A 267,784-nucleotide genomic window follows, 5' to 3' on the forward strand; every position below is an offset into this window, starting at 1 on the left:
TATACACATGCTGCATAAAAAATCATCAAAACCCTTGTAACCTGCAATAATTCGCATGATTGGCTCACTGAGTGCAAGTTCCTTTGGTGCGCATCAAGTCAAACTGACCAAAGTGGCCTATGGGCTTTAGCAAACAGACCTGTGGTTATTGAGTACAATCACAACACTAATTATCCTGCATGCGAGCTGCTGCGGGGCTTTGCCCTTTGAGAGAAGCAATCAAACAGTCGACAAAAGGCTGAATAATCACGCTGTGAGTGTGCTGGCCAAGGCCTGGCTGTGTGTGTTGTATGTGTGCGTGTGAGAGAGCTTCATACTGTACAGCTCTAACATCAGTAAACATCTTATTGTTTACCAGGTGGATCTTTTGATTATTTACTTGCGGTTTTGTTTTTATGCTTAATAAAATTAGAGCTTCAAGAGTTAATGTGGTAGTACAAACCTCTAGCACTGTTGCCTTGCAGCAAGAAGGTCTTGGGTTCAACTCCCAGCCAGGGCTCTTTCTGCATGGGGTTTGTAGGTTCTCCCTGTGCATGTGTGGGTTCTCTCTGGGTACTCCGGCTTTCTCCCAGAGTCCAAAGACAAACCTGTTACATTAATTGGTCTCTGTAAATTGTCCTTAGGTGTTGGTTGTGTGTTGCCCTGCGATGGACTGGCGACCTGTCCAGGGTGTACCCCACATCCCGCCCATAGACTGCTGGAGATAGGCACCAGCTTCCCCACGACCCACTATGGAAGGAGCGGTATAGAAAATGACTGACTGACTGACACATATAAGCTGACATGTATTCTAAACAATTCAAGTGGAAAAACAAACGTATTACATATATGTAAATATGAAAAATAAAAGGTTGCAATAACCTGGTTACATAAAGGTGAAAATGTTGTAACTAAAGCATTACTAAAGTTTCTGTTTTTGCATTCAGTTTTCTTGAGTTCATAACTATATGCAGAAAGTTCAACAAGGACAGTTATGCTGTCCTGGTTGAATTCCCTAAAATATGCTCATTTGCATCCTTTAGCTAAAGCAATAGTTTACAGAGAGAATACAAAGGATCAAAACGTATCAGTCAGCATAAGAATGCAAATAAAATCTCCTGCAATATATATACACAGCATGGCACAACAACACTGGCAATATGGAGCAACAGGGATGTTATGACAACCGTACATTTCCCCAATAATGAGAAAATTATTAGACTAAAACAAGTTCAGGGAGTCTGCCAAGACACAGACAGCACCACTTAAAGAGCTGCAGGATCAAGTACTGCTTGAGTATTTCATGTGACAACAGTCTCCTGTTTTCACTGTACCTTTGGACTAAGAACCGTGGTTGCTGATTATTGTCTAGAAAATTCTTGTTATGGTTTTATAAAAGCAAACTTAAACTTTTTGGTCAGAAATGAACAGAAATTTGGCACAAAAACAACAAAGAATATCACAGGAAGAACACCATACTCACCAGACATGGTGCTGGCTGCATCATGCTCTGTGGTTACTTTTCTTCGGATGAAAGTGAATCACCTGAAGATAACAAATGTCCTGCTAAGAGATTTGGAGACATTTTGCAAAACAGCGCGGCCATATTTTACCATGTCAGGATATATACAACAAGATTATTGCAGTTATTTACATGTTTTTTCCTTGAAAAAGATTTTTTTTTGTTTTTCTGATGAATTGTACAGAATAAATATCCAATTATCTGTTAAAAAGGGAGTTTGAAATTATGTATTATGGTCTTACATTTTACATTACAAAAACCTGACATTTTAACAGGGATATGTAAACTGCTGAGCACCTCTTTACCTCTGTCTTACAGTTATTACTGATAAAATCAAGGTTTATCACACAAAAAGAAAATTCCCTGCGCTCCCTGCTCACCTTGTGTTGCATCTGTTTCCCATCCAATGCTGTGCTAAAGCCATAGTTAAGTTATGATTACAATGTGATGAATGAGGAGATCTCCTCTGAGCCATAAAAATGTCAAAATATGTCACAAACTCTGATATTTTATGCCATTCTACACCATCTCTCTCTAAGCAATCACCGCCTCATCTTAAACTACATTGAATATTGCAGTTACATATACTGAAGTCAGAGCCAGCCCAAGCTATAAGCAAACTATGTTGCTGTTTAGGGCCCCTAAACCACAGGGTCCTCCTATGAATGCTTGAATTTTAACACAGGCCAAAAATCTAAAATGGTTACATTAGTTTATTTAGAATGAGTATACTTTTAAGTTTGTTTTGATGGTTCTAGTATAGATAAATTAAAAACACAGTTTTATTATTTTAATAAAATAATATTTTAAAGAATGATCTGCTGAATAAAACCAACCTTCTGGATGACCAATTCTCAAAGGTGTTTAATTAGCTGCCTTTATTTACTCAAATAATATTTAAATAAATATTATTAAGGAAATTGTAAAATAATATTTAAGGAAATATTACTTTGAATAATAACCAAATCTTTCTGGAGAAATGGGACTTAATGTTGTTTACGTAGTTATCAAGTTTAGTAAAATAATATTTAGGGAAATATTATTTCCTAGTTTGAAAACTAACAACCTTTTTGTGTAAATTATTTTTTCTAGGCAAGCACATGTTCTTAGCTGTTAGCGGTTGGAGCTAACAAAAGAAGCTTATAGCTGATCATCAGAATCAAACACATACCTTTAAAATCCCACAAATAAAAGGGTTAAATGCATAAGCGCGGACGGCGTGTTATGGCCGATCTTCTGTGTTTAAAATCACCCCTTAAATAAAGTTTGTCTTAACTTAAAAAAAAAAAAACACAAACACAGAACACATAAACTGAGCACATGTGCTGAGCAGATAATCTGCTAGCACTAAGATGGCTGAGTTTTCAACATAAACAAAACCAAACGTTATAAAACGAAAAATGTTTAGGTTATTTCACTCTAAACTACTCTCTGCCCAACACAACCTCTTACGTGAACCGTGCTGAGGAAATGATGTCCGGGCGACGAAGTTGAAGAAAACATCCACAGTGAACAAAGGGTTAACTGCAGCTAACCTCCGCAGCTGTGGGGAGGGGTGGCTCGTTCTGTCGGCCGGCCGAACTGCACGTTACTGCTGTAACCATGGTGATGTGGTCCCGTTGTCCTTCCTTCAGACTGGGAAAACCGCTCCACTCGGCCTCGTAAAGTCCTGCTGGGAACTCTCTGCAACACAGTTTGGTTCTGTAGACCTCAGAGAGAAAGTCAAGCAACTCTCGTACTCGTCGTCTTCCGCTTATCCGGGACCGGGTCGCGGGGGCAGCAGACTCAGCAGAGACGCCCAGACGTCCCTCTCCCCAGACACCTCCTCCAGCTCCTCCGGGGGGAGCCCAAGGCGTTCCCAGGCCAGCCGAGAGACATAGTCCCTCCAGCGTGTCCAGGTGTCCAGGAGGCATCCGGTATAGATGCCCGAGCCACCTCAACTGGCTCCTCTCGATGTGGAGGAGTAGCGGCTCTACTCCGAGCCCCTCCTGAATGGCCGAGCTCCTCACCCTATCTCTAAGGGAGTGCCTGGCCACCCTACAGAGGAAGCTCATTTCCGCCGCTTGTATCCGGGATCTTGTTCTTTCGGTCATGACCCAAAGTTCATGGCCATAGGTGAGGGTAGGAACGTAGACCGACCGGTAAATCGAGAGCTTCGCTTTTCAGCTCAGCTCTCCCTTCACCACAACGGACTGGCACAGCGCCCCCATTACTGTGGCAACCGCTTCATTCTTCCCTCACTCGTGAACAAGACCCCGAGATACTTAAACTCCTCCACTTGAGGCAGGAACTCCCCTCCAACCTGAAGAGGACAAGCCACCCTTTTCCCGCAAGTAACACTTGTACCTTAATTACCCCCGTTGTTGAATGAATGCCGGATACACAAACAGCACTTCATTCCTATTTAACTTAGTGCATATGATCGCGTGATCAGTTTGAAGAGTTATGTCTGTTTGCCTGCAAAGAGACATTAGCGCGCTGTGTCCCTCTGTCCAGTTCCGCTGGGGACTGCGTGGAAGAGGTCTGTTTGTTGCAAAAGCAGGTTTTTATTTGGACAGTGACGTCATGGGAAGTCTGCTGTTACCCCATTTCTGGCTATGCTGGAAGTAGGTTAATGCGATTTATTTTGAAAGTTCCAGAAAAGTTCTTACTGGCCTTTCATTTTGTACCCATGCCTGTGGTCCCAACAGTATGAAATGTAAGATTTAAAGGAATTGGCAAGTATACTTTGTAAAAGTTCAAAGAATAGTCTTCACAGTTTGATTATTGTGTTACCATAGTTACAATCTAATGCCACAAGTTATTTTTTTTAGCTCAGTTTGTACACAAATCTATCTCAGGAGACAACCAATTACCCATGATTGTTTTTAAGCTCAGCCAATTAACTGTGGCCCATTCTCACATATTCTTCTAAATCTGTATTGAAACCCTGTTAGTGGTGTCGATGGTCTGAACAGGAAGAGGGGCCCCAAATCACATTCTCCTTTAGGCCCCATACAACCTTGAGCCAGCCCTGAATAAAGTAATACACAACACAGATTACTAAACTACATTGATTTTATTGTCTGTTGGTTTTGCCATAGTAGTTATTAGTCCTCTGATTAGAGGCTGAATTGTCCTTAGGAGCAAGTGACTACATTGTTGTCCTGTGTGTCTCTGTGCTGTCCTATGATGGATTGTCGACCTATAGAGGGTACTAGACCCCACCCATACCCCCCTCCCACAAACCTGCACTGATAGTTGGGGACAGACACTGGATGGATGAATTGGCTGTTGCAGTTCCTGCACTTACAGAAATGCACACATTTTGTTACGTTACAAAAACAAACTGATGTATTTTATTTTGATTTTATGTGATAGACCAACACAAAGGACTGCATACTTCCAATGGAAGGAAAATAATACATGGTTTTCAAAACGTTCCCATAGTAAAAAGTGAATAGTAGGTTACTGCTATGAATCAGAAAAAGGCGTGACAGAAAGGCGAAGAAGGCTGTCCAAATTCAAAGGCTCCTCCAAATGTGGCCAATAATTGTGTCCTTCATTTCCCCAGATTTGAAGTATGGGTGGACCATCCTTCGTAGCCCATTGCTATGAATCAGAAAAAGGCGGACCCAAGATTCAGCCAGACACAGTACTGAAAGTTTAAAAGGTTTATTCAGCCACAGAAAAACGTCACACAGGTAACACTCCTCACAGCTTCCAGGAATCACTGAGGCAGAAAGAGGGATTAGTGACTTGTAATCTCTCCAAGTCGGGGCTCCACAAAGGGCTTGACCTGAGAAATGTGGAACGTGAGGTGAATCCTCATGGAGTTGGGTAATCTCAGTCGTACAGCGACAGGGTTGATGATCTTGGAGATTGGGAAAGGTCCAACAAATCGGGGAGCCAATTTCCGGGATTCTACCCTTAATGGGAGGTCCTTGGTGGAGAGCCAAACTTTCTGCCCCACCTGGTACTTAGGGGCAGGGATCCGTCTCCGGTTGACTGAACCAGTGACATTCTGATCATCGACCTCCTGGCCTTTCTCCATATTCTTTGGCACCTTAGGCAGCCGCTTGGGCGGACGGAACATTAGCTTAACTCTCCTGAACTGAAAACATGGGTGGCTGGAAACCAAACACAACATGAAAAGGAGACAAACCAGTGGCACTTGATTGCATAGAGTTCATGGCGTATTCAACCCAGGGCAAATTTTGTGACCACTTGGTCGGGTCAGACTCACATAATATACAAAGTTTGGTTTCAGCTTCTTTGTTGGCTCTCTCGGTTTGGCCATCAGACTGAGGATGAAACCCTGAGGAAAGACTAACAGAAATTTCCAACAACGAACAAAACTCCTTCCAGAAACGTGACACAAATTGGGGTCCTCTATCGGAAACAATGTCATTTGGAATTCCATGGAGCCTGAAAACTTCTCGGGTCAATATCTCAACCATCTCCTAAGCAGATGGAAGCTTCTCCAAGGGCACCAGATGAACCATTTTTGAAAATATGTCAATTATGGTTAGTAGTACAGAGTGACCATTAGAAACCGGTAGACCTGTCACAAAATCCATCGCAATATGTGACTATGGGCGAGGGGGAATTGGCAAAGGGTGCAACAACCCCGCAGGGGGGTGACGAGAAGGCTTGGCTCGACAACATTGAGTGCATTCAGCAACAAAGTTTTTGACATCCTTGACCAGCGATAGCCACCAAAACTGAGTTCAAACTGTCTGAATGGTTCTGCTGATTCCTGGATGACAAACTAAACGAGAGCAATGACAAGACTCCAGTACCTTAGGCACAAGGTGTTCAGGGACAAAACAGCGGTCAGGTGGACATGATGGTGGGATAGGCAGATCTCTAATGGCTTCCTGGACCTCCCTTTCCACCTCCACTAGGGACACAGACAACCTGACGGTTTCAGGAAGGATAAACTCCTCTTGACCTGCAGACTGAGATTCTTCAGGCTCTTGAATCCGGGATAGGGCGTCAGGTTTTCCATTTTTACTCCCTGGCCTGTAAGATAGGGAGAAATTAAAACGACCAAAAAACAAAGCCCACCTAGCCTGTCTGGGGTTTAGCCGTTTTGCTGATTTCATGTACTCCAAATTCTTATGGTCAGTCCACACCATAAACGGCTCTTTAGTCCCCTCCAGCCAATGTCTCCACTCTGTCAACGCCAACTTGACAGCCAATAACTCTCTGTCTCCCACGTCGTAATTCCGCTCAGCCTGTGACAGAGTCCTTGAAAAGAAGGCACATGGGTGAACACGATCATCCTCACCTCTTTGGCTTAATACAGCTCCGACCCCAGTGCTTGAGGCATCCACCTCCACGATAAACTGTCTCTCTGGGTCAGGAGACCGTAACACTGGAGCTGACGTGAAGAGTTCCTTTAACTTATTGAAGGCCCTCTCTGCATCCTTATTCCACACAAATTTCACCTTGGAAGAAGTAAGAGCGTTTAGGGGAGTAGCAACCAGGCTGTAATTTCTAATAAACCTCCTATAGAGGTTTGCGAAGCCCAGAAATCTTTGAAGCTGCTTGCAATCAGTTGGAACAGGCCATTCCAATACTGCCTTAACCTTGGAGGGGTCGACAAGCACTTGATCTGGGAAAATGATGAAGCCCAAAAAGGAAGTGGTATTTATGTGGAACTCACATTTCTCTGCCTTGACGAACAACTGGTTTTGGAGAAGACGCAGGAGAACAGCTCTGACATGTTTTCTGTGGGTTTCCAGATCTTGAGAATAAATCAGTATGTCATCAAGATAAACAAATACGAATTGACCCACCAAGTCTCTTAGAACGTCATTGACCATGACTGAAAAACTGCAGGAGTGTTAGTAAGTCCAAATGGCATGACCTTGTATTCATAATGGCCCGTAGGTGTGTTGAAAGCCGTTTTCCACTCATCTCCTTCTCTGATTCGGACCAGATGATATGCATTCCTTAGATCCAGCTTAGAAAATATCTTGGCTCCCTGGAACTGATCAAAAGCTGTGTTCATGAGTGGTAAGGGATATCTATTTTTAACTGTTATCTCATTAAGGCCTCTATAATCAATGCATGGTCTCAATGAACCATCCTTCTTCCCAACAAAAAAGAAACCAGCACCTGCAGGAGAGGAAGAGGGTTGAATGTGCCCTGCCTTTAATGCCTGATCAACATAACTCTTCATGGCCCTGTGCTCTGGACCAGACAATGAATAGGTTCTGCCTTTAGGGGGTGATGTGCCAGGAAGCAAATCAATAGCACAATCATAAGGTCTATGGGGTGGCAGAGCTGTGGCCTTGATTTTATTAAAAACCTCCTTTAAATCATGGTATTCTTGCGGTAACTTGGATAAATCCGGATAGGTCTCCTCAACCTCATTCTCCACACTGACCTCCGTAGCAGCAGACAAAAGACAGTCAGCGGAACATGACTCAGACCAACCCAAAACTTCTTTTTTCTTCCAGTCGATGTGAGGGTTGTGTTTCTGCAACCAGGAGGCCCCTAGGACTACAGGAAGTTCAGGTGAATTAATGATCATGAAAGTTACTTTTTCTTGATGATTACCTCCAACTGTTAAGGTAATCTCCTCCGTCCTGAGGTGTCAATTGTTCATGCTGTGACCATCCAAAGCTAGCACGTTTCTTGTGTCAGCTGACGGAATAAGTTTTATGCCATTCTTATTTGCAAATGTTTCGTCCATGAATTCAGTATCTGCTCCTGAATCAATAAACATGGACCCCTGGAGAGACAAAGAAGAGGTTTGAAAATGGGCAGGAAACAAGAAGGAGGAGGCAGATAGTTGACTTCGGCTCAGTAGAGACCTCCCTTCCTCTGCTGAGCCTGTCCTTTTAGTGGACACCTGAGTGCTAAATGTCCCTTCTCTCCACAATAAAAACAGAGCTTGAATCTTCTCCGACGATCTTTCTCCTCAGGGGTAATCTTGGTTCTGCCCAATTGCATGGGCTCACAATTATCATTTTCCTCAGTGAGAGGTGACCGACTCCTTCTCTCATACTGGTGTGCAGAAACCTGAGTTAATGATGAGCGACCTTTCTCATGGCGCTTCTCCTTCCTTAGCTAAGGAATATCAATGCGTGCAGCCAAATCCTCGAGTTGTTTCAGGGAAGAAGGATAGTCACGGGTCGCTAGCTCATCCTTGATATCTGCGTTTAATCCTTTCATGAATGCATCCATTTGTGCTGCCTCATTCCAACGGCTCTCTGCAGCCAACAAATGAAAGTCAATTATATAGGTCGAGACAGGCTGATCACCCTGTTTGAGGGACAATAATCCTCTTGCGGCCACACGACTTGGAATGACCGGGTCAAAAACTCGAATGAGTTCCTTGGAAAAAGTTTCATGAAGATCACAAGATGCAGACCTGTTATGTCATTCAGCAGTTCCCCACTGTTTTGCCTTTCCTGCCAGCAGAGATATAACAAACGCCACCTTGGAACGTTCAGTGGGAAAGGATGACGGCTGAAGCTCAAAATGAATTTCACACTGAGTTAGAAAAGCTCGACATTGGTCTGAGTCTCCCCTGAACATCTCAGGCGGACAGAGGCATGGCTCCCTTACCTCTGCTGTTGTCCGTGTTACTTGGGCATGGTTTCTTTGTGACGGTGGGGGCTCGGAGACAAGATTGCCAGAACGTAATGTGGAAATTATTTCCTCCATGCCGGAACCCAACCAGGAAAGGGTCTCATCAACGTGGGTATGCCACTGTTGTGCTGGCGATGGGTCCATTTTTGGCCAGATTTTTCAGTTATGAATCAGAAAAAGGCAGACCCAAGATTCAGCCAGACACAGTACTGAAAGTTTAAAAGGTTTATTCAGCCACAGGAAAACGTCACACAGGTAACACTCCTCACAGCTTCCAGGAATCACTGCTTTTGTCTTGAGTGGAACTTGAAACCCAGAGGGGAAACCTCAGTGGGCCGCAGGCGGTGATCTCCACAGCACAGGTAAGAAGTGACTCCAGGCTGAATAATCCGAGGGCTAGGCTGGCTCAATAATCCAAGGACAGAAACAGGGTCAACGATCGGAACAAGAGGCTTCAGGCAAGGGGCAGGCAGAGGCATAAACCAGATGCAGGAAACAAGGTTGACAACCAAAATCCAAATAGTCCGACAGGGAGCAGGCAGAGGCATAAATCCAAACGGCAAGGCAAGGTCAAGAACAATGATCAGACAGGAAGGAATGCTGGATATCTACTCACACGATGGCTTTCAAAAATCTGGCACCGTCTTCTTGTCAGAGTCAGTATATATCAGGGAAGACACAGGTGCTTGGCATTCCACAGATTGCACTACACTGCAGCAGCCACCAGATGCATCTAATCTGCTGATTGCAGCCAGGGAGACAGGGTAGAGCAGACGTACCAGAATCATAACAGTTACAGTATATTCACCCACTTTTAATCTAGAATCCTGAAAACATTTTCCTTCACAAATCACCATATTAGTAAACAAAGTTCAAACACGACTGTTGATTCTTCTAAAGAAACAACAGCTACCCCTTCCATACGGTAAGCAGCTGACTTTATATTCTTTGGAGGGTAGAAACTCCTGAGGTTCTAAAATGGGCCGCTGTCTTCTGATCACTTCTCACACGGCCAGTTATATATGCTTCTGTCAACATGTATTTCCAGTTAAAAAACAAATTTTTGGCTTTTTACAAAATAAAAAACTCTGCTGAGCATGTATGTTTTTTCATTGCTGTATGGTACTTTCTTCATACTCTGGCTAAACATCTTTGTTATACTTGTCCACAAGTATTTGTTTTCAAATAGCCTTTGAAACTTCACTTAATGGAGCTTTTTTTGGTCTTTGGTTTCTCTTTTTCACCTTTAGTTACTTCTTTGCAAAATGCTGTGCAATATCCATTTAGCGGAGAGAGTGCACATTGTGGGCCTAGAAAAGAGGACGGCTGAAAGGAATCCTTTGATACCAGAGATTTTACATCAGGTAAGGAAGCACTGCACTACAACTAAAGGAAAAGATAAGTAAATCTTGCATAGTTTAAGATAAGCATTTATACCCTTTGAACTTCTTTTTTTATTTTGTCACTTTTGAAACAACATATACAGTATAATTACAACTGTTCTGTTTCTTATATGTTTTTGAGACAAATTTGAGAACAAACAGCATCATAGAGACCAAGGAACCAAGCAGACAGGTCAGGGAGGAATTTGTGGAGAGGTTTAAAGCAGGGTTAGGTTCTAAAACAATATGCCAAACTTTGAACATCTCCCAGAGCTCTGTTTAATCCATCATCTGAATATGGTGAGAGGATGGACCAACTGCAGACCTACCAAGACAAGGACGTCCACCTTAACTGACGGGCCTGGAAAGGAGCAGTAATCAGAGACACATGCTCTTTAATAGGGATAAGGACGCTAGCCAGAGTAATTTACAAAGAAGAATTGGCAAACATTTCAATTTCTAGATGTCCTAAGCTGGTAAAGACATACCCCAAAAGTCTTGCACTGTAATTGTTTCAGATTTATACTTGTAAAAATGTTGATGAACCATGTATTATTCCCCATCCAATCCACAATTATACACTACTTGATGTTGGTGTTTTCTCCAGTAATCTAGCCCACCTACAGGTCCTTCTCAAAATATTAGCATATTGTGATAAAGTTCATTATTTTCCATAATGTAATGATGAAAATTTAACATTCATATATTTTAGATTCATTGCACACTAACTGAAATATTTCAGGTCTTTTATTGTCTTAATACGGATGATTTTGGCATACAGCTCATGAAAACCCAAAATTCCTATCTCACAAAATTAGCATATTTCATCCGACCTAGCATATTTCATCCGACCAATAAAAGAAAAGTGTTTTTAATACAAAAAACGTCAACCTTCAAATAATCATGTACAGTTATGCACTCAATACTTGGTCGGGAATCCTTTGGCAGAAATGACTGCTTCAATGCGGCGTGGCATGGAGGCAATCAGCCTGTGGCACTGCTGAGGTCTTATGGAGGCCCAGGATGCTTCGATAGCGGCCTTTAGCTCATCCAGAGTGTTGGGTCTTGAGTCTCTCAACGTTCTCTTCACAATATCCCACAGATTCTCTATGGGGTTCAGGTCAGGAGAGTTGGCAGGCCAATTGAGCACAGTGATACCATGGTCAGTAAACCATTTACCAGTGGTTTTGGCACTGTGAGCAGGTGCCAGGTCGTGCTGAAAAATGAAATCTTCATCTCCATAAAGCTTTTCAGCAGATGGAAGCATGAAGTGCTCCAAAATCTCCTGATAGCTAGCTGCATTGACCCTGTCCTTGATAAAACACAGTGGACCAACACCAGCAGCTGACACGGCACCCCAGACCATCACTGACTGTGGGTACTTGACACTGGACTTCTGGCATTTTGGCATTTCCTTCTCCCCAGTCTTCCTCCAGACTCTGGCACCTTGATTTCCGAATGACATGCAGAATTTGCTTTCATCCGAAAAAAAGTACTTTGGACCACTGAGCAACAGTCCAGTGCTGATTCTCTGTAGCCCAGGTCTGGGGAATGCGGCACCTGTAGCCCATTTCCTGCACACGCCTGTGCACGGTGGCTCTGGATGTTTCTACTCCAGACTCAGTCCACTGCTTCCGCAGGTCCCCCAAGGTCTGGAATCGGCCCTTCTCCACAATCTTCCTCAGGGTCCGGTCACCTCTTCTCGTTGTGCAGCGTTTTCTGCCACCCTTTTTCCTTCCCACAGACTTCCCACTGAGGTGCCTTGATACAGCACTCTGAGAACAGCCTATTCGTTCAGAAATTTCTTTCTGTGTCTTACCCTCTTGCTTGAGGGTGTCAATAGTGGCCTTCTGGACAGCAGTCAGGTCGGCAGTCTTACCCATGATTGGGGTTTTGAGTGATGAACCAGGCTGGGAGTTTTAAAGGCCTCAGGAATCTTTTGCAGGTGTTTAGAGTTAACTCGTTGATTCAGATGATTAGGTTCATAGCTCGTTTAGAGACCCTTTTAATGATATGCTAATTTTGTGAGATAGGAATTTTGGGTTTTCATGAGCTGTATGCCAAAATCATCCATATTAAGACAATAAAAGACCTGAAATATTTCAGTTAGTGTGCAATGAATCTAAAATATATGAACGTTAAATTTTCATCACAACATTATGGAAAATAATGAATTTTATCACAATATGCTAATATTTTGAGAAGGACCTGTATACTGGCATCATACTGGTAAAATAAGTAAGAAATACTTTATCTAAGAAACACTTTCAATATACACCAGAATGATTGTGATGTTAGGCACTAGCTTCCCCACAGCCCTCTATGGAAGAAGTGGTATAGAAAATAACTGACTGACTGACTGATTGTGATGTCTGTCACAAAGACTACGAAAGACAGACTACAAATGGGAGGAAAAGGTTAATAACTTGTGTATTTGTGGGGTAATGAGGGGTTTCGGACTGCATCTCGCTAAACGCTATTTTATAAAGTCTTTTTCAAAATTCAAATTTGAACATAACACATGCTTCACTGGCACCTGCAATGGTTTCATTTCAAGGTTATTTAGATACTTATCAGATTTATTTTGCTTGAAACACATTGGGTTACAGGAATGTGATTTCTTTTTCCTCCAGGTGCCCACAGACAGCAAATTTTAACCCATTTCCACACTCAGTTTGAAAATGCCATTTGAAGATGATGGTAAATCCCACTCAGCCACAGGAGCCATGAAGCAAGCTGCACTTTGGTCCAGTTTTTAAGCCTGACACCATTACCCCCAACCCCACAGCTCCTCCATGCTTACTAAAACCCACTAGCCCAATAGAGGGAGGCAGCCTAAATGCTCCATCAGCACTGAGGTTTGGCTGAGCTGCTACAACAGTGTCATGTTCCAAATTCTCTCCAGCTGGTGGAAGAATTGGCTCGTCCATCTGAGTTTTCACCATTTCAAAATCCCCCCAAAAAACAGCATCACCTTCTTTTTATCCATCCATTTCTTTTCCCCTTTATTCCAATCGGAATAATTTAACGCTTAAACAATCAGATCCTTGAGAAGTAGCCTCTAAAATTTGAAGGGGGTCAGAAGGGAAGGCCACATTACTGTGGTCGAGACAGTGATGGAAAGAAAAAGAAATGCTGAAAGAAAGAGGGAAAAAAATCAGAAGATGGAGAGAGGACTATGGAGAGAACTGCTGAGGCAGGTGCAAGCCGTCCGCATACAAGGTGGCGATTAGCGGAAAAGTGGGCCTGTGTCAGGCCAGGGGAACATCTGTGCCTATTACTGCAGCACACAAAAGACTGTGAGCAGGGGGTGGGAACAGAGATTGGTAAAGGGGACAAAAACTATGGTCTCCAACACGAACAGGGCCTCACCAAACACCACAGGCTGAATTGTGTGGCCCAATTTGAGGCTTTCAGCACTGCTTGTCATTAGCATTTGAAAAAGCAGTAAGTAACTCATGGGTCGGAGCAGAAGCCTCACTTAAACCTTGCAAAAGGAGGAAAACTCAGCCCCACCCTCACACCACACAATCAGTCTAATGCTCTGTGGTCGTTTCAGAGTTCTGTTTTATCTACTACTGAACTACTCACTACTTACTACTTAAGATTATAGATAATTATGGAAGCCTTAGGTGAAAAACACTATAGCTACACTTTTACAGATCTCTTCAAAAGTCTCGCTGGACCATAGGTTTAGTCCAAAAAAACTGTTACCCATAACTGTTAAACACAAGGATGATCTTGCTAAATTGCTAAATCCTGAGAGCTAACTACATCTCTCTAACTTTCCCTTATATGGAGCTCAGAACTCAGAACTAGTCCATTAAAATAATCTTCCATTTAGCTTCCGAGAAACCAATAAGCTCTTGGAAATTCCTAGATTTATAATCAGTTTTAGGTATTGTTGTTCAAAGAATTTCCTTGTTTTTTTTTCTTTCTCTATTGATTAATGTGCAGAGAATTTTTCATTTTGGTTCTTCATTGTTTATGTTTTTGAGCTATTTCTCTTGTTTTAGTTAATCAGGATAGATAACATTTGGTTCATAATGAATTTAATTCTTGATTGTTTTGGTATCTCCAGAAGCCCTGAAAGACAAGCTAGAAAAAAAAATCTAGATTAAAAACTTTCTTTCTGTTCTGCCCTGAAAGGCAATTGAGAAAAAAATATTTTTGAGAGGAATTATTTTTTGTTTTTCACTTGCCATTTACGGGCTTGAAACAAAAAGATAAGATTTTTGTCCCACTTGTATAAAAAAGGGTATATTTTTCCAAAGAAGTTTTTTATTCAGCTGTTGTCACCAAAATATAAATACATAAACAACTAAATACACATATAAATCATTAAAGGGTTCATATTTTAATTTTTGACTGGTGATTTCTCTGACCCCTTTCACATTTATTGTGAGAAGATTTAAGCATATACTGACAGCAAGTTTTAAGGCAATTTCCAAGATACAGTCTTGGTCCCAAGAAAGAGCAATCATGTTAGGCAATTTGTCCTACAGATATTCTTGATCAATACTGTAGTTAATTCTATATTGCACATGACTATATAAGCTTGGTATGATAACAACATAGCATGGCCAACAAATACACTGTTTGTGTGCTTTTACTGTATTTTATTTTTCTTTACAACAGTCTCTTTTAGAAAATGGGACACAATGGAAATCAATGACCCAAAAGTCGGTCGTGGCAGATGGCCGCTCACACTGAGCCTGGTTCTGCTGGAGGTTTCTTCCTGTTAAAAGGGAGTTTTCCTCTCCACTGTCGCTACATGCATGCTCAGTATGAGGGATTGCTGCAAAGTCAACGCCAGTGACTGTCCACTGTCTCTACATGCTCATCCAGGAGGAGTGAATGCTGCAAGTCACTGACTAGATGCAATCTGCTGGGTTTCCTTAGATAGAAAACCTTTTAAACAATTTGAATAATAAACTAATTCCATGTGCACTGTTTGATAGTAAGGATTAATTGGAATGTATGTACCTGACTTAAAATCTGTATGATTTGATTGCATTGACTTTGTAAACTGCTTTGAGACAAAATGTGTTGTGAATTGGCGCTATATAACTAAAACTTAATTAAATTGAATTTAAATCATCTGTTTGAACAATACAGTTGTTAGTGAAGGCTGGTGGTTTTATTCCAGAGCCTCTAGTGGCAGAGCAAAATATCACAAGGACAAACACATAAAATTAAGCCTTCCAAAAATAATTTTTTTCACTTTCCTTTCAAGGCTAACAAAAAATAAAAACTTAGAAATATTATAATCTAGTTTTTATTTTTCCTCATTTGCCTTACAGGGCTTCCATAATAATCAGCTCTCTGCAGTTTTCATAAACTGAAATCTAAACTTTTATTTGTTTTATCATATTTGTCCTGCTTTGTTGCAAAATCAAATAAAAGATGGTATGACAAAATTAATTTGACACTAGAGTTTGTGAAACTGGTTATCTTAATATACGACGAAGAACTTACATAGGTCTACTCAAATGTTTGATATATTCTGAGGCCATTTTCTTTTCCAGGAATCTTTCACAATTACATGCAAACATATCCATAAAAAATATCTTCTTGGAGATCAACGCATGTGATGCATTGCATCCTTGTGCATTGTTGCATATCTCACCATGGCAAATTAATGTTCCAGTTGACCTAACATTTTAAAGAACTGTATTTCATCCTGCTTCAAAGACATATATAATAGATGCAGAAGAATGAAAAATAAAACAGCTTTTCTGTAGCCTGTGCATGAAACTTGCATATAACCTATGTATATATTATGTATACAGGATTTCACTCTGTTTTCTTCTGATTTGAGAACACTTGGGAGGGGGATGCATCACTTATTAAGTGCCACAATGCATATATCTGTTTGTTTAAATATTCCTATTTACTCTAAGACAGTAAGTGCCTTACTGGAGTGAATTATGGATGTTAAGTTAAGAAACGGAGTTATCAGTTATGACATCAAAGGTTTTCTCCTAAGTCAATATGTCTCTCATTAAGACAGTTATTATTCAAAAGCAGGAGGCTTTGAATGGCATTAATATGAACATCAATAATGTAAAATAAAACTTAACACCTAATTTTTTCAGCAGAAAACCAATTTAAACCAAATCTTCCACCTTAAGAGAGATATCAGATGCTTAGAGAGGGCCCTGAGATTAAAAAGATTGATCAAAATACAATAGTTTTAGATATATATCCATCCATCCATCCATCCATCCCTCCATACATACATAAGGGAAACTCAGATTTCATTCTCCTTAGTAACACTCTCCAGCTCCTTTTCACCACAAGGAGGATAACCCCAGGCCACAAGAGATAAATAGTCCCTCCAAGCAATTCTGTGTCTGCCCTGTGGTCTCGCGTCAGTGGGAGAGGCCCAGAAAACCTCCAGAAGGAGGCGTACAGGAGGCCTCCCCATTAGATGTCTAAATCAGCTGAAATGATTACTTTCGATGTGGAGCAGCAGCTGCTCTATTTGAAGCGTCCCCTCAGATGATGAAGCATTTTACTCTATGTGTTAAGTGGAGCTCAGCAACCCTATGCAGGAAGATCTCTTCCGCCCTTCTGTGAAGGATATTATTCCTTCAGTCAGGATCATTATCATATGACCATAGGAGAGAAACATAACAGAGATGGGCCGAGACCTTTGTTTTGATGGCTTAACTCTATCTTCAGCATGGTACACTGGAGAAGCACCTCCATTAATGTAGATGAGGCCCTAATTCATCTGTTCACTTCCTGCTCCATCCTGCCATTTCTTGTGAATTTGTAACCTGACAAAATGTGAAATAGTTTAATATGTATAAATATTTTTGCAAGGGACTATAAGTGCATTTACTTTATATTGAAGTATATGTGTTAAAACAATAATACATTATGCATGTAAATAATGGATTGTAACTTTTTTCTGGCTCCAAGGGAGGGTTCCAAGGTAAACACCTATGCTGAAAAAAAGAAACACAAAGGCATGTGTCACATTTGTTAAAAGCCATCTTCATGAACCCTGGACCTTTAGGAAAATATTCTGTCAACTAAAGAAACAAACCTGGAAAGAAAAATAACATAATACCTACAGTCAAACATGGTGGTGGTACTGTGATAGTCTGCGACCGTTTTGTAGTTTCAGACCCTGGAAAACTTCTAGCAGCTGATAGAACCATTATTTCGGCTCTCTATCATGAAGCTCTTAAGGAGAATGTCCAGCAATTGATTTGTGACCTTAAGCTCAAGCAAACTTGGGTCTAGCAGCAGGACAATTATCTAAAGAACACCAGCATGTCCACCTCTGAATTACTCATTGTAAAACAGAATGAAGGTGCTGGAGTGGCCAATTCAAAGTCTGGTCTGAAATCTTAAATTTGTTTGATCATCTGAAACATTTTAGTGCGATAAATGAATTAACAATTCATTTGTTCATTAAATTCACACAGTCACCAAGCATGGCACTCACTAAAGGATAAGAACATATAAAGCATCACTTTTAATATCATCTTTGCAGTTAAACAAGATGATGGGAGCTTTAACGTGTGAACACATACAATTAAGACAATTTAACGATACAATTACCCAGAGTCATTTCAGTAAAAAAAAAATGCAGCTTTGCCTTTGGGAATGCTGCATGAAAGTCAGGAAGTCACCTAACCCGAATTTGGAGCAGAAACCCAACTGAGCATCCTAAGAACAAGAACATTTCTATGAACACACACCCTTCCTCTTTAATTCCATTGAGCCTAAAAATTCATGCAAAGGTATGTGAGGGACAAATTATAACAAGGCTTTTAACAACAGTCACGGCTTTGAATACCCATTTATTTGTGATGTTTAAGTTTTTAATTTTAATAAAACCACAAAACAAATGTAGGTCCTCAAGCATAATGAACATCTTAGGTACATCGTGTTTCAGAGGAAACTGTGGAGAACATGAATGACATTTTTTCTTACACTGTTTCAACTACAATAATTTGTCCTAGCAGAGGAGCAACTGTAATTTGATTGCTTCCGTTGAGCAATATGTACTGATATCCTGTGATATCAGTGACCTCTCTGCCTGAACAACAAAGCAGATGGTGGTTCGATACTTAACAACATATAATTTATATGCTTGGTAGAGCACTTTAATAAGATCTAATTGTACTATTGACAATGTTAGATGAGCAGCAGAGGAGGCTGATTTGTTTAATATTTAGCTGAGAGGATTCTATTGACTTTTGTTTTTGTTCATCTTCTCACAGATCAAAACATATCTTCCAATCCAGAAGCTCTGACCTAGTGTTGCCTACTAATGTTTTTCAGAAGGTCTTGCTTTATGCTACTCAGTGTCTGTGTGTGTTTATGTGCATTCAGGACTTATGTCTATATATAAGGCAGGCATAATCCTTTCCCTCTGATGGCTTTAGTGACAGTGGTGCACTATCAGATAACAGGTCACTGAACTCCGACGGCCACCTCTTCAGTCAGAATAAATGGGGTGCAGCAAGAGTGCACCTCACAATCAGCTACATCGCTCCAGTCATAAAAAAATGTAATGTATTTTGGTTCATATCTGACATAACTGTTGTTCCAGGTCACACTGACGCTGTTAATTACACATTTATTCTCCCAGTTTCTCCATAGAAAGGATGCACAAATAAACCAGATACTGGATATACTTAAATTTAGTTCGACCCATTTAGGGAAAGTCATTATTGCACTCATTTGCACATGTAGTGATCATAAACACCCTAGATCTGACCTTTCATGCACATTTATCTGACTACATCTAGTACCTCAAAAATATCTTTGATGGATCTCTCTGCTGGCGTCCTGAGTCTTCTCCACTGAATGAATCTATTTATGACCCCGATGTATTGCTCTCTAAAGAGGTGCTGTCTGTGAATATGCTTCAAAGCATCTCTTACATAAATGATATTATTTTTGCTAATTTAGGAATTCAGAAAGCTTTTAGATAAGCCCATAATTAATTTCCTATTAGGTAACTTTAAATAGCATTTAATGTGTTACACTCGGAAAGCTCAGTCTGTATTTTCATTATGTAGAATTGTGCTATGTTAGAAGTCTTAAATGTGAAGCAGCTCCAGCCAGGAGAAAGTCTATCTACAAAGATAGCTTGTTATCCAGATCCTCCTCACTTCTTTAATGCGTGATGAAATTGGTCGTTGGGATAAATAAAGGATTCATCCTTCAGAACTGATTTTTAGATAGATTTTCCACAGATTAAATCTGATCTTTTTCAAGTGCAATAATACAGTTTAACATACCATGTCATTCCACCACACATTAATTTTGATCTACTTTATCCTTTTTTTATGAGGTGATTTGTATGTAATTTTAATCTGAAATAAAAAATGATTTCATATAAATGTCCATCAGCTATAAGGAAAATAGAAATCTTGCATTCATCAAAGCTGCTGTGAGCCTAATGCTCTTTCCTGCATCTTGGCACAGCATGACCATATGGAAACATAGACACACCTGTTTGCTTGACTGACTCATCATGTTGAAAAGAAGCAAAATAAGGTGAGGAGTGAATCATGTCTAAAAACAAAATATCTATCCACACAGGGGTTGTTTCTTTGCTCCATCTGTCTTTAAAGTACAGAGGGACATGAAAACCAGAGATGCTGGTAAACACTGATTGAGGCACAGCTGAAACATGCTAATACCCTGATTTTGTTTTCATTTGGAGTGCTCCCTAGCTGCGGCATATCATTTAATTTTTGCATGCATCGAATTGCTCCGTATGAACTGTCACACTTGTTTCTATCTGTAGATGCCTCAATGAGTACCTACCTTTAAGCAAATCACACGGGGACAAGGCGCGATGTTTACTTTGGCAGAAATCCCATCACCCACTCATGCTTATTTCCTTTGTTCCAAAAAGGTGGCCCCAAAAATCATTGTAAACTCACTAAAAATACAGAGTGCACATACAGAAGCCTGGGCTGCATGTAGACTTAATAATCCAAGCATATTTTCTTAACAACTGGAAAAAAATAGCTTTAACCAATCATAATTTTGAAATCTTCTCTCAGTCTGTTTTCTGCCTCTCTTTTTGGTTGTCTCTAACCTTTGAAAACCTGGTCCATTAAAATAACCAAGGCTTTAAATGAACACATGCTAACACCAGCCTGAAAGAGCATTCTTCCTTTTCCTTTTCTTATTTTACATTCAATTATTACCAAGAACAGTTGAACAGCAAGGAAAAAATAATGATAATAATAAGGAGTGAGCGCAGAACAAAGGTGTGCAACAGCCGCATGGTGACATCTTTTATTGTTTTTGGATTGGCAAGATAATGGCAAAGACTGCTGTGAGGGGGGGGCAGGAAAAGTGGAGCTCAGCACGCAGGTTATCTTTCATGCTACACAGGATAATCACGCAGCACTGAAAACCAGGGAGCAGCAGAGATATCTTCTTGGAGATCAAGGTCAAAACACCTCAAAGGAAGGTGGAAATTCAGTTTCAAAAACACTCACAGCTGTCTGAAACATATTGATCTAGAGGCTCTTTCCTCCTCTTACCTACAAAGTCATTTCTCTGATAGACTGTGGTAGAAATACATTATTTTCTTGTCATAGAGAACACAATGGATCACGGTTAAGAATCCACTGCACTCGCAGAGAGAGGGTAGACAGGAATTTTAAGAGCTTGCCAGGAGATGTAAGAAACAACAATCCTTAGACTGACCACTGCTTCCCATCATTCAAAGAAATTGTTTTTCATGTATTTCCAATCAGTCACAGAGCAAGGTGACAAATTAGGGACACCAAGAAGCAGATTTCTGAGAAGACTAATATGGTTGTTAAGCTTAGAAAATGACAGTATGTAAGGTGTGAAATTTTCAAATCCCAGTTTAGGGATAAATAAATGATAGATGGCCAGCCTGGTTTCCAGTAAGTTTTAAAAATCATGGAACCATTCTGCTTAAACTTTGTGCACACAGATCAATAACATATCCTAGCCCTGAGACTTCTAAGACACCACAGTGAGCTCAGACAGTGATGAATCTGAGCCAAGTGGCCTTTGCAACAAAGCAGCAGCAACTCCCTTTTATTTCTTTGATTTATGCCCTTGGAAGTTGGTACATATTCCCACTAAAGGGAAACTTCTTGATTGAAGTGCTTGATGTTTAGCACAATTGTTATCTTAACTCACAAAGAGTTTAGGGATCAAAGAATATGAGGCAGACTTAAGTGAATAATTATTTTTCATTTGATTGTACTTTTTACCAACTGATCCTACAAACAGATTTAAGGTTCTTACAGACACAGACTACGGTCATGAAGCTCCAAAATGAATCAGTACTAAGGCCAGTTCCTCTGTTTCAGTCATGGATCACAGTCTGGATGTTGTTTGGATGTTTTTACTACATAATTCTGCATGCCAACTCCTTTGTTCTGAGATCAGATCCTTCTTTTATTGTCCAGGAAGCAAAGTGAGGTCCGGACCTGGCATAGTGACTGTACATCTCTCTTTCTTTGATGCCTGCCCATGCTCTGATTATTATTATACTCGATGCACTGGCTTTGATATGTGCAACCTGTAGCTAGAGTGGAACTTGAGTGTACAATTACATTGTAGATAAGGGACCATCATAAACAGCTTGCATCTAATACATTGAATAATTTGTTTCCAAAACTTTGTCATGCAAGACTGTTGTGAAAGACACAATTCTTCTTTATAATAACTGTACTTTTAAGGATGTTTTTTGCTTACTGATTTTATTCAAATCCAGAGATCGATGGATCGAAATTAAATTATCCACCCATCCTTGATATGATGCAACAGTGGTGGATGTTAAATTTAATAAAATAAAAATAGAATTTTTGCTCAATACCAGGAGTGCATGGTGATGACTGTGGAGGGGGAATCAAAGGATGTTAAAAAGTCTTATTGCAGTGGGAATAAAGGACCTCTTGAGCTACTCCATTCATCAGGAGACTGAGGAGAAGGTGTCAACTGTTGTCAATTAAAGCTTCCATTTTTCAAAATGTGACGCCTTCCATCAAAGTTTTTAGTGAGTCCAGCGTCCTACCAAGCACTAAACCCTATTTTTCCACTAGCTTGTCACATATAAGCCAATAAAAAATCTCAAACAAATTCAGTTTATACTGACATGCTGAAACACCAAAGGTAGGATAGGATTCTCCCTTACTTGATAAACGTTTTAGCTGGTGCCTGCCCTATGAACGAATAAAGTAGTTGGTGCATCTCTAATGTGCTAGCAGTATGCTAGCCAATGTTGGCACTTTATAAAATGTTTGTATTCTAGGGTACATGCTTGTATTGTAGGCTAATGCTAGCATATAAACTGTTGCAAGCATAGTAGATGGAATAAATGTTAGATACTATTCCACTGTTAGTGAAGGTGCTAATGTTTGCATTTTTGCACATATCAGCATTTTAAGGTACTGGAAGCATAAGCTGCCGTTAGCATAGTCGATAGAGTTAGTTAATGTTAGCTAACTCATCTGTGTTAACCAATATGCCTATTTTAGCATTTTGAGCGATGTCTAGCATATAAGCTGCTATTACTATATTGGATAGTTAGTCATTATTGGGTGGGGCACTAATTGAAGCATGCTAGCTTCTATCAGCATGGTACATTTTTTTTTTTTTTTTTTTTTGCTATAAGCATAGTATTAGTATATTATCTAATCACAGAATATAAGCAGCTTTAGCATTGTATTTAGATTACATTTTAGCTAATATGCGAGCATTATGCAATATGCCAATGAAATGAAAATAAAATTCAAATTTGAGCATTTTAGCAAACGTTAGCATTTAATCGAATGAGAACACATAACCTGTTATTATAGTAGATGCAGAATTCTAGTAAGCATGCTAATATTAACCAACATGCTAATATTAGCTTTTAGCTAATGTTAGACTTTTAAGCTAATACCAATGTTCATGCTGCTATTAACTCAGTACAGAAATTTTGTTCATTTTAGCTAATGCTAGTAAATGTTAACCCTTCTCCACCATGGGCTCCCAACTCCTTCCATACCAAGGCCTACACCACCACCAGGATCGGATCCCAGGGTGGGAAGACGTACCTAATCATAATCCCAAGATGTTTATTCAAACCTACTTCATCCTCAGCATTTACGTCTCCCTCAGGGGTCCGAGCGCCAAAAAAATAATCTTTCATTAATAAATTATTTAACTGTCTTTTTGTTGTTTCTCCTTTATGTGAGTCTTTCCAGGTTGAAATACATTTGTTTAATTTATTTGTAAAACTTCCAATAAGACTAACATATTACTTTTGTGAACAAAGACTAAATCAATTTATTTGCAGAGCATAATAATAATAAATGAAAGCTGCAAGCAGCATTGAGTGGCCCTCACAGCTCAGCGCCACTCGGCCTGTGTCGCTACCACAGGAGCCTGGCATCCACGGCATTGAGGAGCCTGTCACTCCATTCCGCACGTTGCCACTGTGAGCTAGCATTGTTATGATCTTTGGTCATGCAGAATGACCAAAGAACCCATATGCTTTTATGTAGCAAAAAGCTTTTGATAACTTTTGATCCCCAATGCCTTGAGAGTTTACTGAATCAACTTGAAGTCTGTTAGTCGAACGTTGTAGGAGGAGTTTGTTCAGAAATGACATGTGTAAACGTGACAAAATGGAGACTTGGCACCATAAAACGTAAGTCCTGAGAGGTTACATATGTGTGCCAAATTTCATAATAATTGGTCAAATCTTGGGTTGATTTTTTTTTTTATATTCTAGGGGGCGCTGTATAGAAATTAGGCCACGCTACCACGTCCACACCCTCAACAGTACAGTCTCTGTGTTCCAAACAAAGTTAGACCAACTTATTTGTCTTCTGACACACTTTCGAGTTGATTGGGTTAAGAGGGTAAGAGAGGGACTTTTCCAAACAAAAAAAGTGACTTCCTGTTCTCAGGGGGTGTGGCTTTGATGTTGTTAGCATTTGACCACATAGGATTGTTGGTCACCTGAGAGGGATCAATTATACCAGGTTTGGTGTAATTCAGCCTATCTATCAGAAAGTTATAGTGTTCAAAATGTTTGTCGAGGCCTGGCCCTGCCCCTTCAGCATTCTTAAAAACTAACAATTTCGATGACTTTTAATCTCCCATTCGTTAAGGGCATATTGACCAAATATAAATCCAATAGCTCAAAATCCCTAGGAGGAGTTTGTTAAAGTTCTACATGTATGGAAGTCAAAAAAGCCCAAAAGGGACCCTTTGACTCTAAATGGCCGACTTCCTGTTGGTTTTAGGGAATATCTTCAAGACACTTTTTTTCTTTAATTGGAAGGATCTACCTATGTACCCAAATTCAAATTTCTACGACTTACCAGTTGGCCTATTTCAGTTTTGGGGGGGTGCTGTAGAGCTGTTTGTTGTTATTTTTAATTCCATTAAAATACAAAAATTTCATGCAGGGGACAATTTGGGGTAAAGTTTGGTGAGTTTCTGAATATATTTAGGCCTCCAAAAAGGATAATAAGAAAACAAGTGATTACAGTAGGCCTTTGCAGTCCTTAGCTGCTTCCAGCGCTTAACTGCTCGGGCCTACTAAACCAAACATTAACATTAGATTTCATCTGACTGCATTACATCTGTGTTTAACTTCCACCCACTAGGGAAACCCAGCAGGAGTTTGAAAATGATGTGTTGGGAGTCAGTTGTTCTCTTTGTGTTTAGCGTGCCTGGACCGCATGGTCTGCTAACAGCTGGTGAGGCGAGCTGGCTGTTGATAAAGCACTTGTATAGCGCTTTATCAAGTCAGAGGACTCCAGAGCACTTTACACTACAATCAGTCATCCAGCCATTCATGGTAGGCTACACTACTGCCACAGCCGCCCTGGGGCAGACTAACAGAACTGGGAGCATCATAGACCCGACTCCATCGTCTCCATCCTGATCAGCCTCGTGGTCCGTCAGGAGCCGGACCTTAGAGGGGGGGTACTGTTATGATTCTGGCACGTCTGCTCTACCCTGTCTCCCTGGCTGCAATCAGCAGATTAGATGCACCTGGTGGCTGCTGCAGTGCAGTGCAATCTGTGGAATGCCAAGCACCGGTGTCTTCCCTGATATATACTGACTCTGACAAGCAGACGGTGCCAGATTTTTGAAAGCCATCGTGTGAGTAGATATGCAGCGTTCCTTCCTGTCTGATTGTTGTTCTTGACCTTGCCTTGCTTTTTGGATTTATGCCTCTGCCTGCTCCCTGTCGGACTATTTGGATTTTGGTTGTCGACCTTGTTTACTGCATCTGGTTTATGCCTCTGCTTGCCCCTTGCCAGACGCTTCTTGTTCCGATCGTTGACCCTGTTTCTGTCCTTGGATTATTGAGCCAGCCTAGCCCTCGGATTATTCAGCCTGGAGTCACTTCTTACCTGTGCTGTGGAGATCACCGCCTGCCGCCCACTGAGGTTTCCCCTCTGGTTTTCAAGTTCCACTCAAGACAAAAGCAGGTTAGTGGCTTTTCTGATCCCTGCAAAATCTGGAGAGACTACAAGTCAATAATCCCTCTTTCTGCCTCAGTGATTCCTGGAAGCTGTGAGGAGTGTTAACTGTGTGACGTTTTCCTGTGGCTGAATAAACCTTTTAAACTTTCAGTACTGTGTCTGGCTGAATCTTGGGTCCGCCTTTTTCTGAATCATAGCAATGGGCTACGAAGGATGGTCCACCCATACTTCAAATCTGGGGAAATGAAGGACACAATTATTGGCCACATTTGGAGGAGCCTTTGAATTTGGACAGCCTTCTTCGCCTTTCTGTCACGTAATTGGCCTGCAAATGAGGCCTTCGGAGGATGTAGCCCCTGAATTTGGACCCAGCAATCGTAGTACTAATGTTTGCTAATATGCTAGCATTAGTCAACATGGAAATTCTAGTACTTTAGCTATTAAAATGTCTATCTGATATCATACAAGCTACCATTACCACAGTAGATACACTTATTATTAAGTTAGCTAACATTCTTCTGTTAGCTAACATGCATTTGCACATTAGCAGTTGCTGTTAGCTAACATGCTGTTTCTAATATTTTAGCTAATGTTACTACATTACTAAATGGTGTAACTTTATGTAGCTTTAGAATAATAGAGAATGTTTCCTATTTACAGTTAGAATTCTAAGTTTGTTTTCATATTTATCATTACAAAAGTAGCTTCAAGTTTCATAAAGAGCTCTTAAGATGTGTTTGTTGGTGTAACATGGCAGACACCAATTAGCAGGATATTTTTAATTACAGGTAGGAGAAATTAGTCAGCCACTCATCCTAAATACATACTTTACATACAGATTTCAGTAGAATCCTTCTTTTCCTGAAATTATGTTAAAATGCACAATTTACTTGTAGCTTTGCCTTTCTTTAAAGTAATAAGGTTCTCATTGGCTAAGTGTAGTCTATGTATTTTAGCCATGATCCTTCATGATTCGAAAGGCAAAGTCTTTGGTTAAGGCACGCTGCTTTTATACCTCACACTAATATGGACTGCATCTACATCAGAAAGGCAACTTTGACTGTACTCTGACTTTAAAAATCAAAGGTATTTAAAAAGATCCTCTAGCCAAAATTAAAGAAACAAAAACCAAGTAGTAAAAAAAGAGGCTATTAGAAAAAAAGCAGTAGGACCAGACTCCAACATTTCCAGAAAACAGTAAGAGTAAAACCGAAAAAAAGGCATCCAGTGCTGAGAGAGTTTATGAGCAAACTCACCTGTGTTTAAAACTGTCAGGAGGATGGCTTCTGAGATCTAAACAAATCAATCATTAATGGGGGGAAAGGTGTTGTTGAGCGCACAAGGAACTGCAGAAGATGGTGACACATGTTTAGATACTTTGAATGTTTCTCACTGGCTTTCCAGACATTCACTCACTTACAGATACTGGCAAGCTGTCTTTTTCCCCAAAAATAATTGCAGGCCACCCCTGGCTGTCAAGCCATGTCAGTGTCTCGTTAGCGCTTGCATTGGTTCTGTCTTCGCTGGTAGCATCAGGAAAGGTCAGAGTGGTGTTGTCTACACTGTCACACCACATGGAAACTACACAGACTTTGCGTGCTTTTCCCTGTCTGTCTGGGCAAGCCTCAGGATGAGTTTTCTTCCTTCTTTCATAGTTTTGAAACAGGAACTCCTCTGAGAGGACTGAGCATGTATGAGTATGGGTTTCAGCTCTAAAGAGTCAATAATAGATTTAAGTTTGTGTAATAGTTTTGAAAAATCTATCTATTTTCTAAATCCACTTCTTCCGTACAGGGTCGCAGGGAAGCGACCCTGTAGCAACCCAGGACCTTCTTGCTACAAGGCAACAGTGCTACCAACTGCGCCACCATGCAGCCATTTTCAGAAATCATTGTAGTTTAATAATTACAGTCAGTCAGTCAGTTTGTCATTTTCTACCGCTTATTCCATAGTGGGTCGCGGGGAAGCTGGTGCCTATCTCCAGCAGTCTATGGGCGAGAGGCGGGGTACACCCTGGATAGGTCGCCAGTCCATCGGAGGGCAACACACGAACAACCATGCACACACTCATTCATACACCTAAGGGCAATTTAGAGTTACCAATTAACCTAACAGGCTGGACTGTGGAGGAAGCCGGTACCCGGTGAGTATCCGGTAAATAATTACAGCTGTTTCTAATTACTGAATGCAGTTATGACAAACATGCCAGAAAGACTAGTTGTTCCTAGAGCGAAAAGGCTTGTCACTTGAATCGTAAGAATTGTGTAATGCGTTGCTGGGGACCGTCCACAAGTTATGTATAATCGTAAGGTTTTTTATTGTAAATGCAAAACAGCAACAACATGATTACAAACACTAAATTGACAATTGACTTTGTCCATTTTAGTTATCATTTGCATTAATGTCCGGCACATAACTTTGTACTGTAAAGGCACCAGTGCAGAAAGTTTATTATATATTTTTTCATTTTTATGCTGCACCAGAGTGACTACCATCTTTAAGGAGACTAAATTTCAACTCCTGCTGCATGTATACAGCCCTGTTTACTGAGAATCTGATATATTTGCCTCATCTTGGCAAACTTAAAGGGGACATATCATGCTTTTAAATCCTTCCTTTTCACAATTAAATCATTCAGTTGTGGTTTCTATAAAGTGGAAATGCAATGTTTTGGTCTGAATTCCTTGTTATTGTAGCTCCACAACCCGCCCCCCTCCAGATCAAAGAGCGCTCCACTTTTAACCATTTTTGTAGTTTGATAACAATGATCTAGAAACAGGACAAAAACAGCAAAAACCATGCAAAAACTGAATCACTCAGTGTGATTCTGTCCTCAAGGTGCTAGAAGCAGCACACAGCACCAACAGAAGCAGAAGGCACGATGCTACCGCTATCAACACAATGGCCAGGACGTCATATCAACACACAATAGATTCATGTCTAAAATAAAGTTTGTTGTCATTTTAGCATTACTTGCAGCTTACCGCTTTGCTGTGAAGAAGGGGACATAAGGAAAAGTGGCATTATGAAACAATAGGCCATAGGGAGAAATCACCCTTATAAAATAAAAGCTGGCTTTTTGAAATAAAAGCTGACTTTTAAATAGAATATTTTGAAATAAAAAAACTGCTGAAATTATATAAAAATAGCCACAGCAATAATTTCAATTTTTAGATAAAAAATCGTTTTAATTATAAAGTGGATTTTTAATGGATGGGTCACCTACACCCCAGTATGAAGTCTAGTGCAGCCTCTAACAGATTTTACTTGTCAGGATTTTCCTTTAGTTATATTCATCTTTACAGCAACTCTGACCGGCAAACCTATCCTTGGTTAAGAAAACCAACTGACCAGAGCACCTCCTTCCATATGCTTACGTTTTCCCTCACAGGCTTGTGGCAAACTGTAAACCAGATTTTTATGACTTTCTTTCTGCAAGAGCTTTCATCTTGCCAAAAGCCAGACTTGTAAAGTGCATGACGTTTAGTTTATAATACTCCCACCTGAGCTGTGGATCTCTACAGCTCCTTCAAAGCTACCATGGGCTTTTTAGATGCATCTGTGACTAATGCTTTTCTTCCCCAGTCTGCCAGTTTAGGTGGATCTCCATTTATCCGTATGTTTGCTGTTGTCCCATTCTCTTTCCATTTTCAGATGATGGATTGAACAGAGCTCTATGAGATCTTCAAAGCTTGGGATATTGTTTTAGAACCTAATCATGCATTAAAGTTCTCCACAACTTTCTTCCTGACATCTCTGCTATGTTCCTCCATGATGCTGCTTGTTCCCCTAATATTCTCTAACCAAACCTCTGGATTTAAAATACATACATGGGCACTCTGTTTACAAAGTAGCTGACTTCTTAAGTGATTTAATTCCACAGGATTTTGTTTTGGGGGTATGAAAGTAAAGGGGTTGTCACACTTTTTAGATTTGTATTTGTAAAAAAAGAAAACCAAATATGATTTCCCTTCATAGTTCTGTAGTACCTTGTGCTGGTCTAAAATCATAATAAAAATACATTGAACTTTGTGGTAGTAATGTGACAAAATCTGAAGCTGAAATGATGTGAATACTTTTGCAAAGCACTGTATTGATACTTGTGAACGTAAATGGACCTACAGACAGTAAGAGTAAGTCTTAATTTGAGACACAGCCCTTATTTTTCAGACTGCCATGCTCCCTGGTTTCTCTCCTTCAAAGACATGACTGTGGCTCAGATGAGCAGCCCCCGAATGTGTTTGAGGTTTTCAAATCCTATTCAGATTGGAGAGAGGATGAAAGATGACAGGTGGAGAGGCACAAACAAGAACCCTTGCTGATACCCTGTCTGCCAAACTCCTCTGATACATCTCCAAACTCTGATCTGAATGAGACAAAAAAAAAAACTAGACCCAATTTATTGCACTCTGCTGCCAGCCTTTCATTTTTGTGACTGGCGCCAGGGCGCTTATCAACTGCAGAACTATTAGCCGTATCAAATCAATGTGTTCATTGCTCTCTCTTGCCTCCATTGCTTGCATCTTTTTCTCTCTCTCTCTCCTCCCACCACTCCTTCTCCCTCCCCTTTTCTCTGCCAGACAGGTCAAATATTAGAAACCTGTATTATCAGGTCCTCCCAGGATGCTGGTGGAAAAGTTGATTTGCAACGCCCGATTGAATCTAGTTATCTTTCATCCCTTTCCAAGCCTCCAGCCAGCTGCCCTAGCAGACAGGAGCCCAATGGCCTATCTACACCGAGGTGCCACAGAATAAAAAATATCCATTTACAGAAAAAGGGGAGGGAAGGAGGAAAAGAGAGGAGTGAAAGTGAGAAGCAAACAGTGACAAAGTGTCACCCTACACCACACATTTGCAGAGCTCAGGGTGGGGGCGCTGTATACTGCTTCACCTCGGCTCCAGCCCCCACAACCTTTGTAAACCTTTATCTTCTAGCATTATACAGCCATTTATCAGTCAGCAAACAAAACATGTCACACCCGCATTCTGGGTCCCGCCAGCACACACATCAAACCACAGCAAACCATTCAAACCAGAATAACAGTTAAATCCTTAATGGGAGGCGAGCAGAGCAGAGGCCACACAGGACATTCATTAAACAACTAGAACCTGCACTAATTGAACCCAGCTGGTGATAACGGAAAATCAAGAAAGGAATATTTATCTGTTGACTGGGTTTCTATGACTGAGTGGCCAACAGCAGCACAAAGAGAGCCATTATGGCTTTATCTTCTCAAATAGAAGGGAAAGTGAGTCTTGGCTGTAGACTGGAGCGACAACAGTAGCTGCAGAAGAGCAAAAGAAAAAGGGATGAAAAGAGCAAGGTGACTGATAAGGAGAGTGTGGGAGCTTGAGGAGGGGCAAAGGGAAGAATATGTCTGGCAGACAGAGAGGGTGAGTAGCTCACAGGAACACATTCATCAGGAGGTAAAGGCAGGATGTGTCTGCTACACATATTGCCAGTTTAGGTGCTTGATCTAGGAATGCAATTACTGAACACCTCATTGGTTTGAGAACTGATGGCAACTCAAGTGACTAATTTCATTCAGTGCGCTCTAAATTCCAGAGACAAACAGACTATCTGTGGCAGGTGTCCACACTATGAAACAACTACAGGTTGCAATGCTGACTGTGGCTGTAACGAGATCTGGCAATATTAAGACATCATGCTAATTTAATTTCCCTTTGGGATTAATAAAGTATTTTTGAATTGAATTGAATTGAATTCCCAATGTTTGAGACTCTTATTTTGGCATAAGACAGGAATAAGTTATTGACTTTGGTTGTTTGACAGAGTCGGCTCGTAAAGACTACACGTTGGACTTGCTGACAACATTGTAGAAGCCTCCAGCACTTTCAAATTGCTTGTGTAGCAGCTAGATTCTGCCTAGTCTTAAAATGTCTGAAAAAATATGGTAAAATGAAAAACCAAACAACATGTGAATTTCTGTAAACAAGTAGACAGGCCATTTCACCCATTTTGTTTTGCTGTTGGATCCTTTTACTTCTAGATTTTAATTTGAACCAAAGGTTTTTGAACTGGATTAGGTTTAGATGGCATACATAGCATGCCATCTAAACCTTTTTTTTTATTTAACTTTTTTAAACTAAAGTTTTACCGATAAAGTAAAATGTGTTTTGGAAGATCTGAATTTAATCTACAATAATTCAGCCCAGAATTCATAGATTTTAACAGTTTTAACATTACTTAGACGCAGAAAATATTTTAAACATAAACAAATACCACTTACAACAGAGCCAAATCAGAGTGTTGTTAAAAGGTTTGAGGAAAATTACAGATATTAAAACACAACTAGGCAAGCCATAATAACATTGATAACTGCTGTGAATTTTTACACAACAATGAAAATCAAGTGTCATATAGTTACATCCTTCATCCACACAAAAAGAGGCATCACCAAAATATCTTATGCAACAGTGGTACCTTTGAGAAATGAAACCTTAAAAAGCACAGAAATGGTGGGGTAACAGATCCTTTTCTTTCTCCCAAATCCAAACAGACTGCTGTGAACCGAGAGGTAGATTTCACTGAGCCACACATTTGTGTGTTAGACAGGCCTTGGTGTAGTTTTGTCCTTTGAATTTAATTTCAAACCTAGTTGCTGCCTTTAACAAATTGCCCCTACATAGGATTTGAATTATTGGCACCGGTGCAGCTGCAATTACAGCCCCCCCCCCCCCCCCCCCAAAACAAACTGCATTACTCCCCGTGTGTCTTGGGGTTTCCGGCAGATGCTTTTTGACATCCGAGCCAAATGACGTTTGACTGTTTGGCTTAAGAAACTTTTAATGGAGTTCATTCTGCAATCAGCCTGGCAGTAGGAGCAGGCTGAACTCTGCCTTAGTGTATTGATCTTCCCCAATGTGTTTAAGGGTTGGGGTCACTGGAATCGGCTCTGCAGCTGTAAAAAGGTCAATAGAGTCAATAAAGTAAATGAGGTAATTCTGCTGTAAAACATCCAACGATGGTCAATTTCCATTTTAGTAAGCTTTATATATGTGACAGGCAGTTGTATACATATGTCAACATGTCAGGTTGTCACACACTGCTATTGGACAAAGGACATATTGAATTTGGCCATGGTGACAAAATGTTTATCCACAGAGGCATTTCTGTGAGAACAAATCGGCATTTGTCACGTCCGAAGTTAAATTACTCCTCTGTCCAGATAGAATTAATGGAAGCTAACCCTAAACTAAACCATCTGTGAAAAGATAAAAGGGCAGAAAGATTAATATAACTCTGGTTTATTTTCCTTACACTAAAGATTCAGATAGACAAATATCGGTATAGCATAAGAGTATTCAAAGAACTTTGCACATCTAGGGGCTCCATTATTGCCTGAACTTTGCAAGATAATCAGGCTCAGTCAGATTGGATGTAGTGTCTGTAGAACATCCGTTTTCAAGTCCTGCCGTCGATTCTCAATATACCTCATCAACATATAAACATACACAAAAATATAAAGTTGATGGTTAAATCAAATAATTGTAGTAAACAAGGACCTTGTGGAATGTAATTGTCTATTTTAAAAAAGAAACACAAATACAATTTAAAGAAAAATAGAAACAAAAACTATTTCTCAAATCATTGTTAGTACAAACATTGTTTCATTCTGTTCAAACATTTGAACAGAATGACAGAAATATTGCATAGTGAGAGGAAATGTTTCTACATATATTAGTTGGGTTTTTAATTTGGATTTGAGATGAAGATAGAAGATTCCACTGGTGAGCCAGAACCCAAGTATATGGGACAGGAAAATGTCCAGAATCAGCTTAACTGGCCAAGACTGAATGCACAAACAGGGAAATGGACTTTGGTTTTGTACACTCACATCTTACAGACATTCAGTATAAGTGTATAAGCTGTGAAGGAAGTAAAATAAAGGATAAAATGATCAGTGTGTACATGTATGTGTATATAGAGCCATTTTTTGTCCATGTCCAGGATGAAACAGCTGGAGCTGCAAGAACCATTTTCAGCTTAAACAAGTGGTGGGATCACACATTACACATCACCTCAGTAGGAACCACATAATACACAGAGACTCCTGAGACTGAACATGGCACACAAAGAAACTCCAAACACAACTGACTGACAGCTGACTTCAAAGAAACCATCCATATTGAACATTTCGTAATTTTCTTATGTCTGTTTTATGTCATGGCTATCTTCATAAATCTCAGTAGTTTGAGCTCTTATACAAACATCCTTTGGTCCTACGTTTTATAAGCCCAATGATTATCTTGCATCAAGACCAAAACATTTAATGTTAGCCTTCATGATGCTGTTTGTTCACTAATGTTCTCTCCAGCCCACCTCTGAGGGCCTCACAGAACATGCTGAGTTTAAATCACACACAGGTATACCCTGTTCACTAATTAGAGGTTTCAAAAGGCAACAGGTTGAATTAGGATTTATTTCAGAGTATCGGACTAAAGAGGAATGAATAAAAACTCTTTCGATTTCGATTTGTAAGAAAATGTGGAAACCATGTATTATTACCATTTTACTTCACAATGCACTACTTTATATTTATAATATGATATCCCAATAAAATACATTGCAGTCTGTGGCTGCAATGTGTCAAAATATGAAACGGTTCACTGGGTATGAAGGCTATTTCAAGGCGCTGCAGTGAGTTAACTAATGGATCTTATACTGTAGACCTGTAGGGACCTGAGAATATGACTACATTTGCATGAATTAGCCACAAGTGCCCACTTTTTTAAAGCTCCCCATGTTAACTTCTTAATATATCTTCTTTGTCTAATATTATATGTCTCAAGCCTTCGATTGAGCTTTCTTACAGTCACTGAGGTAATTATGAGGCTGTTTTTTTACTAGCTTTAGAAAAGCTCTTGTGCAAGTGAACTGAACCCATGTAAAATCAGCAGAGTGTCGTTGGGCCACCTGATTCCCTAAATAAAATGAATGTGATTTCACTTCCAGCTTAAACAGTAAGCTTTCATTGTGCAGCTCATTCTGCAGAGAGCTGACAATTGATTATGTTGCACTCTATGTAGTGGTTTAAAGCTTAAAATTGCCAACAGAGAATCAACATTGCATGTAACAGCATTCAATTATTCTTCCAGGAGCCCCAAAGTCTCAGTTTTACCCCCAGAAGAAAAATCTGACTGCATCATCAACTCTCTGCTCTGAGGTGATCTTCAGAAGATAATCTGTTCTTCATACGAAGGTGTTCGAAATAAAAGCAAGAGATCGCTAGAGGGAATCAGATATAGAGGCAAGAACTAAGTTAAATACAATAAAACCTGAAAAGACATCAAAGCAAATTATTACCCAAGGTATGAAGCATGAAATCTTTATAAAGTTTAACATATGATAGTTTTAATTGAGAGGACCATTACTAGTGTTGACTTGTTTAAAATATAAGACCAAGTATGGAGAGATGAGACTTTTGTAGGTGAGTGAATAATGGCAGCAATTTTGGGATAAAGTGGTGAGATAATATGTTTTATATCTGCCACAGTTCTCTCTGCAAACAGCTCAACAGTTTAAGACTGAAATTAAAAGAAGTGACTCTATTAATGAAGCCCATCTTACTCAGCTCCATTCACGGCTTGGACAACGATGGGAATGGTCAAACAGAAATATCAAGCTTCTGAAAAGCAGCTAAGACACACAGACATCGAGCCAGTTGTTCTGAGATGGAAGGCTTGGTAGAACCTATTGCTTGATGCCACAGGGGAAATAAACGGTCTAAAATAGGCACGTGGGCAGGAAATTGATTTTATAGGAGAACTAATCAAGGGGGCAGTTTTAGTGGGGCACAATTTAGATTTTGATTGGATTCTTACTGACGGTGGGGTTATCAATGTGTCTCTAACCAGGAGGTGTAATTTGGTCTTTGATGTCCACATGCTGGTCTTGATGTATGTCATGCTGGATGAGTAGTGATTCATGTGTGTATGTTTGTTACAGTGGCATGTGTGTTTATGGATATGTGTGTGTGTGTGTGTATAATCCCTGTGCTTGGTTAAATGTCAGTACATTACAGCGCCTGTTGTGTTTCAAGCTACTGTCGTCTCAATAGGCTGAATATCTCCAATGATCATTAGAATAAACGAGTAAGACAATTATACCCTAGAAAACTCCCACTCCTGTCATTTAAAACTTTCAATCTCAACTTCAACTCTTCCACTTTGGTTTGCTTTGTCAGCTTTTCTTCAGTTGCTTCACCACCTCAGCATCCATAAGAAAGCTCCCATCACTATCTGTGAGGTAGAGCACACATGCCAAACTCTAGTTATTGCTAGAAGATTTATAAGCATTTTTAAACAATGTTTTTGTTGCTCTGACATTCAAAATGTCTCCAAACTGAGAATTTAGTTGTGGTTTCTAAGCTATTTTAGAAACTAGACTTTAGTAAATGAATGAACAAGTGGAAGATCCAAATATCAGTTTATTCCTACAGCACACTTATCTTAAGTTACTTTGTTAATGACACCTCCTGATTATCACTGAATACTTTCTGCAGTTCCCAGTTAAAGCTACTGCCATATTGCTTTCAAAAATGCAAGATGGCTAAAATGCAGAACTTGAAATATGAAAACAGGAGTAGCTAACAACCAATGTGAACAAGGTTAGAGTCATACTATTATGTTTAGATCATAATCGATTAGATTTTTCTGCCTAGGCAGTTCCAGTGCTAGAACACCAACCCTGCTCCAGGTCTTTTGGGGTATGTCTCTACCAGCTCTGGACATCTACAGACTTAGATCTTTTCACATTACTCTTTTCCAAAAAGGTCAAGCTCAGTCAGATTGGAGAGCCTCTGTAAGCCTTAGCGTTTAGTCTGGCCACAGGTTCCCTATTGGATTTAGGTTTGGAGTTTGACTGTGCCATTCTAGCACATGACTATGATATGATCTGAACGTTTCCATTTTAGTTATGGCTGTATCTTGATAGTTGCTGTCCCGTTGGCACTGGAAAGTGAATCTCCACCCAGTCTCAAGTCTACTGCAGCCTCTAAGAGGTTTTCTTTCTTCACTATTGGATTTCTGTCACAAGCAGCATTTTGCATTTTTAGCCAGAAAATTCATCCAAAGTCTCCTACATGGATTAAGCTAAATTCAAAATGGGATTTTTATGACTTTCCTTTAGCAATGACATCTTATTGTCAATCTTTCATAAAAGCTAGATTTATGGATTGCTTGGCTTATTGTTGTTCTACTAAAACATTGTCCTACCTGAGCTGTGGATCTCTGCAGCTCCTACAGAATTACAAAAGGCCTCTTGGCTGCTTCTCTGATTAATGCTCCTTTGCCCAATCTGTCAGGTTAGGTGGATGGCCATGTCTTGGGAGGTGTACAATTGTACCATCTTGTTTCCTTTTTTAGATGATGGATTGCGGGTCACCACTTGTGGCATTGTGTAGAAACAATCTCATCTTGAACGTGAATAAAACAGAGAAGATGATTGTAGATTTCAAGAGAAACAGGAATAGCTCAAGCACTATTTCCATCATGGGAGAAGAGGTGGAGGTGGTGGAGGAGTATAAATACCTCAGGGTTAACCTGAACAACAGACTGGAGTGGAGATGCAACTGTGAAGCCATCTACAAGAAGGGACAGAGCAGACTGTTCTTCTTGAGGAAGCTTAGGCTTTCAGGTTTTGCAGCAAGATGCTGCATATCTTCTATAAGTCTGTTGTGGAGAGTGTGATCTCTTCTGCCATCATCTGCTGGGGTAGCAGAATCAGAGCCAGGGGCTTAACAAAAGCTCAACAAGCTAATAAAGAAGGCTGGTTCTGTTCTTGGGACTCCTCAGGACCCTCCGGAGATCATTGTGAAAAGAAGGATTCTTTTATAAAATGAAGAACATTATAGAGAACCCTGAGCATCCTCTTTATGAGCCTGTCATTCAACAACATAGTGTCTTCAGTCAGAGGCTTCTTCAGATCTGCTGTAAGGCAGACTGCTACAGGAGATCCTACCTGCCCACAGCCATCAGCATCTACAACGACTCCTTAAGGAAAACTGAATAATATGAGCTACAACAACATTTAATTTCCCTTTGGGTATTTTTGAATTGAATTGAATAGAGCTCTGTGAGATGTTCACAGCTTGGTATATTGTTTTAGAATCTAATCCTGGCTCAAATTTCCTCATAATGTCTTCACCTATCTGCTTTGTTATTGGTCTGTTTTACTAATTAAAGGATGTCTGAAGTTGTTGGGCTGGATGGGATTTTTGAGGTATATCAGAGTAAAGGGGAGTGAATATGAATACACACTGCCAATTTCCGATTTTTCATTGTAAATAATTTCTACAACCATGTAACATTTTGGTTTCACAATTATGCACTGATAGTCTGTCACATAAAATCCCAATAAAATATAGCATGGATACTTTTAACACATCGCTAACACTAAGTTATTTACTGAACATTTGAGACAAGCATTATTTGAAATCTCACATCCAATATGTAAACAATTGTAAAGTATCATTATTCTTGAGGTTTATGTTAGAATGTTAGCATATGTCACTTTAAAAAAAGTCTCTCACATAAAACATTATCCACACTGATGCTCAGTGGTAGTTTTTGTAGTTAGATACCATTCCTTGTGAGTAAGGCAGCCTAATTATTTCACGCTCCTTCAGTAGTCCTGCCTTCACCCTATCATGGTTGAATACAGCTGTGGAAAACTAGCCAAGTTTTTCCAACCGCTAATTAGGACCAGTATAAGGAATGAGTTGGCAATTAGAAAACAATGTAAAAACACATCTGTGAACGGTGTGGACCAAGTGCACTTCCATTTGAATATTGGCCTCCATCTTTCACCGCTCTGTTCTGTCCATACTGCCAGGTGTCATGGAAAGAGTTTTTTTAATCAAATAGGACATCTGGTGTTCTGACTGGCAATGTCTGGACACAATTTGGCTTGTAATGATGCTGGCATGCGAACAGCATCAAGTGAGGCTCTGTCCAAAGAGGTGCTCCTAAATGAAAAGTCAGTGGACTCATCTGTTAAAAGGTGAGTGCTGAATTTAGTCTTCTGCAAGTGTTATGAATAATAACAGCTAGAGCAGGACAGCTAAACGTGAAAGGAAGTGATACTCATTTACGTTTTTGTGGCCTATTTTTCTTTGACACTGAAAAATACTTTTAATATCCTGTTTTGGTGAGATGAAGAGCAGAGGCCTCTTTTGAACGTGTAACACTAATCACATTTATGTTGCAGCCAACACAAAGCAGAGCCAAAGTATCATCAAAACCAGGCAGCTTTGATGCCAGGGCCAAGACTTTAAAGACAGAGGAATGTGGAAGTGTTTGTTAGTGCCAGGTGTACATCGCAGAGTAATTAGGCCTGAATCAACTTATTATGCAGCATATAAAATATGATGTTATTTATTAACAGCACTTTCTAAGTCTGCTGTGCTGAGATTCAGGGTTCCTGTGCTGTCAGAAACATTTGGATTCGTAGACTTTATTTTCCTGTCCTGTTGTTGAATATCCATCCATCCATCCATCCATCCATCATCCATCCATCCATCTATAATCCATCTATAATCCATCCATCCATCTATAATCCATCCATCCATCTATAATCCATCTATCCATCCATCCATCCATCCATCCATCCATCCATCCTTCCATCCATCCATCTATAATCCATCCATCCATCCATCATCCATCCATCCATCCATCCATCCATCCATCCTTCCATCCATCCATCTATAATCCATCCATCCATCCATCATCCATCCATCCATCTATAATCCATCTATAATCCATCCATCCATCTATAATCCATCCATCCATCTATAATCCATCCATCCATCCATCCATCCATCCATCCATCCATGCCTCCACCCACTCATCCATCCATCCATCCATGCCTCCACCCACTCATCCATCCATCCATCCATCCACTCATCCATCCATCATCTATCCATCCACTCATCCATCCACTCATCCATCCATCATCCATCCATCCATCCATCCATCCATCCATCCATCCATCCATCCACTCATCCATCCACTCATCCATCCATCATCCATCCATCCATCCATCCATCTACTCATCTATCCACTCATCCGTCCATCCATCCATCCATCCATCCATCCATCTATCCGTCTATAATCCATTCATCCATCCATCCATGCATACATCAAAGTGTATATTTAAGTCTGTGTCATTTGAACCTAAAAAATATGTAGGAATCTTAAGAGTTGCAGATACTAACTAACTTAGAGAATAACGATAATGTTCTAAACTACTCACTCACACATTAAAGCTATGGCATTTGGGCAATCTGTAGAAAAGTGTCACATAGAAGGTTTCAACAATTTAGACCCAAATAAACTGCAGGACAGTTTTGAAGGTGTTGAGTTTTTGCACTGACGGACCCCGCTCATTCAATGTCTACACACTTCTATGCAACTATTATCACATGTTGGGTGTTTGTGAGATTAAAGGCACTTCAACACAACATGGGATTTTTGCATGTGAATGGAAACCATACAGGGACTGTCACATCACTTTGTGTGAAACTGCAGAGTTCCTCTTGTCAGCTGCAAATAAGCCCACTGTATCCTGCTGATAAAAGGCAATCAAACAAAGTATATAATTGTGAAGTCAAACATTAATTGCCTGCATCACTACCGCCTAATGCCAGAATAATTAAGAATGTCTCTTACTGGGGAATGGCAATGCAATTATCACCTTGATAGTGGCACCATACAAAGACATTCAGAGGAGGGAGACACAAAACAAGAGAGAAGCAAATGACTAAAAGGGAAGAGGATTAGACAATTAGAACATGGCTGAGAGGGGAATGAAACAAGCCTCAGGGCTTTTTTTAGCAAGGTTGCCATGCCTACACACTTTATTTGCTTCCTTCTCCTGTAAAAGAAAATAAAGCTGCACAATATATTGAATTGCAGTTGCCATTGCAATACCAATTTGTGCAATATGGCAGTTTCAAAGGACTTCCAGGATGCAGTAGGCTGGAATGTTCTTGATGCTGTGTAAGAAACAGAATAAAAACGTTGCTTTCCATTTAGACCTTTTGTATGGACGTTTCACATCCTATATCCCTACCAATGATATAGATCTTGCTTATCAAGCTCCTAAAGTTCAGGAAGTGTGGTAGAGATATTGTTATGATGGAAAAGAAAGAGACAGCGAGAAAAATGTAACTTTATTGCAATTGATTTTGTAATCACAATATTGAAAAATGGTATGGCAATGTGCAGTGTTTTCCCATTATCAAGCAGCTTGTAATACTGCTAGATAATGCATAAAACTTGTTCAAACCTTACAACCTTACATAACAATCATGTGGTTAATGTCTGCAAAATATCTGCTGTTCCTGCCCCCGAGCTCTTTCTGATTTAATATTAACCCCGACAAATATTCAGACTAAGCAGGTGTCAAAGATGCCATGCTTCCTTTGCCTTCACTTTAGACATCCCCTTTAACCTTTATCATACTGACACGTGGCTTACAATGACAGCAAACATGCTTGAAGCTGATTTGCAAAAAAAAAATCCCATTTAACTGTTACATTACACAAACCACAGCTTGTAATGCAGTGTGCAATACACACAATGGTGGACAAAGTCATCTTGGAAAATAGGCCAATGTTCAATTCTCTTTTTGCATTATTAAATGTGCAGATCAGATGAAATATTCAACAGATGATATGCCACTTTAATTTTCATAGAAATGAACTTTATATCAGAGAACACATTTTTATGGGAAGTAGACTGGGGGCCACTCATTAAATTTCATTGTTTGATCACTGTGCAAGGACGTTATTGGCTAGCCGGTGCCTGGCTTTTAGCAAACATTTAGGGAATGTCTCCGAAGCCAGGTAACTTCAGCAAGACATGCCACAAGTTTATGATACTAAGAGCTGTTTCAGAAATGGAAAATGGTCACTTCATAATTCAGTGCCTCCAACATTTTTGCATAAATAAAGATTAAGTGTGTAACAAATATGTAACAGTATATTTCAAAAAACAGTGATAAATATTCATGTATTTACAGGGAGAGACATCACCTAAGGCAATTATGATTCTGTAAATATGAATAAATCAGATAAGTCCCCGTAGTGCAGTTTCTATACTTATGCATGCTAAACTTGCTCCTGTGTTGTCTTGCTTTAGTTGTTGTGTTTACATAAGAGTGTTATTAAGTTAATTAAGTTTAAACTAAAAGCAAACACAAGATCTATCTGGAGAGACCCTTCAGATACAGATAATTCTCACAGATGGATGATATGCAGATTTGAGTAACTATTCACCTTGCTTTCTGAAGATTTTGGGTAACAACTTCTTCAGGACATCTCCTACAAGGAGAAAATAGCTGTCTTGAAGTTTTAAAGGTTCTTAAAGCCTCTGCTAATCAATCTCTTCAGTTATTTCTAAAATATTTCAGTGTAATTCAGATCATCTGACTGATAAGGTGGTTCTAGCAACTTTTTCAACATTAAAATCAACTTCATCATGCTTTTCTTCAGCTGTGGAGTCTTCTTTATTGTTTTCCTTGAAAAACTGTACCTGTTGTTTCCAGGCTGATTCTCTCTAAATCATGTGACACTTTTGTCAGACATCTATTTGGAGTCCACCTGTTCATGGCTGGTCTCTGATGATTTTCCACTTCTGGCCCAACAACTCTCATTCAATCAGTGTTGGGCCCATTGGGTTAGAAGTTTAGAAATAAGTGTGTAACCAATGACCTCAGTACATTTGTTACATTACACTTGCGAATGTCTTGAGAGAGCTTTGTTTTCACTTTATTTTTCCTTCTGTGTATTTTTTGTAAACACATAAAAATAGTTGCACACATTCTTCCTGATCAACAGGATCAAAAAAGTGGGATAAGAGTCACTGGTGCAATTCTTAATCAGATGACATTATCCAGGGTCACAAAGATTGTCAGAGTTCCTGTCTACTTTGAAGGGATGTGAAACTCTACTCATAGTTTTTTAACAGCTAATTGGATTATGTCTAAAAGAGGAACCTCTTTGACCATTGGTTGTAGCCCAGAATGAGCCTAAAATACTGCAGAAACAAGGTGAACGGACCACGGATTAGAGAAAGGATCCTGACCAATTAAGACAAGGCCAGGTGTTGTGCTGATTGCAGGAAAATTCAGACCTTTGCCGACATGTGTCTAATTCCCAACTCAATGTGCCTCAACCACTCATTTACTTTTCAGCTACAGACTCCTCTGATTTTTCCCTCCCCTTTTAACATCCTTTCCTCTTACGCAAAGGTAACCCAAGCTGCTTTCCCTTGACCTCTCTCTTGCATGCAGAGCTAATCAGGCCCACCTGGAGCTCCCCGGTGTTCTGTTAGCATCTGGCTTAGCTAGCAACAGCTGATCCAAAAGTGAACCCCAAGGGGCAAGCACTGGGGGCCTGCCACCCAATGCACACAGATTGAAAATCAGGGAAGGAGATTTTCCAACTGATGGTTCACTGAACCCTGAGCAGAATCAACGAGTCAGGAAAAGTAGAGACAGAGATGGTGCTGCATGTGTGTGCATATCCACCTGGAAAATAAACTGGTCGTTGCTCAGTTATTTGTGAAGAAAAGCACCATAATGAAGCCCTCATTCAGACATGTAAATATTACATCTGTACAATGCTGTAAATAATTAAAATAAATATGAAAACTTGTAATTGATTGATTACTACAGCTGTTATGTTTGTTTAAAAAGTCTACGGTTTTTAGTAAATATTACCATTGTCATGGTGTAGTTGTATCACTGTTATTAAACAGCTCTACCTGTTCTCAATTAAAATCAGGCAGTAAAAAAGAATCAGTCATTGTTCAGTATTTCCATGAGAAATATCTGATCCCTTCCAATCACTTAAGTGTAATAGTGTTTGAATTCATTGTGTCACATTTTGGTAACTTGGGGCCACAGCACTCCCAGACTAAGAAAATTGTTTGGTCGTGGAGAGAGGAATATCAGGTTCCTATCAGTTTGGTCACTGTATCTTTCATGGAGGTGGGCGAATCTATTCAATTTGATTCAGTTTATTTATATAGGTGCAAATTCACAACACAGGTTGTCTCAAGGCACTTTACAAATTCAGTTCAATCAAATCATATAGATTCCAAGTCAAGTGGATACAGCACATTCCTATTGATCCTAGTAATCAAACAATACAGTCAAATATAGTTTATTATTTTAACTTGTTTAATAGCATCTAAGGAAACCCAGCAGATTGCATCGACTCACTGACTTGCAGCATTCACTCCTGGAGGCGCATGAAGCGACAGTGGACAGTCGCTTGCATTGTGTTGTTGACTATGCAGCAACCCCTCATACTGAGCATGTATGTAGCGACAGTGGAAAGGAAAATTCCCCTTTAACAGGAAAAAACCTCCAGCAGAACCAGAACAATCATGGAAAAAGATATATCAAGCCATAGACTTAAAGAGGACGGTGTGTGGTTTGAGAACCTCTGGGTCTCATCGCTACTTTTTGCGGATGATTTAGTTCTGTTGGCGTCTTCAGACCATGACCTACAGTGTGCACTGCAGCAGTTTACTGATGAGAGTAAGGCTTCTGTGATGAGAGTCACCTCCTCTGCTGTCCCAGTCAGTTCTGGTGAAGAAAGAGCTGAGCCAAATACATGTCTAAATTCCAACCTTTGCCTACTGCCCTAAGAGGACTCATGACCGAAGGAATGACATCCAGTTCCTCTGAGCGGTTGCTGGACTCAGCCTTAGAGTTAAGGGCAAAACGTGGTCGCACACACTTAACTCCACATACGTCCTCCAGATAAGTCTGCGCAATGCTAATTTTTTACAACGCAGAGTCCGTGTTTCTCACAGCCTGCCTGAACATGTTCTGCCCTTAAGTGTTAGGAGCTTTGTCATCCAGGGAAAGCTTGAAGTAAAGACCCATGAAAGAAGTTTGTTTAGGATGGGTACATCTCGTTGACGGTCCGCTGGAAGAAGGTACCAGGGCATCCCCTGGACTTGCTGGAGAGACTACAGTCATATTCAATAAATTAAAATGTTATTAAAATGTTCATTTATCTCAGTAACTATTTTCCACAAAGATACCCAATAATCATAAATAAAAACTAAATTGTCATCTTATAGGATCAGTCATAATGCTACAACCATACAAACTCAGAATTCTCTGGTAGTCCCAGGTTGTGCCTCGTCTCAGGTCGTTTGTAGCAAATTCTATTACTCAAGGTGCAAGACAGAGCTCCCCTTTGTTTTTCCAGATTTGGTTGTTGAGTATACACACCCCGTTTCACCCACACAGTTCAACCAATTCAAATTTTGTGATAAAACAGGAATACTGTTTGGGATGAACACACATGAATTGCTGAACTTAGAGTTTACCAGCAGACTCTGTCCAAAGCACTGGACTGATCGGACCTGTTTGTCACTTTAAGTGGTTAGTGTTAAAAACGCAAAACAAAACACTATTTAAATCAAGCAACTGTGACAAGTGAATGTACTTACTTTGTATTATTTTTCCAACACAGACTTCTTTAATCATTTGTCAAAATAGCAAAAAATATTTTTTGCTTTATAACTTGCAGCATGAAATCATTTCATTATAGCCAAAGGCCAACTGAAATGAAAACATCAGCATGCAGATTCAGTCCATTATGTGGTGCTAAACATTGATCTATGGTTTAATATTCCTATGCATAACAATGGCAAGGTATTATTACCTTGAAAGAGGGCAAATAATGTGTGTTGACATGTGAGTTATTATATAAATAAGCAGAGTGAATAAACAGCTTTGCATGTTTTTCAAATGTGAGTCACAGAGAAAAAATGTGCAATTTAGAGAAAGCAATTAATCTAACAGTCATGTTTTTGGGCAGTGGGAGGAAGCTGGAGTTCCTGGAGAGAACCCACACATGCAGAATGACCCCAAACCAGGGTTGGGACCTCAAACCTTCTTTAATGCAAGGCAGCAGTGTTAACAACTGTGCCATGATGCCATCCTGAATTAGAAATGCTAAGCTCATTTTATTCTGCAAGTACTAGAAAATGCTAAGCTGGAAAATTTTATGGATGAGAAACTGAACATTCAGAAGTTAGTTTAAGATGATTAGAGTCCAACTTTTATGAAAGTTAAACAGTCGGCTTCATGGGTTGTAACGTGGAGTCATGTAGTGATAAGTTATGGTTTGTGTGACCAACTGGTTGCATGATTTGAAATGTAAAGAAGACTCTGAAATCACTTTCAATAAGAAGAGCAAGAAGGTGAGGTATATCATTTAAAATAGAAGCAATTTCTCATCCAACTACTGGGTCACTATACCATTATTGTTTTAGAAGGATTTGTATTGGGAGACCTCTGAAATAGATTTTATGCATAGAACGTAATGTCCCACCCTGCCTAATGTTGTCTCACTGTTGGCATCATTTCTGAAAACTCACAGCTATGCAGGATCTTACAGTTTCTATTGTCACTTATGAATGGTAAGAGGCAGCCTAGAGCCAGTTTATCTTTGTAGGCTGATGACAGAAATGTTCTCTGAAAGAAGCTACGGACACCCCTGAAGAAGGAAAAACAGAAGAATCTTGCAGAAATTTTACACCAGCTTGGATGGGTGTTGCAAAATGTACAATGCAATCAAAAACACTTATGTCAACAAGTTAATTAGGCTTCTCACTGATTCACTCGAGTCAAAGGTTTTGCAGGATTAACTGGTTCTACGTCCTCTGCAAGGGAAGGAGGTGTTACCGGTTGCTGATCGACTAATCAGAGGGGGATTTTTGATAATGTCATGTGATGCGACATAGCCGCACATAGCCAAACAAAACAAATGTATTTTTTTAACCATAGTCCTTACACTAGAGGGAAACCAAAACTTTATAAATGAAATATGCCCTGGCTTAATCTGTCTTCACACTGTATGTTATCATTCTATTAAATAAAAACTCAAGTTCATATTAAAATCAAGCAATAAATTGGACTAGTCATTCTAATTTATTTTCCCCAGAGTTCTTTTAATTTGCTAAATTTATATAAGAGGATGTTGGCACGAATTGATGGGTATACAGACAAACTTATTTTCTGAGCATAACACACAGACACACACAACACAAGGTGATAAAAAAAAAAAATCTGATTTTGAAAGTTTAGGAATGCCATTAGGGAGGAATAAGATGTGGTTGTGACTAAGCCTCTGAAAAGAAAGCAGTCCTGAAAGGACAAACGTTGACAAAGTAACACAAGGATTTTGTGTGCACAGCTGACATACGTTTTCTGCAGATTCAGATCAAATTCCAAATGTAAGCACATTGTATTCATTAAAGTTCTCTAGGAGGCTACACAATCTGCTGAGAAAGACCTCAACCTTTTCCAACAATCCGTTATCTCCTTGTGATCTTTACCTGATGCCCTGGGGGTGAGGTAAGCACTGAGGCAGGGCTTTAAATAATGTGTGGACATGAAGTCATGCATGTTTAACAAGAAGGCTGTAAAATAATGAGTTATATTTGCTTTTAAGATCAAGTATTAATCTATTGCATCCTTTTTTTTTCCTCTTTTCATATCCATATTATCCACCACAGGTTAAATCAGACTGATTTCCCTTCCAACAAAACAAACTGATGTTAAGAATAATTTTATTAGCAACAGAGAAAAGCTGTAATGCTGTGGGGGCGTCCTATTTCTTTTCACTGGCACATAGCTAAATATTGTATTTATTTATTTACTTATTTTACTCTGAAAGGATTTCATATTAGCCATAATACCCAGTTAACCAGTGATAAAATTAATTTCACCTCAACAATATCAGGCAGATAATCAACATGCAATCTGCTTAAGTGCACAAAACTATAATTTTTTGTTAGCGCTGCATATTTGTTGAAGACATATTGCATGTCAGTGTGTTTTAGCACATAGTGGGAGACCTGAGAGAGCCTTGTCATCACTATCTCCTGTAATCTGTTTAATACCGTTTATGTCCATCCAAATTGAAGATGTGCCATGAAATGACAGATGTCAATCTCATAATTCAGTCATAACAATCTGAACACTAAAGGGAACTTCGATGGATGTTCAGTCTACAATTACTCTGCATGAATAGTGGATCCATTCACCCCTCACCTTTAAAAGCCCTGAAGGTAAGCACCATCCTGATGCAAACCCCTTTATCAAGCCCTAGCCATCCTTCAGAAAAAACAATAAAGATCCATTGTGAACAAGTGTGTGTGTGTGTGTGTGTGTGTGTGTGTTAAGCCAGTTGCTGTGTAAGGATGATCTCACTGACCCACATGCTGAAGGAGAAAGAAAAAGAGAGCGCTTGAGGTGATGACTCCTCCACTCACTTAGGGAACTTTGACTTATGAGGTACACTGCATTTAGCCGAGCTAATGCAAGTGAGGGTGGTGCCATTAACCTCACGAAGAGAGGCTGGCCCAGGCAGTATGATGCATTCAGATTGGCACAGGACAATATTTCACTATGACAGGCATTACAGATGAATAATTAAGGGTTTAATATAATGATCTTGAGCAAGAGAAAGAGAGAGTAAAAAAGAGAGAAATAAAGAGGAAGGAGAAAATGGTAATTCCACAATTCATTGCCCTTAAAACCTATCTGGCATTATTATCTGGCAGCGTTGCATGGGAGAGAGCTCCTTTGTTGAAACAAATAGGTTTTTGATAGCACTGCCAGAGAAGTAACGGTTATTAGGTTTGAGAACTCTTTCATGATGGAAGTGGTATCCTGCCGAGCAGAGATCATGAAATTTTAAGTGGGGAATTTTCAGCAGAGACTGCGGGACGATAAGGCCGTCTGGGCCATGCCCGAGGACACGTGTGTTTTGGTGAAGCTTAATGCTGGCTAATGTCGGAGCAAATAAATAGTTAACAAGTCTGAGATAGTTGTGCCTGTTAGAACTGCAACCTGGCATGTGTCTTCTTGCTCTACTGATTTATTTCCTTTTACCAGAAAAATATGGGTTTAGAAATGAGCTGGAAAGTCAAGAGACAGGAGGTAAGATGGGATGAATTCTACTTTAACAAAACCATGTCAATTGGCAAAGCATGAAAGAGAAAATACCCTACCAGACAAAACAAATAGGCTGAGCTGAAGGAGACCTACTCAAACTCTCATAACTGTCAATGATACATGGTTTTCGAATTTCTTTAGAAATAAAAAGCTATCGACTAAAACAAGTGTTTGATTCAGTTGTGCTGCAATACAACTGCAAATATTTTGGTGCATCTCTCTATCACCTTTGAATATGTAGAGACTAAACATTTGTGTATTCTTCTTTGCAGATTGGACAGTTCTGTGAGTATCAATTTTGAAGTCTTGCCACAGATTTGACATTGTATCTCTGGTATTATGTTTAGGATCGTTGTCCTGCTGAAAGGGGAACCTCTGCTCCAGTCTCAAGTCTTCTTCAGCCTCTAACAGGTTTTCTTCCAGGATTTTTTGTTCATCTTCCCATCAGTTCTGATGACCTGTTCCTGCTGAAGAAAAGCATCCCTATAGTATGATGCTGCCACCACTACATTTCAGGGTTCAGGGTGATGTCCAGTATTACGTTTGTACTATGTAAAGCATTTTGCATAAAGGCTAAATCTAACCAGAATACCTTTTTTCACATTTCCAAATGGCTTATGGCAAACTGCAAACAGAATTTCTTATGACTTTCTTTCACCAAAGGCTTTTTTTTCTCACCACAAATCCATGGAGGCCAAATGTGTGGAATCCATGACTAACAGTTGTTCACCCAGCTGAGCTGTAAATCTCTGCTCCTCCTCCAGAGTTACCATGGACTGCTCAGCTGGTTCTCTAATTAATGCTCTCCTTGTGGACTGTGGTGACCTCTGAGTGAATTGGTTGCAGTAGTATTTAAAGGTATCAGAGTAAAGATGGGCAAATGCAAATGCACACTTCTCAGATTTTAGACAGCTGTTTAATCAACAGTCTTTGCTATGATTGTTTAGGCCATCGCGTGGCCATAACATAACATTGTTGTATTAAAAATCCCCTCTTTATTGGTCTTATGTCACATTCAGAATTCCTAAGAGAGAGAATTACTTTGGTAATTAAATTACTGAAATAAATAAACTTGTGGAAGATGGTTCGATGTATTGAGAATAAGCTGTTTAATGAAAACATCAGAGCAGGTGGTCCATCTTGTCAATCAGTGTTATCCTTAAGTGAGCCAAGAACCGCACTGAAACATTATGATTTCACAGTCAAACCATGTCTTCTGAATTTATCCTTCATGTCCAACAGAGAGCCAGTTTCTCTCCTCACATGCATGACCTTTGGCCTCATATGTTTAGGTCGTGCTTGTTGCCTGTGTGACAGATTCCCATGCATATTCATACCTGCAAATGGACCAGGAGAATAATGTCTGTCTACTTGGTGTAGAGCATACCAGGCAGTTCTTCACTGGCTCTTCTCAGTCGGGTCCAGTGAAATCCCAAGCACTTTGTCTGTGTGTGTGGGTGGGTGGGTGTGTGTGTGTGTGTGTGTGTGTGTGTGTGTGTGTGTGTGTGTGTGTGTGTGTGTGCGCGCGTGTGTGTGTGTGTGTGTGTGTAGGAAGGCCTGATGTTGGTGGAATCATTTTTAATTCTGTGTCTGCCTGGCAGAAGGATGCATTAGTCAGAGTTTTGTTGTGGGTTGCAGAAAAGGAGTAGGATCATATTGAGAACTGTGTGCATTTGTAGTAGAAAGGATGGTTTTGGGACGTGTTCCTGTAAAATGGTGGGGGGGGTTTGCATTTGTGCATACAGTCGTGTTTTTGAGTGCTGAATGGGAGTGTGTTTGTGCATGTTGTGTTGCACATACTTACAGGCTTCTCTTGTTTGTGAGGTGAGAAGAGAGAAAAGTCTCTTAGCATGCCTCCACCTCCTCTTGCTCCATCTGCCCATTTTGCTCGGTTCTCCATAAATTAAAACGCTCTACATCTGCTTTGGGGTACATTGTTAGTTGTGTGCATTTGGTGGTTCCTCTGTTTATGAAATATTAAACACTTTTCTGCATGTGATTATTTCCCCATCCCCCCACACCCAAAGCCCCTCTGCAGCACACAAGACAGAGGCCAACGGTTCACCCCACCATGTTGATAAGAAGGCCAGGGTTTCCACCTACAGTAGAGAAACTGTTTAAAAGTAAAAAAATAAAAATAAAAAAATACAGTAGTGAAATCTGTTCATGGTAGTAGTGAACAATGTTTGAAGCCAGACAAAGTCACTTGACACTGAAAAGATAATTTGCTTTTACAGAACAAGATAACCAAAATAAAATACAGTCTGGTAAACAAAAAAGGTAAAAATATTTTTTTATTGCCAATTCATAGCCTCAAGTCTTCTTGGGTATGTCTCTGCAAGCTTGGCAGTCCTGGTATATTTTCTGCAGATCCTCTCAGGCTCAGTCAGGCTGGATGGGCACTGCTGATAGAATCTCTCTATATGTGGCTGCTGCCATGTTACCCTCTATGTGCACTAGTTACCCAGTTCCCACTGCAAAAAAAAAATCTGTATAGCATAATACTTCCACTACCATGCTTCACAGTAGGGATGGTGTCTAGTAATGAGCAGTCCCAGGTTTTCTACCGACATGATACGAGCAGTTCAGACCAAACAATTCTTTATTTTTTTTGGTGGAGTACCTTAGCAAAGTTTGACCCAATGACCTGAGAACAGGAGCTCTACCTTAGTGACCTTGAGGTTCTGGGTCACTTCTCTGACTGATTACTCAGTTCAGTCTGGGCAGCCAGATCTAGCGAGGGTCCTTTTGGTTTTAGACTTATTCCATTTCCAAAAATGGAGGCCACAGGGCATTTTGGTGGAAAAGTAGAGAAGAAACTAACTTAGAAGCAAACAGATGAGAATTTGCAAAGTCTTTTGTTATTTTTATACATGTCTTATATAAAGTTCCATTTGAGTACAAAATGCATAGTTGGCACTATCCCTTCATGGATACTCTGGTGAAAATAAGGACCTGCATGGCAATATAAACTTTTAATAAGCCAGAGTATTAATGTGCCAGCAGTAAAAGGTCTAAGGTTGTAGTTGAAAGGATATTTAAAGGGACACCACAGCTAACTGGAACACAAGTACCACCAGCTGCCCCTAGAGCCACTGGTCTTTGGTGGAATAATGAGTGTAATCAGAGGTTATGGTCACAGTGTTGTTCCATGCAGAACACCCAGGTCGCTCGGGAGGACCTGTGTTTGTCTGTGACTTTAGCATGCAGGGCTTCAGGGCAGTCATATTTGGCCATGGTTTGGTAACCATGAGCCTTGTGGCAGAACAGGTGTTGCAGGCCGACGGGGCCATCAATCTCACACCGGCCTGTCTCTGTAGGATTCAGGGTTAATTATCATCAAATAAGTCATTAAGGAGAGGGATGGAAGCAAAGTGTGTAAGGAGCTGCTAACCTTGGCAGGAGAGACACATGTGGTTGGTAGAGTTAGGTTTCTGTTTGATTGTGTTGCCCAGGTAACTAATTCTGAAAAAAAAACTGCTTTTCACCCACTAAGATATTTACAGCAGCTCCAGGACACAATGGGTTAAAATGTTGAGCCCTCTTTTGTCTGCCTCAGGATGCTTTACCAGTCGATCCAAATGTAAATACCACCAAACAACTTGCAGTTTTTATCATTTTTATTTAAATCTTCCTGGAAGCTAAGCCAATGCCATTTGTTCAGTTGTGCTCCTCCTCATCTCATTACTACACATAATCCTGATAACACATATTTACACCTACTGTTAGTTGTAATAAATAAATGTGTTGACAATTGTTATTTTCTTTATGTGACGATCAAATTAAAACATTTTATTACTGTAACATCATTGTTGTTTTCGTTATTTCAAACCTAATTTTACTCAGTTTTGTTTGTGTTGTTGTCATATTTGTATCATTTATGCATTTATATTATTGATATTAATGGTAGAATTTAAGAAGCATTTGCTTCCTAGTTTATACAATCCCAGGCACAGAGATTGACATGGTTTCTTAAGGACAATAATAAGAGTTTTCTTTTGTGTTCTGCCATACTAACATTTTGTGTATATGTTCAAAATAAAGATTTCATGTTTTCTTCTTCTTTTCACCTTTTCATTTGCTAGAGATGGTGTAAACAATGTCTACATAAACATACATACCCTGTTTCTTTTGTCCTGTGCTGCATGATGTTGAGGTATAAACTAGTTTTGCTACTAGGTTCACGTTATCAGGTGTATGAGGTCATTCTAAATGACTGAAAGCATCAAAGGTGAGAGTCTATGTTAAAATTGTAGAGATTCATAAAGCACACATTTTACTGCATTGCACCATTAGTCTTAAAGTTATCCATCTCAGTGTGGATTGCTTCATAATGCAGAAACGGAAAATGTCATTTGGGTTATTTTTCATGCTCTTAACATATTAATTGTCACCGCAGCGAATGCCAGATCTTACAGTAAATTGTATCCAGTGCAGTCAGCGACACCTGACCTATTCAAAATTTTACAGTGTGCTTATATCTTCATTTATCTACTCAATGTCCCCATGAATATTTAAGGCGGACAATTAAACCCCTGCTGACCTGAGGGATGGAGCAAAACTAGCACTGTCAAGGCAAGGCAGCATAAAGCCACTCACACAATCATGCAAATGAGAGATCGTGGAAAATCCGAATGCTTCGTGCACTCCCACCTCTCACACAGAAAATTTCACATTGGCCTCTGAGCTCTGTCAGTGTCACATGGTCACAGAACCTTCGCCTGTGTTTGACAGCCATATCACATGTGTCATGTTTATGGTTTGTGTTTTGTGTATGTAAATGTTTAGTCGGGGTCAAAGTTAATATATGTCAGTGTCCCACTTCACCTTGGTGTGTTTAACGCAGAGCAGAATGTGTAGGAGGGTGGGGACACTGAAAATGAATGTTGAACACAACAATGCCATGCTGCATTGAGGGACGACCGCCCTGTATCAGAGCTGTTCCACAGCTCCATGGTTAGAAAAATAACACCTTCTACAAAGTGTTCTTGCATACACTGTCTTAAAAAGGTATCCATGCCCCCTTGAACCTTTGTTTTTTATATTCTGGCACATTACAAATGCAAACCTTTATTGTGATTTTATGTTATCAATTAAGACCATGTTGTGCATGACTGTGAAGTGGAAGGAAAATGGCACCTGCTTTCATTTTTTTAAAATAAAAAATTTTCTAGGTCCCTCGTGGTGCCCTGTGGGGGGTGCTCCAGGAGTATGGAATCGGGGGCCCTTTATTAGGGGCCATCCGGTCCCTGTACGAACGGAGCAGGAGTTTGGTCCGCATTGCCGGCACTAAGTTGGACCTGTTCCCGATGCATGTTGGACTCCGGCAGGGCTGCCCTTTGTCACCGGTCCTGTTCATAACTTTTATGGACAGGATTTCTAGACGCAGCCAAGGGCCGGAGGGGATCTGGTTTGGGGACCAGTGGATTTTGTCTCTTCTTTTTGCAGATGACGTGGTCCTGCTGGCCCCCTCTAGCCAAGACCTACAGCATGCGCTGGGGCGGTTCGCAGCCGAGTGTGAAGCGGCTGGGATGAAGATCAGCTCCTCCAAGTCCGAGGCCATGGTTCTCGACCAGAAAAGGGTGGCTTGTCCTCTTCAGGTTGGAGGGGAGTTCCTGCCTCAAGTGGAGGAGTTTAAGTATCTCGGGGTCTTGTTCACGAGTGAGGGAAAAATGGAGCGGGAGATCGACAGACGGATCAGTGCGGCTGCCACAGTAATGGGGGCGCTGTGCCGGTCTGTTGTGGTGAAGAGAGAGCTGAGCCGAAAAGCAAAGCTCTCAATTTACCGGTCGGTCTACGTTCCTACCCTCACCTATGGCCATGAACTTTGGGTCGTGACTGAAAGAAAGAGATCCCGGATACAAGCGGCTGAAATGAGCTTCCTCCGTAGGGTGGCCGGGCATTCCCTTAGAGATAGGGTGAGGAGCTCGGCCATCCGGGAGGGGCTCGGAGTAGAGCCGCTGCTCCTCCACATCGAGAGGAGCCAGTTGAGGTGGCTCGGACATCTATACCGGATGCCTCCTGGACGCCTTCCTCAGGAGGTGTTCCAGGCACGTCCCACCAGGAGGAGGCCCAGGGGACGGCCCAGGACACGCTGGAAGGACTATGTCTCTCGGCTGGCCTGGGAACGCCTTGGGCTCCACCCAGAGGAGCTGGAGGAAGTATCTGGGGAGAGGGACGTCTGGGCGTCTGCTGCCCCCACTCTGTTGAGTCTGCTGCCCCCGCGACCCGGTCCCGGATAAGCGGAAGACGACAAGTACGAGTACGAGTACGAGTAAAAATTTTCTAAATGTGGTCCTTCAGAAATGACCTAAATATTCAATAGTCTATTGTAAAACCATAAACAAAACTAAAAGAGGGGCCTTTATTAATTGGAGCAACAGCTGCCGTTTTTATATGTCTGTCTCATGGAAACAGACAAAGAATCATCAGAACTGCTTCTTCTTGAACCTGCTGCACATGTCTACAGTTAAACTAGGTGTCAGACCTAAACTCAACAGGTGTTCAGAAACACACTTTCAAATGAAATCAAATATTTACAACTGCTGGAGGTGGAAACAGTTCCTCAACAAATTTCTGACATCTAATGATAAGGGATGGGGGAGTTCATGGTTCGCAAATTGCCAATCAAAGTAATGGGTTGAAATAAAAATGGCAGGTTTAATGGCCAAAACTTTCAAATGCTCACCTTTAAAAATGAAAAAAAAAAGCTGAAATCCTAAAAACTGTAATCTTACAACCAACAATCCAAAGACAATTTGTTGTTTATCTTTTAAAAAATGTCGAGACATGACTCTTACTTATAATTTGCTTCTAAGCAAACACAATTTCTTGTATTCATCTTTACTTTTCACTTTAACTATGCTTTTCTTTTTACTTATTTTCAGTCCATTGCCTGACCATTTTCACAGAACTCTAGCCAATGAATCATTCAGGTGTAAAACAATCCTTTAACTGAAGGAATGTGTCTTGTTACAACCCTCATCTTCTTTGGTCCTGACTGGGTGGGAAGGTAGTTCCCATAACTGATGTCCGCTGTGAGTGCTGCTGGATGTTGGATGCTGCCTACAATGTTTTTTGAACTCACCAGACTGTGGTGGAGATTACTTTAAGGGAAATAGCCATCACTTGATTGAGGTCAAGATATGGAGACTTTATGTCTTCCAACCGTTCCTCTTCCCATGTTTTCTTCGGTGGGGCTTCAGGCCTCTAGCACCATAAGAATTGGGCTTCTTGAGAATATGACTTTTAAATTCTATTCATCTTTGTAGATATTTTGTAGGCCTAACCCGTCTTTGTTTGTTGCCTGCTTGTCTTTTCCCTATTTTTGATTCAGCCTTTGTTGTCATTTTTCTTTCATCGCCATTACCTTGCATAACTAATGTGCCACCTAATATATGCACTCACTTTACACTTTCATATCTAACTTAAACCAGTTCAGAATATTTTTTTTTCAAAGTCTAATAAATATAAAAGGAACAATGTTTTTTCTCCACTCCTGATCACTTAATAATAATTTTATCAGTGTGGCCGTGCAGGGAGATTGACATCCCATCTTAATCATGTCACCCTCAGACCTGAGAGCCAACATTTCAGAAGGAAATGGCATTGAATGAATGCCTTTATGTACCATGTTAAACATATATTAATAGCCCATTTATTTCTGCCTGAGCTGTACATGTTATCAGTATGTAAAGCCATCAATCAAAACATAATGTGAGTGAATTCAGATTTTAAAAAATGCTTAAACTTCTTTTTCACTGTGGATACAGTTCTATCCATCTTAACCTTGATGGGCTGAATGAATATCCCAAAACATGAACTCTATTACCTTGAAACATCTGAACCATGTAACCATGATGCAGGAATTCAGTGCAGAAGCGTTTTCTCTAAATTGCTTTTGCACATTGCAATACCCATTTTGAATTCTTTTTAGGTCCACATCCAAGTTTTCATTTATGAAAAATGTCTGGTTAGGGTTGTATCATTACAACAATTACTGCCACTGCTGGATCATTTCTTCTCAAAAACACATCTTATCTGAGGACCTGTGGACTGTCTCAGGGCCAGTATTTCCACGTATGCTATTACCATACACTACCTGTGAGCCTCAACAGACAATCTGCACCCAGCTGTGCAGCATGATTACTGTGCGGATAGAAATCAGATAACTTATAGACAATTTTTCTGCCTTTCACAACAGCTTCATGTAGTTATGCATCCATGCATATCAAACCAGCAGATCTGCAAGATCTGGGAGAGAGATCAAATTATTTTTAATTATTTTCTACTTCCTCCTGTTTCTTAACCTTGTTCTTACAACACTGGGGCACGTTTGGTCTGACTCATACAGTGATGGAGTGTAAATCTCCTATAAAATAAAATCAAACTTCCTATCCTCTCATATGTGTATATATATATATACAGAGGTTGGACAATGAAACTGAAACACCTGTCATTTTAGTGTGGGAGGTTTCATGGCTAAATTGGACCAGCCTGGTAGCCAGTCTTCATTGATTGCACATTGCACCAGTAAGAGCAGAGTGTGAAGGTTCAATTAGCAGGGTAAGAGCACAGTTTTTCTCAAAATATTTAAATGCACACAACATTATGGGTGACATACCAGAGTTCAAAAGAGGACAAATTGTTGGTGCACGTCTTGCTGGCGCATCTGTGACCAAGACAGCAAGTCTTTGTGATGTATCAAGAGCCACGGTATCCAGGGTAATGTCAGCATACCACCAAGAAGGACGAACCACATCCAACAGGATTAACTGTGGACGCAAGAGGAAGCTGTCTGAAAGGGATGTTCGGGTGCTAACCCGGATTGTATCCAAAAAACATAAAACCACGGCTGCCCAAATCACGGCAGAATTAAATGTGCACCTCAACTCTCCTGTTTCCACCAGAACTGTCTGTTGGGAGCTCCACAGGGTCAATATACACGGCCGGGCTGCTATAGACAAACCTTTGGTCAGTCATGCCAATGCCAAACGTCGGTTTCAATGGTGCAAGGAGCGCAAATCTTGGGCTGTGGACAATGTGAAACATGTATTGTTCTCTGATGAGTCCACCTTTACTATTTTCCCCACATCCAGGAGAGTTACGGTGTGGAGAAGCCCCAAAGAAGCGTACCACCCAGACTGTTGCATGCCCAGAGTGAAGCATGGGGGTGGATCAGTGATGGTTTGGGCTGCCATATCATGGCATTCCCTTGGCCCAATACTTGTGCTGGATGGGCGCGTCACTGCCAAGGACTACCGAACCATTCTTGAGGACCATGTGCATCCAATGGTTCAAACATTGTATCCTGAAGGCGGTGCCGTGTATCAGGATGACAATGCACCAATACAAACAGCAAGATTGGTGAAAGATTGGTTTGATGAACATGAAAGTGAAGTTGAACATCTCCCATGGCCTGCACAGTCACCAGATCTAAATATTATTGAGCCACTTTGGGGTGTTTTGGAGGAGCGAGTCAGGAAACGTTTTCCTCCACCAGTATCACGTAGTGACCTGGCCACTATCCTGCAAGAAGAATGGCTTAATATATATATATATATATATATATATATATATATATATATATATATATGAGAGGATAGGAAGTTTATATATATATATTTTTTTTTTTATATGCCCCCAGAGTATTGTTGAAAATATGTGGCTGCTGGTCTCGAGGAAAATAACAGCAATTGTGACTGCCATGTTGACAGCGCACTTTGGAGTATTTTCACTGTCAGATTAGCATCAGCTTTAATGCTCAAGGAAAGAATGATGAAGATCAGAGAAGAAAATATCAAACTGAAATAGAAAACTTTAAAATGGTAAACAACCTGGACAAATTGTATGTCAGTATTTTTAACCTGATGTCATACCTTCAACTAAGGTGCAACTAAGGGACTCCTATGAAACCTCTGGAGATCATTGTGGAAAGAAGGATTCTTCATAAAATGAAGAACATTATGGAGAACCCTGAGCATCCTCTTCATGAGACTGTCCTACAACAACAGACTGTCTTCAGTCAGAGGCTTCTTCAGATCTGCTGTAAGACGGAGCGCTACAGGAGATCCTTCCTGCCCACAGCCATCAGCATCTACAACGGCTCTTTGAAGAAACCTACATAATAAGCTACAACAACATTTAATTTGCCTTTGGGATTAATAAAGTATTTTTGAATTGAATTGAATTTGAATCACAGTGATTAAAACGTAGTTAAAGTTATTAGTTGTTTTTTATAATGTATGCTTTGTTGAAGAGGTTCTTTATCCTAATCTAATATGAAATTTCTGCATGTCTTGTATTAACAATTTATTTTCATATTTCTACCTGAACATCAAGGGTCCAATCAGGGCCGATTATAGGGTCTAAACCTTAAGTGGTTATCAAGAACCCAGTGAGCAGCTACATAATTTGCTCTCATTTTTAGTCTAGTTAGAACAGACTGACATTTATCCACAATTTCAAACTATGCCCATCAACGTTTTCCAGCAACAGCTACACTAAAAGGTTTTCTTGATTACCTGCGACGTTAACTGAAACTGTTTGCAAAGAATTAATCACCGAAATGTCCCCAAAAGTGAGATCATGTAAACTGAGAATGATAAAGATGCGCTACCACTGCATGTGAAATACAGTGTTGTTAATGTTTCTGGGAGTCAATACTTTGATGAAGTTCCCTTAGTAATAAGGGAACAGTTACACCAAAGATGTCATTTTCTCAAGTAATTTACATGTTTCAAAAACTCAGTTTATCAGAGAAACACCTTTTAATTGTGTGAACTGAAAGCTTAGTGTTCAAAATACGAGATGGTTTTAAAATAAAAGGAACTTCATATTACTTGTGTGCATAATTTTAGTTTTTCACCATTTATTCCATCTCTAAAAAGCGATTTTGCAGAATCTGAGGTTTTAAATTTAGACTACTTTACTACATCTTAGGAATAGGTCAATTTTTAGGTGTGCCACTGGGTCCTACACTTTACAAGGTTCTACAAGACATCCTGCATTTTACAGCAAACATTCACTTGTAATGTGAGCAGGACCACACGCCCACACACCCGGGATTATGACTCTAATCATGGGGAGGACAACAACCACCTATACAACTTAATTGGCTCATGTAACCGTGATGAGCAGGTGCTAATAACATCCCACATGCACTGTTTATCACAAGCGTGTGGCTCTCCGGGCTCCACCTGCCGCGAGCCCCCTTGAGGGAGGCAAAGGGGGCAAGAAAATGGAAAGTCTGCTCGAGATATCGTTCGAGGTATTTCTCCATGTATGCTTGAGGCTTTTCAGGGGCCTCATTTAGAGGAAAAAAGGTCCATTCCCACCCACTCATGTCCCCTCCTCACTCCACGTATGCACACTGTTATATACAAAACACTATTACAATTCAATGCATATTGCTAAGGAGAGAGGGAGTGGAGCATTACAACATCCAGATGGATGCCCCTTAAATCTGTCTTCAATTAGTCTGCTCAAACTTACATCTTCCAGCTGAATTCTGATTAGCTGATCTGCTGATTTACTAGCCTGGCTGGAGAGCACTTGGTTCACCCCCTCCCACCCTTCCAAGTGCAACCTAGCTGCTTTTGAGTATTGTGAACCTTTGATCGCAGCCCCTCTTATTAATGATGAAAACCAATACCTTTAAATTTAGTATTCCCTCATTTGTGTGTCCACAGAGCTTTCCTCTTCTCTAAAGATCACACTGTACTTAGGTTGAAGAATAAAATAAGGAATCTATTAGAGTCAGGCTCATGATAACATTTTGAATCAATACAGCTCCATCTCAGTAATTTAGAATACCATGGAAAGGTTAAGTTATTACCATTAATTAGTTCAGAAAGTGAAGCTTTCATGTCTAATATATTAATTCCACATAGAGTGATATATTTCAAGCGTTTAATTCTGTAAATTTTGATGATTCTAGCTTACAGCGGATGGATTGTCAGAAATTAGAATATAAATCAGAACAATAAAAAAGGATTTCAATACAGAAATGTGGGCCTCCATATCCATGTACTGCACAATATCTTCACTCAGTACTTGGTTGGGGCTCCTTTTGCATAAATTACTGCATCAATGCAGCGTGGCATGGAGGAGATTAACTTGTGGTTCTGCTGAGGTGTTGAGGAAGCCGGGTTGCTCTAATAGCGGCCTTTATCTCGCCTACATTGTTGGTTCTGGTGTCTCTCATCTTTCTCTTGACAACAGCCTATAGATTCTCTGTGGGGTTAAGGTCAGATCAGTTTGCTGGTGTTACCATGTTGATTAAAGCAGGTGTTGGTACATTTGGCAGCGTGGGCAGGCACCAAAACCGGCTAGGAAATAAACCCAGTATCTCCATAAAGCAGGAAGGAAGCATGAAGTGCTCTAAAATTTCCACACAGCTGCTCTGACTTTGAACTTCAGAAAACACAGTGAACCAACACCAGTAGATGACATGGCACCCCAAATCATCACTGACTGTGGAAACGTCACACTGGATCTCAAAATGGTTTGGATTATTTTTCAGTCCTTATGGACCATTTTCCAAATGAATGTAAATGTATTTATTTGTATCTGAAATGTGGACTCCTGAGCAAAAGTCAAATCCTCTTTCTCTTTAACCCAGGTGAGATGCTTCTTAAGTTCTCATAAAAGCATACAATAGATCAAGAGGAAAGAACATTATGCGAAAATATTGAAGCACATCTCAAGACATCGGATAGAAGGTCAATGTTTTTGAGGAGCAATCACAAAGCCCTGACCTAAGTCACATAGAACATTTGGGAGCAGAGCTGAATAGGTGTGTGTGAGCAAGGTGGCCTACAAACCTGGCCTAGTATCACCAGGCAAAACATCCTGCAAACTATTGTGAGAAGCTTGTAGAAAAAATAAGTCATACAGTTTAATAGGTAATGCAAAACTAAACATTTCAGAATTAAAAAAAACATTGTAAAGAATAGGTATTCTGGCATTTAGCAAGTAGAGATAAGTTTGGTTATACTAACTGACCAAAAACAGGAAAATGTTACTGTGATTGAATTTCAGGGATCTCTTTGTATATAATGAATCTATCTAACATATTAAGTCTACTTTCAAATTTAATTGCTGAAATAATTAACCTTTTATATTCTAATTTATCAGTATGTAGTTCTTTCCATGAACTCGTAACCCAACCTATCTCTCTGTGACTAGTTGCTTCCCCCTTGTGGCCGACAAGGACACAGTTACCTGGAAAACCTAAAGGTCAGCATATGGATTCCCTGCCATTTTCCATGTTTCTGTCTTTAACAAGTTGAAATCTTCTTCTTTGTATATAATTATTTGCACGAAACTTCTCTGACATTCATCTTCAGCCAGAATTACACCCTTTGCACCCCCACCTCGTTCACTGTGCCACTACAGAAAGTAATTCAGCAGGGGAGTTAAACCATGGCATTAACATATAGAGTCTGTATTTAAATCCCATTCACTTTTCTAATCATTTAGAAGGGTAATACCAGCAGGTTGTACAGCAGTGGCTTTTCACGAGGCTCTGATTAAGCTTCAGTTTGATAATGTTGTCTGATTACAAGGTAAACATCGCCATGATGGATAAGATCTCATTACAATATGATTATGAGAGTTTGTGGCGTTACAGAGGCAGGAGGTCTTAAATTGGATTGCGGGCCACAGGACCCTGGCTGCGCTTCCTGCTCAACACAAACAAGCCTGTGGAGCCAGCTTAAAGGGACTGCATTTGGCACAGTTCATTTGAGCTAATTTCATTTTCTATTCTGGCATTAACTCTGAAAGTACAATTGTTAACAACTTTGAATATATAAACAATGAAGTGTTAGGCCATTTAATTCATCTGTGTTATTGTCGTCCCCTTCTGATGCCTAGAAATAGCTGCCAGAGACTCAAGAGACCAGCTGGTGTGGAGACAGCAGACGTGTTGTAAGTCATGAACAAAACTACAGTAGGAGAGAGTGACAATCACAGCCTGACACCTCCAGTTCAGTGAAAGAAAGTGTGTGGGGGGGATGCAAACTTCAATAATGAACCTGTCAACACTCTAACTTGAATACCCAGAAGTCCCAACTGTCTCAACCCGCTTTCTCTGGCGATAGCTATCAACAAGGATACTCCCGAAAGACAGCATCACATCTATCAGTCACATACACACAGAACATCATTTCTATTTGTTCCATTATATCTTCAATATGGTCTAAAATGTGTCCAAGCTTCTACAGGATGGGAATGGTGGAACGTTGTAGATCTTAAAGTGTGTGTGCCTGTGCATAAGGGTGTGCCATCAGTGGCTTCATTACCAGCCTGTATCTGTCGCTTGGACTCGCACACAGCCTTGTTTGTTTGTTTCTGCTGCTGTAATCCTCAGCTGAGGTTTGATGTGCGGCCCAGTGCTTCAGTTGTGATTCCCGCAGGCCTCGGGGAGCCTGAGCTCCATACCGCGATCTATGAAGGGGGAAAGTGAGAGAGTCACAGGAGACCCAGCTTTCCCTCCACTTGATCATTACTATGCTAAATTTATATTGATTGCTGTAGCTTTACAGCTAAACTGTGAGCTATTCCCCTGAGACAGTCCCTGTGTTACTTCTGTGGTAGTGGGCTTCTGGTAATCAAGAGAAACAACAACATGTGCACTATTAGGTTGAAGGGGAAAGTAAGTACCAAACACCTCAATGTTTTTCTGACTAAATATAACATATTCCACACATAAGGGAAAACAAAAAAATTGGTCCAGAAACTGTCCCCAAATCTTGAAAGACCCATGGGCCTCTTTTGTGTTCCCTGATCTTTACTTTCTTGGGGTTTTAGACCTATGTCAGGTGATTGACTGGGCCATTCAATCGACTTCATTATCTTTCTCTGAAAACAGCTAAGAGTTGCCTTGTAATCACTGCCCTGCTGAAAAATCCATTTTCGTTTCATTTTCAGGTTCATATTAGCAATGTTTTTTTTACCTTTCTCCATTCATTCTTCCTTCAGGTATATGAAGTCTACCAGTATCATATGCTGAAAAACTGCCCTACACCATCATGTTCCCATATCTAAACTTTCTGAAGGTGTCTGCAAATAATTCTTGGATTTCTACTACTTATTTCAACTCATCTGTAAGAAGCTTTGTTAAGACTACCTTGTTTTTACTGGTTGACAGTGAAATTATGTTTTTTCCATTAATGGTTTATGGCTTCAAACTTTGGAAACATTCAGAAGCTTAGAAAAGTCTATAACCAATGCCTCTGCCTCAGCAATGTTGCAAAGGTCGGGAGAGAGCTCTTTGCTTTCATCTATCATGATATGCATCTTGTGGAATGCCTTGGTAATAAAAAAATCTTTCAGTAGGCCATGAATGAGGACTTAACACACTGGCATTAATTTGCACTTATAAGCAAAAGCATTCCTTACTTAAAACTGCCAGGTTTCAGCTGGATTCTTTTTTCCATATCATTTCCCTGTCATTTAAGACAATATTTGTTTTGGTTTATCAGTAAGTGTGGATGACTTGTATTGTTACCAGTGTTTGCAGTTACTTTAATGCCAAAGGCCCATGAGAAATATATTTACTGACAAAAACATTCACACGTTCAAAAGTTATTTTTTCTAATATAAAACAGGATATTAGTTACACATTTATTTAAACCATATGATGCCTTTCAACATTCGCACCACTCCCAGGTTCCCCTCAACATCCTGCTCTAAATGCAAAGATTTCTGTACCAAACAGGTGGTGCTGAAGGAGTGGGCATTGATAGCTTGAACTTTAGGACACTCCCTGCTTTTTCTACCCTTGCACAAGTGGATCAAATTTGTGTTAGTGGTGTCTTGCTTGCTGCAGGCAGTTTTCTTCACACATATGCAAACGTATGTGACTGCCCTCGACCTTATCATCAGCAGATTTGTGCAAAAGGCCCTGAGGTAAGGTTGAAAAATTGCTGAGGCTTCTGAGAGTGGTTGACGTTAGAGCAACTAAAATGCACTCAGAGATGTAGGCAGAGAAAAGGGAAAAAGCTCAGCAACTGAACCTAGCAGAGCGCCCCTTAGGGGACAGCAGTAATTAAACACTGATTAAATTAAGGGGCAATGCGGGCAAAATGCCGGCTGATTGACACGCCGCTGCCTCCTCTTAGTTCAGCTCTGTTGAGGAGCATTGCTTTCTACTGACCTCCAATTATCCACTCATTATAAATTCTTCAAGGTGTAATTTTTTAAAAACTAGTTTCTTAACTTTGTAAAGAACTTGTTTCACAGCGCTTCTGTCTCTAAACAGGCTAAGCTGCATCACTGGCACAGAGAGGTTAGGAAAAGAAGAAGAAAGCAAGTGTCTTTGTGGCGTAAATGCTATTAATGTTTACTTAAGATAGACTTACAAACGGCACTGCTCTAGCAATGCACCCGGAGTAGTAGACATACAACATGAAGAAACTGCAAGTGATTTTGAAAACGTAGTCATGCAGTATTCAAAGCGTGCTCCCTTTTCTTAAGCCAACTGCTGGGCAGCTTTAGAAGTGGCTTATCAAATACTCGCCTACTGGGTGGAAGGACAAGAAATTACCTTTAGCAACTTCTTAAACTCAAAGCAAATAGACAGACAGAAAAGCCGAGCAACAGCAATAAAACTAGCTTTAACAAAACAATGAAAGAAAAAAACGAGATGCTGAAATTGCCTTTCTCCTGCTCTTAAATTCTTCACACGTTCCCTGATTTACTCCTTTTGCCACACTGGCCCAGGTCTTCAGACCCTTGTATGGATTTTAATAAACTGAGACTTGTCATAATCAACATTGTACTAAAGGTCCTGAAACAATCTGTTAAGTCTTCTGATCATGAAGATGCTCCTCTTGCTCTGTAATACAAATTCAAAAAGCTGTACAGGCAATGGCAGACAAAGAGCAGAGGCCCACTTTAAAGGATGAATTCAAGATGACTGGTATTGATTAAGAGCTCAATGAGAACATGCTTGTGAAAGGACAGCCACTGCACAGCTCATGAAAGAATCATATAGCTCATGCTCAAGGCACTCAGCAAACATCCAGGCGTGGCGTGGAGCCGTGAACGTACTGTGGCTTGTCCGATCACAGAGAATGTAGATAGCAATGTGCTCGGTTTCCAGTGGTTAAAGACAAAACAATCAAATCAAATATATCTTAAGAGTTTCAAAATAGTTTCTCTACAGTGCTTTTGAAAGGTTTCCAGTCTCTGATCATGTTCATGGATTTCATTCATTTTGGGCTTTTGAAGATGCATTTTTTCCAAGTTTGAATGATGGTACCTCAAAGAACCTCAGTTAGTTTTACAAAATGAACTGAAATATGTAAATTCTTTCCCATTAACATTTAGTTAAACATCCCTCAGTGAGTTGTATCTCAACCACAGACTGTTTTGTAACCCTCAAAATTGACACCTTCAGAAAACACAAATCCAAATTTTGCACGTGAAAAAGCCAAAAACGTTTTATAGTCAAACGAGACAAATATTTTGCTATTCAAACACATTGACACGAAGGATGTTTGGGGGAGTCAAGGCGAGGCTTTCAAAACCAAAGAACACTTTACCAGCTGTCAAGCATGGTGGTGGTAGCATCATGCCAGGGGTTTGTTTCACTCTCAAGATACTGGTGCAATGCATAGAGTGAGTGGAATAATGAAGAAAGAAGACTACCTTCAGATATTTTAACTTCAATTCAACTCAAAAGCGATATAGCTGAAACACTTGGGTGTCTGAACAGGACAATGATCCCAAACACATATCAGATTTGGTTTTGGAATGAATAAACCAAGCTAATCCTATAGAAATGTTGTGACCTACACCTAGAAGTCAGGTTTATTCCAGGACAACAACCATTTAAATTAACTCCACCATTGCTGATAATAGTGATCAAATATCTAGCCAGAATTATGCCAGAAGCTTGTTGGTGGCTGAAAAAAGTATGACTTTTCTGCAACTTGCTAACATGCAGTTAACCAAACATTTGAGGATGTGTTTGCATTTATTTAAGTTTGTAGAAATCCTTTGGAGGCTTAGAGAAAATATGCAATACATTAAAACTTAAAGGTCCAGAATGGATGACATTCATCCCCATGGTCCAAGCAAGTAATATTCTAACAGGCAATGTATATATCTGTTGAAGTACTAAAAGAAACAAACATCAACAGCAAGAAGACAAGAAGAAATACAGAAATAACACGTTAAGTAAAAATCCATTATTCCTTGGTATGAACACTTAGTTTGACACCATGCATTTCTGCTCTGCTGATACGTGTGCTGGAATGAAAGGAGAAAGGATGTTCCCAGTGATAACATATGAATTTAATTTCTTGGTGAAACAGTGGAACTGGAAGACTTTAGCCCTCCAGAGCATCAATTGCAGTCAATTTGGTAGTGTCAGACTTTAAGACGATGTCGTGCAAAGACAGCCCTAATCACAGCAGCTCCGCCAGCTCTGACCCACCTCATCATCCTTGACATTTAGCGCAGCATTGCCTTTCTCTCTTTTTTCCCTCCTTCACAGTAAACAAATGTTTTAACCCTGATTTGTATCAGTGGGATGGGAGGACATAAAGTGACATCAAGTGTGGAAATCTTCTGAGAGAGAGAGAGACGGTTGATAAAAGATAGATGGGGAAAGGGGTCGGCTGGTTATGTTGGGAGAGAAAAAGACAGAAGTAGAAAGTCTTCCCAGAAAACGAGAGAAGGGGTGAACACACCATCAAGGGAAGAGCAATTCAGCCAGACTGCCACCACCTAACACGGGCTATCTGAGACTAATCTCCAAGGAAAGCTGCCAGGTCTCTGCAGACAGTGTTTTGATGGAAACGAGGCAATAAATGCTTCTTAAAGCCATCATAAATATGCAGCTTCCTGTCTAACCGCCACCACTCAGACCTGGATCCGACCTCATTATCCTTCATCTGTGCTTGCAGGTTTGCAAGCCAAGCTACAGGCAGGATCACTGAAAACTCCTTAACGCCGTCCTCAGAGAGGCGCATTGCTCATCAAATCAGGGTGCTCTTTTCAAATAACATATGGCAAGTTACATTAGAAAAATGTAAAAGGAAAACTATACTTGACTTGGGTAAATTTCAAGTGCACTCATACAAATCCTAATTGCTCATTGAGCAGTAAGACTTTCAGGGTAGAAACATAAACATTAAGTATGTATGATCTCTATTTTTTTCCATTATGTATGAATCTATGTGTGGCTCAAAGGTGGAACATATAAATAATCAAACGGGACACTAACATTCTCTGGTTATAGCAATAAGCATTATACTGACATCAATATGCACTTGAACAAAAGCCACATTTGACTTGATTACCCCTTGACATTTTGCCCCACAAGTAAAGCCAGCAATAGATAGGCAAACCATAATGTCATAATATGCTCATTTATCGCACAACCAAGATAGAGACATGAGGCCACATAAATGCATGAATGGATTTACCTTAGCAGCCAGTAGCCTTCTCCTGCCTGCCAGTCTGTCTGCTGTCTGGTGGGGCTAACACTACAGCAGCGTGCCCTTCATTATCATTGGGTAATGCTCATCACAACGTCAATGGCTTTTCCATTTAAAAAAAAAAAGTCTTACTCACAATGAGAAATAGGGGAGATAAGGTGCGGGAGAGCATTTCTTTTGACATTCAGGATGGCAAACTCATCACTCATGCTGTCAAAGGCACTGGTTTTGCTAGTTTGCGATATATGAGAAATAATGATGGGGCTAAAAGAGCCAGTTAGGGCAGTTTTTTACCTTCTGTTTGGGAGTGTTGTTTATTGAGGCACACTCTGCATAAAATCCAATTTCTTTTGCCAGTGACCCTTGCACTGATTTCACATCCAACAGCACTGGCATTTCTTCCTCACAGGGCACAGCAGAATGAAAGCAGTAAGGGTTTCTAAGAGTCCAAAACACAAACACCATTACCAACTCTCACTGATTAACTGAGAATTAGTAAAGTGAGAGTCGGAAAATTCAGTTTATATCGGTTAGGAAGGATAAAAGGCATATATCATCTATTTTTTACACATTTTCCTTTTCAACTGTGTTCAGGCTTGTAGCACACCATAGTTTTATTCATTTCCATGATGGAAATTTAAAAATATGTAGAAAAAAACATGAAAACAACAGAGCTTAAGCCAACTAGGAACACAACCAAAGGTCTCAGAAGAGTGATGATGTTTCATTTGGAAAACCAATCTTGGTCATCATTGCATAACAGAACATCCACGCACAAATAAATTATTATTAGTAAAATCTGCAGCTCAAATTTGAGTTCATAAACTGGGAATTTATATGGTGATTTATTCTGGAAGGAGCTTGGACAAAATTTTCCCTGAGAGTAGTGGCAATAAACCGGCACCCCATGGACTGATTTAAAAGTGTTCTGTTGTAACCCCAGTGACAAATAATCACTAGTGACAAAGGTTATAATTGGAAACATTAAAATTCTGGCAGCATTCCTGTTTTATGTCTGACCTGCATTGTTACTCTGATGTGCATAGGCACAAAGTAACCATGGTTATGCAAGTCTCACTTTTCTAAACATAATCAGTCTGTGTTTTACTCATAAAGGTTTAACTACACTACAGTTATGTGGCTGTTAGGTTTTTTTCAGGTGAACCATCTGTCAGGTCACTCAAACTCTTATACAAATTCCCATCATAAAATCATTTATTTATCACAAACCAGCCCATTTCCCATTTACATCAACAGTTGAACTAATACTGCAGATCCAGACATTTTATTATCCATGTATAATACTGGCTTCCTGTTTTGTTTTAAAACAGGTGTCACTGCAACAGCTTTTTGTTATCATAAAGTGCTTTTAAATTAATTACTTGCTTTGAAAACCAGTAGATAGTTAATCTTTTTTAACATTTAAATGTTTTACAGCTCTAGAATATATTTGATCTTTAAGACGTTCTGACCAAGACCATAGCTAGCTATTTAGATAGTTCTTAGATTTATTAATGTCAATGGAAAATTGGGCCTCCATAGCTCAAGACATGTACGCTCACAATGGTGCCTGCCAAGCACATCACAACATTGAACAAAACACTGGCAATGGCAGACTGGTAGAACATGACTCATAGATTGTTGCCGGTTCCATGTTCATTTGTCAAGGTGCAAGATGAAGTACTTAAAGGTATCAGCCACCTCTTTGAGAGGAGCCAGACGTCCTAAAATTTAACCACAATCTCTTTGGTCTTTGAGGTGTTCAGCTGTAGGTGATTAGAGTTACAACATTTTAAAAAAGTCCTCTGCATTGACAGATTTGAGTCCCAGTTCTAGACATTGTCAAATCTGAAGTTGGGACATAAAATATTATCATGTGTCAAAGACTTATATTTTCTTCAAACTAGTGACAGGCACTGATAGATGCTCCCACTGATACTTACCTGTTAATCATCCACGGAGATACGTGTGAGTTGCTACTGTACGGTGAGGTTACAGTTTGAATAGTTAATTGAAACAATAACATTTAAAGTCATTTTGCAAGTAGATCTGAACACTGTTGCCAGGCCAACATAGTTGAATCAAACTGAACAAGTGTAGATTAGGACTTTTAAAGAAATCTCCAAGGACTGCACTGAAGGGATGTCCTCAAGCGCCAATATATTAGTCAATTTCATATTATCAAGTTTATTAATTACTGTTCTTATTATATCTTGTGAGAGTGCCAGGAGATATTGCCCGACTACCTTCAGGCTGCCAATAAAATACCTGACACACATTTATATTGAATGTATTACATGCACTCAGTGTGTGGCTCTGCTTTAACACAGCAGCTCTGGAGAAAAGGTTAAAAGTTCAACGTTTCTCATAAGCAGAGTGTCGTGAAATTGCTGGCCGAGTAAGTTTGCAACAATTTTGATTCAAGTGTGGGAACGAGGCCTCTTAAAGCTCAAGGGGACTTGGATATGTGTGGAAATTAAGGCATGAGATTGTAGCTGAGGGGATGGTGGATTGACAGTGACATTAGCCCCTCGGCACCTCTGCTGTATCACACTGCAGCTCTGTAAAATAGATGGACAGGAATAGCAAATTAAATCTGTTTAATAGGAGCAAGGGATGTAGTCGTGTTGATGTGAACTGTAGAACTGCACAAGTGCAGGAAATGAGGGGTGCTGGTTTTAGTGGAATAAAATGAAGTGGCTATGAAGTGTTTTGGTTAATGAGCCTACTTCACACAAAATTCACCGTCATATTTATATCAATTTGAGATTAGCTACTTCAACATGATTTATGTCCTCCTCTTGGTTCAAGTTCATAGGTCACGTTTCATTCTTTGAGATTAATTTGAATAGATTTAATAAATTTATTCCATTGTTAACATAAGAGTTACCCAGTAACAACATGGTGACAAAACAGTAGTAGCTACACCTCTGAGAGCACTCCCAGCAGCTTGCTCTACTGGCTTTGTTGATGGTTTTCTCACAAGCTGTTTTTCCTTTCTGGGTTCAGTGACACCGCGTTGCGGTGCCACATACACTAACCTTAATGTAAACAAAGCCAAGTCGGCAAATCTTTGCACAGGCAACACACGTGCACGCACACACTTCTAACAGCAGAAGGTGCAAGGCGTTTTTCAATGCATTTAGATGAGACCTTTAACAAAGGTCCCTAATGCAGATATCAATGAACCAGGGGACTAGGTTATCGGAGCGAAATTGGCTGACGGAGGGATGTCACCCGTGTGCATGAAAAATGATGGATCCCATTTGTAAACTTCTCTCTACCCCCTAAAAAAAACAAACACACACATGCTTCTCTCGCCTTCAGCACCTTCTCAGCCACTGGATGTGAAGCACAGAAGAAAATCTCCGGCACTGCCTGCAAATAACAAGTGGTCTGGTAAAATTGGCATTTCACCGGCCGTTTCATCTGACTGTCAGGGAGACCACATACAACCTTTGAGAATTCAGTCATGACAGGACAGATTAACATCATGGACTTTGTTTTTCCCATCTTCTTTTCATTTTCCACACTATCCCCTGAGGAGATCAACAAAATAAAACCAATATCTATGAACCCACACACAAAAAGCAGATTCAGTTTGCTAGATTGCAAATTCTACTGTTTCTATCCACTCGTTCTGTTTTTGCAAAGCAATACAAAAATCCATCTAATACACTGGAATGAAAAGCTGCGTTACTGCACCTACTATTTTTTCTACCAACTAGGAACGTTTTTTTCTGTTTTTGTTTTTGTCACGCTTACATGTTATGTACCTGACTTTTGTGAAGTGCCTTGAGACGACATGTGTTGTGAATTGGCGCTATATAAATAAACTGAATTGAATTGAATCATCAAACCAATTTTATTATCAGACATATACAATCTGAGTAAATATAAACAGCAGTTTTCAAATGAACAATCTAAACCAACCTGGTTCTGTGTGATAACTGGTTGCGCCATTGACGGCACAAACTGCCATCTAGTGTTTGTGATAACTGGCAATGAGTCTTTCACATTACTGTGGGGAAATTATTTTATTTTTAATGAAACATTAACGTTTGACATAACGGTAAAAACAGGAGATATCTGTGAGAAAATAAAATGAAATAAAATAAATGAAATATGTTGGTTCGTGGACGTAATGCAGACAGCAGCTCATAAGCAACACAACAACTTGCGGAGCTTGCAAAAATCCTAAAAAGCACATAAAGCATGATAAGCACCATAATATGCACACAGAGCATTTATGTGGAAACAATGAAATATTGCTAATCATCCATAACTGAAGTACTGCCCTTTTAAAGGCAGTGTGTTGAGTCAAAGGTACAGAGGTTACACTGAACAGGAATCTGCTGGAAAATAAAAACTTCCCAGTGGATTGTGATGGCCAGCCTAAGTGCTGACATTGTGGTTTCAATGATGGAGTGACTTTGGGGGGTTTTGTGGCCGGGCTGTGTTCAAAGCCGTGCCTTGAGGCTAAGGGGTAAATTTGCTAAGTTAATCACATAATGAAGCCAATTAAACATCGCAGAACCCAGGTGAAATGAGAGCTGCCATGGAGCCTCCGGCATATGAGGCTCTGAGGCTCAGCTCTTCCTCTGGACTGATGCTGGACAGCCCAGTTTCATCTGATGTAATCCTCCCCAGTATTCCCAGCAACACTAGACGTCGGTCCTATTAGAATACAAAGAACCCAGCTAGAACTGAGAAGAAAAAAACATGAGCATCACATTTACCATGTTAAACTTCTACTTATAAATAATATCCAGAGATTATTATAATTATAATTATATTATAATTGACATCATGCTATTATGACAGCAATGCTAAGAAGCCAATTCTGTAAATGTAAGAAATTCGATTGTGACGTGAGCTGATAACCAATTAAATCAAGAATAAAATACTTACTACTGTCATAATCTTCCTGCGTTTGGGGTTTGAGTTTGAATATTGTTTACCTTCTCTTCACTGCTATGTTCTTCATTTACTTTATTTCAGTTCATTCAGGTTATTAGATTCATCTGGTGTTTAGGTCGTTGTTTCTTCCTGGATGCCTAGGTTAGATGTTTTAGTTTGTATTTTCTTATAGATCTGGTTCCTCCCTGTTTATGTCATGATCTACCTGTGTTTGAAGTTTTGAGTTTGAGTTCTGTTTACTTTCTCTATACTGCCATATTCTTCACTTTTATTTCAGTTCATTCATGTTTATTAGATTCTGTTGCTTAGGTGTTTGTTACTTTCCTGGATTCCTAGGTTAGATGTTTTAGTTTGTATTTTCTTATAGATCTGTTTTCTCCCTGTTCATGTTTTTTACTTATTTCAGTTCACTTAGATGTTTTCTGTTACTTCCCTGCACTCCCATCTTATCAGGGTTAATTTGTCACTCTCACTCAGTTACCTTCAGTCTTTCTCACACCAGCTGTAGCCAGTTGTCTCCTTGATTAACTCCCTCAGGTCACTGGTCCATTCTCCACTCTCAGCATTTATACTTTCTGGTTTTCTGTTCTCACCACTGGTTCCTCCTGTATACTACCCTGTTTGCTACCTGGCTCCATGTTTGTTACACAATCTGGCTTACCTTTGTAAGTTGTTTCTGTTTATTATTATAAAAGGTAAAGCTCTTCAACTCACCATGCTGCTCCCGAGCATTGATCTGCACGTTGGTTCGACAAATACACTGCATTATATGACAGATTATGTTCTTTTGGCAGTCTCATTGTTTACTTATTTCAGTTCACTTAGATGTTTTCTGTTACCTCCCTGCACTCCCTTCTCATCTGTGTTAATTAGTCACTCTTCCTTAGTTGCCTTCAGTCCCTCTTCCTCCAGCTGCTTCTCATTCCCTAGCTCCCTTGGTTCAATGGTCCATTCTTCACTCTTCCCCAGCATTTATACCCTCTAATTATCATTGCTCTCCACTGGTTCCTCCTGTTACTGCCCTGCTGTTTACCGCTCTGTGCCTTTTTTCCACACCTGCTTCTTGTAAGTTTGCCTTTATTTAAATTAAATAAAAGGAAGATTTTACTCACCATGTCCTATCAATGCTCTTGTCTGAACATTGGTCCTGTAAAAACTACTCATGTGACAACTGCTGACAAACTAAAACATAAAAACAACAGCTAAGAACTAAATCAAAACAGCAAAAATTCTAACCTATATCTTATGAATTAAAAAAAGGTTTAATAATCAAGGAATCAAAACCTGGAAATCAATAATAAAACCTATTAAAATCTAGGAATTACCAGGTGTTTCTTGGTTTCTCTAAGGCTGAAAGAAAAGAGCTTTTCTACCTAGTTCTGAATTCAATCGCTAATTTTATCATTTGAAGATGGAAAAGTAAGAAGAAAAGCCAGACAGAAAGTTAGATGATTTGAAGATGGCTTAGTTGGTGTGGACATGTGGAAAATGAGAATACTGGAGAAACTGGACAATATTGAGGAGTAACAGAGAAAAAAAGGACCACAGAGAAGATTAATACATACAGAAGATATTTAGAGGGTTGGTGTGTAAAAGGAGGAAGCTGTAGGGGATAAGGTGAGATAAAGGCACATGATCCATTTTTATCCTGAAAGAAGTAGATAAAGCAAATAAATTCTGGAAAGTGGACTGTATACTTGCATGCAGTCCCCTTTACTCTGAAAACCCTAAATAAAATCCAGTGCAATCAATACCAAATCAAGGTCGAACAGGTGGAAGTTGGTTATAAAAAGTATTGACTCATGGGGGTTGAATACAAATGGATGCCCAAATATTTTAGATTTTTATTATTTAGAAAAATTGGAAAATAATGTTTTGTTTTATATCCAGTTCAAAATTCTGTGCTGTTTTATTTTTGACCATAACAAGCAATCCCAGGAAAATTCATTAAAGTTTGTGTTTGTAACAAAATAAAGCTAAGATGTTCAAGTGGTATTTTTGCAAGGCACTGTCTGCAAGGCAATGTATCTGAGATTATTAGCAGTATTTTGATAGAAAATACCTGAAGATATTCATATTCAAAAGTTTAACTTTAATTCTCCGAATGATCAATAAAGTCTAATTTAAAACCATCTTTTTAAGGACATTACAGAAAAAAAAACATAATTCAAATCAACAGTTGGCCCCTTCTCATCACACAGTTGTCTCTCACTCATCAACCAGCATTTAGGTGGCTAAGTCTGGAGTGGATCTTTAGTAATTAGGCCTGCTGTGTTGTATTAGAGAGTATCTGAGAGCCTGAAAGTGCTTGGTAGATTCAGAGAAGGTTACATTCTGCAGCTCTTTTATTTGTCTAAAAGTTTAATCTGTAACTCAACAGATTCTCTTACATTTTTGAAAGGCAAGTTGCAATATTGTAATACAGTAATCAATTATGGCGTCCCATAACACTGGAGTCTTAAGAAGTCAGTAATCTCAGGTTTAGTTTTATGCAGTTGAAGGCTAAGCTCTGTGTGCATTGGGTAATTTTTAATGCAGGGGTGAACTAACCAAGGATGTAATATGTTGCTTTAAAGCTGTGGGGCTATTATAGATTAAAAGCTGGATCACTGTCACGTACACAACCCACTGCAACGAAAAACTGCAACGAAAGCAGTTCATTAAAATATGAATGCATATTTGGACACTAATGAAAGAATGTTTCATCACCATCAAGGATTGATGAAAAGACCCACCACTCTGCCCACCATGATTCACTAATCTGTATGTAAAGGATTTGCCCAGAGTAAGACGGACAGGGGAAATTAACACTGACACATTTTATCTGGATGCTATTGCAATGATTTGTTAATAACATGCAAAGAGACAGGCTAGATGTGAGGTGGAGACTGAAGCATGGCCGCGATTTAGACTTAGTCCGTCATTATCCCGCCTTTGAAGTGACCTCGATGTGCGCGTTCCCACTGTCACCCAGAAGCACGCTCTCAGCTTCTTCATTAGTCAGGATGAAACAGAGCAGCAACACGGGTGGCTTTGATGTGTGTTGTACACACAGACCAGCAGACATACTAACACACTAAGAAACTCACACATGCAGGACACCTACATCCACTCGAGCTCAAACTACACAGATATTCTTATCACTGATGAGACTGAGGCACAAACAAATATTATGGATTTTAATCAATTACAACTCCCACCTTTGGGGCAGCAGATTAATTACACATGATAGGAGCAGCTATGGGATTGGAAATGAACAAAGTTGTTTGGTTGGAGGGTACACACATGCTGCAATTTCACACAGCTGAACATTTCCCAAGAAATTAGAATAGGTGCACACATAATGCATTAGCAATTTAGCCCATTATGGCTTTATCTATACCTAGCGCTTTGTTATCTATACATCAAGTGAAGAAATAAGAATGATGGTACCCAGCCACCTTGTTAATTACACCTGGCTAGTACCAGTTTGGACCCTTTTTGCCTTCAGAACTGCCTTAATTCTTTGCGGCATAGATTAAACAAGGTGTCACCAATATTCTTCAGAGATGTTGGTCCATATTGACACAACAGCATCACTGAGTTCCTGCACATCTGACAGCTGAACATCCATGATGTGAATCTCCTGTTCCACAACATCCAAAAGATTCTTAATTGGATTGGGATCTGGTGACTGTGGAAGTTGTGTGTGAACATCCCAGCAGATAAGCAGCTTCTGGACTATTCAGACCAGCCTGTCTGGCACCAACAAGCATGCCAGGTTCAGAGCCTCTTAAATACACTTTCCTCTTCATTCTGATGCTCAGTTTGAACTTCAGCAAGTTTTCTTCATCATGTCAAGATCAGAATCAGAATCAGAATCAGAAAAGCTTTATTGCCAAGTACGTTTTTGGACATACAAGGAATTTGTTTTGGCGTAGTCGGTGCAATACAATACAAATTAAACAGTACAAACATATCTACAATATAATATAAATATAAGTGCACAGTTTTAAGTGAGTGAGAGTAAATATAGAGCAGTATAAGATGCAAGAGCAATACAACAGTGCAGGTGATCATTGTGCAAGTAAAGCAGTGCAAGTAAGCAGGAGTCCAAGCTGAGCGTTAATGTAACGCATAGAGTTACAGGTTACAGGTGTCCTGTCAGCAAAAAAAGGGGGGGTGTGGGGGAAAGGGACAGTGTCAGTGTGGTTTCCGGGCTTTGTTAACCAGGCTGGTGGCAGATGGGAAAAAACTGTTCTTGTGGCGTGAGGTTTTGGTCCGGATGGACCGCAGCCTCCTGCCAGAGGGGAGAGTCTCAAAGAGTCTGTGACCGGGGTGGGAGGGATCAGCCAGAATCTTCCCTGCCCGCTTCAGGGTCCTGGAGGTGTACAGTTCCTGGAGCGACAGTAGACTGCAGCCAATCACCTTCTCAGCAGACCGAATGACACGCTGCAGCCTGCCCTTATCCTTGGCTGTAGCAGCGGCGTACCAGATGGTGATGGAGGAGGTGAGGATGGACTCAATGATGGTTGTGTAGAAGTGCACCATCATAGTCTTTGGCAGGTTGAATTTCTTCAGCTGCCGCAGGAAGAACATCCTCTGCTGGGCTTTCTTGATGAGGGAGCTGATGTTTGGCTCCCACTTGAGATCCTGGGAGATGATGGTTCCCAGGAAGCGGAAAGATTCCACAGTGTCAATTGTGGAGTCACAGAGGGTGATGGGGGCAGGTGGGGCTGGGTTCTGCCTGAAGTCCACAACCATCTCCACTGTCTTTAGAGCGTTGAGCTCAAGGTTGTTCTGGCTGCACCAGTCCAACAGATGGTCCACCTCCCATCTGTATGCGGACTCGTCACCATCAGAGATGAGTCCGATCAGGGTGGTGTCGTCCGCAAACTTCAGAAGCTTGACAGACTGGTGACTGGAGGTGCAGCTGTTGGTGTACAGGGAGAAGAGCAGAGGAGAGAGAACACAGCCTTGGGGGGAACCGGTGCTGATGGTCAGGGAGTCAGAGACGTGCTTCCCCAGCCAATTTAGATGCTCTAAATGCATTGACTTGCTGTCATGTGATTGGCTGATTTGCTGTTTGTAATAACAAGCAATCAAAATGTAACTTGTAAAAAAAAAATAAGAAGAGCAAGAATTCGTGTACTTTGTGCCGTTAACTGTTCGTCCACGCTTTTACCGTATAATCGATCAGCTTTAAATGTAGTTGGTGAAATAATCACAGTTTCTTGCACAAGTATTCTAAGTTGTCTACAGGACTTCCATGCACTTTGTTTTTTATATATTAGACCAACACAAAGTATAGAAGTGGAGAAGGTCCATGACAATTCTGGAGCTGCAGACATCAACTGCTCAGGTGGGACTACCTATAGACAGGAAACATATTAGACCCATTTGCAGTTTGCCACAAGTCATGTAGGTGACACAGGGGAGATGTGGAAGAAGGTACTTTGCTCAGATGAGAACCAAATTGGCCTAAAGGCAAAACTCTTCATGGGGTGGAAAGCTTACACAGCACATTATCACTCTAAGCCCACAATCCCCACTCTGAAACATTGTGGTGGCAGCATCATGTTGTGGAGATGTTTTTCTTCAGCAGGGAATAGGCAAGTTATTCCGAGTTGATGGGAGGATAGTAAATCCTTGAAGAAACCCCACAAAAGACCTTAATCATGGGTGAAGGTTCACCTCCCAGCAGGACAACAACCCTAAACATACATTCAGAGGTACAATGGATGGTTAAGATAAAATCATATTTATGTGTTAGAACGGTGTAGTCAAAGACCAGAACTAAAACAAATTGAGAATGTGGGTAAAAAGTTAGACTTTTATTCTGACCAATGCTCTTCATCCAATCTGATGGAATTAATTTGCAAAGAAAAAAATGGCAAGAAATTTAGTTTCAACATGTGCAGAGCTGGTAGAGCCATACCTGCAGCTGTAGCTGCAGCAAAAGGTGGATCTTCAAAGTGTTGACTCAGGGGGCCTGAACAATTGCACGCTACACTTTACAGACCTTTTTGTGAAGATTTCGGTAAACCAATTATCATTTTCCTTCCACTTCACAATTATGTACTACTTTCTATTGGTTTCAGTACACATAAAATCCAAATAAAATGTGAATACTTATAAAATGCACTGTTAGGATTAAGGATTTTGAGTATTTTTTTTAAGATTAAGCACATTTTGTTTTACCAGGTGTAAGTAATTGCTACAACATGTTTATATAGATTAACAGATATCCTCCTTTTAGAGACATAACTAAATATGAAAAAAAAATCAAACAAAAAAAGCAAATATTGAAGTGATCTGGTCCTTAAAGAACCAACCATCTAGTGCCTTTGTTGCATGGTCTGCTAGGGTCCACTTTCTGACAAAACAGATGAGGGTCCATGCACTTAGCTGCACGACACATATTTACCGCACTTTGCAGTGCTAGAGTTCTTTCCCCAGGCAATGGCCCCATCAGGCCAGACAAGATGGCTGGGTGTTAAAGTGTGAGCCGGGTACATGGAGTAACAACACGACCATCTGCCCTGGGAATGCACACATCCATCTTACTAAGCACAGCCAGTCCAGGAGCCAATAAAAGGGAGGGAGAAGAACAGAAAAGGAAGCAGCAGGGATCTCAGCAAAAATGGACGAAAAAACCTTTTTGTGCACAGTGTTAGCAGCATACACGAAATGCTTGAAACCACTAAAATAAACTTCAGGGTTCCTATCATATATTGAAGATTAACTATTATAGTATGTTTACAGCAATTGAACAGCATGGATTTTATGATGATAAAATAGAAGTAAGGAGAGTTTTTAATCTAATATTCATCATTTATTAGAGCATCTGCAAAACAGAATGCCACTCTCTTTTATTAAGAATGACATCAGCAGAGAGGACAGCAGTAAGTCTCAGCTCCCAGCACCATCCCTGCCTCATAACCATCTGGACACAACTTGAGATGCCGCCGTCAGCAATCTGGGGTCAGTGATATCATCCAGCATCTCTATTTGCTTTTATTTTTAGACCATTTCCTCATCCATGTATAATCAGTGTATATGGTCTCACTGATATAACGATCCTACTCTCTCTCTCTGTCTCTCTCTCTGACTTCACATTACGTTATCACACTGAGAGCTTTTAGCTGTGCTTCCAGCCATTAGCCTCAGACAGTGGGTAGCTGCAAAGCTGGAAGAGGGAGAGTGGGGGAAAGTGGCCTCCTAGTAGCTCTGGATGATGTCAGTCATGAATGAAAAGTCTTTTTATAACACCACCTTCCCATCTTGTCTGCTAGGAGGCACAATACAGGTTTTTAAGACATGCAGTTCCGCTGTTTAAAATGACCTTTAACTGTTTTCATTTTAGTTGAAAACACAAAAAGTAATGGAAAATGCTGTATGGCTTACAGCCACCGGTGTGTGTCGCTGAGTGCTGCACTGTTTCAAAAGCTGTTAAGCTGCACAAAGCTGTTCAGTAGAATATGATTGCCAGACTGCTGGGTAGCTACTAAGTTCTGCAGGTGAAGAATTGGTTTAAAATGGTACCCAACCATTATTTTGAGCGTTCTGAAAGAAACTGCCTACCTTAGCTGCAGGTACAGATGTTCTGTAAAAGTATTCATACTTCATGAACTTTTCCACATATTCCACATTACAACCATAAACATCTATGTATTTTATAAAGATGTGAAAGATGTGATAGACCAAGACAAAGGAGTGTGTAATTGTGAAGGGGAAGGAAAATTGCATTTAAATATTTGTTTTACAAATAAAAATATAAAAGGTGGGATGTGCAAAATTGCTTAGCCAACTTTTAGTCGTAATTAGTAAACAGAATACATGTTTTGAACTATTTGCTTTAGAAGACACCTAATTAATAAACAAAGTCCACCTGTATGTAGTTAAATCTAAAGGTTAAATGCAGCTGTTCTGTTTCTGGCCTCAGATGTTCTTTAGAGGACATTAGAGAACAACGTTGTGGAGAGGTTTAAAGCAAGGTTACTTTCTAAAACTACATCTAACAAAGCTCTGTACAGTCCATTATCTGAACATGCAAAGAGGATTGGCCAACCAGGAAATGGCCATCTGCCTGAACTGACAGGCTGGGCTAGGAGAACACCAATCAGTGAAGCAGCCAAGAGGCCTTCTGTAGTAAAAGAGTAGTAAAAGACATGACAATTGTTGAAAGAACGCCCAAAAAGGTCCTGCTTTCTGCTTGCCTCGAGTCATGTAGAGGACATAAGAAGATGCTCTGGTCAGATGAGGCCATATATATAAATATACAAACCACTATGTGTGTCGAAAAACTAAATGTACACACCATATCCACAGTGAAACACGGTGGTGGGATCATTATGCTGTTGTGACACTTATTCTCAAAAAGAAAAGATAGAGCTAAATACATGACAACATAAAAAAATAACCTTTTAGAGGTTGCTAAAGTGCAAGTCCACTGCACGGTGGCACAGTTGGCACTGTTGCCTTGCAGCAAGAAGGTCCTGGGTTCGACTCCCCTTAGGTGTGAATGGGTGTGTGCATGGTTGTTTGTCCTGTGTGTCTCTGTGTTGCCCTGCAATGGATTGGCAACCTGCCCAGGGTGTACCCTGCCTCTCGTCTGTAGACTGCTAGACATAGGCACCAGCCCCCGTGACCCACTAAAGAATAAGCGGTATAGAAGGCGAATGAATGAATGAATGAATGAATGAATGAATGAATGAATGAATGTTGCTAAAGACTTCAGGTTGTGACTGAGGTTCACCTTCCAGCAGGACAACGACCCCAAACACGCAACCAGGGTCAGGATGGAATTAGAGCTGCACGACTTACTGACTTACTGAAGATTGCACAATATTTGCACAATATCAATGTCTGCATTTTTACAATCACAAACTACTGACTGAATGAAATATTTAGAAGACCATAAATGTTTAGGTGCTGCATATGATATTTCTGCAATATGTTTGGCCACTTGGGTGGATTTTCACTGTAGTTTATGATACATCTGATATTGATCTTAGTGACCAAGATCATAAAGCTCAGGGAGAGTAATGGACTGAACTTATATAACCCTTTTCCAGTCATACAGACCACTCAAAGCACCTTACACTAGAGCCACATTCACCCAATCACACTCACACATTCATACACCGATACGCAGATCGGCAGGCAACTTGAGGTTAAGTGCCTTGCCCAGGGGCACATCGACATTCAATTCAATTCAATTCAATTCAAAAATACTTTATTAATCCCAAAGGGACATTAAATTTTTTTATAGATCATATTATGAAGGTTTCCTCAAAGAGCCGTTGTAGATGCTGATGCTGTGGGCAGGAAGGATCTCCTGTAGCGCTCCGTCTTACAGCAGATCTGAAGAAGCCTCTGACTGAAGACACTCTGTTGTTGTAGGACAGTCTCATGAAGAGGATGCTCAGGGTTCTCCATAATGTTCTTCATTTTATGAAGAATCCGTCTTTCCACAATGATCTCCAGAGGTTCCAGAGGAATCCCCAGAACAGAACCAGCCTTCTTTATCAGCTTGTTGAGCTTTTTTAAGTCCCTGGTTCTGATGCTGCTTCCCCAGCAGATGATGGAGAATAGATCACACTTTCCACAACAGACTTATAGACGATATGCAGCATCTTGCTGAAAACACCAAAGGACCTCAGCTTCCTCAAGAAGTACAGTCTGCTCTGTCCCTTCTTGTAGATGGCTTCACAGTTGCATCTCCACTCTAGTCTGTTGTCCAGGTGAACACCGAGGTATTTATACTCCTCCACCACCTCCATTTCTTCTCCCATGATAGAAATAGTTTTTGACTTATTCCTGTTTCTCTTAAAATCTACAATCATCTCCTTTGTTTTAGTCACGTTCAAGATGAGATGATTGTTTCCACACCATGCCACAAAGCGGTCCACTACCTTCCTGTACTCAGCTTCTTGTCCATCTCTGATCCACCCCACAACTGCAGAATCATCTGAGTATTTCTGCAGATGACAGGAGTCTGTCTTGTACTGGAAGTCTGAGGTGTACAGAGTGAAGAGGAATGGTGAGAGTACAGTCCCCTGTGGTGCTCCTGCACTGCTGACTACCTGGTTAGACTCACAACCCTTCAGTCTCACAAAATGTGGTCTGTTTGTCAGGTAGTCTTTGATCCAGGAGATTGTTGAGGCCTCCACCTGAGTCTTCTGGAGTTTCTGACAAATCAAATCAGGTTGGATTGTATTAAATGCACTGGAGAAATCAAAGAACATGATCCTCACAGTGCTACTGGCTTTGTCCAGATGACAGTGGGTTTGTTGAAGCAGGTGTATGATGGCATCTTCAACTCCAACTCCACAGCGATAAGCAAACTGAAGGGGGTCCTGATGGTTTACTGTTTGCTTACTCAGGTGGGCCAACAGGAGTCTCTCTAGGACCTTCATGATGTGAGATGTCAGGGCAACAGGTCTATAGTCATTGAGGACTGATGGGTGAGTTTTCTTTGGTACCGGAACAAGACAGGAGGTCTTCCACAACACCGGAACCTTCTTCTGGGCCAGGCTAAGGTTGAAGAGATGCTGCAGAATCCCACAGAGCTGCTCTGCACAACCCTTCAGGACTCTAGGGCTGACATGATCTGGACCTGCAGCCTTATTCCTATTCAGTCTCTCCAGTTGTCTCTTCACCTGACTTCTTGAGACACACAGGTGGAAGGGGAAAGCAAAGGAAGCATCAGCATCTTCTGATATGGTTGATGGCAAACATGTAGAAGGGTCTAGGGCTGAGGTGGAAGATAAAAAATGTGAGGTGTTACTGGACAGCTGTGGGTCAAAGGAGGGTGGGATGTCTTTTTGGCTGTGAGCAGGAGAGGAGGATGCGAAGCTTGTTTCTGAACTGAACCTATTGAAGAATGTGTTCAGTTCATTGGCTCTGTCCAGACCTCCATCGGTCTGATCATCCTTCTGCTTGAAGCCTGTGATCTTCTTCATCCCTGTCCACACATCTCTGATATTGTGTTGCTGGAGCTTGCTCTCCAGCTTCTTCTTGTACACCTCCTTGCTGTCTCTTATCTTGACTTTAAGTTGCTTCTGTATACTCCTCAATAATTCTCTGTCTCCCTCTCTGAAGGCTCTTTTTTTCTTGTTAAGCAGGTCCTTCAGGTCACTGGTGATCCAAGGTTTGTTATTGGGGAAGCATCTCACGGTTCTGGTGGGGATGATGTTATCCACACAGACGTTTATATAGTCGGTTACACACTCAGTCATGGTATTGATGTCCTCTCCATGTGGCTGGCACAGTGCGTCCCAGTCTGTCGCCTCAAAGCAACCTTGCAGAGCTTCTTCAGCTTCCTGTGACCATTTTCTCACAGTCCTCTTTATTACAGGTTTCCTCTGAACAAGGGGCTTATATTTTGAGCAGAGAAAAACAAGATTGTGATCTGATTTTCCTAGAGGAGGTCTTGCTATAGAGATGTATGAGTCCTTGACATTTGCATAAAACAAATCCAATGTTTTGTTTTCTCTGGTAGAGCCGCTGACAAACTGTTGAAATGTTGGAAGTGTAGCAGAGAGCGAAGCATGGTTAAAATCACCAGAAATTGCCACAAAAGCATTGGGGTTTTGTGTCTGTAGCTTAGCAACAACTGAGCTGATGGCATCACATACAGTGTCGGCAACAGCGGAAGGTGGAACGTAAACTGTTGCCAAAATAACACTGGTGAACTCTCTGGGTAAATAATATGGACGAAAACTTACTGCAAACAGTTCAATATCTGGACTGCAGAGTTGACACTTCACAGTTACATGTCCTGGATTACACCATCTGTTGTTCACAAGTACTGCCAGTCCACCTCCTTTACATTTGCCGCTCCTCTTTAAATCTCTGTCTGCTCGTATGGTTAAAAAGCCTGGCAGAGAGACGCTGGAGTCGGGGATATGATCCTGCAGCCATGCCTCAGTAAAACACATGATACTGCATGCCCGGTACTCTGGCTGGGTCCTTTGTAGGGCTTGGAGTTCGTCCAACTTGTTTCCCAACGATCTCACATTGCCCATCATAATCGATGGAAGAGATGGTTTGAACTTTCTCCTTCTCTCTCTTCTCTTAGCTCCTGCTCTGCATCCACGGCGTCTCCTTTTGAACTCATCAGGGATTTGGGGTTGTAGTTGAAGTATTATTTGAGCTTTTGAGATATTAATCAGCTGCTCCCGGTTGTAAGAAACAACCCCGTTGCCATGGCAATGCATCATAACAAATGTCCAAAAATAGAAAGTATTAAGAAATATCTTCCAAGCTGCACAGCATCTGACACCAGAGAGGACAGTCGTCCAAAAAAAATCAACTGTATCCACCACAAGAGGAATAGTTCCCAAAAAAGAATAAATCAGAATCAAAAGTAACAGAGCTACTCCAACCTGCTGCCACCTTGAGCGGCACAATTCTAGAACTCATATGACATATGGCAGGAGGAAGCTGGAATCTAACCCACAACCTTCTGATTGCAAGACGACTACTCTTCCTACTGAGCCACATTCGCCTCAGACTATTTCCATCATGGGAGAAGAAGTGGAGGTGATGGAGGAGAATAAATACAGCTAGAGGAGATCCTTCCTGCCCACAGCCATCAGCATCTACAACAGCTCTTTGAAGAAACCCTCATAATGAGCTACAACAACATTTCATTTCCCTTTGGGATTAATAAAGTATTTTTGAATTGAATTGAATTGAATTGAAAAGAGAGTAGTAAACAATATGTGCAAATGGATATTTGTATCACAATATGCAAAATTATAATAGTCTTAAATACTGTATAATGTTTCAGATCAAAGCATATTCATGTGTTAAAATGGCCTATTTAAAGTTTGATTCTAAACCCTATAGAGAAACAGTGACAAAACTGTATCCAATCTGACTGAGCTTGAGTTGACAAAACTGGTAGAGACCAACCCCATAAACACATGCAGCTGTAATTATACAGTAGCATTGACTCAGAGAGGTCGAGAAAAAATGCACACCACACTTTTCAGATTCATTTTTTTCCACTTTACAATAATGCAAAGTTACAATAATAATTTGTGGTTCATCTCATAAATTCCCAATAACATGCATTGATGTTTTTGGCTGTAACCTGACATAATGTGGAAAACTGTAAATGGTTAAAGTACTTTTGCAGGGCGCTGTTTATCACAGCTGGAAAATCAGGATGTTTTTAAATACAGACAACTCTGAAGGAAGGCCCTAAACGTTTTCAAGCCTCAGTGCAATGTAGAACAGATGATTTACAATAACTTCACACTGAAACTGTTGTTCAAATGCTTAATGAGATGTCTGAGCTGTTCGGTGTCTGCCATGATTCCGTATTGACAAATGGGCAAGCTCCCGCCCTGCAAACAAACAACTACTTGATCTTTACATCAATGTTAATCAATTATTTACATATTGGTGCTGGACTGCGAAAAGCAGTTTGACTTCATTTCATACGTGCTAGACCCACATGCATTTTGTAAGAGTGGAATGACGAGAGCTCTACATTTGATCCCACTGTTGTAGTGAGCTGGGTTTCGTTCCTGTCACAGGATGACCTGGGGCTCCCTTTAAGTGGGTCAACTTGTGGCTGTTTGCAGTGAAACAATTAGATTTTTAAAGAAGTGAACATAGAAAATTTAATACTTTTAAAAATGGTTATTAGATTAACTTATAAAGTTGTTTTTTTTTATTATTTAAAGTACAAAATAAATAAAAAACTAACAACATGGTAAATACAAGACCCAGGCCTGATTACTGTCAAACTGGTACAATGAAGAAGTAACTTGAATAAAACCTGTCTGATGTCATGAAGCAGGCATAAAGAGCTAAAAAGCAATACATCATGCACTGATCTAAAGAAGTTTAAGAAACAAAAACATCTATCAGTGTGGGAAGGGTTCCAAAGCAATTTCTTTATAATTTGGACTGCAGAGAACCACAAAACCATTATCCACAGACAGAAATGTGGTGGACCTTCCCAGGAGAGGTCAACTTATCAAAATTACTTCAAAAGTTTGAGAACTCATATATAATGCCAGAAAAGAACACAGAACAACACCTAAAGCACCACGGTTAAGGTCAGAAGTCATGATTCAGCAATAAGAAATAGATTTGAACAAAAATGGCCAAAATCACTGTTGACTAAAAACAACACAAAGGCACGTTTGCCAAATCTCATCTTGATGAATCATGAAAAAAAAGGGAAAATAGTCTTTGGACTAACAAGACAAAAGAAAGACCTTTTGGAAGGTGTTCATCTTGTTACGTCTGGAGTAAAACTAACAGCATTTCAGATAAATAACATAAAAACAGTCAAACATGGTGGTGGTCGTGTGATTGTCTGGGGCTGCTTTACTACTTCAGGCCCTGGATGGCTTTCAATAATTGATAGAACCGTAAAATCTGCTCTTGACGTGAAGATCCTAAAGGAGAATGTTTGACCATCCGTTTTGATCTTCAGCTCAAGCGCACTCTAGTTTAATCAAGGCAATGATTAAAACCAGGAGAGCAAGACATCTGAATGACTCACAAAAAAAACAGACGGTTTTTGACTAGCCTAGTCAAAGCCCAGACTTAAATCAGATTGAGATGCTGTTGTATGACCTCCAACCTGCAGTTCTTGCTCAAAAACCTTTCAATGTGGCTGAATTAAAACAACTCTGCAAAGAAGAGGGGGTCACAATTCCTCCACAATGACTCAAAAGTTATCACAAACACTTGATGGCAGTCATTGCTGCCACGGCTGGCACAAATGGCAGTTAGCTTGGTTTATACAACTTTTTTCTCTTAATAAATGAAAGCATCATTTAAACATTGCTTTTTGTATTTACTTATGTCATCTTTGTTTGGTATTAAAATTAGTTTGAAAAAATAAAGAGTAGCAAAGAGGTAAAAACAAAAGAAACCTTTAAGGGGAAAAATATTTTTTTTTACAGCATCTATATTTTGTTAGTTGGAAGAATAAATGCACCAAACACAACTGGTGAAGTTGCTTTATTCAAACCTTAAACTATTCTGCATACTAAGTTTGTTTGAACTATGTATTTTGTATAATGAGATGGGAATATTTTGTGTGGGTTTTGGTTGTGGTGCATGTGGCAGTAGCACTATAGTTACGCAAGCAGCTGTGCCTAGTGGCTTCTTCAGGGAGATCTAGTTTGTTATTCCTTGTTTAGTCAACCTCTGTAGCTTTTTTCCTTGCAGCGCTTCTTATGTACTATATAGTAAAGCTGCATGACACTATTTAAAATGAGCTTTACTTTACCATCACAGGCTTTGCCTCCCTTCTGTTTCATCGAGATATTAAAGCTCTGCCCCAAGGTCAGAGACAACAGCCCTCCTTCTACCCAGCACTGGTGTAAAAGGGTATTTTCTGATCCACTCCAATAACATTAAGTTATTAGTTGATTTCTGTGGATTTAATCAGCATAGTAATTCCTCTCCATGGAATGATAAGTCCCTCTGAAGAGCAGTTAGTCGGTCCACTATGCCTGCTGATTAGACTCAAGCCCCCTGAAATAATTCATCAAAAAACAGCAAAAAATAATTTATCAAAAGTGCCTTTCCCAAAACCTGCACAGGACCTTTGCTCTTTAATAATTAAACTCTGCAATTAGGCATCTTACCATGCTCTCAGTGTGAGGCTCCATGCAATATTCATAACCGCACATAATTATGCAATAAATTCACTGAAATAAGAAGCCATATATCCAAAGCGAGCTGTCAAGAAGTAAGATGTTTTTATCTGGTTCATAGCACTGTTTTGTCTCATCTATAAGAAACTGGCATCCAGAGATAGATGAGAACAAGGACGTTGGGCCTTTAATAGTCCTGCGATGTGTCTGCAGCTCTGAAACTGAGAAACAGAAAGCAACAGAGAAAATACATACTGAGTGGTGATGCCCTCACTATAGGAAACACTAATATCAAAGGCCTGCCAAACCTCAGTGCTGTGTTACACTGACCACAGTCAACAAAAGATGAAGAAGAAAAGAAGAGGCATTAAATTAAATGGAGCTGAGACAGGGTGCTGTCACAAAAATGCACTGTATGATGAATTATGTATAATGCTCTTCTCAGCATGGTAAAGAACTGTAAAAAACAGGCCTGATGTTGCCTGGAGCAGAGAAGCAACAGTTCTGGTCCACAGTGGACACACTGTGGACAAGGTTGGCTTTCATCTTGAGGCGCAGTTCAAAGCTGCGCGCAGAACAAACTGGGAATCAAAGCTAATGTGTAACCGGACAGCGGTGCGCTTCATACGGCCTCGTCATCTCGAGTGCGGCAGGGATCACACGCAGGCGCCTCCTTCACATCACAATGGCTCATTTTCGACACGCCGCCTTTGGAACTTATTATTCTTCACTGTGGAAAAGAGGCTTACTGCTTCTGGGAACTGAACAATTGAAGGCCTCTCATGACATGTGTATGATGAATGAGAGGGAAAGCAGCCATTTTCCACTAACTTTACTGTAGCTAACAAAGACTATCAGTGACAGATGATAGTCAGTCCTTGCCTGAATAAAAACTCTATTGTTGGGAGAATAAAGCAGAACAATGTAAAGGAAGGTAATGTAGTGGACTAACAGGAACAGTGCATTTCATTACTAAAGCGTGATTACTTTCATTATGCTGTTTTAGAGACATTTTGAAAGAAGCTCTGTTGTTGCAATCTTTAAGATTGTAGTAAATTACAGGCACATCTTATTCAATTAGAATATCATCAAAAGGTTACTTTATTTCGGTAATCAATTCCAAAGAACAGAAACTCATATATCACTGTTAATAGATTTATTACACACAGAGTGATATAACTCAAGCATTTATTTTAGTTAATTTTGATGAATATATCACAACTAATGCAGACCCAAAATGTAGTTGTCAGAAAATCAGAACATTGCATCAGACCAATCGAAGAAGCCTAGGTTTGTCATGCCGTCCTGTGTCTGTGTTTGTGTTTTTGTTTATTTCCTGGTCTGGTCTATGTTTTCCCTCAGTTTATCACACATGTTCCTAGTCTTCCCTGATTGTCTGGTCTTGTTTCTCATTGGGTTCACCTGCTGTTCTGTTTTGCTTATATGCCTTTTTGTTTTCATTGTTTCCTGCTGGATCCTTGCCATAAATGTCCTCGTCTCAACCTTGTCACTGTCCTCGTTCCTGTTATCATCTGGTGACTCTCTGTTCTGGTCTGGTTTGGTCTTTTATGTTCCTGGTTTCCATGCCTGGCTCACTGAGTAAGGAAATATTAAAATCTGCACTTACCTTCATTCGTCATCTCCTGGCATCCTTCACTGCACATTGGTCCTACCTCCAAAACCTAATTCATGACAGTAGGATCCAGCCCTGAAAAGGACCAAGCAGGAAGGATGGAGCACTGGGTTTGAAAAGGGGCAAGAACTGTTCGGGCGCCTCCTGACTGCCAGTAGCTCTCCCTGGCAGAGACTCAAGACTGTTAATCAGCTTTGGGACTGGCTGGAGGTGTGGGGAAACGTTTTCCCTGAGAGTCCCCTGATTCCCAGCTTGTTAAGAAGGGAGCAGCAGAGGGCCGTGGAAGAGATCGGCCCCATGTTTGACCAAATTCATGGAGGTCCGAACGCCGTGGGCCGTCTGCCGTCACTCCTGGGGTCTGCTCCTGTTCCGGGGCAGCTCGAGGAGGAGATGCTGCCCGCTCCTGGTCCGGGGCGGGAGGAGCTCGAAGCCGAGCTGCTTCCACTGCCTGGCCCTGTTCCTGTTCTGGAGGAACTTGAGGGCGAGCTGTTTTCTGCACGGCTGGCCTGAGCACCACCGTGGTTTCAAGACTCCTAAGGTCCACCATGGTGCCAAGCCTTCTGAGCTCCACCGCCAGCTTCCTCATGGCTGCTCCAAGGGTGCTGCTGGTTCCGACGCCATTCGTCTGAACTCTGGGTCTCATCGGGACATCCTCCCGGCTGTCTTCCTGGACTCTGTGCCTCCTCAGGTCGTCCTCCCGGCCGTCTTCCTGGACTCAGATCTGCAAGGGACGACCTCCAGGTCGCCCGCCCGAACTTTGTTTTGTTTTGGTTCTTGCCAAAGGACATTTGGTCTTTGTTTTTGTTTTCCTGGCCCTCTTTTGGATACATTTTATTTTTCGTTTCATTGTTCCCTGCTGGATCCTCATCATTGATGTCCTCGTCTTACCCTCGTCATTGTCCTCGTTCCTGTTAATGTCTAATGACTCTCTGTTCTGGTCTGGTTTGGTCTTGTATGTTCCTGGTTTCCCTGCCTGGCTCACTGATTAAAATTTGCACTTACCTTCATTTGCCGTCTCCTGGCAGCCTTCACTGCACATTGGTCCTACCTCCAAAACCTGACAAGGTTGCTTTGAAAGCGGCCTAGAGGTCATCTTCATTGTTGGATCTAGTGTCTTTTCTTTTCTTCTTCACAATACTCCATAGATTCTCTATTGGGTTTAGATCACACAGTGATAGCATAGTCACTGAACCAGCTTTTGGTACCTTTTGCAGTGTGGGCTGGTACCAAGTCCTACTGGAAAATGAAATCAGCATCTCCATAAAGCTTGTCAGCAGAGGGATGAATGAAGTGCTCAGAAATGTCCATGTAGATGGCTGTCCTGACTTTGGACTTAATAAAACCCAGTGGACCAACACCAGCAGATGCCATGGCTCCCCAAATAATTAGACTGTGGAAACGTCCCAGTGGACCTCAAGCAACGTGGACTCTTTGCCTCTCCACCTCTGGGACCTTGATTTCCAAATGAAGAGCACATTTTACTTTGATCTGAAAAGAGGACTTTGGATCATTAGTAGGCCTTGTCCTGGAAATATCTCTGTGTGGTGGATCTTGAAGTACTGGTTCCAAGCTGTATGTAATTGCAGCATTGATTCAGTAAGTGATTGTCTGCCAGACAATTGTCAATTGTCAAGCAGTCCTCCCCATGATTATGTAAGGCATAACATGACCATAAATATAATTTTTTTGTCAAATGAATTCATCTACAGAGGCTTGAATGGGAGGAGCAAGTAGACTGATGTGGAATTTTGAATATAAAAGAACAACATCCCGGAGTTACAGAGAATTGGAGACTATATGAGAACCAGGAGTAAAGAATATACAGAAGAGAATCCGGCAAGGAAAAAACTACTGAGAGTAGATGAGAGGCATGAGAACCAGGAGCAACTAATAAGAGCAAAGCAGAGCAGCTGAGGAAGAACCCAGCAGAAACAGACAGAAAAACCAAACAGGACACGAAAGGATCTCATAAAACAAAAAGATAAGGAAAAACAACAAGGTAAGGAACCCCATGTCCAAAGAGAAAAACACAGGAAAGAACTAAGAAGCTCAGCTCAAAAGAATGAATTAAGCACCCTTACTGACTATAATATATAACAGAAAGTAACACAAAATCAAGTGAGAACCATAAACACAAATACACATCATCATAACATCAAATATTCAGATTTTCTAGGAAAGCAAATTTTGAGTTTTTATCAGTGGTGAGCCATAATTACCAGAAATAAATGCTTGAAATAAATCACTCTGTGTACAATAGAAATGATTTAATATATGAGTTTTACTTTCTATATGGAAATATCTTGTGGATTTTGTTTTCATTTACAGAGCTTTGTACACGTATGTTGTGGCTTCATTTAATGTTTGAGAACTGCTGAGTGTTGTCTGCAGCTCATTATATGTGGGATATTTTAGACTAAAATGTAAACTGATGAGCGACTTACTAACAAAAATGATATTTTACATACCTTTTAAACTCAAGGATGCGTTGACCGAAACAAAAAACGTCAAAATTTCATTAATCCTGAAAAGAGACAGAATAAACGGAAAATGGATCAGAAAAACATTTTAAAATAAAGTCCTCACCAGTAGACTTATTAAGACTTGTTTTTAATATCAAGCTCTCCATGTCTGTTTTTTTTTTTTTATGACAGAGTTTTATTGTCAGTATAATACAGATGTGATTAACATAAATAAGAGTTAAAGTCAAAGAGGCGTAAAGGTCGTCACTCGGGACTGCTCTCGGGTCCACCAGGTGATTTACAACAACTTAATTTGACTGTGTGGAGTAATTTATCTGTGACAGAGGAAGTCGTGGAACTATCTGCATGTCGCGAACGCATTCGGGCAACAATATGCCATAACGGCACACATCTCACATCTACCCAATCAGTCAAGATGCTTTACAACTTCTGTCAGAGGCCTTTACAGTTCCCATAAATTATAAGGCCATTGTACCTGGTGCCAATAACTTTTGAAGGAGAATCTCTGCCAAACTGAAAGAGCAGGATTGTATTGCTCTTACTGGTGGACTGCTCCTCGGGCAAAGCATATGAAAAGGCAGGCCCAAAACCTTGATGGTAGATTTACAAAGTTCTACCGCTTTCATCCTGAGAGTAAAATATGATCTAGACATTGGTGTTATGATGCCAAGCAGGTAGCAAGTTGCATTTCCTTTGACATCAGCTCTGAACTTCCAGTTGAGCTTTGTGTTTTTGTCATCTGCAGATCCACTATGTAGACAAGAGGCATGAATGATGCAAAACCCTTCAGATGCTAAAAAGCAACAATATAATGTGATATTGACAGAAAAATTAGTACAGGTCCTTCTCAAAATATTAGCATATTGTGATAAAGTTCATTATTTTCCATAATGTCATGATGAAAATTTAACATTCATATATTTTAGATTCATTGCACACTAACTGAAATATTTCAGGTCTTTTATTGTCTTAATATGGATGATTTTGGCATACAGCTCATGAAAACCCAAAATTCCTATCTCACAAAATTAGCATATTTCATCCGACCAATAAAGGAAATGTGTTTTTAATACAAAAAACGTCAACCTTCAAATAATCATGTACAGTTATGCACTCAATACTTGGTCGGGAATCCTTTTGCAGAAATGACTGCTTCAATGCGGCGTGGCATGGAGGCAATCAGCCTGTGGCACTGCTGAGGTCTTATGGAGGCCCAGGATGCTTCGATAGCGGCCTTTAGCTCATCCAGAGTGTTGGGTCTTGAGTCTCTCAACGTTCTCTTCACAATATCCCACAGATTCTCTATGGGGTTCAGGTCAGGAGAGTTGGCAGGCCAATTGAGCACAGTGATACCATGGTCAGTAAACCATTTACCAGTGGTTTTGGCACTGTGAGCAGGTGCCAGGTCGTGCTGAAAAATGAAATCTTCATCTCCATAAAGCTTTTCAGCAGATGGAAGCATGAAGTGCTCCAAAATCTCCTGATAGCTAGCTGCATTGACCCTGCCCTTGATAAAACACAGTGGACCAACACCAGCAGCTGACACGGCACCCCAGACCATCACTGACTGTGGGTACTTGACACTGGACTTCTGGCAATTTGGCATTTCCTTCTCCCCAGTCTTCCTCCAGACTCTGGCACCTTGATTTCCGAATGACATGCAGAATTTGCTTTCATCCGAAAAAAGTACTTTGGACCACTGAGCAACAGTCCAGTGCTGCTTCTCTGTAGCCCAGGTCAGGCGCTTCTGCCGCTGTTTCTGGTTCAAAAGTGGCTTGACCTGGGGAATGCGGCACCTGTAGCCCATTTCCTGCACACGCCTGTGCACGGTGGCTCTGGATGTTTCTACTCCAGACTCAGTCCACTGCTTCCGCAGGTCCCCCAAGGTCTGGAATCGGCCCTTCTCCACAATCTTCCTCAGGGTCCGGTCACCTCTTCTCGTTGTGCAGCGTTTTCTGCCACACTTTTTCCTTCCCACAGACTTCCCACTGAGGTGCCTTGATACAGCACTCTGGGAACAGCCTATTCGTTCAGAAATGTCTTTCTGTGTCTTACCCTCTTGCTTGAGGGTGTCAATAGTGGCCTTCTGGACAGCAGTCAGGTCGGCAGTCTTACCCATGATTGGGGTTTTGAGTGATGAACCAGGCTGGGAGTTTTAAAGGCCTCAGGAATCTTTTGCAGGTGTTTAGAGTTAACTCGTTGATTCAGATGATTAGGTTTATAGCTCGTTTAGAGACCCTTTTAATGATATGCTAATTTTGCGAGATAGGAATTTTGGGTTTTTATGAGCTGTATGCCAAAATCATCCGTATTAAGACAATAAAAGACCTGAAATATTTCAGTTAGTGTGCAATGAATCTAAAATATATGAATGTTAAATTTTCATCATGACATTATGGAAAATAATGAACTTTATCACAATATGCTAATATTTTGAGAAGGACCTGTATGTGCACCTCGGTTCTGCAAGCAATAATATGTTCTGATTAATTTGAAATGCCCCCTACAGTGCCCATTGATATCCTGCTGGGAAATCATGACCAGCACCAGAGCTCACAGGGCAGTATCTCAACCTGATGTCAATAACACAATCAATTTACACAAATAGCATGAATGACTGCATAGCATGTAAACAGAATGACTGGGAAATATTTAATACACACTGCTGTCTGTTTTCACCTTGGTGCACCTCTGCATGTTTTGATAGCATGGATGATGCGCAGAGGGAAGGAAGCCTGCCAGATAGCACAGGATGCAATGATTCCTGGTGTCACACCAACAGAGTGAACCTCGGATTGAAGGGCAGACAGTGATAACCACCAGCAGGGTTTCACATCCAGCTCCATTTAACAACCACTGGTATTCTCACAAGGGACATTCAGGGATGCTTGGAAACCATAAAGTGAGTCCAGCAAATAAAGCCTGTGTTTTGAAAGGTAATTGGGATAAAATTGGCCTCACCCACAGAAAGGCACAGTTCCTAGGAAAGCAGAACGATGGGTTTGCATTAATACTAGTTCTTCCTTCAAACGTAGATTTTTTTTTTTTCGGATGTGCTTCGCTCTAGATCAGTTATATAAAAGCAACACCATGCAGTTCTATTACAAATAACAAATCATGGAGAGAAAAAAAATCCATTTGCTGTAAAAAACAAAAACATTCATACAGTGCTATGAAAAAATATTCATCCCCTTACAGATTTTTTCTCTGTTTTAGTTTATTGTCACTCTTATATATTTCAGAACATCAAACACATTTTAACATCAGGCAAACAGAACCTGGGTAAATATAAATTACAGTTTGCAAATGATGATTTCATTTAATGAGTAACCTGCCATCCCCACGCATTTAAATCATCTATTAACAGTGAGAAATCCCAGTTTTACAAGGCATACCCAGATTTGATTACTGTCAAACTGTTAGAATCTAAAAGTCTGTTCTCAAAAAGTAATACATGATGCCTAGATATAAAGAACCTCAAGAACAGATGAGAAACAAACACTCCAGTGAACCACAGTGAGAACTAATATCCACAAATGTCAAACATGAAACAGTAGTGAGCCATCCCAGAAGTGGCCAGCCTCCCAAAATGACTCCAGGGCTTATTAACCACTCCTTTAGGAGGTCACAGAAGAACCCAGAACAACAAACACAAAATGGCCTCCATGGAAGAATTCGAAGGCCACAACCACTGCTGACCCAACAGAACATGTGGGCTGAACAAGACAAAAGTGGAACATTTAGAATGGTGTGGTTATAAAACGAACACGGCATTACAGAAAAAGAACATCATGCATGGTCTGGGGTTGTTGCTCCTTAGGAACCTGGACAAGTTCTCACATTTGACGGAACCAAACCACCTGAAGAAGCATCTCTCCCTTGCAGTGGCTAAGAAAGGAAGGTTATGGAGAGGTCTAGTCAATGTTTGGACTTAAACCTAATGAAAATGATGTGGCATGAGCTAAGACAGGATGTTGATGCTCAAAAATGCTTAACTGTGGGTAAAATAAATACATGTCCTCAAAGAAGACTAAGCCAGAATCCCTCCAGACTAAGGTAAAACACTAATTATGGGTACAGTGGCACAACCAGTAATTGGGTTTAGGGGGAAGAAAATGTATTTTGCATAGAAAAAGTATGGTTTGAATAACTTTCCACCTTATGAATGAAATCATCATCTGAAAATTTGTTTTTGTATTTTCTGAGGTTATGGCTGTATTTCCAAATAACAAAAAACTGAAAATAGAGTCGATTGAGAAATATACCAGGCTCTAAACATGGCAAACTTTTATGTACAGGTTCCTTTAATACAACAGTAAGTCATCTGAGATAAGGAAGGGAGAAACATCAAATGCAAGTTAAACAGATGGTCCCCATAAAGCCTTGTGTAAAGTTCTCCCAGATGTTGAGGTAGTTGCAGATCATCTGACATGCAATGCAAGGGAGGGTCTGGTAATGCTGTGTGTATTAGTGGTCTCTTTATGGGTGCATTAGGTTCTGTGGAGGGAAACACGGGCCCTGCCACTGGAGCTGCTCCTAGGCTTTATGCTCTGATGAACCTACCCTTGAAAAAGTGGGACATACGTGACCGTATTCTGCCGAGTCCGTGAGACGCCTCCCTCTCTTCCTGCCCCTCCTGGAAAACATAAATCAGTTTCTCATATCATCATCTGGTCATATTCCATGCATATGCAGCTCTAATCAGTAAATCTGTCAGACTTCTCCCCTTTTAGTGATATATCAGATTCCTAATACTCTCCCACTTATGCAGTAAATCTGGGACAAACCTATGTTTCTTGAAATTCAAAGACAGGGCTGTAGGAACAGCAAAACTGCACTTGGAAACAAACTGAGACTTGACTACCAACACAGCCTTGAATATCTCTCTATTGAATGCTTCAGTGCACCCCAATGTATCTTCCTCCTCTTACCACTAAAATACTGAACTAGACGGGAAGCCAGAATAATTTTCCCGGTTGGCTGTTCCCGATTGAGGATTGACAGATCATCTCAGTCTGATTAATGGTTGTACACTGTCTAATGAACAGTAATTGAATGGTATAATGCAGAAGGTCCTTACAAACCCAGAGGAGTCTCTGGGAAAGCAAGGCGGTGACATTGTCTGGAGTTGATCATGGCTGACCTTGCATGGGGACACTGAGGCCTTTGTAATGGCTACCCTAAGCTTCAGGGGATTAGGAGCATGGAAAACCAGATGAAAAACAAATGAAATGGACTTGCATTGGAAAAGAACAGGAATGGATCAATGTCTTGGTCAATATTGGTTCGATTTCTTTATCACAAAATGTCTAAGAAGAGGAGGACAATTGATCAAACATCTCTAGCTTTATTGGCATTTCTAACAATATTAATTAAGAAAAATGCTTAGCTGACTGGTTGACGAACCAGCCAATATTGTTTAACCAAAACAAATGATAGTTGTAAACATTATGCTGCAAAGGAAGGTGCAAACCTACCCTTGTCCACATTTCCTCAAAGTGTATGACATCTCCAACACAGTCAGACGTCAGGAAATCAATCCCCACTTTAACAGACTACCCTCCAAAGGCAACCTTCAGAGAGCCCAACAACAGCCCGTCAGGTGATTATAAGAAAGGCCTTGATAAATGTGCATCAAGCTCAGGCCCGTCATTTTTTTTGCTCTCTGTCACCGATATAGCCTGCTCTAACTCTCAGTGGACATCTTGGCTTGGCAGAGACGCTGAATCTCATTCTTTATTTGGCCCAGACCACGCAGGTCAATATCACAAGAATGCTGAGCGCTTCACCAGGGCACTGTCTGGAAATGCATTTAAATTCAATGCAATAAATCATTTAAAGCTATGGCTGAAAATGTAATCATGTAATTGAATTTGGTCATCAATATCTACTATATACAAGCACATATGTGGAGTACATGGGCATTTCGTGAGCGTATACGAGCGGCGGGGTGGGAGGAAATCTGTCAGAACTCAGCCGAAAGCATGAGTCATAGCTTTTCAGTTAGGCCTCATTATTATTCACAGCTCTTTAAATGATAGGGTTGCTGATGATAAGACGGTGACAGTCTGTTTAGCCTCAAAGGGACAAGAGGAAAGTATTGTATGTATGAAAGATAATTAGACTCTGCCATAAGTTAGGTCTAACCTTAACAACTGTTACTGTGGGTCTGCTATGTAAGATACATTTTAATTCCCAACAAAAAATTAGCATAGTTTCTTTTTCAAAATCCACTTATAGGTTGTAAGTCTTCTGATAAAAAGTCTTTACATGATTCAGGTCATTTTACTGTACAATAAATCCCTGATACACAAAGTGCCTTGGAAAACAATAACATTTTATCAGGTATCAAACACAAACTAATAGATTTTATGTGACAGACCAGCACAAAGTAGCCCATTACTGTGAAACATGATTTTTTTCTACTGATTTCACCTGATTAATAAGCCAGCTGTGTGTAAATTAATATCAGTATCAATCCAGCTCTACAGTGAAGGCCTCAGAGGTTTGTTAGAGAACATTAGAGAACAACTAGCACCATGAAAACCAAGGAAGACTGCAGTCAAGCCCAGGAGAAAATTGTAGAGAAGTTTAAAGCAGGGTACAATATGCCAAGCTTTAAACATCTCACAGAGATCTGTTGAATCCATCATCTGAACATGGAATGAATATGAACCACCTGTAGATCTAACTAGACATGCACTTCAAACCTAAACTGTCAGGCTGGGCAAGGAGAGCATTAATCAGAGAAGCATTCACAAGGTCCATTGTAACTTTGGAAGAGCTGCAGAAATCCACAGCTTAGGTAACACAAATCTGTTATCGGTAGCAAGACTTGAACATTGATGCTTACAGATCCTCTCCATCAAATCTGACTGAGCTTTAGATGTTTTGCAAAGATGAATGAGCATAAATCCCAGCCTCTAAGTGTTCAAAGCAGGTCAAGACTTATCAGCTTGCAGCTGGAATGAAAGATGGTTATACAAAGACTCAGTGGGGCTGAATACAAATTCATGCCAGACTTTTCAGAAGTTTGATTCATTATTAAAAAAATTTTAAAACCATGTATCCTTTTCTTTGCACTTCACAATTATGCGATACTACGTTACGTGTTGGTTTGTTACATAAAATCCTGATAAAATGAAAACACGTTTATGGTTGTAACATGACAAAATGTGAAAACAATTTAAGGGGTAAAAATCCGTTTGTAAGGTGCAGTAAGATGTGTCCTGAAGAACAGCCTTCAGGTACCTCTCAGCTAGCCCACCATCTCATTTATGTCTGACTAAATTAGTCAAAAGGCCAAATAAAATTTGCCAGGAAAGATAAATCTCGCAAAAGGTCGCTGAGTCTGTCCAGGCATTATTATTATTATTATTATTTTCTACAACTTAATGGTCATTGTCTGAGCCAATCTAAATTAGCAACAATGTTGTCAGACTAAAAGAAATAAGTAATGAATTAAGGTATTGATGAGGTCTTTAGCCAGGGTCATAACTGGCCCCCAGAAGTCAATAATTATCCCAAACAGAATATCTTTATTGCAAAAGCGCATACAGCAGCAAAAATCATCACCTCACCAAAACATCCCCCTGCGGTGTAATTGCCACTGCTTGAAATTATAGTTTTCATTACAAAGAACTGTTCAAGGTTATTGATTGCTTAAATAAGACTCAATATCTTCTCATTTTCAAAGCCGAATGAAATTGCAGGGAATAGTAATATCACCCAACTATTGTGTGCATCCATCACAGCTCCGCAGCCCTGTGCTGCTGTCCCTTGAGGATTATTAGGGTAAAATAAGTGTATTTAAATGAGTGTAATTTCTGGGAAGCAGAGATCTGTGGAAAAACATCTGCATGCTCGGCTCAGTCGTGCTTCATCACCGTGACCGTGCACAATAACCATAACAAAAGACAAAAATCAGGCACATTATGATGGGCTTTTACCTTTTCCATGAATACGTCGATGTAGTGAATGTATATAGTATAAAACCTTTCTGTGGTTACATCTAAGCTCTCAGCAATCATAAAAACATATTTGACTCTCAGAATCTAATATGACTGTCACAGGTGCACTCTGCTGACTTCCCTTGTCCTTAAGAATAGATTTTCCGGTAATAATACACAGAGAGAGCCACTAAGGCAAAATAAACAGGTTATGCACACATTAAAGGAAACATGGTAGCTGGGAACAGGTCTGCGTGACCCTCACACAATTAGGGAAATGATGATTACCATGATTGCAGGTTAGACCATTTTCATGAGACCTAATTCCAGAGCAAATGAGAAAATTGGGTATAATAATGAAGTGAAAATGAACTGAATGTGAGACAGAACTACATAAAACTTATAAAGAATACTCACATCTTTCCTGGAGCCTGCAGCAATGTTCTGCAGACACGTCACGTCTGAATCCTTAAGGAAGCCCTTCCTGTTTGCAGAACAGATGGTGTCTTCATGCTCTTCTTCAACTATCTTGGCTTCAACCTGCTCAGAGGGGAAAACATAAGAGCATTCATGGTATCCACACAGCCTTGCAACACTATTCCTAACCCTTAAATGTAATGGAAATGTATTTATCAATATGTTGTATATATTGTATCATCATTTCACGTAATAGACAAACAGTGTAGTTATTAAAGTGGAAGGAAAATGACACGTGGCTTTTAAAACATTTACAAGTGGACTTGAAGTAGTTTGTGGGACCACCTTTCACTGCAGTTCCAGCTGCAAGTCTTTTGAGGTATGTCTCCAACTTTCTCACCATTATTCTTTGCAAAACAGCTCAAGCTGAGTCAGACTGGAGGAAGAACATCAGTGAACATCCCTTTTTAAGTCTTGCTGCAGATTCTCAATTGGATTTAGGTCTAGACTTTGACTAGGCCATTCTAACACATGAATATGCTTCTAAACCACTTCATTGTAGCTCTGGCTATTTTTTTCTTCCTCCTGGAAGGTGAACCTGCACCCCAGTCTAAAGTCGTTAGCAGACTCTAGTTCTTCTTCCGGTATTTACATCCATCCATCTTCAACTATGACCAGCTTCTCTGTTCTTGCTGACATAAAGTGTCCCCATAGCATGATGCAGCCACTACCAGGTTTCAGAGTGTGGATGTTATATTTTGGCCGATGTGCAGTGTTAGTTTTGCTAAAGAACCTTCTTCCACATGTTTGCTGCATCAATGGGAATTCTTATAACTTTCTTTCTTCTCACTACTTTTCCATTAAGATGTTTCTATAAAAGCATTACCACATCATGATGCTGCCACATCATGTTTCACAGTGGAGATGATGTGTTTACGGTGATTTGCAGTATTAGTTTTCTGCCACATATAGTGTTTTGAATGAAGTCCAAAAAGGTCAACTTTGGTCTCATTTGACCAGAGCACCTTCTTCCATATGCTTGCTGTGTCCCCTACATGGCTCGGGGCAAATTCCAAATGGGACTTCTAATGGTTTTGTTTCAAAAATTTCTTCTTACAATTCTTCTCTAGAAGCCACCTTTGCCTTATCTGAACTATGGATTTCTGCAGCTCCTCCAGAGTTACCATGGGCCTCTTGGCTGCTTCTCTGATTAATGCTGTCCTTGCGCGGCTTGTTAGTTTAGGTGGACATCCATTTCTTAGTAGATGTGCAGTTGGACCATCTTCTTTCCATGTTTTGATGATGGATTAAACAGAACACTGGGAGATGTTCAAAGTTTGGAATGTTTTCTTATAACCTAACCGTGGTTTGAAACTCTCCACAACTTTTCCCCTGACCTGTCTGCTGTGTTCCTTGGTCTTCATGATGCCGTTTGTTCAGCAGTCACACCCAGATGGACCTGTAATAAGTTTGTTGCTAAAGACAACTGGTTGCACTGATTTTTTTTTTCCGAGGGCATCAGAGTGAAAGACAAATGCTTGCCACACTTTTAAAATTTTTATTGTAAGGCATTTTGAAAACTGTGGGTCATTTTCCTTCCACTTTAGAATTATGCACCAGTATGAATTGGTCTAACACATGAAATGAAAATAGCATAAATAGAGGTTTGTGGCTGTAATGTGACAAAATGTGAAACAAAAATTGATGGGTATGTTTTTGCATGTCATGCAGCACTCCTCTGTGGAGCTGTACTGATTTTGTAATATTTATGTTTATGTAGCATGTTCTAGTGAGTCTTAGTGTAAACATAAAATCAAATCAGGCAGTCTTGAATCTGTTTGTAGATGAAAAACACCAGGGAAGGTAAAGCTTAACGGGGAGAACATAAACAGCTTGTCATAATGATGAATTATCTTCTGACTACATAAACTAAAAACATACTTTTACAGTTCATGACATACTGTCAGGGTAGATAATTCAACACATGTCTAACTTTCCTTCTCAAAGCCTGTATGTGTGTGTTATCTGTGCCAACATTTTTGTCTTTAGGAATCAATGCTAAATCCCATGTCAGATAAACAAACCAAGCTGTTCACAAACTGAATGCTAAAGAGCTCATTAGATGTGATTATGTTTCACCTGATCAATCGGCAGGTCCACCTTCAGATAGGGGTCTTCGTGCACCTCCATCGCTCCCTGCATCTCATGTCTTTGGTTTTTTGCAGTAAATATGCTGTTGGCTGAGGAAAGGGATTAATCACAATTACTTCATCTACTGGCATCTGCCTTCTCATTCTGCTGCTCTCTTCGTCCCTCCATCACTGTTTTCCCCCTTCATCTCTCACTGTCTCATCCCCTTCTTTTTCCTCTCCTGCTCAACTTCACAGATCAATGCTCCTGTTGAGCCATTTATTTATTTAGAGTGGTCTCAGTGGAGGAAGGACCACAGAGGGCAACAGATATGCCGCCGTCGTGAATCTTCTGTCTAGAATCCTTCTGCAGACAATGTTCCTGATTTATTTGAGATATAGTTCATTCTGTAACATTATGCAGTTTTCTACTGTAAACACATTTCTTTTCTGGCAGCAGGTGCTAAAACTGATACAGGGTGTAAATTTAATAATGAAACACACTGCTGAACTGCCTTAGATGATTTCATTTTAATAATAAATAACCACGGTTTTTAGAATGTACAGAACAATACTTTTAGCTTGAGATTTGCTCAAAGTGTGTTTACTTTTCATTGTTTTTTAGTCGAGGGTTATTTTATATCTGCTTCACACAAACAACGTGATGAAAGAATAACATACGCCTCTGATCTTTTACCAGAGCTGTCGTTGTGTTAAAGAGCTGTTGCATCTTTCTAAGGGTCTGGACGGATGAATTAGTAACAAGGAAAATGCTAAATTTAGCTCCCTAACTCTGGGAGTTTTAAAAGGAGAAAGATACACAAGAGAAATTATGGGATAATAGTAAACCATTATGGTATTATTCATGGAAAATAGAACAATTTCCACCCAATGAGTTTCAGACAATTTAGGCCCCAAAATTTTATCTTTACATTTTTTATTTTTGGAGAAAATAAAAAACATGGCGGGCTTTAAATACTGAGAATTAGCCGGACTACAGTCATGGTGAGAATTACTGACAACCCTGAAGTATTGGTCGAGAATGTATGCTGCAGAGTTTAAACATGTTTTTTCTTGTCAAATGATAAAAACACTTTAAAATTCTTAAATTCATATGTTTTTAGAAATTTCTTCTGTCAAATATCTCTAAAAGTGGCCAACTTTCAAAAACAAAGTTGGAAAAACCAGATTACCAATGAATGGATGGATGGATCTCTAAGGTTGCCTTATAAAGTTTATGAGATAATTCCAGGTTTCTTAAGTTGCAATTAAATATGTTTAAGTTCTTTTGGGTTTGCTAAGTCCTCTTCAGAACGGGCAGTTTTCATCCTTCCAGCGGTTTGAATGGAAATTGAGTCAGAGCTCACTGTTGCCTCCATTCCTTGTGCCATTGCTAGCATGTTAAAGCTGGTCCTGCTGGCTTTCAACCCATGCTTACTGTTCTGACACTGTATAATAAGTTTTAGTCTTCATGCTTTGGCAGTGCTCTGACTTTATTATTCCTTTGATAACTTCAGTGTCTCTATTATTGGACACAGGGCACCTGGTCCATGGCAGGATTCAACCTTCACCATACTGAACCACAGACTGAAGCTCTACTTCTGTTTCCTGCATCCATGGATCATTATCTCTAGGGGACTCTAACTTGTCCAAGAAGATTTTTACTAACTTTCCTCGTTTTTCCTTCAATATTTAGAGTCAAGCAACACATACAGTACATGGCATCTTTATTTTAATCTGCAAAAATTTGGTCTTTACAAAAATGTGTATATTTTAAGTTTTAACAGGAGTCAAACATAAGTTAGGTAAAAGTTATATTCTGTTCATTTTTAAAATACATTTTGAAAACTCCATGTGTGTATAATTTCTAGAATATAATGTTGATTAAAAAACTGTTCGTTGTTATTCTTATTATTATAACATCAACACATGTTTTTTTATAAAAGACAAGCATTGTGTGATGTAATTTTAAGATAAAGTTAAAGAAAAAAAATTTGAGGATGGCTTGAAAATTCTAACATATGAATGCAAGAATAACATTTTCAGTTTAGAATTTTAAAATATTTGATTTTAATCATCACCAGCAGAAACAAGTCTAAAATCTCTCATTAAGTCTGGAAATGGAAATTTAGTTAGTTATGCCAACCGTAGAAACCCTAAAAACCACCATGAAACTTTATATCCGAGAAGACAAATCTCACAGGTTGTTAAGGTGACCTCGGCTCTCTTCTGTTATAACTGAAAACATTGATGTGACAAATTATTAATTTATATTGAAATTCCAGTCTGATCTTAATTGATGCCACATCAAAATGAATTATTGGATTTTATTTACTATGTTAGTTTGGCAGAGAAAGAGATCCAATATACTACATTTAGCTTAAAAAACGTGATTTTGTACATTTTTACGTGACCTGTTTTTTTTTTAAGTCTCATTTAAGATCAAACCAAATGTGATGGAGGTTAATTTCAAGGCCTTTGCTCTTTCTGCATAAAATAACATTTGGGGAAAACATTTTTGGAACGCTGTCTATTGAACTTTACTCCTTTGGACTGTGGCAACTTTCTGCTCTTTTTATTTTGTTTTTCATTTTTAAATTCTTAATTACAATTTTCAACAAAACCTTCAAATTACAGGAAGGTATAATTAGTATTTTTACCATGATGATAGTCCTCTGAAACAACATCTGCATAAACAAAGTGAACAAGCATATTTACTTCTTATTTCCTTCTTAGTATAATCAACAGTTCATCATTATAATTTGCACATCCTAAAAAAGTGAAAGCATTTTATTTCCCTAACAAGACTTTTTGGATTCATTTCCAAAAAGATGGTCTGATTGAATTCATCTATGATTTAAGCCCCCTTGACAGCATTTGAAGTCTTGTTCTGTTTAATATTCACCACGAAAAGTCATGTTAATTTCAAAGAGCAATGCGATATCTTCTGTTTGGACTCACAGAACAGGCTGAGAATGCAAAGAAATTATAGAATTTTTATTCTCTCAGCACACTAGACAGGTATCTTCTTACTCACACAAACAGGAAAGTATAATGATACACAGTCATCTCGACATGTGCAAAAATGATACATAATATAAATTTGTAATCAAAAGGCAGCAGGGACCTTTAAGTGTAATCATACTGGAGAAGATTGTGATGAAGGAACAAGCACAGAGGATGAGGAGGCTGGAGAGCAAAACATTAGGAGAAGCATTGCTAGTGAAATGCTCTGCTTACCTCCTCCTGTGAAGAGTGCTGGGTTTCTGGACACCTGCCTCTGCTTTTCGACACGCTTCGTCTTGGCTGCATGTTCCTTGATCTGGCCCCCGGCTGTGAGCTCAAGGTCCTCTCTAACGCATACCTGAGCACAGATCGGAGAGAGGAGAAAGCAGAAAACATGAAACCAGAATAAATGACATTTTCTCTGACCCTTCTCTGATTTGTGAATGAAATATTGCTTGTTTGTGGAAGAAGAAGACAGCAAATAGGAAAACAGGAAACTAAATCCTTGTTCATTAGACATAGAAAATATTCCATCGTGAGAAACTTTGAAATTGTGGTTCAAAAGTAAAAGGTGAAAAGAAATCCACAAAAAGATGTCTACTGATGTCTGAATGTGGTTCAAAGTCGACAGGAGTTGATGAAATGAGTTAAACTGGACTGACATCCATATTTTTTGTTTAGGCTAAAGTTTGATGGGACAAAGTCCTATGGTCTAATATTCAACATATGTTCTGGCCTGGTCAACCTTGAATAGTCATTAAAAAGATGTCTTTGGGCTACCAATGCTTGGAGGGTTAACTTGGCAGCACAAACCTCTTAACTAGCAAACCAAAGACTCTTTGCTCTCCTGTCCTCTGGAGCTGGCCAGCTGGATAATATGATTTAGCCTAAATTAACTTTTAGTTCAGCCATTAGAAATGCTCTCTCATAACACGATGATTTCTCAAAATGATTAGTTCCTGACCTTCCAAACAGCTGTTGCACCATTTTATTTATATAAAAAAAAAACAACATTGTAACTAAAATCACAGTTTAATATATATCAGCTGCTCTTCACTTGACTGTAATAAAAGACCAAACTCTGCTTCAGATTGGTTGGTCAAGTCTCTTCCCACATGGTCGTAGTGGAGGTGTAAGCTTTGAGGGGGCCCTGGTCATAGCCTGTCAGTTTTGGTTGTTTCCCTCACAAACTTTCTCTAGTAAGAAATGGTCCCGTAGGGATTTTTCATACCAACCATGCATTGATATTTACCCAAAAGTGGGATGGGATGATTTGTACCGCATTTGAGAACAAAAAATAATTGGGGCCTGCCATAGCAATGCATAGGAGGCATTGAATGCTCTAATAATAATAGTTTTTTTTTTGTTTGTTTGTTTGCTTATTTCTTTAACTTTAGTGCGTCATGAGCTGACATGTTCTACTGTATCTTCTGGTTCCAATACATTACAAATAGTCAACCTTTCAATCACCTGGGAGTGTGGCAAACAAATCATTTATTGATGGAATGGGGCAGGCGTGAATTTCTAACTGCATTTGTCTTATTTATCAAGCCAGATCAAACAATGAAAATCCAAACAAGCTTAAAGGAAAAGGGAGGGAGTTGCACGGAATAACTTATTCCTCAGCTGTAGACGCAGGAAGGTTGTTGATGGAGGAGGAAGACAAAACAAAACACAAAAAAGGGGGGTTTGGGACTGAACTGAACAGTGGGAGAATAAAGGAATGAGAGAGGAGAGGAAAAGGAGGGATAGTTCAGAAAACAGGGTACACATCTGAATTAATGCTTCCACAAAAGGTAATTTTCTTCTGGCAGGCTCCCCTTCTCCTCTGTTGGTATTGAGGTGAGGGATGTCTCCCTTACAGACACAGAGTAAGCAAACTATGCGTTTCTCTTAGGCAGCAGCACACTGTACTGCGGGGTCCCTGAGCTGGCTCAGTGGATGGTGTAGTGATCTCAGGCTTCCACCAGAATACACTTCTGGCAGTGGTGTTTGCAAGCTCACTAACATGGAGTCTAGGGAATAGCCCAGTTGCTGCACTTGTTTGCCTTCTTTAATGTGGAGGCAACGTCTTTGGACACATTTGCCGTTAGCCGTTAGTGGACTGAGGAAGAGAAGTAGAAAAACAAAAGAAGATTGAGGTTTGCTTGATATATGCAGTGAAGAAGAGTTGAAACAGAGTTCATGTAGCGGCACTGCAGTGTCCACAGCCACAGGAGACCAGAAGCAGAAAGTGGCTTTGCAGTGGTACCCTGTCCAGTTTTAACTTCAACTCATCACTGACTAATGTGAGACAACGTCACCATGAAGCTGAGTCAAAACACATCTAGCCAATCAAATATGGAACGGCCAGTTTGCTTCCTGACAACCTGGTGATGAGATGTAAATAGATAGCATTAAAATCAAGACTGAATCAGGACTCATCACTCAGGGAGAGTGCTGGGAAGGGTGCAGAGTAGGAAAAAAGCTGAGCAGAGCTGGGAAAGGAGACGCAAAACTGGAGGCACAGCGGTGGAAAAGCTGAGGTCATCCAGCCTCTCTTGTGTGTACATATCTGCAGCACCGTGTCCTGTGGGAGCAGACAACTGTGTGTATCAGGAGGCCCCAGACTGTACAGACTTAGTGCAAACAGGGTCTGTGGGAGGGACGAGCAGAAAGTAATCTGTGGCCCTCTCAAGTAGCAGAGAACAGGAGTCAACAAGAGGACAGGGTGATATGATAGCCAGGGAATAATGGAGGTCCCAAACAATTGGGCTGACCAGCCTCCAGCCATCCTGACTGTGGTATCAGTAGGAGCCACTCCCAGGGCTGCTTCACAGTTAGTAGACAAGCTGGCAGCAATGAGGAGGCACAGTTCTCCTCAGGGCTTTGCTGCTTCCCCTCACCTCTGAGATCACACATAAGGAGCTGAGAACTGGGAAGCAGCACTAAAGTGTTGCTGATGACAGTCAAACTCTGAGGATTCATTTTACAACAAGCTTCCGGAACATTGTGATTACTGTTGCAAAAAGAAAGTAAATAGCCAGGGGTGCACTTCCTTTTTAACAACTGTACAGTTCTAGTAAAACTACAGTCATGTAAAAAAAATCAGAAATTTCTTGTTTTTTTAAACATCATGGACACATCGTGGACATCCTAGACATTAATGCCACAGGTCATGTAAATAGCCAGAACAGCAGTAAACAACTAGGCCTGACACAGGAAGGGAGTGTCAGGGTGATCTTTGACTTTAGTAAACGCCTTCCTGAAAAAGCACCTTTAGAGAGACTCCTACTTGGATTCTAAGGCATAGATTCAACAATGGGTCAGAAATGTTCCTCAGAGATTTTGGTCCATGTTGTCATTTTGGCATCACACAGATTTGTTGGCTGAACATCCATGATGAGAATTTTTTGTTCCCCATATCTCAATTGTACTCTATTGGACTGAGATCTGGTGTTTGTAGAGGCCTGTGGAGTACAGTAAACTCATTATCATGGTCAATAAACCAGTTTGTGATGGTTTGAGCTTTGTGACATGGGGCATCATCCTGGAAGTCACAATCAAAAGATGGGAACACTGTGGTCCTTAAGGGATAGACATGGTCAGAAGAGGTGTTTAAACCATGCTTAGTTGCTAGTAAGTGGCCCACAGTGTGCGAAAACATATCCTGCACACTGTGACAATACCACCACCAGCTTTCTGTAGCTAAATTTGTAGCTTCAGCTTCCTGTTCTTAGCTGACAGAACTGCCACCCAGTGCTGAGTACTGCTGTTGTAGTCCATTGGCTTCAAGGTTTGGTCTGTTCAGAGATAGCATTCTGCATACCTTGTTTGTACTGAGTGGTTATTTGAGCTAGTGTTGCCTTTCTGTTATCTCAAACCACCATGCCCTCTGACCTCTGACATCAACAAGGCATTGGTGTCCACTCAACTACTGGATATTCTCCCTTTTTCAGACCGTTCTCCACCTACCTGAGAGATAATTTTGTGTGGAAATCCCAGTAGATCAGCAGTTTCTGAAACAAACGGACCAACTTGGCTAGCACCAACAACCATGCCATGTTCAAAGTCACTAAAATCAGGTTTCATCTTTTTTTCTGATGCTTACTACAGCATGTTGTCATTACCATGTCTAGATGCTTAAATGCAATGAGTTGCTGCTACGTGATTGGCTGATTTACAGTTTGTTGGCAATTAAACAGCTATAACTAATACAGTGGCAGATGTTTATTTGACATAGGTTTATTCATTTTAAGGCAAAGTCTGACCAGTAGGTTTAATACCTGATGCACGTTAGTCTCTTTTCTCTATCTGTATTTCTCTATTTACGTTTCCCAATTTTTTCACTTCACATCTTCAGTCATTTGTGCCAGCATGCATGCTTCCCTCCAAGGGGAACATGGTGGCCTTTTCAGATTCAACATTACACTGTCCAGACCGAATGTCCCATTCAGCCCTGCAGAGACACTCCCCCACTGGTGCCGACAGATCAGGACACCATCTCCATACTTTCAGATTGCAAGGGCAAGGTTACATTTAACACAGCCCCAGTGAGCATGTTTAAGGGATGCTTTTACAGGCATTTCCAGCCAGAGTGCTGTTGTTTTGTGAGGTCAAAGTGAAATTAACGATAGATATGACCCTATAAATGGCTGTGAAATCAGTTAGCTAAACAAGTGACAGATCAGGGGCGAGTAAGTCATTTTGGTTGCATGTATTTTTCCCCTATGGGAGATTCTTATTAACCCAGCAGCTCATGCTTGCAGATTCATGAGGGATGAGACAGAGAGGAAAGAGAAGTAAAATGCAGCAGCACCATGCCTGTTGAGTATTGCTCCAACCAGCTGGTTGTTGCAAAACACAGCCATAGATTTGTCTCTGTCTCCACCTACTGGCACCAAATGAAACAACAGAAACTTCCGTCTGAGTCCTGGATTATTTTATAAGTTTATTTTGATGACAAAGTTGTTTTCATTGATTATTTTCTGCTTGGATAGTTGCTAACATGATGAAGAGATCTTACAACAGCATCTACACTTCATTCTAATTCACTGCTAATATCAGTCCATATATCTGAACAGAAAGCCAGTCAACAAAAGGTACTACTACAGGTAAGGCAAGGGGTATTTTTCTCCATCTAATAAAATTGGCACCAGTAACAGCCTTGCCATCTTTCATGGTTAGAAAAATCAGATGTCAGACGCATCCTTCACAGGAAGGATGGGGCCATCTGCACCTAAACCTGCTGATAAGGCATGTTTTCATCTTCATCATCTGATTTGGTGCTCTTTTCTGGCCCCTAGCAGAGCAAATCCTCATATGGATTCAAAACATTTCACTGTCTACTTAATCACAAAACAAATTGCCAGGGTTCTAGTTCGAATAGGATTTTTTTTTCAGCAAGCAAAGTCCCACTGCTGCATACAGTATGATCCAAGGCTCACTGCACTTGATCAAGTGGACCAGTCTGTCTCTTTTGGGGATTACCCATCAAAGCGCAAAGCGATGGTAACTTAATGCGTCTTGAAGACAGTGATTGATGATAGTGCTGTTTCATAACAAATCGCGCCCCCACAACAAGTCTCGCACAAGTGGGAAATGTTAATTGAAATGTTTTGTGTGCAAGGGTTGTGATTTTTCCAAGGTGTTACAGCAATAAACTGAAGGGAATGTGGGGGAAAACGTATCCGTTTCACGTTTTATGAGAAAGTGAACAACTTTTCAGCAGACTGTAGTTGACATTGAAGTAGGACTACTCACCGTATTATTTTCGGGTCTTTTGATTCTAGCAGCAGGCAGGAGAGCTTGGCTGCAGGGGGAAAAGGGAAACCATTACATTTTTCCTTTTCACAACAAATCTATAATGCAGTGTTGCCTTTTCATACACAGTCATGGTAAAACCACCTCTATTAGTTTGTTGGCAAAAGACTGTAGATGCACCAATCAATCGGCAAGAGATCAGAATCAGACAGGTGTTGGTTGATTGTCTCTGATTGATCATCGGTGATCAAGATATGAATTTCTTCCCACTCTTCATCAAATGCATCAAAATTAACAACTCCAACCATTTCTATAAACGTGTTAAGTAACATTATATATTATAGACTCCTTTTAGTTAGCTAGAAATTAAATAAATGGTTATAGTGCTCCCCTTTACAGATTTTCTCTTTTTAATTTTCTTTTTATATCCAAGTGTTTCAGACATCATCAGACAAAATGTATTATTAGACCAATGTAACTTGAATAAATACAAAAGATGTTTCAGATGTTTATTTCATTTATGGAGGATTTAATCCTATCAAACCCAACCTGGACCTATATGAAAAAGTAACTGCACCCCAAAAATAATAATTGGTTATTGAGATTTGCCACCAAGATTAGTCTTTGGCAGCAACAACTGCCATAAATCATTTGCAAAACCTAGAAATGAGTCTTTGATGGGATTTTTGAAGAATCTTGGCCCACTCTTCTGCATAATTGTTTTAATTGTTGGAGGATTTTTGATCAAGAACTGTTTAAGGTTATGCCACAGGATCTTAATTGGATTTAAGCCTGGACTTGACTAGGCTATTCCAGAACTTTCATTTCATTTTTGTTTTGACGCATTCAGAGGAGGACATGTTGATGTGCTTCAGCTCATTCTCCTGCAGCATAACACAAGAGCTGTTAAGCTTAAGATCACAACGCATAACACATTCTTTTTCAGGACTTTCTGGTAGAGGGCAAAATTCAAGGTTCCATCCATCTAGGTCCAAAGCAGCCCCAGAGCATCACACCACCTCTGTCATAGCTTGTTCTAAGCCTGCTCAATTCAAACACAGTTTAAGCATCAAAACAAAGCAAAACACAATGAAATACACAATATTTAAATTGTTTTATCCAAAACCAATTTTCTCTGCCCAGACACAACCTCTTACTGTAAACCGCTTTGATGAGCAGGAAAGCACGTTCAGTCCAGCAGGTTCAAAGAACAGAGAAAAGGTGGCTGCTGCTCTTGGTCTAGCAGCTTGGGTGAGAAAATGTCGTTTTCTTCAGGGCAGTGAAATGAAAACCACTTTGTAATTAGAGACACTGCATCACTTCTTGGAGGATCTTTGGCTCAGATTATTTTCTGCAGAAGCTCAGACAGCCACTTTCAGGCAGCTAGTCTTATTTTCGACTGGATTATAGTCACCAGATACACAGACAGCAGACTATACTTTACTTTGGATCTGCAGTTTTTTTCGAAAATGCAGATACTTACTAATGAAGGTCAAGATGTTTACGCGTGGAGGCCCGTAATATAGCTGTTGATGCGGGAAAATAGAAAGAAATGCTGCTGTGTGCCAAGTTTTGAAACTCTATGTCATCCTGGGGATAGCAGCTGTGAATTAACAGCATTCTGTGCATTCTGGATTTCAGAGTTTTTACCTGTCTCTTTCGTTCTCTGGTGCAGTTCAGTCCTTTTTGTTCTCCATGGGGCTGGGATGGACCCCTATAGTGAATAATTGCTGTCACTTCTCTGGAGTCTCAAACACTTTAGATATGGCTTTGTAACCATTCCAGACTGATTTATGTCAATGACTTTATTTCTCATCGCTTCTTTAAGTTGGGGGCATGATGTGTTGCTTTTTAAGATCATTTTGCCCACTTCATGCTGCCAGACAGGTTGTCCTTAAGCGATTCCTAGATTCTACAGGCAGTAATCACACCTTACTATAGCTAGAGATATTCAACTAAAACAATTTGGTGTGTCAGGTACCTTATAATTTAACAAGGGGAGCAATTATATCTTCACATAGCCCCAGGTTGGTTTAAATAGCTTGTCTCCATGCATAAATGAATTCATCATTTGAAAGTCTGTTGTTTTACTTTTCCACAACACTGCATATGCTTTGATGCATTAATGTGACTACCTATTCCAAAAGAACCTGCAGTTCTTCAAACAAAATAATAATCTGAATCTGTCAGAGTTCCAAGATAATTCTAAATCGATATTAACCTGAAAGAACATGATTGGTGCATTTCTACAAAGGACAAAATGTCTCCTACCCTTGAGTTGCCACATTTTTCTTGACTAAATTCTTGCAGGGAACCCACTGTTCGTACGGGAGATGTTTGAACTTTTCAGCCCCAACTGCAACATAATGGAGGTTGTTCTCCAGGTCAGCAGGTCCACAGACAGGCTGCCCGTCTAACCTGCAAAGCCTGGAAGGTCGAAAGAAAAAAAAAAATATATATATATATACAGGTCCTTCTCAAACAATTAGCATATTGTGATAAAGTTAATTATTTTCTATAATGTAATGATGAAAATTTAACATTCATATATTTTAGATTCATTGCACACTAACTGAAATATTTCAGGTCTTTTATTGTCTTAATACAGATGATTTTGGCATACAGCTCATGAAAACCCAAAATTCCTATCTCACAAAATTAGCATATTTCATCCGACCAATAAAAGAAAAGTGTTTTTAATACAAAAAAACGTCAACCTTCAAATAATCATGTACAGTTATGCACTCAATAGTTGGTCGGGAATCCTTTTGCAGAAATGACTGCTTCAATGCGGCGTGGCATGGAGGCAATCAGCCTGTGGCACTGCTGAGGTCTTATGGAGGCCCAGGATGCTTCGATAGCGGCCTTTAGCTCATCCAGAGTGTTGGGTCTTGAGTCTCTCAACGTTCTCTTCACAATATCCCACAGGTTCTCTATGGGGTTCAGGTCAGGAGAGTTGGCAGGCCAATTGAGCACAGTGATACCATGGTCAGTAAACCATTTACCAGTGGTTTTGGCACTGTGAGCAGGTGCCAGGTTGTGCTGAAAAATGAAATCTTCATCTCCATAAAGCTTTTCAGCAGATGGAAGCATGAAGTGCTCCAAAATCTCCTGATAGCTAGCTGCATTGACCCTGTCCTTGATAAAACACAGTGGACCAACACCAGCAGCTGACACGGCACCCCAGACCATCACTGACTGTGGGTACTTGACACTGGACTTCTGGCATTTTGGCATTTCCTTCTCCCCAGTCTTCCTCCAGACTCTGGCACCTTGATTTCCGAATGACATGCAGAATTTGCTTTCATCCGAAAAAAGTACTTTGGACCACTGAGCAACAGTCCAGTGCTGCTTCTCTGTAGCCCAGGTCAGGCGCTTCTGCCGCTGTTTCTGGTTCAAAAGTGGCTTGACCTGGGGAATGCGGCACCTGTAGCCCATTTCCTGCACACGCCTGTGCACGGTGGCTCTGGATGTTTCTACTCCAGACTCAGTCCACTGCTTCCGCAGGTCCCCCAAGGTCTGGAATCGGCCCTTCTCCACAATCTTCCTCAGGGTCCGGTCACCTCTTCTCGTTGTGCAGCGTTTTCTGCCACACTTTTTCCTTCCCACAGACTTCCCACTGAGGTGCCTTGATACAGCACTCTGGGAACAGCCTATTCGTTCAGAAATTTCTTTCTGTGTCTTACCCTCTTGCTTGAGGGTGTCAATAGTGGCCTTCTGGACAGCAGTCAGGTCGGCAGTCTTACCCATGATTGGGGTTTTGAGTGATGAACCAGGCTGGGAGTTTTAAAGGCCTCAGGAATCTTTTGCAGGTGTTTAGAGTTAACTCGTTGATTCAGATGATTAGGTTCATAGCTCGTTTAGAGACCCTTTTAATGATATGCTAATTTTGTGAGATAGGAATTTTGGGTTTTCATGATCTGTATGCCAAAATCATCCGTATTAAGACAATAAAAGACCTGAAATATTTCAGTTAGTGTGCAATGAATCTAAAATATATGAATGTTAAATTTTCATCATGACATTATGGAAAATAATGAACTTTATCACAATATGCAAATTTTTTTAGAAGGACCTGTATATATATATATATATATATATATATATATATATATATATATATATATATATATTATATATATATATATATATATATATATATATATATATATTATATATATATATATATATATATATATATATATATATATATATATATGTATGTATATATGTAAGATACTATTTGACACATTTTGCCAATTTAAAAGACACTGTTCTGTGATGTTTTGTCTCACTACTAAAGCCTCAGCTGAGTAATTACAAGTGCACCTCCAAAAATTCCAAAATTGTGGAAAAGGTAAATATTTTTGTCACTCATTTGTAAAAGAGAAACTCACATATAATATAGATTTCTGACACACAAAGATTTTAAGCCTTTGTTTTTTGTAATTTTGATGATTCTGGTTTACAGATAATGAAATCCCAAAATTCAGTGTCTCAGTAATGTAGAATATTGCATAAGATCAATAAAAAAGGTATTTCAAACAGAAATGTCAGGCTTTTGAAAAGTATGTTCATTTCTATGCACTCAGTATTTGGTTGGTCCTCCTTTTTTGCATAAATCACTGCATCAGTGCAATGTGACATGGAGGAGATCAACTGAGGTGTAATGAAAGCCCAGGTTGCTTTGATAGTGGCCTTCAGGTCATGTGCATTGTTGGCTCTGGTGTCTCTTCTTCTTCTCTTGACAATACTCCAAACACAGTAACAACATGGTCAATGAACCAGCTTTTGTTACCTTCTGCCCCTTTTTCATTAGTACCACTAAGTGAGGTTCGTCTCAAGTCAGTTCTACTCTACATGGTTTGGATCGTTTTTTCATTGCAGTTGAAAACCATGTCATTGTGGGCGGGATCGTCAGTAGCAAGGCGGCCACAAAGTCTGAAAGGCCTTATACTTTTTGTGATGTCACCAATGCATGTAGAAGCTCGTTTTTGAAAGGGTAGATTTTTGTCTTAATTAAATAATGATTTATAATAAAACAGCAAAACAAATAGAAAACTAACCATAACATTGTTTTGTGGGTGAGAAATATTTAAATTGAGCTTGATTGATTTTACAGAGCCTTGCGATGGACTGGCGACCTGTCCAGGGTCTACCCCGCCTCTAGCCCGTAGACCGCTGAAGGATGGATGATTTTATAGAAAGATCTGCCGAGTAGCTTTAAATGATGTTGCAGTAGTATGTTGAACGTAAAAGTTATTGTTTGCCTCATTAAACTCTAGGTTTACTGATGATTCATCTTACTTGAAAACAGCCCCGGTGCGGAGGTCCACTTTCTGTGTCACCATTGATAAAACACTTTCCCAGCTTTTAAGAGTGTGCTTTGGGATCCGGACCCGAGCTGGAGGAACCAGTAGCTCTCCATTGGTAAAGACACTGTAAAACAATTCATGACACAGACAAACCCATGAATTACACACACAGACACACATCACAAAAGAGAAAAGCTGTGATTTTGTACTATGGTGACTCTGTAACAAGTTTCAGATCAATACTGACTTTATTGTGCAGGTTCCATCTGTAATTTTCTTCCAGCGAGCTGAAGCAACTATTCTGGTGCGCACTACAGGTTGGATCTGTAAAACAAAAGAAAATAAAGACCTTTGAAGTGATCTGTGTGGTGCTGCATTAATCAGTTAGCCAGAGATCGAAATCAACCAATGTTTGCTTGATTGCCTCTGACTGGTGATCAGCGGTTTTAACAAAAAATGTGATTTTTTTGTAGGTCCATTAAATGCGTCGAGCTGAAAACTCCAATTTCTTTGTGTGTAAACAAAACAACTTTTTCTTTGCTGAACCTTGTTTGGGTTTAATGAGAATTATATAAAGGTTAGGGTCATACGATTTGATGTATACACGAGGATCATCATTTTTTCTTTTTTTGTTGGATTTAAAAGTACTACCTCTGTCAAAAAACCTGCAGCATATTACTTCTTCTATGGTCATTGTTTGTTATGTCTCTTTTTTGTATTAAATCCAGTTTTACACTAAAGGGTTTAAAAGGTGTCAAAGGTCTTAGAAAGACAATCAGAATCAGGCAAAATTAGATTTGGTCTGAACTGCAACAAAAACAGAAATCCTTTTTAGCTAATAAAATCCTGTATGTTGTACTGTCTCTTTAATATTGTGTATACATATTGTGGATTTGGGTTAAAGGTGATGTTTGTCCTAAACAGCAACAGTACATATTAAGAAAAAGGTCCATCCATTTATTTTCTGTACCCACTATATCCCTGCCGGGTTGCAGGCCTATCTCCAGTCGTCAGTGGGGTGCAGCCTGGACAGATAGAACCTCCCATCACAGAGACTTACAACCAAGCACACAGACACTCACAACTCAAGCCAATTTAGCGGCCATCTAACTTAACATGCATGTTTTTGACTGATGGGAGGAAGCCAGAGTATTGTTATCATCGCCTATTTTATTGTTACTACTGATCAAAACTCATTCTTACCAGTTTATGTCTCCTTTTCTGTGGCTTCATGGTGACTATCCCAGAATAACTGAAAGAAATTAGTAAACATCTAATGATTGCCTGAACAAATAAATATAGTGAAGACAAATTACACCAATGATTAAATAATTCTATTAAACCGTTTAAAAAAATAGCTACATTATGCCAGTGACTAAACATCAATAGAGGACCATAATAATACATTTGGACCTCAGTTATTGGTAAACAGGTAATGTCTGGAAAAAATATCACATTTGTTTTAAAAGAATCAATGAATTAATCATCAGAAAATGTAAGATACAAAAATCTAAATTACAGGAGAGAAATACATATAAAACAAAGGCATAAAGGTTATAAAAGCATAAATGACAAAGAAATAAATGAACATATAAGAAGAAACGCATAAGAAGATGAATATAAAAAAGTGATAAGGCTACTTTAACCCTGAAACGGGGTTTTAACTGGTTTTAAAAGAATCCAGTTATTCAATCAACTGTGGAGGCATCGATTTCCAATGAGATACAAACTTTAGTGTCATCTAATATGACTAGTTTGATCCACTGGGCAACAGTCCTTAGCCCAGGTTAGAGGCTTCTGAAGTGTCTGGTTCAGGAGTGACTTAACAAAGAAATGTGACTGTTGTATCATGTGTCTGGTAGCACTGCGGTCCATACTTTGTGAATCTCCCCAAAACTGTGGAATGGTCTTTGCTTTTCAATCCCTTCAAGGCTGCAGTTGTTCCCACTGTTTGTGGATATTTTTCTCCTATGCTACACTTTTTTCCTCCACTCAACTTTCTATTAATATGCTCAGATGTAGCACTCTGTGAAAAACAAGCTTCTTTAGCATGAACTTTTTTAGCTTATACCCTCTTTGTGAAGGTAGTCAGTTTAGCCAGCTTCTCGTTGATTATGTAAACCATTACAGGACTTTTCTGTATTAAAGTCAGTCAGTCAGTCATTTTCTACCGCTTATTCCATAGTGGGTCACGGGGGAGCTGGTGCCTATCTCCAGCAGTCTATGGGCAAGAGGCAGGGTACACCCTGGACAGATCGCCAGTCCATCACAGGGCAACACACAAACAACCATGCACACACTCATTCATACACCTAAGGTCAATTTAGAGTTACCAATTAACCTAACAGGCATGTCTTTGGACTGTGGGAGGAAGCCAGAGTACCTGGTGAGAACCCACACATGCACAGGGAGAACATGCAAACTCCATGCAGAAAGACCCCAGGCTGGGAATTGAACCCAGGACCTTCTTGCTGCAAGGCAACAGTGCTACCAACTGCGCCACCGTGCAGCCCCTGTATTAAAGTCCTTTTGTCTAAATATGATGCACATTGTAATTCTCTGAAGGAATTGAATCAGAGTTTTCATCAGATGTAATGAATAATAAAGACTTTTTGCTGAAGCATTCGACACCTTTTAGTTGACTATTTTTAACATGTTTAGTTTTTAATGTTTATGTCATTTATATATGTACAGCACTTTATGAACCATTGTGTATTTTGAAGAGCCTTATAACTAAAGGTTTATGGTGCTCAAAATCAACAATAATAAAGGCTTTAAATCTGTGAGGAATCAATCTATATATATTTAGGCTTTAAAATTTAATTATTTAAATAATTAAACTTTTTGATGATGATCTAGTAACTGAAATGCACCGGTAGGTGGTGTTTATTATTATAATAATAATAACCCATCAGTCCAGCTGAATCTCTGTTTACTTACTCCAGCAGCTTGAACGGCTCATTCCCCGCTGCAACATACGCGCTCCCATGCTTCAGCTGGTCCAGGCTCTGCACCCTGTCGCCCTGCGTGGGCGTGTACAGCCTCCTGACCGCGCCGAACGGAGCCTCCAGGCGTTTGGTTAAGGTGCTCAGAAGGTTATCGAAAGTGGACACCTGTCGGGGATTCAGCACTATGGTTCTCCCGGGAAAGAAAGCATCTCCGTTTCTGTACACAGTGACTGTTTTAGTCGGAGGCAGAGCCGCTTTTCTCCGTGTGCTCACCGGCATGTTTAACTGAAGGCGTTTAAATCTGGTCTAAACGGAGCTGGGGCGGCTGTGGTGAGCCACTGGAGAAGTAACTGGATCTAACAGTCGATATGGGAATCACTTCACCCACAGGAGAGGGGTGTCATGTTGAAACTCATCCTTCGTCTTTGTTCTTCCCCTCGTTCGTTGCTAGTAAACCTACATTCTCTAATACAGAACAGAAACTGTGTCCATGGCAACAACAATCAATGTTTTTGTTTTCTTTTTTAACGATTTTACAAGGACATTACTGTGCAAAAGTTTTAGGCAGGTGTGAAAAAAATGCAGTAAACAAAGAATGCTTTCAAAAATGAAAGAGTTAACCATTTATTTTCATCAATCAACAAAATGCAGTTAATGAACAGAGAAATCTAAATCAAATCAATATTTGGTGTGACCTTAAGAACAGCATCAGTTCTTCTAGGTACACTTGCACACAGTTTTTGAAGGAACCCGGCTGGTAGGTTGTTTCAAACATCTTGGAGAACTAACCACAGATCTTCTGTAGATGGAGGCTTTCTCACATCCTTCTGTTTCTTCATGTCATCTCAGACACACTCCATGATGTTGAGGTCAGGGCTCTGTGGGGGGCAATACCAGCACTTCCAGTAAGTCTTGTTCTTCTTTACACTGAAGGTAGTTCTGAATGACTTTGGCTGTATGTTTGGGTTGGCTCACCTAGCATTTTGTAAATTGATAAAAATAAACAATCATCATTTATATTTCTGAAAGCATCTCCTGTCTATCCAGCCAGGTATCCTATTGTTTCCTCAGTCACAGTATGTGAATGCTTTGGTGGCCTAATTGAGCTAGTCTCTTTTATTTTTTTAAATAAACACATTGAAATACATATTTTTCCCTTTTTTGTTGTCAAAACTAGATTGGTATCAAATTAAAATGGGATTGTTTTCTGAAAAACTGGCTCGTTTTTTTTCATAGACAAACACATATCTGTGACCATCCTATACCATAACAGTTATAAACTGGTTGTTCAAGGGCTGTCCTGCATATTTTCCCATCAAAAACAGCCGCAGCTGAACCAGATTGCATAAAGAAAAATCCAAAATTTTGATAAGTTTGCAGTTGAAGAAGTATTTTTTTGAATTGTTGCATTTTTCTATTGCAATTTTAGCGGACCCTGACAAATAAATAAACTGTAATGTCACGGCGTTGATTGGGCAGGTTAGAATAAGTTAGATTATGAGAAAAGAACCACATTTTCAAATCTCTTCAATTCTATCTTTTTATTTTTGTGTGAAGATGATAAAAAAATTAAGCCAATTTAAGTTTCTGGTCATCCGATTTTAACCACAAAAATATATAAATATCTTATATTTCAACGGGCACAGACCTTACTAACAATGAGCTATGTCTATTTTCAGGATTTTCTAATTATTCTTTCTATACTAACTGATGAGTGTATCCGTTGGTAATTTGTTGTCCCCACTTGAAACCAGTAATGAAACACTAACAGTAAGTAGTGTATTTTTAATTGTGGTCTTAATATACAAAATATTAATTTGAAATATAATAATTTTGTGTAGACATGTTTACTTGGCTTTCTTTTCATGTTTAAAATGATAAAACATGAAAAATTTTGCTAAATCTTTTTATATTCCATTTCTGTGACTATCACACCCCAATGTTGAAAAAACTCCCCTCTACCATTTATGGGTGGTGACAAGGGGTTAATAAACCAGAGCAAAGCTGGACCCCTGCTCATCTGCTTTGGGATCACAAAAAGGCTTGTGTTTCAATTGAATATTTTAAAATAAAAATCGTATAGCCTCTTATTTAACAGGCCCAGACTATTCTGGCTCTCTGGTATGGACTCTATCCATCTTTTTTTTTTTTTTCAAATATTCATTTCATACTAACTCTTGTTTCTGTTCATCCTGCCCAGTTTCCCATCTTTTGCTTATTCACTGTTTCACCAGCCATCCAAACAGTTTTTCTTATGTCTACAAAGGTAACCAGAGATTGAACTAACCATGACACTTAATTGGTTTATGCTAGACAACTCCTGGTCATGTGGCTGCATAATTCATCTCATTAATTATTCATTTCTTAAGGGACTGGTGGTGTCCTTTATTTGAAGAAGTGCATCATGCATATTCAAACTCCTTTTTCTAGAAACCCACAAATTAGGATATCATCTCAGCTGGGATACATATCTTAAAAACAATAACTGCCAAGTCTGCAAGGTAACTTGAGGCAAAAAAAAAAAAAAGCTAAAAAGGGGCTTGGAAACAAATATAAAGTAAGGTTTTAGTCACCCAGAAAACATTTGCTTTCATTTGGTAAAACAGGTCAGCATGTAAAACTTTCCCTGTTTTTCTTTTCAAACTGTATTTGGATACAACCAAACTCTGAACTCAGGGCCTTCTGGCTGTGAAGCAGCAGCCCTAACTACTAGGCTTGGGCACAAATGAAATTGTCAAAGTACAGAAACCATGAGCAAACATCTCGGTTTTACACAGTGATCTAGTAAAGATACCTGTCATATACCTGTCAGAAAACCAGCAATTATCATTGCACAAATAATAGCAGCTCGTCGTCCAACAAGGGAGAAGAAATGTTTAAAACAACTGAGATGTTACAATACAAACGGCTGGATGATATATTCATTAAAGTTTATATACACTGCCTGGCCAAAAAAAAGTTAAGCAAATAGGTTTGTATGGAGGACTGATCCTGACATAATTAAAAATAAAAGCAGAAATATATATATTTTCTTTTTCCTTAGACATGCGTTTTCCTCTTCCTTATAACTTTAGGATTGCAAGTATCCAGGGTCAGGAGAGGGAGTCAGTGAAAAGCCCACTGCTGCTACTTGGCCCTGGTTTGTCCTTATGGATGAGGTGGTGGGACAGAGGCCTTCCACAACACCTCCTGTCCTAATTGCCCTGAGGACACTCCAGGGCCAAGCGGAGCGGTGGGCAACCAGGTGGAGAAGGAAGACAGTGAGCCAGCAGGAAGGGGTTAGAAAAGAAAGAGGGACAGAGATGATGGAGTTGATCAGGGAGGACACGAGGGTACAGAGAGAACCAGGAGAGAGGAGGGCACAGAGAATGGACAGACTGTTTTCCAAAGAATGATACCAAAATAAGGTGCTACATAAGAAATAAATAAGTGTTGTTCAGATAGTTTCTTAAAGTTTTAAGCTGTTCTAATAAATTTCAAAATTGTTTTTGTCACCAATGCATTTTATTTCCATTTGACCTAACAATACATCTATTGTAAATATGAATCTGAGAATATTATTTAATATTAATATTTTAATATTAATATTTTATCAAATAATATTCCGGTCTGTTAAGGGTTGTCCTGTGAATACCAGCCCCGTTAAGGCGATGGTATTAGGACAGAATAGAAAGGTGTGAGACGAGCTCTGACATTATTGAACAGCATACACTCTGCACATATATGGAATGAATTCACACAATTTCTTAAAATACAAGAATTTATTAACAAAAATAAGTCAACTCAAAGTCAAACATATTTCAATTAACAAACTCTTTACTTGGCTAAAACAATCCAACTAAACTACCAAGCAGAATTAAAGAATAATGACAACTAATGGACTATGTACAATATAAACAAGTTGATTAAAGATGATTAGAAATCATGACCAAAAGAGTGATGCAACATTACCATGCAATGTTTATGTTTGAGAACCAAGGATTATCTTGAAGAATCTGGAAGTGAAGTTAAGTTAGTCTTGGAACCAATTTAGAAAATAATCAGCAAACGTTTAGACAACCATTCACAATGCAAGATGAGATTAACTATTATTTTAATAAAATAATGTTTTAAATAATGATCTGCTGAATAAAACCAACCTCCTGGATGACTAATTCTCAACGGTGTCTAATTAACTGCCTTTATTTATTAAAATAATATTTGGAGAAATATTATTGAGTATTTTGGAAAAGAGCCAAATCTTTCTGGAGAAATGGGGCTTAATGGTGTTTACTTAGTTATCAACTCTAGTAAATGATGTTCAGGGACTATTATTCACTAGCTTGAAAACTAACAACCTTTCTGTTGACTAGCCTTAATGCTAGCACACGTGTTCTTACCGGCTGGCCGTTGGCTAACAAAGAAGCTAGCTAAAGTGCTAAGCTAGAGATAACTTAGCGCCAGAATCAACACATACCTTTAAAATACCAGGGTTAAAATGCATAAGCGCGGACGGCGCGTTATGAGCAATGTTCTGGTTAAAACCACCCTTTAAATAAAGTTTATCTTAGCTTTAAAACATACAAAGAACACGGAACCGGCGCGGGCCGTAGCTAGCCTACTAGCGCTAAAGATCGCCAAGTTCCACAAAACAAACTTCATAGAATGAAAACGTTCAGATTATTTCATCCTAACTGTTAATCTGCCCAAACCTAACCTCTGAACCTGTTGAGGGAATGTTGTCCAAGGGCGAAGTTTGAAGAAGATATCCGTCGTGAACAAAGAGTTAGCTTCCCGCTAACTTCCTCAGTTTCTCCCGATCAGAAGGTGAACAATAGTTAGCTCCGTTGAGCTAGGCTTGCAAGATGGCTCGTTCGGTCCGTCAACCAGCTGTTTGTTACCATAAACACGGTTGCGGGCCGTAGTCTTTCCTCCAGACTCAGCTTGTCGAAACAGCTTCCCCACCGGGGCTTCTCTCAAACACCGTTTGCTTCTGTGGGGCCTCGAAGAGAAAATGTAAGCAACTCTTACATCTTAATTTCCCCGTTCATGAATGAAAATACCGGATACACAGACAGTATTTCATTCTACTTAACTTTGCATACGATCGGTGATCGTATGGCTTCGGATCCAGTTGAATTTATGTCTTTTTGCCAGCAAAAGACCTCAGCGCACTGTGTTTCCCTCCTAACCGGTTCCTATGGAAGGCCGTGTGGAAGAGAAAGATTTGTGGAAAGGTGGGGGCTTTTATTTGGGTTATGGCGCCACAGGAAGTCCACAGTTACCCCCTTTCCTGGCTGTGCTGGAAGAAGGTTAATGCACTTTATTTTGAAAAGTTCCAGGAAAGTATGTACCGGAGTTTTAGTGTTGAAATCCATGGCTGTATGGTCCCAACACATCAACTTCATTTAAATTTGTAAACACAGAGTTTATTTTGAAAATTACAAATAGCATTTTAAACAGAATGTGGAAAAAAAGAACATTCAAACAGATCAAGATTACAAGACACAAAAGGCATAAAATAAAACTATGTACAAGTATTTACAATGGCGACAGAAGGATCAACCTGAGTGACCGGTTTCTGGAAAAACCTCTTCAACAGAACAAAAAGGCAGATGTCTTTCTGAACAGAAAGTCTCTGGCGGTGTGGCTAAATCTCTCGCAAGGTCAGAGACTTGGATGGTGTTGAGAATTAAAATCATTTAGTTTCATACTATGTGTTAAGTTTGCTTGTGTGAGCATAAAACTGAGATATGACATGTGGGACCGCAGGGAGAGAGAGGTCACAGCAGGCTTCAGGCTGGAGGAAGGGTCAATCTCAGGTCAGGATGTTTGCCAGCAGCTGTAAGCAGTAAATGCGGGCTGTTCGGCATGATATGGGCAATAAACTACTCCCATAGGGGTTAACTAATTTATAGTGGGGACACAGGAATGTAGAAAACTCCATAACAGACCTGTGGCTTCGTAACTAATTACTTAAAAGGAAGTTTCAGCAGTCAGCTTTGAAGTTCGTTAAGGGTATAAAAAGCTTTAATACTGATTGTGAGAGAGACCACTCGGTGAACACAGCCTAGCTTTGCTGACCTGAGCTCTCCCTAAGGCCTTAGGTAATTTTTCTTTCTTTGTATCATTCTTTTTGTATTCAATTTTGCATTGGAAATCATTGGACTTATTATTTACCAAATTAAACTTGTGTTAATCTTAATTTCCTGCTCTTCTGTGTTCTTTCTCACAACATCTGGACTGGGTGAGGTTGAGGCCGCAAGGATATCAGTGATATAATTAGTTTACCTCAACAATGGGATGCTGCAACTGAGACCTGTGGTTTGTCTTTCTGGATGGTGAGTGAAGCATCACACAGGTGGTCTGCAGATGTTTGTGATGCCTCTTTCTGCTGTCCATGTCATCATCCATCAAGTTTAAAGGGCTGGCTGGACCACATCACTTAGATGTAATCATAAATATGCAGAATTAGAAGATGGTGCTTACAAAATATTACAATTAGTTATACCCCTCAGAAATTAATCACATCTATAATATTATAATTGCCTGCATACAGTAGTCATGTTCTGGTGGTATATATCTATATATATATATATATATATATATATATATATATATATATATATATGTATATATATATATATATATATATATATACTTGGAGTTATATTGTGTCGTTTAAGTGTTCCCTTTATTAAAATAATACTAACACAAACTGTTAGAAATCACTTTTGTGTACCAGTGTGTACTACGTTGGGAGCGGAAAACTCCGAACACGTCGGAGCACGTTTGAAATTAAGCGATGTCTTGATGAATCAAGCAGATTTTTTACGTCTACACAGTTATATTCCCGCACTAAAAACATTGTAAAAGTTAATTTGTGTCACAGAAAGTGTAATTTTTCACAGTTTACTCACAGTTTCTGCCACTGTGGTCCGCCATGGCTGCCCCTGTTTGACCAATCCGCTTCAACCCGCAATGAATCATGGGAAAAGATGGACCGCGATGGATACTCACAAGTCATCCTTCAAATCGGGCAAAAGAAGGACACATTTGTCGGCCGCATTCGACAGACCGTCCGCGCCGCGCTGTGACGTAATCAGCCCACAAGTACGGACTTGGAAGGATCCAGCCCCTGAATTGGGACACACCCTCGGCCTGCACATGGATCCTCCTCCTTCCTGTATATTGACCAATAGGAGAGGAGCTGGAGAGAAGAAGGCAGCCCTCCTCATTTGCATAATGAAGCAGAAATGCATACGGTAAAGGAAAAAGACAGACGAGGAAATGTAAAAAGAACAAAGGCATGGCTAAGGAAAAGAAAAAACAAAATATATATATTTCTGCTTTTATTTTTAATTACTGTATGTCAGGATTGGTCCTCCATAGGTTTGAGGCTCCCATTTGGTAATAACAAAAATTGGGTTAAGAACTGTCCAACGCATTATTAAAAACTGGAAGGATATTGGGGACCCATCGTCTTCAAGGAAAAAATGTGGCCGGAAAAAAATCCTGAATGATTGTAATCGGTGATCACTTAAACATTTGGTGAAATCAAATCGAAGAAAACAACAGTAGAACTCCGGGCTGTTTAATAGTGAAAGTAAGAGCATTTCCACATGCACAATGCGAAGGAAACTCAAGGGATTGGGACTGAACAGCTGTGTAGCCTTAAGAAAACCAGTAATCAGTGAGGCTAACTGGAAAAAAAAGGCTTCAATTTGCTAGGGAGCATTAAGATTGGACTCTGGAGCAATGGAAGAAAGTCATATGGTCCGATGAGTCCAGATTTACCCTGTTCCAGAGTGATGGTAACCCTAACCCTAACCCATCAGGATAAGAATAGATGCAGGTGAAGTGATGCACCCATCATGCCTAGTGCCTACTGTACAAGCCTGTGGGGGCAGTGCTATGATCTGGGGTTGCTGCAGGTGGTCAGGTCTGGGTTCAGCAATAGTATGTGTTCAAAGAATGAGGTCAGCTGACTACCTGAATAAACTGAATGACCAGGTTGTTCCATCAATGGATTTTTTCTTCCCTGATGACACGGGCATATTCCAAGATGACAATGCCAGGATTCATCGAGCTCAAACTGTGAAAGAGTGGTTCAGGGAGCATGAGACATTATTCTCAGAAAGGGATTGGCCACCAGAGTCCAGACCTTAACCCCATTGAGAATCTTTGGGATGTGCTGGAGAAGGCTTTGCGCAGCGGTCAGACTCTACCATCATCAATGCAAGATCTTGGTGAAAAACTAATGCAACACTGGGTGGAAATAAATGTTGTGACATTGCAGAAACTTATCGAAAAAATGCCACAGCGAATGCGTGCCGTAATCTAAAGCTAAAGGAATATGCTAAATAGAAACATTTTGAGATTTTATTATTAAACAAAATAACATTTACTAGCACATAAACATACATAAAAGTACCAAAAATTGGTACCGTTGAGTACCAATACCGTATCGCTTCAAATTTGAGGAGTGCTCTCTATGTGAAAGAAAGGCAAAATGTTAATGGCAGTAGGAGCTCCTTTAGTGGTTTCATCTAAGAGAGAAACACAGTCAAGCAGATGAACTCTGAGCCAGTTTTCAAGTCTAGAGGATGAAAAGAGCACATGTAGTTAGTCATAGTAGAAGCTCAGCCGGTTGCTATGTCTAGGAGAGAGACAGCGTTAAATGTCCCCATTTTGTGGACATACTAAAGAATTACAATAGTCCAGCCTTGATGTAAGAAATACATTGACTTGTTTTTCAGTGTCACCCCTGGACAGGATATTTCTTATTTTGGCAATATTCCAGAAGTGAAGGAGGACATCGTAGAAACCTGTTTAATATGGGATTTAAATGACACGTCTTCATCAAATATAACACCAGCACTTTGTTACTGGTGGTAAATTTAATTCCATCCTAATGATAAGCAGTTTCTTTTTCAAAGACTCCAGTCCAAAGACAACATCTGTCTTGTCTGAATTTAGAAGCGGAAAATTCCTCCAGGTTTTTATTTCTTCAAGACAAGCCTTTAGTCTATTTTTTAGTGGTTGGATTCATCAGGATTTATAAATAAATATAGCTGAGTGTCATCAGCATAACAGTGGAAATGTATCCCTTGCTGCCTGATAATTTTACCCATTAGAAGCATACAATATCTGTACACAACCCCAGCCTGTTTTTAGCAGATATTAGCCTAAAAACTCCCTAATGAGAGTCAAAGGTGGAAATGGTTTAGTTAAGACACCATGACTGCACTTTTTATATTGTAAATATTTTCAAGTAGGCAAAATGTCTGTCGGTGTCGTTGAGACATTTACTGTTCTGTTTTGCCTGCTATTTATAATACTTAAACCCTAGGTGCCGCTAGAGCTCTGGAGGCTAGAGGTGACAGGTGTTAATCATCATCATCATCAGCTGAGAGGTTTAAGAGGGCATGCTGCCAGCACATCTTCACCTGAGTGTTTTGCCTTTGTGATAAAGTTCCACCGGCCTACCTAGAGGTTATGCTCTTTAAAGAAAGACCAAGTCTAACACGTTTTGTCCTTGCTCCTTCTCCAGGTATTTTGCCAAGGCTTTGCCAGACCCTCACAGACAGCTGCCTTCCATAACTGGTAACCTTAAGCTCCTACCCCTTGGAACCGCCAAGCCTTAACCTGTGTGTCCTCTAATGTTCCACTATGAACTCCATTCCGCGACCCAGCTCACCGCATGGACCAACACCTCCCTGACTCTGTTAACACCTCCCTGGCATAAATCAACCTCCGGCCATTAAAACAAACTCTCAGATTCTCACCTCTCTTCACTCTTATTTCATTCCCCTCTGCCCTTGTTCAAGGAACCCCCATCCAGATCCAGACGTCATCATCTACTTTGCATTGCAATAAATCTGTTAAACTTTGAACTCTGTCTCCTGAGAGTTTTTCATGTGTGGGTTAGAAGCTTGGCAAAAACATGACAATTTTGCGTAACACTCCTTTAACAATATACTCTTTTGAATTTTGACATTATCGCCACTGGCAGACCTTTGGTTTAACACTGTTTTTGATTAAAATCCAACAACCATGCTGTAGATTATTTTAAAAAATATGAGTTTAAACAATATCCAGAGATGTGGAGCTCTGACCTGTAATTACCACTTTCAATATGTGGGTATAAGGCTAATCTGCTTTTACTGCCTGTCAATTTCAGATTTCATTTTAAAGATTTACTGTTTGAAGATTCATGGACATCATGAAGAGGGGCATGGAGTTAGTTGGGTTTAACAGTTGAAGGATGCGGGATGGAGGAAGGTAATCCACTGTGGGTGGTGATTTTGTTCGGCTGCTCCCTGACTATCTGAACATTGGTCAGATATTCTGATGGTCCTGGGTGTATCAGGAGCAGATTACAGTACAGAGGAGCACATTAACCCTGTAGCAGTCTACCTCATTCTGTTAAGTTAGGATTTCACCCACACACAGCGCCTTAAAATAAATTTTTTATTCTGTAATATCAGACTTGGTGAAAGTCTTTTTTTGTTTTTTTTTTTCTGAGATGTACTTTCATATTATACAATGTTGTTTTGGTTGTCTTTTTTTTGGTTTTGCTCGTATAAAGCCATTCTTCTACCTGTGCAGCACTTTGATGAACAGTCAGTCATTTTCTATACCGCTTCTCCCATAGTGGGTCGCGGGGAAACTGGTGCCTATCTCCAGCAGTCAATGGCCGGGAGGCGGGGTACACCCTGGACAGGACTTTGATGAACACTCATTTTGAAACGTGCTTTTAAATCAATATGATTCAACTTGACAATTGAATATGGGGGATATTTCCTGTTGCCTTTGTGTTTGTGTACCCTGAAGCATTAATATTCATTCATTAAATGTATTGCACATAGGTAGTGGAGCGTGATAACCTTCAGAAATTTGAAAGAGGTATAAGTGAAGTGAAATTATCTGTCAAAACTATCTGTGAAGCACAGACTTCTTGCAGGTAAACATGTAAACAGAAATTGTTATGTTGCTGTTTTCCTCCTCTTGTTATGGTCAGTCTGAAGGTTTTGTGCATCTGCAGTGTTAAATAAAAACAGCCAGATCAGCTGTAAAACATAATTTATTTTTGTGTGTTGTATCCATCAATGTTTATTGTACAGCAACCTGCACATTTCTTACCATGTTGAATATAAATGCTGAATGCATGCTGCTTTCTTTTTGATTAAAAGCACTCAGCCGGAACCAAAATGTGTTTTTTAATTGGATATTTTTCCACACAATCTATAGCCCTCTGCTTATTTGCCCTATTTGTCAATGAGACTTTTACAGGATATTTGCATACCATGAAAACTCAATACAATGGCATGTAGCTGCAAATGTTAAAGAATTGCAGAATATGGTACTGAGGATATGATTAGAATAAGAAGAATTTAAAACAAACTTCAAGATCCTGCAAGCTCAGAAAATAATTAGCTTGTTAAATCCATAATAAAACAGAACATCCTTTTGTTTTGTACAACTTGCATGTTGTTTTCTTTATATTTACAGGAAGCATGATCTCAAACAGTACATCAAGTTGTGCCTGGTTTTATCCACATTCTCTCTCACTTTGTTGATCAAAATCACACAGAGTCTTTATCAAATTCACAAATGAAGAACATGGTGGGATGGCACGCCACATCAGTCCACTCCCCAGACGCCACCATCTCAGTACAGTCCTCATCATCATAGGCGTTGTTGGGCTCCCCTTTTCTCCACTTGCTGAAGGTTGTCATGGGAGAGCGGTCCACGTAGGTGAAAACGCCTTCACGGTCCAGGTCGTGAATGCCAATGTAGACTCTGCTCAGGCCTGCTTCTGTTATGTACCCTGCAATAGCTGCGTTAGCTCCGTCATCCTTCGGCATGGCCAGATGCCCTCCCCTCACCTGGCAGTAAGCCTCTGCGTCGGTGTAGCGCTTCTCCTCCTTCACCAACAGATAGACCTTACTGTCTGTCTCTTTTATGCCTGCAACAGCTGCAGGGGAGGGCAGTGCTGTAAAATGAGCACTTCATTTTCTATGAATTTCTAATTGACATGCCCACCAATTGTAGTTGGACGAGCAGTTATTATGTTTAATGACAAATATATGTAACAATGTGTTTGTGTGAAGAATGTGTGGAGTATACCATTTTTAATGAAGTTCAGTTCTGAGGACAGCTGGGCCACAACAATGTCCATTTCTCCAATCATCTTTCTCATTGGTGTGCACTCACATGGGACACCTGATAGGGAAAAAAGAGGGGGATTATCACACTGGGACTTTATTCATTTTCAGCAAATATGTCTGTCTAACCCTGTAGTAATGAATTTAGCAAACTGAATAAAATAGCTTCATATCTCACCTGGTTCTCCGTTAGGGCCTCTTGGACCAGGGTCACCCATGTCGCCCTTAACCCCTCAGATAAAAAGATCATTTTTTCAGCAAGAGGAATGCTTTACAAAACTAATATATTATTGAACAGGTAGGCATAATATTCATCTCAAATACAGTGTAAGTCAGAAGTTTAAATACACTTATTGTCAGCATGAATATCATATTAGTGGCGCATATAAGGCATTGTTTTTTCTATTGTGGAATAATAATTCAAAATCCAACCATGATGAATTTTAAAAACAAGAAGTTTATGCAGATTTTCTCCGCACAGTGTTAAAAAAATACATGCAGGCCTAAATTTAGACATTCACACAGACTGTTTGGATATTTGACCACTATTCTTTGCAGAATTGGACTTAATTCAATTTAGTTGGTTTTGTGACACAGATCTGCTTTAATCAAACAGATTTCTTGTATGGTTGAAGTTTAAGTTATACCAGAAGTTGGAGGAACTTCAGGAACCGCCAAAGCTTAGGTCTACCTTAAACTGGAAGATGCTAGGACACTACTGTTATTGTCCACAGTGACTGAGTTTAACATCACTGCTGACTAAGAGGGTATAAACCAAAAAAATAAGTCCGGCTAAAATCAGCACCTTCAAACTGTTGTCAATGCCCCATGTGTACAAGACAAATCCATTCAGGCATGGTTGATATGAACCTAAAATGTTATCATGATTTTTAATAGGATCTATAATCAAATGAGGATAAAACTGAATATTAATGTTACTTAAATTGTTGTCTACTACTTATAGTACACCAGTTACGTTACGTTCTGCACATTTTGTGCTAAACACAATAACTACATCAAACTGTCAGTCAGTCAGTCATTTTCTACCGCTTATTCCATAGTGGGTCGCGGGAGAGCTGGTGCCTATCTCCAGCAGTCTATGGGCGAAAGGCAGGGTACACCCTGGACAAGTCACCAGTCCATCGCAGGGCAACACACAAACAACCACGCACACACTCATTCATACACATAAGGGCAATTTAGAGAGACCAATTAACCTAACAGGCATGTCTTTGGACTGTGGGAGGAAGCCGGATATATTGGCCGGATATAAGCATATTGGACCATATTGTCCAATATGTTTATATTTATTGATGCTCTTATGGAACCAACAGTGGAAAACAAATGTCAAAAAGCAAAGAAACAATCGTAACCACACCATCAGTCTTTAGGATGATAAATCACCATTCTTACCACAATAATTTTTGACCATTTAGGATAAACGAAATGCTAGTGGCTGGGGTGGGTTTGCTTGTTGCCGCCCAGTTCAGCCGTCTCGTGTTGGGGTTTACCCCAGTGGATGAGAGGGTTGCATCCCTGCGCCTTCGGGTTGGGGACAGGTCTCTGACTGTAGCTTCGGCCTACGGGCTGAGCGGTAGTGGTCAGTACCTGGCCAGTACCTGGCCTTCTTGGTGTCCCTGTCGGGGGTGCTGGATAGTGCCCCTCCCGGGGACTCCATTATTTTGCTGGGGGACTTCAACGCCCACGTGGGAAACGACAGTGACACCTGGAGAGGTGTGATCGGAAGGAATGGCCTCCCCAATCTGAATCCGAGTGATGTTTCGTTATTGGACTTCTGTGCCAGTTACGGATTGTCCATAATGAACACAATGTTCAAACATAAGGGTGTGCATCAGTACACTTGGCACCAGGACACCCTAGGCAGGAGGTCAATGATCGACTTTGTTGTTGTATCGTCAGACCTTCGGCCGCATGTTTTGGACACTCTGGTGAAGAGAGGGGCTGAGCTGTCCACTGATCACCACCTGGTGGCAAGTTGGATCCACTGGAAGAGGAGAACGCCGGACAGACTTGGCAGGCCCAAGCGCCTAGTGAAGGTCTGCTGGGAATGTCTGGCAGTCTGGCAGTGGGACTCCTGAGGCGGCTGACGGGTACCGTGGGGCCAAGCGTGCCGCGGCCCAGGCTGTGGCAGAGGCAAAAACTCAGGCCTGGGAGGAGTTCGGTGAGGCCATGGAGAAGGACTACCGGTTGGCCTCAAAGTGATTCTGACAAACTGTCCGGCGCCTCAGGAGGGGGAAGCAGTGCTTCACCAACACTGTTTACATTGGTGGTGGAAGGCTGCTGACCTTGACAGGGGACATTATCAGGCGGTGGATGGAGTACTTCGAGGATCTCCTCAATCCTGCCATCACGCATTCCCTGGTGGAAACAGAGGCTGTGGACTTGGGGTTGGACTCTTTCATCACCCAGGCTGAAGTCACCGAGGTGATTAAAAAGCTCTACGGTGGCAGGGCTTCGGGGGTGGATGAGATCCGCCCTGAGTACCTCAAGTCTCTGGATGTTGTGGAGCTGTCATGTTGACACGCCTCTTCAACATTGCGTGGCGGTCGGGGACAGTGCCTCTGGACTGGCAGACATAAGAAGGGTGACTGGATGGTGTGTTCCAACTATAGGGGAATCACACTCCTCAGCCTTCCTGGTAAGGCCTACGCCAGGGTATTGGAGAGGACTGCCCAGCCGATAGTCGAACCTCGGCGTCAGGAGGAGCAGTTTGGTTTTCGTCCCGACCTTGGACCACTGGACCAGCTCTATACTCTCTGCAGGATACTCGAGGGATCATGGGAGTTTGCCCAACAGGTCCACATGTGTTTTGTGGAGGTGTTCCAGGCACATCCCACCAGGAGGAGGCCCAGGGGACGGCCCAGGACACGCTGGAGGGACTATGTCTCTCCGCTGGCCTGGGAACACCTTGGGCTCCCCCCGGAGGAGCTGGAGGAGGTGTCTGGGGAGAGGGACGTCTGGATGTCTCTGCTGAGTCTGCTGCCCCAGCGACCCGGTCCCGGATAAAGTGGAGTACGACAAGTACGATGAGTACAGAAAGCTAGTTATCAATCCCTGATACCTTCAAGAGGAAAGTTTTATGAGCAGACAAGATGAAGATGGAGCTGTTTGGCCACATTGACCAGAAAAATATTTGTTAAAATCAATATAAGGTTTTCAAACCTATGAACAGATTATCAGCTGCCATGTATGGCAGTTTTATGATGGGGGTTTCTTTGTTGCCATTCATACTGGTGCATTGCATCCCGCCAACATGTGTGTGTGGGCTCCGTATGCTGCAACTGAAATGGGTCTCAGGGAATTATGTCAAAAATTGGCAACATATCAAGGTCCTGCTTGTTACCCAGAGTTATCCTGCACCAAAGTTCTATGGGAAAATAGCACGTGATCATAAGGAAACCTGCAGACAATTCCATGTGGATAGTAAATGGGTCTTAGAAGGGATTGTTGACTGGGGAGTGAGTGGAATAACTGAAGATTAATTATTATGTCCAAATTCACTTCAAATCAAAAACAAGACAATTGAAACTCTGACATTATTAAGTTTTCCGAAACATAATGATCCCAATCTGATTTCCAGACTGGTTTTGGAATGGCTAAAGCTTCTGGATGGCCATGACTTCAACCATACTGAAAATTTATGAACTATGCTTGAAAGCTGGGACTGTACCAGGATACTAACCAGTTTAAATAAGTTACACCAGCTCTGACAAGAAGGGTGTCTAAATATCCAGAATCATATCCGTGGCTTATTTATGGCGACAAATGTCATGTGTTTTCTCAACAGCTAGCTATGGGAGACTTATCCAGATATTAGTGGATGTTGTGGAACCTCTCTAGATTATGATAGACCATCCAGCTCATCCTCTTCATAACACTGTAATACAACAACAGTGGCTTCAGTCAGAGGCTTCTTCAGATTCACTATAATCCAGACCAATAAGGAGATCCTCACCAGGAGATCCTCACTGCCCACAGCCATCACCATCTATAATGACTCTTTTAAGTTACTTGTATAGTTTGAATTACAAGGAAATTTAATTGCCTTCAGGGTTCATAAAGTATAGTTGAATTGAATTAAATTAAATTAATGTAATTGAGCCTGTATGTATTATTTGAACTCTGTGTGGTTTAGAGGGAACCATGTGATGAGTTTATGTAACCTTCTGACCAGCACTATAATTGTGCTACCTTTTATTCCACTTGGGCCGAATTTTCCGTGACGTCCCATAATTCCTTTTTGTCCTTTAAGTCCAAGTTGTCCTGGAAAAGCAGCCCTTTTTAAAGACATTCCAAACTTTTTAAAAAGCCACTCATTTCCAATTACTTTATTTATTTATTATAGTTCTACTTTAAAAATGTTTGTTGTAATCTTCTAAACCATAATATATTTAAATCATGCAGTGTTACAATCTGAAAACATCCTTCACTCTTCATTAATCACTCCGGTAAACACTTGTCCATAAGCTTGCATTCCACAAACTGTTCCTCCTCCAACTTTTCACCCAAATGTAAACACATGGGGATCTCTGGCTGGTCTGTAAGCAACTTGACAGGACATTATCAGCACAAGAAATGTGATCTTTGCTCAGTAACTGCTGCTTCCCTTAAAATTTAGAAGAGAGGCTTTAGGGAGACAACTTGAGCCTACAAAATTAAACTTCAGAAAGCAACATGAAGGTTTACCGTTCTCTCCTGGTGGGCCAACTTTTCCCGGTCTGCCAGGTGCTCCTTTTTGTCCTTTTTCTCCTGGTTCTCCTTTAGCAGCAGAAAATCAAAATCAAACCAGACATATTTCACTTTCACCCTTAATATGTTTAATGTGTTGAGAAGATTAGTAAGACATCATGCACAGTGTGATGACATGCCTTTGAGTCCAGGGACAAGGATCTGAATTGTACACGAGTCTTCTGCCACTTGTTGTCCATATAAGATCTGCACTTGCAATAAACTCATCATCATCACAGATATCAGAATCATATGGAGTAAAAGTTTCCATCCTGCCATTCTTCTACATGGACTGGGTGGTGCGTCTACTGAAGAACATGATCAGAAAATACCAGGTTAGAGGAAGAAAGCAGTATCTCAAATCTAAAATATTGAAGTTTAGATTAAACATTATTAATGGTCTTGAAACAAGACAATTTCCTTTAGCAGGTTCATATCATGATATAGAGCCAGATCCATGTTTCCATATTTTTATATGCAGAGACCAAACACATGATTTGCTTTGTAGTAAAAAATACAAATAAAATACATTTTTAAGTTCCACCGTCTTCTAGAATAATGCAATGCTTACCCTGAAAAGTATTTTGTAGACTGGACAGGTTGTTCCAGCTTCCCAAGATCTGCAGGAGCTTTGATTGCTGGCGGTGCTACTGAAAAGTATTCCTGTTCCTCCTACGGGGTGTGTGTGTGTGTGTGTGTGTGTGTGTGTGTGTGTGTGTGTGTGTGTGTGTGTGTGTGTGTTTGTGATAGGACAGTTATAAACAGTTCACAGATAAAGTCCTGAAGCATTTGGGGCCCCTGCAGATAATTGGCTGAGAAAGAAGTCTGTGATGGATGTCAGTGAAGTCTGATAAATACACAGACTCAGTGTAATCACATTTTTTATTGTTCTTAATTAGTCACATAGACCTTTACATACAACAGAGCGTCGTATGACTTTAACAGTGTCTGGCTTTGTTTAGGGGCTTAAATTCTGTCAAGAAATTAAAATGCTATATCAGTTTCCTGTGCAATTTAGTGTAGATGTTTGCTCATTTAACAATGTTTTAAATAATTTTAACAAAAATGTGCATCATCATTTATACATTAGCTAACAATTTGTCAAAATTACCATTTTTTACAAACTGATTATATATTTTTTTTAAAACCTTGTAAAAAACTATTGTTTTATTGAGGTAGTTCATGCTGAAAAAAACTAAAATTAAGTTAAATTCCCTGTTTTATGCACAGGTAAACCTTCATAAATTAGAAGATAATTGAAAAGGTAATTCATTTCACTAATTCAGTGCAAAAAGCAAAACTCAGATATAGATTCATTACCCACAGAGTGATATATTTTAAGAGATTATTTGTGTTTATTTTGATGATTATGGTTTACAGCTAATAAAAAGAAAATAATTTTTCAGAAAATTTGAGTCTTACATCAGACGACAAACAAGTTTTTTGGTTCTACTGAACAGTATGTCCATTTAATGTACAGTATCAGAACTCAGTTCTTGGTTGGGGCTCCTTGCTCCCTGCTGAGGTGTTCAGGAAACCCAGTTTGCTTTAATAGCAGCCTTCAGCTCATCTGAATTGTTGGTTCTGATGTCTCTCATCCAGTGCAGTGATAGCATGGTCGGTGTGGGCAGGTGCCAAATCCTGCTGGGAAATTAAATCAGCATCTCCATAAAGCTTTTCAGCAGAGAGAAGCATTAAGTGCTCTAAAACTTCCTGGTTCTTGAATCTCTGACTCCAGCTGCAGTCCATGCTTTGTTAATATTTCCCAAACTCTGAATGGGAGTTTGCTTCACAATGTGCCACCCTTTGTCCTTCCACTAAACTTTTCCATTGAAATGATTGAATTCTGGTGAGATTTTAATTCATTATGCATATGTAGAACCTAAACTTGCCACCAGCTGTGCAGTTTGGTTTTTAACATGTTTCTCACCTCTACAATACGACCACTTGAGGGAGCCATAGTCCATAAATTAGGGAGTATAAACCGGTGTAATGTGCTGGCACTAATGTACAGAGGACACGTTGTAGTATCTCAACAATTTCATTGTATGTCTGTTTGTGGTGGTGCCTTTGAATCATGTGTTTAGGACTGCTTGAAGTCACTAAGCTGAACTTAAAATAGTATCAAAAAACGTAAGGCCGCTGTTCAACATGCTGTCATCTTGGGTCAGTAATCAGATACGGTCCAATGTGGGAGTATCCAGTGTTCTAATTAGATTTACAAACCCTGTGGCAGCCAGTGTTTCAGCTGTGGATTGAGTGTCTCCTTCAAAATTACCCCCAAAAGTTTCAGATTACCTGCTTTTCAAATATTCATGACTCTCAAGGCAGCAGTTGCAGTCATTTCATCAAAGGCGGTGAGGTGGTCAGGGGTTCTCCTTTCATTACTTTGCTGCAGTTTTAGACAGTGGCACCACCAAAGAGGGGTCCAGGACGGGTAGAGTCCATCTCCATACTCTTGTTGCACCAACAATAAAATCAGGACCTAAACATTAACAAAAAAATCCCTGAATTAAAATAATAAAATAATCATAGATTCAGGCAGAATAAGGAAAAAACTATTTAAAAGTCAACATCTCAGATGGTGTCAAAGGCCAAGGAGAAGAGATGGGTTTCAAGAAAGGATTTCAAAGCAGACAAGGAAGAGGCCTGTCTGATGTCCAAGGGAAGATCATTCCATAATTTAGGAGCCGCTGCAGCAAAAGCACAGTCTGGTCTAAGCTTACGCTTCATCTTTGGTATGCTCAGGAGCAGCTGATCAGTTGACCTGAGAGAACGGAAAGGTCTGTTTATGTAGCAGCTCCAACAGGTAGAGTGGAGCAAGGCCATTAAGAGCTTTAAAAGCCAATGAAATAATTTTAAAATCAATCTAAAATGTACAGGGACCCAACAAGGCTAAAATCGGAAATATGCGGTCAAACATTTGTGTTCCAGTTAAAAGGTTTGCAGCATTCTGGACCCTCTGAGGCTGAGAGAAAGAGGAATCACTGATTTCTTTATGAAGTGTGTTACAATAATTCAGCTGAGTGGTATCAAAAGTGTGGATTACTGTTTTAAAATGCAGCTGAGATAGAATTGCCTTTAATGTAGCCAGCTGCCTCAAATGGAAATACCTGGATTAAACAACTGCTCTGATTTTCTAACTGTTGTTCAGCATCCACTTTGACTCCTAGGTTAGTAACAGTTGGCCTGATGTACTGGAATAAGGAAGCAACATCTATGAGGGACATCTCAGTGAAGCATCCAAGGACCATCCAAGCTTTTATGTCATCCAGACATGAAAACAGAGTGCTCAGAGAGGTGGATTCCTTTGTCTTTAGCTGGACATATCTGGGTGTCATGAAAGAAGATTTCATATTTTCTAAAAATAGAGCCAAGAGGAAGCAGGTACAGTGTGAAGAGCAAGGGGGCATAAAGTCCTGCAGGACTCCACACAAGAAAGGAGCAGAGAAGGCACATGGTCTCCAAGGCAGACACAGAAAGCACTCTCAGCTCAGTAGGTACTAAACCAGTCTAGATCTGTACCATTGATGCCGCCCCCAATTGCTCCTTACGAGAAAGCGAAATTCTATGGTCCATTCAATCAAAAATCTCAAAGCACGAGGACAACACAGTCACCAGAGTCAGTTGCTAAACAAATATCGTAAAGCTTTTGAAAGGGCTGATTCTGTGCTATGTACAGATTTAAATCCAGACTGTAAAATCCTCTAAAATGTTCTGTACTTTCAAGTCTAATTGTTGTAGACTACCTTCTCAAGGATTTTCAAAAGAAATGGCAGTTTGGAAATGGGCCTATAATTAACAAGAACAGAGGAGTCAAGAGTGGGTTTCTTAGTCAGAGGCTGGACAGCTGCATGTTTAAACTCTTCAGGGACCACACCAGAGGACAGACCGCTATTAAAAAGACCAAGGACCAAAGGCCCTACAGTGAGGAAAACCTCTTTAAATAATCAAGGAGGAATAGCATCATTAGCTTCAAATTTATAAAGATTCTTATCAATAAGAGAAGAGAGAATAAATATAATCAAACTGAATTTATTATTTATTTGTGCTTTTGTCATATTTTGGTTACTAATAGTAAAGAAAAATGTAGAAGTCTGTCATACATTGCAAATGCAGCATAAAAAACTCCTGAAATGATGTTGTGGATTCCTCTGCTTTGCTATATAATACCTGTGTAATTTTGGTTGGTTTGTAACCAACAGTTTCTGGTATGAAATGGAGCCGTCTGTCATTGGGCATTTTTTGCTGCTGACCATTTAATGGTTTATCCTGCCAGGAGATGCTGCCGTTTTGACATCTGCAGATTTAAAGTAATTTTCTTTATTTACTCTTGGTCAATTGTAAAGAATTCCGCTTATGTGAGTCAGATAAATAATAAACTAATCAAAGATCACTTGATTTGGTTTTATGGGAATCAGTCATATTTCAAGAACAAACTTGGGCAAGCAGGTAATATTTTTAGAAAATAAATTAAATTACCAATTGAAACAATGTGATTTAGGTATTTTTTGAGTGTTTATCTTAACAATTTGTGAAAATGCTTAACTACAAAAAACACATCCACTATGGTTTATCTATTAAATGGTTTGTTCACAGATACCAAATAGGATGGAACAAAATGTGTAAATACATAATCTGGATGTAACAATGAGTCGCTGTTACATTTATCTTGTAGATCCATGACTGTTTGTTAGTAAAAACCCATATGTACAGCACAGCTAAAGAACAATACAGCAACTGTTTTTTTTAGTTAGTTTATTTGTTTGCTTGGAATGTGTGTGTGTGTATCTTGGCGTGTCATTCACTGAGTTGGAGGGCTTCATCTTGGCATTCCCTCTGTTAAGTTTATCTTTTAGCATTTCAATATTGATTTTAGCTGCAATAGTATATAAATTGTCTTAACTAACTGAAATGAAAGTTTTTGTTTTGTTTTTGTTTTTTTTTTAATAAAAACTTACCTCTGCCATTTTCTATCTCCCATGTGCGCAGACAAAACATTCCCCAGGGGTTTGCATACAATTTATTAGTTCTGTGATAGTACAAACCAGGAAGTGGATTTAGAGGGGGGTGGTCTAGCAAGATTATGCTTTATATGTTGATCTTGTAATAATTATTGGAGTGAAATTAAAGTATGTTTAGTTTGTATGAGTTTGTAAATAATGCATTGTTTTGTTTGTTCTTATTTAATGTAAGTATTGTTGTGATGTTATCAATCCTTATTGATGGCAGTCCTGTTGATGGTTTCTTCCAATTTAGATTAATTTATATTTAAGTAGTGTGTTATCCATTGTTTAGTGTTGGTGGTTCTGTTTGGTTTGTTACCCGTTTGGCACTAAAATAAAAAGAAGCTTCCACAGATCATTTTGGCCTTGCCGTTTGGGTCCCACCTCCATGGCCGTTAGACCAATCTGACAAGCATGTAACACTGGATACAAACAGGCAAAGAGGGTAACTGACCTGGAGCCATCAGAGCCAAAATAAATGGAAACAGAATCCAATATAAACTGTTAATAGAAATTCAGAATTTAACTTTTTTTACATAAATAATGAAAAACACTTAACTACCAAGATAGTTAATGGCTAAACTACACAGGTACAAAGTTGTTTATTACAGGTATGAAATAAACAGGGAAAAAGAAGATGTAGCAAAGGTAGATAATGGGTGCACGAGCTGAGCTGACCCCGGGCCATTTTGATTTCAAATGCTCCGCCCTATCCGTGGCCCCCGTCTGGCCAGCCCCATGAAAACTTTGTGTAGGCAACCCTGGCTTTATGGACTTAAAAGACACATACACGAGATAATTTTAAGGCTTGCACATACGATTTACATACATATACTTTATTTAATTAACCTGAAGTGCATATATAAAGAAGATGCAGGGAAAAGGGTTAGTTTATGTGTAGAGTTGTCTGTTTTTCCAAAATTATTCACAATATTGCCATGAGAACTATTTAGACGTTCGTGAAGTTCATCATTTCTTGTCTTCAACGCACGTTTTCTTCCCGTATTTTTCCGCTGGAATTCAGCGTAATAAAGCAAATAAAGCTACCTGACACTGGAAATTACGAGCAGCGCATCAACGCACCTTCAGGATGACGTCACGGGCGCTCACCGGGGCGCGAGCACGGCTTTCTGCTGCTGCCTTTCATCTGTGCGTCCTGTGCCGCAGCAGCGCGAGGACACACGGAGGACCCTGGAGCGGAGACACCTTCAGACCCGTATGAGGGACATAAAAGTTTTCACTGGGCCATTTAAAACGGTAAGTGTGCAGGATATGACCAAACTGTAACAGCGGTCCTCTTTAATTAAATAAGTACAGAAAACAGAAAAGTACAGAAACTCCCTTGTTGTTTTGTTTCAATAATGTGAATTTAACTTTCTCTTTGTAATGTTTCGAACTTGAACTCTCTTATTCATTCTTTAGTAAAAGTAAATTTGCTTTCTTACTGCTTTGAAGGAATAACAGCAGTATCCTTTCATTCAATGTCAGTTCATAGCCTGCCTCCTCTTGTGTAGGTTTAATTGTACGGTCTTTAAAATGGCCTTACTTTTAAATCTTCTTCAATAACCCAAGATCGTCACCCCGGGCTTTATATAAGAGTGACCTATGTTTGCATTTCTCTTGCTTTTGCCCAGTAGTCCCTCCAGTCCAGTCCCTTTTCCATGCTCCCTTGGCCTGGGGTAGTCAGGAAACAAGTGGCAGGAAACAAGAGGCGTGTTTTTGTGTGTCCTGCTTTAACTCTGAGCCAGTGTTCATGCATGCATATTTGCTCTCTTCTGATTTGAATGCTCCTTACACTCATGGCTGGCTGACTTGGGTCCAACTTGAAGCCTATCACCTCTCTGTCTGGATTAGGGTCAAGTACTAAGAGGATTTAAGGCTGTAGAGTCGAAGTTTCTCAGGGGGAACTGATGATGGTTTTCTGAAGAGCTGAGATGTCTTTTCCAGGCCTTGCAGTAGATGTAGATTTCCTGAATAGTATATGAGGGAAATAATTTTAAAGGTTGTTAAAACACAATATTAACATCTAAGAAAGTCATTGTAACTTCATTCATCTGTGTGTCTGTCCTGAGTGGATGAAGTGTAGTGAAACTTGAATCAAGGTGATGAACTTTAATATAACTTTGTGGTTATCAGCCATTTAACAAAACACAGTGCCTCCAAAACCCTTCACCCACACAGCCTTGATCTACCACTTCAAGGCTGATGAATAAAGACTCAACTTTTCTGCCGTTGCTGATGTCTAAATCTGGTTTCCAGTTTAACTGCATTCAACATCTAGTTACCGTTACGAAACAGAAATTAAAGCTCCATGCAGCTTTTATCAACTTCAGTTTCTGTTTTGGGTTTAGCATTTGCCTTGACTGCTTTGATAGTACTTCCCATCAGTTTTTATCACTGATAAAAACTGTCATGCCAATAAGTTTTTTCTTATTGACATGACATATTGTGTCAGTATCAGCAGGCTTTTATAAGTGACCATAAAGAGTTCTGAGTTCCTTATTGTTGTTGATTTGGGTTCAGTGGGTGGCTGACCTTGGATATCTATCGTTGGTCTACTTTGTATTGCAGACTAGTTATGAGCCGGTTGATGGAATCAAGGAACTTCAAGGTTTAAAGTCGCTAACATTTTACTGTCACACCGTTCTTATGACATGAAGTCATCTTAAGGAGATGCAAGACAAAGTGCCCATGTTTTCTCTGGGTCCATTAATGCACTACTGTTCCTTCCCAACTTGGAGCTGTGCACTGCTGCTCAGCTGGCTGAAAGAAAACTACTATACTTTTTTTCAGGCTTCCAAAATAAATAAATGTAGCTTTTTGGAAATAATTCCAGTCGCGAAATACATGTACAGTCCTAAGGAGCGTCCCACATGTCACTTTCATTAACACTGTAAAAATATAACGTAAAATTCTGCGACATAAAGATTATCTGAAAACTACTACCCGTTTTGTTTGTTCTATTTTAACAATTTTAAGTATCACAATTATCATATTAAATATATACTATATAACATTATATAGTTTAAATATTACATATTTGTGCTATTTATTGTACATAAGTCATTTTTATTTAATTTTATTCAAATATTGCTACTTGTTTTTGCACATTTACCTGACTATCTGCACCCAACTTGTGTGTTACTAAGAGCTGCTGCAACAAATTCATTTCTCCGTTGTGAGATTAATAAAGTCTGTGTTATCTTATCTTATTATAAATGTATGTAATTTTGGTTGCAGTTGGAATAAATGTTGGTTTTCAGTAGAGATCGACCAACCAATTGGCCAGAAAATCCGCTAATTACCCCCTAATCACCTCTGATTGGTGACCAGCAGGTCAAAGAGTAAAATCTGTCTGTTTTAATCTTCCTTAATCAATAAATGCATCAAAACTGAAAAGTAAACACATCAAACTAAAACTCGAACTTTTTTGAGTTTAATAAAAATCAGGAACATGAATTTGGATTATCTTCTAACTCTATATTTTTGTTTGAATTAACACTAGTACCTCTATCAAGAAATCTCATTCCATCCATAGCCGGGTCGCGGAGGTAGTGGTTCGTGGAGGGAAACCTAGACCTCCCTCTTCCCAGCAACACCCTCCAGCTCATTCTGGGGGATCCTAAGGCCAGTTTGGATATAATATTGTCTCTGCAGGGAGTTCTGGGTCTCCTCCCGGGGCCTCCCACCAGTGGGAGGTTCTTGAAAAATCCCCATCAGAGTCACCCCGGAGACATTCTGATCAGATGCCCGAACCATCTCAAGTGACTTCTTTCGATACAGAGAAGCAGAAGCTCCACTTTGAGCTCCCCTCAGACAGATTTCCTCACTCTGTTGAAGCTCCAATCTGACTGTCCAGCCCATGATCCATCCTATTATCACTCGTGAACCTGCAGCACATTTATCTTCTATGTGTCATTAAAATAAAATAAAATTGAAAAAATGGTCAATATTTAAAAGTGCAGTTCACAACTTAAGCAAACAGAAAATCTGTATGAGCCAGGAAAAACTGATCGGTGAGTCCCTACATTTCTGTTTTAAATGAAAGCAATTAGTTCATGCTACATATTATTATTATTCTTTTTGTGTAAATACCATGTACTAGTCTGTGAGTTACATAAAATGTATAGTTTATCATACTGCACTGATTTATCTAATGTTCAAACCCTGAAGCTGAAAGTCAATAGTTGTGCCATTCACATTTATCACTAAGGTAAGTGTTTTAGTTTAGTTAACTTCTTCAACTCATTCTCATTAATAAACATTAGATGAGACTGCACATAAAATTCATGGATGGTCTTTAGAAATTCAGCATGTTTTGAAGGGAATTTTGGGTGCTTTAACTGGATGACTCAACATGGGCTGGTGCATTAAATTTCCACGATATAAAAAATTGAGTATAAATACCACAGTTTTACAGGATCACAGTATCTTCTAGGGATGCAAAATGGTGGGAAATCATGCAGATATTCTCCCTGAATACTGTGATGAAAATATCAGTAAATTAATATTTAATAATATGGAATATCAGTTGCCATGAATCACATTTTCCGCACCCCTAGTTTTATCCCCCGTTGTTGTAAGGCTTCCAACACTCTCTGTGACCTTTACCATCTTTGGCACTGCCATCTGTACATGGTGTGGGTCAACGAGAAAAATGTATACCTTCATAAAATTGCTTTTATTTAAAACACAGCTTCTTTCTACAGCTTCTTAATTGTATACCATATTAATTATTACAGCTATAAGAATGTTATCTATAACATTTATTTATTTTATTTCAGCAAATTGACTTATTATAATAGTAGTTTCCAAGTGGTTAATATTACAACTGATCTGCTGTTTATAGAATAACACAAGTTTAAGAAGCTGGTATCAGCTGCTTGAATAGTTTGGCTATTTGCTCCAGTAGTAAGTTTACATTCTAACAGATATGATCCGACTGTAGTTTTAAAACATTCATCCATGGATCCATTGCCTATACCCGCTTGCCCATGCAGGGTCGTGGGGAGGCTACTTTCTCATTGGATAAGAGGCAGGGTCCACTCTGGACAGATCACCAGTCCATCACAAGACTTCACACAGACACACAGGGACTCATACCTAAGGGTAATTTAGAGTAACCAGGTAACCTAACCGTGATGTTTTTGGACTGTGGAAGGAAGTTGGAGTACCTGGAGAAAACTCACACAAATCCACGCAGAAATATTCAAACCCAGACCTTGCTGCAAGACAGCAGTTCTACCAACTGCACCACCATGTCACCCAGCTTCAAAACGGTGTTAATATTTCCTAACAGCCCAGTTAGTCTTATTTGCACATTAGGTAAAAATGCAAGAGCCTTGTTTCAGTCAGCTGACTGGCAGTTCACAGCTACAGGTGGGGGAGGAGCAACAATATGTTACTCTGGTCACCCTGACAATTTTATCGTATCTCATTAGAAGGATTGTAAACAGTAGGTACAGTAAATTTAATGGTTTTAAAGCTGTAACTTTTTAAATCCCGTTATCTATTACTGATCATTTTCATTTGGCCGGTCATGTTGAGTCACTTGAGGTCACGTTGTCTCCTCAATAGATGGCAGGAACCCTGCAGGGGCTATTTGCTGTCACACTGGACTGGGAAATCCTCTCTTATAAGATCAGTAGGGAGATAACAGGTTAATGGAAAGCAAAGCAGACAGCAGCAGCTGGTCCAAACCCACTCAACTAATGTAAAGGACTGGGAAATGTCACTGTTGATCAATTTGCTTTTCATACTGAGCTTTCAGGTACCTGTGGCTACTCTGATGCAGTCTTTCTGTGTCACATGAAAGATATTCTAATTGTAGTACAAATATTGTAAAATAATGTCATGGAATATGATATTAAAAAAGGCACAGAGAGCTGATTTCAGTCTATTTAAGACATTTAAATTCCCCTTTCAGACTTTTGTAAATAGCAGTATTGATTTTGATCAGCTGTGCAGCTCAGATGAAAGACTGAAGTATTCATTTTGCATCAGATCATGCATTGGGAAGTTGCTCATTTCACAAACTACGAATCAGACTCGGTTTTAGGAACTGATATAAAAAATGCAAATCTATGTGTCCAACTTTGCATAATTGTACAAACAGGCTCGTCTCTTTTGTGTCGCCCACCTTCCTGTTTCTGTCCCTCTCTCCACAGTAGTGCGGCTGTGCTAATAGGAGGTAAGACATGGAGGATGAGAAGCCAGTGTGGGCACCCCACCCCACAGATGGGTTCCAGCTGGGCGTTATCGTTGACATAGGAGCCGATGCACTCACCATAGAACCACTGAACCAGAAGGGCAAGGTGGGTCATCGCACACAAACTGTGACTCTCTCAGTTTACAAGCAAGTTTCACTCTGTACATTTATTGAGAAAAATCATGTGCATTTGTTGGGTTTATCTAATCTAATCTAATCTCAAAAGGGTCATGAATCTGCTCTTAACACATTACACCCAAACCATAGATTCAAAGAAAATATTCTGTCAAAAATAAATTCTGTGAACAAAAATTCATTTCCTGTAATTTTCCTTCAGTTAGTCTTCAGTGCGATTTCAGGCTTGAAGGCGTCAGCACAACAATGTGCATATTGAGAGAAACATGAGAGACCACATGTACAGAAACATAAATAAGTAAAGAGTAGCAGCAGGTGCGCTGATAGCGTTGCCTGGAGAGAGAGCAGCTCATTAGGAGGTAAAGGCCACCTGTTACACCTGAGTCACCACAGGCCTACAACAAGCAGCCCTCTGATGTTTACAGCAGTCACCCACTGGAACAGCTTCTTCTTCTTTGGTCTGAAGGCGTTTTCTCTTCTTAACTAGGAGATGTAGGCTACTGACTGCTTTACTGGTTACTGTTAGTCCTGCCTCACACTTAAAGCTTTGTTTACCAAAGATTTAGATCAAGAAATAACAAGATTTTAAATATTTACAGGGTAAACTAGCAAGAATGTTTCAGTTCTAAGTGCTTTTAATGAAGCTGCTTAGAGAACTGAGCGGTGGCACTGCCCCTCTCACACCTATTGCTGTGTATTGCCAGTTAGCTGGCGAACATAAAGCTTTACCTCGCTGAAAACAAAAACTAATTTGGCATTAGGGAAATATTTACGTTTGTAAAAAAGTTTGGCCAATCAATGAAAGTTAGATATAACTTTATTTTATCTATAATAATATTTTACATTATTTCATCAACTGTCAGATTCCTTGTGTTAAACTCCTGAACCAATGAGTTTTCAGCAAGGACATAATTCTATTTTAATACTTTTTATTGGTCTTATTTCACATAGAAATGTAACTTTTTCTGTTTTAATGAGCCGTAATCATCAAAGTTAACAGAACTAAACAAGTTAAATATACCACTGTGTGTGTGTGTGTGTGTGTGTGTGTAATAAATGTATTTAATATGACTGTAAATTAAATTAATTTACTTTTCTGTTACTCTATATTATTTTGGTCATTTATTCTGTTGCACCTGTATGTCACATTGTTAAAACAAATGGAAAGAAAAACACACAGCAGCACTAAACCTCTTTCAGTGGAGGTTTTAAGGCAGACTAAGCTGCTTCATTTACATATTTTACTTCAGATATTTTGTTTAATTAGTTCTAGAGAAGCTGTTGTGGTATTATTTACTTAGGTTTTACTACTTCCTGCAAACTTTTGTCACATGCTGCTCCTATGGAAATGATAGATTTGCAAACCATCTGCTTATGGAAATCCGATTCCTGAGCTGGAGAGGGAAGTGTTTTTAAGATGCTAAAATTAAGATACATATTAGTTTGTAAAGATATCCATGAGACAGAATCATTGTTTTCATCTCTAAACATCTTTATTTTACCACTTGTCCCATTCAGTGGACCCCTGAAGCGTGTCCTTTTTCTCAGCAGACTCATTAGTGCCTCTGTTTGTGCATCAAGGTTTATCGGTTAGAAATTATTCACACAGTTGTTAATGTGAATGAACATTTCTATTTTTGTGCCAACATCCTCCCGGCGGCAGACAAAGCTTCCCTTGTTTATGATCACCGGCTCCCTGTGGTAATAAACCGTGCGACATGGTGCTTTGGGTTATGTTAACTCTGACAAGCATTAATATAGAAATGGGAGGATAATTACCATTAAATATAATGGAGTAATCATGGTTGATGAAATTCAAATAAACTGCAACTATAAAAACATATGATTGCCTTGACTGATTTGTCTGTAGCAGGTTCTTTTTAAAAAGTAGAGTTTGTTACACTGGTTCCTTTAAGCTTCATCTTCTCCCATCCTCATACACACCGCTCACCAACTCAGTCAGGTGTTCAGATCCTGTTGCTCTCCAACCAAATTATTCATCATGCTGCCATGTCTCCCCTTGTTTCTCTCACAGCCGACTTGTTCCGTTGAGTTTATTTCCATTGGGTCAGACTCAGAAACAATAAAGTGAGAGCAGCAGTAACTAACACACTGATGTCACATTGAGCATCATTACAGCGATCTTTAATTATGATACATTTTCATGTTTATGCCTGTTTTATTTGCTTCTCTCCATGCCTAACAGTCAGATCTGGCTTTTCATCCAAAGCAAACTGTTTCCTAGTAACAAGTAATTGGTGTATAATTTACTTGTAACGTAAACAGTAAAATCATTTGTGCATAATTGAACCGAACGTCGCTTGTTCCTTTTATTTTTTTTCTTCTTCTTACAACTGGCATGGTGTAAATCTTACCTTTATTGATGTGGTTCATGTTACAGACTTTTCTCGCTCCAATGAGCCAAGTCTTCCCAGCAGAAGATGATGTCAACAAACATGTCGATGACAACTGTAAGTTTTCAGTTTTTAAAAATGTGTACATTTTACTTACTACTACTTTAATTTGACATGAAATCTTCTTTTTTTCTCTCTTCACAGGTTCCCTCATGTACCTAAATGAAGCCACTCTTCTCAACAATGTCAAAGTTCGGTACAATAAAGACCATATCTATGTATGTTTTTACTTCAGTCTGTAATTTACATCCTTTACAACATTTGAATGTGCCTGTGTTCCATAGACCTATAGAGGCTAAGTAAAGCTTTTTGCTTTAATACCTTCAGCCTTCCTGTTTTCAGATGAAGTCCCCTGCTCTCTCTTTCTTGCTTTCTTGGGGTCTGAATGAAACACAAAATTCAGTTTCCTTTTAAAAAGATGATTTAATCTCTGTGCCTCCTCTGACGTAATCTATCTTTTCATTTGTACAGGTCCTTCTCAAAAAATTAGCATATTGTGATAAAGTTCATTACTTTCCATAATGTAATGATTAAAATTTAACATTCATATATTTTAGATTCATTGCACACTAACTGAAATATTTCAGGTCTTTTATTGTCTTAATTTGGATGATTTTGGCATACAGCTCATGAAAACCCAAAATTCCTATCTCATAAAATTAGCATATTTCATCCGACCAATAAAAGAAAAGTGTTTTTAATACAAAAAACGTCAACCTTCAAATAATCATGTACAGTTATGCACTCAATACTTGATCGGGAATCCTTTTGCAGAAATGACTGCTTCAATGCGGCGCGGCATGGAGGCAATCAGCCTGTGGCACTGCTGAGGTCTTATGGAGGCCCAGGATGCTTTGATAGCGGCCTTTAGCTCATCCAGAGTGTTGGGTCTTGAGTCTCTCAACGTTCTCTTCACAATATCCCACAGATTCTCTATGGGGTTCAGGTCAGGAGAGTTGGCAGGCCAATTGAGCACAGTGATACCATGGTCAGTAAACCATTTACCAGTGGTTTTGGCACTGTGAGCAGGTGCCAGGTCGTGCTGAAAAATTAAATCTTCATCTCCATAAAGCTTTTCAGCAGATGGAAGCATGAAGTGCTCCAAAATCTCCTGATAGCTAGCTGCATTGACCCTGCCCTTGATAAAACACAGTGGACCAACACCAGCAGCTGACACGGCACCCCAGACCATCACTGACTGTGGGTACTTGACACTGGACTTCTGGCATTTTGGCATTTCCTTCTCCCCAGTCTTCCTCCAGACTCTGGCACCTTGATTTCCGAAGGACATGCAGAATTTGCTTTCATCTGAAAAAAGTACTTTGGACCACTGAGCAACAGTCCAGTGCTGCTTCTCTGTAGCCCAGATCAGGCGCTTCTGCCGCTGTTTCTGGTTCAAAAGTGGCTTGACCTGGGGAATGCGGCACCTGTAGCCCATTTCCTGCACACGCCTGTGCACGGTGGCTCTGGATGTTTCTACTCCAGACTCAGTCCACTGCTTCCGCAGGTCCCCCAAGGTCTGGAATCGGCCCTTCTCCACAATCTTCCTCAGGGTCCAGTCACCTCTTCTCGTTGTGCAGCGTTTTCTGCCACACTTTTTCCTTCCCACAGACTTTCCACTGAGGTGCCTTGATACAGCACTCTGGGAACAGCCTATTCGTTCAGAAATTTCTTTCTGTGTCTTACCCTCTTGCTTGAGGGTGTCAATAGTGGCCTTCTGGACAGCAGTCAGGTCGGCAGTCTTACCCATGATTGGGGTTTTGAGTGATGAACCAGGCTGGGAGTTTTAAAGGCCTCAGGAATCTTTTGCAGGTGTTTAGAGTTAACTCGTTGATTCAGATGATTAGGTTCATAGCTCGTTTAGAGACCCTTTTAATGATATGCTAATTTTGTGAGATAGGAATTTTGGGTTTTCATGAGCTGTATGCCAAAATCATCCGTATTAAGACAATAAAAGACCTGAAATATTTCAGTTAGTGTGCAATGAATCTAAAATATATGAATGTTAAATTTTCATCATGACATTATGGAAAATAATGAACTTTATCACAATATGCTAATTTTTTGAGAAGGACCTGTATATGATAGAGTTAGGATGTTCTTGTGGTACAACAAATGCTACTATTCTCGTAGATTAAGTAGCAGGTTGTAGAGAAGAGAGATAAGATCACTGTACTTGTCTCCCTTGGGAAGAACTTCCAGGTGGTATTGTGGGAGGGTCATACACCGGTCAGACAAGGAAACCCTGCCTTTAGCTCAGTTACTCACTTAGGAAATTAGAAACAGCTGGTGAATGAGAAATTTAAAACATGAAAAAAGGTTTAGGGTGTGTCTTGCTAGCTTTCAGCGGTCTCTCTTTTGCCTCTGTTATTGTTTTTTTGTTCAGAAATCTAAATTATGCATCTACAGTGACCCTAATAGTTCTTGCATGTGTATTTCCTGCAGACCTACGTGGCAAATATCCTGATAGCTGTTAATCCTTACTGTGATATACCGAAACTGTATGGTCCTGATGCCATCAAGTCATACCAAGGAAAATCCCTGGGAACTCTGCCACCCCACGTCTACGCTGTAGGTGAGAGCTCACACCTCTCAGCCTGGGTTACATTGTAATAGTGTTTGCATAAACAGCATGCAAACTTTGAACTTCCTGCTCAACAAGTAAGGATGACACTTAATGTCCATGTAGCAGAAACATGCACACAACCAGGGAGGAGGGAACAGATTCACACTGACTAATGAGTTTTCAAAGTCTTCACACCCAGATGTTGTTGCTGGTTAATTTCTATAAATCTGTACTGTTCTTTGTTTTTCCTACAATAATGCATCATTTTATGTTATAAATATGCAGAGATTATGACAAATTTAATAAGTTGTGTTTTGTCTTGTTTGTTTTAGCGGACAAAGCCTACAGGGATATGAAAGTCCTAAAGATTAGCCAGTCCATCATAGTTTCTGGTGAATCTGGTGCTGGAAAGACTGAAAACACCAAGTTTGTTCTCAGGTATATGAATCCTTGTTTCCTCTGTCTTCATATTCCTGTTGTGTTCTTTCTAATTGAGTTGATTTACTTCAGGTTTTTTACATTGCTTTGCAAAACAGTTCATGGTCCTTAGATCATTTTTACTTTGAGTCATGTTACGACTATAAGCCTAAATTTAAGTTATTTGGATTTTATGTGACACATCAACTCCAAATAGTGAATAATTGTGAAGTGTAAGTAAAAAGATCAATAGCTTCCAAACATTTTTACAAAAACAAATCTGAGAAGTAAACTGTGTGGTTTAGATCAAAGCATATTTATTTGTTAGAATGTCCCAAAGTAGAAAACTAAATCCACCTGAGAATCTGTTGTAAGACTTGAAGATTGGATGCTCTCCATTCAATCTGAGGTGAAACTATTTTACATCTCCAGATATGCAAAGCTGTTAGAGACATACTCTAAGAGGTATTAACTCAGGAGGGCTGAATAAAAATACATGCCACACTTTTTAAATACAAAAATCTAAACAATCAATAAAGGATTATTTGCCTTCCACTTCACAAGTATGCACTACTTTGTGGTTTATTACACAGCATCCAATAAAATACTTTAAAGATTGTTATAAAATGAGAAAAAATGTTTAAGGCTAAGGCATACCTTTGCAAGGGATGATCTTTCATCTTATGAAAATAACAGATCTTGCCATATCATCAGCAGGTGTTTACTTAAATAGTCTCTAAACATTGAGTTACAGTGTGATGTCAGAGAACAAACTTTATTCATTATTTTAAATCTGGGGTTTTACAGCTGCAAGATCACCGACTTTAAGTTATTCCTCTGGCTGTAGGGGTGCAAACCAAACAGAGATGGATTTCCATACATAAAGTACACACAGAAAAGTTCAAATCTGCAGGTCTTTAGCAACAAAGCTAAACCTGAAGATGGGAAATAAAGTCCAGCATCAAAACACAAAACTACTCTTATCATTGCCTCAATGCTGTTTAGAACGTTACAAACAGCACTTATGTGTATAACTTCATTATTGACACTGCAACTGAATATTCAGCAAGCATTGCTGCTTTGCAAGGTAAAAGTGAGCCATCTGTTTATCTTTCCTGCTTCATGTTCATGCTGCAGATACCTGACAACAACATATGGCAGCGGTCAAGATATTGATGAAAGAATTGTAGAAGGTAATTTATGGTGGATTATCTGTGCATTGTTTGATGATGAGGTAATTCTGACTGTGCTTTTTCTCCTTTCTATGCCAGCAAATCCCCTTCTGGAGGCATTTGGAAATGCAAAAACTGTCCGTAATAACAACAGCAGTCGATTTGGGAAGTTTGTAGAAATTCACTTTAATGACAAGGTTAGTGGTGATGACATATTTTTCAGTTTTGTTTCTTGTTTCTTTGTCTCACTGACAAATCAGCTGTTAAGACGGGACTTCTCTTGTGTGTCACCAGAATGCTGTTGTGGGTGGATTCGTCTCCCATTACTTGTTAGAAAAATCCAGGATCTGTATGCAGAGTAATGACGAGAGGAACTACCACATCTTCTACAGGCTTTGTGCCGGGGCTTCTGAGGAACTGAAGAAGACATTACACCTGAACTCCCCGGATAATTTCAGGGTGAGTGTGTGAAGATAAATACAAGTCTGCTGTTGCAAAAACCAAAATAAAAATCCTTTTCGTCTTTTACAAGCCTTCCAAAAGTATTCCAATTCTTTAAACTTTTTCAGTTTTTGTCAGGTTAAAACCTAACCTAAATCGATACCTTTCACTAGAGAACAGCTGCAAGACTTGCAGTATACGTCTATCAGCTTTACACATCTAGAAACTGAAAATGTTGCTCATTCTTCTTTCCTAAATAGCTCACGCTCAGTCTGACTGGTTGGAGATTGTGTTTGAGCATCAATTTTCAAGTCTTTCATAGATTGTCAGTTAGATTTGGGTCCAACTGACAATCCATAAAGTAGTGCATAAATGTGAAGTGCCAGGCCAATAATTTGTTGATGATTTTCATATTTTTATATAAATAAAAAAATATGAAATGTGAGACATGCTTTTATTCCACCCACCTGAGTTAAAACTTTAAGAACCACCTTTTGCTGCAGCTAAAGCTGCAACACTTCTGGAGTATATGCTTCAGGCATACCATATGGAGCAAATGGTTGCCTACATGTGCCAGGGCAGTTTTGCTCTTCAAAAAGGATATCTCAAGACAGTATCCTAGTTGCATGATTAACTTTATTAATCCAGATTCAATCTAGTATCAGTGTAGACAGGCCACATCGATGTTATAGTAACCTGTGTTGCATGATCGTCAACCATTTTGAGTAATTGTGTGTTGGTGCATGGATGTGTGTATGCGTGTGTGTTTGTGATGGTGGGTGGGCATATATGTATAAATACGTGTTGAGTGTGAGTTTGTCTGCCTCTAACAGCTTTGCACTTCTAGAGACTGAAGCTTATGTCCTGCCGTCTCTGTAAAATAGTTCAGCCTCAGTCAGAGTGGATGGAGAACATCCAGTCTTCAAGTCTTACAACAGATTCTCAGGTGGATTTAGTTCTTTACTTTGACTGGGCCATTCTAACAAATATAGCTCTGGTTGTTCGTTTAGGCTGGAAGTTGAACCTTCACCCTAGTCTCAAGTCCACTGCAGCCTCTTACAGGTTTTGTGCAGAGTTACTTTTCAACCACACATAGGTTCTACTTGTAGGCAAAAACATTTAATCTTTGTCCACCTCTTCTTCCAAATGTTTGCTGTGGTCCCCTACATGGCTCGTGACAAACTGCAAACACAACTTCTTATGACTTTCTTTAAACAATGGCTTTTTTTCTTGCCACTCTTCCATAAAGTCCACATTTGTGGACTTCATGCTAATACGTGTCTGGTCAACATATTCTTCCATATTCTCAAACTCTCCAGCTCCTCCAGAGTTACCACGGGCCTCTTGGCTGCTTCTCTGAATAATGCTCTCCTTGTCCTGCCTGACAGTTTAGGTGGACTTCCATGTCTGGTAGGTTTGCAGCTGGTCCATCCCCTTTCCATGTTCAGATGATGGATAGAACAGAGCTCTGTGAGATCCTCAAAGATGCTTTTTTAAATTTTGTCACACTAGTGGCCTTTATTTTGTAAGTTGACCAACAGGAAATGGGATGGAGACAGAGGGGAAGACACAGAACCCGTGGCAGCCGCGTCGAAGACTGTAGCCTCCGTACACGGGTCGCTGCGCCACCGCCACGCCCTCCCACAGATGGGTTTTTTGTTACTAATTTGCACGTGGTAATTTCTGAACCAGTTGGCTTCATTGGATTTTATTTAGAGGTATCATGGTAAAGGGGTCTGAATGTAAATGGACATCATACTTTTCAAAACTTTATCTGTTTAAAAACTGTGAAAACCATGCAACTTATCCACAAACCTATAAAACCTGAAATATTAGAGCCTTTACCAGAGCAACAAGCACCTACGGCTGTTCTTGTAGATGTTTGTCAGCATTTCAAGTCCCCAAGGCCTCTTCATTACATTAACAGAAGCAGTTACGTTGATTTGCTTCTAGTCATCCACAGAGTAATACTTGAATAAATCTTTCAACAGTGAAAACCTGTAACAGCAACGTCCACAGAGGATTTCCCACCAAGGCTGAGTTAAATATTTCTAAATACTGACATTATTAAATAGTTTCTTTGTGGATTGTTCATTTTTTGCAGTACCTGAGCCGAGGATGCACCAGATACTTTGCCAGTAAGGACTCTGATAAACAAATCTTACAGAGCCGCAAGAGTGCCGAGGTAACCTTCTCTCATGTCATGTCTAATGGTTTGCAATGTGGTCTTTCTGCACAATAAATCATTTATATCGAAATACAATATTCTATTATCAACCTAAATGAGGATTCTCTATTTTGTAATGAATCAAACTTTCTTTTTAGGAAAAACAGACTGATATATTTGAAATGGTATTCATGAACTGGCTTGTAGCATCTGATGAATTATGGACAGAAGGATATAATTACACACTCCTGTGTAGCAAAGCTCACTAATTAATATTGTAAAACAATAAGCAAACTTATGTTGCTCTCTCAGGGACTCATTAGATGTCTTCATTTCATTTTTATTCTGTAAAAAGGAAAAACAAATTGATAATTATATACATTACACACAGAGTGAAATATTTTAAGTGTTTAATTTTGTTCGTTTTAATGAATTCTGCAAATTCAGGCTTTCAGAAAATGTAAATATTACATGAAACCTATGTAAAAAGCGGTTTTAATACAGAAATGTTACGTTTTGATCAAACTATGGTCTACACAATCATGAGGAAGACTGCTGACTTGACGCATGTGCAGCAGACAGTCACTGACAACAATGACAAGGAGGGTAAGCAACAAAAGGTCACTGGTAAAGAACCAGACTATAAAGAGATTTCTGTATCCAAGTATAGTAATGGAGAGTTGAGTGGAAGAAAAATGTGTGGTAGAGTAAGGTGGGCAAGCAATAGGGATACCTGCAGCCTGAGAGGATTGTGAGGCAAAGCCTTACTTGAGGGACTCCAGCTGGAGTCAGGGATTCAAAAGGTATGACCCACAGGTGTCCAGGACATGGGCCACAAATTCTTGTGTTAGGCCACCCCTAAACTGGAGTCAGGAGTATCTTATCTGGGCTAGGGAGATAAAGCACTGAACAAAATCCAAATCAATTCCCAGAGTCTGCAGAAAAAGTGGAGAGCCACACAATCCAAGCTGCTGAGGTGCATTGTGAAGTTTTCACATTCGGTGATGGTTCCTCAGAGTCCGCGTACCAACTAGGAACTCTTAGAGTACTTCATGCTTCCTTCTGCTGACAAGTTTTGTGGAAGATTTTATTTTCCTACAGGACTTGGTACTGACACACACTGCCTACTTTAACCACCATGGTGTTATCAACCAGCTGATCTGATCTAAACCTCACAGAGAATCTATGAAGTATTGTCAGAAAGATGAGAACCATCAGAACCAACAATGCGGTTAGCTGAAGGCTGCTATTAAAGCAACCTGTGCTTTCTGGACACCTCAGCAGAATCACAGGCTGTTCTCCTCCATGCCACACTGCATTGATGCATTTCTGTATTAACAATCCTTCTGTTTTGTTCTGAATATTTGGAGAAAATACATTTTGGGTTTTTATTATGTGTAAGCCACAACCATTAGAATTAACAGAAATAAACACTTGAAATGTATTACATGAAATAGTTTTTCAATAATATTCTAGTTTATTGACATGTACCTTTTTTTAAAAAAACAATGTTTACAACTGGAATTATGAAATTTTTAGCTGCATACTAAAAACTGTTCATCTGTTGTGTATTTAATTTTTCTTTTACCTTATTGTATGTATTTGAAATCAGTCATCTAATTATAGTGTGCTTACAACATCTATAACTTTAATACCTTATTGATGAACGTCCTGTGGGCTCTAATGTAAGTAAAATGATGTGATTTATTTATTTCTGATTATGTCCTTGCATCTCTCTGTCCCATCTCTGATAATAAACAGGACAATAAGGTGATTGTTTTTCCCCTCCCTGTTTCTTCCTCCTGTGTTTTTTCTAAACTGTCAGAGCTTTAAATGCTGCTGCTTATAATAAAAACAGGACATGGGTGCATGCTGGTTCGTCTTTGCGCTTGCATGCTGGCATTGGATCTGGGTTTGGTGTTGCTTAATTATTCAGCTGTTTTCAGAGCTTCAAGGCAAATTTTACATTTACTTTGCTTGTGTGCAGAATAATTGTTGAATAACATTTTATACACATGTAGCCATGTTACCATCATATAAAAAATGAAGCATTCTGTTCCAGTAGGGCAATATTTTAGAACTGAAAATGTAAAACTGACATTTTCTTCCATTTTTAATTGTTATGTAACAATTAATCTTCAGCACTTTACATGATTCATTATGATGTCACACTATTCTTATTTATTTGTTATTAATTATTTTGTTCATCTTATTTTATTTATATTTCATTGGCTTCGTTATTTCAAAGGTGTAAAATAAAGCACACGGTACCTGCAGAGTAAAACCTGCTAATCAGTGTTGCTCCATAATGCATCGAGTCTGCTGAGTGCTGCTGGTAGAGGCCTTTTAGTTTTTCTGCTTTCAGTTTTGTGTTTGGGTTCAGTTCAGTTCAAGTCTGGGTCATTAAGAAATATTAAACCCAGTTTTACAGCATGGTGTTTGAGGGAAGGACTTGATTTAAGCAGAACTTTTACTTTACCTTCTTTAGTTTGTAACTTTCTTGTGCAGCATGTGAAGGTGGGTTCTCTCAGAGACCCTCTTCTGGACGACCAGGGAGACTTCAACAGGATGTGTGTGGCCATGAAGAAGATCGGCCTGAATGACACAGAGAAACTGGACCTTTTCAGGGTTGTCGCTGGTGTTCTGCACCTGGGAAACATCGACTTTGAAGAAACTGGGAGCTCTTCAGGTGAGACAGAATCAATAATAAGGAATATTTGTGAAAAATCATGTTATTCTGCAGGATTCAGAAAGAAAATCTTGAGTTGAATAACCACTTTATTCCAGGGCCTTGCAAGCATATTCATTGACCTTGAACTTTTCAACCTTTTTCAAAACCCAACCTTCAGTGTATTTTATTGGTGTTTTATGTTATAGATTAGCATGAAGTAGTGTATATTTGCAAAGTGGAAGCAAAATGATTAGGTATGGATCGGTTGGAAAGTTTGGGCCGATTGATATTATTTATATTTCACGACACTTTCAACATTGCAACAAAATGAGCACCCCGCTCACATTGCTTCATTGCATAAGTTAAAACACCCCCCAAATCCTGCGCTGCATCACTATCTCTGTCACATGACCACAACAAATACCTTTTAAATCATTTTAGAAATGGAAATCTGAAGAGTGGGGCATGCAGTTGTATTCAGCCCCTGCAGTCAATACTTTGTAGAACCCCTTTTGCTGCAGTTAGAGCTGCAAACAGTGTTTCGAGGTATATGTCTACCAGCCTTGCACATCTACAGACGGACGTTTGGCCCATTGGAAAATAACTTAAAGTCTGTCAAATTAGACAGGGGTGGTCTGTAAACCTCAATTTTGAAGGAGGTCTGTTACTTTGACTGGCCCATTGTAACACATAAACATGCTTTAGTATAAATCAGCACATTGTAGCTCTGGCTGCATGTTAAGGGTGGTTGTCCTACTGGAGGGTGAACCTCCACCCTAGTCTCAAGTCCCCTGCTGCCTGTAACAGGTTTTTTTCCAGGATTGTCCTGGATTTGGCTCCATCCGTCGTCCCATCAACTCTGAAGAAAAACCATACCCACACCATGGTGCTGCCACCTCCATGTTTCATCATAGGGATTGCGAATTCAGGGTAACGTGCAGTATTATTTTTAAACCATGGACTGTTTTTTAAATGGAGGCTAAAAAGTTCAATTGTGAGCTCCTCTGACCAGAGCATCTTCTTCCACATGTTTGCTGTGGTCACCTTCATGGCTGGTGGCAAACTGCAAACAGGACTTTAAACAATGGCTTTCTTCTTCCAACTCTTCCATAAAGGGCAGATTTGAATTTTATTTAGTGATATCAGAAAATGGGCTAATTACAAATGTTTTGTATGTGTAGAATCTATGTTTCTTTCTACTTCTCAGTTATACACTACTTTCTGTTCTATCACATAAAATCCCAATGAAATACATAGAGATCGGGTGTTAAAATGAGAAAATGTGAAAAAGGTCAAGGCTTATAAATGCCTTGTAACAGTATGTTGCTTTTTGTAATTCCTTTATTTTTATTTTTTTAAGTTGTATTTTTATACATTTTTGTAAATGAATAGTTGTAAACACACATGCATTTTATATTCCATTAATGGATATTACATTGTAAACCTTATGTACACCTACAGCTTAACAAAAGAAGGAAAACAGTGCGTACAACTCCAAAAGAGAAAAAACAGGAGAAGGCTGAAGGAGCTCCAAAAAATCTTTCAAACTTTAGTTTCGATTATCTCGATTTTTTTGACCACTACAGCTTAGTCTGAGGGAACAATAAAAAGGCAAATTCTGCCACAGATCTCTTTATTTTCATTGGTCGATTGTTTTCTTTTCTTTTATAAAGGTATCTGTAAAATGAATTAAATCTAACCTTGATCATTTCTCTGTTTGAAACGTTCAGTAAAAACAAAACATCACAAGATGATTGTTTGTGAGGTTTTGTTTTTTATGTATGCACTTTGTTGTTTTTGCTCTTAGGTGGTTGTATCATGAAGAACCAGTCAGACCAGACGTTGAAGTGCTGCGCTGAGTTGTTGGGCCTGGACCAAGACGACTTGAGGGTCAGCCTCACAACTAGAGTTATGCTCACTACAGCAGGGGGCGCCAAAGGCACAGTGATCAAGTAAGATGAGTTTCAGTTTCTCATTATTTGTTTAAAAAAATTAATCTTCTTTCACTGCAGAAAAAAGGTATTAACTGATTAAACTTTGAGGTAAAGGCTGTATGTAGACAGAAACTTTTAAATATAGCTAAAATAACAAGAGATTGGTTAATTAGAGTTAAAACAATGAGTGCACAGATGACCAGGAACTGATTCTCTTTTTCCTGACATCAAACAGTCCTAAACAACTAAATTGTACTTTAAAACGACCTTCAGGTTAGAGAGCATACGCAATGAGTAAATGATATTAACACTGCTCCTCTGTACTTCGGTGGTAATGCCATGTTTGGTAGATTAATATTTTAAAAGGGGCCAGATGCTGGCCTGGACTGGAAGTGTTTCCTCCACATTAATAATGCAGCTTGTGTCTGAGGAGGCAGGGGAGCGTGGCTTTGGTACAGTGAAGCCCCCGTGTCTTGGGAGCGGGCGGAACAAAGGGCGACTGTCTTTGTTACTAAGCTGCAGAAACATCCAGTCGTCCCCTGGGAGGCAGAGGGCAAGAGAAGGCGGGGGAGAGGCTACAGAGTCTTTTAACTCATCAGATAAAACATTTCAACTGATAAAGATACCAGTCACTGAGACCAATTATAGCAGTGCTTTATGTTTTAAATGTATTTATCTTTCTCTCTACTGAAAACTTTAAATTCTGCTTAGAGACTCTTGTTTTAGATGGACTACTGTATCTGTTATAGATGAGGATTCCACTGGAGGGCTTTCTGAGCCGAATATTAAAAGGAAGTAGTTGGAAAATATATAAGACTGCAAAGGAGAGCTATTTCAATTTTAAATGCAGCTTCTTCCCGGCTGGGACAGTTCAGTTGAACTCTTTGGCCTTTGGAGAGGTGCCCTTTGTGAGATCAGGTAACCTCTGTGAATAATTTGATAATGAATGGTGGGTAAAGCACCATTACTCATTCAGGTAGAATTCTAGGTTCACATTTTTGTTTTAAAGCCTACGTTTTAAATGAAACGCTTAGCTGGATTATTAAGATCTAAGCAGCAGGCCCCTAACGTTTCATATCAACATGAAAGCGTCGATGCCACATTAACAATGGGGCTGATTGAAAAAAGTAGAAACAGGCCAGCATGTCCCAGATACAGGCTTTCTCTCATTGCCCCGTTTCATGTGTCCCTCCAGGGTGCCTCTAAAGGTGGAGCAAGCAAACAATGCTCGGGACGCCCTGGCCAAGACGGTGTACAGCCGCCTCTTTGATCATGTGGTGAAACGTGTCAACCAGTGCTTCCCTTTCCAGACTTCCTCCAACTTCATTGGCGTGTTGGACATCGCTGGGTTTGGTAATGAAACGCAGTTGGTGATAGATGCACTCTGAAACTTTGGCTTAAATTTTATGTTGAGTTAGGAAAATATAGGCAATGACTTTTACCTGTAATTTGCCAAAATGTTTTTTCTTTCCTCTTATACGTTTTTCATTGCTTTGTGGATTATCGAGTCTTATAAAGAGAATCTCGCTTGTGTGTGTGGCTCGTTTGGTTATTTAGTTAATATGATGCATAAACTTATCACAGGGCATCTAGCAGGAGAAAATGATTTCCCAACTCCTATAATTAACATAAGCTTTACATTTTTTTCTTCAGAGTATTGATTGAAATTCATGTTTTGCTTCCTCTGTTTTTTCCTTCTCTTAGAGTACTTCGAACACAACAGCTTTGAACAGTTTTGCATCAATTACTGCAATGAGAAACTGCAGCAGTTCTTCAATGAACGCATTCTCAAAGAGGTGGGTGAGCAGCCGGTGGATTAAAGTCCACGTCACGCCACCGATGAGCCAAACTGTTTCTGTTTCATAACAAGGGAAAATGGTTCCCATGCAGAAGATTTGTTTTTCACTTTGCTTTCTTTTTCCTCTGAGCTTTCCTATTAGAATGTTCATTTCTCATGGGACATGTTGAGCTTTTTTCCTCTTATGTGATCCTGCAACATTAAAATATTTCAAGGTCTGTAATTAAAGGCTCTAACTCCTGGTTCTGCTCATTACCTGTTATCTAAAAGTTATTAGTTTGATGCTTGTTGGTTTGTTTCTTGAGGAAGTGGAACATTTTACCAGGTCACTCATAAAAATAAGGCTTTTTTGAATCCAACGTTACCCTCAGAGATTTTCTTTTATTTTATGTTTGGTCATTACAGGAGCAAGAGCTCTATCAAAAGGAAGGGTTGGGGGTTAATGAGGTGCATTATGTTGACAACCAGGACTGTATTGGTGAGTTTCTGTTTTATAACTTCTTAAACGTTTACCATGTTTGTCTTGTCATTACATTTTTTGTTTCATGATTGCTGTGTGCATTTTTATAACCGGTGCTATTATGCTTTTGGTAAAATATGTATCATTCCATACTGATGTGGCTGCACTTAGAGGTAATTTATTTTCTTTCAGGTTTTATTCATTATAATCATTATCTTGGTATGAGTAATTGTTGTGGATTTAGTAAAATTATTTAATTAAGAAATTAAAAGATTTGTTCTGAGTGATAAATTGTGTATTTCACAGCAAGTGATCTCTACTACAAATGAAAAAGAAATACAGAGGTTCTGGTGTCATCACAGTCTGCATTTATGTTGATAATATAAATGTTCACTTGTAATCAAGGATTAAATTTATTAATGAATGCACTAAATTTTATATCCCAGGGATTTATTTTAATAAAAATAAGCACACTAATTCTACAATCTACAAAAAATCTACAAGACTCTTGAACAAAAGCATTCAACATGTTATTTAAACTGATTTAAAGGTTTAACTTTTGTAAAACATAGTTTACTTGCTCTCTCTCTTTTAAGCTTTTTTTTTTCAGTCACAATCTTATCAATAAATGTTGAGGGGAAAGTTTGGGAGAAGGAAAACATGAAGAGGTTTCACAACATCTGACCACGTCGACTTTTCTCACACAAAGAAAAACACCTTAGCAAAAACACCTAAACAGGAATATTATTCAGGAATGCAAATAGCATATTGTAAGGATTTAGCATAATTTAAAGCATTATCATAATGATAAAAAATAAATAATAAATGAAATAATGCTAATTATTGTAATGATAGGCTTATTTTCACTGTCCATTGACACGTAAAGCAATCGACATGTCCTGGGAGACCCTAAACACAACCCACAAATTCCCCTATGCTCACTCCCATTGAGGTGACACCGTCCAATCAGGATGAGGCATTGAAAGCAAAAATCCTGCCAAAATCATTGGCTGCAACTTTCACACACAGGGCAGAGGAGTTCTACACATAGATTTCTGATGTAATCAGATGTTCACAAAATCTTTCCAGCTCTATTTATCACTTGGTACTCTTTGCTTTGCTTTCCATTTGTTTCTCTGGAGACATATCTGAAACTCTGAATTTGATGGACACCAAAGTTCAGAGTATGTAGTACTGTGTTAATCACGTACAACTGTAATAGTAATTAAAGAATAAATACCTGAAACAGTAACGCTAAGTGCTAAATGTTACCTTGGTATCCATTCACATTAGCAACTGTGTTCTCACTGTATCATTAACAATCTGACCTTATTTATGTACCTGTTCGAGTTATTAGAAAATGGCCATAATGAAGATAAGAAAAGGTGTTTAAATAAAGCTAAACCAAGGATTTAAAATGTGTATGCAGTACCTAAAGTGATGCAGTACAGCCACATGGCATTCATCTGAATCCTTCTGGGATCCACGTCAGAGCAGAGAAATACATCTGTTGAAGGAACAAAATTGCAGACTTCCCATCATCATCAAAGCGTGCATATCTGTTTATCTGAGGGGAGCAAGTGCAATAAGTATTTGTGGGTTTTGTTGCCTTTTAGTGCCATCAGACATTGAGATTATGTCCCCTTGTTTTGGTTCCGTTTGTCCTCGAATCAATCCTGGAATTAATGAGATGAAGTAGTCCACGTATCAAGGTGAATGAATTTCGATTTGTATTTCAAAGGTTGTGATTATTCAGGTGTGAGGTTAACTGACAGCAGTGAATAACATTTATGACTTGCAAATGACCATTTGGGATGGCCATTAATTCACTCATCAATCTTCTCGATTTATGCACAGGTGCTTGCTCATGCTAATTTTTTCTGAGGTCCTTGGCTGCAACATTATTCTCTGAACAGCATGCTTTATGAATAATTCACACCTGTCTAAATGAGCATCTGATGAACACGTTTTGTACTTTTTAAAATATTCAAATTCATACACGGTAAACAGTGGAAATTTCAATGAATCCCAAATTCAGACAGAACATTTAGTGGTTATGTAAGTTCTGTATCATAAGAGCCGTAGCATTTCAACATACCTAAAATAAACACATAATGGGATTCCTGTTCCTAAAATATGTCTCAAATGATGAAAAACTGAAAAAAAGCTGCTGTGTCACTGTTTCTAAGTCTGCTCTGTGCGCTGGAGTATTGAAAAAATCCTTTCGAAGCTCTAAGCAGTAGGAAATGACGTGGATTTTGTGCACCGTCGACATTCTTTAGATGCTCTTCCAATTTGAACAGTGTATGACATTCACATGTTTTGTTGCAAAAGCACAAGGTACACTACTATTGTAGTAACATCGCCTCTTGTAGTATTTTTATTTTTCACTTTCAGTTTCAAGCATTTGGCATCCCGAGCTAATTGAAGACCGTGTTTCCATAATGTTGCATGAGATGAATCAGTGTTAGCATGTGGTTATCATGGAGATTATTGAGTTGCAGTCATGTAGCTGTTGCTCATGCTGGGGAATTAAAATCTGTGGCAGGCTGGTTTAGCTGGTGATGAAATAGTTCATGCTGCAGCGCTAATTTATTTATCTACAGCAGCTTATCTGACTACACCATTGAAACGTTAGGTAGATACGCAATAGTGTGATGGGATTTTAATAAATTACATTTTTTGTTTTAGATGCCAAAGCATCTAAAACAAAAAAAAGGGTTAGAGTTAGTGTAATTTATTTTATAAAAAAAGTCTGCATAAGATGTTAATTTTAATTTGAGTGAAATAAAAACAAGCAAGCAGAAAACACAGAAAGAAAATAGAATAAATGTTCAAAGTAATTTTACACAACACACTCCACACAATTACTAACCAAATTAAATGGAACTGGCCTGAAGGCTTATTTACGCGTCTCGTATACAAACATTTCATGTCTCACAGTATCAGCAAATCATAATCCTTAATCAACCTAAATTACATTGTGGACTCAGGCACAAGCATCAGTTGTAATACGATCATTTAATATCTGTCCAGATCTTGTGGAGACAAAGTTGGTGGGAATCCTGGACATTCTGGATGAAGAGAACCGCCTTCCTCAGCCCAGTGATCAACACTTCACATTGGCTGTTCAGACCAAGCATAAGGACCACTTCAGATTGACGGTCAGACCTCTTGGCTGTGCTCCTTTTCTCTTTGGCTTCTTTCACTCTTTCCTGTTCTCGTTTCTTTCTCTTCTTTCACTCCGGATCTCGAGTACTGTTGACCTCCTTTGTGGTCTTTTTGGAGTTTTTGGGAATATCTTACTGCCCGTTCATAGTGTCATTGTGATCACTCATAGTTTTTGCTGTTTATTACAGCAGTTCTTTGATTGACACACAGCCCCCTTATCTCTCCCCCCGTTGCTGTCTTTGTCCGTATTGTTTGGCAGTCAGTCTGATTATCTGCGAACATAAAATCCTTTTAAGAATGTAGCCTTGACACTTATTCAAGCTTATGATTAGAGGTGGCTGGCTGCAGCGATGCCATTGTTGTCTCTCAAAAGAAGACTGCTTTTAATAGGGTGAAAATCTAATGTGGAAAGCTTGAGTGTTCTGTGAGCTACTCCACGTCTTTTGCAGCTTTTCAGAGACTCGTTTGTGCTCAATCTTCTAGCAATTTGTGCTTCAACCTTTTTTTCATTGTTTATTCTGAAGAATAATCAATGTTTGGAGCCTTTATAACACTTAACTGGACAAGATGAAAGTGGCATTCAGAAATTCTCAATGTGTCTTTTGAAGCACAATCATTAAATAAGTGCAAGAAATCCCTGAACAAGGTTTTAATGGAGGTGTGTATTATAAAGCGTAGCTCTTTGTGGGTCTCAACTTCAGGGACATAGTGACAAGTCCTCCAAGCCAGGATAATATTAGCTCAAATGTTTTGACTTCAATGTTTTTCTTTACCAACTAAGGTGCCCAGGAAGTCAAAGTTGGCCAGCCACAGAAATCTCCGAGATGACGAGGGTTTTATGATCAGGCACTTTGCTGGAGCCGTCTGCTATGAAACGGTATTTCTCAACATGAATAGTTTTTACAATTATGAACTGTGACCGAACAATATGTGTTGTTCTGTCACATTTAAGCCTCACTGAAATACATTGATGTTTGTGGTTGTAACGTGACAAAATGTGGAAAATTACACAAGGGGTGTAAAGACTTTTGAGTGGCACTCTATGTTAAGTTACTATTGAATATTTCCATCACATTTAGAAAACTGTTGTTACGTACAGAAGGTGGCCAATTCTTCATCTGGTTTAACACTCTATCAGTATGGAGCAAATGAAGCCTTCCACTACATAAATGAATGTGAATCTGCTTGTGTTGACAGACGCGGTTCGTGGAGAAGAATAATGACGCCCTCCACATGTCCTTGGAGAGTTTAGTGTGTGAATCAAAAGACAAATTTGTTCAAGAGCTGTTTAAGAACTCCAGCACCTCCAAGGACTCCAAACAGAAGGCGGGCAAACTCGGCTTCATCAGCGTCGGCAACAAATTCAAGGTCAGTGAGACACTTAACACTTTTTTGTGTTCTGTTGTCCTTAGTACCCAGGGGCCATCATTTTCTTTTTTTTATTTAATATTCAAAAATAATTTTACTGTGAACTCTTTCTTTTTTTTTTTTTTTTACCTGCACAGCAATACATTAAACATGTAATATTTTAATAAAACAAAATAGGAAAAACTTTTATTAACACTAGAACTCCCAGGGCCGTCAATTTGACGGTTTTGAAAGTTTGACATGCCATAACTCTGGTTTATTAAAACTCTTATCTTCCTGACATCCTGACTTTTTCTAAACCTTTGTCTTGTGTGTTCCTATGTCTCTATTTAAAAAAAATAACAAAGTAAATAAAAGATCTAAGTATTTCTACCTCTAACTACCACAGCCGCTATTTTGACGGCCTTATTATTTACATTGATATTTTTCTCCCGCGGCTGACTATACGCGCGAGCGTTGCCTAGCAACTGCCACTCTAGAACGCAGTCTGATTGTTGGCGTCCTACAAATGGCTTCCAGAAGGATATTTTCTGCTCAAGAGGCAATGGAAATGCTTCAAAAATTTGATGATCGCGATTCTGGGGTCGAGAGGGCATCTGACGGTTCTTAGTCAGCATTCAGTTCCAGTGACAGCGGGTCACAGAGTGAGTCGTCCCATTAGCAGGAGGTTGTGGCGCATTATTTCAAGGTAGTAAAAGCCTAGTCTAGGTAACAATTTTATCATTTTAGGCTATAGTTTACAGATTAGTAAACTAATAATATATAAACTATAGCAACAGTGCCACAATCAGCGCAGGTTCAGAGACAGGGAGACGAGCCTGGTGCCCAGTGCCCAGCTATAAACCCAGCTCACTGGCAGGAGAGAAACTACAACTCAAGGTACTGATAATGGAAAAAGAAATATCAATAAGTTAGGTCATAGATAGAGTAGCCCAGTAACAACAATCTATTCTACGCTTTACAGCGTTTTCATCGCAAGATCAGCGCACAGCTGGGAAGGAGGAGGAGATAGGAAAGGATGGCGCTGTGTGGACAGTGGTAGGGGAGGAAGAAAGTAGAGGGAGGCGTCAGAGCCAGAACGCGTTGACAGATCCAAGATGCTCAGACCACAATCCTCTGCTTGAAGGACATCCACGTTCAGGGCTTCAGGGTGGCTGAGGCCCGCAGAGTTTTAGGAGATGATTCCTCCTTGAACACGAATGTGGATGAGCTGAAGGCATTTTTAGCACTAGTTTATGTCCGCGGAGTGAAAGGGGGCGTAACATGGAGCTGTCCAGCTTTTGGTCAGATTAGTAAAGCTATTTTTAAAAATGTACCCACTACTCTATATTATTTTTCAGTACTATTTATAAATAATAATACAACTTAATAGGTTTTGATCAAATACTATTATTAATTCTTGTCAAAACCATAATTTTATAGTGTGCAAGAAAACCTTTAGCATTCTGACCAATGTAATGCGATGACATCATCACCGCCCTCGCATCCAGAATGCTCGTTCTAGTGTTAAAGGTCTCGGATGTTTGTCCTACTAAAATAAAAGGTGCACAGTTTCTTTTACTTTTTGGGTTGAATCTTTTCTATTTAATTGGTCTATAAAAACATTTCATAGACCAGTCAGTCAGTCAGTCATTTTCATAGACCAATAAAATATAAAATGCCTTTCTTCTGAAACATTTGCTGTATTTAGCCAATAATGTTAAAATGAAGGTTAAAAAAATGGCTTGTAAAGAAAAATACTTAATAAGAAGATATAAACTTGTGTAAAAAAATCATCCTCAAAATGACAAACAGTGTCTATCTGCATCAGCTCCATATGCTGAAGGACCAAATTTGTACCATTTTTGAACTGTGGTCGGGGGCCACACAAAATCATTCCAAGGGCCACAAATGGCCCAATGGCCCCCGAGCCACACTTTGGACACCTTACACAATATATTAATTATCACATATAAATAAACCATAACTGTTTTAAACTATCACAATTTAGAAAATAGTGAACAGTTATTATGTAGTTTTAGAGGCATGTAGATCCGGTTGTTTTCTTTTTTTTTTTTTTTTTGTCTCTTTATTGTCTTTTATTAAATTCTGTGGTCTGGTTTAAATATGAGGCATGTCATAGACACAACATTATCTCATTGTGTTCAGAATGTTAAATCCACCCACTTCCTGTTTTTATTTGTAGACTATAATCTCTCTAAGCTCCTTTTCAAAAAATGAGCTAACTAATCTTCTTTCCACTCTACTTCATGTTTTCCAGTTGCTTGTCTTTAGCTTGGAGACCCCTCTTAGAATTCCTCCAGTCTCTCACCTCTTTCCTCTGAGAATGCTTTTTTTGGTTGATAGATCTGCATAAAGTCAGCTTGTGGTATAAAAATGTGGGAGTTTTACAGCAGCAGCTGCAGAAATCAAAATAAAATAAATCGTGGTTTTTTGTTTTTTTATATGAAACAGAACAAATCAGCTGGATCAGTTACATATTAATAAACTCTACTCCTGGCATCACTTTTTTTTATCTGTCATCAACCTTTGTGTCCATCTCTCTCTCTTCTTTCAAGAAATGTTAGTAATTCTGTTCAACTATTTATGATTTTGTTTTGAAAAATGAAAGCACCAGAAAATATGCAATAAGAATACTCCCCAACTCAAGATCTCTTCACACTTAGTCTCTCTAGCAACTAAAACATTGTGGAAGTTCCATGAATTGGAGATCATTTGCTCCTGGTGAAGATTTACCCCATGGTCTGCAGCTAGACACTATTACAGAAAACTTTTACAGGATCTAACAAAAATAATTCAGAAGGTCTCAAAACCTTTGAGGCATCTTCCAAAATTAATTCAGGATCTTCCAAAACCTTTCCCAAACTTTCAGAAGCAACTTGGAACAATGCAAAACATTTGTAGGATTTTGTAAAAGTAACCCAGGAACTTTCAAAACAGTTGTGGAAACTCTGAAAAGTATGTTGGGATCTTGCAAACCCTTTGTGAAATCTCGCAAAACAAGACATTTTAGAAGATCTTACAAAAGCAACTTGAGATTTTGCTGAACTTTTTTGGGATCATACAAAAGAAACTTAAAACAACCGAGTACCTCACATAATCTTTGTAGGACCTTCCAGACATACTTGAGAAAGTAATTTGGGATCTCACAAGACATTTGCTGGATCTCAGAAAAAGTAACTCAGGATCTTGCAAAGCATTTTCAGGGTCACACAAAGTAACACAGGATCTTATTAAACTCTTGTAAAATATGGCAGAATTAGCCCAGGAGCTTGCAAAAAAACTGGGATCTTTTCTTTCTTTGCACAGTTCGCTAATTAAATGAGTCATTTAATTCATTCAGTATTTCTTCTTTTATTGACCAGGATGTGCACCCTTTTTTAAAACTATTGCCTGCTTTATAAACAAATCAAGTTTTTCTTCTTGCACAGACACAGCTGAACCTGCTCCTTGAGAAGCTTCGCAGCACAGTGAGTAAATGGTTGTCATTGTAAAGTTAATAACAACACCTAACTAGCTCTAATTGTGTTGCTATTAACACACATGCTGTATTAGAGCGTGTGTTTCATGATTTATTTTCTGTGCAGGGCTCAAGTTTCATACGCTGTGTTAAACCAAACCTTAAGATGGTCAGTCATCAATTTGAAGGAGCTCTAATTCTCTCACAGCTGCAGTGCTCAGGTAAGAGTAAAAACAGTGCATTCAACATCTTCCGAAGACATCTGAAGATGTGCGAGAGGTTTTTTAAAGACTGTTTCTTTTCCTCTGAGAAGTTTGTTCTTCTCTGGAGAATGAATGTTTTTCATGAAGGGTTTTAAGACAAGTTTTTCATCAACACTGGTTGTTTTTTTAGTGAATGATGCACAGTGAGGGGTAATATTTGTTTCGTTTGATATTAAAAATCTATCTAGCGGATTCGGTTTAAATTAATCAGAAAATATCATAAAGCAAGTTCTGCCTGTGATTCATGAGACCATGTGCATGCTGGGTATTTCCAGTTGAAGGGTTTGTTGCCAGTATATCTGGTGGCTGGAAACAATCATCATTTATGTACCACAACTCTGTTTATTTATAAACTTGGTGAGTTTGCCCACAGAATTTGAGACATGGATGAAACAAGGATAGAAAAATCCTACATTTGCCTAAAATCACAGCGTCACAACAGAAGAATAAAGAGACATTAAAACACACCGGCATACTTACCAAACAGAAATATTTTAACAGTGACTCTCCTGATCTACAACTGTAAGGTCCAGTTGTCTAGAAACCCTAGCATAGAGGACAACTGGACCTTTATGGCTCTGAAAACCATGTTTCCTTCATTTAAATGCAGTTCTAGATAATAGCATAACTCCATAAGTACATGTTTTAGAAGACTGAAAATTGACTTCTTTGCCATTCATTAGTCTGCACGAATAAAATTAGTTTGATCCAGGAAATCCTCGTCAGTGACATGCCTGCAGGCACAAACTATTTTAATCTTCTTACATGCTGATCATGATCTTGTAAATATATGTTAAACCCTCAGTAATGAATCACACACACACAGTACAGTAACATTGTTTTTAAGTACAACAGTCACCCTGAGAAAACTTGAGCTCATTTCAGGAATAAATGTTTTTTTTTTTTTTTTCATTTTTAGTTAGACACTTAACCCTTCTTGCCTGCTGATGGTGGTCAGAGGGCTCGGTGGCGCCTGTGTACGGCAGCCTCATTTCTGTCAGCCTGCTCCAGGGCAGCTGTGGCTATATTGCAATCTACCACTGTCAGTGTGTGAATGAATGGGTGGACGATTGATGTAGTGTAAAGCACTCTGGGGTCTCTGGGAAGTTGATAAAGCACTATACAAGTGCAGGCCATTTACCATTTAATAATGCAAATCCCTGAATGTTCTGCTGACCCAGAAGGCCCCCTTCTCAGTGGTGACCTTCGGGTAGAAGACGAGGGGTGAGGTACCTTGATTGGACCTGATGGGACCTGAGTGTAAAAACTAAGCTTTTTACAACTATTTCTTTATGCACTTTTACTCCACAGAATTGACTGAATTATTATTATTAGGCCCGAGCAGCAAAGCGCTGCGAAGGCCTATTGTAATCGCTCCATTTATTATTATTATTCAGGCAATAAATGAATCACTTTTTTCGCGGCTTTAACATATTCAAAAAGTCAGCAAATTTGGCGGAGCCATCAGTCGTGGTGAAAATGTACGTATTTTAAAGGTTTTGCAAAAGTCAGAATAAAAATGGCTCAACAGCGCCCCCCTGAAATTTTCAAAAAAGCCTCCGCATTGACCTTACTTTATCGTAGAGTTATGAAAATTGGTACACTTGTAGAACGTCCGAAGACTTAACTAAAACTCTCTTGCACCCACATCCTACAACAAACAGGAAGTCGGCCATCTTGGATTGAAGTTTCGATTTTGACCCCATTTTTGCCGTTTATAGCCTCCGTATTTGATCGAACTCCTCCTAGAGATTTTGATTGATCGCCTCAAAATTTGGTCAGTTTGCTCAGAAGGGATGGGGGATCTAAAGTTATCAAAATTGTGCGTTTTTGAGCATGCTGAGGGGGCGGAGCCAGGCCTCAAAGTTTGACGACTTGCCAAAGACGAGTCGTCAAACTTTGAGACCTATAAGAATTGAAATTCTTATAGGTCTTACAAGGAAAGCTGCAGACACACAAAACATTCTGGTATTGATCCACATCTGGCCCTGAACAATATTCAATGGTCACATCCTGCCATCATCTAAGCCCCGCCCCCTGAGAACAGGAAGTGTCATGTTTTACTGTGAAAGGTCCACATTTCACCCCCGTCACCTAATCAACACGAAACTATCCCCAGTGACAGATAACAACATGGTCTAAGTTGGTTTGGAACACAGAGACTTTAGGCGGGAGCGTGTGTCCGTGGCGGAGTGGCGAGGAGAGACGTCACGCCATGGCCTTACATTTGCCTCTGATTTCCACATTTCTTAGCCAATCGCCACCACACTCAATATCATTGATACTGGTCCAGCCCCCCAAGGATTTCCAGTGAAAAAAATGGTGGGCGTGGCCTAATTGCTCCACAGCGCCTTCTAGAAGCACTAAAACAACCAGCCCCAAGGCATACTGTGTCCAAGGGTTATGAAATTCAGTACACCTATGTAACTTCTCAGGACCTACAAAAACGTCTCTTGGACCCATTGTCCAAATCACACAGAAAGTCTGCCATTTTGGGTTAGAGACGCCATTTTCTTTCGTTTACACACGTCGAATCTGAGCGAACTCCTCCTACAGCTTTTGACTTACAGACTTCGAAATCTATGAGTATAGTCTTAAGGCACTGGGGATCAAAAGTTTTCAAGAGCTTTTTGCTACATGAAAGTATGTGGGCGTGGCTAAGCCTCAAAATCTGACTTCTCGCCATGAAACACGAAACTCTTATAGTTTCTACAAAGAAAGTCACAGACACATGAAACCTTCTGGAATTTATCCATATGATGACTGGAACAATATTCAATGGTCAACTGCTGACATCATTGAAGCCCCGCCCCCTGACAACAGGAAGTGTAATGTTTCACTTAGTGTGGCCCATATTTCATCTCCTTCAACTAATCAACATGAAACTGTCTCCAATTACAGATTACAAGATGGTCTCACTTGATCTCCAGTACTGACAGGTTTGGCTGGAGGGTGTGGCCATGGCGGCGTGGCACAGTCTGATGTGACGCCATGGCTATACGTTTGCCTCTAAATCACACATGCATGGGCCGATTTACTCCAAACTGAATATGGTTGATATTTGTCAGCCCCTACACAGCTCTATTAGATTACATATGAATTTGCCTCAAAGGCGCCCCCTACGACGCTTCAAGGGCTCTAGCTCCCTCATGCCAGATCGGATCCACTTGAAACTTACAGTACATCATCATGGATCAAAGCTGGACATGTTGACACAGTCAACACATTACATCACTTTAGCCCTGCCCACTAATAAACAAATGAGTGTAGCCTCCATATGGAAGGTCCGATTCACTCCAAACTGAAGATGGTTGAGCTTTGTCAGCCCCTAAACAACTCTATTAGATTACATTGGACTTTCGATCAATAGCGCCCCCTAGGACATTTCAACTGTTCGATCTCCCTCATACATCATTGGATCTACTTCAAATGTAGTATACATCATCATGGATCAATGATGTTGCCACAATCAACTGACGACATTATTTTAGCCCCACCCATTAACTAACAAGTGAATGCAGTTTTCATCGGGAAGGTTGTATTTCAGCCAAATTTGGAACATTTCTTCCCAGAGCACAACTTAACATGACGAAAGAATGTATGAAAGGTGGCTCGCAGCGCCACCTAGTGGGAGCGTGCAGAATGTAGTGGCGGGCTTCTTGGTCGCGTGGAGGAGGCGGTGCAATGCTCCCGTGGTAGCTACACAGGCCAAGCGGCGCTTCGCTGCGAGGGCCGCCCAATGCTGCTTGCAGCTTTAATTATTATTATTATTATTATTAGGTTAAAATATAGCCTTAATTTAGAAGGCTACAAAGAGAAGAAAGATATAGTTTTTTTCTTCTTTCAGTATGTAGCTTTGCTTGTTTTTACTCGTACTCGTCGTGTTCCGCTTTATCCGGGACCGGGTTGCGGGGGCAGCAGACTCAGCAGAAACGCCCAGACGTCCCTCTCCCCAGACACCTCCTCTAGCTCCTCCGGGTGGAGCCCAAGGCGTTCCCTGGCCAGCCGAGAGACATAGTCCCTCCAGCGTGTCCTGGGCCTCCTCCCAGTGGGACGTGCCTGGAACACCTCCCAAGGAAGGCGTCCAGGAGGCATCCGGTATAGATGCCTGAGCCACCTCAACTGGCTCCTCTCGATATGGAGGAGTAGCGGCTCTATTCCGAGCCCCTCCTGGATGGCCGAGCTCCTCACCCTATCTCTAAGGGAGTGCCCGGCCACCCTACGGAGGAAGCTCATTTCAGCCGCTTGTATCCGGGATCTCGTTCTTTCGGTCATGACCCAAAGTTCATGGCCATAGGTGAGGGTAGGAACGTAGACCGACCGGTAAATCGAGAGCTTCGCTTTTCGGCTCACCTCTCTCTTCACCACAACGGACCGGCACAGTGCCCCCATTACTGTGGCAGCCGCACCGATCCGTCTGTCCATCTCCCGCTCCATTCTTCCCTCACTCATGAACAAGACCCCGAGATACTTCACTTGAGGCAGGAACTCCCCTCCAACCTGAAGAGGACAAGCCACCCTTTTCTGGTCGAGAACCATGGCCTCGGACTTGGAGGAGCTGATCTTCATCCCAGCCGCTTCACACTCGGCTGCGAACCGCGCCAGTGCATGCTGTAGGTCTTGGCTAGAGGGGGCCAGCAGGACCACGTCATCTGCAAAAAGAAGAGACGGAATCCTCTGGTCCCAAAACCAGACCCCCTCCGGCCCTTGGATGCACCTAGAAATCCTGTCCATAAAAGTTATGAACAGGACCGGTGACAAAGGACAGCCCTGCCGGAGTCCAACATGCACCGGGAACAGGTCCGACTTAGTGCCGGCAATGCGAACCACACTCCAGCTCCGCTTGTACAGAGATTGGATGGCCCCTAGTAAAGGGCACCCGATTCCATACTCCTGGAGCACCCCCCACAGGGCATCACGAGGGACACAGTCAAATGCTTTCTCCAGGTCCACTAAACATATGTGGACCGGTTGGGCAAACTCCCATGAAGCCTCGAGTACCCTGGACCAGCTCTATACCCTCTAGAGTATAGAGCTGGTCCAGTGTTCCACGACCGGGATGAAAACCACACTGCTCCTCCTGAAGCCGGGGTTCGACTATCGGCTGGACAATCCTCTCTAATACCCTGGCGTAGGCCTTACCAGGGAGGCTGAGGAGTGTGATCCCCCTGTAGTTGGAACACTCCCTCCGGTCACCCTTCTTATGTAGGGGGACCACCACCCCAGTCTGCCAATCCAAAGGCACTGTCCCCGTCCGCCACGCAATGTTGAAGAGGCGTGTCAACCATGACAGCCCCACAACATCCAAAGACTTGAGGTACTCAGGGCGGATCTCATCCACCCCCGAAGCCTTGCCACCGCGGAGCTTTTCTACCACCTTGGTGACTTCAGCCTGGGCGATGAAATATTCCAACCCTGAGTCCCCAGCCTCTGTTTCCACCAGGGAATGCGTGATGGCAAGATTGAGGAGATCCTCAAAGTACTCCTTCCACCCCCACTGTAAACACTGTTGGTGAAGCACTGCTTCCCCCTCCTGAGGCGCCAGACGGTTTGCCAGAAGCGCTTCGGGGCCAACCGGTAGTCCTTCTCCATGGCCTCACCGAACTCCTCCCAGGTCCGAGTTTTTGCCTCTGCCACCGCCCGGGCCGCGGCACGCTTGGCCCCACGGTACCCATCAGTCGCCTCAGGAGTCCCACAAGCCAACCACAGCCGATAGGACTCCTTCTTCAGCTTGACATCGTCCCTTACTGCCGGTGTCCACCACCGGGTTTGGGGATTGCCGCCACGACAGGCACCGCAGACCTTACGGTCGCAGCTACGGGCGGCAGCATCGACAATAGATGCAGAGAACATGGTCCACACGGACTCTATGTCTCCAACATCCCTCGGGATCTGGTCAAAGCTCTCCCGGAGGTGAGAGTTGAATAGATCCCTGGCCAAGGGGTCCGCCAGGCGTTCCCAGCAGACCCTCACTATGCGCTTGGGCCTGCCAAGTCTATCCGGCTTTCTCCTCCCCCAGCGGATCCAACTCACCACCAGGTGGTGATCAGTGGACAGCTCAGCCCTTCTCTTCACCCGAGTGTCCAAAACATGTGGCCGAAGGTCTGATGATACGACAACAAAGTCGATCATTGACCTCCTGCCTAGGGTGTCCTGGTGCCAAGTGCACTGATGGACACCCTTATGTTTGAACATGGTGTTCATTATGGACCATCCGTGACTAGTACAGAAGTCCAATAACAAAGCACCACTCGGATTCAGATCGCGGAGGCCATTCTTCCCAATCACGCCTCTCCAGGTGTCAGTGTCGTTTCCCACGTGGGCGTTGAAGTCCCCCAGCAGAATAATGGAGTCCCCAGGAGGGGCACTATCCAGCACCCCCGACAGGGACGCCAAGAAGGCCGGGTACTCCGCACTACCACTCGGCCCGTAGGCTGAAATGATAGTCAGAGACCTCTCCCCAACCCGAGGGCGCAGGGATGCGACCCTCTCATCCACTGGGGTAAACCCCAACACAAGACGGCTGAGCTGGGGGGCAACAAGCAAAACCACCCCAGCCAGCCGCCTTTCCCTGTGGGCCATTCCAGAGTAGAAGAGAGTCCAGCCCCTCTCGAGGAGATGGGTTCCAGAGCCCACGCTGTGCGTGGAGGCGAGCCCGACTATTTCTAGCCGATATCTCTCGACCTCCCGCACCAGCTCAGGCTCCTTGCCCCCCAGTGAGGTGACATTCCACGTCCCTAGAGCCAGCCTAAGCATCCGGGGATCGGGCCGCCGAGGTCTCCACCTTCGTCCGCCACCCAATCCTCTTTGCACCGGTCCCTCACGGTTCCCCCTGCAGGTGGTGAGCCCACTGGGGGATGGTCTCTCGTTCGGGCTTGGCCCAGACGGGTCCTGCGAGGAGCAACCCAGCCACCAGGCGCTCTCCGACGAGTCCCGACCCCAGGCCTGGCTCCAGGGTGGGACCCTGGCTCCGCCGTACCGGGCGACGTCACGTGCCTCGATTTTGTGGTCGTCATGAGGGGTTCTTGAACCGCTCTTTGTCTGACCCGTCACCTAGAGCCTGTTTGCCATGGGAGACCCTACCAGGGGCATTTAAGCCCCAGACAACATAGCCTTTAAGATCATTCGAGTACTCAAACCCCTCCACCACGTTAAGGTGGCGGCTCAAGGAGGGGCATGCTTGTTTTTAAATGGTTTTTTTTCTAAAGTCAGAAGAGAAGAAAGAACTTCTGCAGTTGTAACATGTTTTATAAACACCTGGCCCGCGACTTTAAGTACTTAATTGTGGCCCACTTTATATTTGTATTTGACACCCCTGTCCTAAATAGACAAGCTTACAATTGTGTTATTATTATGTTATAAGTCTCCTAACTGGTAGATCTCTGCTATTACACAACACACAAAGAAACATCACTTGAACTCTTACACTGCTAAACATCATGTTGCGCTTGTATGGACTTATAATAGTCTGACCCAGCTTCATTTTCTGTGCTGCACCACATATTCACACTGACATAAACTTGCTTACCTGTTCTAAGACCCGATGTCCAAAATGAAACATCACGATAAAAGCAGGACCATACACCCATTCTCCTGTAAGCATGTTTGATAAATGAGGGCTAATGTGTTTGCGTCTGTTAGGAATGGTATCAGTTTTGGACCTGATGCAGGGTGGGTTCCCCTCCAGGGCTCCCTTCCACGAGCTCTACAACATGTATAAAGCATATATGCCAGAGAAACTTACACGGCTGAATCCACGACTCTTCTGCAAGGTGAGCTCATGTTTACTGGAGGAATTCTGTGTTGCTTTAGTTCAACAAAAGAGTTAATCTGTTTAGATCAAACGTAATTAGTTGTTTAATTTGTTTAGTGCAATAAAGTGAGATTGGAAAGTGATTAACAAACAGATATTTTAATGCTCTGCATTGCAATCTATCAAACATGATAAACCACTGACTGTAGATTTGATCCTTCACAGGCTTTGTTCAAAGCTTTGGGACTAAACGATGTTGACTTCAAGTTTGGATTAACCAAAGTCTTCTTCCGTCCAGGAAAGGTGATAAATGACTGTATTGCGTACTTTTGCAACAGATATTCCCCTCAAATAAAAGAGTGAGAGTGTGACAGGTTTCTGTGTGAATCAGTTTGCTGAGTTTGACCAGATCATGAAGTCTGATCCAGACCATCTCGCAGAGCTGCTGAAAAAAGTCAACAAGTGGTTGCTGTGCAGTCGATGGAAGAAGGTTCAGTGGTGCTGCCTGTCTGCCATCAAATGTAGGTTAAATAGACAATAAACTGCAGAATGTGTTGTGGTGTGAAATGTTCCAGTTATGTTTGTACAATAACTTTTTATAAGCATCAAAGATTTGATAAAACTCTGAGCTGCCAATACAGAATTTAGCCAATTCTGATTTCTCTATAAATATGAATAAATAATTTTTTTTTGGCATTCTGGATAAATTAAAAATTAAACTGTTCTAATAATGCAGAGTTTATGATGAAATCAAACAAGGGTTTCTCAGCCATAAGAAGCCTTTCTGTTGTGAATAATGATTAATTATTGATATCTGGAGCAGAGGAGGTGTCTGCTATGCAGTTTAAAAAAGTCTAAATGATTACAGAGCTGACATTTAAACACTCAAAAGCATTATTTATTGGTGACTAGCACAATTGGTGCAGGTAAAAGGGTTAGACTATGCCCTACCAGCACTGCTTGAGGGTTGATCTTCACCTTAACTGTAAGATTTCCAAAAGGCTTTGATTGTTTCCTAATCCAGTATATCTCATGACAAAATACCCGGAATCAGCAACCAGGAAAAAGCCCCCTCTGAGAAGCTTCTTGCATCTTTTGTCGTTCTCCTGAGTTCATTTTAAACACCTCACTGATGCTGAAAGCAGCTAACTCATCCTTCTTTGCAGGAACATCTGCCACCCTGAAAGGTGCTGTCAGTGTGCCCTAGTAGGCTAACGTTTAAACGCTTTTTTCTTGCTGTTCAAGGTTAATGAAAAGTAAATGTTTCCGGTTTTAAGGAAAGAAGATACACTGGGATTAATGTGCCTTTAAACCATTTTGAAAAGCCCAGATTATGATGCAACGAGGCAGGCCCTCAAACACACTGCTTCCTTGCACAAATCTAAAGAAATCAGGCGTGGTATCAGAAGAAGAACTAAACCTCCAGAAGTACAATTACCAGATGCCTGAAGGGGCCACGTTCATCTGCAAACAGTTTTACACAAGTATTTTAAACAACATGGGAATGTCCATCCACCATATGGTTCCAGATGGAGCGGTCTCTCTCCCAGTTAGGAAAATGTTTTGGTTAGAAACGTGTAAATCAAACAATGACCCACAGCATACCGCCAAATTAGTTACAAAGGATCTTAAGGTCAGTAAAGACAATGTTTTGGAGTGGCTGTCACCAAGTCCCGGTTTCAAAGCTGAAAAGGTGTGTGTGACCAAGGCGGCCAACAAACCTGAACCAGTTCCACAAGTTCTGTTAGGAGGAATGGGCCGAAAAAAAAACTGTTTGACCCAAGTCATACAGTTTAAAGGCAATGCTACAAAATCCTAAGAAGTATATATATTTCTGAATTTTGACAAAATTAAAAACCAATTAAAAAAATCTCTCTCATTATTCAGTTATTTTATTAACAGATTTAATGCCAGACATTGAGAGGAAAAGGTGCCAGAGCAGCTGAATTCTCAAATCTATCACTAAATTAAACTCAGTTCATGTCTATATGAGTCTTTTTGTATGAAGCTAATGCTACACTTCCTATTATACTGTAGTTCTTCTGTGTCTTTTTACTGCAGCATCAAAAGCAAAGGAGTCCTGGGGCAGTCCTCACACAAAATTTACCACTTTTCATTTCTTTCTGAATATTAAAATAAGCAGTCTCTAGCCTGAAGGAACATCACTGAAGAAGCCATGTTACCCTCAACACCAAGCTGTTGATTTTCACCGTTTCACCAGGAGCCAACGTTTGTTCTGCTATTTTCACATTTCATGTTATCATGACAGTTTCAGTTGTGTGAGTGAGTGAGAGAGAGCGAAATAAATGTTCAGACTGAGGTTTAAAAGAGATTTGTTAAAAGCCTCTCCATGTAATACGAGGAAAAATAAACTTTGCATCTTCCTTGAAGTTAACGTAAGTGAACTAGCAGCTGATAAGTATTTTTGCGTGTCTGTCTTTTTTTCTTCCCAACAATAGTGAGGAATAAAATGCATTACAGAGCTTTGGCCTGCATTAAGATCCAAAAGACTGTCCGCATGTGGCTGTGTAAGAAGAAGCATAAGCCTCGGTAGGAGCCCTCTTTTTATTCTTTGTCTGCCGCCGTTTTTGTTTGCTTCCTATTTAAACTGATTTTCCCTGGCTGGATGGGAAATCTTTCCCTACGTCACACACATCAAAATCAGTCTAGATAATATTTGTGCACAATATATCAAAATAAGTTCACTGTCATCGCAATATCACTCTACACAATATGCACAGCAAAAAGAAATGTTTGACTGCAATAAGCCTTAGCTCTTTATTTAAATGCCATGCATTTAAGCTCTCAATGCCTGCAATATATTTGAGGACACTTGATGTTCAATGTAGCATCAATAGTTTTTGAAGGTAAAGCGGTGCTAAGGTCGTTTCAATGCCAAGTTGAATACACTGCTCATTGTCTGGTTTGGACCCAAAGCAAATACATGTTGCCACAGTCATATCATTGTAAATATCATGCATGCATATCTCATGTTTTCTCAGTATCATGCAGTCCTGTTAGTGAACCATGAGGAAAGGACATGTCACTATTCTGCTTTGGGAAAAAAAAACTACATGCAGCATTCTGTAGTTTTGACCGAGCTAAAACACTATTATAACAGGTCATTTGATATATATTTCACAGCATTTTATGCTTTTGAACCATGTAGCAACACTGATTTACTGCTAAACAACTACATTTATTACCTCCTGCTTAGAAATGGAAATTGTTCTGAGTACAAACAGAGCTAAGATTATGTGGAGCTCAAAGCAGGATCAACCTCCTTCACACTTGGCTGTGAGGGCACAATAATAACTACAGCTGAGTAGAAACTGACACATGACATAGCTATTGTCTGTCTGTCTTTCAATATAGATACATTTATAATAAAATAAAAGATCTTCAAGAAGTACAATTTTCATGTATAAGTTTTTATTTTGCTCCTGTGACACAGAATCGAAGGTCTGGTGAAAGTTCAAAAGCTGAAGAAACACATGGAGCGTTTCAACAAAGTGGTTAACGGGCTCAAGGAAGGAAAACAGGAGATGGCCAAACAAGTTGGAGAGCTGGCCGCTGCCATAGATGCTCTGTCTGCAAAGATAAAGGTATATCACTCATTTCATTAGCCTCCTAAAGTAAAATCAGTGGCCATCATACCCACCCCTCCTTTCTATAACATTCACAGGCCTCTGTTCGTGGAGTCTGTCAGATTCTTGACGTGTTAATGATCCATTTTTTGTGTAGCAGTAACAACAGCCTCTCAGACACTGTTCAGAGAGGTGCACTGTTTGCCTTTACCATAAATCTCCCATTTAAGAAGAGCCTACAGGTTGTCATCAAAGTTAAGGTCAGGGAAAGGAGGATGGAGGACATGTTTAAAGGCTTTACTGGGTAGCCACTCAGTGGACTACTTCATTGAATTCGATGAAGCATTATCTTTCATGAAATTCATGATCTTCCGGAAAAAGTGAGACTTTTTCCTAAACCACTGCTTGAAGAAAGTGTCTTCTTCAAACTGGCAGTAGGTTTGGGAGTTGATTTTCTGTTCATCTTCAACCTGAAAAGGTCCAACTAACTCATCTTTAATATTGTCCACCAATACCAGTACCTCACCTCCACCTTGCTAACGGAGTTGAAGTGGAAGTTTGTGTCCAGCCAAAAGCCCATCTGTCTGGTCCATCAAGAGTCAATGTCATCTCATCAGTCCATTACACCTTTGAGGAATCTGTCTGCAAATATTCTTTGGCCCAGTCCTGATGTTTCAACCTACGTGTCTTGTTCAGAGGTGGTTGGGTTTCAGCCTTCTTTACCTTGGCCATGTCTCTGAGCACTGAACACCTGGTACCTCTGGGTTCTCCAGGTAGGTTGCAGTTCTGGAATATGACAGCCCTGAAGGAGAATATGGTCCTGGTAGCCTCATGTATGATTCAACGAAGTGTTGCGAGTAAATTTGTGCCTCTTTTCTTAGTTGACTGCTAAGAACCATTGTTTACTCTGTCATCAGATCCCATTGTCTTGACAATTTCCAATGTGATGCAACCCCCTGAAAGAGTTCTTACTGTTTTTGACTTTTAATAATCATTTTTGGCACAGTTTATCTGAGGAAGAGATGCTGCCTAATAAATATGCACACCTTGATAGAAGGTGTGACATCGTCAGGCCACACACACACACATCAGCTGATATGCCTAAATCCAATAAGCATTAAGGTTTATGCAGCCTGGAGTTAGGATATATGTATTTTTGTCCTCATGGAATTTGATATATTCTTGTTTCAATGTTTCCTAGGTTTGAGTGCATGTGCTGAATACTGATTTATGCATATTGACCTGGAATGAGTAAAATCAACTGATCCAAATTTGCAAACTGTGTTGATTTCTGCATGTGTTGAGTCTCATTGTTTGTTATTGTTCACCTTGAACAGTTTGTGTTTTATACAGATATTTTTTCAGGGAAGAGAAAGTTAATTTTTTTCTTTAATCATCTCTGGTTCATATTTATTTGATTAGTTATGTAAATCTGGAGGTTCATATTCACAGTTTTCTGACTGTAGATGAAGCTCTAAGCCTTGTGTAATACACCAATCTATGTTTCTAGGTGTTTTGTGCCCTTTTCTCGTTCTTTCTCCAAGAATCAATGTTTTCAATCACCTCAGGTGGAGAAGAGCTCATGAAAAAGGCTGCTGATCTCCAATAATTTAATTTATTGAATTTGTTTTGCTGTGTGATCAATCACAGTTGGTTAGGTAAATCCCAGCTCTCCCCATGCAATATGCACCTTTTATTATTGAACCCTTAAGGTACAGCAAATAATCAGAAACCCGATTTCATTCTATTTGAGTTTAGTGCTCAGAATTCCTCGGTAGTAATAATCAAATGTAATTATGGTGTTCATTGGTATCCTGATTGACACTAAGGAGCCTCTGACCTGGTTTCTTACTCTCTCTCTCCATTCCAAACACTTTTTCCATGTTAACTGTTGGTCTATTAGCATCCCCGCTGGTAAACACATATGTTATTCTGAAGGTTTAGCAATTGCTCTTGGCATGGCGTGAATAATGCATAAGATGCTAATGGCTGTCGTCCAGCCCTCTAAACATCTGGGACAAGACCTTGTCATCTCACCTCCTCATGTCACAGTTAGAAATTCTCCCTAATGAATCCTCACAATGCATTGACCTCTCCTCACTGCTGCCTGACAGATATTTAGAGAAATTGGGCGTTATGACTGCAAAGGGGAACTGACAGACATACTGCCACATGGGAAGCTCACAGAAGAAACATTTAAGTTTTCACTCTATAGTCCTTACTAATCAATACCACTATCCTGATTCATTTCTTTAGTTTTTATTCCTACAAAATGGAAATAACAAAAGAAATAGGTATACAAATGAAAATAATAAACTTCTTGTCATAATCATCTAATCAAATAAACTGACATCTTTAAATGCACCTGAGGCTGTTTTTACCACTTTTTCTGTTCAGTTGTGTTCTGGATTTTGCCTTAAGATAATATTTATTCCCATGTCTGAAAGTCTATAAAAAGGAATGAAAGGAAAAAAATGAAACAACCCCAAGGCATACTCAAAAAGCTTTCAATGTGTCAGAAAAGTGTTTTAAAATTACTTATATGCTTTTAAAAGCAATCTAAGAGCAAATTGAGCTTTATTTCTGTTTTCTCATTTCAGATTTTTTAGGTTTTCTGGCTCTGAAACATTATGATTATTGGCCTTCAACAATGAATGCTTTAGAGTTGGAACGTTTTTTTATTTCCTCGTCCTTGTCCTTGCCCTCGTCCTTACATTGACCTTTCATCTATGCCTGTTTGACCTCCAGGCCACAGTGATGACCTGGAAAGAGATCGACACTGAGTACCAGGAGCTGGTGAAACGCTCTGAGCAACTGCTTGCCTCCATGCAAAAGAAGAAGCGGGAAGAGGAAGAGACGCAGAGACTAAAACACATCCAGGAGGAGATGGAGAAAGAGCGGAGGATGACGGAGGAGGAAGAGCAGCGACGTAAACAGGAGGAAGACGACAGAAAGCTGTGAGTAAAACCGTTTCAAATATAACTAGTAATATGTTTATAAATTAGTAAGCATGTCATGTATTCAGTTTCTTTTATGTTTCCTTTAATGAGAAAATAATCCTTTTCTTTTAACATTTTAGCAAAGCAGAGATGGAAGTGAAAAGAAAGCAGGAAGAAGAAGACAGAAAGAAGAGAAAGGAAGAGGAGAAAGTTATTCAGGTTTGGACCCACAACAATGTGAACATCTTATTTTATTAACCAAGACTAAAAACCTGTTATGCAAATTCGTGTTTGGAAATGACTGATAAAATTACAAAAAAAAGTTGATTAATTAAGTTGTTGTCAGCTTTGAGCTTTTTCTTGTCAGATTATTAGCCTCTCCTGCGTGGCAGTTAGTTGGGAGACTGATGAAAGAAACTTTCGAGTTTACACCTACACTGAAGTCATATGTTTGATGCATTACACTGACAACTGTTTATGTATTTATATATCAAGCAAAAATATTTTCTGGGGAATATTTCGTCATTTTGTTGAATTTCTTTCCTTTGTGCTGCAAGTTACAGACAGGAAGAGAAAATAATGTATAAATTCCATATTGCAGTGTTAGTTTGCAGCCTAAAGGGTAGCTTGAAGTTTTAGTCTGACCTCTCCAAAGGAAACTGTATCCTTTCCCTCTGTTCTCTCTGGCAAACCTGGTTTCTTAGAAAGCAAAGATTTTCTCCTTGCAAACCTCCCAGCCTCTTTCTGATTACATGGGCATGCACTTTCATATTAACAGTTGCAAGAGCCTGCTGTAGGTCCCATGGTGACACATGGGGGTTTTGGACACTAAATATAGCATCTTGCAGGTAGAGCCCTTTAGGTCTCATATTGTGTTCACCATCACTTCAACAGTCAGGAGCGAACCAGAACCAGAATAACAGTCTGAGGGTTTAATAAGGTAAATCTTCTCCAAAATGCTGTATAACAATTTTTCTCATCATGCACACCTTATTTGAGAAACCTGTGTGTGATTTTAGCCATTTGAAGTGAGAATAATGTGTTGGTATCTTTGTGCATGTAGTAGAAAACACTGCCTGAATCTACAGATTAATTTGTTCTCATCAGTCTTTAGGACACAGCAGAGATCTAATTATTACAGAATGTCTGGTACACAAGGTAGCATTAATGCTTTGACAGGAGCATGGTTTAGTATATTATTATTATATACAATCTGATCAAGGGTGTTTTGTGGTCTTGTGTGCTTCCAGGCTGAACTGGAAGCACAGTTGGCTCTGGAGCGCGAGGAACAGGTCCAGCGTGATGCCATATTGGGGCAGGAGCGAAGGGACAGGGAGTTAGCCATGAGAATCGCTCAAAGCGAGGCTGAACTCATCAGTGAGGAAGGCCAGTTGGATGCAGGTCTGCGCAGGTAATATTTTTACAGAGTCGATGCATGGTGCGGCATGCATGGTCTTTCGTCGGCACAGTGAATATGCAATGTTGGCCCATGCTGACCTGAACGTGCAGAAGTAACTGACCTTTTCCTGTTGCTGTGTTTTCTCCAGTGATGACTTCTTTTCAGGTCTTCCTATCTCTTCATCCTCAGCCAGAGTCATGTAAGATATCTGAACCAGGTGTAACTAACACCAGTCATAGATATTCACTTACTCCCAGACTCTCTTAATCCCTGCTTTAGGCCAAATCTCTCAGCTGCTTGAAATAATAAGAATATACAGTTAATAAAAATTCCACAGTAAAATTACAAATTTTCAATTCTTCAACAAAATTGTTGTAGTTATGAATCAATGTTATTGATGATTATAGGATTTTTTTCTCATGCACAAGTATCTATCATAACACTGGTACATGTAATTTTAAAACTAATCAAAGTGAATCAGAATATATATGATTTTATTGTTTCTCTGATTGAATTGGTTTTGCATCGCTCTGCAGTAGTGAAAGCATGTCTTCAGGCTTTATGAGACTTTACAGTTATAAGATCTGTGTTTTCCAGTTCGAACATTTATTGTGTTAATTAATGCCATGCTAACCTCAAGCTTTATCAGTAGTTTTAAAACAACTGACTTTATGACTGATAACTGAGCCATATAATCATATTGTATCACTAAGTTTAGGTATTTAATTCACCTTAAATCAAAGTACTTTTAATCCCATAGGGGAATTAAACATTGTAATAATAATCCTCACAGGGCCTGCGTCTTGGTCCTGATGACAGTTTGTTGAGGCAGGCGTACAATGGCGTCTTCAATTACAACTCCACTGTGATAAGCAAACTGCAGGCAGCCATGACAGGTGCTTGTTTGCTTAAATAGGAGGGCCAACACGAGCCTCTCCAGGACTTTCAGGGTGTGGAATGCCGAGGCAACAGGTCTAAAATCATGCTGGATGAGTTTTCTTTAATAGGGGCAGGAGGTCTTCCACAACACTGGAACCTCATCCTGGGTCAGGCTAAGTATAAAGAGATGCTACAGGCCGTCAGGACTGATACCATCTGGACCTGCAGCCTTGTCCCTGTTCAGGATCTCCAGTTGCTGCTTACCCTAACCTCTCGAGACAGATAGGCGAAAGGGGGAGACAATGGGAGCCAGCTTGAGCCAGCATCTCCTGATTTAGCTGAAGACAATGATGGATAAGACACAGAATTCATGATCAAGGTTGAAAATAATTTATTAGAGTGTGACAGGAAAGGTGTGGGATGTCTGTTTGGCTGCAGCAGGAGAGGAGTATGCTGAGCTTGTCTCTGACCTGAACCTGCTGAATAATCGTTCAGTTATGCTGTGTGCATAATTCCATCTGACCTTCTTCATCCTTGACCACACAACTTTTTTATTGTCTGCTGGAGCTTGCTCTCCAACTTCTTCCTGTATGCCTCCTTGGTGTCTCTGATCTTGACTTTGAGTTGTTTTGTGAACTCTACAATAATTCCCAGTCTCCCTACCTTGAGGCTCTTTTTTGTTGTTTAGCAGTTCCTTCAGGTCACTGGTGATATAGGGTTTTTTATTGGGGAAGCATGTCACTGTTCTGATGGGGAGTGAGGGGAGGTTTATATAGTTGGTCTCCTGCACTCAGTTATGGCGGGTACAGAAATGAATGCGTGTCTTACGTTTGCATACAAGTCCAATGTTTTGTTTTCTCTTGTAGAGCAGCTGACAAACTGTTGAAACATTGAAAGTGTAACAGAGAATAAGGCATGCTTAAATTCTCCTGATATTTCAACAAATGCACGATGTGTCTGTAGCTTAGCAACAACTGAACTGATGACATCATATGCAGTGTTGGTAACAGATAATGCTGGAAAATGATGAAAAATGCTGCTAAAATTATCTTGGTGAATTCTCTTGGTGAATAATAATAAATAATAGAAGTTAGCAGTGTAATATCTGGGCTACACAGATATTACTCTGATATTGCTCAGTAGCATGTCCTCGATTACACAATCTGTTGTTGACCAGCACTGCTAGTTCATCTCCTTTGCTTTTGCTGCTCTGTTTCAGTCTCTGTCTGTTTGTATAATTAGAAAGCCAGGCAGAGAGACATTAGATTTGGCTATATAATCCTGCAACCACATCTCAGTGAAACACATAAAGCTGCATTCCCAGTACTCTGGCTGGGTCCTTCTCTGAGCTTGAAGTTCATCCATTTTGTTTGCCAGGGTTCTCATGTTCCCCATTATGATATATAGAACAGATGGTTTGAACTTTCTCCTTCTCTCTCTGTGATTTGCTTCTGTTTTGCATCCACGACCCCTCCTCTTTAACTCATCTGGGATTTGTGGCCATAGTTTAGGTATTATTGACCTTTTAAAATGTCGAACAGCTGCTGTGTTTAAAGAAAGACTCATTACTGTAGTTATGCATCATGAGAGGAGGGTTTGAAAAACAAATTAACCTGCAAACTTGTCTGCACAATTCTAGCATTGCACCATACAAGGTGCAGTGTATCTGCGAAAGATGAAAGAAGATATAATCTGACTTTTTCATATGAGTGCCATAGATTTGTAAATGTTAGTAGAAGTTCATTAACAATCAATTCGTTTATTATCCCTTCTGAAGTTTGCTAATCATCTGAGCCTTGACAGCTAACATGTTTTGCAGAACATAGTTAAATCTGTGTTGCATGTCTGGAGAGGAGACCTTTTGTGCAGTAGAAGCATGCCGGCTGGCCTACCAAGGCACTCTGTGTAGCGGAGGAACTTCGAGAGGATTTCAGCTTCCGTCAGTAATCTTCAGCCAGCCATTTTCCCTTTAGCCTGGTGCCAGGAGAAAAGAGATTCCATTTCTTCCTGCAACAAAATCAAGGCTTCCTTTCAGAATTACAAGCATTCCACACTGGCACATATAACAGCCGGAATGAGAATGATCCTGAATCTGTTTCATCTTTCCAGTCAGTAAGATTTCTAAAAGGTAATCCAATGATTCATAGATTAGCACCCCCTTATTCAGAGACACTATGTTGACTGTAATTAGGAGAAGCAAATCCCTTGATTCCTATTATGGAATTAGCCGGTTCAGCTGGAGACATAAGATCAGAAGATGGCAGTAATCTGTTAAGTAGCTGAAATTACATCTGTTGCTATTAATCTTATTTATATCAAAGCACCATGTTTTTACCTTGTTTTTCTTTCTTTTGTTATTGAGAACTTGAGTAGATACAAAAAAATTTTGAATTTTTGAAATATGTTTTGCTTCTAAATTAAAAGCTTAGAATTCAAATTTTGCATTTTAATCACACTGAATTATTTCTGTGCCTTTTTTTCCCTCTGTATTAAATCTCACACCTCCCTGGAATGTGAAACTCTGAATCAGCATTCAAAGTTCTGAAAACAGACCGCTTATCTCCACTACTCTCACTTCCCCAACTTACCTGTCTGCACCCGCAGGTTCTGTTACACCTTTCTCACACACCTTCATCTGTTCCTAACATCATCTGTTCCTAGGGGTCCTCAGGTGCAGGCAACCAAAGCTGCTGCCGGTGTGAAAAAGTATGATCTCAGCAAGTGGAAGTATGCTGAACTGCGAGATGTCATCAACACTTCCTGTGGTGAGAAAATCTCAAATCCTATTTCAACACCAAGTTTGCTTGTGTGCTGCAAATCCTCTATTACAAGCAGATTTAGGTGTGAAAGCTGTTAGTGAAATGTATGATTCCACAGTTTTTTCCTCCTTCATTTCCAATTTGTTTACGGTTTTCAGGTACAATGTTAAAAAATTCAGCACCAGCTCATATTTTGGCATTTAAAAATAACCAGATTCACTGTTATTTATTTATGAATTTAATTGAATGTTTTGTTAACTTGTCCTCATCTTGTCAGCATCTTCAGGTTGTACTGAGCAGAGCTCTAACGCCATCATTCCCTACTTCCTTTTATGCATTTATTCTTTAGATACACAGGGCCTGATCTCCCAAACAGGGGGTGGTAAATTGCTTGTGTAAAAAAAAACTTGCACGCGCAATAACTGGGCGTGTTGTGTGCTATAGTCCTCAATGCGGATGTCCCGGGTTCGAGTCCCGGGTTCGAGTCCCGGGTTCGAGTCCCGGATCCGGCAACCTTTGCTGAATGTTTCCCCCTCTCTTTGCCCTCTTTCCTGTCTACCCACTGTTGAAAAAATGTAAAATAAAGGCCTCTAGTGCCAGAAAAAAATATTGGAAAAAAAAAAAAAAAACAGATGCAAAAGAGTTGCAGGCCACCCTATTTAAATGCGTGTGCTACTGGCCGGAACAAGAGGAAAGACGAACAGATCCTCTCTGCTGTGTTGCTTGAAACTTGCAGGGATTGTTGCGCTGCGTCATTATGAATGATCCAGTTGCAAATTTTTTTTCTGTTCTGTTCTGCTCCTGCTATTCTGGACTGTTACAGTTTGTTAAGTTTAGTCGACGCTATTCACAGCGGCGATTTGCCATCACAGCCTCTGTCCTGACGAGATGCTCTCCGATTTTGCTAATTTGCGCAGGGCGCCTCTGAGTGCATAATTGCGCATGCAGAAGGCTGAGTTTGAAGTTATTCTGCGAGCAGATGCTTTATGTTTGTGATCTGGACAGAGCCAGTGAGACAAAAACTACATCCTGCTTCGCCTTTAATCAGAATATTGGTTTACAAGCTGGATGGCAGAGCTGTGTCCAGAGTAGAGCGCCCCCTCCGCCATCGGTGCGCACATGGAGCAGCTGTACAGTGCTGCGTCTGCACCACAGGAGCACGCACAGCTTGTTAACTGTGTTGCTCGACATAACAGGTTTTGTTGTCCGATGAGCTAACCCATCCCTCCTACTTCCCCATGTCTAAAGGGATTGCTCAATCCAGCTCTCCATCTAACGGGTCTGGACTTCCCTAAACCTGAAAGATCTTATTAAGCAGGTTTACTGAAAGTTCTGTTTAAGCTGGTGTTGGGAATTGACTCGCCTAGCCTCTGACAGCCTTCATCCAAAAGTCTCGCCCTTCTTCAACTGGAGGTCTGGACGACTGAGTAGCCTATTGCAGTCATCCACACTTTCAACAGTCACTTTTGTTCACAGCTGCTCATTCCCTAATTTTACAACATGTATATATGTATATATATGGGCTAGGTTCATTTTAGTAGCTCAGCACGAGCCCCAAGGGCGCTGTTTTAACAAACTTGGCTAAGGCAACCTATAAAAACCTCCTAAAATATCTTAGAACCAGGCAACAAGACTTTTTACCACCAATGAAAAGGGCTCAGTAACAGCTTAAATTCGGCAATACAAAATAATTTCAATAATAAAAATGAATCAATCAACTCAACCTGTCTTTCCCTGATGCTGAAACTAGTGAGTTTGGAGAAGCTTTGAAGACGGAGGCTCATCCATGCACCTGATGGAAACGTTTCTTCTGGTAACAACGAGTGGTTTCTTGAAGGAAAGACGACTTAATCTTCAGTCTTCTTCCTTTAAGTGGCAGGCACTGATGCTCCATGCTTTGATGGTTAAACAGGATCTTTGTTGTTATATGTCTCCGAATACAGTAGTTTCCAGAGGCTGAAGAGTTGAGGGAAACCCGGAGACATAAACGAGGCTGATTCAGGACTTCCAGAAGCCTGAAACTTAGAGCAATCAGCTGTTCACCGATCAAGTTCACTTCTGTTGTCTGGATAAAAAGGCTTTAGATGGAATCAGATTCTTAATTTTGAGGCACAGTCCTTTCTGGGCTCACGGGTTGATCCTCTTTTTAATGCAGTCAATCACCTGGGCTGTGTCTTTGTTCCTTTTCCATCTGAGCTTCTTTTCTTCGTCCGATCTCGTTCGCTGGTCTTCTGCAAGAAAACAACCGCTGTTCCCTTTTTTAGCATTGCTTTTATAGTGCAGATGCTCTCACTGGTCAGCCCCTTATTAGGCTTCTCAGTTATTGCGCAACATACTTTTGCCCAGTACGTTATTGCTCAATACTCAGTCATGGTCATCATGACTTTCTGGTTCTTGTTTTTCGGCCTTGAAGATGCCGGTAATAGCCACGCTGCTGGCTGTAGACTCATCCTCCCTTCCTTGCGTTGGTCTTCAAAAGGTTCGCTGTCAGCATGCAGCTCGTCACTCCTAGTCATCCTCCAGTTCTCTCCCTAATCTGCTCAGTCTTAAACATTACACAGTATTACACATTCCACTCTCAGCTTTCTGCATTTACTTTTAGACACAGTTATAAAACCACCACTTCCTTATTTTTATTCATACATCACAAATGATCAACATTATATCTCTTTCATATATATAGATGATTTTTTTACTTTAATTATCAGTTCTTAACCATATTTCAATCATACATCTTTTAACTTGATAATCAAAGATTACTCATTTCATTTAATACTTGTAGAAAATGGAAAATCATCATACATCATTTCCTTGGTTACACTTGTAGTTTATACTTCTGTAAAAGATAAGACAGTTAATATGTGGCTCCACACAGGCCTCTCCAGTCTCTCAGTCCCAGAATATGAGAATATCCTTGTTTCACTCTCTACTGCTTCAACTGTGTATTTTAATAATTATTGCGTGGATTACACATAAGGATATTTATTGTAATTTTTATGGATTTAACTGTGAGCAGTTAATGAATGTTGCATGGATTACATGGAAAGATCTCACCTTATTTTGACACAGGTTTAACTCCCTTGAACTTTTATTTCAACCATGCTCTTTTTCTTTCAGAGTTTAACATAAACAGCTGCAATATTTAAGTCTAAATGTAAGATAGCAACATAAAAATACTTTGTTGTAGGAGTTAACTATCTGTATATTATAGCTTTGCTAATTTTAAAACATAAGTAATGTGATCAGTTATGGGCGCATTTTGCCATGATCACGTTTGTGGGCGCTTGATCTCACTGAGCGATGGTGCGCTGAAATGATCCAGACGCAAGAAAAAGTGTTGCAAGGTGTTTTATCAAAGGAGATATGTCTCGGCAAGACTGGATGGAGATCAGCTGTAAACATCAGTTTCCAAGTTTTGTGTCAGATTTTTCATTGGATTTAGGTCTGAACTTTGAATAGGTCATTCTAACACATAAATATGCTTTGATCTCAACTGTTCCATTGCAAATCTGACTATGTTTAGGGCGCTTGTCCTGCTGGAAATTATTCCTCCACCCCTGTCTCAAATCATTTGCAGGCTCTAACAGGATATCTTCCCTGTTCTTACTGAAGAAAACCATTCCCACAGCATGATGCTGACTCCTCCATATGTCATTATGGGGATGGTGTGTTTAGGGTGATGTGCAGTGTATGTTTTTGCAAACACATTATTTTTCATGTAGGCCAAAACATTTAGTTTTGGTCTCATCGAACCAGATGTTTGCTGTGTCCCCTGCATGGCAACAATGTCTGTCTTCTTGCCATTCTTCCATACAGGCCAGAATTGTACAGTGCATGATGATAGTTTTCAGTCAACAGATTCTCCCACCTGAGCTGTGGATCTCTGCAGCTCATCGAGAGTCGCTATGGGCCTCTTGGCTGCTTCTATGATTAATGCTTTTCTTGCCTTGGCTTATATGTTTAGGTGGACCTCCATGTCTTGGTAGGTCTGCAGTTGGTCCATCCTCTTTCCATGTTTAGATGATGGATTGAACAGAGCTCTGTGAGATGTTCAAAGCTTGGGATATTGTTTTCACAACTTTCCTCCTGACCTGTCTGCTGTGTTCCTTGGTCTTCATGAAGCTGTTTGTTCTCTAACTTTACGCTGAGATCAAATTACACGGAGAAGAACTGTACTTACTAGTTAGATGACTTTTGCAGGCTGTTGGTTTTAGTACATTTTATTTTCTCGGTTTCAGAGTAAAGGTGTTAAATACAAATTCCCACAACACCTTCCAGACTTTTAGTAGGGAATATTTTATTAGTCTTCTACTTCACAGTTTTACACTTTGTGTTGGTCTATCACATACAATCACAATTAAAAACATTTAAGTCTGTGGTTGTAATTTGACAAAATAGATTAAAAGGTGCAAAACACGGCACTTAGTTTTGTTGCTGTAAGACGATCAGCAGAGAAACCAGTTGGATCCTTAATGAAAAGAAGTGGTTGCAAATGTTTAATCTAATGCTCAGCAAGAAACCGAATGTTGAAGAATTTGATCAGTTGTATTTCAGTTTATATATTCTAACTTTAGCACCATAAAAGCACATATTGTCAGAAGATTATCTTTAAACTGTTAAAGGACCTTTTAAAAATAGAAGATTTAAAATGATTTTTAGAAGGTAGGTTAATGTCTGCAGCAGAATAATAGATCCTTTCAGTTCCAATTCAGCTCACAGTAACAAAATAGAGAGAAATAGCAAATGACTGATTGTCTATCCTTTTATATGTAATAATGTATGAGTTTTAACAAAGATTTCTTTGTTTTTAAAGACATTGAGCTGCTGGCAGCCTGCAGAGAGGAATTCCACCGTCGTCTGAAGGTCTATCACGCCTGGAAGTCCAAGAACAAGAAAAGGAATGATGACGGGAGCGATATGAGGGCTCCTAAATCTATCACTGACTACGGTTTGTAAATAAAATTATTGTTCTTATAATCCTGTCCCTCTGATTGTATTTATAGAACCACACTTTAGACCATTTATGAGGTTTAAATAACATTTTCAATAATCACTTAGTTTGATAGAAATACTGAGAACTAAACCTCAAACCACCTTTCAGTCTTGTAGCAGAAATATTTGCTCTAGAGTTAGTATGAAAGTAAATTTTTGCTGTTGCTAATATTCTTGAATCTGATATAAACTCTCAACTGCAGCAATAACATCTATTAATGAAACTCTGACTGGCTTTGGTTGGGTCATAGTGCTTTAACAGCGACTATAACATTATTAATGCTTTGGAAGCAGCAGATCTTGAACTGCTGTTAAACACGCCCAGAGATCCTGGTTTTAGAGATTGTGCTATAGCTTGGTTTAAAAACTATCCTTTAGAATAAATAGAGTGTGTCTCTGCAGATAGATATTCAGGTGCTATAGGCTAAATATTACATAAGGAGTCCATCAATGCATAATTTTAGGCCATGTTTTATTTTTCCTTGTTATAAATAAGATTGGGAACAATATTGATACAGCTAAGCTTCACCTCTATGCAGATGACACCATATTTTACTCAGTTGGCTCTTGTCTAAAGCCGGGCGCTGACAAGTTTCAAACTAGAGCCCTGCATTAGGATGGGGTTCTTGTGTGACCCAATGCAAATCTCGGGAAGTGGGCAGTTTTAAGACCCCGTGGTGCCTTAAAATAGACACCTGGTCTCAAAATTGTTGGAAGGATGGAGATACAACTGAGGTTGGTAATAAAATCAAGACTGGACACTGTAGAAAAATAAATTGTATAATCAAACAAAATAATTATTACATTGAGAAGTTATTCTAATTAAAAACAGATAAATAGAAACTTAAATCCCTTTATGACTTAAAATATGCAAAGTTTCAGCCAAAGATGCAAAACAAATCATTCAGAACATGGTCTTTGGCATAGATGCACCACCAGCAGCCCAAAACAAAGCCCTGTGCAGAGAACATTTAGTGTCTGCCCATATTTTAGAAGAAAGCAGTAGAAGTCTGACACCAGAGTCTCTGCAACATTTGCTCTTTGCAAAATAATCTAAAGTAACAAAGATGTCCTATTTTCATTTAATTGTGGTATTTTTATTTATTTGTTCTGAGCAATTGTTTTGTATTAATTCAGAATTTTCTGAGGTGTTTCATCTCTTTTTGTGATATTGTTTTACAGATTTTCTTATTCATATATTTAGTTTTTCCAGGGCAGATATGTTATTTTTGTTTTTTGGCCTCAGTTTACATGAGAATGGGATTCAAAGCAGATAGATGTTTGTTGATCAAATTTGATTTATTCTGCTCTTGTTCAACTGCGGTAAAACATTCAGTGGATATACATTTATTGAATCTTACAGTGCATCAACTATAGTGGTGGGTGTGGGTGGGATCGCTTGCAAATGCTGGAGCGGGCAAGAGTGACAGACAGACAGACAGTCTCTGTCACTCTTGCCCGCGGGATTAAAAAAATAAGGCTTCTACTTCAAACTGCATTTCAGCTGCAGCAGGCTGAAGATTTGAAAAGGCCACATTTGTTTTTAGCTTTTATTGATGACCTTGGATAAAATGTCTATAAACAAAGTGTACCTTTATTCAGATATGATATACTTTCCTTAGTTAGCTCTATTTTGAGGAAGGCTGTTAACACGCTTGAATGTTTGCCCCTTTTTAATTTATAGTTAATAATTACATTGGGAACAATATTTCCACAGCTCAGGTCCCTTTTTATGCTGAGGACACCATACTTTACCCAGTTGGCACTAATGTGTGGAAGGATATTGACAACAAGTTTCAAACTGTTTTTCAGTTGTGGGCTTTAGCGGCTGCAGACTGATGTCTTTAAAAGGAATTCCTCAAGGTTTAATTTTAGGCCATTTGTCTTAATAACATTGGAAAGAATAGGTCTACAGCTGAAGTGCACCTGTATGCAGATGACCTCATACTTTACTCTGTTGACTTTACTCTGAGGTAGGCTGTTGACTGGCTTCACACTGTTTTTCAGCTGATGTTGGCACCAAGTTGTGGCCCTAACCCTTAATCTGAAGTTCCGTCGCATATCCAGATAATGTTGGCATTTCTACCATCAGGGGAAACCTTATTGATAGAGTAGGATCCTATTGATAGTTAAGTATTTGGCTGGATGACAGCCTTTCTTTTAGAGTTCACAGTGAGAATTTTGTACAAAAAAAAAACCCGAAGGTTAAACTGGGCTTTTATTTTCAAAGTAGGACATATCTTTATGTCTTTATGCTTATGCTCAATTTATGAATATTATGGACTATTGTGACATCAGTAATATTCATGCTGCTTGCTTGGCATTGTGCTGTTTAGATTCTATGTATTACTCGATGTTTACATTTTTTACTTTATTGTATAGAATGAATGATTGCATTTAATCTGATTTCTTGGCTCTTGTTAGGTGTCAAGAAACAGCAGCACTAAAATAGTTTAATGTACAAACTCCCTCCCTATTTAAGCACTTTTTAATCTTTAGAGCACCTAGAATTGTATCTGAACTTGATAGAACTCTCTTATTTTACACCTTGGTCAAATCTTCGGATTACACTAAATCTTGATGCTTTAAGGTAAAAGTGCTTCTAAAGTCTTCTTTAACTGAATATTTCAAATGCAGCTCTTAAGCTGGACCCTGTGTTTATTTTCTGTTGAATTTCACTCTTTGTTTCATTTATGAAATTTGAAATTAAATCATACTTTGAATTTTTAGTTTAATTTGTGACTTTCTGGAATAAAAATTAAATAAATAGTTTTAACCTGGTTTTAAGCTCAGTAATAAGCTGAATTTGACTTTATTTAAAAACAAATAGTTGCGTTGATGATGGAAAATTTCAATCTTACTTCTGCTCACCTCAAGTGTATTTACAACTTTTTCTTTGATATGATAACCCTTGAAAGTTGTATTTTGTTTGCCTCATATTTTGGTCCTATTTTTGGTTGTCAGAGATGCAGCTGGAGTTATATTAAGATCCTTCATACGATGATAGAAGCTGCTTTTACTGTTGTGCCTTGTGGTATTTCTTTAGGTTTTTCTCTAGTCCTTTTTCAGCTCATGTTATTTTAAAAGCTCTATGTTTAGTTTTATTTTTTTATTTATTCTGTTTTTGGAAATAACGAGTTTGATTCATATCAGACCCAACAGCTGCTACTCTGAGCTACATTCTCTCCTGGTTTTACACCTTTGTTTTTCTACTGATTGCATTGCAGCTGAACAGAACCCAGCTCCTCCAACAACAGCCCAGCATCAGGAGGTCGCAATGAACCGCCAGCAGCGTTACTTTCGAATTCCTTTCATCCGGCCCGCTGACCAGTACAAGGACCCCCAGAATAAAAAGAAGGGTTGGTGGTATGCCCACTTTGATGGCCCCTGGATAGCCAGACAGATGGAGCTTCATCCAGACAAACAGCCCATTGTGTTGGTCGCAGGTGAGTCATCCGCTCTTTCTCTGTCATACTATCTCAAACACACAGTTTTAGGAAAATTATTTTCTAGCTGTCTTTTTAAGCCAATAAAGCAAATTTAATCACGTTTGATCTATTATCTTAACAAGAATCAGTAAGGAAACTTTTTTTAAAGCCAAGATGTTTCTCTGAAATTATCTTCAGATATATTATTACATGTTCCTGATTTAGTTGATAAAATGTCAGAAACACATTGATTTGGATCTTTATGTTTATCCCTGCATGAGTCAGTGTGTTTAATTCTTGCCTAACCGCTAATCTGTGAAAATGTTGCAAGTGCATCTCAATAAATTAACATATCATTGAAAGATTCATCATCAAAAAAATAAAAATCACCTAATTGAATAAAAAAAATAATAAACTCCATAAATTTATGAAACAGAGTAATATATTTCAATTGTTTATTTCTGTTCATTTGGATGATTCTGGTACACAGCTAATGAAAACCCAAAATTGTTTTCTTTTTTCAGAAAATTAAAATATCACATCAGAATAATAAAAAACATATTTTGTGCTCCTATTGATAACTATTTCCATGTACATTACAGTATCTGCACACAATACTTGGTTGGTTCTCCTTTTGCATGAATTCCTGCTTCAGTGCTGAATGCCATGAATCAGTCGCTTTGATAGCAGCCTTTAGCTCATCTGCATAGTTGGTTCTCATGTCTTGATGGTACCAGGAGCTCTCTCACCAGAGAAGAACTCATGAACATCAGGGCTACTACACCAGAGGAGTTATTTCCAACTTTTCTGCCTACTGCTCTGGAATTTATGGACATTCTGGTCAAAGGTGCAGCTCACCTTTGTTCACGCGGTGAAATGCCAGAAGAGAGGGAAACGAGCTGGGGTGCTGGTACGTCTTCGCCAGCGTGGACTACGAACACCGTTACCTGGAATATTTCTCTCTAACGTGCGCTCACTTCCCAACAAAATGGAGGAACTACAACTGCTGTTGGGGAAAAACAGGGACTTTTATTCATCGGCAGTTTTGTGCTTCACGGAGACGTGGCTGTGTGGATTAATACCGGACTCTGCGCTGCAGCTGGCAGGATTCCAGCTCTACAGAGCGGACAGAGACACGGAACTCTCCGGCAAAGCGAAAGATGGAGGAATCTGTTTCTACCTCAACAGTGGTTGGTGCAACGATGTGACAGTGATTCAGCAGCACTGTTCTCCAGACCTGGAATCCTTCATCATAAACTGTAAGCCTTTCTATTCCCCCCGTGAGTTCGCTTCGTTCATCCTGGTCGGTGTTTACATCCCGCCGCAAGCTAACCAGCCGACCAGATACTGAGTGTTGAGCGGGCCAACCCGGACTCCTTCGTTATCGTCGTTGGCGACTTTAACAAAGGTAATCTCACCCACGAACTCCCCAAATATAGACAGTTTATAAAATGTCCGACCAGAGAGGACAACATTCTGGATCACTGTTACACCACCATCAGATGACGCTTATCACGCCGTCCCACGTGCTGCACTGGGCCAATCCGACCACATCATGGTCCACCTGATTCCTGCATACAGGCAGAAACTAAAGCTCTGCAAACCTGTTGTGAGGACGACAAGGGAGTGGAGCAGTGAGGCTGTGGTACAAGTTTGGCAAGGCAGTGAAAGAGGCCAAACGACTGTACTCTGAGAAGCTCCAAAACCAGTTCTCAGACAACGACTCTGCGTCTGTCTGGAAAGGGCTCAAGCAAATCACCAACGACAAGCCGAAAGCCCCCCACTCCATCAACGACCGACGCCTCGCCAACGACCTGAACGAGTTCTACTGCCGCTTTGAAAGACAAAGGGACAGTCCTGCAACCATCCCCTACGACGCCCCCCAACAGCTGCAGCCACAATCCACCACCCCCATCTCTCCAACCTCAACAGGGGCCTTGGCACCTCCAACCCCCACTCTGAAGTTCCCCCCCACCAGCCCCCTACCCACGCCGAGGACGGCTCTTTCCATCCAGGAGAGGGACGTCAACAAACTCTTCAGGAGACAGAACCCCCGGAAAGCTGCTGGTCCGGATTCTGTCTCACCAGCCAGCCTGAAGCACTGCGCTGATCAGCTGTCTCCAGTCTTCACAGACATTTTTAACACCTCACTGGAGACATGTCATGTGCCAGCCTGCTTCAAGTCCTCCACCATCGTCCCTGTTCCCAAGAAGCCAAGGACCACAGGGCTTAATGACTTCCGACCCGTCGCCCTGACCTCTGTGGTGATGAAGTCCTTTGAGCGCCTTGTGCTCTCACACCTAAAAGACATCACCGACCCCCTCCTGGACCCCCTGCAGTTTGCCTACAGAGCCAACAGGTCTGTAGATGATGCAGTCAACCTAGCCCTTCACTTCATCGTCCGGCACCTGGACTCCACAGGAACCTACGCCAGGATCCCTTCAACACCATCGTCCCAGCTCTGCTCCAGGAGAAGCTCTCCCAGCTGAGTGTGCCCGACTCCACCTGCAGGTGGATCACTGACTTCCTGTCTGACAGGAAGCAGCGCGTGAGGCTGGGGAAGCACGTCTCTGACTCCCTGACCATCAGCACTGGTTCCCCCCAAGGCTGTGTTCTCTCTCCTCTGCTCTTCTCCCTGTACACCAACAGCTGCACCTCCAGTCACCAGTCTGTCAAGCTTCTGAAGTTTGCGGACGACACCACCCTGATCGGACTCATCTCTGATGGTGACGAGTCTGCGTACAGATGGGAGGTGGACCATCTGTTGGACTGGTGCAGCCAGAACAACCTTGAGCTCAACGCTCTAAAGACAGTGGAGATGGTTGTGGACTTCAGGCAGAACCCAGCCCCACCTGCCCCCATCAACCTCTGTGACTCCACAATTGACACTGTGGAATCTTTCCGCTTCCTGGGAACCATCATCTCCCAGGATCTCAAGTGGGAGCCAAACATCAGCTCCCTCATCAAGAAAGCCCAGCAGAGGATGTTCTTCCTGCGGCAGCTGAAGAAATTCAACCTGCCAAAGACTATGATGGTGCACTTCTACACAGCCATCATTGAGTCCATCTTCACCTCCTCCATCACCATCTGGTACGCCGCTGCTACAGCCAAGGATAAGGGCAGGCTGCAGCGTGTCATTCGGTCTGCTGAGAAGGTGATTGGCTGCAGTCTACTGTCGCTCCAGGAACTGTACACCTCCAGGACCCTGAAGCGGGCCGGGAAGATTCTGGCTGATCCCTCCCACTCTGGTCACAGACTCTTTGAGACTCTCCCCTCTGGCAGGAGGCTGCGGTCCATCCGGACCAAAACCTCACGCCACAAGAACAGTTTTTTCCCATCTGCCACCAGCCTGGTTAACAAAGCCCGGAAACCACCCTGACACTCTCCCTTTCACCCACACCCCCTTTTTTTGCTGACAGGACACCTGTAACCTGCAACTCTATGCGTTACATTAATGCTCAGCTTGGACTCCTGCTTTACTTGCACAATGATCACCTGCACTGTTGTATTGCTCTTGCATCTTATACTGCTCTATATTTACTCTCACTCACTTAAAACTGTGCACATATATTTATATTATATTGTAGATATGTTTATACTGTTTAATTTGTACTGTATTGCACCGACTACGCCAAAACAAATTTCTTGTATGTCCAAAAACGTACTTGGCAATAAAGCTTTTCTGATTCTGATTCTGATTACAGCTTCCTCCTGACAGCAGCCCATAGATTATCTGAGGGTTAAGGTCAAGCCAGTTTGCTGGTCGATCAACCTCAGTGATACCATGGTCATTAAAGCAGCTTTTGGTAGTTTTGGCAGTGTGGGCAGGTGCCAAGTCCTGCCGGTAAATGATAGCAGCATCTCCATAGTGTTTTTCAGTGGAGGGAAGCATGAAGTGCTCTAAACGTTCCTAATAGACAGCTGCTCTGATTTTGAACTTGATAAAACACATGGGACCAACAGCAGCAGATGACATGACTTTTCAGTTCACTGAAACTTCAGTTAGTGATGATTTAACCATAAGCAACTTAGATTCTGTGCCTTTCCACTCTTACCAGAATCGACTTCGATTTTGCATTTCTTATGGAAATAAAGGTCCCTTTATTTCCATAAGAAATGCAAAATGTACTTTCATCTGAAAGAGGATTTTGAACAACTGACAAATGGTTCAGTCCTTTTTTCTTCAGCCCAGGTAAGGAGTAAGATGACAGAGGTCCTGCCTTCAGCTGCTGTCCACACTTTGTAAATCACTTTCATACTCTCTTATGGGCTTTGCTATACAATCCTCTCAAGGCTGCTGTTATGCATGTTGGTCGTGCATATTTTTCCACCACACTTTCTCCTTCCACTGAACTTTCCATTAATATGCTTAGATAATGTGCTCTTTGAACAGCCAGCTTCTTTAGCAATGGTCTTTTGTGGCTTACCCTTCTTGTGGTTGGTGTCAGTGACAGAGCTAGCAGTCTTCATCAACAGAAATGAATCTATATATTGTATAAATTTTACTTTTTGAATTGAATTACTGAAAAACACATTTTTCAGTCATGTTCTCATTTATTGACATGTTTTATTCCTAATGTTTGGTGATGCTAGTAAGTCTGTGTGCTTACTCCTCCTCCATCACTAAGGCAAAGACGATATGGAAATGTGTGAGCTGAGTCTGGAGGAGACGGGTCTGACCAGGAAGAGAGGGGCTGAGATCCTGCCCAGGCAGTTTGAGGAAATCTGGGAGCGCTGTGACGGGATGCAGTACCTGAAGAAAGCAATAGAGAACAAGCAGGCCCGCCCAACGTACGCCACCGCCATGCTGCAGAGTCTTCTCAAGTGAGCCCTGCTCGCCCTGAATTCAACACTGATGCTTCTGCACATTCATGAGCGGTTCAGTGCCTCTGTGGTTTGAAGATTTTAGGGGAAAAAACGCATGCAAAGATGCTCCCTGCACAATCTTCTTGCTAAATGCTCACTTGATATTGATTCTTTTATTGGTTTTATTGCCTATTTTTTTTAAATATTTTGCAGTGTAACTTTCATTTAGTAGTGCTAGCAATCTGGTATTTCTTTTCCTTAACCTATGCAAACTAAAACTCCCACTCTGAGGCCTTAAATTGCAATGAAGTTGCACCACGTAAGTCTTAATTGGTTCATCGTTTGTAGCTGTAAAACCCAAACAGTGACACTGAATTAGATGTTCTGAGAGCTCTAACTGTGTTGTGATGCCATAAAGTTCATGCTTTATGATTTGTGTGACTATAAAGGAGGACAGTCGCCATTTAGACAAAAATCCAATTCTTATTCGTAAAACAATCTAATGCCGACTGAATTATATCGTTTGTTTGTTTTATTCCATCATTTATGCTACATTTAATGTATTGCTGCAACAATGTGATGCCTGTAAAGAGTAGAAAGTCATTTACTTTTCCTGGCTGCACACATTATGTCCCCCCAGTCTTTTTTATTGCTACTCATTTGATATGGGAGAGGGAAATGTTTTCATGTTTGCAGTTTTCTTGCATACAGGGCTGTTTTACATCTAATAATGTTATTGGTGTTTGTGTTATGTTTTTTTTTTCCAGGGGTTAAGGCAAGCAACCTATCATTTACCTATAAAATCCCAATTAACACTAAAATCTAAGTTATGACTACTGAGCATCTGTAATCCCCTCCTGTATGATGGCCTTTTCTTATAGAAAATAAACATTTCTGAAAGATTCCCAGTTTGTTTTTTTGTTTTGTTACTATCAAGATGATTTTTGGTTATTCTTTTGAAATTACATCAGCAGTTCATAACTAATAGTTTAAAGCAGTGGGCAAATGAGTTGTTAATTTGATTTTTTAAATTTTATTTCCCATTTAAAAAACTATAAGGTATTACTTATTAATCTAAATAATCAGATTTTCACAAAAGCATCTACTGATACAGTTGCATGTAGATAAATTGCAATATCATTTAAAAGTTAATTCATTTCAGTAATTCAATGTGAAAAGTGGATGGAATGTTACATAGGTTGAATAATATACTTTAAGTGTTTATGCTTATTTTTATGAATCTGTCTTACAGCTAATTAAACCCTAAAGTTTCAATAGTTTGTCTCAGATAATGTAAATATTACATCAGACCAGTAGAAAACAGATATTTTATACAGATATGTGGGCCAGATAAGTGTGTCCTGGACTAATGCAGCGTTTCGTGAACATGATCAGCCAGTGGTATTGTTGAGGTGTCCATTTGATGGCCAGTCAAACACAGCGACACCATGGTGAATAAACCTGGCAGAGGTAAACCTGAAATGTTCTAAAATATCCTGGTGGACAGCTGCTCTGACGTTGGGCCTGATAAAACACCAAAGACCAACAACAACAGATGAGTCGAATCCCAACATCCTCAATGACTCCAAAGTTCACACTGGACACTAAGCAAGTTAAAGTGTAACCCACAGTTATAACATCTGTGTGGGGTGGCTCTGGAAGCTCTCTTTTCAGCAGTAGTCCTTGCCTTGTGAATCACTTTAAAACTCTTGAAAACACTTTTTCCTTCCACTTAATTTTTCATTTATATGTTTGGATACAGCCCTATGAGCAACCAGCTGCTTTACCTAGTTGTATGATTTGTGACTTGCTCTCCTTATGGAGGGTTTAGGTGATGGACAACGTTTGAGTTGGCCATAACATTTCTAATTTAAAATAAAAAAGAACAAAAGATGCCTAAATATCTCAGTGTTTCTAACGAACTAAAATATAGTTTCAGCTTTTTAGTTTAATTATTTCAAATGAAGGAACGTTTACTAAAGCTCTTATTTATCAAAAAGTACTTAAACATAAAGTTAAATGAAAAAAAAGATTGATAATGTATCTTTTTAGTAAAAAAATAAATAAACATCAAACATTAATAACTGCAGGAAGCAAGAACCCGTCAACTAGCCGTAGATTATACAGTAACTAATTCAGATTTTTAAAAAAAGGTACTTTATCTGAGTTCTTTGACACTTTTGGAAAGATTGACTTAATAATGTCCCATTTTTCATCAATTGCATCTAATTTTAATCTACTGATTAAAAACACTTCAGTTATATTACCATTAAGCTTATTGCTAACCAAAACGTTATGCCCGCGTTTGTCCACTTATTTTCGAAAACAGATAACTTGTTCTTTTAAAAACTTTATTTCATTTTCTTTACATGAAAATAATGTATAAAAATATGTCCAAATCTTAAGAGACAAATGATTAACGATAAGGTTGTGAATGGGAGTGACTGAAGCAGAGACAGCACAGCAGCCGAGTCAATAGCTTATACATTACATTCTCTTTTTGGGACACAAAAAATGGCATCGAAACAAAATATATGACTTTGTCTAAACATACAGTGAGATACAGCCATATGTATCCTTCTGTAAATAATAAATACCTCATTGTGAGGGAAGAGCAACCTTTGCCAAGGGTGTACAGGAAATGTTCCTACCATTTATAATATTTAATAAATATTATGTTCTCCTCGAACGCAGCTTCATCCCCAGAGCTCACTGTCTAACAAGAGACTTTCATCACTATGAACACTTCAACTATGCACAGTGATGCACTAGATCAAGGTGCTATCAGAGCACTGTGACTTCAAAACAGTCGGTATCTGATGCCCTCAGCAGACAGCATGTTCTGTATTCATTTGGTAGTCGCCACGTCTGGAGGAAACAAGATGCAAAGTGTCACTTAAGTCCAGATGGAGTAATGCACTTATAATTATCATGCATATGGCAGAAGGCAATTATCAGAAGGCAAATTACAAAAGCTCAAATCAACAGTATTTCATTTAGAAAATGTTTTCCCAAGGATATTATTGTGCAGCAGTTCTTAGGATTATTTCTCTGCTATGAAAGGAAAACTTTGATCACAAAATCCGTGCAGTGATTCTTTGTGAGTAAAAGAAATCATTAATAATAGTGTTCTCAAACTTTTACCTTTGTAGTCGTCAAACAGCTGAAAAATATTTTTTCAAGTTAATTATCCTTTTGCCACACAGTTTTCAAACCAAAAACAGAGGGTGCAATTTTTAAAAGATTGTACATTGTATTTGAGTACAATTATACCATGTTACAACATCAAACTTTAATGTGTTTTATTAGTATTTCTAGTGATGGACCAACTCAAAGTAATAAACAATTGTGAAGCGGAAAGAAAAGGAAACCTGACTTGACATTTAATTTTTAAGTAAAATCTAAAAAAAAAAAAGTGTGTGGTGAATATTTATTCAGTCAGTTACAGTTATGTCTCCAGCAGCACTGCACATCTGGAAACTGAAGTTTTTCTCTGTTATATTTTGTAAAATAGTTTGATCTGTATGGAGAGTATCTGTGAACATCAATTTTTATTAATCCATTTGAGAATTTTGTTCTCAGTTGGATGTAGTCCTATACTTTGACAAGGCTATTCCTCCACAAGAATATGCTTTGATCTCAACCTTTCCATTGTAGCTCTGGTTGCATGTTTAGGGTCATTGTCATGCAGCCTCTAACAGATTAACTTGTATTTAACATCAACCATCCTCCCATCAGCTCTGTCCAGCTTCCCTGTCCTTGCTGAAAAAAGCATCCCCACAGTATGATGCTGCCACCATGTTCCACTCGGGTGTGTTTGGGGGGGTATTTATAATTTGAGATGATTTCTAAAAGCAATTGGCTGCAGTGGGATTTTATAAAAGGGTTTATGACATTCTATTCCTTCCACCTCACAGTTATGCCCTAATTTGTATTGGTCTATCAAATAAAATCCCAGTGCAAGGCACTGTAAAAAGGAAACAAAACTTTCTCCAGATTTTCAGTTAAATTCAGAACAAAGTTGCCTAAAACAGTTCAGGTTAGTCTTACCTCACTGTGTGGCAAACTGTGATGGAAACCCACCATGTCTGAAACTAACTTTTCTGATCTTGTTGTGTAGAGTTGTCTGGGGATCTGCAGAGAAGGAGAACAGACACGTCTTAATGTTTGTCCTTCTAAATTAAGATAACAAGGCAAGGATTCTACACCAATATTCCCTCCAAAAAAAATCTACCTTCTACAGCAAATGCCTCTCAGGTCAGTGGTGAAATCTACGAAGCAAATTAAAGGTATGTGCTTTGAAGTTTTTGTGTGGGATTGTGAAGATGAGAGCCTAAGAGGAGCAACTGACCAAACCTGAAGCTGTTTTTTTAATCTGAGAAGAGGTTATAATTCAGCAGATGTTTGGAGACTGAGGATTTGAGGTTAGTGATTAGTCAGGTTAGCTTATTGTGCAGATTCACTCGTTGTACCTCAATACTCAGGTGTATATTTTCAATTGAGGCAAAATGTTCCTGCTCAGACTGCTGGGAGTTTGAAGAGGCAGAGCTCGAGGGACATGGTAGGGTGGAAACATGAGTTAAGACACCGTCATCATTCTCAAATACTGGGTTCTCCCTCAAAGTGTTCTCAAAGGCATAGGGTGCATGGGTGTGCCTGCGATGTAAAAGATGAGCAAATGCACACAAACGCTTTTAAAGCAGTAAGCGACATCCTGTGAATGACAAGGATGGGTTATGCAAAATAAATGCAAAACAGGGTTCAAACTTACACCAAAGCCACGGCCTTTCTGGTTTTTATGCACTTCTTGTTGATGAATATTAAAATGCCAATGACAGCGCAAACAAGGCAGAGACTCCCCACAAGGCAGGTTATAATTAGAGAAGGGTCCAGAGGCACTGATACCAGCTCGCTGCAGCGTTCTCCGTGGTAGTGCCAGTATTTACCCACAGGGCATCTAAAACAAAGGAGAAAAACAGTACAGAGAAGGAGCCACATAATGAAATCTGAACCATATTTCTGAATAAAAGAAAATGACTCTTTTACTTATTTCTCTGCAGAAACGCTTCAAAAACAATTTAGCTCTTTCTGCCTCTGAAAGCAAATGTTTGGAATAAGTCCCCCAGAGCGGGGGTAAATTAGAATATTCCAGAAACGTTCATTTATGTCAGTAACTCCCTTCACTAAGTGAACCCCATAATATAGATTAATAACACATAGACTGATGTTTTCAAGCATTAATTTTTGTTAATTATGATCATTTTCTGCTTTCAGCTAATGAATTAGAATATTACATCAGACCAATAAAAATGTTTAATACAGAAATGTTGGCTTAAGGAAACGTATGTTTAATATCTGGTTAAATGCTGTTATTTTCAAAAGGTGCTTTTATTCTAATATATCATTCAGATTAAGATTAAAGGTTAATGATATCCAGTGGTTCCAGTCTGACAGTGGCTTTGCAATACAGATAAAAGTACAGCTTGCAAGATTAATAGAATATAATATTATTGACAGCATCCCCTCTGAAAAGTGCATATATGTAAAGTGTTCAACATTCAGTTTATCCGTACCTGCATGTGACTCCATGACCTGGGATTATTTCACAGAGACCTCCGTTCATGCAGTACTCTGGCTGCAGAGAGCAGGTGCTCTGACAGGGCAGTCCATCCACGGTGCTGTAGCCAGGATCACACAGACACTCTGCCTCGTTGGTCCAACTGTTTACCACACAGCGTGAAAACGCATTGCAGGCCAGGAACTTGCAGGGATCTGCTTGGTCAGCTGAAGCCAGCAGAGTTGAAGTTTCACCGTGCAGGAAGAGAGAGATGAAAGCAAGAGCAGAGAGGTGCCTATTAACATTAATGCGGTCTATAGATGAAGAGGAGAGCTTACAGGGCATTTTCATTTTCATCTCGTGATTTTAATGCGGTTACACACAGTCAAAAACCTATCAGACTTTAGCAGTGTCTCAGATACAACACAACACCTACAGTCTGGTGAAAAGAAATATAGTTTTCAAATGATGATTTCATTAAAACTCTCACCAATGTGAAAAAAGTTAAAACAGGAATTAACTGTAATCAACCACAGTTTTTGGACAGCTCATTTCAATGTCACTAGTAACACTCAGTCCTGATTACTGCAAGCCCTGTAGAGTGAAGAATTACTTAAACAGAACCTGTCCGACAACATGAGGTAGGCTAAAAAATCTGAAAAAGCAACACATGCCCCATTCTAATGAAATTCAAGAACAGATGACAAACAAACTCATTAATATTTATCAGTCTGAAAGGCTTTAAAGGCAATTAAAGGCAGTGAACCAGAGCCATTATCTACAAATGCATAAAACATGGAACAGTGGTGAACCTTCCCATAAGTGTGAAGCCTACAAATATTACTTCAAGAGCATATCAGCGACTCATCCAGGAGGTCAAAAAAGAATCAAGGAGACCTTTATACCTCTGCAGGCCTCACTTACTGAAAGGCTGCTAATTCAGGAATAATCCAAACTTGTGGGATCTCTGCTCCTCCTCTTCTGGTTGGTTCTGGCAGCTCACTGTCTGCAGCTGCAACACATTCTCCTAATGAGCTCATGGGCTTCTTAAGGTAGCTGCTGATACAGACCTTTGCTGGGACATAACCTCAGTTATGTGGACTCCTGTCTGCCTGCCTGCCTGCCTGTCGACCTGCCTATCGGCCTGTTGGCCTACCTACCTACCTGCCTGCCAACATCTGGTAATACTCCCTCCTAAGGACTACACTGTAAATATTCTCATCACCAGTACTCTCTCTCTCTCTCTCTCTCTCCTTGGATTCCTGGGTTTACCTCCTCCTCCTCTGGCTTCTGGACAACTCCAACTCAAGATTCCTTAAACAAAGTCTACAGTAGAAATAAACCTCATTTACCGTCTTATCCTGTGTGCTGAGTCTGTTTCATCCTCTGGTTTTGTTCTACTTCGACTATTTAAGCAATTCATGATAAACTGCACCAGAATGTCCATTCCTATGTGCAAAGAAAAAAAGTCCAGACTAAAGCCAATTGAGATGATGTGGCAGGACCATGAACAGGCTGTCCATGCTCAAAACTCTTCAATGTAGCTGAATTAAAACAATTCTCCAAAGAAGTGGGTCAGAATTCCCCCCACAGCAATTTAAAAGACTCATTGACAGTTATGGAAACATTTCCGGGCAGTTGTTGCTGCCAAAGGTGATGCAACCACATAAGGCCAGGTTGGCTTGGATAGATTTGGTTCATTTGGAAACTGCTTTTTGTTTTCACTCAGGTATTCACTCTGATATTGATACGGCTTTAAAAGCATTTGTGTTCAATGAGCTGAAACATTTAAGAGTGACAAAATGGCAAAAACAGAAGAAATTCAAATGGGCGAATACTTTTTTACAGCACTGTTATGAAAACAGCAAATGACAGGATAGGGTAGCATGTTATGATGCATACATAAGCTTCAAGAAAGGGTGGGTTCTTTTGTTTCTTATGACCAGAGTTGCTCATTTTACTCAGAAAATTACAAATAAATAAATGTGGATATTTTCACAAACGCAAGCAGAAAATTATCAACAGAAAAGCTTTTCAAAGACAAACTAACACTTCAACAAGAACTTCTCACCTGGTTCAACCTCCAAAGAGCGACTGTCAATCTCGATGTCAAGCCGATTAGAAGCTGCACTGCACAAGTCCTCGAGCACACAGTGCACAGCTTCAGTGACGTTGTAAGGTACTGGCTTGTCCAGTTTCATCCTGCTGTTTACTACAACACTCCCATTCCGGAAGTTGAGAATCTCCAGCTGCTTAAATCCAGTCAAATTGGTCTGTAAATATGGCAACAGCTGTACAAAGACAGAGGGGAAGTAAGATTAATCAGCAACTGCTTTTCAAATAATAATTAAAATGAGGAGGATTAGTGGTGTAAAGATTATTTTGCTGCAGAAGAACTGATTTTAGCAATTATAAAACAAGAATACTGAGTTTTTTAACTTTATGAGGAAACTTTGAATTAATAAATTATGCTGAATGCATGTTATTGTTATGAGTCAGTTAAGATTTTGTCCCATGGGGAAAATATTATTATTTATCCTCCCTCTTCAGTGACAGCGCTCAAGTTGTCATTTCACACTCGGGTTTTATTATTCAGGTCACATATAAGAGTGGATTCTATGAATAGTTCATAATTAAATTTTGATGTGAGCATGAAAGGCTGTCTTTGCTGCCAATGATTGTACAATTAGATGCAGAAAACAATGGAGTTTCATTTACAAGCACTGGTGCAGTGAAAATGCCAATTCTGGATTTAAAACAAATGTGAACAAGAAACTGTGAAAAGACGAGATATTTTAATAAAAGGAAAGCAGTCTCAAACCCAAAATTATTCTGTAATGATTAATGTTTGGTAAAGGCATTTAACTTAAGAGCTTTGCAGGAGCATATTCAAGCGTATCAAAAGGTAAGTACACCCTCCCTCAATTCCAAAGCTATAGGTTTAAAGCAATCATTGGAAAATATTTTGTCTGTACCTAGTCTGATATTATCAGTGGTCTATTGTTTTATAAAATGTACACTTACGGTTAAAACAAGGTGAGGCAATGAAAAGGGGATTTCCACAGCAAGATTTAATAAAACAGAAAATGCTGGCACTGTAGAAAAAACTGTTTATTCTTTGTGTACATTTGAGCCGATGACATCACAAAAGGCATGAGAATCAGGCCAGCTGCTGGCATTAGGAAACACTCTGGTGGGAGAGTGATCTGTGTTTTAACCAGAGTTTTACTTCAATGACCCCTGAAACCTTGATGGCTATCACTGTGGAAGCAAACATGGATTTGGTGTTCCTCAGGAGTCAGTCTTTGACCCACAAATCTTTAATATATATTAAAACAATCGATGCAAAGCATGGTTAGTTTTTTGATGACAACAATGTGTTTCTTTCTGGCCATAACATTAAAGGGGTTTTAGAGGATATGATCCAGGAAATGTTTAAGCTGAAAACTTAGTTTAACTTAGGGAAAACCAACTGTACCCACTCGCACTGCTTTCTGTGAGCTGTTAAAATATATTTATCTTGTCATATTTCAAATGGGCATGTTCAAAAAAACAAATTAAAGCCGAAACTGACAATGAACAATAACAATGGTAATCTTCAACTTTAACTTGTATGCATCTGTTTATAGTCTTGCTTGATTGGTTCCTACATTCGTCATTCCGGTCTGTCCTGATCCTCCTCCCAAACAGCTTTCAGGTTTTCTAATGGAAAAACTGATCATGAAATGTTCTATAGATGATAAACTGCATATAAAGTGAGCTTGATTGATCTTACAGTAAATTCCAGTCAGTAGCTGTTGATCAAAACAGTACATCGTGTAGTACACTTATTTAATAAAAACTGCAGATGTGTGTGAACTGTGAAGCATGTGTCCTGACTGAATAGGTTGTACAACAACTTTCAGCAGCAATAACTTGAAGTCCTCAATGTGAACTTCCATGTTGTGCACATCCTTTGTGAAGACATTTGGTCCACCTTTCTTTTCAATGCTTTACTGTTCTGAGGCATGCGGTCATTTGTTAAAGCCCAACTCTGTAACATTCAAGATCTTATCCATTTGACTGAGCTATTCATGCTTTGTCTTTGCTACAGTGTTTGGGATCATTGTCCTTTTGTGTGATTTCGTTTGGGCCAAGGTTCAGCAGTCAGACATGTTTCTGTCACACATTTGACTCCAGAACACTGAAGTTCTGCAGGCTGGCTCAGTTATTACTTAATTTAAATCTAGTTAAATGTGACATTATATAAAAGTGCTTAGATGTGAAATAGGCTGTGTGTAAGAAGTATTTTTAGAGGTGTGCTTAGAAAATGGCATTTATAGGTTACAGGCGAGCAACAACTTACAGTCTGCTGGCTCTAATTTAGTCATTTATCTTTTTCTTGCTTAGTTCATATTAATAAGACATAGGAGCTACTGTTGGGACATGCAGCAATGGAAACAACATGAAAGATGTGGTACAAACTTTTCTGGAACTTTCAAAATAAATTGCATTTGACTTACTTCCAACATTTGGAAAAGGGGGTGGTAGCAGCGGACTAGATAGAAAAACTTTTTATCCAATTTGAATAAATAACTGAATCTGACTGCACTGTTCAATGATTAGGACTAATTAGAATGTATGAACCTGACTTTTGTGAAGTGCCTTGAGACGACATGTGTTGTGAATTGGCGCTATATAAATAATTTGGCTTGAATTGATTAAATTACATTCTAAATGTATCAAATTGTAATAGAATAATTGAAACTTTCTTGTTGCTTCAAACTGAAACTGAAAATTTAGATTTAATTACTTTAAATATTTCCTTCGTTTTAAACCAGTGCCTTACAAAAACTATTCATATCTCTTAAAACTCTCAAACTTCAATGATTTTTGCTGGGATTCTGTGTGATAGACCAACATGATGTAGTGCATAATTGTGGGCTGAAGGCAAAATGATGCATGGTTTTCAAAATGTTTTACAAAATCAGAAAAGTGTGCAGCTGCCGTCACAGCTGCAAGTCTTTTGGGGAATGGCTCTCCCTGCTTTGTACATACGAAGGCTGAGATTTTTGCCCCTTCTCATTTGCAAAATAGCTTTGGATTTTTGGGGAAAGGTGCAGTATTTTCTGCTACACATAACATTTTGCATTTAGGCCCAAAAGCTTAATGTTGGTCTCATCTGAGCAGAGCACTCTTTTTCCAATGTTTCATCAGTCCCTACTTAGCTGGTGGCAAATTGCATTTAGGACTTCTTAGGAAATTTCTTCAACATGGCTTTCTTCTTGTCACTCTTCTATAAAGGCTAGACCTGCAAAGCATGGAAACAGGTGTCTTGGAAAATGATTCTCCCACCTGAGCTGTGGATCTCTGCAGCTCTCCTAGAGTTGACTTGGGCCTCTTGGCTGCTGATCTGATTAATGCTACCCTTGCACGTCCTGTCTGCTTAGGTGGATGGCCATATATTGGTTTCATGATGCTGTTTTATTTGCTAATTAGATGTTTTTTATTGGCAGTTTAGAGGTATCAGAGTAAATGGAGCCGAATACAAATGTATGCAACAACTTTTCAATTTTTATCTATAAAAAGTCACATGAAATATATTAAAATTTGTGATTTGTATTGTAATAAAATGTGAAAAAGTTCAAGCAATATGAACACTTTAGCAAGTTGTTGAACAGTTTAGATAAATGTAAAGTCAAACTATAAAGACAAAGAAGTGATATGATTTTATTTAGAATGGGGAGGAAGTCAGACAGCTAAAGTTTTGGACCATTGAATGGCGGTCAAACTGCTGCGGTGTAAGAGGAAAAGATTACGACGCTTTAGCGGGCCTGACGATAAGTTTTACCACAGTTATTTTCTGGTCTGGTGCTTTTTTGTGACCTCTAACAACAATCTTATAAAATAAAACCAGATTTCTCTGATCTCTACTGCAAACCACATACCTTTAACCGACCTCAAACTACAACCACAGCCATAACTGCATGCTTTAAAACAAATTTACACATGTATCTACTGGTTCTTCTTTTAAAACCAAAGTGCAACGCCCTCTTGCAGATGTCACTGAAGTGTCACAAGGAATATTAAACCCGCTAAACATGTTTAGATTGGATGTAAAAAAAAAACACATTCTGAACTCCATGTCCATTTTTTGGGTTGCATCACAAACCAGTAGGTACAGGAGTAATCCAAGCTATCATGGGTCAATAATACATACATATACACTCACCGGCCACTTTATTAGGTACACCTTGCTTGTACCGGGTTGGACCCCCTTTTGCCTTCAGAACTGCCTTAATCCTTCGTGGCATAGATTCAACAAGGTACTGGAAACATTCCTCAGAGAGTTTGGTCCATATTGACATAATACCATCACACATGCTGCAGATTTGTCGGGTGCATCCATGATGTGAATCTCCCGTTCCACCACATCCCAAAGGTGCTCTATTGGATTGAGATCTGGTGACTGTGGAGGCCATTTGAGTCAAGTGAACTCATTGTCATGTTCAAGAAACCAGTCTGAGATGATCCCTGCTTTATGACATGGCGCGTTATCCTGCTGGAAGTAACCATCAGAAGATGGGTACACTGTGGTCATAAAGGGATGGACATGGTCAGCAACAATACTCAGGTAGGCTGTGTTGTTGACACGATGCTCAGTTGGTACTAAGGGGCCCAAAGTGGGCCAAGAAAATATCCCCCACACCATTACACCACTACCAGTATGAACCGTTGATACAAGGCAGGATGGATCCATGCTTTCATGTTGTTGATGCCAAATTCTGACCCGACCATCCGAATGTCTCAGCAGAAATTGAGACTCATCAGACCAGGCAACGTTTTTCCAATCTTCTATTGTCCAATTTTGGTGAGCCTGTGTGAATTATAGCCTTAGTTTCCTGTTCTTAGCTGACAGGAGTGGCACCCGGTGTGGTCTTCTGCTGCTGTAGCCCATCCGCCTCAAGGTTCGACGTGTTGTGTGTTCAGAGATGCTCTTCTGTCTGGCCAGTCTGGCCATTCTCCTCTGACCTCTGGCATCAACAAGGCATTTGTGCCCACAGAACTGCCGCTCACTGGATATTTTCTCTTTTTCGGACCATTCACTGTAAACCCTAGAGAAGGTAGCGCGTGAAAATCCCAGTAGATCAGCAGTTTCCGAAATACTCAGACCAGCCCGTCTGGCACCAACAACCACGCCACGTTCAGAGTCACTTAAATCACCTTTCTTCCCCATTCTGATGCTCGGTTTGAACTACAGCAGATCGTCCTGACCATGTCTACATGCCTAAATGCATCGAGTTGCTGCCATGTGATTGGCTGATTAGAAATTTGCGCTAACGAGCAGTTGGACAAGTGTACTTAATAAAGTGGTTGATGAGTGTATGTACACACAGATGTGTGGACAGCAATCAATATACAGGGGCACATATGTGCTCCAACAGTCAGGAAAGAATTCAGTGTCCATTTAAATGGGCTGATTAACATGTTGGATATTCAGCAGTTCTTAATGGTGACTTGTGTGATCCAGTTTATTTCTAAACCAACTTGGATATTTAGGATAAATAAGAGCAAGCCCATTTAAAGGAAAATATGTTGGCAACTCCTAAGGTATCACCAACAATTGATAAAGAGCTGTAAATACTTACCAAATTAAATATCTGAACTATGGTTTTGCCAGGAAGCTAAATTAATTAGTTAACATGCAAATCCAAGGTTTGGGCAACCACAAAACATTGGAGATGGAGTGTTGCTTTTATCAGTTAATTGCAGCTTCCTGTTCTTCTTAAAATACTTTCCTGTCTCTTTATGTTGTGCTCTCCTATGCAGAGGAGACATGAATAACTCTGAACAGGTATATATAAAATCAAATTAGCTCATCGCATCAGTGAAAGTTCATGATCAAACATTTCAAGATCTACAAACTACATGTCTTCCTGGAAATCTCCTAAATCATTTTCTCTTCTCCATGCTATCACAACCATGTCTCAATCAATCAATCAATCAATCAATCAATCAATCGGCAACCACCTATTCCACTTTGCTTCAATGCATCTGGTCACTTTAAAGATAAGGCTGAATGGTGATGAATGTATGCTAACCACACCTGCTAACCAAAACCTAATGAAGATTTTCAAATAAATAAAAAAAACAATTATACAGAATTTTGACAAAAGCCTAGAAACTAACAAAATAACTGACCTTTTCAAAATCAAAAGGGACTTGACAATTTTTATTCCATTTTCTATGATACATTCAGGTATAATTCATGCAGATGTCCACATAAACACAAGTGCCATCACACTAAGAAGATTGAAACCAGTATTAGCACTCAGCGTGTGGGTTGAAGGAGCTGATGAGAACCCCTTTAAGCTACTTACTCCACTTCACAAACCAAAGACTAATAAAGGAAAAAGTCTCATGACCTCAATGTACAAACTAACACTGTTTTAGCAATGCAAAAAGCACACAGCAGCATGACATTAAAGCCTGTTAACAAACAGTATTATTTATTATTCTATTCCATTTATGTTTTTATCTATTTCATATTTAAGGCAGCATACATTCAAACACTGTAACATCGTAACAGATGTGAAACTAACTTCCCTAATTGGTCCTCCACTGCATACTGTATTTTTGTCCACATAAGAACAAAAACAAACTCCACAGATGAATATGCATCACATTTACATTGTATGCCATCATTTAGCAGACGGGTTTGTCAAAACCAACTAACAAGCAACATTCAGTCTAACATTTTAAAGCAATGTATATTTGCTAGTGCCACAATATGATACATAGCAACTTGATGCAGCAGATCTATTTTAAAATAATTTAGAAAAAAATACTAGTACTAGCATTCAAAATTATAAAATAATAAATAATTTTGCTACGTATGTAGCACACAGAGCGAAAAGAGAGGGGAACAAGCATGCTGAAATTATTTTACTGAATGTTACTTCCCGGAGGGCTTTTCTTAAAACTGCTGGTTTTCAAACCAAGATTTTCTAGGAAAGTCAGAGGAAAGTGCTCAGTAGTTTCCATGAAGTTATCCCAAAAGTAACCAGAAATGTCTATAAAGGCTTCCTGAAAATAAAGAAAGAAAGAAAATAAATTTTGAGAAAATAGTCAATCTGTTTGGTGACAGTTCTGCAGGATTCACCTTTACTTCCAGGAGGGGTATTAGTAAGCTCAATGGAAGTAACCAGTAAGGTTCAGAAAAGTAATTTTTTCAGAAAGGAACCAAGTAAATCTAGGGAAACTGGTACCCACTTTCCAAGTTCCAGAAAAAATGCATGAAAGTATTATGTTTTAAGAAAGTAAGTTTCCGGGGAGGTACCCAGCATATTCTGGGAAAATACCTAATACATTCTAGGAAAGTGTGCTTTGGAAGATACCTGGAAAAGTTCCAGGGAACTTTCCAGTTACTTCTGTAAACTTTCTGGGAAGGACCTTGAAGAATCGGAATGGATATTATGTTCTAAAAACATAACCAGTAAGTTTTTGGGGAAATCTCATAACAGATTTCTGGAAAGTTCTGAAAATTAATCTCAAAGTTTAAGTAAAGCAATCTCTAAGATCTGGAAAAGCATGGGCTATTTTATGAGGTGCTACTGAAAACTGTAAGATTGACATTCTGCAGGTTACACAGGACCACAACCAAGAAGAATGGGAAAAATCACTTTTATTCTTGCTACAGGTTGGTGCACCACACCTTGCAGGTCATGCTAGTTTCTGTGATTAGCCAATTTTATTCAGCATTAAAGAAGTTTTGTTTTATTATTTTGGTAATACTTTTAACTTTTTATACTTTCTTCACACTACGTCAGATGAGCAAAGCTGATACCATCCAGGCATGGAGACTCTGCAGAGGTTTGACGGGTCAAACAGAACCATCGCCTTTTACATGTTTGTTAGGATTTAAAGCTTAACTAAAGTTGTGTTTCACATATTCTCAAACTCACCTGCTTTCTGTAGTGTAACAAAAGCACAGTTCATGTTGAAACTGACTAGAAGATGGCAGAAGATACAGAATCAAATGTTGTTCAAACAGCTTGTTTAGAGGTCAACAACATTGCACAAGCTAACCAGTCACTGGCTGAGCAAGAAAGCAAATACTTATTTCCTTCAAGCTATTTCCTTTTATAATTTAAATCTGCCCCTATACTGCTGCCCCATTCTTGTGCTAATTTTTCCTCTTAACAATTACTTTCTTTTGTCACTATATACTAGATATGCTTTTTGTGCACTTTTCATTGTTTTCCATAACAAGAGCTTCCATGCTAACAACTATAACATTGCAGGTCTGCTGAATTGGTTATTTGTGACTTCAGCAATCTAGAAATGAAAACATCTTACAGAACAGCAACATTGCTGCAAACAAAAATGTGAAAGCTCAATAATTTTGCAAACCAGAGTCCTATGTTCAGAGTTTATCCAGTTTATCAACAATTTCAGTGTTGCAGATTTATTGTTATGTAAAAGTCCTGCATGCCTGATTTATCCTGTTTGGCTTTATAACCTCAAATCCCTCAATGCCTTTTGTCAACTTCAGAAAAAAAATCACTCACACAAAAAAAGACAGATTTTACAAAAGCCTGTTGTTTTCTAAATAATCACAGAAGCGTCATACAAGTAAAGACTAGCACATGAGCAGTACAAACTGAATGTTAGTGAAATATTTTATGGACAGCCTTTAAAAAAAAAAAGCAAAACTTAACTCAAATGATTAAGGCAAAATGCACAAGACAAGATGGTTAATATGAGAAATACAGTAAAGAATACCAGGCATCTACAGCATAAAGAAAGCAAAGCTTAGAAATTTGGGAATGTTATGAAGTTCAGGTCCTTTTGGTTTTACATACTGCATATTGGACATGGTTAGTAAACAAAGTGAAAGGTGGTGCTCTCGCTCTATGAGAAAGAGAAGAAGTTCCAATATGGAAAAAATAATCGTATAAAAAGATACCGGTATGGAGGCTAAGGTTGTCTGTCTCCCCAGCCCAGATTTACTGGAAGCTCCAGGGTTTGGCTGGTTTCTGGACCCAAAGTGCTGTGTCTAAGTAAAACAGAACAATTTCACCAGAAATGTTTCACCACCGTTGACACAGTGGTTCCTCTGAAACAAAAGTGTTAGCATACTGCAGGTTTTTGATTTAAAGCCATATAACGACGTCTAAAATACTTAGAAAAATAAAATTTAACAGTAAAAATGTGTCAGAATTTAGGCTTAGCAATGTGTCAGAACTTTAATCAAGCAACTTCTTAGATGTTTTTCTTCTACAATAATGTCAAGAAGTGATGCAATAAATATTCCACAACTGTACCTTGTTTATTATAGTTTAGCCTGGTGTTAAACTATAAAGTAGAACAATGAAGCATGCAGAAGCATTATATCTAACACAAAGGCTTGTGTACCTACCAGTTCAAGAAAGGTATTCTCCAGTGACTTATACTCTGGGGAGCTCTTGTTGAACAGGTCATCAGTAAACATCATGTTAGTGACCCTCAAGCTAAAGAAAACCACCAACTCTTTGCTCTTCTCCACAGCTGTCATCAGAGGTGTGTTGGCATGTCTCACGGCAGGCGGGGCTGTAGAGCCATATGGACCTTCATCAGACTCTGAGGCGAATCCACTACCACTCTCCTCTTCCTCTAGGTCTGTTAGTCCCACTCCTTCTGTGGCGTTTGAATTATCTCCAGGAAGTGTTACGGCCACTGGGGTCACTCCACTGTGTTCTCCGCTCAGGTCATACCTAACATCTCGAGCTTCACCTCTATCCACCGGGGATGGTAAATGCTGCACATCTGATTCAGGTTCACTGCCCTGGATGGCATCCTCACCAGATGAAAAGATGGAAAGTGGGTCAGCTGGCTCCGTGGTATCTGTGTCCTGAACTGTGGGAGCTGTAGACTGTGGTGGGTCAAGGTTAACTTTAAGAGGGGCATCAGTTTGATCTCCTCCAGGCTGGGAGCTTGAAGTTCCAACTGGATGTTCTGTGCTGTCCACATACACCAGCTCTGGATCTGGTGAAGTGAAACATAACAGGTTCACAAATGCATTAATGTTATGTTCAAGCTGCCTGCATGTTGCTCATTCGTTCCTGGGTTGTGGGTCCTCAGATTTGTAAAACAAGAATTTTGTGCAACTTTCCTCTCATTTTAAATAAATAGGAGTCCAAATTTGTCTCAGACACAGGAATATATCCTCGCTCAAGTTCCAGTTTAATTTCTCAAATTGCCCTTGTGAGTGCTTGTTGATTTTTGCCTGTAGTAGAAAAAACACTGGAGAAACTAAGGACCGTTTGTCTTAACATTTTCACATATCTAAATCTTTTTAAATAGATACCTATTAAAATCTAATGTGTAGTAATCTGTTTCACTTCAGTTCAGTGTTTCTAAAGTTTAAAAATTGATTTATAGGTATATTTGTTAACAAACATTTATTTTTTTACAAATAAAGGTTTTATTAAAATCAAGAATTGGATGCTGCTTATCAGATATCAGTTAAAGTTGTTATCAACTGAACATGAAATAAACAATAAATGCTGCTTTAGGGTGAAACTGATGGATGATTTCTTTTTTTCTTTGCTTTTGTTTTTTGTTGCCCCCAGACCATACCACCCTGGACAGAGAGCCTCACACTCTCATCCAAAGCCAACAATTATGACATTCATGCTGATGAGTAGGGCGTGTAAAGAGGTGAGCAGGACTGCAAGTTTTTCTGTCTTTTATTTAAAATATATATATAAATGCTCAGATGTCCACACTGTGTAATTAAGTTTTAAAATAAATCTCTGTTAAACATCCAGCTTCACCACGCAGGCAGCTCATTTATTAAACAAGGCAACCTACTCTTTAATCTTAATCCACCACTTGGTGCAGACTATATTATATAAACACTGCACAGTGGGATACTTAAACTGCTATAGTTTTATATTGGAATTATTTTTCTTAAAAAGGACATCTGTAGATGCGTCATAAGTTTTTTACACATTTCTATAAAGTTTGGATCAAAGCAGTGAAGGTAGAAAAATGTTGCTGTGATTTGAAAGGTTTCTGTGCAGCACCACATGACTTTGTGATGATTTGACTTGTGTTCCACTTGCTGCCTGTTGAAGAGGCATTTCCAAAGGCAGAGATACCACCGAGTCCAATCATGCTGTCATTTCTATTTCCTGGGTGAATCAGGCTTGAATTTTGATGCTGTAATTGTATTTGATTGTTTGTTTTTTTACAAACTCTGAGTCTGTGTGTCCCTTTCAGCTACAGTAAAAGAAATATATGAAATGATTACTGTCAGATGTTCAGGAGCTGGGATCATTAAAAAGGAAACTCATGTATGTACTTTATTTTTATCCTTAAAGTGCTTCCTGCAAGGTGTAAAATACTTTGTCTCAAATAATATAATACCCCTAAAATTTTAAACTATAAAAAACGTCCTTTGTTCTTATTTGCCCTCGGATAATTCAACGTAATTTTTCCTTTTAGATCTTTGTTTTAATTGTGTACCCGGTTTAGGGTCTCTGCAGCGTCTTAAAAAGTTATAAATGTCTTCAATTTATTTATCTTAATTATAGACCTCAGAAGGTTTTGAAAATGTCCAGATTTTTCATGACTGGTCATATTTCTTTCCATATTTATTTTTTGCTATCTAGTTTTTGAATGTACTGTCAGCAATCACTTGCTGTGTTGTTGTTCTCCTGCCTAAGGGTATAGGTGGTAATACACTGTGTCCAAGCTACAAGGCTCACGGGGGAAGGTACCAAGCAGCCTGTGAAAGAAATGGGCCCATAGAACTGCCTTATCGTTGTTTCTTTAGAGAAAACAAAGCATTCTTGTTACACTATTCAGCCCCAGCTCCCTCAAGATTAGTAATATTTATTTCAATTTCAGTCTTCATTAAAACCTGTTGCCAGTAACCATTACGGTGCTTGCTGTATAGTCCCTTAAGAGTAGAACGTGTTAACATTTTAGTGCAAAAGCATGTGGTTGATTGACTGACATCTGAGAGTTAAGAAAAACCCTATGACAAGTTACCAAAGACACATTTAACTTAAGATACTAAGTCAGTTGAGTAGAAGTTATTGAGTAAGTTATTTTCAGGTTTCAGATTTAAATCCTAATGATCTTATAAAGGTGTCAGTTCAACGTGGGTAAACTTACAAAAACCTTGCTGCTTTCCTGCAGCTGGTAGTAGTTTAGATGTTTTTATCCAACTCCTTCAGTAATGCTGCAGATCCGCAGCCAGCAGCTCAGTCTGCTTATTCACCATCATCAGAATCGAAACACAGGGTCTACACAACGATTTCTGAGTGGTTTTCATTTCCAGTGATCTTCCAGTTTTCAATCAATAGCTTTAAATGGAGTCCACACCACAGTGTAGTGGGTGGATAATCAATGAAGGTTTAAATTTTTAAACTTGGCTCTCCTTGACATCCTGCTTTATAAGCTGAATTTACCAGTAGAAGGGTTATTGTCTGTCACCTGCTCCTCAGAGTCTTACTCACCTCCATCTTTCAGTGGTGTCTCCTCTTCCTCTCTCACCTCTTCTGTGGGCTTTTCTTCTGCAGCTGCCATTGAAGAAGTCCTAACAGTAAAGCTAGAACTGGTCTTTGGGAGGATAGAGGGGATAAAAGGCACAGAGGTTTGTGTTTTTGGTTTAACAGTGCCTGAATTTTCCAGCTTGTTTTGTAACACTTCCACAGTGAGGAATAAACTTTGGGTGGGTGTGTTGACATCTTCTGATTCTTGGGTGGACTCTGCTGATGGGGCTGTGTCAATGGAGTCCATGCTGAGCTCCACAACTGGATAAACTGTGGTCACTGAGAAAGACAAATGCAGCTAGAAACCATAACTCTAATATCTGACATTTCATTGTACTCAGATAATTATGATTACCAGCCTCAAAGTTGAGTGTCTGAATGTCCAGCAGCAATGTTGGCTCCTGATTTAAGGCCTTTACGATGATGTGCCTCAGTTTAGGAGCATTCGCATCTCCATTTGTCTCTTTGCCATGTTCCTTCTCCAAACTCTCCGAGTCATCATTTAGCTCTGTTTCTCCATTAAAGATCACAGCATAGCGCACAGAGAGATCTTCTGATCTAATCAACACAAAACAATCCAATCAGAAATCCTCAAAACAGTCTGAATGGCTCCCTGTTAAGTCCAGAATAGAATTTAAAATTCTCCTCCTCACATATAAAGCCCTTAATGATCTAGCTCCATCATACATCAGAGATTTGATTGTTCCATACGTTCCTAACAGAGCACTTCGTTCTCAGACTGCAGGTTTACTGGTGGTTCCTAGAGTCTCTAGAAGTAGAATGGGAGGCAGATCCTTTAGTTATCAGGCTCCTCTCCTGTGGAACCAGCTCCCAGTTTTAGTCCGTGAGGCAGACACCCTGTCTACTTTTAAGGCTAGGCTTAAAACTTTCCTTTTTGATAAAGCTTATAGTTAGACTGGCTTAGGCTATCTTCCTTATTTTTTACCTCCGCCTCCCTCACTGTTGGTTGGAGTAAGGGGGAGTCAGGTTTGGCCTAAACCGGCTCAGTTATGGTTGAGGTGCAAACACACCCTCCATTTCTGCTACCTGTATGACCCCCTCTCTTTTCCAATGGTTATAATCAGTCTGACAGAGAGAGGTATCCCAATCCTTGTGGTTTTTTTGTATAACAATGACCATCAGTGGGCTCTAGATGGACAAACTCTCTACTTTTAAGGTTAGGGTTAAAACTTTCCTTTTTGATAAAGCTTATAGTTAGAGTGGCTTAGGTTATCCTGAGCTACCTCTGTAGTTATGCTGCTATAGGCTTAGGCTGCCGGAGGACATATTGACCACTTTTACCCTCTTCGCTACATTCTCACACTACTCTCTAATTCTGCATTATTTGCTGTTATTTCAGCTTTTAACTTTATGTTCTCTCTCTTTTCTCTTCCTAGAAGCTACATCTGGCCTGCCTCAGTATCTACCTGTGACACCTTTCTGGAGAGGGGAATCGTCCAAGCTTCTGCTGGCAACAACTTAATGCTCACCTTCTACAGATGATCCACATGGCCGTGTCTTTTAGTGTTTAACCCTTTCTCTCTCCTAGACATGGAAATTGACTGAGCTTTTACTATGACTAATTATATGTGCTCTCTTTCAGACTCTAACCTTTATCTGTTCTTTCTTTGTAGGTGAAACGACTAAAGGAGCTACATTCATTAACATTTACTTTTCCTTCCCATAGAAAGTACTCCTGGATCAGTGCTTCTTTGTTCTCTTTGTGTCTCTGCTCTGTTCTCTCAAACCCCCAGTCGGTCGTGGCAGATGGCCGCTAACACTGAGCCTGGTTCTGGTTCTGCTGGAGGTTTCTTCCTGTTAAAAGGGAGTTTTTCCTCTCCACTGTCGCTACATGCATGCTCAGTATGAGGGATTGCTGCAAAGTCAACGCCAGTGACTGTCCACTGTCTCTACATGCTCATCCGGGAGGAGTGAATGCTGCAAGTCCCTGACTGGATGCAATCTGCTGGGTTTCCTTAGATAGAAAAACGTTTTAACCAATTTGAATAAATAACTGAAGGATTCATTGGAATGTATGTACCTGACTTGAAATCTGTAAGATTTGATTGAATTGACTATGTGAAGTGCCTTGAGATGACGTGTTGTGAATTGGCGCTCAAAGCACAGCATTAAAATTACAAGTCAAGGAAAACATTTGCTAAAGGTTTGACTTGCTTACAGTTACCTGAAACTGCATTCAAATATGTTACAGCCTGGATTATCAACAAGTTATTTCAAACAAGAGAGCGAAAATAGCCAGCCTTAGCCTAGCACTTCAATTACCTGCTTCATTAGGAGCAAGACAAGTTATTTAAAGACTTTAGCTGTATGTCTCATTTCAAATATATCTTTATAAACCAAAGAACAGCAGCCGAGATAAAGCATCTATTGCTTACAGGAAATACAGAGACTGCAGAGCTCAGAATGTCAATGGTGTGAGAGTTAAGTGGCAGACTATTACAGTGCTAATGTAAACCATATAGTATGTCATTTACTGCACTTAAAGGGACTAAGGGCTAAGTCCTACTGTATATGTGGCATTGATTTTAATCAAGTTTCAAACAGGAACCTAATACCATCAAGTGCTAGACAAAGTAACCTCAGTATTTAGTTCTATCCTTAGCAGAAAAAGGCAATATCTGTTCAATTATTTCTATGATGTAACAGATCTTTTTGCCAATAAACCTTACACTGTTTGGAAGTCGGCTTATGTCCTCTTAAACTGTGCCATATTTATAAAGAAAATGCAGTTGAGTATTTGAGATGCACCTATGAAAACTTGCCAAATCTTCTCTTTCAATGCCAAACAACTTTTGGTGGAAGCATTGTAATGATGTGGGGTGGCATCTGCCTTGCTAGAAGAACAAAGTCCATCATCATTGGTGGCAATCTCAATAAAGGTAGAGATCAAAAAGAGACTCTGCAGCCAGTAGCAACCGCAGTCATTAGCAGGAGTTGTTCAACAAAGAATATTTAAATCTACAACAGCTTCTACAATAAAACATACTGGAGGTATTGGGATGATAGAGGACAGATCAATAAATAATCTACCCAACAGAAATGTCCTTATGTTTTGTGTTAAGTTTGATCTTTACTTTAAGCCCAAAGGAGTTTTGTGAAAATAACATGCACAAATCTAACAGAATTCTTCTGAGAATTGACATACTCTATCTAAACAATCATGTTAATAATAATTTTTCAAATGGGAGTAATAATTCTGGCCTTCCTTTGCTGCTGGTTGAGTAAAACCTGGGTGGACTGCGACAAAATGAGTTTTTTGGAATCTGTGATCTCTCTGCTTATAGCAGACATGCTGGTCGAGTGTGTAGAAGCCGTGTGGTGACCAGCTGAGACAAATCTCTGCGGTTACGTCATTTTGTGGAGTTTGTTTATTTTCTGATTCAACTGCCTTTAGTTTTAACTGTTTTTGGTGTTTATAGAAATGGTTTATATCAGTTTTTAGCCAAGATTCTACTATTTCTGTGAATACCACATATGTTTATGTTTAACCAATGGAACTTGGAGTAAAGAAAGTAGAAGAAAACAAAAGTTAAATTCTGCCCCCAATACGTTGGGTTGGGTTTAAGAGGTTTAATTGTTTCTAAAACATTCACTTAACTCACCGAAATCCAAGAACACGTATTTCTTTGAATCCTGGAACCTTTTCAAACACATGAACCATCTAAAAGATAAGAAACAATTTGAGAATTAAAACATGTAAAAGGTGTTACATCTCCACTTTGAGAGTTTGAATCATCTTACAGGTGAATTTTCATACTTATAATTATATGCAAAGTTGATTTATATTAGTAAGTCATTTCAAAAAATGAAGCTCATATCTAAAAGTTTCCTTCCAGACAGGGTGATATATTTGAAGTACTTATTTCTGTTAATTGTGATATTTGTGGCTCACAGCTAATGAAAAACTAAAAATCAGTTCCATGGAAAATTAAAATATTAAATAAAACCAATAAAAAATCTTATTTGTCAAATTAAATTTCTTTGAAAGGAGAACTAAACCTTTTCCTTTCTCCCTCCAGTAGAGCAAGGCAGGGGAAGTATTATGCTGATCGGGTGTGTTTCAGTAAACAATTGCTTTTGGAAGCCCTGACTGGACCTCAATCTCAGTCAGGGCTTCCAAAACAGAAAATGACTCCAAGCTCACAGCCAAGAAAATACAGAATCAACTAGAAGCTGGACTCAAACCAAACTATACATCCCTGAAAAGACTTGAATAAAAATCTATGTCTTATCTGTCATGTCAGTTATATAGGAAGAGTGAAAGAAGCAGCAGAGATAAATGGTAAATAAATCAATAGTCCTGATTTTCTGTCATTAAAAGTTCATCTGAGAGGGTTTATTCTACAGTAATCATTTCCTTCATAGTCAGCAATCATTTATATGCACTCAATGGGTGCTCTTACTTTAGACCCCAAGGTTGCACTGAAGCTGTTAAATCAATCAGGGGGACATTTACACCTAACACTACAATAAAATCTGGCATTTCCATCCTGCCTTGTTATTCAACACTCCCTTCGAGAGCTGGCGTTGCTGCTGAAGGGGACCACAGGCTGATGGTGTTTGCATAAAGGTGAAGACAACAGCTCAGAGTGCTGACATTTGCTGCAGGCGTGTAATCTCACCTTGTCTCTGAGCTCTCTGCTGATGTTGTCGTACTGCGGAGCCTCAGAGTTGCTAAGCAGTTCACTGTATGTCGGGTCTGAGATGGTGATGCTAAACTCAACAATGTATTCCTCATAGTTCTCTTTAATCAGGTTGGGGTCTTTAACCTGGGGGGCAAAAAGCTACAAACTGTTAGATTCCATCTGTAGTGTAGGTATTTCTGACACAAGATGAGTTCTAGTGAATTTACCTCATCAGTTTCCACTGGAAGCAGAATTGGAGGAGGAGTCCATGAGCCTGAAACAAAAAGATTTTCACTGAAGAATTGTGACATAGATCTACTGAAATGTTTTCAGTGAACAAAGGTAGGACTTACATTCACTGTGTGGATCTTCAGTTGCTGCAACAAACCTTCAGGAAAATAAAAGATTCCTTTTAAGTGCTCAGTAATTAGTGTGCGCAAACACAGATTTGACTTTTCACCTGCAATAACTGCTTTCCTACAGGTATTCTAAATCTAAACCCAACAACTTCTCTCCTGTGCAAATGGTGTCCCAGAACTTACAAGATGATAAAAAAGTATCTAATTATGAAAGTAGCTCCAGCCAGGAGAGGTATTTTATCTAAGATGAAAGTCTGTTGACAGTTTTGGTCTCTCTGGTGTCAAAAGGTTTGTATTAAAAAACAATTAAAATCCAATTTTTACTTTAGCTGTGTAACATGACATAGCCCACACATTGTCCATGGTCCATTTCTGATTGGCTGACTAGAACCTCCTGATTGAGTGAGTCCAGGGATGAATCAGTAACACAGAACCAGACAACCCACAGAGAAGCTTTGCTGGATAAGTAAGAAGAGATGCCTAATTAACCTTAAGATTATGCTGTAATAAATATTTTCCAGATGTGTTCAGCATCACTTCATAACAAAGCATCATCCACTTCCAAATCCAGAGTAACCACAAGACACTCAAAAGTAGGTGCCAGAAGAGAGTAGCATAGACTATGTTTTACAGACATACAGCAGACAGAAACACTGTTGGGGCCAAAGCTAACAGTCCTTTGGGAGACGAAGGTCACAGAACCCCCCAGAATAGAAACACAAGTTGATTCTGCATAAATAAAGGCCCATTTGACCAGAATGATGCACTCTTTCCTGTTCCAACCCCTGAAGTTCTGGCACTGGAAGCTGACAGATCAAAACTGGTTTTGTATTCCTTACATTTCTCCTAAACGTTTTCTTCTCAGATTGATATAAGTTTTATAATTAAACATTTTCAAAGCAGTTTTGCTTATAGTTGATAGACCTGCAGTAGTATCTTGAACATTGGACTTCCTTGTGATAAGTCTTCCCCTTTAAGGCTGTAGCAATAGTTGTAGAGTAGAATTAGCATTAGCATATCTGTTCTTTCAATTTGTCTGTTTATGTTGTTTTCTTCTTGCTGAAATAAATCATTAGTGAACAGATGTGCCTTAATTACCAGTTCCATGTTGTTCTTTAAAAAATATTATTTAATTGACATTCAATTAAAATGATCACCTGCCTTGCCGGATGGTGGTGCTGATTGTATGGCAGCCCCACTTCTGTCAGTCTGACCCAGGGCAGCTGTAGCTGCAATGTAGTCTACCGCTGTCAGTGTGTGAATGAGTGAATGAATGATGGGGGAGTAAAGCTCTTTGGAGTCCTTGGACTTGATAAAGCGCTTTTTCATGCCATTTACCATTTACTATCCTTCAGACTGACTTTTAATTATGAGACTAATTTAGTTATATGCAGTAACATAGTGTGTTACTGTAGATCATCTAATATTCAAAAGGTTGATGCACATACCCTTCGCTTTTAGCCTGCTCTGCTACTCTCTGAAAATAAAGAAAACAAAATACAATCTGTAACAGTTTTATTTTAGCATCCAAAGATCAACCAGCTGTGATGAAATGTCAACTTTGTAGGGCTGCTGGGAGTCTGCATTGCTCACTCTGGCCATCATGTCCAGATGCTCCTGAGAGCTGCTGAAGTTTTGGGCCAGCTCGTCCATGCAGAGGTTTTCATGCTGGCAGGTGTTCACCCAGGCTCTGTACTCCTCTGGGCTTGGGACTCTGTCCAAGAAGATCCTGAATGCTTCCCAGATTGCTTCCTGACAAACTGAGGATAAACGTCCAGCATTAGAATGAAGAATGCTTCACAAACACACCTTTTCCAGGGTCACAAGTGCCACAGTTAAACAAATAAATTAAGCATCAATAGTTAAATTAAAGTATTAAAAGTAACTCAGGAGTGACAATATAAATAATGTGAGTATTTCAATACGTTAATATACGAATATGATAATATAATTGACATGTGATTTCTTTTTTTTTTCAGATCAATTCAAAAAGTAAAACTCATACAGATTATTACACAGTGTTATATTTCTATTCATTTTGCTTACTGTTGATGAAAATCCAAAACTCTGTTTGTCAGAAAGTAGTTAGATTAAGTAACTTTGCTTAGCAAAACTATGTAACATCTATAATAAAATTTTGACATGTAGAAATAAAACTCTAACGATGTGGAGACAGACTTTATTTTTGAGTTTACTCCCAGCTTATATTTACTGTGTAAAAATTCCAAATCATTTATAGATGTGTTGAATCACATTTGGTGGGCCGTGCCAGCTACAGCACCACTTGATGCTGAACTGTAGATTTACCACTTGTTGATTATATTTTAGTGAATATTAAAATCATTGGAACAGAGACCACTAAAGTGACCACAGGTTCCATATGCTCCATGCATGTTAAAGAGAAACACATTGTTCAATATTCTAAAGCCTGTGGGAAATGTATTCTGCTACAAACCCATTACTAAAGTGATGCTATTACCTCTAATAGAACAGTTTAATCTGTCTCATCTTAAAATGACACACCACAGCAGATGCTGAGGATGACTCTGATAACAAACCATGTGCAACAGTCAGAAAGCCATTTAATGCTCCTAAAACACCCACGAAGCAGCACTGTTAGACAGAGATGTTTGTGCATACTATCAATATTTCATGTGACTCTGTCCAATTTTTCAGCAATTTTATTTGTAATGCCTTTCAGGCCTATACTCAACTTTGACTCAGTAAGATGTTTTATAATGTTTTTTTCAAGCAGCTGGTGTTTAAATGTATAAGCCTAGTCATGATTTGACATAATAGCTCCTTATAACAATCAAACTACATCTACCTCTGAGTTTATAATAGGCCCGGTGGCTGTCAATGACGGTTTTCATCGTGTCCTGGGGACACACTTTGACGCCTGTTGTGTGGAGCGTGGACCTCTTCACCCGCCGTCCATCCTGCTCGGCTCGGACATTGGTCTCATGCCTGATAGGTCGAGAAGCTTCTAAAAAGTATCGGTACCTTACATCCCTGAGCCCAGAAAAGTTTATGTCATGGAGTTCTGCAGAAGGAGAGATAAATGAAGAAGCTAGAATGATTCAGCAAACACTGAATAATTACAGCAAACATGATTACCTTTTTAGAATTATTAGTGGTTATAAATTTGTACAGACTGTCATGTTTAAACCAGTTATTTGTGGATTATTGGTATAATGACCAAAGTGAAGTAATGTACTGCATGCAATTAAGTGTTGGTCGTTGGAAGAAATTCTTTTTGCCTTTTTTAAAATGATTTTATAAACTTGAATGGCGATTTCTTATTCATGTTTTTCATCAAATTTAGTTCACTCATTATAACCTATAGATTTAAAAATGTCTAAATACAACAGCTACACAAAATCAGGGTTTCTAATTATTTCATGATCACATAGATTATAAATGATCCTGAATGATATGAATGATCCTGTCTTGATGAAACAGGATTTGTTTGGTTCTCATGACTGTGCATGGAGAACCAAAACAACAGCTTTGTTTTCAAATTACTTCTGACACCTGAGATCAGGAGTTTCTGCACCAGAACATTGTGGTTTCTTTAAAGCATTACAAAACCAGAACAGGATCTCATGTAATCTCATTTAATCTAAGGCAATTTTATCTCTGAGAATGTCTCTACTTGTTTTTAAGTTGTAAAAAAAATCTGCTTTGAGATGTTTAAAATGTGACTTTTACCATTAGGTCAGAGTGATTCCAGTACTAAAGGACTTTACTACTGTAGTCACTACAATAGTGATGTACCAGTCAGGCATAACATTATGACCACCTGCCTAATACTGTGGTGGTCCCCCTTCAGCTGCCAACATCCCTGACCTGTCCAGCTATGGAGTCCACTAGACCCTTAAAGGTGGATTTTGGTATCTTGCACCAAGATGTTACATGTACAAGTAACATCCACATGGATGGCAGAACCCAAGGTTTCGTAGCAGAATGCTGCCTAAAGCATCAAAGTGTACATGTGGCCACTTCTGTAAAAGAAAACCTGATTCATCAGATCAGGCCACCTTCTCCAATTGCTCCATGTTCCAGTTCCGACCCCATGCACCCACTGTTGACAGTGGACATTGGTCTGCATAGGCATCTTGACTGGTCAGCAGCCATACAGATTAACAAGAATCTTGTAAGGTTGACTCAGAGGCTGCAATGACTGGCAAGGAGGCTCGGGAGGGTGACCAACAGGTGGCTTGGAGGCTTGAAGCTCTGAGGGCTGATTATGGGCTAGAAAAGATAGTATTAGAGGCGGGTTGTCTTATACCCCCCGTCAAGAATTAGGGAACTGTCACTGGGATAGGCAGGTCTTCCTCAACCCCCGCTGGGATTAAAAGTGAGACAGACGGATACTGAGGCCAGGGTTTTGGGGGGTGGGGGGTGGAGTTTGGTTGTTAGGGGGGATTTGAAATGCGGCTGGGGGTCTGAAACCTGGAGGATAGGACAATTGCTGTGACAAGGCATGGTCTGGAGAAGATGTTGCTGCTGCAGATCCTTTTGATCATGATGCTGCTAATAATGATGAAGGTGATGGTGGGGCAGGGATGATGATGAAGATGATGATCATCATCATCATCATTGCTTTGGACAAGATGAAGGAGTTCATTTATCAGATAACAAAACCTGACAAGCAAGAAAGGGTTGGGAATCATGATGCAGATGGCGCGTCGAGAGGAGATGATACCGGAGTTGGTGCTGGAGCTGAAAGTGCAGCAGGCGGTGCCAGAGATAATGGCTGCTGCTCTGGGAAAGATGGCTGCTGCTACTACTGTGCGTATAGGGGATGGCAGCATGACACCAGCTAGACCCTTCTGGAGAGTGCAAAGCAGAAAGCCAGATGTGTCCCCAGTAGAGGAACTGTGGATCCTGATCATCTCAAGTTCAAGGCATGTTTTAGCCGTCTCCTGGCTTGTGGTCAGATTCTTTGATCATGTGTTGCTGAATGAAGGCCGACTGCCTGTGTTGATTGAATAAAGTCGAAAAAACATACAAAACTCAGGGAACAGAGGTATAAAAGGTATCTAGGAAAAAACACAAATTAACCGGGAGCATAACAGGCATAACAACAAGGATAGTAATAAAAATATTAACGGGGGGGGGGGGTTAGTTATTACTGAGTTGGAACCCGATGGCTAATTAACAGATGCAGTGCAGCTACTTATAATTTTATGACCAGGATGACTAAGGAAGGTGACAATATGCAAACAAACACAGGGGAAAAATTAAAATGTCTTAAAATGATAGCAAAAAAAAAGCAACAAAGCATCTCAGGAACATGTATTACAGGAATACATGAAGGAAATAAAAGACATTCCTCAAGAGAAATCTTTTACCAAAACAAAACAGGGAACGCAAACAGAACCCAAACCAACACATTAACAAAAGTAGAGAAAATGACCACAAAATGAACATAAAATACGAAACCAAAGTCCTAAAGGTCTGACAGACAGAATCATAAAAAAACTGATGCCTCGAGATTTCTTCCAAAACTGCATTTAAACACAGCTGCTCTACACTTCCAGTCATGTCAAAACATAGGTATGTCTGTAAATCAGTAAAAAACAATTGGGGCTGTACATTTCAAGACCTGTGCTTTGCTTTAAATTGAGAAAAGTGCATTTGTGGCAGTGAACAGGACAAAAAACTTAAATCACAGGAGTGAGTATTAATAAATTAACCTTTGTCTGTCTTGTTAGCATCAGGAACGGGTCAGCCAAGGCTCACTATCTCTAAGGAGTATTTAATTTGGTCCGCAGTTAATCCAGCAAAGTGACTTATGGCATTTGTTCAGCAGTGTTAGTCTCAGTTTTCTGCTGCCTCCTTTGTGAATTCTTTTTAACAGCATTCGGCTTTGAGGTGAAAGGTATACTCTATAAACTGAATGCTACAGCAGGTCTAATTGTGGCCTAAGCACCACACATAAATCCTTTGTGCGTGTGTTTGATTTTGCACCTCTTTAAGGGACAAAACCAGTTATAAGGTTTTAGTTGCACTGCCATTTGAGATGGTCTGAGGAGTGGAAATTTAGTAGTTTGTGATTGGAAGAATCAGAATCAGAATCAGAATCAGAAAAGCTTTATTGCCAAGTACGTTTTTGGACATACAAGGAATTTGATTTGGCGTAGTCGGTGCAATACAGTACAAATTAAACAGTATAAACATATCTACAAGAAGTTAAGCTTCAATGTGGAAAAATCTAAGGATGTGCAAATAAAAAGGAATATGCAACAGTTTGTTTCAGTGTGAAAAAACGGTTGCTGGGAAATTTGACTAGTTTTGCATTTCAGATTAAATAGAGCAGGGAAAATAAACTTTGAACATGTTAATATGTTTCTCAGTTGAAAAAATATTTAAACTTTTGCATTCTATGCCTTGCTTTGTTTTTAATAGTTTATGCATATTGTGATATTTTATTGTTTTATGCGAACTATCTCTGAATTTTATTGTTGTGCACTTTAGTCAATGTATGTTTTTTTTAAATCTGCTATATAAATAACTTTGACCCTGACCTTGATATGTCTGATTTGCCCTATTTACATAAAATTTACACCTAAGGTCTGGTTTAACCCAAGTTCTCCAAACAATCAAAGAAAGTAACACAACTGACTGAGGGATTCAACATTGAATACATGATTAAAAGGTGCAAAAACATATTAAAAGCCAGAAAAAGTAGCTGAAATCAGTTAGTGTTTAAATATCAATCCTGCCCCCTATTTAGTTATGTATATGCAAATGAGGATATAATTGATGGATTATAAAATGGTTTCTTAGTACCAAGTTATCACACAAGAAGCATCTTATTTTGGGTAAAAGCAAGAAGCGCTCTCAAGTTCTTTGCAACCAAATTGATGCATAACATGCTCATGGCATTGGGTATAGATGCATTTCTAAATTTCTGAATGTTCCAGTGAGTACCTTGGAGCTATAAACCAGCCATGGCCAGGTGTTCTTCACAAGATTTCCAACAGAGAAATCTAAGAATAATCAGAGGAGTTATTCAAGCACCCCTTGCAGAGAGCTTTAGAAAGACCTGGAATTAGTTGGGATTACTTCTGTTGCAGGGTTTCTGTGAAAACAATAAGTAATGCACACAACTGGTCACCTGGCTTCATTTCAAATGAAGTCAGGTGATTAGACAGGAAATAAGCAGAGAGAGAAGGGAGGGATAATTGCAGGGTCCCAGGGTCAGGAACTGATGACTGCATTAAGGACCATCAGCTTCTGTATTTCAGGGCTCATCTCTACCACTTCAACATGGGACACCCCGCAAAAGGCTTTTCTACGAAGCATTAAATAAATTCCTGTAAGCATGTTCTTTAGAAATATATTTTGCTGAGTAAAACATTGAAGTGTTCAATCCTCGAAACCTGAGATGGTCCTCACACATAGACATATGTGATGTTCAGAAGAAGGTCCAGCAGAGACTGTACTTCCTGAGGCAACTCAAAAAGTACAACCTTCCACAGAAGCTGCTGGTCATTTTCTACACTGCCATCATTCAATCTGTCCTGTCTTCGTCCATCTCAGTGTGGTCTGGGTCCACAAAACAGGACAGGTCCAGACTGCAACAAACAATCAGGTCTACAGAGAGAATCATCAGGGCTGACCTTCCCTCTATCCAGGACTTATACAGGTCTAGGGTCAGGAAAAGGGCAGCTAACATCTCTGGAGTCCCCACACACCCTGCACACAAACTGTTTAGGCTTTTACATTCAGGTGGCGCTAGAGAGCGCTGTCTGCTAAATCCAGCTGCCACAGAGACAGTTTCTTCCTCCAGGCGGTTTCTCTGATGAACACTTGACAGTCAGAGCTCCAGAACAGCACCATGCATACCTGGACTGATCTCACATTAAAGAAAAATTTTAAAAATCATCACTGAGAGCAAAGTGTACCAGAGTCACATTCCTTGTTTGTCTGTACAAACTTAGCATTAAAGCTGATTCTGATTCTTATTTTTCCTGCTGTGGGTCAATTTATACGATTATAATCTGAGAGGTGCCGAGGAACAGACTAAACTTCAGATTAAATGAGTTACAAAAACTACCTTGTTTACCTTTAAAAGCTCCCTCAGAATGTCTCAACACAGTCATTTTACAGCATAATACCAGCGTGTGGTTCCCAAATCTGTGGAACAGCCAGCCTATTGAATACATCTATTTCAGATGAAAGGCCCTTATTGTGATGCCAGCTGGCAAATCTTCCAGGACTTCTTAAGACAATAAGCCAGGATTTATGAGCCCCAAAACACAGACTGTGGAGTTCACTGGACCCAAATAACAAACTATGATCTTTCCTGGATTAGGAAACTGAGGCTAAAGACAAACAAAAGAAACAAGTGAGCTTAAATAATATAATTACTCCACTGTCACAATTGTGTTTGCCACAGAGCTGGCAGCTTAAGATGCTGGATTTCACCAGACATGAACAGGGAAGTCAGCTTCAAAAATGTTCTAGATGTGAGGGTTTCTACCCAGGAGACTGTCCTTCCAAACACAAAACTTACACTGACATGTTTTCTGCTTCAGATCAGCTCTTTATTGTAATATAGATAAAGATGCTGAGAGTCGGGCTTGGTCATGTCTTGTCAACCAATCAATGATCAGTTATTTCATACAAGTGTCTTTTAGCTTTTGCTTTTGTAACGTTTAGTGACTCGATGCAATCAACTCTCCACTGTCGCCACATGCTTGTGCAGGAGAAGGGATTGCTGCAAGGTCAATGAGTTGAAGCAACTGGCTTTTATCAGCTGCGTTATAAACTGAGTTTAACTGCACTGTATTAGGACTGAGTTGGAATACAGGTAACTGAACTTTAATATTTTTCTTCAAAACAATAATGAGCTGTTTTAATTATTGATTTGTAATTATCATTTGTTAATTAAACTGAATTTAGACTGAAGGCCATTTCTGTCTTTTCATTTACATTTTGGTCTGCTGGTGGATTTCTGGAGCCGCCGATGACTTCATCACACCAACCTGCAAACCAACCTACAAATAAAAAGGCATATTATTTTTGTTTGCATTATCCCTTTATTCCGCCAACTCAGCTTTCACTTTAACATGGCAACATAGTGGCAACATATAACGCTTTTATCTTTGCTTCTTTATTTATCTTCTAACTATTTGACTGTCCTTTTTATATTGTATATAATGACCGCAACTATTTCCTGTTCACGTTTTTTCTATAATCTTAATCTGCTACATTCTGTGTGATCCCTACATTCAGATTCTCCACCGGTATTTATTTTATTTATTATATATATTTATTTGTCTCTCTTTGTGTTTGTCTCCATTTGTTCATGTTTTTGGGTTGAGGAGAAATATTTTAATCTCTGTATCGTGTAAAATGATTAATAATTGACATTTTGCAGTCTAAGTAAACATATTTTAGATATAGGGGCTCTAATAATTTTAAAGTGGCATACTAAAGCTGAAAGCTATAACAGAATTTCAGTAGTTTTATTCAGTTTATTACGTTTTAAAGGCAGAATCTTTATATTTAGGTAAAAAAAACGTTTTTTAACCACTTCGTAGTCTGTTTGTTTCCTTCTCTAAATAAATAAATTAATCTTATCTTTCATGCTATCCTAAATAAATAAAACTTTTTAAATCCCAGTTCATTTTAAATATTAATATACTAAGACCATATGGCCAGAGGGGTAAGTGGGAGGGCCAGCAAATTTATAGTGGTGGCCATTGCCTTCTAGATAAACCTAATTAAGGTGTTTTTGTTGCCCAAACCAGTGCAAACTGTAAAAAAGGGGCAAGGAAATAATAACAGAAAAAAGGAATTTGGAAATGATCTTTTCATTTTAATTCCCTGACATTCTTTACCTGCATCAAATATGGCCACAGACAAAGTGTCGGGGTAACAACACCAGAGGAAACCATAATTGTTTATGAACACCTGGAGTAAAAGAGGGTTTAGGAATTTATCTAGATAGTTAAAAATCTATTACATATTGATTAGGTTTGAAATCAGTTGCATTTTGTTCATTGTTTAAAGCAAGGAAGTCATTTCCGCCTGTTTAATGACGGTCAACTGAGTCCCTTCAACAAATCCTTCCAAAATATTTTTTCAGGTTTAAGGTGGCCTGATTTTTTTTAGCGCGGTAAATGTTTTGTGAAGAGTCACTCCAGGAATTTTAAACAGCTTCTTTGGGCTCTCTAAGCTGGTAAGGCCACATGCACGGACACGAGGCACTGCACAGGAGGAGGGAGTGTTTTGTGGACATTAATGCCTGAAAAAGGCCCCACAAGAGAATTACAAGCCAGAAAAGATTAGCGTCCTGCAACAGTGAGAACAAAATGGCTTTTGTTTCCTTCAGGATAATGAGCTCACCCGGGGCACATCATACTGAGCGAGAGCACATTTTTCTCTGCTAAAATTCTGTTCTCCATCTTAGTGAACACCTCTCGTGTCAGTTTGATTTGCAGAAAATGTCAATGACCTTAAAAAATGATTGCGAGATGTTTGACATTTGCTTGACGTCCGAAAAAATCAAATAACTTCCAAAGACTGAGCTGACATTTTCCATTCGGGATGTTTACCTACTGTTTTATTGACACAAACACACCTGAACTGGACAAGCTCTGGATTTTTAAAGCAGCTGTCCTGCAACCACATACGTCCTACACCTGCTGTTTCACCACTACAAATATCCAACTAAGAGTTCCTGTCCTTCTACTTACCTTTGATTTGACTTGCCTGGAGAGTAAACAGACACAAGGTGAGAAATACTCCTGACTTCAGAAGCATGATTGGCTAAATTATGTCTCATTCACTTCCAAAGTGATCATGTGTGAAGACAGGGTACCAAGCTACAGAAAAATCCAGAATCTCATGATGTCAAGTCCATTAGGAGATGGTGTCTATCCTGTCAAGCTGCTGACAGGGTGAAGCCTGGACCAAACAAGGCAGCTCTGTTCCTGTATTTGTGCTTCAGCTCTTGTTCCCCAGTGCAGTTCCTTGACTAGCCGCAGACAGCAGAACCGGCAGCAGGGATGGATGGAGCAGTAGGTGCAAGCGAGGGAGGAGATGTAAAGGACGGGTGTCAGGGTACGAAGAGAAATTTGGCTCTGGAGTTTCCTTCGGCGGTGCCAGTGTGCCAACAGTGACGAGGTGAAAAAAAAAAAAACAGCAGGCTCCGTTTTGAGTCTAATCTCTTTACCTTCTTGTTGCTGCTCGTAATCCCTGCGTGCCCACGTGGCTGTTTGGCCTCATCCTGTTAGTTACCTTCTGGACCCTCATCTGTCTTTTCAACAAACTTGTTTTCCAACAGAAGCACTTTTGTTCATCAAATGTGACTGCTTTTGTTTTTTATTACTGCAAGCCAATTGGCCCCAAAGCAAACATTACCCATGATTCTTTAATCTTTGGGTTTTAAACATTCTCTAATAAAATTCTTAATCTTTCTTAGTTTTTTTTTTTTTTGCTTGTTTCTTCTTCAAAATCAGCTAATTAACTTAATTCCTTTTTCTTCTGCCGGATTGTGTCCCTTGCTCTGCCAGTAATTCAATTATTTTGCTGTTGAAGGCATTGCTCTACATATAAAAAGGACTATTTTTCAGAGATGTTGCCATGACATCTGCTGGTGTTGATCCACTGTGTTTGCTAAAGTCCAAAGTTAACTCCATCTAATGGGACATTTTAGAGCACTTCGTGATTCCCTCTTTATGGAAATGCTGGTTTCATTTCCCAGCGGGACTTGGCATCTTTCCACACAGCCAAACGTACCACAAGCTGGTTCAATGATCATGCTCTTACTTTGATGAACTGGTCAGCAAACTGGTCTGAGCTGAACCCGATAGAGAATGTATGGAGTATTGTCAAGAGGAAGATGAGAGACACCAGAGCCAACAATGCAGATGACCTGAAGGCTGTTATCAAAGCAACCTGGGCTTTCTGAACACCTCAGCAGACTCACTGGCTACAAAAGAAGTTATAATCAACCACTGCCCGCCCATTTGGGGAGGGGTTTACCTCTTGAATATTAGATAAAGATGAACATTGCAGAGTTTGAAACCATCTAAAGTTGCTATAGATTCCTGGTAAAGATCTATAAGAAATTCTGTATCTACAAGATAATTATGCTAAGAAACTGCACATAATGTAATTGGTTTAAAAAAGCAGTTTTGTTATTATTAATAATGAAAATATTTATTCAAGGTAAAGGACAATAGCTCAGATAAACCTACAAAATGTGAACTGTTTGATAAACTAAGTGACTGCAATTAGACTGAAAATGTTGACAAAAAAAGCAACTGTGCATCAATACCAGTTCCCAGCTATTCCCCTATTTAATGTGAAATTTATCATTCTGCACATATCAACCATTAGGTAAATCCTGTGAAACATCCACCAACTATAATATCAACAAAGTTTCTTAAATGCAGTGAAGCTACCATAAAATGCACAAAAACCAGAGATGAAAACATGTTTGACAAAGTTGTGTCGTACACACGTTAAACGTGTCCCTGCTCCAAAACACCTGAATCAAATGTCTGATTTATCTTTTCAGCCAATCACAGAAGTCTGCCAATGACTTGATTCAAGGGTGTAATAGCAAGGAAATATGTAAAACTCACAGGAAACGAACCTTCAAGGATCGTGTAATAAAATGTATTCTTCCGACATCTTTGGCCAAAGTGAGAAATTTTGTTAACAAGCAAGAATCAGAAATCTCATTAATAATTTTTAATTAACCTCCATCAGCCTCCATCAGTGCCATCCAGCCAGCATCACACAACATTTACTTGTTTCTTACTTTTCAGATTATTATGTTGTTCATTTTATAAACTTATCATCTCTGCCGGACTGGTTGGCCCAATCACTCCAATGAAGACCAAGTATGCTCACCATGTGCTGGTCTAAATCAGGGGTGTCCAGCTGTGGCCCTTAGAATAATTTTGTACCACTGTAAAATGGTGCAAATCTGGCCCCCCAGCAGAGGCCGATCATGCAAACTGACACTTTTTTGTAATCTCATAGTGTGACATTTTTACAGACAAACTAAACACTTGTTAGGTGCAACGCAACGTCTTCAAGTTTGGCCGAGAATAGACAAAACATTTTTTCTTGACAAATAAGATAGCAAACAATCTTCCCCCAACAAGTGTAACATTTTCATTTTCTGTTTCAGATCCACAATGATTTACAGATACCCTTTTCAACAAAAATCAGGATTACTTTGTTTATTTCAATAAAATACTGCCCTCAATAGAACTACAACCAATCTGTGTGCTTTATCATCAAACCCAACTGCTCCAGTGTACCGGGTCATTTTATGACCCTGACCTCAATCCTTGAGGATTACAGTCAGGGTCACACATCAGGTCTCAGTTAAGCTTAAGTCAATAGTTTGAAGATGAAGATTAGGAACAGATTTAAGAAACTGACACTAATGCAAAATCACTATTATTAAACAGTTTTGATACAAACATAAACTTATTTTTCCAACTTATGCTTGTACACTGACGTTTAAACTTTATTATTTATTGACTTGGACTCTGTTTTTACAACATTGTTTTCCCTTGAAATGGATCCTGAGAAGAAGGAGAAGCCAGCCCTCAATCTGACTATGTAAATTAATGCAACAGCATAAATGTAGTTAGAGAACATGTTTCAGTCAACATATCTGTAGCTGACAGCGTGTATCGTCTCCATTATCATAAATACATTAGATTACAACCATAATATCAGAAATTCTTGAGAACACAGCAACAAAACAACAGTCCTAAACAATATTCTATGCTTCTTAAACTGTTCACAGTCAGAAAAATAAAAATGCATATTTCAAATTTCAAGAAATTTCTTAGCAGAAAAAAGAAAATACTATTTTTGGTTGACTCAGACAAAAACGAACAAGGCAAAATTAGCTTTTAAACCTATTAAATTAAATTAAATGCATTTCACTTTTTTTAAGATTCGTGGAAATCGGATTTCACTATTATGTGTTTTTTCCCGTTTTTCTAAAGGGTAAAATCCAAATATCATTGAAGTTTGGGGTTGTAACGTAACAAAACACACCTTGTTTATGCAAATTTACATGTAATTAACCAACTCTTTATAAAGCAAACAGTGGGAAAGCCTTAAAGCTACATTCTTGCCAGCATAATTAGCTCTATAATGAGGCTTAGATTCTATCAGCTGCTCGGTCCATGGAAATGGTCTAATATTTATAGTATTTACTGTTTAAGAACAATTTTTTCAAACTATAAACTTATATGCACTTTGCTTCAACACTGGTTGTTTTTTGGTGGAACGGTTCCATCTTTCTGTCTTCTGTTTACTTTGGCAGACTTTCAATTTGCCCAAAAAGGCATCTTACAAAGTGATTTTACAGTGTTTGTAAATTTGTTACTTTTTACACAAGAACATGTCGGCGACATTCAACTTTATTTTTCCTGCCACTGGAAAGCAGAGGAGATGCATGCCTCTAGGCTTGCAATCTAAAATTAGAGCCGTGTTGGGAATATCCACTCAGGGCTGATTATTACTGTGATCTAATAGACCTTGAGCAGCAAAAGTGTCACTGTCAGTGTGCTAAGTGCCTTTTGCTCACATCATCCCGTAACTTGGCTCTGGTAGCCGAGGTTGCATAATCTATAATGCAGCTCAGGGCCTGCACAAACAGGTTCAATATACCATGCATATCCTTTGGTCAGTGGGCATATTTAACCTCAACAACGTTCTAAGCTGAGTCATGAAGCTGGGTTTTAAGTCTGTTAACTGAGGATTTCTGAATCCTTTGAGGGCATTCAAAGTGTCCACTGTTTCCTAAAGATTACCATTACATAATGAAAAGCTCTGCAGCAGCTAAAATGCTTGGGATTTCAATAAAATAATACGGAAGTCTATGCATGAGAAACTCTATCCCACTGCATTATGGTTATTTAATCATGAGCACAAATTACTGTAATTATGATGATTTTTGGACATACTACAACATACAAGTAATCTAAAGTTTCTTATGTCTATGTCACCCAGAAAAAACTGTAAATAACATGTTTTGTTATAAACAGTTTTTTTGGAGAACTGAGTTTAATTTTACTAACCATGTCAAGGCTAGATTACTGTCAAATCTGTGGAGCCAAGAAATTATAATATAATCACTTTATTAAACTCATTATGCCCCAATCTAAATGGATTTAAGGAAAGACGAGAAACATGTGAGAACATTCCCAGGAGTGGTCTGCCTACCTCAAGTACTTTAGGAGGTCATCAACGACAACAGCCAGGAGGTCAACAAAGAACACAGATAACATTTGAAGCTCTGCAGGTCTCACTGCCCTCGTTTAAGATAAGTGTTTACAATTCAACAATATGAAAGAGAAACTGGGAAAATATGGCCTCAAGATCAGAACCACTGCTGACCCAAAAGAGCACAAACATCCGTCTCACATTTACCATTAAACATCTTGATTATCCACAGAATAGATGGGGAAATCTTCTGTGGACTGACGAGACAAAAGTGAAACTCTTTGGAAGTGCACACCTGGCATAAAACAAACACAGCATTTCAGAAAAGAGCATAAAGCCAGCAGTCAAATATGGTGGTGGTAGTGTGATGGTTTGGGGCGGCTTTGCTGATTTAGGACCAGGAGGACTTAGAAGAAATGGAACCATAAATTCTGCTCTCTTCTAGAAAAGCCTGAGGGAGGATGTCTGGCCATCAGTTTTTAACCCAAAGTTCAGGCACACTTGGATTATGCGGGTTTTGGAGTGGCCCTTTCAAAGCCTCGGCACAAAACTGTTTAAGATGCCTCACATGTGAAATTATCTTAAACTGGACATTTATCTTGAACAATTTCCAATGTAGCTGAATTAAAACAATTCTGCAAAGAAGAATGGGCCAAAATGCGCCACGGATGAAGTAAAAGACCTATCGCCAGTCATCACAAACGTGTCAGTTGATCTGAAACATTTGAGTGTGACAAAAAACTAAAAACAGGGGAAATTTAATTCAGCTTATTTTCAAGGCCCTTTAAAAAAACAAAGTCAATTTAACAAAATCATACAGACTCCAAGTCAAGTACATACATTCTAATTTATTCTAATTTAGTCAAATTCAGTTAATCTTTCAAATTACTTATAAAGTTTTCTATCTAAGGAAACCAAGTAGATTGCATTGAGTGACTTGCAGCATTCACTCCTCCTGGATGAGCATGTAGTAACAGTGGACAGTCGCTTGCATTTACTTTGCAGCAATCCCTCATACTGAGCATGAATGTAGTGACAGTGGAAAGAAAAGCTCCTCTTTAACAGGAAGAAACCTCCAACAGAACCAGAACCAGGCTGAGTGTGAGCGGCCATCTGCGGCGACCAACTGGGGGTTTGAGAGAACAAAGCAGAGACACAAAAAGAACACAGAAGCACTGATCCAGGAGTACTTTCTATGTGATAGCCTAAGCCTATAACAGCATAACTACAGAGATAGTTCAGGATAAACTAAGCCACTCTAACTATAAGCTTTATCAAAAAGGAAAGTTTTAAGCCTAGCCTTAAAAGTAGACAGGGTGTCTGCCTCACAGACTAAAACTGGGAGCTGGTTCCACAGGAGAGGAGCCTGATAACTAAAGGATCTGCCTCCCGTTCTACTTCTAGAGACTCTAGGAACCACCAGTAAACCTGCAGTCTGAGAACAAAGTGCCCTGTTAGTGTTATGAAGTTGTTTAGGCTGGACCGAAATGCAGACGAGCAAGGAGGCAGCAGGGTGAGTTGGAAACTCCTTTAATTTATAAGAGTCCACATACATGCAGGTGTGGCGCAGGGTGACAAGATAATCCTGATTAGAAGGTATGTCAAAAGACAGAACCTAACATACCAGGATCCAAAGCAAAGGACAAAACCAAAAAGACATAACAACACCGCAGGGAACAATGAACATAAATAGACTTAAATACAGAAGGAGGCGAGCAGAAACAATAGGGCAGATAATCAGGGGGAACAGGACACAGGTGTGGACAGACTAGGAGACTGAGAGGCAGGTAAACCAAATTAGGAGTAACAGGAACATGAGGAGCTTGACGAGGAACAAACTGTAAACAAACCCAGGGGACCAGAACACAGGGGAGAGAACAGAGACACAAAGGACAAGGCAGGAAATAAACTTCACAACTAAAAACAGGAGGAACAGATCTAAGCAAACAATCATCAAACCCATAAGAACACAGAGCAAAGCAGAACCTAGACAAATCTATATGAAACGGAAAACGCACCTGAAGCATAGAACCTAACGCCACAATAATCAGGAGTAAACAGAAAAACACCTGACTGAAAAAACATGATCCAATCCCAAACCAAAATTCCACATCATGACAGTTAGGAACATATGGACCAATCAGATCTCTGATGTATGATGGAGCTAGATCATTAATGGCTTTATATGTGAAGAGGAGAATTTTAAATTATATTCTGGATTTAACATGGAGCCAATGAAGGGAAGCTAAAATAGGAGAAATATGGTCTCTCTTTTTAATTTTCATCAGAACTCTTGCTGCAGCATTTTGAATCAGCTGAAGGCTTTTAACTGCATTTTGTGGACATCCTGAAAGTAAAGAATTACAATAGTCCAGCCTTGAAGTAACAAATGCATGGACTAGTTTTTCAGCCTCACTCCTGCTTGCTTTGGCAATACTCTGGAGGTGAAAGAATCCTAGAAACCTGTTTAAAATGGATGTCCTCAAATTTCTACTGGTTCATGGAACATTTCATTTTTTTGACAAGAAAAAACAATATGATGTACAGTTTTTGATTTTTGTATTTTTAATTAAATCATTAATTGTATTTATGGGTTTGACGATGCATTTTGCATTTCACGGTCACAATGATCTTAAAACAATGTAAGAATTGTTCTTATTTATTTATCCGATCATGGCTTTAATTATATCTTACTTTCGGTTTTTGAAGCTTATTTAACATTCTCGGGAATATCTGTGTTTGGTCATAATTGATAATCTGTCGTTATCTTTTAAAATCCTTTGTTTACAGGATTTACTTATGTTAATCATTTCCCACCAGGATGACTCAGATTACTGAAACACCAACAGAGGGCAGCATATTCAGTGGCAGAAGTTTTAGTTAGTTTCTGTCTGTCAGAATAAAAACTTAAAGTTAAAGTTCTGCATGATTCCAAAAGCACTCAAACAAACTACACCTAATTCACACTGTCATTAAAACATCTAATTCATTTCCTCCTTCCTGGAAGGGGAGAATATTTCAGAATTATAAGGTGATTTTAGACACTCTAAAGTTATAGCTAAATTAGTTTTCAACAAGATCTAGAAAATGTGTTTAATGTTACCATGATGAATATGCTTTGTAAGATATAAATACTGCTGGAGGAGTTTCACTCTGTGGATTTCTGATGAAATTCATCCTGCTGCACATGTATTAACAGCGTGTGAGCAGCATAAAATGCAGTCAGTTTTTATCATGCTCCTTTTTACTACGAGTTTTTAAAGGAGATCTGAGTAAAAAGGTTGGATGACAAAAGATTACATGCAGACATGGTAAGTTGTCCACAGCTCCTGAGTTTAAAGGGTATCCTCTAATAATCTCATCACACTGAAAGTAATTTATTCAAGTTTTGCAGTCATCTGTAATTGAATTATCTTTAATTTATTTAAGTGTTAAATAAAGAAATGTATTAGTATTAGTTTCTTTATTTAAGTTCCTTCTTAGAATAAACTGTAATTCTTTTCTAATTACTATGCTATAAGTATTCCTTCTGTGAAAGTAAATATATATTGTGAAGTCTTTCCAAGTCAGCAGTTTTAATGTTTATTGTGTCTTTTATGGACATTTTTCAAATGCAAGGCTTTGATCTTGAAAATGATTAACAGTAAATCATATTATGCTTTATCCATAAGATACAGGCTACATCCTGGAGGCTCTTAGTTTAGTTGCCATCTTTTTTTTATCAAGACCTTTATTATTATTATATTTATTATTAGTAGTAGTAGTAGCAGTAGTACTTATTGTTGTTCTTCTTATTACAAATAGCACAAGGAAGGAATCAAACTTTGTCGGGTTTATAGAAAGATCGGCAACACAGCAAACTTTCACAGATAATTTAATCTTTAAGATCAACCTTGAACTCATCTTTTGGCCCCAGTAGCAAATAAAACTCAAGCCTGTTAAAATATTGGCACAGAGAACCAGATCATTTAGTTCTTCGAAGACTAAAGTCAGATCTTCTAAGTTTGTTGTTTGAGTGAAGCTGCAGAACATCAGTGATAAATCCACTCAATATGATGCATGTAAAAGATGACACACTTGGCTTTATGACTAATTCTGTACACAGTTCCCTAAAGGTAAATGGTCTGATTCAGGAGAATGATCCATTCTGTCTAGCGTGGACACCCAGAGGGTTGCCTCCAGGTGTCCGAGCTCAGGGGGAGACGAAGAGTCTGCTTTTTTATGTTGGAACAAGGAAAAAGGAGCTCAAACTAGTGTTTCTGGTCAAAAAGAGCCGGTTTATTGTGTTCTTTGCAGGCTTGTTTCATATTATCTCATTGGAATAGACTGATGCTCAGGAAAGAAATTGGAGAGAAAGCAGGTGAAGTAAGGACATAGAAAATGAAATGGGAGAGGAGTGTAAGAGGCGAAGCAGGTTAGACAGACATGAAAGGAGGTGGAAGAAGTAGAGAAATAAACTTGGAAGAACAGTGCTGTGTATGGCAGAAGAACAAACAGGAGAAGAGGAGGAAGCAGAGAAGGAGGTCAGGTCAACTGACAGAACATCAGGGATGCTTTTCTGCCCCTGCTGGTAATCCTTACCTGTTTACAGCAGCATGATTGAGGCAGCAGAAAACCCCAGGCAAATATAAACTGTGACAATTGATCCTCATTTAAAAAGGTGTCAGTATAGAGGCGTTTTTCACGAGAACATGAATAAAATTTGGAGACCGATCTTCCAATCAAATTGGGCAACCCAGCCGCATATATTTAGCCTTATAGCATAAGTGTCTATACTAAAAGGCTAACGATTTGTCAGTCTAAAATTGCCACAAAGGGAGGCATCTGTGCTCCTGCTCCTGCACATTTTTGGTTGTGTGAAGCTTTTCAAAGACTAGATCAGTTTGAAGAGGCTCCGCTCTGTCACTGAAATTTAAATTCTGACCATTCTGGACCTCCTCATTCATGGAAACATTCAGATAAGAAAATGAAACCTGACAGTCATTTGAAATCCTTCCTAGCGATGTAATGTTCCACAAAGAGACATCAGGTTTCTGAAAATAGTCTTAAATTAAATGTTGTCTTGTTCTCTCTAATGCTGTCAGAGCTGAGACAGGCTGTGTAAAACCCTGCACCTGTTAGCCATCAGCTTTGGAAAATGACCATTTTAATTCAATCAGGTTCCCCACCGTCACTTTACAGGCCTGCAACATTCCTGTCATTTGGTTGATTATGTGGCCTACATACCCCATCTGCTAAAATCATGTCAAATCAATTACCTCTCAGATATAAAATGGGTTTAGCGGAAGAAACAGCCATTTCTGACCCACTCAGACTCCATAAATAGTCCTTAAACCTTTCTTTTTTTTTATTTTATGATGGTTTGGCATCTGCTAACAATCTGGCCCTGTCTTGAAGGAGAGGAAGGTGACCTGGTTAAGCAGCTGAAAGTGGAAGGCAGCATGCTCAGTAAATGAACTCGTCTGCATCCTCCTCCTACTTTCTCTGTAATGATGGCTATAATTTGGAGATGCTGGAGGTTGACGTTGATTGGTTCGGCCGGCGCCACAATTTCTACAAAGATTTATTGGTGCTGGGAGTCTTATCATGTGCAGCTGCATCACTGGAAATGTTTGGTTTTCAACCTAACAGCAAGCAGAGGTAGTTAGATAAGATCTGAGGTGACAGTGTTGAAAGCAGAGCTAAAGTCCAGGAAAAGGATCGTTTTCTGCCTGGGAGGTCGAAATGTTGCAGAATGAGATGCTGACTGCATCATCCACTGACCCGTTTCCCTGCTAGACAAACTGGAGTGGGTCCAGTCATGTCCTTCAGGGCCAATGCTAATCTCTCAAAGAATTTTTTTGGGCCGCAGATGTTAAGTCAATATGTCTGCAGTTATTCTGTTCATTGATCTCAGGTTTCTTGAGGACCGAGTTTCAAGCATGCTGGTGCCACACAGCTCCGATGGTGGCTTGAAGATCTTAGTGAAGATGGATGACAGCTGGTCGGCACAAAACCTCAAACAGGATGAAACTTTCAAAATAAAATCTACAGATTGAGCAAATGAAGGCAATAAAAGGGTGAAACAAATGACAACTCATGGAGAACCGCCATCTTTCCTGTTACTGCAGTGTCCTCTTTCTGCCTCCCAACAGAAATACAAAGTTCAGTGGGCTTGACCTTTGAGCAGAATCGTTCAAAGTTCAGTTCAAATGTCAGCAGCAAAAACACCACATCTGACTGCCACCAGTTTTTATTCTCATTACACATCAATTTATTTGTCAGTTTTGTGGTTTTTTAGTTTGTCTGTTTCCATTCAGGACAAATAGACCCAGCCAATAGTCTACAAGCGTATGGTTGAACATTTGGCTCTGAAACAAACTTAAGTCAGAATTGATCGACAAAAGCAAGAAGATGAAATGAAAAAGTTACCAGAGTAAAGAAACACAAATCCTGGAGCTCGATGCCTCCCATTATCTGATCAAAAATAATGAAGCAGCATGCAGACGTTAGGAAATGGAAAAAAGAGAGAAGTGTCAGCGTGACAAGCATGGCCTGTCATCAGAATCAGAATCAGAACCAGAATCAGAATCAGAATCAGAATCAGAATCAGAAAAGCTTTATTGCCAAGTACGTTTTTGGACATACAAGGAATTTGTTTTGGCGTAGTCGGTGCAATACAGTACAAATTAAACAGTATAAACATATCTACAATATAATATAAATATATGTGCACAGTTTTAAGTGAGTGAGAGTAAATATAGAGCAGTATAAGATGCAAGAGCAATACAACAGTCATCGTACGTTACCTTACATTATCACATGCATCTCATGAAACTAGCATTTTCTAAATGTTTTTTGCCAGTGTCTCTTTCTTTCTTAAATGCAGTTCTTTATTTTGGTTTAATTAAACATGAAGTTGGGCATGTGAATTCATTTTAAATTGTTATTCAGAAGCTTGTCATTATTTTGCTCCTTATAATGTTTGGTTTGATTAGTAAGGAGGATCTTTGCTAAAAGAATAAAGCCCTTAAATGTATATTTAGGTGTATCTAAAGAATCTTTGGTCAAAGCAAAATAACAAAAAAAAATAACAAAGGACACACTCCTACTGAGCCGAATGTGCAGTGCCTTCATTATTTATACACCTTAAAGTTCCCCCTTTTTTCTTGTTACAACCACAAACTTTGATGGATTTTAATTGGATATTAGAGATAAACACTAAGTAGTGCAAACTTGTGAAGAAGCAGGAAAATGATGCATTGGTATAAAAATGTTTCACAAAACATCTGAAAAATGTGGCGTGCATTCTGCTCCCTTTATTCCAATACCAGCTGCTCTGTGAAGACCTCAGAGAAACATTAGAGAACAAACTGCTTCATGAAGACCAAGAAACACAGCAGGTCAGGGAGAACATTGTGTAGACGTTTAAAGCAAGGTTAGGTAATAAAACGATATCCCAAGCTTTGAAGCCTTGGTAATTCTGGAGGATCTGCAGAGTTACCACAGCTCAGGTGGGAGAATCTGTTGACATGTCAGCTGTAAGTCACAAATCTAGCCTCTACGGAAGAGCTGCAAGAAGAAGGCTGCTACATACAAAACACCAGACGCGGTCCTTTTTGCAGTTTGCCACAACCCATATAGAGGACACAGCAAACATCTGAAGGAAGGTGCTCTGGTCAGATGAAACCAGAATAGGACTTTTTGGCTCACATACCAAACTGGAGGGAAACTAATGCTGCACATCAATGGGAACACACCACTGCCACAATGATGCATTATGCTTCCACCACAATGTGAAACAAGGTGGTAGCAGCATCATGCCATGGGGTGACAGGAAAGCTGCTAAGAGGATGGATACGATCTGCAGCTGTAACTTCAGCAAACGTTATTTCTCCAAAATGTTATTTAGGTGGACAGAATACAAATGGAATCCATACTTTTCAGACTTTAAGTTGGTAAATTATTTGAAAATGTCTGTGTTATTTTATTTCCACTTCTCAAACATGAACTACGTTGCGTTGGCCTGTCACAAACAAATCCCAATAAAATACATTTAAGTTTGTGGATTCGTGGTGAGAACATATGGGAAATTTGAAGAATACTTCTGCAAGGCAGTGTAGAACCTGTACCAAACTAAATGTGCCTCAGTCAGTCAGTCTGATCCAAAAGCAGCCCAACACACAGAGTTCTGCTCTAGAAATCCTGTTGGACAGAGAGGTATATTATTGGATGTGTAAGTGAGGTGGAGGAGAAACTAACGCAAAGTGCTATGAACCTTTAAACACCGGTTATGGCCACGGAGCTGCTGGAAAGAAACAATATAACACACATTACCGAGGACTGTGTAACACACACACACACACACACACAAGCCATTAAATGCAGGATCTCTCTGAAGCGCCTGAGCTGTGTTTATGGCTATAAATGAGGCTACGCCTTTATCTCACCTTTATCATTTTTGGCACATTGTCAGGTTATTTCCCAAACCAGTAAGATATATTTTAGATCAATTTTCCTGCCAATAGATTTACATTTTGAAATGTTATTAATTATGTTAAAATTATGTAAACCTCAATCTATTAGGGCTTCTATATGTCTGCATTAAGGAGGTCTATAATTTGCTGGCAGAACTGAAAGGTGTTGATGATTGGTTTGAAATTCTACTTCATATGAAACCTTAGGAAGCAGTTATATATTTTTAGGTAGATGTTTCTACCTGTGTCTGTGCAGCATATGTGGTTATTTAGATAAAAGATTGCTTAAGACAATAATCAGAACCGGCATTTCATTGTTTTTCACCCTCAATTGCCTTGCTTTCCTGTGCCGTCTTATAAATTGCTTATTGTTTTTTACTAACCACCAAGGTCAGTTGTTATCACCTTGCTGAGTTTCTTCATTAAGAGCAGGTGGCCTGTTGTGCCTCCATTCTTCAGGTGATGAATGCTATAAACCTTCATTAATCAGAAAGGGCGAAATAATAAAACTGCTAACCAAACTACATACAATAAAATAATATGTTACTGCTTCATTATCTGTGTGTTTAGGATCGGTAAGTGTTCTGTCCTTCAGCTGACAGCAGATCTGTATCAGTCCAGAAGGACCACGTATTCAACTGATCAAAAAAACAAAGCGGTATAATTTTTGCACGATCATTTTGTAAGAATAATTAGATAATATGTTCTGCAGCTGCTGCACATGAGTCATGCTGTGCTTATTGAATTCAGTAAATCACAAACCTTTTATTATTATCATATAAGAAATTATCTGGTTTGCTCTGAGTGACGCGTGATCTGGAGAATTGTCCCCCTGCATGCATGTCTAAACACCCAAGGTATCAATTTTGCTACACATTGTCTTATGGAGGATCTAGGTACTATAGGTGGCAAATGCTAATTTTATTCATATGTCCAAGATGGTTGTGTGACAGTTTTAATGGAGTAAAAATACATTTTCTGTAAAGGGTCATTCAGCAAATAATTTTATATAATTTCTTGTTTTATGTTTTTTTAAAACTGTTGTGAAAATATGTCGTTTGTAATAATACCAATATTACAGGTATTTTTGGGTTAGTGGTTTTTAAGATAAAGTCTTGATTTAATTTGTACTTTAAATGCCAAAATAAAGACTATAAGACCACATTAACATTTCAGTACACTGAAAAAAGCATATTCAGATTATTTGACATAGATATATTGACAAATTGTCACTAGATAATATATCTTGGTCTAAATTATATTTTAGAGTTCCTGGTCTGGTATGAAGCATGTAGACCCCTCAGGTCACCAGACAGCTGCTCTCTCACTGTTCCTCTGACCTGAACCAAATGAGGGGGCACCATTTATATGCTCCTCAGTGCTGGAACCAACTTCCTGAAAACCTGAAATGTGCAGAAACTGTTTTATTAACATCTGTTGCTTCATTTTCTTGTAAAACACATTTTGTGTATAAATCGTGCTCTACAAATAAACATGCCTTACATTTGGTTATAATTGACTTTTTGCACATATGATGAAAACAGCAGGTTCTGAATAATTGTCAAAGCATGATAAAAAATCAACTAGTAGCATTTTGGCAAAATGATACAATACAAATAAACTCAAATATAAGCCTGTTTATTGCCAATCTCAATTTTAACTAAATTCTGTCAGTTAACAAATTTCAACATCAATAACTGACCAAATGTTCAGTAATACAGACAAAGCAACGTCTGTAAAAAAAAAAAAGAAAAAAAAGGCATTCCTGACACTTTGTACATATCCCTTGTAAATCTAACAAATACATAGAAGAGAAATTGGAAAACCTTATTTATTTATACCAGGAAAAAAACACCAGTTTCAACCACAAATAGAAAGACACATTAACTACATGCAAACATAAAAAACAGTGTCAAAAACAGAAACAGGACGCACTGTTTACCAGATTTATTGTATCATTTAAGGGGAAAAATATGAACCAGACGACAAAGACTATCTACAGTCACAGTAAATAGAAAGAAAATGTTTTGTCCTTTATGTAACAGTGATGTGTAGCAGTGTTCTGTTTTTGCTTTATTGCCACATTTGGTGTTCTGATCATGGGTTAACAACACAATTTCTAAGGCTTTGGGACTCCAGTGAACCTCTTTGAAAGACATTATCCACAAATGGAGAAAACATGGAACAGTGGTGAACCTTCCTAGGAGTGGCTAACCTACCAAAATTACAAGGCAAGGCCAGAACCACTGCTGACCCAAAAGAATATGCCGCACATTTACCAAAAAACATCCTTATAAGCCACTTTTTCGAAAATATTTTGTGGATGGATGAGGCAAATGAGACAACTGTGGTTTAATGGGATGAGGAGCCGTCTTGCACTTGGAAAGTAGTGGGTTTGATTCCAGTTTGCTTCTTACCCATATGTTTATGTGCCTATGGGCAATGCACTTGAACCCAGGTTCTGTCCTGATGTGTGACTTTATGAATGTGGCTTTGGTTGTTAAGCTCTTTGAGCTGCCAGTATAACTAGGAAAGTTCAGCCCATTACCATTTGACTAAAATCTGTTTTAAAAGTAGCAGACCATTTCAAAAACATACAGATAGTCAAACGTGATGATGGTGGTGTGATTATCTGGGGCTACTTTGGTGATGATCTGAGATTCTCCAGAATTCCCGGCCATCAATTTGCAGACTTATCGTTAAGTACATTTGGTTTATGCCCAGGACTTTTTTCCAAAGAATACCAGCAAGTACACCTCTGAAAGGCTGAAAACAACATTCCTGCTTGAAAACCCTCCATTGTAACTAATTTTGTTAAAAAGTCAGCAAAGAGTGGGCCAAAATTCCTCCACCGTGATGTAAAAGATCCATTTGATGGCAGATGTAGCTGCTATGGGTGGTACAACCAGTTATTATGTTTAAGGGGCAAATATTTATTCAGAAAAGGCCAGGTTGGTTTAGATAATAATTTTTTTAAACATTTGAAAATTATATTTTATATTTACTAAGGTTATCTTTGTCTAATGTTGAAATTTGTTTGATGATCTGAAACATTTAAGTTTGACAAAGAAGTAAAAACAAAAGAAATGTGTTGGAGAGCAAGTACTTTTTCACATCCATGTATCAGGCATTTATACACATAAATGTACACATAAATCCTCTCAAAATGTTCCACTTTTATTTCATTTTTGTTTATTTTGACACTTAAGGTTGGGATTGATATAATTTTTAAACTTGGTGATCATCAGAATATTTTAAACATCAACGTCCCAGAATTGATTGATGGTGTACTTTCTTTTTAGCAACAACTCTACCTTTATTTACTTTACCTATCTTGTTTGCTAATCTCTATTCATTCCCTTTTTCATGTTGATCTTTTGTATTTTTTATTTTTTATTTGCTTTGAGGTATTCTTGATTTCTTCTTTTAATGAAAACTTATTTTAGTCAATAAAAGCTAAGGTGTTAGAATATGAATATTGATGAACACGACTAACAGAAACAGATACTGGAAAAAAATGTCAAATACATCAACTATCTTTAAATTTCTGCCTATGCTGCCCCTTCTTTAGCCTGTAGCATAGCTGCCTCTGGTATGAGAAATCTCAGAAAAGGCTTTGTTCAAATATACTCATCTTTCATGCATATTAAAATGCTCAAACAGAAGCCCATGGGAGGGGTGTGTTTATGCGTACGCTGACATTATGAGGGCAGAAGAGCTTTTCCCACCATCATATCTCACTTATATCTGACAGCTGCTGATCAAATAGACATGTTCTCCTCCAAGAGGAAAACAAGCAGAGAAATAAGAGGGACCCAGACGATGCTGGAGAATCTAAACCTTATGAAAATAAAATCTCAACTTTTTTTCATTCCTCAACATATTTTTCAAAGCATTTGAGCCACAAGATGTTGCTTAATATGATTTTGCCATTATTTTATTACTCTGAGGCCAATAATATCTCATATTGCATAAAGGAATCTTGCCTATAGAACATAATTTACAGACATACATTAAAAGCCTTTATTTCACAAATTTACATCACAATATTTATTCTTTTTAATAAAGATAATCAATCTTCTCCACTGCATTGTTCTTCGGGTCAGACTCTGCAGCTGTAAGATTCTTTACCCGGCTGACATTACTGTGGATGTAGATTTAATGAGGCAGGCAGACCCACACATGCTCAGTAAAACAGGATGATGTTTGTTCAGCAAAACTGAAGCAATCATGGCATCCAGCTTGGTAAATATCAGATGCTCTGATTTTTTGTTTGACATTGATTTTATGTGATTGTTTTCATGCTGCAGGGTGCAGCCTGCAGACTTTCTGCCTCTTACTTTCAAACCAGAACATCATAAAAGCGAACAGAAAGCAGTCTGTGATCATGATCAAAACAAATGCATACCTTTGCATTACTTCAACATGGACATTTATGTCATGAGACACATCAATCAATCTACAGGAGAACAAAATCAACCCGTTTTTCCTGTGATCGGTTTGTCAAATAATACAAAATCTGACTATTTTTGTTCCTGTTGATTAAATGCTTCATTCAGTATCAACCAACAGTATGTAGTATGATCAACTTTTTTGAGGTTGATTAACAAAGTGCATCAGGATTAGGAACAAACTGACTCAAAACTGCTACCTATGCATCAAAGAATCTGCAGCCATTCTTTTTATTGTGTCATAGTCCTAAGATAAAGAAAATACCAGAATTGTTTAAATCGGCAGGTCATACCTCAAGGAAAGCTGAAAATCAGGATTTGCCAGGAACAGCCTGATCGATGCATCTCTTCACAGAGCCTTATGTGATCATCTAATTTAAAAAGATCTGGCTCGTTAGCCAAAAAGCACCTAGAACAGAATCTCACAAAATGCTCCTGATCTGTGCTGATAATTTGAATGAACTGTTTCATCCTGAAACATATCCACACACTGATCCAGAATAGTGACTCAGAAATGCCATTACCACACATTAAACGAAGTTTGAGTCTGTCCATTTTCTTCTTGAAAATCTCCTCAAATTTATGGCTGTTGAATCAAAATAGTTTCTCCTACACTTTATTTATTGGTTCAAAGTAATTCTTCAATTTCAATTGGACACAATTTATATAATATGGATGTAAATTATGATTTTTTTTTCCCCCTTTTAAACATATCTTATAATGTCTGTAGGTGTTATAATTTAACCTGTTCATGGTCATAAATACCTAAATGGTTGCATTTCATTTTGACCCTTTGCCATTTCGTACCTTTGTAGTCTTGCTGGGCTACAAAATGGTTACATCTACTGCTGGATATTATCTTGCTGGAAATTCACCGCTGGGGGGGCGTGTGAGCCCACTTTGACAAAAAAAGTAATTACTATACAGTAATTTTGCTATATTGTAAATATGCATAGAGGAAATTTGGTTACATTACTCCAATAAACAAGCATTTCTCTACCAGCAGGAGACAACTTGGACTTGTTTTTGGTTTGATAGGAGATCATAATGTTACACATTTTCAAATCCCTGCCATCTTACCATACTTGTCTGTTGAAAGTTAATCTATTTCTACTTTCATTCACTGTAGTACCTATAAATATTAGTAGTTCTTGTTGTAATTCAGTGATTTCATAATTTAGACAGATAATGGTCATAAAAATGCCCGAATCCCATGTTTAATTCCATTCCCCTTTATATTATTCTCTATTTCTATTTATTTTGGTTCTGATCCTAGTTTGGGGCTTCTTACTTCTATGAATTATGACAGATTTTGACCCCTGATCACCAGTCTAAGTTACCTCCTGGTTTTAGATATATTTTTACTGGATTTGTAAAAGCACATTCCTCTACAGCAGACAATTGGTAGATCATAAAAATTGACTGTGAAGGTGGGTTAGATGGTTAGATGGTCGATGGCACAATTTCGTGCCAGGAGATGCGTATGAAACGACCAAACTGCAAAAGTCTAAAAGGGCAAGGGGGCAAAATGACAAGCAAAAAGCTAAAATAAGTGGGAATAGGATGTAGGCCTAATACAAAACGTTCAAATAACAGCAATATAGAAGTGTATGGACTTTCTTGAGAATATAGCTTTTTATGACTTATTATCTCAATAATTCATCGACACATTTAACTACAGTGAAAAATAACCTGATCCACCATGGTTTTAGTGTCATGGTTAGTTTACAGGTACAAAATGGAAACAGCAAGGAACGAAATGGCAGCGCACATTTAAGAAAATCTGGAGAATTCAGCAATGAGGTGAATTGACCAGGACATCCCGTAGCTTTACATAAAACAAGCATATATAAATCTTTATAAACCTGTAATAGATATCTTTCAGTTTTATGAAACAGTTCAGGACCTGCAGCAGTTGAAGCGGACCAGTTTTTGGAAAGCCTTCTTGAAGTCCTCATTGGACATCGTGTAAATGATGGGGTTAATCAGAGAGTTCAGGTATCCCAGCCAGGTGAAAAAGTCGAACAACTCAGGGTTCAAACATGTGTCACATGTGGCCACCAGTAACGTGTAAATGAAAAACGGAAGCCAGCAGATGATATAAGCGCCGAGGATTATCCCCAGAGTCTTGGTCGCTTTTCTTTCTCTGGCCGCAGAAATGCGCTTTTTCTCCAGAAGCGCGTCCGATACCGTTACTTTTACCTGGTTCTCGCTGGTTGAAGATCCGGTGTCACTGGACGGAGTGTCATGCCTCCCGCACTGCAGCGACGTTGTGGACGCCACGGATCCGGGGGAGTTGGTTACCAGGTGCGCAGAGGTGAGTCTCTTTCCAACCTTCTTTGGAGATTGTTTCAAAATGCGCTTACGAGCCTCCACATATATTCTCCCATACAAGACGATGAGGAGCAAAGTGGGGATGTAGAACGCCCCGAAGGTGGAGTAGATGGTATAAAAGATGTGATCCGTGTTAACGCTGCAGCTGGTTAGCTCCTCCGCCTTCACCTGCCTCCAAAAGAGAGGCGGAATGGAGATGGAGATGGCGATGACCCAGGCTGTGGCCACCATGCCGGCTGCGCGCCCCGGCGTGCGCTTTTTGGAGTACTCCACTGCGTCTGTGATGGCCCAGTACCTGTCCAGCGCTATTACGCACAGATGGAGGATGGACGCAGTGCAACACGTTATGTCTGAGGAGAGCCAGATGTCGCAGACGATCTGTCCGAGCGTCCAGGTGTGGATCACCGTGTACAGGACGCAGATTGGCATCACCAAGATGGACACCAGGAGGTCGGTGACAGCCAGAGAGGCAATTAGAAAGTTCGCTGGAGTTTGCAGCTTCTTCGACTGGGAAATAGTTGCAATGACAAAGGCGTTAGATAAAGTGGTGGCGAGCGTGATGCCCGAGAGGATCGCAGCCAGAGAGATCTGATAGGCGAGGCTCTCTGCGCTCTCAGCTGCAGCAGGTAAGTGTGAAACAAAGCTGTCATTAGAGGTGTTCACCGGTTGAGTTGGTTCGAGCTGCCATGAAAGCTCCATAACTTCCACTTTTATTTCATCCACTGATGTTAGTCATCTGAGAAGCCCTGTGTGTGCCACTCAGTCAGAGAAATCGCACAGCTAGATGGAAACATAGGAATTCGTTTTCATACTTTCTTTTTTATTCGTGTTCGGCTGGGAAAATGTAGAATCAGATGTTTATAAATCTTTTCCATTTTTTATCCACAAAATAACTTTCCAACTGCGATCGCGCTCAAAAAGAGAGAAAGGGTTGGAGAGTAAACGTCCGGATGTTTCAACATCTGGGAGGATGTCACAATTGATCCGCATTTGGACGAGATGTTTTCCGGAGTTGTGACTTCTTGGGCCCCTTGTGGCTGAATACAGATCCGTTCTGATGCCTCGTTTTATACACACTCTGACATCAAACAAGCACCACTGATCACAACCTTGTTCTCTCTCTCTCTCTCTCTCTGGAGGAGAAGGTTCTCTGCTGGGTCATAGTGCCCAGAGTTTCCCTTTTAGAATACATTGTTTACTGGTGGTTTTTGATATGGGTAATATGGCTCATCACCCAAGGGGGCATGGCATTGGGGCACGGCATGAGAGAAAGAAAATAATAATTATCTGCAAGAATTGTTTTTCAGTCTTACTCGCATGTCCAATCAGGCACCCCTGCAGTGTAAGCACTGGGCAATGATGCTGAAGTTAGCATCTGATTCATAGTGTCAGATCTGGTCTCAAATTAAATGACTGTTTGATTGTTTTCTAAGGAATTAGGACTGCATTTGACCACCTCTGGTTCATTTTCAATATGTCAAATCTGACCTGGATTAATCTAAACTGAACAGCTTTGATATCTAAAAGTTTTCATGAAACTTCCAAAACTTTTTTCTCTATTTGAAAATAAAATTTAAAAAAAAGAGCTGCATAGAACTAACCTAGAATGAAACAAGCAATAAAATCAATGCTCAGACCTGGACTAAAATATTCAACAAGTATTACAAATTATTTAAAACTTCTTACAATTTCTAAATTTTCTGTAGTTTTATATAATAAAGCACATATTTTTCTACTTAGCTATAGAGTAAACAGCTATTGTTTTTGCAGAATGTTCTGTGAAAACCGTATCTGGGCATCTCAATTGTCTTGGGTTTTAACAAACGACACTGTGTTTGTTGTGGAACTGCTACTGAAAATGTACCACAAAGTTTATCATTTAAGTGTATTTTTTTGAAATGACAATATCACTGGCTGAAATACTAAACCTCATGAGAGTGATGGGAACATCTTAATGATGAAGAAGTAAAAGATGAATGAGGTAAATTATTTGAAAATATATATAACTATTGCATTATTTAATATCAATTTGCAGTTGCATTTTCTCCAATAAACTGCAGCCTTTAAATAAATTAATCAAGACCCTCTTCACAGTGTAACATTTAATTGTGTCTCACGTTTTAGTGTCATATATAGTTATTAAAGCAGCATCAGCAGAGTTAACAATCCCCCTAGACTCTGCAGCAATAACATGTAATGTAATAAGGCTTTTATAAAGCATGAGAAAAAAAAACAAAGTTCTTTTTTGGCACATCTTTTACTGTAGCGATCTGGTCAGAGGTTAACAATTCTTATCATAACCAGTTTTAATGTACATTTAGGATCAACAATGTCTAAGTTTCAACTATCTGAAACCCTATTTTGAAAGGAAATTGATTAGGCTGTTTAGGAACCACCATAGACTGGAAACTGCTGGAACACCAGTGTCAATGTCCACAGTGAAGGCTGTTGACAATGGTCAGATATGGTGCAAACCAAAAAACAACCTCAAAAACCTTCAAGAATAGCAAACGTTTTGCAGTTGCCAAGTATGGTGGTGGTAGCATCATGCTGCGTGGCTGTTTTGCTGTCAGTGCTACTGGTGCAAAGTAAATAAAATAATAAAGAAAGAGGATTGCCTTCAAATTCTTCACATCAAATCAAACGATGACTGAAAAATGTAAAACAGTTGTGTGTTCTAACAGAACATTATATATCAAACATGCATCCAAACTGGCTTTACAGCAGGCAGGCTAATTTTAAATCTGTGAAATGATCTTTCTGAGGCTCTCACTTCAATCCTATTTGTGCACTATGATTAAAAGTCAGGAGCATGCCAGGAAGCCAGTCAGTCTGAAAAAAAACAACCAACTCTGTCAAGAAGATTAGTTAGAAATAGGCCAAAAGCTTCTTGACGGCTACAAAAACTGCGTAGTTTAGGTGCAACTTGATAACTAACATTTAACCGAAAATGAGAAATGGTGAATTTAAGGTTTAGAGAAAATCCACAGGAATTGCAAACTTGTGCTCTCAAATCTTGTTTTTAGGAATCATTTAAGTTGTACGCTGTGTCAAAATAAGGTGAGATCTTTCCATGTAATCCATGCAACATTTATTAACTGCTCACAGTTAAATCCATAAAAATTACAATAAATATCCTTCTATGTAATCCGTGCAACAATTATTAAAATACACAGTTGAAGTAGTAGAGAGTGAAACAAGGATATTCTCATATTCTGGGACTAGGAGACTGGAGAGGCCTGTGTGGAGCCACATATTAACTGTCTTATCTTTTACAGAAGTATAAACTACAAGTGTAACCAAGGAAATGATGTATGATGATTTTCCATTTTCTACAAGTATAAAATAAAATGAGTAATCTTTGATTATCAAGTTAAAACACATATGATTGAAATATGATTGAGAACTGATAATTAAAATAAAAAACATGTTGTCTGTTAACTGTTATCAGTTCATCCCACAGAAATACCGGTTTAAATAAAAGCCCAAAAGTGAAGCGGTCTCCTCCTAAACTCACAATAAAAACAGCAACAAAATAACGTCACTTTTCAACCCAGCACACATCATGTGTAGTCAAGTTAACGACTGCAAATATACACAATATTTACATTTATTTATTAATAAATAAATAAAACCAATCTATTGATCTTATGACTAAAAATGGCAAAAATACTGTATTGACAGCTTTTGTCTGTGTAGGGGTGGAAGGGGTAGAATGAAAAATTCAGAGTCACTGATTCGTTGCTAGTGTTAGCACGTCTGATGTGTGAAAAGAGCTGTCATTAACATTGGCACAGGGTCACCAGCAGCCACACATGATGCTGTGAACCCCTTGCTCTTGTTTTGTGCCTCATTTCAAAGTTCAGAGTCTGCATCAGCGTTGAATCAGATTTTCTTGGGTTAACTGATCGGCATTGGATTTTGGACTTTTTAATTATTCCCTGATGTTTTTGTTTCTACTGAGTGACTATTAAAAGGCGATATTGCTGAATACTTCACAAGAATGTCAAAAGATGCTAAATATTCTTAAAGGTTTTAATGCTTGTTTGGAGTTTATGTAGCAACAAGCGATGGCTGATGTTCTGTGTAAAAGCTTCACAGAGTGCAACACCAGACCTTCCTGTTAGTTCATGATTGTCCTCCTTGACTGAGCATGAATGTCTGGCACATCCAATGCACAGACACTGACACAGTCCGTTTTGCCACATAAACATGCCTGCTGGTTTTTGTTTTGTATTGCAAACATAAGTCTCACAGCAAAGAATAAAACAACAAATATACAAAAAACTAATAATTACAGAGAAACTAACACAGCACACCAACTGCAAATAGTAAGAGCTCTGGTTACAATCTCCAGTTTTTAAGGTCACGTTTTCAATGTTTGAAAGACTAGAAAATAAATTCATCTGAGGTGGAAAAATAGACATTTGACATTCTGAAGAAGACATTGATTTGTGTCTATCACCAAATTGGATTAAATGGTATACATTATCCTTTTCACAACTTCTTCAGTGGTGTTCAGTCTTGCCACTTAGATAGTTATGTACCTTTATAAGTCTCAAATACATAAATATGTTTAATGAAATAGCTTAAAACAATTGAGTGAGCACAAGGCAGCTGAAAGTTGTCAAAGAATGACAATATTTTAGAGCATCCCAAAATTTGTGATACCAAGGATCCAAGCTCAAAATTCCAGTTCAAAAGATAGACATTTATACGGTGATTTATTCAAGTGAGGAGGTGGAAGTCAGGAGAAATGAGATCAACAAGTTGGAGGTCTAACAGATCGTCAGCATTTACTTACATAGTAAACTTTACCAAAAATATAATCTCTGTGGTCTGACTGCTGACTTCCTGCTGAAACGATCTGTCATAGCCATGCCACGAACTGGCATGTATCGTGGCCACACATTCATTTGACATATTCCCGTTAAAAAAGTTTTTCTTTATCAAGGAAATTTGTTCTCTATTTACAGCCAAAGGGAATGACAGGCTTCTATAGTATGGTTACAGATGCTATATACTGTGCTTTGCCATATTTGGTAGTGACTTCCTGTTTTAGAGGTCATCACTCAGAAGTTGTTTAAAAACTTGCATCTACATAAAGGAACAATGAAAATGCTAATTGTGATTTATTTATGTTTCATAATTTAAAGATTTTTACATTACAATTCTCTGAAATGCTATGATATTCAAAATATTTAAAGTTGAAGAATACATCAGGCCTCTTGAGTCAATAAGCAGTGTTATACTTTCTTCCCTGGTCGCTGTTTTCTGATTGAAAACTTTCAGTGTGACCCACTTTGACAGCAGCAGCAGCACCGTGTGCCACTTACAGTGACTGTTGTGTTATCTGCTCTCATCTCCCAACATAGGGCAGTTCAGCGCAGCACAGTACACAGCAACCTCCAGTCTCACTCTGACCCCAAACTCCTATTTTTAGTCATTTAATAAGGAAACCAGTGAGCCTTTACGTTTGTAGTGTGCACTGTGTGTAGCTACTAGTTCACATAATCAGTAAGGCTCGTTCACAAATAAGGATGTGTGAACTTTAGTGTCAGTTTGCTTTTGCTCAAAATCCTTTTATATTGCTGCGACATTCTGTATTTTGACTGGGCAACTCAGAATGGGGGTCACATTTTGGTCAAGGTGTGTCCAAAGGAGCAACTGTAGTTCAAAGCCAGACAGCTAAAATATGTAGGAAAATATATGGTTTAAAGTAAACATGAATTTCTCTTTTTTTAATGATGCTGTATAATAATTATTATTGTCAGAGTGTTTTGTTAATTACTTTAATTCACATTAATGAACTAAATAGCATTTGTAGCACTGAAATACGTTTGACACATTCTGTTATTTTATTATGTACTTTGTAATTTAAATTACATTCTTTTATGAAATGTGGTACATTTTTGTGTTAAAATAAGTAAAGGTTTTTATTTCCAGTGCTTACTGGCTACAGACAAAGAAAAGGAAAATGAAGAAGAAGGCTAACATCAGACAAAGGGAAGGAAAGAACAAGCACACTTCGGTTTTGAACTGTTAATAAAAGTTAAAAAAAATGGGACCTGTCTTCTTGCAGTACCTTCTAATGCAACACTTGAGCAAGCTAGCTCTAGCTAGGCCCTGTACAATGTAAGGCTTCCTCTATGCTCTTTATTGTTCCAGGGAGGAGTGAGGTAATGCCTGCAGATAGGTAGGCTGGGATGACGGTCCCAAAAATTAAAGCAGGGACTGAAGGGTGTGTTCAAATATTGAAGGAAAAGACTCAGCCTACCGAGGAAACTTTACTCTGGGATGTTTGAATGGAAACTCCAGCCAATTGTCAAACCTCTAAATCAGAAGGAGCAATGTGGCTTTCATCCTGGCTGTGGAAGAGTGAACCAGAACTTTATCCTCACTGAATTGCTGAGGGGGTCATGGCAGTTAGGTTATCCAGTCTACATTTGTATGGTGGATCTGGTGAAGGCTTTTAACTGTCCCCCCAGAGCAATTCTGTCGGGGGTTCTGAGGGAGCAACTTTCAAGGGCTATGAGGTCCTTGTTTCGCCAAAGCAAATGCTGTGTCTGCATTCTTGTGTCC

The 267,784-nt window shown here is 39.6% G+C and overlaps 5 protein-coding genes and 1 long non-coding RNA gene across 17 annotated transcripts; 1 reads left to right on the plus strand and 5 right to left on the minus strand.

Moving 5' to 3' along the window:
- Positions 1-62,986: 62,986 nt before the first annotated feature.
- Positions 62,987-121,093, minus strand: LOC124885093 (doublecortin domain-containing protein 2C). 2 transcript variants are annotated; one of them, XM_047393293.1, is made up of 12 exons: positions 120,551-121,093; positions 118,814-118,862; positions 117,858-117,934; positions 117,603-117,734; positions 114,567-114,722; positions 112,296-112,344; positions 106,788-106,911; positions 103,558-103,658; positions 101,419-101,541; positions 97,616-97,688; positions 93,038-93,093; positions 62,987-63,396 (listed from the first exon to the last, which is right to left on the minus strand). In XM_047393293.1, exons 1-11 carry the CDS (start codon positions 120,835-120,837, stop codon positions 93,077-93,079), a joined length of 1,188 nt encoding a protein of 395 aa, XP_047249249.1. In that variant the 5' UTR covers positions 120,838-121,093; the 3' UTR covers positions 62,987-63,396; positions 93,038-93,076. The 2 variants fall into 2 exon arrangements, with proteins under 2 accessions (XP_047249249.1, XP_047249248.1); XM_047393292.1 differs by lacking the exon at positions 62,987-63,396 and adding an exon at positions 89,025-89,157 and having other exon boundaries at positions 120,551-121,091.
- Positions 121,094-131,605: 10,512 nt separating this feature from the next.
- On the minus strand, positions 131,606-138,094 carry colec11 (collectin sub-family member 11). 3 transcript variants are annotated; one of them, XM_047345699.1, is made up of 7 exons: positions 138,028-138,094; positions 137,597-137,764; positions 137,415-137,486; positions 136,920-136,991; positions 132,886-132,939; positions 132,670-132,765; positions 131,606-132,535 (listed from the first exon to the last, which is right to left on the minus strand). In XM_047345699.1, exons 2-7 carry the CDS (start codon positions 137,733-137,735, stop codon positions 132,126-132,128), a joined length of 843 nt encoding a protein of 280 aa, XP_047201655.1. In that variant the 5' UTR covers positions 137,736-137,764; positions 138,028-138,094; the 3' UTR covers positions 131,606-132,125. The 3 variants fall into 3 exon arrangements, with proteins under 3 accessions (XP_047201655.1, XP_047201656.1, XP_047201654.1); XM_047345700.1 differs by having other exon boundaries at positions 131,606-132,517; positions 137,597-137,761; positions 138,028-138,084; XM_047345698.1 differs by having other exon boundaries at positions 137,597-137,761; positions 138,028-138,084.
- Positions 138,095-138,787: 693 nt separating this feature from the next.
- Positions 138,788-142,471, minus strand: LOC124855937. The gene is made up of 3 exons (XR_007035189.1): positions 142,418-142,471; positions 139,755-139,941; positions 138,788-139,100 (listed from the first exon to the last, which is right to left on the minus strand). It is a non-coding gene; the product is annotated as an uncharacterized LOC124855937 (long non-coding RNA).
- Positions 142,472-143,611: 1,140 nt separating this feature from the next.
- Positions 143,612-206,553, plus strand: myo6b (myosin VIb). Of its 4 annotated transcripts, XM_047345985.1 has the most exons (34): positions 143,612-143,719; positions 148,630-148,776; positions 151,207-151,276; positions 151,364-151,437; positions 153,665-153,794; positions 154,118-154,223; positions 155,340-155,395; positions 155,474-155,571; positions 155,669-155,833; positions 157,920-158,000; positions 159,744-159,752; positions 160,491-160,671; positions 162,461-162,605; positions 163,783-163,940; positions 164,292-164,383; positions 164,791-164,863; positions 167,882-168,009; positions 168,798-168,893; positions 169,214-169,384; positions 172,816-172,854; positions 172,972-173,065; positions 180,749-180,879; positions 181,086-181,163; positions 181,252-181,381; positions 183,320-183,410; positions 184,315-184,465; positions 187,196-187,404; positions 187,527-187,605; positions 188,637-188,797; positions 188,934-188,984; positions 192,326-192,429; positions 197,237-197,371; positions 200,643-200,861; positions 205,472-206,553. In XM_047345985.1, exons 2-34 carry the CDS (start codon positions 148,660-148,662, stop codon positions 205,669-205,671), a joined length of 3,822 nt encoding a protein of 1,273 aa, XP_047201941.1. In that variant the 5' UTR covers positions 143,612-143,719; positions 148,630-148,659; the 3' UTR covers positions 205,672-206,553. The 4 variants fall into 4 exon arrangements, with proteins under 4 accessions (XP_047201941.1, XP_047201943.1, XP_047201942.1 ...); XM_047345987.1 differs by lacking the exon at positions 188,934-188,984; XM_047345986.1 differs by lacking the exon at positions 159,744-159,752.
- Positions 206,554-207,986: 1,433 nt separating this feature from the next.
- impg1b (interphotoreceptor matrix proteoglycan 1b) lies at positions 207,987-242,179 on the minus strand. Of its 6 annotated transcripts, XM_047345518.1 has the most exons (19): positions 241,452-242,176; positions 233,564-233,779; positions 232,330-232,496; positions 232,185-232,213; positions 230,731-230,765; positions 230,605-230,651; positions 230,375-230,521; positions 229,355-229,413; positions 226,087-226,289; positions 225,696-226,010; positions 222,608-223,212; positions 222,155-222,244; positions 213,278-213,497; positions 211,223-211,433; positions 210,421-210,606; positions 210,122-210,305; positions 209,700-209,783; positions 208,794-208,812; positions 207,987-208,517 (listed from the first exon to the last, which is right to left on the minus strand). In XM_047345518.1, the coding sequence occupies exons 1-19, from the start codon at positions 241,516-241,518 to the stop codon at positions 208,498-208,500; spliced, it is 2,904 nt and encodes a 967-aa protein (XP_047201474.1). In that variant the 5' UTR covers positions 241,519-242,176; the 3' UTR covers positions 207,987-208,497. The 6 variants fall into 6 exon arrangements, 5 of the variants coding, with proteins under 5 accessions (XP_047201474.1, XP_047201473.1, XP_047201476.1 ...); XM_047345517.1 differs by lacking the exon at positions 208,794-208,812 and having other exon boundaries at positions 241,452-242,172; XR_007035107.1 differs by lacking the exon at positions 210,122-210,305 and having other exon boundaries at positions 208,432-208,517; positions 241,452-242,174.
- Positions 242,180-256,349: 14,170 nt separating this feature from the next.
- htr1b (5-hydroxytryptamine (serotonin) receptor 1B) lies at positions 256,350-262,221 on the minus strand. The gene has a single exon (XM_047345521.1). The coding sequence runs from the start codon at positions 261,899-261,901 to the stop codon at positions 260,768-260,770; it is 1,134 nt and encodes a 377-aa protein (XP_047201477.1). The 5' UTR covers positions 261,902-262,221; the 3' UTR covers positions 256,350-260,767.
- Between the last annotated feature and the right edge of the window lie 5,563 nt (positions 262,222-267,784).

Source organism: Girardinichthys multiradiatus, chromosome 19 (assembly GCF_021462225.1).
Source record: "Girardinichthys multiradiatus isolate DD_20200921_A chromosome 19, DD_fGirMul_XY1, whole genome shotgun sequence".
Lineage (NCBI taxonomy): Eukaryota > Metazoa > Chordata > Actinopteri > Cyprinodontiformes > Goodeidae > Girardinichthys > Girardinichthys multiradiatus.

Coding starts and splice junctions, on each gene's coding strand:
- colec11 (XM_047345699.1), bottom strand. CDS start 137,735: ATGGCAGGATGGAAACTTTTACTCCATATGATTCTGATATCTGTGATG. Junction 132,766..132,885: donor AGGCCCTAACGGAGAACCAG/GTGAGATATGAA, acceptor TTTCCCTATCAG/GTGTCCCATGTGAGTGCACA. Junction 132,536..132,669: donor ACTGAACTTCATTAAAAATG/GTATACTCCACA, acceptor CTCATTTTACAG/CACTGCCCTCCCCTGCAGCT.
- htr1b (XM_047345521.1), bottom strand. CDS start 261,901: ATGGAGCTTTCATGGCAGCTCGAACCAACTCAACCGGTGAACACCTCT.
- impg1b (XM_047345516.1), bottom strand. CDS start 241,518: ATGCTTCTGAAGTCAGGAGTATTTCTCACCTTGTGTCTGTTTACTCTC. Junction 210,306..210,420: donor AGAAAGGCCGTGGCTTTGGT/GTAAGTTTGAAC, acceptor TTTACATCGCAG/GCACACCCATGCACCCTATG. Junction 208,813..209,699: donor ACAGTTTGCCACACAGTGAG/GTAAGACTAACC, acceptor AATATTTTTCAG/CTGTTTGACGACTACAAAGG.
- myo6b (XM_047345985.1), top strand. CDS start 148,660: ATGGAGGATGAGAAGCCAGTGTGGGCACCCCACCCCACAGATGGGTTC. Junction 172,855..172,971: donor TTGAGAAGCTTCGCAGCACA/GTGAGTAAATGG, acceptor TTTTCTGTGCAG/GGCTCAAGTTTCATACGCTG. Junction 181,164..181,251: donor TCTTCTTCCGTCCAGGAAAG/GTGATAAATGAC, acceptor TGTGTGAATCAG/TTTGCTGAGTTTGACCAGAT.
- LOC124885093 (XM_047393293.1), bottom strand. CDS start 120,837: ATGCCGGTGAGCACACGGAGAAAAGCGGCTCTGCCTCCGACTAAAACA. Junction 118,863..120,550: donor GAGCCGTTCAAGCTGCTGGA/GTAAGTAAACAG, acceptor AATTTCTTTCAG/TTATTCTGGGATAGTCACCA. Junction 103,659..106,787: donor AGCACTCTTCACAGGAGGAG/GTAAGCAGAGCA, acceptor CCCTTTCCTCAG/CCAACAGCATATTTACTGCA.